This window comes from Sarcophilus harrisii, chromosome 6 (genome assembly GCF_902635505.1).
Source record: "Sarcophilus harrisii chromosome 6, mSarHar1.11, whole genome shotgun sequence".
In the NCBI taxonomy this organism is placed as follows: Eukaryota; Metazoa; Chordata; class Mammalia; order Dasyuromorphia; family Dasyuridae; genus Sarcophilus; species Sarcophilus harrisii.
The window spans coordinates 24,384,416-24,672,773 of record NC_045431.1 but is presented as its reverse complement, the minus strand read 5'-3'; the positions used below and the strand labels follow the sequence as shown (position 1 = coordinate 24,672,773).

Here is a 288,358-nt window from a genome sequence, read left to right as displayed (position 1 = left end):
TATTTTCCCTCGTCAGTGACTCTTCCATTAATCCATGTACATACACACACATATATATCCATGTACAAAACACATGCACACATGCAACAGAAGGATATAAGTTTCCCTTGGGAGAATTTGTTTTAGTTTTTCTTACAAATGTAGGTTTGCCCCATACTATGGAACTCACCCCTTTGTAGATTTTTAGAGCTGAAAGGGGTATATTAGAGAGAATGATAATCCTGACCTCTAAACAGTAAATAGAATTCAAGATTTTTAGCTTTAATACCATCATGCTTCATTGCAATGAATTATTTTCTACTGATATGGCATTTGAAATCTGATACATCAAAATATACTTACATAAAGTCATTTCCATTTGCCTTTAGTTTTCAAGCTTCAGCTTTTTGTGGGGTAAAACCCAACAGTTATTGAAGTTCCATGTTCAAATGCTGTGATAAACTCAAAGCTATTTTGTTTTGTTATTTGTTTCTGAAATAAAACAAAATATATACTTTCCTTGGATTGTACATAGCGAGATGGCTCAATAGGTAGAATGGTTGGATTTGAAGTTGGGAATTCATCTTTCTCAGCACATACTGGTTGGGTAACCTGGTCCAGATGGCTTAACTTTTCACTTTCTGATTCCTTATGTGTAAAAAGTGGATAGTAGCTGCACCTGCCCAAAGAATTGTGAGAGTTGGTTGAGCTGACCTATGTGAAGTATTCTGATAGTCTTAAAGTATTATGTGAATATTTTAATAAGGACTGTATAGAGAAGACTAAAAGGGGGAAAAATCTCAGCAAATCCTGAGAAGCATTAACCTTGGGATAAATTATTTATAATGTGATGAATGTATGACAATAATTTATACCATATATGGTGACACAGATAACCAAGGTTTTTAATTAACAAGGATGCTGCATATCTTAAGTTTCCTTCCTGCTCTCAGGTTTTATGAATCTATTTCCTCAACCTGCTCAATGACAAATTTCACTATGCATAATTTAAGTTCCCTTCTCTATCCACTTAGTGAATCATCCTTACTTATTCCATTTCATAAGCTCCTAAATTAACTTTTAAAACATTTTTAAACTATTAAAATGATGCAATCTGTAAAAGTGCAAGACTGAATGCTCAGGAGAGGAAAAACTAACAGAAACTTTACCTGGTTGTGATAAGATTAGTCTCATTTATTTGTGATTTTTATATATTTTAATTGCTATCTTGATTTCAGATTAGGGAGCATCCACTTTCACATTCCTAAACAAAGCTCGGGTAATGACATTATTGTTTCTCTTCAGGAAAACATGATTATGGATAGGTATATATGAAAATTATTTATTTTTTCTCATAATTTAGCAAATTTTAATCATCAATCTAATTAAAACTTGAGAATGAACCTCTTCATTATGGGGATTGAGAATCTTGAAGTGAGTCCCTGATAGTATAGAGATAATTGGGTGGGGTAATTGATAATCAGTTGGGCTTTGGCACAGGATTCTACAGAGGGTTAAAATATCATCTTCCAACTGAATGGATGTCCATCAGTTGGAGAATGGTTGAATAAATTGTGGTATATGAAAATTATGGAATATTACTGTTCTGTAAGAAATGACCAACAGGATAATTTCAGAAAGGCCCGGAGAGACTTACATGAACTGATGCTGAGTGAAATGAGCAGGACCAGGAGATCATTATATACTTCAACAACAATACTATATGATTACCAATTCTGATGGATCAGGCCATCCTCAGCAACGAGATCAACCAAATCATTTCTAATGGAGCAGTAATGAACTGAACCAGCTACGCCCAGAGAAAGAACTCTGGGAGATGACTAAAAACCATTACATTGAATTCCCAATCCCTATATTTATGCACACCTGCATTTTTGATTTCCTTCACAAGCTAATTGTACAATATTTCAGAGTCTGATTCTTTTTCTACAGCAAAATAACGTTTTGGTAAGGTATACTTATTGTGTATCTAATTTATATTTTAATATATTTAACATCTACTGGTCATCCTGCCATCTAGGGGAGGGGGTGGGGGGGAGTAAGAGGTGAAAAATTGGAACAAGAGGTTTGGCAATTGTTAATGCTGTAAAGTTACCCATGTATATATCCTGTAAATAAAAGGCTATTAAATAAAAAAAAATTATATCATCTTCCAGAGGGAAAGTTTTGTCTTACATGTTCTTGGTTCCCATTCTCCATCCCAAACCGCCTACCAGGTAAGCCCTACTGCCAAAATTTTGGTCCAGATGAAACAGAGCTAGTTAAGCTTCTGCGTCTCACTATCACACATCCAGACACTACCCTCTCTCCTGAAATTATACTTAACAGCAAAAATGGCATTTGGAAACTAATTGTTCAGTAATACAAATTGAAATCGGCAGCTATGAGACTATTTCCCTCACCACTTTTGAAGTTTAAGAGCTGAGATTTCTCTTGGAAAAATCCTTTTTAATCAATCTCATAAAACTTCAAAAAAACATCTGTAAAGAGCAACTAATAGCCACAGGGAGTCCAAAATGAATACTTTCAAACGCACAGTCCCTGAGATTGTGCAAAATCATCTTATTCGTCCTGTCTCCGACTGCTTCCTTGGGAGACGCTACTGCCTGTAGAGTTTTCAATGTGAAATTTGGTTTATTTGAGGTATCTTATCAGCAGATTTGATTGCTAAATCTCCTGCTTCAACACCATGCCAATCACTATGGCCTAACGTGCGAGGCTTTTCCCATCATTTCTCATGATTGTAAATTGCAAATTTGATGTTATGAAAATAGCATTTTGATATGTTAGAAATTTTAGTGGCGTAACTGAAGTCAGTTAGTATCTTGATAGTGCTCTGATGCCCTTTGCCTTTTCCTTCACTAGGCTAAAGCCTTCAATACACAGTGTTGAAATCCCTTTGATATATTGGGCATATATGTATCTGAATTTAATTCAGCACACCTCTCTTAAGCATTCACTGTGCACAGACATGTTTGCTTCCTATATTTTCCATTCCCTTTTGAAACTACTACCTTAAATCGATAATGGTGTTTGAAAATACCACCTGTGTCCTTAAGGTTTTCATGTTCTTGCCCAGAATTAATAATACCCATCAATTCTTTTCTCATTTCTTGACAGTGGTATCATTTGTCCCCAAATGAATTAGCTAAAGAGAAGATATTTCACAATTCTCGGGAAGCTCTCCAATGGTGGATGCTGTGGGAGACGGCATACTTCTCCACTATTTGTGTCACTTTGAATTTAAAGGTTCCTCCACAGGCAGTCACCAAATGCCATGATTTATCCCTGGTTTCTTAGACCAATACTCAATGACCTTTCTCTCTTCTGGAAACACATATATCCTCATTATTGTGTCTTCGAGAATAGAAAGCTGCTTTTTCAGAGGATCCATTTCACTGGTTAGACTCCCAAATCAATAAGGAATCAAGAAACATTAAGTCCCTACTATGTGCATCTGGGGATAGAAAGAGACAAAAGAAAATCTGCTTTTAAGGTGCTTAGAATCTAATGCAAACAGACACACACACACACACACATACATGCACAAAGCAGACTATATACAGGATAAATAGGAAATAACAGAAGAAAGAAGACACTGGAATTGAGAGGGAGGGAATGGGAAATAATATAGAAGATGAAATTTTATTTGGAACTTAAAGGAAATGAGGAAGGTCAGTAATTGGAGTGTAGGAGAGAACATTTCAGGCATAGAAAAATGCTATAGAAAACTTTTAGAACTGCAAGATGAAGGATCTTGCTAATGAAATGGCCAGTAAGCCAGTGCCACTGGATCAAAGAGTATGTGCTGAAGAAAGGTATAATAAGACTAGAAATCATAGTTTTTGTATATCCTTGGGGAAACACATTCGTCTCTTCAGCCCACAATTCCCTCCTCAATGAAATTAAGGGATGAGACTGTCATATATTCCAAATTTCGATATAGGATCTCAAGATTCACAAACAGAACCCAAAACAAAAGACATATTTCTGAATCTGCATATTGCATATGGTACCATAGGCTTCCTTTATTTATAATATCTTTTTAATAGCATAGATTGGCTCAAGACATTAATAATATTTCTAGAGAGATAGTTGCACATAGTCTATGGTTAGCCTTAGGCAACTAAGTGGTATGATGCAGTGCTGTCAAACTTGCATAGACAAAGAGGCCCCTGATCTATTAATAACAATAATGATAACGACTAAATTTTATTATCTCTTTATATGTACCAGCATTTATAGGTTCTAAGTACGACATTAATATTTTGCTAAATGCTTTACAGATATAATTTCTTTTGGTCCTTAACCTGACAACAGCCTTGGGAGATGGGTGCTATTGTTATCCCCATTTGTACAGATGAGAAAACTGAGGCAAAAGAGTTTGAGTTGCTTGGGGGTCACACAGATAGGAAGTAAATGGAGAGAGATTTGTTCTTAGCTCTTTCTGAACCTAGGCTCGGTGTTCTACCTGATTCAGCACTGAGGCACATCTAAGGCATAAGGTACCCTGAAGGTTGCAGATTGCATTTTAAAACTAGATTTTATTGCCTTTTTATTTAATTAATTAACTATTTATTAAATACTTTTTTATCTGATTTGGACCTCTGTCAGCAAAAGTCCATCTACCTGCACGTCTAACTATATACCATATGCAAATAGATATCTCTCTACAAATCTTATTAATATCTTACTGAATATATTTTTAAAAGATGTTGTAAGTGAAGGAAGTCTATAGTATAATATAAAATGTTCAAATATATATGAGAGGCCACATGTTTGACACCTCTATCTATTGGAGAAATCACAAGGTTTGGAATTAGGAAGACCCAAGTTCAAAATCAGCCTCAAAGAATCACTAGCCATGTGGCCTTGGACAATCCCCTTAATCTCTGTCTTCTTTAATTTCCTGAAAATTGGGATAATAATAACACTTACCTAACAGACTTGTTGAGTGGATCAAATGAGAAACTATTTGTAAGCACTTAGAAGAATGCCTGGAACATAGTAGCAATTAATAATTGCTTATTCTGTCCCTCACTCCTTCAGACTTAAGTCTTCAATTAGACATCACTTTAACCAGTAGCATCCATAAGCTATGCATCTTGGGGATGCTGCTTCAGTTCCCATTGCCTCAGGAAATTCTGCATGAACAAAATTGCACCTGATTTGCTCATCTGTATCCATGGAGGAGGAAATTTCCATGAGCTTTCTGTTCAGGTCTGCAGGAAGAGAAACAAAACCCACAGAACTCAGTTCACTGTTTTCTGCCTTCCTTTTGAAATACCCTTCCTTTTTCCTTTCTAATCTTTTCTTTACATTATAAAATGTCATTAGTTGCCTTTTACTTAATTGTGATATTTATATTCTTTTATTTATATTTATAAATCATTTTATATTTTATTTATATTACTTTTTAATTACTACTGGGCTTATATCCCAAAGAGATCATAAAGAAGGGAAAGGGACCTGTATGTGCACAAATGTTTGTGGCAGCCCTCTTTATAGTGGCCAGAAACTGGAAACTGAGTAGATGCCCATCAATTGGAGAATGACTGAATAAATTGTGGCATATGAATAAATGACCAACAGGACGATTTCAGAAAGACCTGAAGAGACTTACACGAACTGATGCTGAGTGAAACGAGCAGGGCCAGGAGATCATTATATACTTCAACAACAATACTATATGATGATCAATTCTGAAGGACCTGGCCATCCTCAGCAATGAGATGAACCAAATCAGTTCCAATGGAGCAGTAATGAACTGAACCAGCTACGCCCAGCAAAAGAACTCTGGGAGATCACTATGAGCCATTACATTGAATTTCCAATCCCTATATTTTCATCTGCCGGCATTTTGCATTTCCTTCACAGGCTAATTGTACACTATTTCAGAGTCGATTCTTTTTGTACAGCAAAATAACGGTTTGGTCATGTATATTTATTGTGTATCTAATTTATATTTTAATATATTTAACATCTACTGGTCATTCTGCCATCTAGGGGAGGGGATGGGGGGAAGGAGGGGAAAAATTGGAGTCAAAGATTTGGCAATTGTCAATGCTGTAAAATCACCCATATAGATAACATAAATAAAAAGCTATAAAAATCAATCAATAAAATAAAATAAAATACTTCACACTTTGCATAGACAATTATATTATTATAGCATAACAATGCATTAATATATTATTTATATTATAGGGCTTATTTATATTATTCATATGTATATTTTAACACAGTTATAACCTATTATATTCAAATCCAATAATTCATCAAATATTCTAGAGTTGCTTGACATAGAAGCTTTAATCCTGTTGGTCATCTTTTCCTGTATACTTTTTTCTGCTCAAGTTTTTACTTACTACTTTCTTCTAGTTTTCTCCTTACCTGAATAACAATTCTTTTAAAATCTCTTTTGCTTGTTCATCTTCCTTGTCCTTACTTCTTACTGTGCATATTCCTCAAGGTCCTTCCCCAGGATCTCATCTCTTTTCTCTTGGGCTTATCATAAGCTTCCATATCAATCTCATGCCAATGATGCCCAGATTTACTCATCCAACTGTTATGTTGGTTCTGAGCTTCCATTCCCCACCATCATCTGTCAACTTGCTCAAAGTAGAATTCATTATCTTTTCTCTTTTCTTTTCTCCTTCATAACGTTGTTATTTCTGTCAAAGATGTCACTGCTCTTCTAGTTTTCCTATATGATAACTTGTTCTTCACTCTTCACTTCAGCACTTAGTAAATCAGTAAATATTTATTACAAATCTCGTATGCACCAGGCACTATGCTGTCTTCCATCCTACATATCCAATCAGTCACTATGTCTTGTTATTTCTACATCCACATCTCTCACAATCAATTCTTTTCACTATTGGCACTTAAAAGCAATCACCTTATTTCAGTCTCCATCACCTCAGTCTTGGATTGCTAACCCATTATTTGATTTCCCACCTACAGTTCTTTGCCCACTCTAGTGATCCTCTGAACACTTGTCAAATCCTTTTTCTTAAGGAATGAATTAAGCATATTATTCATGTTCTTAATAAATGCTAGTGACTTTTTATTGTTTCTAGGATAAAATATTTTTCTGATTTTAAATCTATTCATGATGTGGTCCCAAACTATCTTTCCAGGCTCATTGTTTATTACTGCTGTTCCATGCACTATACCCAAATAAAGAGACTTTTTTCTGTGCTCCATTCTAGGTCCTACTTTCATAAATCTGAGCTGGCCATCCCCCTTGTCTTGAATGTACTACTTCTCTAACTCTGCCTTCTAAAATTTACTTTTTCCTTCAAGATTCGGCTTAGTCATCCAGCCAAACTAGTTTAATTTCATTTTCTAAGTATTATCCATTTCTGTTTTTTTGCCTTTGAATGGACCATCCCCCATGTCTGACACACATACAGGAGAAGAATACAATGTCTGTGCCCTCTAAATTTTCTGCCCTGTTGAAAAACCCAATTATCACCTAAACACAACTTTAATGTGACATAATTCCTGTATATGTACCATAACATGTGAGTTGGACATTTCACTTGGCAATAAAATTCTGTTGAATTATGAGATAATCCATCTTAAGTTCTTCAAAGATTGTAATGTCCATCTCCCCCAAAAAAAGAATGGCAGGGGACCACAATGGCAATAAAAATCATCTTCATCCATTTGATTTTTTAGAAATGTAGCCATAAGCTGTTCTAGGAATCATTCTACATATAACAGTGCTTTGATGACAATTTTATCTGGATTCTCTTAGGTACAATTCTTTTTTTACCATTTTTCTACTTAGCTAATGCATAACTTGGGGCAATGTATGATCTTGAATAATAATTGATGCTTATATAACATTTTAAAGTTTGTACAGTTCTTTGGATATATCATGGCAATAGAGCCTCTCAACAAGTCTTGCCATTTAGATAATTTCAATATTATGTAGAAACTGAGGTTCCAGTTAGTTAAATGACTTTCCTGTGGTCACATGACTTGCCTGTGTCATCTTCCTGACTCTAAGTGCAGTGTATTGCAATAGATACATCTCTTTACCTGAAGGAGGATGGAAACCATTCAATCATTATTCAACTTTTAAACATTCTTTGAATAAAACATCCTGATAAGCTGATTTTACTTATATGTAGTTTTAATATACTAATATTTGGGGGTATTTATATAACTACTTTAATACCAGTAGCTATATCTGAATTTCTATGGCCATAGTTTTAATATTTGATTTATTAATAGCATAGTGTTAATCCAAATATAGAAGTTTCTTTAAATAAAGATAATGATGCAATGAATGAGTTGGTATCAGTACTCTGCTCTTGAAAGTATATCAACATATAAAAAGAAGAGTCAGAAAGGACTAAGAAGACTTATAAGAGTGGCAAGATTTATAAAAGATCAGCAGGAAGTAAATAGTCCTGAAATAAGCCCTTTAATAAAATACACTTCGTGTTCTTCCCTAACTTGTCGAATCCAATTTTGCAGTGACTCACCCTGCTGACTATTAAAAATAATAAATTATTACATACATATGAACTTGGTTGAATAGTCCTAGACTAAGAAATATCTGAACAAAAATGTAGAAAGTTTCATGCCCTTGACTTGTGGAAATAAGCATCTTTTATCATGGAAAAGGGTTAGACAACTTTATGAATTATACATTTCTCCCTTTTTTATGGAGGCTGTTTCTGGTAAAATATAAGCATATTATTTTCCAAATCTCCACAGAATATTGTACTTTCCCCATAGGCATGGTAGATTATTTAAAAAACTGTCAGACAGTGCACTACAATTTTGTAATAATGTACTTGGCATATGGAGAAAAAAAGTATTGTAGTCTCTTGAATTTTTGTAAATGCAGGGCTCAATTTTTCTTCTGAACAGTGGAGGGAAGTAAGCCATCCTTCTTCACCCACTCTGTGATTCTCCTCTCAAATCTGGTTGAGGAGAGAATTACTTTTCTGAACTTGGCAGGCAATATAGGAAACTGTCTTGGGAGGACTTCTCGAGAAGAAGGGGAATGATTGTGCATCTGGGAGAAATATGTGCAATCCTACTACCCTCTTTCTTTGTCCATGTCTCCTTAGGAAGAACTCTTGGGAGTTTTTCTCTAGTATTTATGGCCCTACAATTCATGCAGTTCTGAAGATTTTTTTTAAGAAAAAATTTTGCCAATGGCTAAAAAGCAATCCTATAGTCTAAAGTCCAACCAGATTTTGCTTTTCAGAGACATAGATCAGTATACACAAATGGTATTCAGTCTAACTGAAAATTTTCTCTTTCCTGCTACAATTTAATTTTTGAATCATAGTCTTGTACAAAAAAGCCATGCTTGGGAACTTTCACATGGGGGAAAAACAGTGATTTGGTTTGGTCATTTATTTATGTGTGGAAGAATGGTTCTGTCCAAAGCCAAAGACAGTTTATCTATGGATTAATTTATACCAGAAAGACCAGAAAAGGTCTGTCATCTGGCTCATCTAATACATTATTTCTCAAGGATTAGGGCAGAAATCAGACCCTGGGAGAGGATATAATAACAAGACTTTAAGTATGGGGGCACATAACCAAGCAGAGAGCACAGTGATGGTTAACTATGTGTATCCATCCTGGAGAGAAGGTACATGATATAAATATACCCCAAGATATGAATGGCTTTGGACAAAGTATCTGGAACCTTACTCTGGTTACTATTCTGAGTTCCTTTTGTATATAGAAACACATAATAAGGATTTTCAGGCACAATGATAAATATAACCATATCTGTGAGAAAGCTTTATCTCTCTCTTCACTAGATATTTTAGCTTTCCACTTGAATGTAGCTTTAGAGATGCCGTAACCTCAGATGATTTAACTATATTTGTTTGAAACTTGAAGTCTCACAATATCATGGAAGAATATGTTTCTTTAAGAATTTGCATATACATACAGAGAACTTCTAAGGAAGACTTAGCATTTGTGAAATGTGGAAATTTGATTCTACTGGGATGGAGAAGGAAATGATCAAAGATATGAAGAGGAGGGAAAACTTGACATGCCCTCAAAAACATTATAGACATTTCCTTAAGAAGCAGTTAAGCATTTGGAAATTTTAATGTAGTCTTATCTCTTCCAGAAGCCAGGGGACGATAGGTTTTTCACCAGTTTATCTTTTTTTATTTTTAACTTTGATGAAATCACTTTTTCTTCCTTAAAGCAAGAGAATGGTATTCATTTTTTTTAAAGTTTTAACAAACTACCTATGGAATTTGAGCAATATACACAATAGGATTATTTCTGAATCACATTTCTAAATCAAATTACCCCCTTCTGTTTCCTTGTTGCCTTCCCATATTTCATCACACTAAAACTGTCACGTAGACTTAAAAGGTAGAAGCTGTCGGTTGACATTTCATCACTGAATCAGACACCTCAAGCTATTGTTTTATTAATGTTTTCCACCTCACTTCCTTGTTACTGCTGATATCAGAAATACAAATAAACCTGTCAGGCAGATTTCCTGGGAACAATGGGCAGTAACAAAACTGAATGGAAGTCATCAGACTGATTTTCAAATCTATCCTGTTCTTGCTGAAGTCTGACACATCACTTTGCAAAAATATGCAGTAGACTAAGGGTTAGGGGATAGAAACCGTGCTAAGCCACCACAGGACTTCCCTTAGCTATAGCTATGGATTTGCATTTAATTTGAGCCATGTGGCCAAACTTTACTATTTAGATATTTCTTGTTCTGCAGAGAATATCAAGGTAAGATATTCCCAAGGTTGGGGCAAGTTATCTTTTGAAATTGTGTATTATTATTATTACTGAAACTTCAACTAGCACATCTGTATCTACTGCTCTCACCTTTTCTATCAGATTACAGGATCCCAGGGTCATTACTGGTATGGATCTCAAAAGTTACTTCAATCCCTTCTTTTTAAAGATGAAGAAACTGAGACCAAGAAAGTTAAAATGATTTATCTGAGCTCAAAGAGCTATTTTCTCAATAGAAGAATCAGGATTTGAGTTTCCATTTTCTTACTCCAAATATGATGTTTTTTTGCTGTGTGACATGGTCAAATTTCACGTAGAATATCCATTTAGGAGAATGCTTCTATCACGGCACCAACGAATTGGACATATAATACAAAAAAAGATAATGACAATAGAAACCCTTTATATGAACCTAAGAAGGATTTGTGATTTCATCAACTTGGGAGAAATACCAGTGTGTTAGCTTTTCCACTCATGCAGTTGCAACCTTGTGATATTTTAGGGAGTTGATTGAGGCACATAGACTTCAGTCTCACAGCTAGTGTCAGTGGAATGATATTGTAAGCACTTGTCCAAGTATCACACAGCTAATTATTGTGGAAGTCAGGACCAAAAATGAGGTCTTCTGACTTTAAATATTATGGGACATTAAAAAGATTGAAGGTCAAAAATCACTATTTTACTAGTTCATTGTTAAATTTTATACTCTTCCCTTATAATGAAAGGGTTCTCTCCTAAATCTTTGTGAGATTTTTCACAGAATGCATAAATCTATATCAAAATGTTCCCATATATCTTCATAAATGGCAACAGTAATCTTTTAGACCAGAAATTACTTTCTCATATGATATAAACATGTTTCATGAAAATGATAGGAATGCATCTGGATAGAGTCAAGCTATCCATTATCATGAGCTATGTAGCAAGGATAAAATTGATTCCCAGTTACTAGGGATTTTCTCATTTTAAAGTCGTGCATACAGAGACCTGACCTGGATGTTAAAGGAAGAAAATAAAACTGGAAGTGGGTTGAGAGAATGAAATAGATTGATGGGAACAGTCTTTACTACTAAGTGGGCATGTTTTTAATTTTCTCTTGATTATGAAAGTGTGTTCAGAAATCTATTATAGCTGATTCACAGAAGTTTAGGTCCCAATGGATGATTAACTACTTAAGATTTTCAGTACTAATATACATGGGGTCACAGAGTGGGACATGATTGAAACAATTCGATAACAACAATGATGGAGCAGGAAACATTTATTTCTTTTTGCTAGTGCCTTTTCTCAGAGATTATCTTCCATTCACCCAATATATGTCTTGTATACACATGGTTGTGTGCGCTTCTACTTCTACATTAGGAAGCTCCTTGAGGATAGGGAATGTGTTTATGCCTTTCTTGCATTGGCATTTGTGGGGGAGTACAATCTCTGGAACATAGTAAATATTTAATAAATATTTTAACTATTAGAATAAGTGGTAAATATTCTGAAGCTTAAATTGGAGAATGACATATTGAGGGAATTCGTAGGAAGAGCATCCAGCTCTGAAGCATCCTCCAAGATTAGAGTGGGTCATGAAAGAAAGTTGAAAAAAGTATTATTCACAAATTTACATCAAATTAGGTTTCAGAGGGAAAAAAAACATTCTGCTATCAGCAGTCATGAACTAGCATATTGATTAAAAAAAATCTTAAGCTCTTAAATGTCTCCATTTCCTTCAGCCATCTGTGAGGGAGAAATCATTGTAGACAAGATGTCCACTTTTATCATAAGCAATTATTGCTGATCGACTGCCAGCATTAACTAAATTGACTCAAGAGCTCTAAGAGTGGATCTTAGATCCACTTAGATCATCAGAATTGTCTAACCCTGACTGCCATGTTCCGTAGAAGCCCTGTTGGGGAAACAAAGCATCCTAGATGAAATATCCAATCCCTTGAGGATGCACAAAGTTAGTCAAAACCCCTCCACCATTGCCTTGACCAGTGTCTCCCTTCAGACCCTCATGGAGACAGTCCAGAACACTGAACCCAAGAGCTCTTGGATTTGCAAAGCTTCTAGTCTAATTCCCGCATGACTGGATAGTATTTTTAATGGAAAGAAATGCTTGACACTGCTCAGCAACAGCTGTATCTAACAAAAATCCAGAAAAGAAGGTTCTTACTGCAAAAGTCATTGCCTTTGTCAAATGGCTTAAAATCTGAGATTGATAAAAGTTTATCAATGGAAGTGATAATATAGAATGTTACTTTCTGCTTTGCTGCTTTACCCTAAGAATCCTAAGACTAACCTTTTGACTTCCACATGAAATATTACGTATGATTTTTTTCCCTCCTTAATGTCATGAGTTCTTTGACAGGAAGGAGTGTTTTACATTTCTGTTCCCAATATTTGGCACAATGTTTTGAACATAGTAGACACTTAATAAATACTTTCTTCCTTCCTTCATCCCTGGTTGTAACATGAATATAAGAACAGCTATCCTTACTAACTTGTGTGGATGTTGTAATAATATAATATGTAGGGATATTTAAATATCCCAGGAACATGGAATTTTTAAGCGTAAATTTCCCATCAATCACCGCACATTTCAACCCATCTAAAATCAAAAAGATGGTATTCGAGAGTGGTCCCAAGGTTAAAAGCCAATGTATCCCCCTGTAACTGAACTGTTAATTTTGAATTCTGGTAGATTTATCCTCAGATGACAGCTAGTAAGACAGACCATGAGACCCATGCTTGAAGCTATTCTAGGTCAGGAGTAACTCATTCAATCTGCACAATTAATGATCTCAGGTCAATTCCATTCCACAGCGAGGTACAAAGAAAGGCTTTGTTTGAAAGCATTTGAAATAGCATAATATTCTATGCAAACATCATTGTGGAAATGAAGATGGATTAAGAGATAATTTAATCCAGTGCCATCTTTTTGTAGATGAAGATACTAAGGACCATTGCTTGGGAAAGTGGTGTCTAAGCAATTAGTCACTGGGATGCTGAATGGATTGTGCTGTCTGGATGCAGTGGAATAGTTGAGTTTGTATTCAGTAATCAATAAAACTTGGCTTAGAATTCTTTAGTTTCTTGCACTAAATTTTCCCCTCCATGGAACTGGGGATGTTTTTCTTGGTTGTTGATCCCAAAGTGTTGGGCTATGTAAGAAGGAACAAGGCAGCAGCAAAAGGGATGGCAAGACTGTCAGGATGGATCAATAGAAAGATGAGAAATACAGCTTACACAATGTAGGGCATTCCATAATTCAACATGGCTTTTAAACTGTGCATGCCTTACTATATGATTTCATGCATTTTTATGATTTAACAATATTTTCCATTTCCTTTGCAACTTACCTTTGAGTTTCTCTGAACTTGGCTAAGCTGTATATCAGATATCAAGCAAAAAGTTTAGCGTTGGACCCTTATATGAAGGTTTGTAGGTTGGTAGTCCTTTCTAGATCTTATACTACTTTAAAACCTAGGGTCATCTACACATCACAATTGGGCATCAGAGCAGGAATGAAATGGAGATAATATGGTATAATGTCTACTTTAGAAATGGAAAACTAATACTGAATATATGAGTTGCCCAAGAAAAGTTAATGACAGAATGCTATTAATTTAAAAAGACTACTATAGATTCCAGCAGATGTTATTACTCTAAAATGAGTTTTGTTAAACTATAGGGGAAAACACTCCCACTGATTTCAGAACATTGTTGTGTGGATATAGAGTTGAGAAAATTACAAAACACCAAAACAATAAAATCTACAAATGCTGAGCACTGGGAAAGCTGGGGAAAAAAGGTAAGGCAAGAAAATACATAAAGGAAAAGCAAAATAAAGTGAAGTATAGCTCTGGGAATCTTCCTGTCCTCATCAGCTCTAGTTATTCAGTATCACTCAAGAATACTCTGGGGCTGGATAACCAGCAATAGAGATATTTTAGTGTTCTCACTTTCTCCTGAGGTGAGAAATCGAGCTCCCTTTATTCTTCATTCATTGAAACCATAAGAGTAATATAATAAAAGTACATTTTATGATTAGGCCCAAAAGATTAACCTTAGGAATCACCCAAATGTTAAACTGTGAGCGGATACAACAGAACAATTGTGCTCCATGACTTAATCACAAACCATTCTATTGGGTAATAAATGCTGATATTTATAATTTTTCTATTAATACAAAATGAAGATTGCTTAAAATATACTTACTGAAGCAACCCCCTCATGATTCTCTGATTCATCACCTACCCTCAAAGCAACAGCTCCCTTGAATTTAACTACTTCCCTTAGTCATCCCAATGTTTTACTATTTTACCATATGTAGAAAATAAAAGTTAAAAACACCTCCTCTCAATATCTACGTTTTTTAAAGTCTCTTAACTGGTTGGTTTGGTTTCAACTCTAGGTACTATGTAGAGATGGTCAGTGAGACAAGGATTGAATTTATAGTCAAAAGATCTGTGATTAATACTGTGAGATCTGTGTTGTTTTCCATAACACTTGGGATTCTTTTGCTCTAGGAAAATAAGTTCAGTATTTTAAACGTCAATATTCTCATCTGCAGATTGGGGACGCAATGACTTTTTTTTATCTCTCTATAAAGGTTATTGTGAAGAAAATCCTTTGTAAACTATGTGTTTGAGTTATGTTCATTAATCAATAAGCATTTATAAAACATTTAACAAGTGCTGGGGGAGGGGTGCAATGAGAAAGGAAAAGTATTTCTGCACTCAAGGACCATACGTTCCAATGGGGAGATCTTATTCTTACTGGTCTTTTCCATCCACTTTCTCTCCATTCTGTCTCTCTGTCTCTTTGTCTCTATCTCTCTATCTGTTCCTTGCTCTATCTCTGTCTGTCTCTGTCTTTCTCTGTTTCTGTCTGTCTCTCTCTCTCTCCCTTACCTCTTTCTCTGTATCTGTCTCTCTGCCTCTTTCTGTCTCTCTGTCTCTTTTTGTCTTTGTCTCCCTCTGTCTCTCTCTCCTTCTCTCCTTTACCTCTTTGCCTCTGTCTCTGTCTCTCTCACCCATACCCACATTCTCTGTCTCTCTGTTTCTCTCTCTATCTCTGTCTCTGAATCTCTGTTTGTCTCTGATTCTCTCTGGATCTCTCTGATTCTTTCTTGCTCTCTCTCTCTCTCTCTCTCTCTCTCTCTCTCTCTGAATCCATTCTCTCTGAGAAGGCTTGAGTGGAAGTGAAAAGAAGGTGAACTGGCAAAGATCTCTCATATAAAGGTGCATTTGAACTGTTAAAGGAAGCTAAAGGATCTAAGATGCAAACATTAGGAAGGAAAGCCTGGTAAGCCAGCTAGATAGCCTACTGGATATAGGGAATAGAGTCAAGTTATCCAACATGGCTGGATTGTAAATTATATAAAGGAAAACATTTATAAAATACTACCACAAAGAAGGAGAAGAGCTACATTGTGAAGAACACACAGCCTCCTTTTGCCTTCTTCTTTTCTACTGTTCAATCCCATTTTATTTAACCTCTAAGGCACATCAACACCAAATAGAAAAATATCAGAAGGAATAATACCTAAAGATAGTTAGACATATAATTTATTTCTCCTCAAATAAATCTGTGATGCAGATCATATGTCTGTTATACAATGTGATTATTTTTCATATTATCCCATATATATATATATATATATATATATATAATTTGTTTAACTTGTTTAACAACCAACTTATTTAACTGTTTTCAATTTGATGGATGTTCCCTCAATTTCCAATTCTTTGCCACCACAAAAAGAACCATTAAATATATATATTTGTACATATAGGTTCTTTTCCCCTTTCTTTGATGCAGACCCTACAAATGATAATACTAGGTCAAAGAGCACACAGCATTTTATAGTCCTTTGGGCATAGTTCCAAAATTGAATAAATATTTTCCTGGAAGTATCCTTTACCCTCGATTTTTCTTGAAAGTTCTTTGTCTTTCATACATAGCAACCTGGTCATTCCCACCATCCTTCTCTCTCCATTGCCCTCTAAGTCATACTGAACAGTAGTTTTTCAGAGATTGAAATACTTTGTGATTCATAGTCAAAACTGAAGAGATCCAGGGAACCAAATGATGAGTTGAGGATTTCTGGTGGTTAAGGAGTTAAATGATGAGGTTAGTGGCAGGTTCTGGGTTCAGGGAACCAAATGAAGAGATTTGGCCCCCCCTACACCCCCTTGGGATTCAGCAGGTGGATAAGGAGATTTGGAAACTCCCTCCTGGCAGTCCTTTGTAAAGGAATTTATGAACTCGAAAAGCTAGACTGATAAAAAGAAGTTTATTATAGGCATTGGGAAGTCAGCCTTTGCTAAGCATGAATAGTGGTAAGGTCCCGGCAGAGAAATAAAGTTTCTAGTAGAGAAATCCAGACAGAGATATAAAGTCTCATTAGGGAAATAGGTGAGGGAGATAAAGAGAGGGTAATGTTGAAAGAGAATATTATTCCAGCAGGCAGAGGCTGAAGTTTCCTTGGCATGGCATATTAGCTCCTCTGCGAAAAGTGAGTTCCAAGTAGGCTCTTTTTGTCTACAAGTTGGGTTTCAGCTTGAGCTGAAATTGAATATTAAATCTTAGAATTGAATGGGTGTTTCTGCAATTCAATGGGGTTAGACTCTCCAACTCTGAACTCAGCCAGCCCTACCTAGATAACAGAATGAAGCTGTTTGTCCTCCAGCAGGGTCTTTTACACAGGCAGGATTCAAGGAGAGTTTGTCCTTCAAAGAGTTTTAGAGTTTTGGGGCTCCCTTCACCATCCCCCCTTCAAGCAGTTACCCCCAAATTCATTTGGGATAAAAGGGGCAAAGGTCTCTTCTTCCGTAGCTGCTTTAAGCTGGTAAGGGTCGTGGAAATATCCCTAGTTTAACACAACATATGTTTGTTTATGGTTATTTTTAAAAGGAAGCATTCTTAAAAATTTGAATACATGCAAATGTATTTGTTATCATTGAAACAAAGTTGAAAAAATAAGAACAGTAAGAAAAAGTGACAGTTTTTCATAGATACTTCATTATTGTTCAGTGGAATAAACCGAAGTATAATTTTAAGAAAAAAAATATTTTTACTAAAGTAAATTTTCTAGATTGGGTTGGAATGTTGACAAGGAATGGGAAGTGTATAAGTTTAAAGAAAAATAAGACCAGTCTATTTCAAGCAAATGCTAGAGGTGTGTGTGTGTTTGTGTGTGTGTGTGTGAGAGAGAGAGAGAGAAGGGACAGAGAGGGACAGAGGGAGAGGGAGAGGAAGAGGGGGAGAGAGAGAGAGAGAGAGAGAGAGAGAGAGGGACAGAGACACACACACACACACACACACACACACACACACACAGAAGGACAGAGGAAGACAGATAGGGAAAGAGAGACATACACACACACACACACACACACACACACACAGAAAGAATGATGAATAACTAAATTGGTGGATATTGAAATCGATGACATGGAAGACCTTTCGAGATTATGTGGTTAATATGGTAGCCTGTTTCAACAATATGACCCAATGAATTGTTTTGGGCCAGTACAATTCTTTCAGATTGTTCCCCCCTCTCCCAGTGGGACCTAAAACTTTTTCAAGTACAAAAAAAATCTCGTGTAAATGTCAATCATTTCACTGATGATGCAGAATTTTTAGGATAGGACTGTGATGTTGAAAGAATAATTGACTAACTTGGGGAAAACTCCAGTATGGTCATGTATGCACTAAATCATTGTGGTAACTATGAATAGGACACCTTTAGAATTCAGAGAAAAGTTTAAGTCAAAGCAGAATCTTTTGACATCATTCTTAACTATAAATTGAACCAAAAGGGAATGTGCATTTTAAGTTTGTTTTTTTTTTGTAAATTTTTTCTTTCTTTCTTTCTTTTTTATTTTTTATTTCCCTCTAAGACTAGTTCAAGGAGTATTAAGACATTACAAAAGAAACTCTTCTTTTGATATTCCCAGCTTGGAGCTGAAATTAAACTATAATACATCTCCTGAGAAAGGCTGGTACTTTGACATTTACAATTCAATTCTACAAATCAAAAGTTTGAATAAAGTACAGATAAACAGAGAGGTCTATTCAGACTGAATTTGAATTCAGATGCTTCTGAAGTCCCCTCATTGACTGAGCCTACTATATCTTGAATGGTTGACTAATAGTCAAAATTGGAGCTCTCCATCTGCCAACGGGAAATTCTCATTTTTTAAGGTGCTTTATTTAAAAAAAAGAGTAAGATAAGGAAAAACTGAAGAATATGTCTAAAGATTTAGTGATGGATGGAAGAAGAAAGTCTCGTTCATGATTTAAATGTCATTCAGTTCCACAAGAAATATTCTAAACTATGTATTAGCTAAAAGGCTGAAATTATAGATAACTTAATTGATATATTTAACTAAATATGATTTTTTCAGGGGAGAGAATAATAAAACCAATATCATGGAGATGTTCTACATAGGTTAAAACAAAATAGGGATCTTCTATTTCTTGCTAACTTTTAAAGACATTTGGATGCCAGAAGAGTTACTAAACCTAATTTCCTAAAATTACTTTTTAATTCATATAATTGTGATTTCTCCTAAAGGGTAGAACATCCCATTTATTATTGTTTTTTTTTTTTTTTTATCAAATGGCATGTATGGTTTAGAAAGAAGACATAAAAATACCCTGGAAACATTTAATGAGGCACATTTTACATGCACACGTGAAGTTGCATCTTAGCTTCTCCTTTTTCTTATCATTTCCATAAATGGCTTCTGGATCACTCTCATTGCCATGTAATGGCCTTAAGGGAGTGGCCCCCATGCGAAGAGCCATCTAGTCAATCACTTTCCTAAGTATATTTATTTAATATAAATAATAAAATATATATCCTATTTTTTTTTTGTAAAGCCAGGGGGAGTTAAATAATATTCATATGTAGCTTTGCGATTGTGTTGATGTCATACCCCAACCCCAATCCTTCTAAAGAAGAGAGTTTAATTAAGAAATTTGTAGCTCCTGTTACCAGGTTAGACTAAATCATGACTGAATGGAAAATCATTTCTTTTTCTTTGACTCTCTGTCTCTAAAAGAGTGTAGGAGGAAGAAAAAAATAAATCATCTGAAGTAGTATAGTATGATTTTTATAACTAAGATTTCTTCAACCTACTAATTAGTACTCTTGAATTGCTTGGGCTCATCTCTAGAGCTTGAAAACAATTTACTTTACCACATTTATATTAAGCTAGATGTACTGTAAGTAATTTTTCAAATAGATTTATAGGATTTATCAAGCAAAAATGAACTTAATGTGTGCATATTCCATATTTTTCCCTTTGAGGGGGAAAAAGCTTAAACTTCTCCATTCCATTCTTTCTGGTGCAGTAGCCTAACATCTGTGCAATTATACAAACCTGTAAATTATACTTTTTTTTCTTGTGAGCTAATTGCTGCAAAATTATAATGAAAAGGGATCCAAAAATCTACATACAAAGTAATATTAGGTAAAATTAAGTGATAAACATTCTAATTAGAATGTAAAATTTTAATGAGATTGTTTTGACAGAAAATCTTCCAAATAATAGCAGTGTATAGAAACTTTTAACAAATGTTTTATTTAATTAATAAATTCCAGTCATTGATAGTTGTATCCCCTTTTAAGAGCCATTATTAAAACCAATTTTTTTTTCTTTTCAATAAGCCTACTTTAAAGAAGCTTTGAAAATATTTTAAATCAGATCCTTCTCCGACTCAGCATGAAAAAAAATAAACCATTAATTATCTGAAATAAAACCCATCAAATGTTATGAGCTCAATAAAGAACATCAAGGAGATATATCTGAATTAAGGAAAATTAGGTCCAACTTTCAGCCACAGCAGGATTGTTAGTTTTCCAGTAAAATCCTTTCTAAACTGTTATTGTTGTGACTTTGTCAGTTGCTTTCTTCCTTTTTTCTTTTGGTCTCTAGAATGCCTCATTCCAACTTTGCCTGGAAATATGTGAAAAGATCCCTCTGGAAAATCTTAGTTTTCATTGGTTTGGGGTAAATCAAGAGCAAAGGGAACAGACAAGAATGTCTACTATTTAGGAATAGGTAATACTTAAGATAATTAAGATTTCTTGTATCATTAACCCTGTAAATACATTAAAGTCAACTGGACTCTCTTAATAATGCATAATATATTCTAAAAGATTCATAAAATTCAGATGAGACATTTGAGGTAATATCACTTTGTCCCAAATAATTTAATCATTCCATGTTCTCCAACCCATAAGGAAGCAGTAGTGTAGTGATTTGAAGGTGAATATTTGATTTGAACTTTAGATTTATAAACCAACATTTCAGTTCAGCAAATAATTTTAGGTTACATATTTTCCAAGTAAGATTTGGGGGACAGAGGGAGGAGAAGGGGAAAGATATTAAATCCAAAAACTTTTTGAAACCTTGCCTACATCTCTCCTTTACCTATTACTCCTCTCATTCTCTGACTATTCTGGCATGGTAGGAAGCAAGAATTCCCTGTATCCTCCTTGTGGGGTCTGCTTAATATTAGTATTGTTTTGTCAAAGAGCGTCTATAGTTTAGTGACTTTTTATACTTCCACTTTTTTTTTGTTGCAGAATGATAAGAAGTTTTCTCTGCCCATCAACAGAACATCAGTATATGTTTTATTTGACACGACTCTTTTTCTGTCATCCCTCTCAGTGTGAGGTAGAATTTTTGAGTTGTTTTAAGCTGAATTTATCTTCTTCTTATGATTTGAAGTCTTTTTATATGGTCATTACTAGCTTGAAGTTCTCCACTTGACAACTTATATCCTTTGACCATTTATCTATTGGACGCATTCTCATATATTTCTATAAATGTTTAATCTATTCTGGAGCTTAGAACTCTATCAGAGAATTTGCAGAGAAGTTTCCCAAATGAAGTGATTACTTTCTTATATTACATTTACTTTCCTTGAATAAATAAAGAAATTAATTTCTTACTATGTGCAAAAGTTTTTCAATTTTATTTAATTAAAACTGTTAATTCCATATTTTATGGTGAATATTGATTAGGTTATAGTTTTTCTTGTAAGTCATGATTGTAAAAAAAATCTAAGGATTTTTTTCTAAGTAAAGAATTTTCTATATAATGAATGAATCAATGAAAAAGCATTCATTTACTCAGTGCTGACTATATAACAGATTATATACTAGGTACTTGCTATGAAAAGAGGAAAGAATTCTTAATCTCAGGAAGAGTAAATTCCTTAGGGAAAATAACCTATACAAATAAAATTTGTATGCAAAAACAGGATAAATTCAAAGGCAATGCAAGGCAGTTAAATCTAAGGCAATTTGTGTGAGATACTAATTTTTGTAGGAGAGATCATATGAATAAGGTAACACTCAAGTTTCACTTTGAAAGAAATGATGAATTCTGTAAATCAGAGGGGACAAGAGATGGTCAGTGCAATGCAGAGAGATGGGAGATGCAAGTTCTATGTAATCAGAGGCATTAGAAGAAGCCTTTTAAAAAAATATTCCTAAAGTTAACGGAGGATACCTGAGATTAATTGAGTATGGGAGTAACAGATTGTGACTAAAAAAACTATTTTCTTTAAACACACATACACACACATATAAGAAGATTATATTTGGGCAATCTGGAAGCAAGGAGATTGATTAGAATCACATCGCAGAAGTCTACCTGAGAGGTAATGAGGGCCTATAATGAGATGGGCCAACTGGACTTTGAAGTGTATGGAGAAAAGTAAAGTGTAAGAAGAATGGAAAGGTAGGACAAGAACAGGGACTATAAAAACTTCAAATGCCAATAGACTTTATTTTTAATCTTGTACATAATAGGGAGCCATCGTAGCTTATCAGTGGGGGAAGCACACTTGTTCTTTAGAAAATAATTTTGGTTGCAAGTATACAATTATTAGGAATGGGGAGATCAATTAGAAGGGTATTGCAAGAATACAAATGAAAAGAGATTTTTTGTGTCCATAGACAGAAGAGGAATTATTTGAAAGTTTGGCAATAGGTTGGATAAAAGGGATGAATGGGAGTCAAATTAAAAGACAGAACTAATATTGTAAGCATGGTGGTACTTGAGAGAAATAGAAAAAAATTAGGAAAAGGGAAGTAAGGATTAATGTGTGCAAAAGTGACTTCAAGATGCCTCTGGAATGAATAATCAATTCAAAATGCTGAAAGGGCAGTTGGTAATTTGAGATTGTCAGGATAGAAATTTGGGCTAAGTATATGTATGTGAAAATTTCAGAATAGTCATTCAGAGCCCAAAATGAAAGCAGCATATCATCCTGTTCTTTGATTGAGACAGGGGCATTGCCATCAGCCTCAGCATCCCAGATGACCAAGGTCACTAAAACAGAAAATAAGAATAAAGTCATACACAACATGGCCATGCTTTAAAAGCTAAGGATTTGAAGTCATTCCAATTACCTTTGGCCTATTTCTTTTCATTTTCCAAAGAAATGTTTTTTAAATTCCTTGAGACCATTTCCATTTCTGGGTTAATTAATCAAGGGTACAACAAAGGAAACAGAGTTTGGTGATTCAAACTCTGCCATCCATTACAAAACGCAATTTTTTGTTGAATTCTAGATGCACAAAATGATGAAACTCTGAGCAAAGTCTCCATGTAGTCTTACTTTTGAGCCTTTACTTCTTCCCTGTCTTCAACATAGTAATTCCATCAAATTATTATTTCATTAACATTGTCAAATCCCTGACAAACTGGATTTTAAATGATTACACCAGCCATTTCCACATACTTCCATCATCACTACTTGTATTCATTCATTTACTATTACCATCCATTCAGTAGAGTTCCATATGCAGTTTATCACCCCAAAACCCAAAATATTTGGATAGCTTCCCAAGGAGCCACTTCCCTCAGGAAGTTTCCCATTGAAGGTAGATTCTCATTCCCATTATGTCCACAGTTAAAGCCATCTATCCCTGATTCCCGTCAATTATTCTCCATTGTTCTACCACCCAGTTGAAATCTCTGATTCTGCATATTTGACCACTCTCCAGCCTTAGGCTCCTGCATCCTTCTGATGACTTGGCGTAAGGTTCCCATACTTTGTGAGTGTATCATTGTAAATGAGTAGCTCAGTCTAATACAGGATAGTTTGCTTCTCCTAATCAAAACCCATGCCTTGTGTAAAGACCAGTTTGTAAAATATTAATGGGCAAAATTTATTTAATCCCAACATTTGTTCCATTACATCATCATTACTATGGCAATAACTGTCCTTATAATATTGTTCCACCCAATATTAAATACACATTATATATTATATTATAATGGAATTAGTAGATGATAATTGTATTATGAAACTGTGATCTATTTCCTCGTCTACAAAACAAGAGCATTGGATTGTGATCTTTAAGAATTAAGACCTCTCAATCTATGGTCCCATGATAAATATACAAGAGAAATTTAAAGGGATCAGATAGGGAAGAAATTACTATAAAAATGAGATGACCAAGTAGTTTGAAACATACTTGTTTAAATACCATCCCAGACATGTTGGAGGGCTTCATTAAAGTTTCATGGTCTTTCTTTGCAACACTCTCTGTTTGGAGAATTAGACCAATATTGATCTGTCTTAAATAAATTAAATAACAATGTTTGTAAAGAATTTTGTGAGTGGAGATTAGCTGATTTAGGAAGTGATAGTTGGTCAAGGGATATGTTAATAGGAACACTCTGAATTAGGGAAAATATAAAGGAGATTTTCTTCATAAAAATTAGTAATAAGAAACCAAGAAATGGGGAGGGAGTGTTAATTCAGGACTTGGTGAGAGCTGGGGGAAAAAAAGAAATGTAGGGGAAAAATTGTATTTTAAGTGGAATAATTGGGAAAATTGACATGGTCATGGTGAAGGGAAAGAAGGGCAAACACAATTCAATGCATAATAGCATTATTAAAGAGTTGTTTCAGGTTGGGCCTGCATTTTTCCCCCATATGTCATATAAAATATAGAAAATCAAATCATTTAAAAATGAATATTCTTTGATTTGTTATTGTAACTGTAGCTCCTTCAGGTTCTGAAGAAACCATAAGCAAACATTCTTAATGATGAATGGGACTTGAGGGAATCGTTTCAAGCCATTTATAATCCATTATTCTAATAGAACAAATAGGACATGACAATTTGTACTGCTATTTGAACAGTTAGGAACCATTTTCCCTCTCCATGGCTCAGGGTTATAGGTTTTCTAAATGATTCATTCAGGTGTTTCAGCTAGCAAGGGGTGCCCTGGCAAACAGCTACTAATCAAAAGACCAAAACAAGAAAAACGACAACAAAAATTTTACTCCTATGTTTATAGCATTTTCAGATCTACACAACCTCATTAGGCAAGTGATTTTATCACTTCCATTTTCAAAATCTCCTTAGGCAGGACATTTTACCAACCCCATTTTTCAGATGAAGAAAATGAGATTCACATCGATTAAGTGATTAGCCCATAGTCCCACTGTTTAATCTTTATGAACCTCATTTTCTCTATCAGAAAAATGGGAATCCTCCAAGGCTTCTGACTTGAAGTTCTATGGTCTTTCTACTATGCCACATTGAATAACCAATTCATAATTTTATTTAAAATGAGTTCAAGAATATAATCATTTGGATTAAAATTTAAAATCTTTAGGGGCTATTTGTATGATAACCAATTATTTGGTCAAGCATTAATATATATATATATATATATAAATATATATACATATACATACATAGATATATATGTTGGCTTAGAAAATAATGTAGGAGTGTGGGTTAACCATCTTTTAGTATGCTTACCTCTTGATGCTACATCCAGTCTTCATGATGTCTGGCAGCTCTGGAGGCTGGAAAAACACTCAGTGAGAAGGGTAATTGAACCTTCAAGAGTTTAACTGTCCAGGGGCTAAATCTTGGGTGTCTGATTTGTGAAACCAGACTTCTCTGAAGTTTTATTGTCATAACTGAAGGCTTCTTCAGGCTGTCTTTCATTATGTTCTTCTATTGTAACTATTGTTGCTATTATTATTAGCATTTTATATTATTTTAAGGTTCTCAAAATACTTTACAAATAGTATTTTATTTCCCTTTGGATTTTTCTAGCTGCTGCATAATTTTAACATTATTTTGTTCTCTTCAATAACTTTTAATAGTACTGGGCTACTTAAAATCATATATTCTAATGATATTATAGTAGGTCTCAGGGCATAGTGAGAATCCAAAGAATTTAGCCAGCTTGTTTGGGCAGTTCCACATTGCAGCTAGGTGGTAAAATTGTTACCGTGCAGGCCCTGGAGTCAAAAAGACCTGAATAAAAATCTTGTCTCAAACATTTACTCTTTTATTTATGTAGCAAGTCGCTTAAGTTTGTGAGCTTCTCATCTGAGAAATGGGGATTATAATAATATCTTTCTTCTATTATTGTTGATTGATTAAAATGAAAAAATATTTATAAAGCACTTTTCAAACCTTAAAGTGATTTACAATAAAATTATATTCACACTTTTTAACTTTTCAAATCTTAGTCAAAGTCAAGATACACAAATAAAAATGTGCTTTCATTTTACTGCTCACAGAACTGACTTTAATTATATATCAAAATCAATTGGCTTATTCTTAACTAAATTCTTCCAAGTTATATGTTAAAATTATTGGTGTGGGCTTTTTAAAAAATGACATTTGAATCCTTTTAAACTGCATTGCTAAATAATCTCTTCTTTCTTACCAAGTCCTGTGCTAAGGGACTTCAAAGTTTTTATCTCTTTATTGGAGTTCTACATCCAGAGCAGCTTTTAAAAAAATCCTTGTTGGCATGGAGCAAGATGTAAGTTTGATCCTCCAAATCCCTCCTAAACATAAAAGGGAGCCAGCATTTTCCTTCTCAAATCTAGCTTTAAACTATTGCTATTCTGAGCAGACCTCAAACACTAAATCATCTCCTAAAGGAAAATCTACTCCTCAATCACTGAAAAAAGCTTTAGCATGGAAATCTCCATAGCTACCATCATCTTCAGAGTATTTACTCAGAACCTACATCATATTGGAAACAAATGATTTTTAGACTAATGGTATCTGTTGTACTTCTGCAACAATCTCTGACTAGTTAACGGCCTTTTAGTATTTTTTATTTTAATTTAGCATAGCTTGCATTTTTGTCAGGCATTGTAAAAATAAATCTCTGTGCCTATTAAATTCATTTAAAATATGATAAATGAAGAAAAGCTTATAAAGTAATATCAATTGATTCAAACTGAAGTAAGCAGAACCAGGAAAATAGAACACAAGGAGTATAACAATGTGAACTCCATGAATGAGGATAAAATGATCTGAATTGGATGCTGGGAAATTAGGATGGGCTTGAGTCCAAAGAAGAGACACCATGAGAATAGTAGATGGAGTGTACCCAACACACACACACATACATACATACATTTGCAATTATATCTGCCTAATATACATTTTAGTTGAAATTTGGGGAAGCCTTTGGGGTTATTCTGGAATTCAATTCAATTAGTGCATTGTCTGACAAAAGAGGTAGCATTTATCAAATCTCACAATTTATGAGATTTTTATTTTATTCAGAATCTATGTAATAAATCTTCCATGACACTTTCAAGCACCTTAGGCAAACAAGTTTTACTGTTGTTCACCTGGCTTGATGTCAATGGATTATTGGATTATTGAACAGTTATCTCTGTAGCTGCATTTGAGGAAAACCTTCAAGACTGCATTTTGTTCACCTGAGTTAAGTACTTTTTAAGCATCAATGAACAATGGGCCCCAAAGGATCTTGTATTATTTACACTTCTCTGTTAGTTGTAGATCCACATAAATGTGGTTGATTTTAGAAAAAATCATCTGTAAGAGTCGATCTTGTTCCCTTTTCATGTTTTAATAAAGAAACTCAATGTTTTTATAGATCGTTCTCATAAAGTTTGTATAGAGAAGAGGAAGCAGGCTTCTGGGTCACTAGGTGATTTTATCTGGAGCAGAGGGGATGTAGATTGTTTCCAAAATCAAAAAAGCCTGGCAGTTGAGCTGTAGAAACAGAAAAACTGTGACTGTTATCAATAATCCTAACAATGACACGAGCTTCTCTGCTATTTACAAAAGGAAAGCTAGTCCAGGTCTCACTCTCTCCCAAAATCAGCTACAGCTTTCCTCTGGATAACATTGTTTAAGCTCTTCCCATCCACTGGTTTATTTTGTCTAGGCAGATGCATTCTCACAGAATCCTGGTAAAGGTTAACAACAATAACTATCAGACACATGTGTTATTCAATCACGACAGTCATGCTTTATTCTTTGTCACATCACTTGGAATTTTCTTGGCAAAGATACTGGAATGGTTTGCCTTTTTCTTCTCTAGGTCACTTTACTGATGAGGAATTAAGGCAGACAAGGTTAAGTGATTTAGCCAGGATTACATAGCTAGTAAGTGCCTGAGGCTAGATTTGAACTTCTGAAGATGAATTTTCCTACTTCCAGGTGCAATGCTCTATTCATTTCTCTTCCTAACTCCTCACCAGAGAAATAGGACAAAAAACCCAAAACAACTCCATAAAACACAAATTAGACTAATTAGCAGGTAATTTTGCTAGGTTGAAAAATAATAATAATATTAATTCATGGTTAATTATCATGTGTTTATGTATTTATTTATGTTTTCATATATTTATGGTTTGAATAAAATTGGAGGTATGGGAGTTCTGTATTCTGCTAAACAGTGGTCACATGGAAAGAGAAATATCTTGGGAGGCACAAGAGCTGAGTTCAAATTTAATCTGTGACATTAGGGAAGTCGCAATTTTCTGGATCTCAGTTTTCTCATCTGTAAAATGAGGGAAATTTTTTTAGATTATCTCTGAATTCCCTTTTAATTTTATTATCATATGAGTCAGGCAAGGAAATAATTACCTGTTATAAATCGGTTCATAAATGTCTTGGGCAACTTTATTTCCGAAATTAATTGGTAAAAAAAGACATGGATTAGTGGTCTGAGAAAGGAGTGTTATACAATTGGCACAGTGTGAGAGCACAAGAAAAAATATGGGAGAAACTGATAAAAATGATCAAATGAACCATTCTGAAGACAGGAGATAATTTCAGAAACAGGAGAACATAAAGGGAGCAGGAGAAGTCAGACCACACTGTTAAAGGCTGTGATGCAGACCTTTAATAACCTTGTAACCGACCTGCGGTGAAATGTGTTTTCTCAAGGACATTAAGGGAGACAGGGAGCATCAAAAGACACAAGTAGAGAAGACAGCTTTTGAAGTTTTTGATCCTTGGGGTAGGAGAAATATATTTTTAGCTGCTCCAGATCCATGGGGCACATGTAATACTTAGAAGACAATAATCTCTAAGCTTTACCAATTATATATTGATGTCAGCAGAAACCATGTATTTTCTATGTAATTAACTTTAAAGGATTTAAAACTATTACTTCATATTTATGATAATCATCAAAAACTTCATAGACTAAAGCTACAAAGGCAAGCTGTCTTGATTAGTTTTTACCTTCTTTCCAATTAGTTATTTTTCTTTTTTCTGTTTCTGTCATCACATTTTTTTTCTTGGGGTTGGTGATTGTTCCTACTAAATATGGAAACTTCAGCTCCCCTGTACAGTTTACTTGAAGTTACTGAAAAGTTTGTTAATCCAATAGCATTAACCATTTTTTTAAAAAAGATGAACATACCCAAAATGTTAATTCATTAAGATGAGACACCAGAGATCACTAAGATAAAATAAAACCAGGTGTAATGAGAAGAATTAGACTGGTAAGCAAGATTTCACTTTCTGGTATGAGTTCTGTGAGACTGGCCTTTTCTGATCTATTCACTTTGAATGGTGGGATCAGATAGAGTAAGACGAAAGACTATACTGGATAATTACTAACATCCTTTCCAGTTATAAGAGTTGATTCCTTGAAATTATTTGAATTATTGACTCTTAAAAGTTAATTTAACATGGTCTAATAGCCAAATTAAAACAAGTTTCCACATTCATTGATTTTCCTTATGCATTGCATTCGGAAAATTCATGGATAGTATGCTTTTGAGCTTGTTCTAGTTTCACAGCTCAAATTCTCCTTATTTCCATCTCTTAAAATCCCAAGTTTCTTTCAGAGTTCAGCTCAAAAACTACCTTCTGTGTAAAGCTTTCCCTGATCATTCCCTCAACAGTTAATGCATTTCATTCTCAAAAATTTTATCCTTGCTCTCTCCCACTATGTCTGTCTCCATCATTCTCTTCTGCCCTCTCAGGATGGAGATCTGGCTGGACAAGAAGTCAAATGGAAGCAGCTTCAAGTTTTGCTAGTCAGAGTAAAACAATAGTATAATATAATGACCAAAATTTTATAAACAAAACCTGAATGAATTCTTAGGTTTAATTAAGAGAGCTTTAAGAGAACAGAAGGAACTATAATCTTTAAATATTTTTTTCTTTTTTGATACTGATCACATCATATCCTTCTTGATGCAATTTGAGATTCTGGAGGGCAAGAACTCTCTCATTTTGTCTTTCCATTCCCAGTGCCTGACATGTAGTAAATGCTTAATAAATGTTTCTTTATTTGTGGGGACTTTTCTATAATAAATCCTTTAGAGATTAGGAGTCAAGGATCATATTCCCAAAAATCTTGACTAAATATTCTATGTGTGTATATTTTAAGTAGGTGCTAATTATTATATTTTTGCAGAGCTTTCTCTTATCATATGTTTCTTTGGAGATATTAGCTTGTCAATTAACTGCGAGTTTTAGAACTGAATGTGCTAGGACTTATTCTCAAGAAAGAATATTGTGTCACATGTTCTATTAAAACCTAAGATTTCATGCAAATTTTGGCTTATCTTTTGATCATTATGTTATATTGGTTTTTTTACACTGAATAGCAAAACCTAAGTAGTTTCTTCCATTTGACTTTAGCCAGTCAGATCTTCCCAATCCTGAACTAGTTCTTATTTTTTTCAATCTAGGTTTTCATATTTATGTCTGATTTTATGCTTCATATTTGGTTTTGTCACTCCAATGTATTTCTCCTATTACAGGGGCTTGCATCATTCTTCAGAATTATGAGTATAATAATGTATTAATTTATTGATATGTGTAAATATATATTAAATATATATTTATAGATTCATAAATTATATTGTATTTTTGGAGGGGAGAGTTATTTTTAAAGAAAAATTGCAATAAATATAGCAAAATTACTGGATAAGTTCCAGATAGATAATGCAATGAGTAATTATAATTAAACCCAATTACCCTGTATTCCTGAATAGAAACACACATAGCAAAGAAAATTAAGGAACAGGACCCTTGAAAAAGATGTTGAAAAAACAAGTCAATTTGTTTGAGATCAGATCAAAGTCAAATTCATTTGTTTTTTCAGTGTTCTATTTTTTTAAACTGAGAGACTAGCAGAAGTAAATTATTATATAAAACCAAAATTATTCTAGAAGGACATTTTACATTGAGCACATATAAGGAGATTTTAGAGAACAGAAGACAATATGATCTCAAAATTTCTCTGGATATTTTCAGAACAAAACACAGGGTACTACCACAGTTTGTCAGGATATTTGCAGAATAAGCCATAACCAACTATCCTAAAGTTTGCCAGCTTGCAATTTTAATTGTCATAACATTTAATAAAAGCAGTTTTTGATTCTAAGATGAGTGACCAAACTATTCCCCCTTCTGTTCCTACTACTTGAACTCAGTAGGATTTGAGGCCTTCTTGTTTTTACTTCTTCAAAATATCAATGAATACAACTTTAATTGGAAAAATTCTTTCAGGAAAATTTTACTAATGATCAAAGAAATGAGTAAACACAAAAATGAATCAAAAATTAACATATTAAAAAGAGAAAAAAATGAGAAGAAATCTTTAGAAGGAATGAATGAGACTACAAGTGCAACAATTAAATTTCTAAATAGACTACATTGACATAACCTTCAAAGTAATTTAGAATTAAAATTTTAAAAAAAGCCATAAAAGACCATAGAAGACCAAAAGATTAGAAATTAGTTTGCTGAAGGAAATATTTAAGAAAATAATGTGTATGTTGATAATCAAGAAAAGATGATAGGAATTCTTATCTAAGCATTGTTTACTTTGTGGAACAGTGACTTATAAAAGAGGCATATTGATGTAAAAACAAACAATATAGCAAAACCTGGAAGTGGGGAAACTGGGAGACTTCAGAACTTAGCAATGAAAAGTAATAGAGCTTTGTTAGCAGAGGGACATGATTCACAATACAATTTGAATGGTTTATAAAATTCAAATTTAATATATTTAACATCAAAGTGAAAATCTTGCAAGCATTCTAAAAGGAATCAATGTAATTACATGCACCTATTTGAATTGCACAAGACTACTCAACAGCAAAGAAAATAATAGAAGACTATAGCATAATCTAAAATAAAAGGAAATTGCTAGTACACAAATATAGTTTGGGACAATTGCGCTTGTTTTCATGTCTCTTTGACGTCTGTGATGATCCCCATAAGTATCTTGGTGGAAGAATTAAAAATTTTAGATTTGGGATAAGAATTGATCTTTTTTTTGGGTCATATGGATTTTTTTGAGAGACAGAAACATGGAGCTAAAAGTACATTAAAGAAAGAAGATATATCTTCACACTTCTACTACTGTTTCACCAAAAATATCTCTCTTTCCATAACTACAATTGTCTAGCAAAAAGAAAATAATTTTTCTGTTTGGGATCAAAGAAATCCAAATAAAGACAAGTTTAATTGAAAATAAAGCTCAGACAAAAATGTGCAGTCATGGTGCTAATTTATAAATGCATTCAACAATCCTTTATTTTGATAAATTGAAAACTACTAAAGTGTCGGATTCAAGGTATTTTCAATAATAGCTTTGTTATGCTTTTATTATGTTTCAAGGATTCTATATTAGGGGAAATTCTATTATAAACATACTATGGTCTTGTATTATTGAGGAAAATTAATATTATGTTATGCCATTTAATAATTCACATTACTCTATAATCTCTCCTTTTCCTTATTTTGTCAGACCTCCTTTCTTAGTCAAGTTCACAATTCAGGATTGAGTAATATAATCATTTCTAGCTCTGGAGGTACTCAATAATTCAAGTGGGACCCTTGTCTCTATTTATAGATTAAACAAAGAATTAGATTAATGGAAACTTTCCCCTGAGAAAACCTTTCCTTTCCTGTCTCCTTTTCAAAAACAAGGGTGATTCTGTTTCCAAGGCGGGAGGGAAAGAGATGGGGGAACCCAATTGGGATGTTCTGATTTTCTAGCCAAAATTACTACAGGTAGCTACAGCCCAAATATGATTCTTGTTATTCAGTCATATCTGACTCTTTATGACTCCATTTGACATTTTCTTGGCAAAGATAATAAAGAGTTTGCCAGTTCTTTTGCAGGTCATTTCACAAATGAGGAAACTGAGACATGCAGGATTAAATAAATGACTTTCTCAGACATATAAGTTAGAAAGTGTGTGAGGCTGGTTTTGAACTTAAATCTTCCTGACCTGAAATAATGCTGACCAGGTCCAGCACTATTTAAGCATCCATCCATCCATCCATCTATCTAGCTTATCTATCTCTCTAGCTAATCATCTCTCCATCCAGCTACATATCTCTAGCTATCTATATAGCTATCTCATCTAGTTAGCTAGTTAACTATCCATTGTACCACCTATCTTGCTTGTAAAGGCAATTAATATTCCTTAATGCAGTGTTAAGAGACACATCTGAAGGCCAATAATCCACTTTCTCCAATTGCATGTTAATTAAGTAATCTTTTGAGGATTATCCTTTTTCAATGAGGAAGTAAGCTAAACTAGTTCTGAAAGACACCTATGACTCAATTTATCGATTATTGCTACCCAAACAAATAAATTGATCAGACTCAAGTTACCATCAATAAGCTGATCTTGCCTTCTAGAAAATTGCCTATTGTTGCAATATTACTTTCCACAACATGCATCCACATTTTATCAATAATAAACAATTTTAAAGATCATTCTCTCTTGCTGAAATATTTTTGAATCTTGATTTCATCATCCAGTTAGTAACTTCTCAGATCATTTCTTTTATAAATCTGAGAAGCATGCTATCTATATATTTAAGTATGATTAAAAAATTGATGAGGTCAGAATTCTGACTAAAGCCTTTGGGATATTGCTAGAGAATTCTCTATAGCTTGGCTCCTATAATCTTGGTAGTATCACCCTGCTAAGGATGATAAGCATATTAATAGCTAATAGTCTCTTAAGGGTAGACTCTATTCACATGAACCTATCCTAGAACCATACTTTTATTGGGATTTCTTCCGATATTCTTTGTTATTGTGTACTATTTTCAAATAACTTTCTTCTACTTCTACTTGCTTTCATTTTTTAGAACACTTCCTAAATTCTGCTTCAGTACAAATGAACAAATATTTGTCTTCAATATTCATCTAAATTCACATTCATGGTAAAATCACTATCCCCTTCACTATTTCGTAGTAAAATTATATATATATATATATATATATATATATAAAATCTGTTCTAATAAAAAATTATAAATATGTTCCAAGATAAAATGTATAGTCTCAAAATAGGAAAAAGGTGATAACTCATTTCTTGGTTTTTGTTTCTGGGTATCTATATCCTTCTCTTTACATCTTCACTTTTCCCAATGGCATATAGTTTATGTATACAAATAAGTAGATTTCTTACCTGAGAATAATTCTGTACTAATTTGATTTTTTGGTTAATTCGTGTATTTCATTATATATTTTGTACCATTTAAACAATAAATGTTTATATTCTACCTATATTTCATGTGTGACATAATCAAATCAGTACTTTAGGAAAATCAGTTTGACAGTTGAATGGGGAATAGATAAGAGACAGAGAAACCAGATACTATGCTCTTTTATGGTAGATAATCTGTACCAGGCTAGTGATGGTGTCAAAGGAGGGAAGGGGGAACAAATGAGAGGTGGAAAGAAGAGGGGAATAAACATTTATTAAGTACCTACCATGTGGCAAGTACTTTGCTAAGTGTTTTGAAAATATTTCCTTTGATGCTCAAAACAACCCCTTGTAGTAAGTGATACTATTATTTCCATTTTATAGTCAAGAAAACTGAGAAAAATTAACCAGATTGTTTAGGATCACCCAGATATTAAGCAGCTAAGACTTGATTGGAATTCAGGCCTTCCTAGTTTCAGGTCCAGTACTCTATCCACTGTATCACCTAGCTTTCTCTAAAGGTTAGGAAGATAAAATTGATAGGATTTAAAAACAGGCAATGAACATGGACAGTAAAGGAAGAACTAGTTTGCTATTTCTTGGCAACTGGCCTATAAGAATGTTGGCATAAAGTCATATTGTCTGAGAAATGACAGGTTGGATAGAGCTAATTGGCACTATTTTTTAAGATGATATACTTTAGTTTTTTTTTTCCCCAGACTAGAATCGCAGTGGGGGAAATACTGGAAGTCTTTGGGTATCAGTAATTTAGTTAAAGTGTCAGAAGATGAAATGGAAGGTGATATTGAAGTCCATGAATTGTTATATTCTTAGTAACTTTTGTTAAAGATTTGGTGACCTAGGTAGCCGAAGTAATTGACTAAAAATCATTATTCTTGAATTTCATTTATTAATTCTCTTCTAGTACTTGAACAATACAGATTATTAGGCATGTTCTGTACTGGGGCCCAGGGCCGAGGATTTTGGAATCATTATTCATTAGAAATTAAATATCTCACTAAAATGATATGGAAGAAAATAACAGCTATGCTCTGAAGAATTAAATGAATTTAAAAAATGATGAGAACAATTTCAGACTTCAGATTATCATTCTATTAGTTGTACAGTTTTTGTTTTAGGATGCCTATACGTATTGATCTTTTTGGGGGGAAGGTTGAGTAACATTTTTTAAAAAAATTTTTCCTAGTAAATTTATTTTTAATACATATTATTTTATGAATCATGTTGGAAGAAAAAAAATCAGAGCAAAAACAACATGTGTTGATTTAAATTCAATCTTCTTAGTTCTTTTCCTGGATACAGATGGCATTTTCTGTTCAAAGTCTATTGGGATTGTTTTGGATTACTGAACAGCTGAGAAGAACCAAGTCTTTCATGGTTGAATACATCACATGTTCTTAGTACTAAGGGTCCTCCCTTCTCCAAAGATCTGATGGGCAAATTATTCCTTGCTCTTCTAATTTGTTCATGGTATCATCCCTTATGCCCAAATCATGTACCCATTTTGATCTTGTTCTGATATGGGATATGAGATGTTGTTCTATGCTAAGTTTCTGACATATTATTTTCCAGTTGCCCCAGCAAATTTTGTCAAAGAGTGAACTCATACTAGAATCTGAAATTTGGGATATTAAGTATGTCAAATACTAGATTACGATAGGTCTTGATTATTGTGTTATGTGTATTTAATCTTTTACATTGATCCATCCTTCTGTCTTAGCCATTACCAAATGGTTTTGATGACTATTACCTAATAATATAGTTTTACTGCTAAGCCACTATCTTTTGTAACTTGTTTCATTAATCCCCTTGATATTTTTGACATTTTGTTCTTCCAGAAGAATTTTATTATTATTTTTTCTACTTCAGTAAAATAAGGTTTTGGCAGTTTGAGTGGTTTGGCATTGAACAAGCAGACCAATTTTGGCAGAATTGTCCTTTTTATTATATTACCTCAGCCTATCCATGAGCACTTGATAGTTTTCAAATTGTTTAGATTTGATTTTATTTGAGTGATAAGTGATTTTTAATTGTGTTCATACTGTTCTTGGATTTGTCTTGGCAGGTAGATGCCCAAGTATCTTATTTTGTCTACTGTATTTTAAATTTAATTTCTCTATTTCTTGCTTATAGGGTTTTTCAGTAATATATAGAAATGCTTATGATTTATGTGAATTTATTTTATATCCTGCAACTTTGCTAAAGTTGTTAATTGTTTCCAGTAGGTTTTTGGATAATTTTCTAGAATTCTCTAAGTATATCATCATACTATCTGCAAAGAGTGGTAGTTTTATTCCTTTAATTTCTTTTTTTTTTTCTTTTTTTTTATTGCTAAAGCCAACATTTCTACTACAATGCTGAGTAATAGTGGTGATAATAAGCATCCTTATTTCACTTTATTATTGATCTTATTGGGAATGTGAACAGCTTCTCTCCATTGAAAATAGATACTGGTTTTTATTTTAAGGAAAGCTCCATTTATCTCTATTCTCTCTAGTGTTTTAGTAGGAATAGATGCTATATTTTGTGAAAAGCTTTTTCTGCATCTATTGAGATTATTGAATGATTTCTGTTGGTTTTGTTATTAATATGGTTGATTATGGTAATAGTTTTCCTGATATTGAACTAGCCCTGCATTCCTGGTAGCTGTAATTTCTTTGCTAATTTTTTATTTAAAATTTTTGCATCTACATTCATTAGGAAGATTGGTTTATAGTTTTCTTTCTTTGTTTTGGCTCTATTTGTGTCATAGAAGGAAGTTGAGAATACTCTTTCTTTTCTTGTTTTTCCAAAGAGTTTACAAAGTTTGTAATGGATTGTTCTTCAAATGTTTGGTAGAATTCACTTGTGAATCCATCTGACCCTGGTGATTTTTCTTAGGGATTTCATTAATGGCTTGTTGACTTTCTCCCCTCCCCCCCAAAATTGGATTATTTAAGTGACTTATTTCCTCTTTTGTTTATCTGGCCAATTTATATTTTTGTAAGTATTCATCCATTTCAGTTAGAGTATCAGACTTGCTGCCTTACAGTTGGGCAACATAAATGCTAATTATTGCTTTAACTTCTTTTTCATTGGTGGTAAGTTCATCCTTCTCCTTTTTGATGCTGGTGATTTGGTTGTTACTTTCATTTTCTAATTAAATTAACTAAAATGTATCTGTTTTGTTCATAAAACCAAATGTTAGTTTTATTTATCACTTCAACAATTTTGTTAGATTCAATTTTATTAATCTTTCCTTTGAGTTTCAGAATTTCTAATTTGATATTTTAATTGAGGGTTTTTAAGTTGTTCTTTTTTTAGTTTTTTAGTAGGATGCCTGATTCATCGATCTCCTCTTTCTCTATTTTATTTATGTAGCTATTTAGAGATATAAAATTTCCCTTTTGCTATGTTTTGGTAGGTTGTCTGATTATTGTCATTCTCTTGGATGAAATTATGGATTTTTCTATGATATGTTATTTGATCCATTCATTTTTAAAAATAAGATTATTAATTTCCAAATGGTTTTAGGCTATCTTTCCCTGTCTCCTAATTGAATATAATTTTTATTGTTTTGTGGTCTGAAAAAGAAGCATTTACTATTTTTGCTTTTCTTCATTTGATTGTGATTATGCCCTAATACATAGTCAATTTTTGTGAAGATGTAGTATACTACTGAGAAAATGTATATTCCTTTTTGTCCTATTCAATTTTCTGCAGAGGTCTATCATATCTAGGTTGTCTAGGATACTATTAACCTTCCTAGTTTCTTTCTTATTTATTTTACAGTTAAGTTTGTCTGATTCTGAGAGGGGAAGTTTGAAGTCCTCCACTAGTATAGTCTTGCTTTCCATTTCTTGCTATAATCTACTTAAAATCTTCTCAAGGAATTTGGCTGCTCTATTACTTGGTGCATACACATTTAATCTGATTACTACTTCATTGTTTATGATACCCTTTATCAAGATATACTTTCCTTCTGTATCTCTTTTAATAAGAACTATTTTTACTTTTGTTTCATCTGAGATCAGAATTGCAACCCCTGCTTTATTTTCTTTTTGTTTCAGCTGAAGCATAATAAATTCTCTTCCACACTTTTACTTTTACTCTATATGTGGCCCTCTGTATCAAATGTGTTTCTTCTAAATAACATATTGTGGAATTCTGTTTTTTAATCCATTCTGATATTTGCTTTTATTTTATGAGAGAGTTCATCCCATTCACATTCACAGTTGTGATTGCCAACTCTGTATTTCCTTACATCCCAGTTTCTTCCTTATATATACTTTTGTTCTCTCCATGCTGTCCTTATTTGTTTTATTTTTTTTTTTACCTACCCCACTCTCTGCCTTATCTTCTAATTACCCTTCTTCCCTTCTCTATTTTTCCCCCTAATGTTTCTGACCTCATTCTATCCTGTCCTTTTTACTTTTCCTCTTTTTCCTCCTATTTCTTTTTTGGGTTAGCTACCCAACTGAATAATTTATTTCCTCTTAGAGCCAAAACTGATGAAATCAATCAGGTAATGTTCATTCCCCTTCCTTCTTACCCTGGCTTATAAATAGGTCTTTTGCTCCTTTTCATGTGAGCAAATTGTCACAAATTATCTCCCCTTTTCTCTTTTTCCAGTAAAGACCTTTTTCTACTCCTTAATGTCTTTTTCTTTGATGTCATCACATCAGAGTCCATTCAAAACCATACCCTCAATCCATGAGATGCACCCCCTTGGTCCACTCTAGGGACAGATACAGTTCTCAAGAGTTACATGCATTATTTTCCCATCTAGGGATAAAAAGTTTGATTTTTAAATATCTATCTATGTATCTATTTATCTGTATTTCCCCCATTTACCTTTCTATCCTTCTCTTGAGTCCTGTGTTTGTAGATAAAATTTTCTGTTTAGTTCTAGATTTTTCAATAGAAGTGATTGAAAGTCTCTTACTTCATAGAAGCCCTATATGTACTGATATTGAAGAACACTACTATTGGTTTTTATTTTTGACTTTTGTGTTTCTTTAGTACTCTGTTGAGAAGGACTCTAAAGTTTTACATAACTATGATAGGATATTATAAATATCTGATAATATTGAATGGATTTTTAAAAACAAGAATAAATTTCCTTAGGCTTTAAGGGCAAATAATTTTTCCATATAAATTGTGTTTCATTGTAAAAGGGAAATAATATGTATCCAGGAGGCATTTTCTCTAATCTCTACTGCTAAGTAGCTATGTAGTCTTGGGAAAGTAATTTATTTTCATTGAATTTTTGACTGGTTTGATAGAAAAAGGGCTGAATTTAGAATTACAGGAACTAAATTAAATGCAGGAACTATTATTTATTACATGTATGGCCTTGGTCATGTCACATAAGTTGCCTGGATCTCATTTTTTTTTTTAATCTTTGAAACCATGGAGTTATATCAGTAAGTCAATCAATAAACAGTTGTTAAATATTTACTATGTGCCAGGCTCTGTGATATGTTGAGAAAGAAATACATGAAAAAAGAAAGACAGTAACAAACCTCTCAGACCTTGCATTCTAAAAGAGGTAGTCAATTCATAAAAGGAACCCAATAATGGGATGGGAGGTGAGGGAGGAAGGCACCTAATGTCAGTTTTTAATAGAAGAAGTCCTGAGAGAAGTCCAATGAGAAATGAAGAAATGGCTTGTCTGGGATCTTCCCTAAAGTGGGGTTCTGGGAGGGCACAGAATATATAAATTTCAGGTTTCAAGTGACCTTCTGAGATGAAAGGATTTCTGGAGCATGGTGGAGGGGTCCAGAATGCAGCTTAGTGAAAAATGTAGATACATTTTAAGGTCCTTTTGAGCTCTATGTCTATGATGATTGTGGGTGGAATATTTTCCTTAATCTTATTAAAAAGGGTTGTTGGAAAGAACAAATGAAATATAGAAACACCTCCAAAATGTCTGCCCAAAGCTACCTCACAGTTCAAAGTACTCTGTCACTCAACATCCCTTCCAAAACATATTTTCTCAGTCTTCATCACTGTGGTTCCCTTCTCTGGTCAGAGAATACTTTTGATATTAAAAAAAAAACAATTAATCAAAGAACCTAAGTAAAAATGACAAAAAAGGGAAAGATACATGTCCCACAGGCTACTATCTCATTTATAATGCAGGACATATACACATAATTATATGTATAATTAGGAACTATATTGGTACATTATCTCAAAATTGTTTTTTTAAACAATATTTTATATGCATACCTGAGGCCATGAACCCACCCCACCACATTAGAGATTTAAACAAATTAAAAAAAAAAAAAAAACCAGAATGTTCCCAAATAAAATTATTGTTTTGCCCATCCTGGGTGCTGATTTGAGATGCGTGTTTCAGATGACCATAAAACCAGGGACTGGAAAATTCCGTATAATTTTATTAATTTCTCAGTTATGGGCCTGTGTAGCCAAAACCAATCTCAATAACTCTGGAATCCCCCCCGCCATGTGAGTCTTGTAGGAAAAATTAGTGAAACGTACCTACCTCTCTACCTAAATTACGTTAGTGCCAAAAGTGAAAAATGAGGTGGGATCACTAAGGTTGTTACTCTTAAGTACTAATCCCTATTCTTACTTCTACTAACCATACTGCCAGCAAGAGACTCCCTGATATTTATGTGGTTTTCTGCCCAATACAATTCCTAATGATAGTCTTAGAAAAGTAATTCATGTTAAATACAGCCTTGTCTTGACAATCTCTAACCATTGGGATCTCATTTTCTTACCAGTAACTGATGTTTTCCATTCCCTCCTCAGAACTACCACTTAACTGGAGGCATGCTTGTTTCATTTCTTCATTGGGTCTTACTTTCCCTATATGCAAAATATGAGGATGGGGTTAGATTGTCTCTAAGTTCTTTTATAGGCTATAAAATCATGAATCCTTTCTGTGGCATTTATTTACTTTAAAAGGATTTTCTTTACAAAAATAAGGCAATTTGGGTAAATTTTATTTGTTTTTTCTTTTTGGTTCTGTTTTCTAGAGGAAGGTATTGAGGCTTATTTAGGTTAAATGGCTTATCAAGGCCATAACAACTAAAAAGTGTTGGAGCTGAAATATGAACTCAAATTTCCTAACTCTGCCTTCAGTACTTTTATTTTTTCATGGTATTGCCACTCCAAGTAAGGTGAGATTCTTTAGAGGCATCTTAAGTGCACTGTGAATAAAGCTCTTGGGCAACACCCAAATCCTTTGTAAATTTGAACACGCTGTATAACTTGAGATTTTATTATTTCTGATGCAGCAGAAATTCTAATTTATAGTTGCTGAACTCAGAGCATTCCCTCAATGAATAATGATTGCTTTAGCCTCCTCAGTAGCATATTGATGATAACCTTTTGATATGTTTAGGCAATCTTAAATTTTACAAAGTATTTTCAACCTGCAAGAAAATGATTAACTGTGAATATTTGTTATGGGGTCTCCCTAGGTTATTTTTTTCATAGTACACCCATCAAGCATCTCAAATCTCTCCTGAGTCAGGAAAGTTTGACCATGTGGTGATATTTCTTTTTAATTAGTTTCTCTTTGGAATAGTGTCTAAAGGAGTGATTTTTTTTAGAGTGTCTTGGTCTGAAATATTAATATCATATATAGGTTATATTATATTGTTATATTAATACAATATGTGGAAAGCCAGTTCAATTCATCTCTTGCCCAAAACACCATTTCTTAGGCCACTGTGAGGATGACTCTCGAAAAGAGTCAGCTGATATCCATTCAATATATAAATTATGGTGCTATTCTCACTTTCTTTTCCCCGCAAGGGATGTGTATTCAGTAGTGTCACTGGAGGTAGTAACATGGCTGTTGAGTCACTTCAGTCATGGTACACACCAAATGTCTTAACATATTTATTTGATAAATGGAAATATATAAGAAACTGTCTATAACACACAAGAGCCAAGATTAATACCTGTCTTATGGGGCCATAGTTTCATAGTTGGCTTTTGTGCAAAATGCTCCAAGGAACTTTTGATTGCAATAAATGGCATATCTGAAACCTGATGATAATTATACCCATTATAATGAAATTCTGCTTCTTTTTCATTAGAACTGCATTACCTTATATAGAAAGGAAGGTAATTTTTTTCTTTCAAGAATTCCAGAGAGAAAGAAGATACTTTTATCTATTTAACTAGAAGTGATGGTGATACTCAGGTAGAATTATCAGGCTGCTGTGAGTGAATATGGGTTAACAGCCAGTCAGCAGGAGCTTCTGAAATTTTAATGACTAAGCGATACTAACCCCTTTATAGTGAAAAGAATTTCTGTTTCATAAGAGCATCAATTAACTAGATTCTTTGGGACGAGAACGAACACCTGCTTTTTCTATGTGATTGCTCCCATTGTACTGGAAATATTTAATATTAAATGAATTATTGCAAGTCTTGTTATTCTGATTTTATGCTCACTATAAGTCTATACATGTAACATATTGGTAGAGAACTTCATTACAAATCAGCTTAAGCAATTCACTCATCCTGTCCTCATAGTTCAATAAATATTCCTGAGCAAGAGTTTTTAAAAAATATTTAATCAATTGGGTTCTGTTAAATTATTAATCTCCTTACTGATACTATTAAAATGGCAACATCACACATGTGAAAAAGTCTTACGGTATCTTATATACTGACTATGCAATGGACAGACTATGACATAATTTGATATTGATTTGATGCTGGATTTTCACACTATGTGAGGAAAGAACCAGGGCAATTAAAAAACACAAATTCAACTAGTTTCATGAAGCTTTTGCTCTGAGCAAAGCAAGGAAAGAAACAATATTCTCTTCCCAGGAAGCTAGACAGCAGCCAATAATGTGGGAAATAGAGTAAGGAAGAAAGACTTTATTTGAATCCTGTCCTGTGTAACCCTAGGGAGGAGGTCACCTTACCTCTCTCAGATTGTTTCTCCATCTGCAAGTTGAGCATAATAATACTGCCTACCTTATGAGGTTGTTATGAAAACTGAAATGAAATAGCACCTGTAAAGCATTTTTCAAATCTTAAAGGGCTATGTATGTGCTAGCTGATGTTCTTATTAATCTACCAGGAGTGAGATAATGAGGGATGAATACATAAATCTATGAAAAAATGGTTAAGTAATTAGGTCAAAGAAATTTTTTAGACTTAACAAGTAGGAGAAAAAGGAGTATCTGAAAGTTAATAATGAAAACCCTCAAATTGGAGCAAAATAAGGAAACCTAACCCAGGAGCCAAGGAAAGAATCATTATTGAGGAGGGGTGTTCTTCAGTGTCAACAATTTCAAAAAGGATTACTATTGATTGGTAAGAATCCATTGAGTTGGCTAATTAGAAAGTCGCTGATGACATTTGAGAGAGAGATTTTAGGATAACAGTGGAAAAGGGACCCTCCAGGTGGGTGCTGTAACAAGATTTGCAATTAGAACTTTTTTATTTTCAGTCCTGACCATGCAACCATTGGGGACAAACCTAACACTCCCTCCCCATCTCCACCTGATTTTAACAACCATAATTTGATCTGATGATGTAGAAGATTGCTAGAGCTTTGAATTCTATAAAGATAGTAATAAAACCAGTTGTACTCTTCAGCATCATTTCACATATGTCATCTACCAACTAGCTATCATAAACATCAAACAGTCACCAAAGGTACATGTAAGGTATTAAAAAGAAACTGATAACTACTTTGCATTATTCAAGGATAAGCATCTCAAAAAGGAAATGACTATTTCATTTTTAACTCTGTGTATCCAGTACCTAACCCAGTACCTTAAATATTGTTGTTTAGTCATGTCCTAAACCTTGTAAACCTATTCTCTTGACAAAGATACTTGATGTCATTTGCCATTTCCTTTTCCAGTTCCTTTTATAGATGAGGAAACTCAGGTGAACGGTTTTGCCCAAGGTCTCACAGCTAGTAAGTATTTGATTTGACTTCAAGAAGATGAATCTTCCTGACTCTGGCCCAGAACTTTTCACTGTGCCATCTAGTTGCCCCCTTAAACATGGTACAGTCTTAATTTTTTACTTATATAATTTTTACTTACAATTACTTATAATTATAAGTAATACTTTACTTATACTTACATTTGCTTTTCCTTTTACTTCTTCCCTTTACACACTAAAATAAAGAGATACAAAATAATTATAACAAATATTCATAGGAAGACCAACAAATGTCTGTAGTTCAGTCTTAAATGTTGTTGATATTGAATTTTCTGTTCTAGATAGAGTCAGCATTACGTTTAGAGGAAATATATAAAAGAAGAGGGGTCACTGGAGAAATAATCCAAAAGTTTGACAGTCCAAGACAAAGTCCAAAAATTATGTATATATTCTAAGAGAAAGTAATAGACTATCTACCAACCACAAACAATTACATTTTCTTTTATTTTTAATTCAGTGAAAATAATAATAGTTTCTTTACCACAATGACTTTCTGAGAATGCCAAGGTGTAATGGATTCAAAGTGCAGTGAAAAAAAAATTCCTTTTTGGCAATTGTGAGCATGACTTTTAAAGGTCTCAGAGCTCAGGTAAAGAACTATGATGTTAATTAAAATACAAAGATGCCTTTTAAAAAGCACCTGCAGCAGTATTAAACTATTGAGCCATTATCATTAAGCAACAAGATGTTTTCTAAGAATAAGAAAAGTACAATTAAGAAACTGTTTCTTACATATTTTTCTAGATAAAGACATACAGAATTTCCAATGATAGGGAGCTATCTTTTTGATAGAGTTTTGTGAGTTTTGGATACTCCCATGTTTCATAATTAGGCTGCTGAAATGCCAGTGATTTTACAAGATGAGGGGAGTTGGAGAAGGAAAGGAAATTCTGGCTATAGAATACCTCAGTTCCCCCACCTCTCATCAACTTTCTCCTGGACAGATGCATGATTTATTTCACAATTTTCAAGTTTTGTCCCTTTTCGATCCATACTCTACACATTTGCCAGTGATCTTAGAGCAGAGAGGTCTAACCTTTTATTCTTCAGCTCAAAAAGATCTAGCAGCTTTTGGCTGCTTCTGGAATAAACTATAATTCATCTTTTTGGTGTTTAAAAGCCCTTCTCAATCTGATTACAGCCCACTTTTCAGACTTGAAGTAACAAATACTTCCCTATTTCAACTGAACCACTACATGTAAAACTTTATGCAGACTGTCCATCCCAACCCTTATGTCTGGAAAACACCCTTTTGTTTAGGAGCTTCCTTTAAAAATCATCTCCTGTCACCTCATATTCAAGACCTTTTCTAATCACCTGCTTTAGTGTCCAGTTGTTTTCAGTCATGGCTGTCTATGTGACCCCATTTGGGAATTTTGGCAAAGCTACTGGAAGGGTTCGCCATTAATTCTGCAACTGAGTTTATAGATGAGGAAACTGAGACAAGCAGGATTAAATTATGTGATCAAAGTCGCTGAGTTAGTGTCTGAGGCTCAATTTAAGCTCAAAACTGTTTTCCTGAGCCCAAATCTGTCCTTTATGAACTCACTGTAATCCCCCAGTTACTGCATATAGAATACTGCCCTCTCCCACCCATACCTCTTTATTTATTTTCAATTGTTTATCTTCTTTTTTCCTTCTAAAGACTTATGTTCCTTCAATAAAGGGACTGTTTGCTATTTATTTTTATTTTCCCTAATGCTTGGCTCATAACAAGCACTTGATAAATACATGTTGATCTGGAGATTGTATATTTTTTCTGTTAGGTCACTTTGGGGAATCCGTCCTACCTAATTTTAGTAAAAGCCTATATTTTTGTAGAATATCCTTGATTCTTCATTTTTATCCAGATGCCTTCTATGTCCAAGGCTAATTATCTCAATTCTCTTTGTTAGCTACTGGTAAGTAAATTGGGAGAAACTGAAAGAAAAGGATGACAATTCCAACTAAATGTTTAAAAAAAAGCAACTGTTTTGTGTATTTAAGATCTTTATAATGAAAAATAGTATATTGAATGACAATTGACATATATCCACTGTATATGATACAGTACAGTCTTTGAAACACAGTAAATGCTTAATAAATTCATGTTATCTTAAAATATAAAGGTTGTGTTCTTCAGTTCTAGATAACTGTGTTGGGATTGTGTATGAATAAACTATACACACACACACACACACATATATATATATATATAAAATATATACACATATGTGTCTACTTATACAGGATATATGTATAAAGTACACATAATGTATAGATGTGTGTGTGTGTGTGTGTGTGTGTGAATATCTGCAATATAGTGAATGTATATATATAGTATGTCAGACACATGGCAGGATCAACCTTAGGATTTTATTGCTGATAAAGATCCTCAGGGATGATATTGGAGAAATGCACATTCGTCCCAAAATCTTTATTTCAATGTTTGTTTTTCTGGGTAATGTCTATTTGATAGGAACTCCTTAATAAGTGCTTTATCTGTCTATCATCTGACTATATCGTGAGGTTATTGTGGGTTCAGTTCCAGATCACCACAATAAAGTGAATATCACAATACAAGTTACACAATATTTGAGCGTTTTGGTGCATACAAAAGTTATATTTATATTATGCTGTAGTCTGTTAAGTGTACAATAGCATTATGCCTAAAAAGAATTAATACATTAATTAAAATACTTTACTGCTAAAAATGCTAACCATCATTTGAACCTTCAGAAGTTTATAATCTTTTTACTGGTAGAGAGTCTTGCCTCAATGTTGAAGGATGTTGTATGATCAGGGTAGTGATTGCTGAAGGTTGGGATGGCCATAACAACTTCTTAAAATAAGACAGCAATGAAGTTGTCCCACTGATTTATTTCCTTTTGCTTGATACTGAAGAGATAAAGTTAGGAGTACTAAAAGGCCTAATTTCATTATTGCTGTATCTTGGGAAATAGGGGAGAGTGGCCTGAGGAGAAGGAGAGAAATGGGAGAAATTGCTAGTTGGTGAAGCAGTCAGAACACACACAACATTTATTGTCTTATATGGGGACAGTTTGTGGTGACCAAAGACCAATAACATCAAAGATCACTGATCGTGTACCATCATAAGATATAATAATAATGATTAAGTATGAAATATTTGGGGAATTATCAAAACATGACACAGAAACATGAAGTAAGTCCCAGTTTTTGGAAAAATGCACCAGTAGATTTTTTTCCATGCAGGATTGTCACAAGCTTTCTCTTTGCAAAAAATGAAACAAATATATGCAAAAGAAATGTGCAAAAACCCCACAAAAGCAGGTTAGCCTATATTTATGCATCTCTATCTATTTACTTTATATCACTGAGATCTCCTTAGCTTCTACATCTCCATAATCCTTGAGTATAAAGTTATCTATTTAAAAGAAGTTATTCTGGGTACCAAAGATAATTTTTTTCTACTGTAGAGAAAATGATTATGTTATAGCATATAAATCTTGAAGTCAATGCGATAGAATTCAAGTTAATACTTAATTATATAAGTTCTGAATCACTTCCCTCCTTTGCTATCTAATATTTCAGAAAGTTGGCTTTTACAAGTGATCTCACCAGGTGAGAGTTCTGAGGAGCTAGCTCCTGAGCCTTCTCTTGAAGAGTCTCAGCAGTCCTGCAGTCCCACCAGCAGGGATTGGAATTGGAAACCTCAGCCTTGTTTCATAAAACAAATTCAAGTCCTATCAGTGCACTGTGAGGCCCTCCTATCTTGATGATCAATTGCTCCATAGGCATAAAAGGCACTCAGAGATATTTTTCCCAGTCAATCTGTTAGATAAACATTCATGATATTATAAGTCGAGAAGGAATGACTTCTTTGAGTCTGCAGTGATGCTGGTGTGCAAAGAAACACTGGGAAAGAGAGCTGTAAAAAAAAGCTTTTTATTTAAATCAGAATATAAGAGAATAGATTTCAAAGAAAAAAAAGGAAATATAAGTAAAGTACTTGGCAAAGCATAAATCACCACATTAATGTCAGCTACTATTAATCCTCAAAATTGTCTCATTATCTCTTTGTAAATGTTTCATCTGTATGTAGAGGTTTGAATGGGACAATCTGGTCACCTTGATGAGCTTAAAGGCCTGAGGTCAATTCCTGATATTTTGAATAGATATAAAGGGTTCTGTTACATCCTCTACCTAAAGCTAATGTAGCACTGATTAAGTCTCAGTATTGGGATGATTTAATTGCCTTAAAATGTAATATTGTGTCATAAAAGAGAGCAGATAGACATGTTCTAGTCATTGGAGAGATCCAGAGAAGTAGGCAAAGATTAGGGATCTAAAAGTAGATCTGATTCTCAAAGAAAGAGAGAGGGGGAGACAAAGGGAGAAGGGGTAGTGGGGTTAAGGGGAGTGATACCAACCCCAAGGTAGTCCACAGTCTGGAGTTCCTGGGTGTGGGGGAGAACAAACTAATTTTAAGGGAATTTGCATACAATCCTGTAATTAAGAGTCACTGGATAAGGTGCATTTGGTCACCATGATGCTTTCAGTTAAAGAATCACTCACTAGATGGTCACTCAAATGGATGAATTCACTTTTCAGAGTTTCATGTACTAAATGAATTGTTCCAACTGGATGTTGTCAAAGGTCATAGCAGTGTGATATGGTACTTCTCCACAACTGAGTACTTTGCCCTATACTCCCACTTCTAGAAATGAACTTAAACATGGTTAGAATGCAACAATAATCTTGGTAATAGTCTTGCCAAAAAGTACCTACAAAAATGGCCTCATATTATGGTAATATATTTCTGCTGAGGCCTGCCCTCAAATTCAAGAGACTCATGTCCTTTTCTGCTATTTATGCAAAATCTGACCTAGTCAACTAAGAACACTGCAATGATCAACCTATTAAGAGATTCTTCAGAATGCCCTAAAGGAAGAATCACTTTCCATCTCACTATATCTAATATAAATTAAATCTAGCTACTTCACTGTAACCAGAAAAGTAGATTTAATTTTGAGGCTCTTATTCTTTTTAATATTAGCTGTCCACTCCACTGTCCTTCAATTCTATTTTGTATGATTTCAGAGCAATTGAAACATCTTATTCTGAAACATCTTAGCTTTATTATTCACCAGAAAATAAATTCATCTTCCTTGTTTCTTCCTTGCTTTCTGGTTTTTTTTTGAAAATTCATTTTTATTTTCTATTTATTTTGTTCATTGTGTTGACTTCTCCAAATTATGCTTTTGTCAGATATTTAATCTGTTGAAGAATATTATATAATTTTTGTATATTTGTGATCTTGCCTATCCTAGTTTCTAATCTGTACCTTGTGATTTCAGTTCACTCTCCTTCCTTTCCCCCTAGATCTCATGTACCTCCTATCATTGCAAAAGTGAATGTCAGACAATAACTAAGCATGAACCTCTCAGTTTTACCTAGATAATTAAAATGTTGCTAGAGGATGCAATGTGGATTTGCTGGCAAAATTTCTTCCAGTCAGTACTAGCTGAAAATTAATAGCTGGAGAAGAGCTCTGTTTATCTTAATTCATTCTTACTTTAGTACTATTTTAGATACATAATAAATTATGTTTTCCTCATCTATAAAATGAGAAGAATGGACTAGAAAGATCTCTAAGGTCCCCTTTAGATCTAAATTCTATGAAAAGAAAGGAAGCAAGATGAAATTGCTGGTAATGGTTGTCTCATTCTCAAGCTAATTCATTGTTACAAAAACCATTTTGAATTTCTTTTCACTGGGGTGACAAGCATTATACTACTAAATTATTTCAGATGGCCTATAAATAATGTTTCAATGTAAAAAATGTTCATTTCTATTACCTTTAACAGGACCCAAACTTAAAGCTGTTCAATAAAAATTACAGCAATTAGAAGAAAGGAGGAATCCTGCCGACACTCAATTATTCAGGGGAATGGGAGGAAACCCAAAAACTAATTATTCAAACTCAGAGATGGACAAAAACTGAAATTATACTTTGGAATGGACAAGGCAGGGAAGCATTCACAAAAATGACTAAATAATCTTTCAAAAAGGCCCTTTTCAATTTCAAATTGAGCATCCTGCATGCTCTAGTTTTCATAAGAATATTTAAGAATATTATCACTGTCATCTAGGAGCCATTCAATCTAACCCATATTCATCAGTGATTTCTATGGTTATAAGCATAGCTGACAAGTGGAAGCTATAGAAGTATCATTTGATGATATATGATATCTATGAATCTACAATAATCAATAAAGAATAAACAGATATAGTGATTAAACAATTTTGATTTCAGAATCGTTGATTAATTCACATTTTCTACCATTTATTAGTACCTTATTGCGTCTAATAACCCACTTTCTCCCTAGGGATATTCGTGTAATTATATGATGATTGAGCACCTGAGTGATTCTATAGAGAAAATTCCTGTAGTAGGTGGAGGGCTGAGATAGAATATTGGCAATATTCTTTTCAAACACTGTGATTCCTAGCAACGATTCAAAGAAAAGCCATGATAAAAGAGAAAGTAAAACAGATGCAGACCTAGACTGTATAGGATATGTTGGGGTTATGCAGGCATTCTCTTGTGTTTTAAAACCATGATGGAGAATCAGCTAGCCTCAATCAGCTAGTCCTGGAGTTAAAGAAACCCAAGTCCAAATATTGCCTGAGTTTCTTAGGAGTTGGTCAACTTTGACAACAGTTACTTGTAAGTTATTTTACCTCAGTTTCTTCAATTGTGAAATCAGGCTAATAATACCATATAACTCTAAGGGTTGTGAAGATCAACAAAGTAACATTTATAAAGCCCAGCACAATAGGCTGTATATAAAATCTAGTTATTATTATTATTGTTATTATTATTAATCTTTAAAAGTTTCTGTTTTAAGTAAAATTTAGTTGTGAATTAAAAATAAGTTTAGGCAAATTCTTTTTCTTTAATTTGATAAATAAAACATAATGTCCTTTATTTCTCAGTGCTTAATAAATGTTCATATTAGAACAAATTCTCTAAGAGCACATCCTTGTGAAAGGTGTTAAATTTGCAGGGAAGAATGCTGATGATGACAACAGGTTTAAGAATAACAGAAATTTTTAACAAATGAGTTGTAGCAATTCATGTAGAAAGAAATTGAAGCTCTTAGTAATGGCATAGTTTTGGTGCTCCATGGAGAAAATCAAAAGACCTTTAAATAATATTTATAAAGCAGTAGAGATTGGATTTGTGCTTTAATTGATATAGAAAACTAGCCAATGGGGAACTTCTGCTAACAATATAGGTCAACACTTTTACTGGAAATTAGAGTTTTCTAGAGCACTGAAAGGTTGTTACTTGCCTAAAGTAATGCAGAGAAAATCTGTCAGAGAGAATTGTATCCACACATTCCAGACTCCAAGGTCAGCTCCTTATCCACCAAAATGGAGTCCACTGAAACAAACGATTAATATAATGATAAACTGAAAAATAGAAAGACGCCTTTCAGTTCCTTTGGCTCAGAGGCCTGAGATATTCTACCTTGTTTGTGTTTCTACTGAATGGTGCTTCTGACCTGGTCATTCCTGTGTATTTAGTTGAATGAGTCATAATCATATGAAGCAAAAATGGGGCAAGATTTCCTGAAGCAATGTGCTCTGGGGAAGTATCCAGTCATGCACAGAATGATTAGGTTGAGCTTGAATGATCAGGAGTCAAAATGGAAAATCATGTAATTATCGGTTGCATTACTGAAATAGAAGTGATAAGGAAGTAGGACATTTAGTGCAAGTAAATTACTCATTAATTATTGCTATTAAATAATATCAGATTATCAATAAACTATATATTTTCTTTTTTTCCTACTTCCCTGTGCAAAATGCCTTGACATTTGTATTTTTGGTCACTTTTAAAAAGAATCAAAATTATATTCCAAAGGCATATCTACTTCTCTTGAAGATATGACTTTGCAATGGCCCTATAAATTTTCATTTGCAATAACAAATACCCTCGTTTTTTTCCAGGCATATTTTAAATTAAAAACTATCTGTCCTCAATTGCTTGTTATTACCTGTTCAATTTATCTTAAATTAACTTATTTTGACTTTTTTAAAAAATGTAAGCCACTATGAGGAAAATATAGCTCTTGCATATTAAATATAGACCTTGTTCTTCCTTCTCTTTCCTTTAGACTAAGGCTACCAGCAGTTCACACAATGCTAAATGACACACCAAAAGAGACTTCCTTTCAACTTTGTTGCGTTTGTGTCAATCGGGTTGTGAAATGAATAGAGAAGTAGAGTTCAAATAATGAAGATTATGAGAGATTTAGGATAACTCATTAGCCTTTTGGCTTCATTTTTTTCCACTTGTGAAATGTGGATAATAACCATAAAGTGAGAATAGTAGTAGCATTCAGTTCTCATAATTGTGAAGATAAAATGATCTAAATATTTGTAAAGTGCTTTTTTAAACAATAAAAAGTCTATAAAATCTATATAAATAGTAACTATTGTTATAATGATTTACTTGTAGAACTTTGCATCAGTTTTTAAAAATCATTATTTAAAAAAATTAATTTAAAAAATACACTTTAAAAGTGTATTTAAATAAAGAGAACAAAGATTATGTATGAAGTAGTGAATTTCTATCATGTGCAGTTCTTAAAATAGTTATATATATATATATTTAATTAACAAAAATCTATTTTTTCTCTCTTCTACCTTTCCTTGTCCACTGCAAAATCAAACCAAGCAAAAAAAATCTTATCACTTATATGTTCAATAGGGGCAGCTAGATGGCACAGATTAATGGCTCTGAACTCAGGAAAACTTGAATTCAAATCAGGTCTCAGACATTTAACACTTATTAACTGTGTGAATCTGGGCAAGTCACTTAACCCTAATTGTAAAAACAAAAACAAAAAAAAATCAAATATGCTTAGTTAAAACAAATTCCTATATTAGTAATGACAATGACAAAAGCATATATGCATATCCATATGTATATGTGTGAATATATTCACATATGCATACAATACATGTATCTGTGAGTTTGTCCATATATACATATGTATATATATATATATATACAAATATATGTATATATTTGTGTCTAAATCTGCACCCTGAGCACCTCATCAATCTATGAGAAATGAAAGTTCTTAAGTTTTTCAAAGTTGATTATCATTCAATGTTTTTGTAGTTATAGACATTGTTTTTGTATTTGATTACTTTAATCTGCATCAGTTAATATATGACCATCTACTTAATAGTATGTCATAATTATTTAGTTATTTTGATTGAATATTCTTCATTTTCACTTTTTTGTCACCACAAAACAACTGGTAGCTAGCTAGCTAGATGATAAATTGGTTGATACAGATATAGATATATAGGTTTATGTATAGATAGAGATACATAAGAATATACATATATATTCATACATTCTTTGTATTTATAGTACCTCTTGCTCTGTTTTTTTCTTTCTTTGGGGTATGGATCCTAGTGATCTTATGAATGGGTCTAAAACTCCAAAGAGATTAGGAACTCTGTGGTTGCTGTTCAAAGTTTTTCCCCAAAGTTACTGAACAATGCATTAGAATTCCTATTGTCCCCACAATTTACAACGTTCTTCACTTTCTTTTTTATGGGGACGGATCATTTTCACCATTCAACTTCATTCAGTTCTGTGTGATCTATATATTGATAACTAGTTAAAGAGGGAAATACAGAACAATAAACAGATCATATCAAAGGACATTTCAGAAGAGAATAAGTAAATGGGAATATTTTCAGCCTAGGCTTTTGTGCCTTTGATAGCAGCACAGCTGCAATATAAATAATCTAATAGTCATTATTTGAGAGTCTTGACTGGGGAAAAAAAAAACACAAAACAAAGCTTCAGAGCTTCATAATCACTAATAAAGAAGCCTGAGAAGCATGAAGCAACTCTCATAATTGTTACAGGAGAACACTGAGTGAAAATACTTAGTCTTCATGGTAAAGACTTATTAGCCATAGTAGCTATGACATAGTACCATAGCCCTAATATGTGTCTTCACTTGTTCTGTATGTCAGATAATTGTGGGTTATATAAAATATGGTTTTCTAGGTATCATGAAAGTAAAGAAATGATTTCCATAAAACCGAGACCTTTGTTATTTTTTTTTCTTTTTACCTTTCAATTTATTTGTGTGTAGTTGACTAGGTGGTCTTAATGACTACATTTTCTAATTTTAATTAAACTAATCCTCTCAAAATAGGTTTGTGGTTTAAAATTATTCTTGCAAAAAAAATTTTTTTAAATGAAGACAATACTAAGAATGTGAGCATAAATGTCCAAGAAAATGAAAGATCTGATGCTTGTCAGCCTAATAGGAATTATTTTATTCTTCATCCTCATTATAAAGTAAAAGAATGCAAATAGATATGTAAAAAAGACAACCAAGAATATTTTGAAATTATTTGAAAAATGGATTTATATCCATTATAATAAATGATGAATTATTATATCATACCTTAGATTATATTGTACTTTTTGATCTTGCCTAGTGATAGCATGAAGCCATCAAACTTGCCAAGATATTAAAAGCTGATATCTTTATTGTCTAAATTATTATAACTGTCATCTATTGATTAAAATAAATAACCAAATAGTAAATGAAAAGAGAAAAAATTTCTAAATTGTTTAATAATCTGAAATAAGTTATAAAGGGGTTCAAACCTATCTTTCAAAAATATGAAAACAAAATATCTTACAGTTAGTTTGTCAAAATAAAATATGTGCATTAGGGATGTTGGATATTTAATAGTTAAATTTCAACAAAAACTTTGCAAAATTCCTATAAGGACTTGAAAAAAATTCATGACAATGAATGAGTTTAAGTAACAATATGCTTCTTATACTTAGAGCTACTTGTCTTGAGAAAGTTATTAATTATTTATTTCCCCATCTCTTAGCCATTAAAATCAAATATTGAAATAACCTGAATTTAAAAACAGAATTTCAAACCATAGCATCTCAAAGTGAGAGATTTTTTTTGAAATGACAGCCTATTAAGTCTTATTGCTGTCACAAAATGGCATTAAAGATGATCACCTAACAATTTATATTTGTAATATTTTTGAGAACAAAAATTTTTGCATCATCTTCTTTTTAATTTCAGTTTTATATAGGTTGATAATATCCATAATATATTTGTATAGTAGCACCTGCATTTAAGGATCATTTAAGTGATGCACTGTGCTTAGAAACTGAAACACTACTTTTAACCTTGTTTGTCTCAATTCCTCTTCTGTATGACGAGTTGAAGAAGAACATGGCGTCTTTGCCAAGTATTTTTGTCAAGAAAACCCCAAATGGGGTCACAATGAGTTAGACATTATTGAAATGACTCAAAAACAACATTCATTTGACTCAAAAGATATACATTCCTTGGGGGTACATTCGAAAACTTTTTCTTTAAACCAAAGGAAGAGGTGATCAAAAATGATTGAAGAACATTTCTGTAGACATACATTCTGTATTTCTGAAGTTGCTTAAAGTCATTTGAACAATCCCCCGTGGGTCTCAGTTCAATTCTCACCCAATATCACCAGAAACTTTAAAAATTTAAGCTTTTTTAGGCTAAATTAAATCTCCCATGGATTCTACTCCTCTGTATCAAAAAAGGAATTGAGAGAGACTTTGGTAAGAAAACTTTTCCTTTTTAAACCTCACCTGAGCAGTCCCTTTGTTCTATGCAAAACAGTAACTGCTCAGCAGCTGGAAAATTCTGAAAGGCTCTTGACCCTTGGCCCACTTGCTCACAACATATCACAGACTGGTGTCTTTCTCTGACATTTTTGTAGCATTCTTGGAAAAGACACAGAGAAGTCATTTAGTCAGTCCCACTACCTTCCTCAAAAACTGAATATAAATCAACTTAGAGAAACTTTCCTTTCCTTTGACAATCTCCAACCTGACAGTTACAGTGACTTTCTGTGACAAACCATCCTTTGACCCTCGTCATCAAGAGTCCTTTGACCTAGCAATTTTATTGCTCAACATATATTAAAAGAGATAACAAGAAATCCCTATCTTTAAGCACACATTTATATATCTATTAACAGCGACTTTAATTTGAATAGCTAACAAATAAAAAAAATCAATTTGCCCATTGATTGTAGAATGTCAGAATAATTTAACATGATATATTAAGATAATGAAATGCAACTATGCAATTAAAAATGAAAATATATAAATATATAAAGGTCATCAGTGAAGGTCTTCAAATAGCTACTATGTAAATATACTATAAATTCATAATTCAAGTCCACTCAAGGTCAGTCATTTATACAGGTGTTTCTGCTCAGTAGAAAAAAAGTTTTTTGAAGGTAGAAATTCCAACTTTATATTCTTCATATTCTTCTGGGGAGAAGTTTTAAAGACTATTAATGCAACCCATTCAGGAACTGAAATCTCTATAAGATATATACAAATGCACATTCTGTAATGATAGGAGGGGTAGAGTGAGACTTGGTATCAGGACTTTATGTAATGAAATAATGTAGTACTGTGGAAGGAATTTTGGGTTAGAAATTACCCATCCTTGTCCATCCACACAGTTCTGTGCCTAACCAATTAGGTGACATTGAGTTAAATATTTTCTTTTCTCTTCCACTTAGTTCCTTATACGTCAAAAAATAGGTTCTGAACTAGGTGATCTTAGAAGTTCCTTTTAGCATTAGAATTTTAGAATTGTAATTCAGAGTAGAGGTTTAATTTGGGTTCTAGGAAAAGATTGGAGAAAAGGATTTGTAGTTCAGGATTATGCTCCATTGTTGATTTATTATTATTATTATAGCCTTTTATTTACAAGATATAGACATGGGTAGTTTTTCAGCACTGACAACTGCAAAATCTTTTGTTCCAATTTTTCCTTCCTTCCCCCCATCCCTCCTCCAGATGGCAGGTAGACCAATACATATTAAATATGTTAAAGTATATGTTAAATACAATATGTATATACATATCCATACAGTTATTTTGCTGCACAAGAAGAATTGGACTTAGAAATAATGTCATTGTTGATTTCTTAAGGTAGCAGAGGCTGTTAGTTATAGTGCCTACAGCTTTGAAAGATATAATTGATTTTGATCTAGAAAAGACACAAGTTTATCTTTTTGTAGATTTTATAGGTGAGGATTTTATAGATGAGGAAACTGAGATTGAAGTTAACTTACTTGTTAAAAATCTTGAACGTAGTAGTAGAAGAAGACTTTGTTTCTATTCTTATTCCATAGCTAGCATTTTCCCCTAACAAATAAAACCAGAACTTCTTTAATATTTTGCTATGTACAGATCTCTCTAATGATTATAATTTTTACTAATTAGGGAGGAATATTCTGAAGTAAAAGAACTCTTCATAGTAAAAGTAACTAATATATAGTCAAGTCTGGAGTCAATATCAATATTATTAGTTCCTTTATTGATAGTAACTGCCTGTGATTTCTCATTCTTACAACACAGGGAGATTCTTACTTTTGCAAAATATACAAAGATATAAATAACTTCTGTGGTCCCAATCTGAGTTCTTTGGCAAATTCTCACAAAACTCCAATGAGAAGATATAACTCAACATTCTGTGCTTGTGGCGGCCAATTTCAATCCTGACCTAAGAATTAACTTATCTTTTCTAAGTAGTACCAAAATAACGTTTCTCAGATCTTGTTTTAGCCAAACGATCTGGTTTGCCGTCACAGTGTTAGCAGTGGATGACTTGTGTTGGCTTTTATGTGTTTTCAATTTGTGATAAGGTAGATGATCAGTTTTATGCATTTCCATAGTTGATTTTCTCTGCTTTTTCACCAAGAGAGTGACCATATCAACAAAGCTGTTGTGTCATCCTCATCTCTACCATGCTTTATTTAATACTAGCAAATTTCTTCCAGTTATACTTCTGCATTTCAAAGTTACCAACTTAGGGATACACAGACATATTTTCATTAAGAATGAAGTTGGAATTTAAGAGTGTTAAGGATCTGAATTTCTCTACTACAAAGAAAAAGTCCACAGAGCATATTTTCAAATAAAATATTACAATGATTTTGTTGCTATATTGGAACACATTTACCCTTACCTAAATACATAGTCTTTATCGTTCAATAATAATACAGACGTACGATTCACAAGATGAATGGGCAATGTTGACTTGAATTTATTGGGTCATTTCTACCACAAGAAAATTGTTTTCTGTAACCCAGACATAAAGCAGGTCTTTCTATAAAATGTTAATTTTTAGTTTAGAAAGTCAGTTCTCATTCTTCATTTTGTTTCCATTTGATAATGCATTTGAGATACTGGAATAAGGAAAGAAATAATAATCATTTCACAAGTAGCTTCTTCCTCTCGTTATACATGACCTTGCAATATTTAAAAATGCATTTGTATAAATTCCTGATAATCTTCATATGCATTTCAATACACTGCTGATTAGTCTATAAATTCAGAGCTCCACATTTTTAGCTTCATAACCAAACCTTTGGAAGAAAAATATTATGTTACCATAGTTAGTATACTTGAAGGCAATTTATCTAGTGTGTTTATTCAAAATTCTACTATTATGGAAATAACATGACTGAGAGCCATTCTGCACAATCCACTAACGTGAATTAAAAAAGAAATCTAATGAAAACACATAGTTTATTTATTTTAAATGTGAGGAGAGTCAGACTCCTGATTCTTAATATACATATTTTGTGTTTAACATTTTATGTAGTTGTTTGTCAGCCATTATAGAAATGATGCAGAACTTGAAAGTAATTCAGAGGAACTATCTCTGGTAGAGAAGAAGCAAGTTCCTGAGCAATTGATGATTTCAGATTGATGACTAAGGAATACTTATTCTAGAAGTCTCATGTTAGAGGTTATAACTGGAAGAAATTAAGGCAATGAGACTTGTTAGGATGCTTTTGAAATATTTAAGGGTGTGCAGGTGAGAATGAGGATTTTATCAAAGTAATATAAAAAAGAATGAGTGGATGGTAGAGATGTTATGGAGGTAGACTTACTTGACACCAATGAAAGAATAATCCAAACTGACATGAACGGTGTGAAAATAAGAGAGAAGATGAACGGCAGTTTCACAGATGGAGAGAGTGAATTTAAATATTTTTACTTTACTTAGAATTAGCTTTCTATTTTCCTTTTTTATTTCATAATAATAGATTTTAATTTTTAAGATATATGTAAAGAGAGTTTTCAACATTCTTCCTTGAAAAACCTTGTGTTCCAAAGATTTTTCCCTCCTTACCCTCTCACTTCCTCTCCCAGATAGAAAATAATCCAATGCATGTTAAACACATGTAATTCATCTATACATATTTCCATATTTATCATGCTGCATAAGAATAATCAGATCAAAAAGGTAAAAAAAATGAGAAAGGAAAAAAAGTAAGTAAACTAGAACAAAAAAGTGAAAATATTATTTTGTAATTCACATTCAGTCCCTATAGTCCTCTCTTTGAGTACAGATGGGTCTCTATCACAAGATCATCGGAATTGGCATGAATCACTGTTATTGGAAAAAGCCATGTATATCGAAATTGTTCATTGTATAATCTTGCTGTAATTGTATATAATGATCTCCTGGCTCACTTTACTCAGCATCAGTTCATGTAAGTCTCTCTGGCCTCTATGAAATCATCCTGATGATCATTTCTTATAGAACAATACTATTCCATAACATTCATAGACCATAACTTATTCATCCATTGTCCAACTGATGGGCATCCACTCTGTTTCCAGGGTCCCTTTCTTTCCTTTAAGATCTCTTTGGGATATAGGCTCAGTAGAAACCCTGCTGGATCAAAAGATATACACAGTCTGATAGTGCTTTGGGCATATTTCCAAATTGCTCTCTAGAATGAGTGGATCAGTTCACAACTCCACCACAATGCATTAGTGTTGCAGTTTTCCCAGATCTCCACCAACATTTATCATTTTCCTTTCCTGTCATTTTAGCCAATCTGAGAAGTGTGAAGTGGTATCTCAGGGTTTTCTTAATTCATATTTGTCTAACCAACAAATAGTATTTAGAGCATTTTTATATGGCTAGAAATGGTTTCAATTTCTTCATCTGAAAATTGTCTATTTATATCCTTTGACCGTTTATCATTTGGAGAATGGCTTGTATTCTTACCATTTTGAAGAAAGCTAATTCTTAAGAAATAGAGTTGTTTAGTGAACAATTGCTCTCAGAAGAATAAGGGAAGGAAAAAGCCAAAACATGAAAAGATTGCTTTACTTTAAAATCTAGGACAGTCAGACCTTTTTAGGTGCTCCCTGTGAGTCTAAAACTGTGGGGGGTGGGGACAGTGTGTGATGTTCACACATAAATCTCAATAACAATCCAGATGTTCTCAGTTCCAGATGTGACATTGGGCCCATTGAAATTTCACAATAAGTTGGTAGTGAACAAATGACTTTCTGTAGGAAATTGGATGGGCATGGACACCCAGAAAAGAAGCTTCAGTCCAATGGAAAATCCAGTTATTGTGGCATCCCAGTTAGTAAAATATTGACATGGCAATGGGATCAGTGTTCACCATTATAGGAAGCAATGGACATCCGAATGGATAAGATGAACACCGAGAAAATAATTATTAACTTGAATTGAGAGATCTTGGCTCTTGATGGAAGTATAAAAAATTGTATGAATGAAAGAATTCTAATTCATAAATATTTCAAGTTCTCATAATATAAAACCTTCAGTGACAGGAAATATAAATATCTCAATGACAAAAAAATATCTTGCACATTTACTTATTTAGAATAAGCTGTGGAATTGATTAAACAAAACAAAATTCCAAGATCATCTCTACACTTCCCTGTCCACTTAGTTCCATCATCTTTTTTGACTATCTTCACAAATCTTTGAATATCATGACATTACCTGGAGATAACAAAGATATTCTATTCCTAAATGTTTGCAGAGCTTACCTTGATGAGCCTTCCTTTTGATCTAATGTTACTTCACTGATTAAATCTCTGCAGAGAGTAGGAAAAGATAAATTATATTGAAGCTAAATCATGGGATTATTCATCCATCATGTGAATCCTATAAGGATCTTTTAATATTGCATGATAAAAGATATAATTCAATATTTGTTCCTGAAACTTTCTTAAAAGACATATCTTTATCGGAGCTGGGACAAAACCATGGACTGATTTCAAGCCTGCAGAAGTGAAACCTTATCCTATAGAGGAGGAAAGCATAGACTTGGGAAGAAGCATTAGTCAAACACCCTGAGAGCAGCAATGTAGGGCTCTCCTTCACATCTTATCAACAAAATTGGAATGAATGAGCTTGAAGACTTAGCCCAAGTTGGCAGAGGAGCAGCTGTGGCCTTCTTGGTTAGTGATGCAGAAGTGATAACTAAAGCTTCAAATGCTATTCACAAATCAAAAGACATCAAACGCAAGTATGAAGAGGAAGTATTCTGGTGAGTGAAGAAACCACTTGGGAGAAGATTATTTTGATCATTGATTCAATCATTTATTTTGTTGCAAGTCAGCAGTGTTCAACTGCCAGAGGGTCACCCAGCTGCACATCCATCACTTTTCCTTTATGAAAAAAAGAAACACATGACCTAAAATCAAGCTGACATCAGGGGCATATTCTCATCAAGAAAGCAAATTTCAGGAAATTTCCTTGACGTCAGTTTCCAGTCAACTGTTTGTTATCTACACCTGTGATTTCATTTACAGTATAGTACCAAAAAAAGTCATATTACTAGTGAGCATCTTGAATCATCCAGTGAAAAATATTAAGCTGTGCATATGTTTTATTGGCCCTATGCCATTTTACATTTTTATCAACGGATGAAAATCAAGGCCTATATTACATATCTATTAAATTTTCAAAAGACACAATGCTAAAAGGAATAGGTGACAGATTTGATGAAAAAGTCAAGCTTCATGTATCTTGAACGTTGGACTGAATCTAATAAGATTAAATACAATAAAAATAAATGGAAAGTTTTATAGTTGGGATAAAAAATCAGTAGAAGATAAGGGAAACATGATTCTGAGTCAGTTTATCTGGTGAAAATGACCTGGAAGTTTTATACTGCAAGAAAAATCCTAGTCAACCTTGTTTGTCCTTCATTCTTGAAGATTACTTTGGCAGCAGGTAGATGATGCCTTGAAATAAATGAATTGCATTTAAGTGAGGGTGGGCTATAAAAAGCCAATTTTCCCTCATTTTTTCTTCTAGAACCATCTGGGTCCAGTGGCCAGATATAGATAAGGATGACTGGAGATGGCCCTGGATGAAGTGGGGAATGTTGCCTTCTTTAGTTACGATCTATTAACTGATCCCAGTTTGACTAAAGCAACTGCCCATTTAGTGATTAAGGCTAGGTAAGAATGACATAAATTAAAGAATGGCCTTAGTTAACCTAGTCACAAAAGAATGAATTAATTAGTAGGTCAAACCGGGAGGGAAAATCCTTCAGGTTCCTGGTCAAAACAATAACTATTACTATTTATTTTCACTCTGAGGCAACCAGGACCAAAAGAAAGATCAAGAATATGAAAGCCATAAATGTTCACAATGCAAATGTTCTTGCATTGCACTGACTGCCATAATTGTTGATCTTTCTATTGTTCTCTCAATGCACATCTCAAATATTAGGCTCTGGCCTGAAAGTCACAAAAAAGATCCTTAAAATTCTCTATGATTTCACAAAAGCACCATAAACCATCTTGAATGTATATCTTATAAAACTCAGTTGTAGGAACTGGGACTCATTAAATTGGAAGTACATCAGCCCTTTTAAAAGTTATCTTTTCTTTTTTGCATCTTCAACCCCAGCTCCTCTTCTTGCCCATTTGGGCTAAACAGAATACATCTAATTCTTCTTGGAAGAGCCATGGCTACCATTACACTGTTCAGGCTATGTGGTTAGAAGGAAATTAATATAGATATTCTCTAGAGTTGTGATTGAGAGAGTATTTCTAGAGGTCTGACTAGAGTATTCATATAGGACTAGACATTAAAAATAACATAAAATGATTTCTCTTTGGAGTAGTTGCTGAAAATTATTCCAGAGATTTATTTCTAATGGGTGAAGTCATCAAGAGTAGCAGAATAATGTCAAGGAAGACCTTGTTATTCTGACACAACAGACATTCTGTGATCAGATGACAAAGGAAGAAATGGTAAATCTCATTTCTATTTAATATAGAAGGAAGAGATTAAAAGGTAAATATTATTGGTCTTTCATAGTAGGGTGAAAAAATAATTTATATCAGGAAATATGGTGGATTTAGATGACTAGAATATTTGGGAGAAGTCTCAATTCACTTTGCAAACCTCAAAATATCATTTAAATGCTAGCTATTATTATCATCATCATATCAGAGTAGTTAATGTACAATTTAGGAAAATAAATATCAAGGGCTCTAGGAATATTGGAGATAAAGTTGATAATGGAGAAGCCAAAAATGTTTTCCTTAAATGGGCCTGCCAATGGAAATGAATGAATAGTCTGTAAAGGGAGTTGCATTTTTCATCTGTGTCATTGACAAAAGCTCTATCTGACTTGGTAAGATGATCAGACTCATCTGCTAATTGTGCTCCTCTTATTTGCAGTTTGATAAATTGCAGACTATAGTGGAAAAGGCTGAAAGTCTCCACTTTTAATGAAAGCAATCCTATTAACATATTACTTCTCTAGAGTTTCATTTGATTAACTTTTAGGACATAGATTTATGTGAAGACGAAATCCAAGCAATATATCATGGATTATCATCTCTGTCTGTCTTCAGAATTTTTCAAGGAGTTTACAATTTTCCAAGAAAGACAGTCTGTAAATAATGATTATCTGAAAGTGTGTGATGTTCACCATTTGTTGTTTTATATTTAATATTAAAAGTTTCTGTGTTTCCCACCTTTGACAATTATGCAGGTGTTATAATTTTACTTTGAAAGACACTTAAATAATTTTGAGATTACCCCACTTGAACTATTTTGTCTTATTAAGGGTCTTTAAAAATTAATTAAGAGACTTGAAGATCATACAATTTTCACCTATAAATTTGAAGATTTCTGAGGCTAGAATGACATTCAGTATGATGCTGATTGAATATATTGACAAAAACATTGAATTTATTTCACAGAGCTATCAAAGCTGGGAATCAAAATGACTGTGACAGACTTTATAGTGTGTGACTAAAATCTGAAATATAACTGAAAGAAAATTTGAAGGAGATTTTGAATGCAGTATGAGACGTCTTCTGAATTCAATTAGTGCATGTCCAATGTGGATGTATACGTTTGAGCAAATGAATTCTTGGAAGTAACATATATATTATTCTTTTGACTGTGAGAGAAAACTTTTTGGTATCTAAATGATTATTATCATTCTGTTCAGATCACCATGGCAATAGTCTTTGGGGTAGAGTTATAACCACTGTTTCTTTCTTCAAGGATCTGGGAAAGGTTTGATGATATAATATCCATCTTAGATACAAATATTATACATTTTACCAAATGGGGGAATATAAACACCTTGAGGCCAAAGATGATTTTTTTTATCTTTGTAGTCCTTGAACAAAACAAAGTACTTTGTAAATAGTAGTCACTTAAGCAATGCTCAATGAAATAAAATAAATTAGAACAAAAATAACAGTAAGCGTAGGAATATTTTTGACAAACACATTCAACTAGTTGGTGCTTAGTTTATGTGCGATGTTGGAAAAGTCATTTAGCTTTTTAGGACTTCTATTTCCTTAGTTTTTATAGCCAGAGAATTAGACTAGGATTAGTAGGCTTCTGCAGTTGCTTCTGACTCCAGATCTTTGGGTTCCTTTTCTATGATCATTTCAGTTGATCTACTTAAATATTAAACATAAGTTCTAGATTATAAGGAACAGTCATTTAAGAAAACAAAGTACTATTTAAATAAGTTGTTTCAATTGTATGTATGTTAGCGTGCATATATATGTATGTATATACTCACACATGCACTTTATCTGCTCTCAAAGGGCTTACATGCTCCTCAAGAAAACAGTATAGAAACAACATTCAAGAAAAGATGTCTTACTGGGAAATAAAGATCATAGCATCATAAAGTGGTTTTAACTATTTGTTATATATAAAATAGTGCTCTCATTGTGGTTTGGTCCCCTAATCTATGTGAAGATAATTGATTAAAATGAGTAAAGTAAGTTCATTAATGGAATTCAAGGGATGGTGGAGAACCTCTCTGGTCTTTTCATCTTCATCTATTTCATGGATGTTTTTCTATTCTCTCTCTCTCTCTCTCTCTCTCTCTCTCTCTCTCTCTCTCTCTTCCTTCCCTCTCCTCTCCTCTCCTCTCCTCTCCTCTCCCTCTCCTTCCTCTCCTCTCCCTCTCCTTCCTCCTCTCCTCTCCCTCTCCTCCTGTCTTCCTCTCCTCTTTACTCCTCTCCCTCCTCTCCTCGTCTCTGCCTCTCTCAATCTCTCTCCTACTCCTTTCCTCTTTCCTTTCCTTTCCTTTTCCTTCTCTTTTCCTCTCCTTTCTCTCCTTTCCTCTCCTTTCCTCTCCTTTCACTCTTCCTTTCTCTCTCCTTTCCTTTCTTCCTTCCTCCTCTCCTCTCCTCTCACTTTTCCTCTCCATTCTCTCCTCTCCTCTCCTTTCCTTTCCTTTCCTTTCCTTTCTCACTTTCTTCCTTTCCTTTCCTCTTCCTTTCCTTTCCTCTCTCCTTTCCTTTCCTTTCTTTCCTTTCCTTTCCTTTCCTTTCCTTTCTCCTTTCTCCTTTCCTTTCCTTTCCCTTTCCTTTCCTTTCCTTTCCTTCCTTTCCTTTCCTTTCCTCTTCCTTTCCTCCTTTCCTTTCCTCTCCTCTCCTCTCCACTCTCTCTCCTCTCTTTCCTTTTCCATCCTCTTCCTTTCCTTTCCTTTTCCCTTTCCTCTCACTTCCTTTCCTTTCCCCACTTTCCTCTCCTTTCCTTTCCCTTTCCTCTCACTTTCCTCCTCCTCTCCTCTCCTCTCCTCTCCTCTCCTCTCCCTCTCCTCTCCTCTCCTCTCTCCTCTCCTCTCCTCTCCTCTCATCTCTCTCCTCTCCTCTCACTCTCTCTCTCTCCTCTCCTCTTCCTCCCCTCTCCTCCTCCTCTCCTCTCCTCCTTCCCTCTCCTTCCTTCCTTTCCTTTCCTCCTCCTTTTCCTTTCCTTTCCTTTCCTCTTCCTCTCCTCTCCTCCTCACTCTCCTTCCTTTCCTTTCCTTTCCTTTCACTTTCCTTTCCCTTTCCTTTCCTTCTCCCTCTCCTTTCCTCTCCTTTCCTTCCTTTCCTCCTTTCTTCCTTTTCCACTTTCCTTTCCTTTCCTTTCCTTTCCATTTCCTTTCCCTCTCCTCCTCCTCTCTTTCCTTCTCTCCTCTCACTCCATCTCTCACTCTCCTCTCCTCATTCCTTCCTTTCCTCTCCTTTCCTTTTCCTTCCTTTCCTTTCCTCTCTTTCTTCCTTTCCTCTCCTCTCCTCTCCCTCTCCTCTCTCATTTCCTCTCCTTTCCTTTCCTCTCCTCCTCCTTCCTCTCCTCTCCCTCTCCTCTCTCTCCTCTCCTCTCCTCCTCCTCTCCTTTCCTTTCCTTTCCTTTCCTCTCCTTCCTTTCCTTTCACTCTCTTTCCTCTCTTTCCTTTCCTCTCCTCTCCTCCACTCTCTCTCCTCCTCTCCTCCTCTCCTCTCCTTTCCTCCTTTCCTTCCTCTCCTCTCCTCTCCTCTCCTCTTCCTTCCTCCTTCCTCTCACTCTCCTCTTCCTCTCCTTCTCTCCTCTCCTCTCACTCTCCTCTCCTCTCCTCCTCCTCTCTCTCTCCTCTCCTCTCACTCTCTCACTCTCTCTCCATTTCCTTTCCTTTCCTTTCCTTTCCTTTCTTCCTTTCCTTTCCTTTCACTTCCTTTCCTTTCCTTTCCTTTCCTTTCCTTTCCTCTTTCCTCTCCTCTCACTCCTCCCTCTCCTCTCCCTCCTCCTCTTATACCTCTCTCCTCTCCTCTCCTCTCCTCTCCTCTCCTCTCCATCTCCTCTCCTCTCTCTCACTTTCCTCTCCTCTCCTCTCACTCTTACTCTCCTTTCTCCTCCTCTCCTCTCCTCTCCTCTCCTCTCTCCTCTCCTCCTCTCCTCCTTTACTCTCTCCTTCTTCCTTCTTTCCTTCTTCCTCTTCCTCTCTCTCCCTTTTTCTCCTTCTTCCTCTCCTCTCCCTCTCCCTCTCCTCTCCCTCTCCTCTCCTCTCCTCTCCCTCTCCTCTCCTCTCTCTCACTCTCCTCTCCTCTCCTCTCTCCTCTCCTCTCACTCTCCTCACTCTCTCTCTCCATCTCCTCTCCTCTCCTCTCTCCTCTCCTCTCCTCTCTTCTCCTCTCCTCTCCTCTCCTCTCACCTCCTCTCACCTCTCCTCTCCTCTCCTCTCACTCCTCTCCTCTCCTCTCACCTCTCCTCTCCTCTCCTCTCCTCCTTCACTCTCCTTTTCCTTTCCTCTCCTCTCCTCTCCTCTCCTTTCCTCTCCTCCTCCTCCCCTTCCCTCCCCTCCTCTCCTCTCCTCTCCTCTCCCTCTCCTCTCCTCTCCTCTCCTCCTCTCCTCTCTCTCACTCTCCTCTCCTCTCCTCTCCTCTCCTCTCCTCTCCTCTCCTCTCCTCTCCTCTCCTCTCCTCTCCTCTCCTCTCCTCTCCTTTCCTCTTTCCTCTTTCCTTTCCTTTCCTCTTTCCTTTCCTTTCCTTTCCTCTCCTTTCCTCTCCTTTCCTCTCCTTTCCTTTCTCCTTTCCTCTCCTTCCTTTCCTCTTTCCTTTTCCTTTCCTTTCCTTTCCTCTTTTACCTTTCACTTTCCTCTCTCACTCTCCTTTCCTTTCCTCTCCTCTCCTTCCTCTCTCTTCCTCTTTCCTTTCCTTTCCTTTTCCTTTTCCTTTCCTTTCCTTTCCTTTCCTTTCCTTTCCTTTCCTTTCCTTTCCTTTCCTTTCCTTTCCTTTCCTTTCCCTTTCCTTTCCTTTCCTTTTCCTTTCCTTTCCTTTCCTTTCCTTTCCTTTCCTTTCCTTTCCTTTCCTTTCCTTTCCTTTCCTTTCCTTTCCTTTCCTTTCCTTTCCCTTTCCTTTTTCCTTTCCTTTCCTTTCCTTTCCTTTCCTTTCCCTTTCCTTTTCCTTTCCTTTCCTTTCCTTTCCTTTCCTTTCCTTTCCTTTCCTTTCCTTTCCTTTCCTCTCCTTCCTTTCCCCCCCTCTCTCTCTCTCTCTCTCTCTCTTTTCCTTTCCTTTCCTTTCTTTTCTTCCCTCCTTTCCTCTCCTCTCTCTCTCTCTCTCTCTCTCTCTCTCTCTCTCTCTCTCTCTCCTCACTATTTCTCTCTCTCTCTCGATTTCATTAACTTTTCTATCTTTATTTGGTTGATGAGTATATAAAAACGATATCTGTCAAACCCCTGAATAAGGTGTCAGTAGTTACATAAAAGTTACTTTCATATTATATCTGCAAGAAATATAGGAGATAGTAGAAATCTTTTTGTTTTCGTTATACTTTTAAAATTACAATTAGAAATTTCAGAAACATCATCTTGCAATGTGAAGATCATTTTGTATTTACATTTGTGGGATTTCTCCAAGAAATTAACTAGAAAACTTTATCCATATTAGAATATATACATTTTTAATTGAAAACTATATTTATGTTGTTGAGTGAATATGATTATTATGAAATTTAAAAATATCCTTGAGAAAAGGGTGAAAACTCCCACCTTCCCTGATATATTTGGATTTAAAGCTTAAGAAAAGTACAATGTATTCATTTACTGTGTGCTTAATGTTGAGACATGTAAGAGAATGCAAACTTAAAAATTAGGGCAAGTTCTAAAGCCTGGAGTGTGAAAGAAAGAAATCCAGATTTACAGAAATTGGGCTTTCTGCTGATAAAAATTGTAATAGAAATTGAAAATCTGGCCTACAGCAATTGGTTTAAATAATGCATATATGATTTTGAGTCAATCTATAAGAATAGGATTGAATTTCTGCATCCTTTTAGGGGCTAGAAAGGATGAGGCCCCTGGGTACAATTCAGTATAATTGCCAATAGATGGAGCTTTTTCATTAACTATCGAAAACTTTATACTCAAGGTCTCTTCAGGCACAGGTTTCTGAAGTTTTGAGCAAACTACTCTCAATCAGGGATGCATGCAAGAATTTCCATACTGGTGACATCCCAGAAATATGAATGAGATGAAAAAAGATGGAGGAAGGAAGTATCTCCCTCTCATCCCCTCCCTCCATCAATATCATTCCCTGGTAGAGTAGCCCATTAGTGTCAAGGCAATCTATGATAGTTTTAATTAGTTATCTTTCTAGCTTCCAGGTACTGAAAATTCAGCCTGTCAGTGAAAAGGAGCAGGGGGAATAATGGAGGACATTTCACATTTCCCTCTTTGATCTAACATAAAAAGCAGGTCCTGGGAAGCAATCTGTGGATGCAGAGCATGGGATGCTGCTTCAACAATGCTGAAACAGCAGGCGCTCATCAGTTTCCCTACTGATGTTTATTACCTCATTGAAGGCTCATTACATTGACTCTCATGGTCTAGAATATATTATGCTTCCAGACTACCTCAGTTCTAGGGATTACATTTAATTTAACAGGTGTCTGTTAATTTTCAATTATGTCTTATTCCAGATGCTGGTTATACATAAAGAAAGCACATATGTGCTTGCCATCAAGGAGATTACATTCTGCTTTTTTTGGAAAATGAAAGAGAATTAACCATGGAAATACTTTTAACTTTTACTTGGACTATAACTTATAGCTTTCAATGCACTTTTATATATATATATGATATCACTAGACCTTCCTTAAAATCCTTGGAGGATTTTTTAGTTGTTATTGAAATGCTAGATTTCAGGATCAGAAAACTGAGACCGAGAGAACCTAATGATTTCTTCTAAGTTACTGCCAGCAAGCAGCAGAACCTGTATTAAAACCAAAATCCAAGTCTTTAGATTTCTATTTCTATTTATCTACAACAGTATGGAGAGAGACAAGCATATGACTGGCTTCCAGCATACATGGTCACATGGTAAAAAGTTCCTGAGGCTAGGGCTTTAGCTACATGAATTCTCCTCTTGGCTCTAGTGCTCACTATTTATGTACCCATAAATAAGTTATTTGAGCTCTAGAAGGCTTCCTTTCTTTCTCTGCAAAATATGAGATCAGATGCAGTACAGTGGAAAATGCAGTGAACTTAAGACCAAAATTGGACACTGGACTTTAAGCAAGTCACTTATTATGTCTGGGCTTCAGGTTCCTGGGAGGACTGGATTAATTCATCTTTAAATTCCCTTCCCAAGGTTAAAATTCTATGATTCTATGCTTCCTGTATCTGAACTTGCAAGTTCGTTCAGGGCTTTGTTTTCATTCAGTCCATTTCTAATGGCTGTTCTTTTGAATGGGTCCCACTGCTCGTTAAAAATTGTTAAAAAAATAAAACAAAACAAAACAAAACAAAACACTGAGTTTCTCACGTTCCTGACCTTACATGTGTATGTACATGCACACACATAATCTTCAAGCATAATACAAAGACATTTCCTCCTTATTTCATATAATACCTCATTGAAATATCTGAATAATTTCATTTTTTGATAGATGCAGGATTCAGGAAACTTCTAGGTGATGAAGTTTAGAAAATATAGTGAGAAGAAAAAGAGGGAGAGAGAAAGAGAAAAAGAAAAGCAAAATGACATAGGAATAACATACAAATTGAGTTGAAATCCAGACACTTGATAGTTCCTAGTTGTGTGACCCTGGGCAAGTGACTTAAGCCTAATTGCCTGGGATGGGGGGGGGGGGAAGAAAAAAATGACATACAAATAAGAGATAGAGGGTTATGGCTTTGCAAAAATTTATTTGCAGAAAAAGGAATTAGGAAGAGTCTTCGTAAAATGTGGGTCATGTAAGAAACCCTAAGGTTTCTGAGAGTTAGATGATTCTAGAGAATGCATTCCAGTTAAGGTAGACAGACTTGGTTTTTTAGTAAAGTATAGGGGAAAAAACATCTTTTAGGGTTTTTTTGAGAAGGGAAGAAAGACAACAAAGTTCTGAAGAGCAAAATATCTCTCATCAACTTTATTTCTTTCTAAAATTTGAGAATTTGAAAGCTCATTGAAGAAAGTATAAATAGTTGAAAGAATTTGCTTCCTACTTAGAAATAAGATTAACATCTGACTTCTGTTTGGCTTTTGTCAAATTTAAGCCTCCCAAGTCTTTAGCCTTCTTAAGCATCTTGGGAAGGTTATGTCATATCAATGGGACCCCACTTTCTCTGCATAATAGAAAGGTTTCAAATAACACATTTCTGAAGTGTAAGTTTTAGCACATCATCACTTCCACTGCTTGTCTTCTTCAAGATTGCTTGATGTCCAAAGCCTGCTAATTATCTCATTATTAACTCTTGGAAATTGGCTTTAATGCTTTCAGCATTTCAGTAGTATCCATAATGTTGCAGCCAGATTTTTACATCAGTTAAAATTCATCCATCAAGAGATGGTATTCCCTGTTAGGAAGATGACTGACTTTAAGGAGGTTTATTACTACTGAAAATGCCAGTCCCTTGTAACAGCTTACTGAATGTCCCTGCCACTAGAAAGGTCAGTGTATAAGATGTGACTAATACTGCTGTCATAGAGCTCATATATCTCAATGCCATTTTTATTGTGCCTTTTGTTTGCCACATATTGGATGGAAGCAACATGATTTTTCATCTCCTTCAAAAAGTAGATAATGGATAGCTCTCATTTAAAGGCACAATACTTTCATTAAAAACATTTGGCATTAGATGGATCAGGTCTATCGGCTTTCTTTCTACTTCTTCTTGGTGAATTGCTTAGGGAAAAGCTAAAAGTGACCAAGAGATATTTCCTGCACTGGATGATCTGTCGATACAGTTGAGCAACTAGATTTTTTCTTAGTTTGTAAGCTTTTAAATGAGTACTCATATGGCAACTTTTAAGGTTACCATTCCCCATTCCCAAAGTTTGGATAGAAGGCAAAGTAATCGAATATATTGTCAAAGGCCAGGGATTTCTTTCAGACCTGCCTTCTTTCTCTGCTGCCCTACTCTTGCTCCTTCTCCTAGTACTATACAGATTGAAAATGATAAAGAGACTCAATTCCATCGTGGCCTTGGTGGAAATAATCTGTGACATTTTCAAGAAACTGAGTTCTATCCCCTTTACCCCCATCAATTACATTTCTCCACACAAACATCTATTTTTTTTCATGAAATGATGAAATGACCATTGTATGGTATAGATACAAAAGAGTAGAAATGTATTAGATTTGGTATCTGAGGATCTTATTCACATTCTAATTCTGAAAATAAAAGATTTGTGTTAGATGAATTCTAACGTGTCTCTTTGCTTTGAATTTACATTGTATGATAAACACACATACACAAGGAAGACTGAGAAAAAGAGAAACAGAGATAGAAACAGTAGCAGAACATTGTATTTGTCTATAACTTTATCAAAAGACCAATATGATTATCATTATTCATATTGATAATCCTTAAATATGGCAAATGTTTTAATTGTTCATAGAAGCTGTTTTGGAGAAAGCAATCCATGGATGTGGGGTACAGAGGGTTGAGTTACATTTTTAATCAATTACTTCATTTCCAGGGTTCTCATTTGGCTTCTTTTAAAGAAAGTCAGATGGGAAAAATAATAATAAACCTCGTCTTCTCTAACCCCATCACTTTTCCTGCTCTTGTTCTTTTCTGAGTCCTTCACTTGAATTCACTCAGATATGAAAGAACAGTTCCTTTTTCCAGCCCAGGTCATGGGCTCACCTTGGAAAAAATTCAGCCATTCGCCATCTAACCCTGGGATTTGACAGAGCACATACAGAATAGGGGTTTGTTAGATGTAGAATAGGCTTGATGTGCTTGTGGCGTTAATGGGGCTGGTTTAGGGTCACAGGCAATTCTTAGATAGCGACTGGGATGTCATTTATATCAAACAAAGAAGCTTATCCAGGAAGGCAGGGTAAGGCTGGTGGCATTCGTCACCTGCTAGTACAGAGACACCTCCTGTAATTTCTTGAACCTATGATGCATTACACGATCACTTTTCATCTTCAACTCCTATTCCTGCATCAACCAAAGGAGAGAAGGGAAATTATTCTTAAGTGTTATGTGGAGGATCAAACTGAGGTCAGAGCACCTCAGCTTAACCAGGAAAGTTCTTCAATTTGGTCAGATTCTACAAGCTTTTATCTCTGCATGATTTCCTTATCAAGTTGCAGATTTTACTTGCTTTTAATAGCTTCATAGCTGCCTGTACAACAGACCATGCCATGATTTTTCAATAAGAATGAAAAGATTTCTTATGACAATGTGTTTCTCATGTTATTGATTTTTTTTCTTTTTTGCTAATGAGGAAGAATGTAATTGAAATCTATAAGTAATCTAAAAACATCATCCCTTACTTCAGTCCTGATTATAAATGAGTAGGGAAAAAAGGACTAATTTGACTTTGGCTTTCCTTGCTAGAGATTCTGATGAGCAAAGAGAAGGATAAGAGGTAGACTGAGAAGAAGGACAAAAACAAAGGACCTAAGTAATCTATAAGCTATAGTTGTATTTTCTGTAGTGAAAAGTTGACCTTATTTGGGTCATTCTATTATATTCAATTATATTTAATTCAAATCTAAACAAATAGAAGGCATGAAGAATTTAAAAAGCACTCAGAGAATTGAAATTTCAGAGATAAAAAGCCTGGCAAATGCGACCTTCCAGAAAACATCAGTGATGGCATATTAATTGAGGCTGTATAAGAGAAGGCAAGGGAAACTCCACAGCATAAAGTACAGACAGCTTAGGTTTGTTCCAAATGTTTGGTCTTCATTAGCTCATTCCCTTGGAGATTATGAAGTAGTGTGGAATGAAGGTGATAGAACTCTGAGTTATTTGTATTATTATTAATGTTATTATTATTATTATATCTACTAATACAACAAAAGGGATTTAATTCTGCTGCTAATAAGATATCTGCCCTTGACCAAGTTATTTAAATTTTCTAAAGCTCACTATTCTTATCTGTAAAATGAGAGGTTTCAGTGAGCTAATTCCCTAAAGTAAGTTCTTCCTCGATTTTTTTTGTTTATTTATTTTTATCCACATTGTTTTATGAATTATGTTAGGAGAGAAAAACCAGAGCAAATGGGAAAACCATGGGAAAGATGTAAAAAAAACAAAAACAGAAAAAGGAACTGAACATAGCATGTGTTGATTTACATTCAATCTCCTTAGTTCTTTCTCTGGTGGCAGATGGCATTTTCTGACCACTTCCTCCAATAGTTTCTGATTGTTTTTGGAGGGTTATTAGGAATTAGATCTTTGATTAGTCTTCAACTAAAGTATGAGGTGATGGATAGGTAAGTCTCTTTAACCTTACTATTTCTATCTGTAGGATATAGGCATAATAATATAAATTATTCATTGGAATTTCACATTAAAGTTGTAAGAATGACTGATGGTAAAAATTTGAAAATTCAAAACATTGAAAAATGTTTTATTACTATTTATCAGTCACTCAATACTTGTTATTTGCCTACTAGGTATCAATGTCAAGTGCTTTTCTAAGTTATATTAATAAAAGAAAAAAGAATGAAAATATCATTAGGTAGAAGAGGATCAATAGAAGAACAAAGTGAAAAAAAATCCCTGTATACAGGAAGCTTATATTTTAATTTGGAGATAATGTGAATGATATATACATCATAAATGAAAGTGAAAAAAAATCCCTGTATACAGGAAGCTTATATTTTAATTTGGAGATAATGTGAATGATATATACATCATAAATGAAAAATGAATATATAAATATAATATATGTGTATATTCACATGTAACATATATATATACTTAGAAATAAGATTAACATCTTATATATATATATATATATATATATATATATATATATAGAGAGAGAGAGAGAGAGAGAGAGAGAGAGATTATTTGAGAGAGAAGACCCTGGCAGTTGGGGGATGCAAAAAGTTAATTCAAAAAAAATTTTCTTATCTTTAATCTTAGTGTTCCTTTAATGTGTCAAAAAAGAGAGAGGGACTCTGTGAGAGAGTGTATTCCAGGGATTAAATTTGGTTGATGTAGAAATAAATTGTACTACCCAAAGAACAGAGAAAACTTCAATTAGATGAATTGTTGAGTTTGAGAAGGTAATGTTCAATGAACCTGTAAAGAGAAGCCTGGTATAGGTTATGGAGGGCTTTAAAAGCTAGAAAGACAATGTTACATTTTATCATAATGTCTGGTACAAAGTAAGTCTTTAATAAATGCTTATTTTCTTGTTGCCGTATACTAGAGGCAATGGAAAGCCAGTGGAGTTGATTGTGTAGGAGGGTGAACATTTCATCAGATCTAAGCTTATGGAAAATTCATTTGGCATAGGATAAAATGGAACACTGAGAAACTTGAGCAAGAGACACTAATTGAAGGTTAAAAGAAATCTATGTGAGAGGTGATCACGACCTGGGTGTTATCTGTGTGAAAAAATGAGAGTGTAAGATGTGAAAGATGTAATTGGTAAAATTTGATAACTTTTGGAGTATATGGAGTGACTGAGAGGGTAGAATTAAAGATAATGTCAAGTTCACAAGTCTTAGACACTACAAAAATTGTGGTTATCTTTAAGAGAAGTAAGGGAGCTTGGGGAAAGGGAGACTTGGGGGGTTAATGATTTTAGCTTTAGATAAGTTCAATTTGAAAATGGTAACATGGGACTAAAGCTCAGGGGAGAGACCATGGATAGATATCTGAATCTATGGGTTATATCCAAAAAGAAGTCAGTTAAACTAGTGGGAACAGATTTGGTTATATAACATTTCTTATTGAGGGAAAAGTCCTGAGAGAAAACTTTGGAGAAAACCTAGTTAGGGTATGATATAGATAATATAGGTAAATATTGAAATAGGTAAGGTCCTCTATTAAGCCTTTCCCAGTTTCCCAGTCTTCTTGGAATTTATCCCCTAAATATTCTCTGGTCCTGTGACCCAGGACTTCTGCTTGTTCTTTGCCCTGGACATCCCACATCCCACCTCTGGACATTTTCTCAGGCTATCCTTTATGGCTGGAATAACTTCCTTCCTCATCTCCACCTACTGACTTTTCTAGCTTCCTTTAAGTTTCTTTTTTTTTATTTAATAGCCTTTTATTTACAGGATATATACATGGGTAACTTTACAGCATTAACAATTGCCAAACCTCTTGTTCCAATTTTTCACCTCTTACCCCCCCACCCCTTCCCCTAGATGGCAGGATGCGGTAGATGTTAAATATATTAAAATATAAATTAGATACACAATAAGTATACCTGACCAAAACGTTATTTTGCTGTACAAAAAGAATCAGACTCTGAAATATTGTACAATTAGCTTGTGAAGGAAATCAAAAATGCAGGTGTGCATAAATATAGGGATTGGGAATTCAATGTAATGGTTTTTAGTCATCTCCCAGAGTTCTTTTTCTGGGCATAGCTAGTTCAGTTCATTACTGCTCCATTAGAAATGATTTGGTTGATCTCGTTGCTGAGGATGGCCTGGTCCATCAGAACTGGTCATCATATAGTATTGTTGTTGAAGTATATAATGATCTCCTGGTCCTGCTCATTTCACTCAGCATCAGTTCGTGTAAGTCTCTCCAGGCCTTTCTGAAATTATCCTGTTGGTCATTTCTTACAGAACAGTAATATTCCATAATTTTCATATACCACAATTTATTCAGCCATTCTCCAACTGATGGACATCCATTCAGTTTCCAGTTTTTAGCCACTACAAAAAGGGCTGCCACAAACATTCGTGCACATACATGTCCCTTTCCCTTCTTTATAATCTCTTTGGGATATAATCCCAGTAGTAACACTGCTAGATCAAAGGGTATGCACAGTTTGATAACTTTTTGAGCTCCTTTAAGTTTCAATTAATATCTCATCTTTTCCAATGTCTTTTCTTTCATTCTAATGCCTTCTCTCTATTAATTATCTCCCCGTTAGCCTGGACAAAGGTTTTTAAAAATATATTTAAATATAAAAAGTATTTATTGACATGTTCCCTCCCCCTTACATTGTAAACTCTTTGAGGCAGAGATTTTTTTTTGATTCTTTTTTGTTTCCTTTAGCATAATGTCTGGCACATAGTAAGTGTTTAATAAACATTTGTTGTTTGGTGTGATTGATTGGTGTGGCCTATAGAAGAACCAGGATAAATTTGTGTCACAGAAGACCAGAATACATGAGAAAATGTTGTAAAATAATGTTGGCAAGTGCAGCAGAGGAATCAATAAGAGTAAAACTGAGAAAAGAGCATCAATCTTGACATTTAAGACATCATAAAACTTATTTCAGTTGAGGGATGAGGTCAGTCATCAAATCCTATGGAATTAAACAGAATGAGAGGAGAGGAAAGGCATGGAGGATTATAGATAATGTTTTCAAAGAGTTTTGTTGAGGAAAGGAAGAAAGGAATGAAGTGACAGCTAGAGGGGATGATAGTAGGGTCTATATAAAATCAACTTTTTGGCCGGGGTTAATGAGCCTTACCCATTTTTAACCATTAAGGAACCAGTTCTAGTACCCAGGGAGAGGTTGAAAGGTAGAGAAGGGTAGAAAAGACATGGGTGAGGATGCAATTTTCTAGAGGATACATGTGAGTTTGGAATCTAGTGTGCCAGTGCTGTTGTTTGTCTTTGTAAGGAGCAGGGGCAAGTCTTAGTTAGAAAACAGGACCATGTAAGAAAGTATTGTTGTATGATTTTGAGATAAAAAAGAGAAGGATCACATATGTAATGATTTCTAGTTTTTAGTAGAAGAATAGGTAATGACGAAATAAGAAAAGGGAGTATGAAAGGTTTGAGAAGGAAAAAAAAATAAGAATTAGAATAATTTGGGGGGAACTTAAATAGGGACTCCAATATGGAGGAATAAAAAGGATGACCTATTACAATGACAGTCAATTGGTTGAATAATGCGAATGTGTCATATTTCCTATAATACTTCTCCCAGCTGTTCTCAATGGAGTTAGGGAAATGATGGGAGTAATTCATGGCTGAGATTTCTAGAAGATGAACAGTAATTAGTCACAGGGCATGGTATTTGATAGCAAAAAATGGCTAACAGGTTGAAATCGGTAAGAAAGGGAAATGAAGTCAGATCAGTGATAATGACTTGAAAATTACTGAGAGATGGAAGTGTCTCAGTGAGAGCAAAGAATAGATTATGGCCAAATAGAATGATGTGAAAGTTTCTAATTGGGGAAGTGATTCACTAATGTGAGGAGTATGGTGAAATGATTATCACATGCTTTGAAAAAAGTGGGAGAGTGACTGGTGGATTCGTTCTATAATTTGGGTTAATTTTTTTGAAAGAGTGGACTTCAAAAGAGGAAAAAAATACTGATGGAAGGAGCTAAAAAAAGAGTCTGGAAGTGATCACAGGGGGGAAAAATATTTCAACTGTTTTCCAGGCTCAGTGTGAGGGAGTGTTTAAGAAAAAAAGTTAGATGACTTTAGAAAATCAGTACAGAGGTGACTTTCTAGCAGTATAGAGTTATCACAGGAGTGCCAAAACACAGAGAGGGCTATCCTATAAATCAGTTATGAGAAAAAAGAATTGGGGTTAAAGAGGAGCTTGTTTATTTTGGGATAGCAGTTAAAGAGGGAATGCTTCTTTATATTTGAAGACAAGACAAGAAGGATGAGGAACAAGCATCGATTCTATTAACCATAAGGGAGTTCTTCCTCATAGTATTTTTTGTCAATACTACTTCATGCACACATTTTAGGATACACATAGAGATGAGCAGTATAGATCATCTAATCTCATTTAATTTAGGTTAATCTAAGAATAGTCTTAGATTAGTTTGCAGTAATGAAATATGAAGTTTAAGAAAATAAAAAGCCAACTATGTTCCATAAGGGAAATTGCATATTTTGTTTCTAATATAAGCAATAAAGATAAAAAATAAAATATAAACTTTATATAAATATGTATATAAGCCTATACAAATATTCATGTATATATATACAAACTCACAAATGAAGTTTGTATTTGTTCTAATATCTTATATACTTTTTAAAGTCAATCCCACCCATTTCTCCCCTTTATACATACATACACTAACATGTACATATATATATATATATATATATATATATACACCCAAGTATGAATATCAAAATGTTGGTTAAATAGTTTGTTGTAGTTATTTTAATTATATACCATTTTCCTTTTTTATTTCCTTTCTTTTTGTATTAATTTTTATCTTTGGTCTAGCAAACTGGTGATCTGGTTATACAAAAGCAGCTGAATTAATCATTACTGTTACATCATTGAATCACTTCCTACTAATTCCATATATTTGCTGTGAGTTTGGCTGAATACCATCATCCAAATGACACTTTAGCTCTGATCTTAGAAAGGAATATACTCCAATTAAATCCAATTCACATTTATTAAGTGCCTACTCTATATAGAATGTTATACTAAGCTCTGGCTATTAGAAGAAATTAAATTTAGATCAAACATCATCTTATTATACCCCAGGTCATTGACCATATACAAAAGAAAAATGAACTGAATATGGAAATGACTATGGAACAAAAACAATGAATGATAAATCTATAAGAGAATAAAAAAGACTTTAGTGTGATCTCAAAGGAGAAAATGTTTGTTCTATCATGGGAGAGCCACTTAATCTCAAAGTACCCTAAAACAAGAGTCTATGAATTATGAGTTAGAGATAAATTATTGATACACATCCTTGGAGGGAATTTCTAAAACAAAGCTTGACAACATTGACAGAGTCATAAATTAAAACCAAAAATAAATTGAAAACCTATTGTGTGCAAGACACTGTTATCCCATTCTATTGTGAAATATGCACATTTTAATGAGCTCTAAAACTTTTACCTTTGACTTTACAGTCTATTAGGGGATGGAAATCATAAACACAAATATTATAACATGATTATCTTCCCTTCTCTCAAACACTAGAACAATTATTATTGGCATATGTTTTTACAAATAATCAGCACTATTTTTTTCTGTTATCATCTACAACTGTCATTTAATTGTTATGTTTTAGTAGCTTTGGTATGTTAGAAATATCATGTACAGACTAATTCTGGCCCTTGTTCCAAGTACAAAAAAAAGTAAAAGACTTTTTTCTGATTGGACATATTCCCTGTGGAGGGCTAAAAAAAAAAAAAAAAACTATGCCTTCACAGAATAGATCTCTAACTTTGATTCCAGGAAAATCTTGCTTCAAATTTACCATTTACCATTGATATAAATAGTTGTGTGTATTGGGCAATTCAGTGCTTTGTCTTTCCCAGGCAACTTTTGTTGCTCCCAGGCAACTTTTTTTTTCCCTGAGGCAATTGGGGTTAGGCAACTTGTCCAGGGTTAAACAGCAAGGAAGTATTAAGTGTCTGAGGTCAAATTTGAACTCAGGTCCTCCTGTCTTCAGGGCTGGTGCTCTATCTTCTGTGCCACCTAGCTGCCCCTCCCAGGCAACTTAAAAAATATTATTATTAATTGTTTTGTTTTTTTCTGGTCATACATGTAAACTAACATTTTAAATATTCATTTCTTTATGAAACCTGTGGGGAGAGAAAAATCAGAACAATAGAAAAAAATTGGAGAGAAAAAAAAGAAAAAAAGAAATGAATTTAGCAGGTGTTGATTTACCTTTAGTCTCCTTAGTTCTTTTTCTGGATGCAGATGGCATTTTCAATTCAAAGTTTATTGGGTTTGATTTGGATCAATGAACCTCTGTGAAGGACCAGTTTTTTCATAATTGATCACTACATATTCTTGCTATTATTATACTCATATACTACAACTTATTTAGTCATTCCCCAGTTGATGGGCATCTATTCATTTTCCAATTCTTTGCTGCTACAAAAAGAGCTGCTACAAATATTTTTGCACATATGGATCCTTTTCCATCTTTTATGATTTCCTTGGGATACAGACCCAGTAGTGATACTGCTGCGATAAAGAGTGTGCACAGTTTCATAGCCCTTTGGGCATAGTTTCAGTTGCTCTCCAGAATAGTTGCATCATTTCACAATTCCACCAACAATTCATTAGTGTCCCAGTTTTCTCTCCAACGTTTTTCAGTATCTTTTCCTGTCATGTTAGCCAATCTGAGAGGTTTGAGATGGCATCTCAGAGTTTTTTTTTAATGCTCATTTTTCTAATCAACAGGGTTTTAGGGCATTCATATTTTTCAAATATAGTTTTAATTTCATCATCTTAAAATTATTTGTTCATATCCTTTAACCATTTATCACTTGAGGAATGACTTATATTCTTGCTAATTTGAAACAGTGCTTTATATATTTTAGAAATGAGATTTTTATCGAAAACATTACCTGTTAAGAAATTTTTTTCCAGCTTCATACTTCCCTTTTAATATTATTTATGTTGTGTGTGCTTTTTTTTTGTATGTGTGCAAAATCTTTTTAATTTAATGTAATTGAAGTTGTCCATTTTGTATTTCATAACGTTTGCTAGTTCTTCTTTGGTCATAAATTCCTCCTTCTCCAAAAATCTGATGTGTAAATTATCCTTTGCTCTCCTAATTTACTTCTGGTATCATACTTTATGCTGAAATAATGTGCCCATTTTGACCTTATTTTGGTATGAGGTGTAATATGTAAATCTATCGCAGGGAACTTTTAAAGATATAAATGACACAACAGTTGCCAATCACAATGATGCATGGTGTTTCCTTGTTGGGAATCTGCCACACTGAATAAATGTCAGGTTCAGACCAAATTCATAGTAATATTCTTTGTGTTGGAAAAGAACTAGCAACAGCGTTGGTGCTCATCAATTAAGGAATGACTGAAAAAGTTCTAATATGTCAATATAATGGAATATCATTTTGTAATAAGAAATGACAGATATGATGAATTCATTGAAATGATGCAAGATTTGTCTGAAATAATATGTAACAAAATAAATAGAAGCAACAGATAGTATACTTTTATTTAATAATGTAAAAGGAAAAATTACTAAAAGGAAGTTTACAATTTTGGCTGTGGTGGGAAAACAGAGAATGGACTAAAGCAGAGATAATTAACCAGAACTATTTATTCCTTTCAGAGTGCTAGCAGACAACCAGCCAAAGAATAATATCATATGAGAAAACATGAAGGGATTGCAGTCTGCGCTAGTAGAGGAAGGACTCGTATGTTCACAGATCCATAGAAGAATCAAAGTAAGTCTTTTGTATTTCATTTTCACATTTTTATTTTCAGGATGTATTCTTGTAAGTACGTAAGTAACTTTACATTTAGGGAGCTTGAACTTTGCAGTTTGAAGGATTAGGATGGTCTAAGAAAAAAATCTAGAGAATTTTTAAATGTGATTCTCTCATTCTTTTGTTCTTTCTCTTGTTTGCTTTGGAATGAAGAAAGCATAGGAGCATATTTCACTTACCTTCTACTGTGGAAAGAACATACTTGGCTATTAAAGGATAGCTAGTACAAAATAGATTTTTCACTTAATCAACAAATTAATAGCAACATAGTTGTTTTCCACTCTGTAGGAGAGTGCTGTCAAACATGATGCTAGCAATACTCCAGAGAGTTAATGGAACCAGATGAAAATTCAATTGGGAAATATTTAATGAAATTAAAAATAAAATAGGACATAGACGATGTTAATAGGAAGTTTTCTCAGTCAATACGTGGCCCACTTTGAGCTTTATGTACTATTTAGTAGTATAAGGGAAAAAGTGTACAAAACTATACAACATAATTTGCTGCTTTCAAGAAACATACTCTAGGGGCAGAATGACTATATGAGAGAATGAGTCAACAAAGCCCCAATAGATAAATCACGAATAAATTTTGATTTAGTACTACAGTATGTGAATTCCTCAACATCCCCTTCCTGAACCCTTCTCCTCTTACCCTACTGCATTTGTTGTATTCACCTTGTTTATCAGAGTTTTCTGGATGTATGTGCAATTCACTATTATCTTGTGTTCTCAGATTCTAGCACAATGCCTTTTATACAATAAGTGCTTAATGCAGGTGTATTTAGTTAATTATTCAAGTTATTCATTGTACAATGCATATATATCAGCCCTTACTGGTAATTGTGGTCAATTCTTTACTCTGAAAAAAAAGCAAGCTATGGAAAACAAATATGCTATATATATAATATATATATATATATTTGTGTGTGTATGTATATGTGTATATACATACACATATAAACATGTGTACCTTTGTATTATATATATACACATATAAACATGTGTACCTATATACTGTATGTGTGTGTGTGTGTGTGTGTGTGTGTGTAAAGGTGAAAATAATTTTACCTTTTTAGTCTAATAACATTCTGTTTGCTCATTATATTTATTTTCTGAGTAAATGTAAATCTCTATAAAACTCTTTGGTTCAATACATACACCAAAAAAAAACAAACAAAAAAGGATATTCTTGAAAATGTTTCTGCTCTCTGTGTAGAGAGACAAGATGTACAGGTGGAAGTCATTGTAGGTAGGTAGCTTAGCCCTTTGGATTTAGGGGTTCTAGCTCAAGTGCCATTTGCTTCTCCGTTGTTGTAGTCCTAAAACTACTCTTTCTAAATAGGAAATAAACTTATCTGTTTCGAGTGGTTTACCTATGTTTCTTCTTGAAAGGAATCTATTACAAAATTTTATTTGATTCTAATCTAAAGCATAGTAACATGTTTTAATCACTTTAGCAGTTTTCACTTTGGCCAGTGATCCCTGTGATATTTTTACTCTGGGAATCCAAACAAAGGTTTAGATTCCAAAGCTGGAAGTAGGAAAAATGATTATATTAAGCCAGCCAAGATTTATATATGTCTAGTCAAGTGAAAAATTGTTCTTTCTGTAATCGTCTGTTCACATTATTCATTTGTGTCTCTGGTCACTTTTAACAGCCTTGTTTGAGAGAAGAATAAGTTCTATAAAAATATAACTGGAAAACAAATGCAAAAACTACATTCTTCATTAAGATGAAAAGTCCCTGAGAAGCTCATAAGTGAGAAACCAGATCATTGCAGTCATTAATCTTTTGCTGAATGTAGTTGTTTATCAGTTTCTTTTTGTTCTCTTTTCCTCTGCGTGTTTACAAAAATACAATCAACAAGTCAACTTCTCTGCCCAACTACTAATAAAAGTAAGTTTCTGTGATGCAATTTATCTTTAAATGAGAACTTACTTGATCAACTTTATTCACTTTCCTAGTGTCATTGCCTCTGGTCATTAGTTTAAACAGTTCAGGATGCAATCATGCAAAGACTCTTTCTTTATGAGGATAAAAATGAAGAGGGTCATGTCATTGTGAGAATCTATCAACTTCTTCCCACTCATATGAGGAGATAGAGAAAATGAAAGTTTCTTACAGCTCATTTTTGCTGATGCCAATTAAATCACTTGTAGGTTTCTTTAAAAACAATCATAACCTTACTTATGTATTCATATTGGTGCTTTAGCCTTACATTGGGTGATTATTAATCACTCAATTTTCCTATTGTAAAATGGGGTTTGCAATTCATATTTAAATTAGCTCTGGTATTTGCTTTCTGCTTATCAGTGGGAGGTTGTATGCTAAGCTTCTGGACTACTAATGTAGAATTCTGGAAAATGTATAAGCCCTGAAGATGACAAGCAACCTGTTAAAACCTAAAATTTTCATTTCAGAATGTCGAGATGTGGGTCTTGCTCATTTCCGTCGTAGGATATTGGGCTGGTCACATCATTATAAGGCATACATCTTGCTTAAGAAGTAAATCTTTGCTGAGTTAAGAAAAGAAATCACATTTATAAGATGTTACGGAGTGAAAGGGAAATTAAATCAGATGTGATGAATAATGTCTGCCTGAAATCCTGTTATAATTTATCTCACTCTGACTTATTAACCTCCCTAGACAGCCAATGAGTGAAGAGTTTTATGAGATAATTTTCTAAAGTGTCATGAAGGACCAAACATCTTTGTCTTTCAAAGACAATAACTGATGCATGTGTGGTCCTCAAACAACAAGACTTAAGAACAAATGTTTATATTTGAAAAGGGAACCAGAACCTTTTCTCCACTTCATACAATGATATTTTTCCCAATGAAATAAATTTTCAGAGATTTACAAAGTTTATACAAAGAAATTATGTCTTTGAATTCAGTTCTGAGTACAGAGTAATAATAAATAGTTTGACTGAATTTTAACTGCACATAAAAGACAAAGTAAGAATTCATATTTCCTTAGGAATTTGCCTGTTTACCCAATTTTTTTCATTATTGTGATTCTTATTCTACAACCAGTTACCTTCTGGGTCTATAATTTAGCACTGGACCATCTACCATAGCTGGTTGTACTCCATCCTCATTCTGTCTTCTTGAATCCCTCTGTTCCCTCCCTTCTTTTAGCAGTTCTTTTTTCTTTAATGCTCCCACTCTTTCAACTGCTAGTGTTTTTCTTCCCTAACTACCTTCTATTTTACTTCATATTTATTATCTTTATTTTTTACCTTCACACTTATGAATCTTTTTTTTTTTCAGTTAGAACATCAACTTCTCACAAAGAACAATTATTTTATTACTTTTATTTATATCCCTGAAACTTGGGGCAGTGCCTGATAACATCCTTTTAGCTTGTGGACTGATTCATCAGTGGCTATGGGTAATGGCAAGAGGCTGTGTGCATAATCTATTAGCTTGTGAGCTTTTGGAAAGCAGGGAAAAGTTTTGCCTTTCTTTGTCTCTTCAGAATTTAACCTAATTACTAGGATGTTGTAGATACTCAATTAATGCTGATTGACTTGACTTTATTTATTGTAAAGGCTCTCTATCTCCTCCTTATTTCTAGCCAGAGCAATCTACTCATCTTTCTCTCTGTTTTAGTCGATGCAGAAAGCAAAAGTGGCCATTCTTTCGCCTTCCTATCAGTATAGAAACTAAGCTCTTCTACTGGCTCTTTAGCCTTGATCCATTCATGTCTTGGTATGTTTTTGTTAGCCTTCCATTCAACTCTGATGGCTTTATGGGATACCTTGCTGAGTCAAGGGTAAATATCAGGAAGTAATTCATTTCTATCTTCTTTTCAAGAATACTTGTATTTCTCATATCATTAGTATTACTAATAGAACAACTAGATTTTAAGAACACCAAGCTGCCTCAATTAACATGGTGCATTTTTTAACGTTTTGGTCATGTATACTTATTGTGTATCTAATTTATATTTTAATATATTTAACATCTACTGGTCATCCTGCCATCTAGGGGAAGGGGTAGGGGGGTAAGAGGTGAAAAATTGGAACAAGAGGTTTGGCAATTGTTAATGCTGTAAAGTTACCCATGCATATATCCTGTAAATAAAGGCTATTAAATTAAAAAAAAAACATGGTGCATTTTTACATAATAGAAAGAGTAGTATAAAAATATTTATTTCACAATGAAATTGTAAATTATTTCTTGTTATTTATATTTAAAGTACATTTGCAGAGCTACTAGAAATTGTGGTAAACTCTTGTAAATTTAAAAAAAAAAGTCATAATTATGTTCATGTATTTGAAGTGCCTGATCATTCTTTGTCATCCACTTATAGAAGTCCATGCTATTTTTGTTTGTATTTATCAATTTCCCTGAAAATTCATGTTTCTTGTCTCATTAAATCTGTTTTTCACAATTTCCCATTGCTCTTCTGGAGCTAACCCATCAAGTATTCTATTGTTAACTAATGAAAAAAGTTTAGTGCAATGAAAACTGGTCTTTAGAAAAAACAATTAGGTATTTTCGTTACCAAAATCGATGCCAACTGCGTTAGAGTAAAACTAACTAAATATTTCCACATGCTAATCAGTAAGATAACTAAATGGACTTGGAAATATTTGGATAAATTAGCACATTTTTGCCTCCAATTTTGGGATGTTTGTTATCATGAGCTTTTAGCATTATTCAGATTCCTCTTAAGCTTTTCCACTTAACAAGCTAATAAATACTTAGATTAAACACATAATGCTGTACTAAATGCAAGAGATGAGGGGGAAAAAGATTAGAATAGAACCCCTGGTCTAAAGGAGCTCACATACTGATGGTAGAAAAATACAAACAATCATGTACATACAGAATGCATATACCAGGAGGAAAATTATCTGCAGTGGGGTGGAAGGCACAGAGACAGGATATGAAAGGGTCTTTTGCAGATGATGAGGTCTGCACACTCTTAAAGGAAGCCAGGGAAGTCAGAAAGTGAAAGGGGGAAAAATAATGTCCTAGGTTTGGGGGCCAGCTCCTAAAATGGGATGGAGTTGGGAGTGAGTCACTGACATGTTTTGTTCATTCATTTTAGTGGTTTTCAAGTCTTTGTGACCTGTTTGGGGTTTTCTTGGCTAAGATACTCAAGTGGCTTGCCATTTCCTTCTCCAAATCTTTTTTAAATAAAAAAAAGGTGGTAAGCAGGGTTAAGTGACTTGCCTAGAGTCACACAGAAAATGTTTGAGGCCATCTTTTTCTTCCAGGCTTGGGACTATCTCTATTGCACCATTTATTATTTTTCTGAAAACAAACAATAAAACTGCACTTACTAATACCCCTTACTGGTATGCTCTTCCTCTCCTGAACCTGGCAGAGAATTTTTTATCTCCACGTTTTTTCTTATACACTGCCCTCTTTCCTACCTGTCCCCAACATATTGTTTGTTTGTTTTTTTCATTTAAGCTAAAGAATCACATCTTCTAGCATTTCCATTCTGTTTCCCAGTGATCTTTTTATCCTTTAACATCCAAAAGTCCTTCTTGTCTATGTCATTTATTTGACAATCACTGTGGGGGAGCCACATTGGGCCTACCAATATATGTTACTAATTCACTCTAAAAGGTCTCTGGGTAAAAACATCTGCTGCTTTTGTGTATGTTTCAGAATCACAAACTAATTATTTGTATCAGCTAACTACACCTCCCCAGCAGGATGGACAAATCATTCTGCTATAAGACAAATTTGTCTTGGTTCAGGGCAGTATGGTGTTTTAGCTTTGGCGCTGAAAAGAAATGACAAATTCATAGACTACCTAGCACTTAGTAAAAATAAATGTAGTCAGTCACGGGTTTAAAAAGCTGCTCCTCATGGGTATATCAATGGTTCAGTTGAGATCAGTTGCCCTGACTCATAGATTTTTGCCAGAGAGCTGTGCTGGTCATACCATAATGAAGTGCTCCTGAATCCTCTTGGGCCAGTCCTTGGGGTTCAAATGATCAGAAAACTGCATCAATGACCTGAACCACAGCCCACTGAACCCATTAAGTCTTAAGGGTGATTTTGATAACTTTTAAGAAAAAAATGAAGTTTACCATTCCTGAGAGGTTGTTGCTTTTACAACAAAAGCCAGAGCTAATTGCAAGCAGGGAAAGACAGAGATCCCTTCTCACTTGTAAAGAGAAAGAACTTATCCTTTCTCAAGGTCTAGCTTCTTTATTCTTCACCCTTTCACTTCTCAATTACTTGGAGTCATATACTTCAGAGCTGTATTCTATTGCAATTTCAACAGAGTAAGATTGAAATTTTAAAGGGTAATGGTATAGCTGATCTTTGAAAATTCAATGATTGCTTTCTAATTCCAACCTTTTGGTTCTGTTCTCTCTCTCTTATGATCTGGGATTGATTAGGTAGGCTAGAGGAAATCAACTGATCAAGGACTCCCTAACTCCCATATGATGCTATTTATAAAACATTGTTCCAGAATGTGATTTTCTTGTGTGTGTCTGAAAAATCTTTCTTTGTGAACTATATATGGACAGATGTTCATTAAAGTAAATGGACCTACCACTCTAAGCAAATGGCAGGGCCCTTGGGATGATCAGACTTTTCAGTCTGAAGATATATATATATATATATAATAGTACATTAACTTAATTAAATTAAATTCAGTAACCTATGATTCTAGTACCACTTGAATCATAAACAAATTGTTTTCTTAGGCTGGTAACCTAACCAGATTCTTCTCATCCTTCTACTTCTGCAATTATTTCTGATTTCCCCCCCATATCTATCCATAAAAACTCCCACCTAATGTTCTGGGTGCCATCCCCTTTGTATTCCATTTTGACTCTCATTATTTAGCTCTAATTCTATCATGACTGCCATATCTCTTCTTCACTTTAATATCCTTTTAATAGAAGTATATTTACACTTACTAGTGCTAATAACCAGCAAAAGATCAGGAATCTGGTTCTCCTTTCTATCTCTTAAATACAAGAATATCAGAAAGATTCAGAAAGAAAAATCATCTAAAAATGTTGTCTAAAAATGCCATGGATAATTCATTCAAATGTTACCAATTCCAGAAAGTACCAGTTTAACCTTTGGTGACCCACTGTTAATAGGTTAGTTATTATAACATTATTGGACAAGATCAATTTCAAATGAAAACTTTCTTAGGAGATGTAGTAGCGTTTTTCCCAAATCATAGGTTTTCAGGAAGCATTTACAAATTGAATATGTTGTTATTATTCCAGACAAAGGTCATTATATTCAGGTAGCCAGTGACAGTGGATAGAATAATAGGACCCAGAGGCAGGAAAATCAAGTTTAGAATGTTCTCAGAAACCTACTGGCTGTATGACCTTAAAAAAGTCACTAAATCTCTGCCTGTCTCCTCAACTGTAAAATGGAAATAATTATATCTACTTCTCAGTATTTTCATGAGAATCAAATGAATCATTTATAAAGTGTTTTGTTCATTATCCGGCACATAATTAGTTCTTAATAAGTGGTTGCTCCCTTCTATTTCCTTTCCAAAAAAATCAAGAACATAGCTTAAAAAAACAAAGATGATTTTCAAAGTTTGTCAGTAAATAAAGCATTTGTTAAGCATCTTTTATTGCCAGACACTGTGTGAAGTGCTAAGGACACAAAGAAGGGGAAAAAAGTACATGTTCTCAAGGAGCTCTTAATAGAAGGGAAGGAGAACACTATTATGGACAAGTAAGATATATACTAGATAAAGTTAAAGATGTTTGAATTAAAATGAAGGTGTTTGAATTAAGGGAGATCAGGGAAGGAGATTGGAAAGGTAGAAAGGGGACAACCTATGATGTTGTGAATATCAATATAGTATTTTATGGTTTATCCTGGAAATGATAGGGAGCCGCTTGGGGTTGTTGTTTTTTGTGCACATTATCCATTTTTATTGTGTTCATGATAATAGTTACAATAAATGTTTTGAAATAAAAACATGCAAATGTTAGATATCTGTATTAACTTGTAATTATTACAATTTGTAATTGATTTCTTTTATTTCCCTATGTATTTTTCCCTCTTTAAAAATATTGTTCCAAGGAATCGATAATCTACCTCATGCTGCCAAAAATGTTAGTAACAAAAAGAAATAAGTTAAGAAGCTCTACTCCAAAGTTTATTATTTATGTAAAGAGTTGGAGCAATACTTTATTAATTCGGAAATGTTCAAAGTAGAATAAAGAAGATTTAGCTCAGATAGAAATGTTTTTTCTTTTAACCAACCTCATTTTGCTAATTCTGAAACTACTTCCTCCCTCATCTTGTAATTAATTTGTCTTTTCCTTTTTTCCTGCCATCTGAGGCATGAGTCCATTTCATTTGTTACTATTTATACCTAATTTGATTCCATTAGTTGGCTGTAACACAAGGTTCTCATCATGCCTTCCGTGTTATTCGGCACCGATTTGATGCATCATGCCCGTCAGAGAGATCATTCACAGTCTTTTTAGGTCTCATGCATATGAAAAATCATACTGGATGACAGTTTCTCCCAATTTAGGGCACCATTCTCTTCCATCTCTGCCTGTATTATTGATAACCCTCATTGGGTAGAAGGGAATTGGCTACAGCCCAATCTGGAAGAAAATGAAACAGTCCTGATGATTAACTCTAAATGTAACCTTGCTCCACTGTGGATGCTAATCTTGCTTTTTACTGGACATGGACAAACATTAAATGTTGTATGTTTAAATTTGGATCTGAAAATAAACAAACAAAAATTACCCCTCCCAATGAGAATCCTTCTATTGTGCAGAGTACAATTTTATGTCAATTGCTAAAGGGATATTTACAGGTGATTCCAGCATATAAATATGGGATTTGAAAAATATGATGTGAGTAGGTTATTTGAGTTGTGCACTTTTCAGCTGTGTTTATTTCATGGCTCAGAATAAACAGAAACTCTAAAATGAGTTTAATTCTTTCTATTATATTTTAGGGACAGAACCACATTCTCTTAGCAATGCTCTGTTATCGTGATTATGATGATGGGGCAATAACCTGCACCTTTGGTGCAGCTCAAAAAATTCAAGAAATATTGTAACAGGCCAAATGCAAAGAAATCTGGTATAACATCTTGGGCAAAGGGGGAGATATAAAAATGAATGTTCTTCCTCTACTCAGATAACTTCCCAGAATTCATTTTATAAGGGTTTCCTATTATGTTCCAAGACATATAGCACAGCTGGTGTAGTTTTTCCCCATTTCTTGCACATCCCCTCAATTTCAAATATTTTGTCCCCACAAAAAGGGCTGCTAGAAATATTTTTGCACTTGTAGATCTTTTCTCTCTTTTATGATCTTTCTGGAGGACAGACCTAGTAGTGGTATTGCTGGATCAAATGGTATGGAATTTTATTGTCCTTTGGGCATAATTCCAGATTGCTCTTCAGAATGGTGGGATCAATTCAAAAATTCCATCAACAGAGATGAAGTACATTACTGCTCTAATTTTTTCATTCTTCTTTCTAACATTTCTCATTTCCCTTTACCCCTCCTCATATTAGCCAATCTCATAACTGTGAGATGGTATCTCATAGTTATTTTAATTTGCATTTCTCTAAACAAAAAGTGATTTAGAGACATTTTTCATATGACTTTAGAAAGCTTTGATTTTTTTTTATTTGAAAACTTCCATTGACCATTTATTATTTGTGGAATTCAGTTTTCTTTATATTTAATAAATGGATCCCTTTATCAGAGACATTTGCTGTAAAAATTGTTTCCCAGCTTTCTATTTTCCTTCTAATCTTGAATGCATTGATTTTGCTGTACAAAAGCTTTTTATTTTAATATGATAAAAATTATCTATGTTATATTTGATAATTCCTGTAATATGGGATATTATACAACTTTGTGCATCTATATTTAATATTGATATTGCTTCATTGTTTACAGTACTTTTAACAAGATGCAATTTCCTTCCTCATCTCTTTAATTAGGCCTATTTTTGCTTTTAATTTGAAATCAAGATTTCTACCTCTATTATTATTATTTTATTATTATTAGATTCTGGTCTATCTTCTTACCTTGACTTATGTCTTTCTTTCTCCTTCAAGGGTGTTTCTTGTAAACAGTATATTATAGCATTCTAATTTTTGATTAACTCTGCTATCCCTTTATTATTTTTATGTCATTTTCTCAAAGTCATCTTATTTTTTTTTCTTTTCTTTTATTTTTTATTAAATAACTTTTTATTGACAGAACCCATGCCAGGGTAATTTTTTACAACATTATCCCTTGCACTCACTTCTGTTCCGATTTTTCCCCTCCCTCCCTCCACCCTCTCCCCAAGATGGCAAGCAGTCCTATACATGTTAAATAGATTACAGTAGATCTTGGATACAATATATGTGTGCAGAACCGAACAGTTTTCTTGTTGCTCAGGGAGAATTGGATTTAGAAGGTATAAATAACCTGGGAAGAAGAACAAAAATGCAAGCAGTTTACATTCATTTCCCAGTGTTCTTTCTTTGGGTGTAGCTGCTTCTGTCCATCCTTGATCAATTGAAACTAAGTTAGATCTTGTCTCTGTTGAAGAAATCCACTTCCTTCAGAATACATCCTCATACAGTATCGTTGTTGAGGTATATAATGATTTCCTGGTTCTGCTCATTTCGCTCAGCATCAGTTCATGTAAGTCTCGCCAATCCTCTCTGTATTCATCCTGCTGGTCATTTCTTACAGAACAATAATATTCCATATCATTCATATATCACAATTTACTCAACCATTCTCCAATTGATGGGCATCCATTCATTTTCCAGCTTCTGGCCACTACAAACAGGGCTGCCACAAACATTTTGGCACATACAGGTCCCTTTCCCTCAAAGTCATCTTATAACTGTTCTCTATGTCTGTCTGTCTGTCTCTCTCTCTCTCTCTCTCTCTCTCTCTCTCTCTCTCTCTATATATATATATATATATATATATATATATATATCTTCTAGCTGCACTATTAGCTATGTGATTTTTAAAAATTACAGGTATCACTTTCCCATGTAAGGATGTAAACAGTTTAACTTTATTGAATCCCTTTTGTTTTCTTTTCCCTTTCTACCCATTTATGGTTCATGTGGGTCTTTGTATTGGAGATCAAATTTTTGGTTTAATTCTGGTTTCCTTATGAAACCTTGAAATTCTCCTATTTCATTGAATTATTCTTTTCCCCCTTGATGAATTATGTTTAATTTCACTGTGGTTTGTAGTCCTAATCCCTTTGCCTTCTATAATATCATGTTCCATGACCTTCAGACTTTTAATGTTGTAGCGGCTAATTCCTGTTTAATCCTAATTGGGGCTCCCTGATATTTGAGTTTTTCTTTCTGGCCACTTGCAGTATTTTTGACTTGAGCTAATAATTCTAAAATTTGTTACTACATACACATACACCCACACATAAACATATACATTTGCATATATATATATATATATATATATAGATAGATAGATAGATATGTGTGTGTGTGTGTGTGTGTGTGTGTGTGTATAAAATGTTCTTTGGAGTTTTTATGCCAAAATATTTCCTGAAGTGATTAGTTTGATACCATATAAGAATGGGGGATGGAACCAAAAGAAAGTGATCTATACATTTGGCCAAGGCTTTTCAATTGGTGTCATGTTTACTCACATATCTATGTACAAGTAGTAGGAGAATTCAGAACATCATGTTCAGTGTTATATCTCTTTGTTTGGGTTCCACCCCCATTCTTACATGCTCATTGCTCCATGGGAGAGATATCTTGATATCTCTTTCAGCAACATTTTTCAGGGAAAGTTAAAAGATCCATTAAGTCAAGAACATGCTTTAGATCTCCTCCCATATCCCAATACCTATGAAACTATCTATATTATTTGTCAAACTTAAACAAGAATTTTTTCCAGTTCATTTTCTTAAACTTGTGTTAGCAACGACTTTAGGCCTCTACTAATACTTGCTGGTCCAGATCAAGGATGGGAATCTCTTGAACATAATAATAATATTAATAGTGATTGTAATAATATAACAGTAATATTGACATAACACTTTAAGGTTTGAAAAAAACACTGAAAAAAACACTTTACAAATACAGTCTCACTTTATTCATAGAAAAATCCAGGGAGTTGGATGTTATTATCATCACTATTTTACAGGTGAGGTAACTGATAGAGACAGTTGCTAAGTGGTTTCCCCAGAGTCATTAAGGAAATAAGGGAAGCTGAATGGCAAATCAGAAATGTAGGCTATGATCTGATATCTTTGCTTTTTACTTGTTTTGTTTTGCCATGAAATGTATTATGAGTTAGTGGTCATCTGTGCAAGGATTGAATTTCATGAAGTAAGTTCTTCAGAGGCCAAAGTCATGAGTTTGGCTTTGTTTTCTCTGAGAACATCATAAGTCCTAAATCAGACTTAACTCCCCCTCTCAATGTTCTTTTATCCCTACTTTCTCTGTTTCACCAATTATAACCATCACCAACCCCAAAGCTTAAATATAAGAGCAGAAGTAACATATATCAAATACCTTGCTTTCCCTTCATTGTCTGTCCTTATCTTCTTGTGAAATGAGAAAGAATCAGCACATCCCAGGTTTAAGGCCTCTACCCCTGAACTACTTTCTATAGATGTGAAGATGTTCAGCATTCATGCCTCCAGCATTCAAGGCATCTGTAAAATATATTCTATAATAAATATAATTCTGATATGTAAGATTTATGAGCTCTCTTTCTCTCTCTCTGTCTCTGTTCTGTTTCTCTGTCTCTCTCTCTCTGTCTCATTCTCTATTTTGCCTCCTGCTTCCCAGTTGCTATTAGTTGTAGATGCTGATGGACCAGAGAATCATTCACTTGGATATCATTTGCCAATAAAGTAGTGTCCTCTGTCAACAGGTGGAAGTCAGTGAAATAGCTGTAACACAGAAATGTAAGTGTTTAGAAGCATTATAATAATCTTTTCTTCGCTTGCTTTTACTTCCTTTCCATAAAACAAGACAAAATAACAGACAATTCCCCCCAAAGAAACACCTCCAACAACAATAACAAACAAAACACACTAACAGAAGTAGCACTCACAGAGCTGTACTTTTTTAATTCCAAGACTAACTGGCCAATTCTGTAAAAAATGATGGCCATAAACCTAAACTAGAACTCAAATTGTGTACCAAGAAATAGAAGTATATTATAACTCTTTTTATGAATGACTTTAATTTCAGTCCATTTCTTATGAGTTTGTGAAAAAAATCACCTACCTTCTTCCAAAATTCCTACTGTTTTCTCTTCATTGGTCATCCTTCTTTAGTTGAAAGAGAACTAAGATAAAAAAAGAAACCAAAATAAACTTATACTTCTTTTCAGATATTTTTGAAAAATAAATTTCTTCCAGCTATGTAGATGTAATTAAATACTAAATTAATGTAAAATATTATTTCTATATAAAACATCATTTTTCAAAATAATACATAACATTAATATATATTTCTATGTATATTTAAGCTTAGGTATATGTTTTAATATATTTTAATATTTATACTTATGTATTTTATGTATATTTAATTATGTATATATTACATACATATATAATTTTAATTTAAAATATCTTTTATACTTTAAAAATATATTTTTAAATATCTTATTTCCTTATTATTCAATAGGAAAATAAAATTTTAAAAGACAATCTACATATTTAATAGATGATTGGGAGTGTTAGATCAAGACAACCTTTAAAATTACTTTTTGGTTTAAGATCTAGTAGGTAATTCATTTACCCTTTATTTATTTGGGAAGCTTCCAAAATCAAATTTTAAGGCTTTAGTTGTCATTTTCAAAAACCCAGTAAAAATCATTCAAACTGAGTTTCCTGCGTCTAAAACTTGATGTTTCTAAGTATATCTGTTCTTAGAGGAGAAAAATCATTGACAGATGTGGACTCACAATATTGAATTCTTACTCATAGGTATTTGTTGTCATTATTAATTAACCTCGTACATCTACCACTTACCACATATTTGGGGTAATTGTATTACCTAACTACTGTGGCCTCCAAATGAGAGGATTGGATTATATAACCTCTAAGGTCCTTTCCAGACCTCAATCCATTATTCATTTTTTTTAAATCAGAAGCTCAATATTATTATATTTAGTAGGTAAGGGCACCTAAAATTCAACAGAAGCCCAACACAGTTACTCCTTTTTTTTATAATTTCTCACCCCATATATATTTAAGTACTTGCAATTTACTTTTTTTTTTTTAACTTCAACCTGATTTAAAAAAAAAAAGTCTTTGAAAAACCTGGGAAATCTCATCAGACCATCCTTTTCTTAAGCAGCTATGACAATTTTCCCATTGTGAAGACAAAGCAGCTTAGATTTTCACTTAAATAAAGAAAAAAAAGTTTGAACTTTAAAACTTATGACTAGAAGAGAAATCTTTGGGAAGGAATATTTGCTTTGCTAAATTGGTTTTAAATTAACTTTTCTATTGACAACGGAAAATGCTGCATAGAGCATGTGCAGTGGGAAAGCTTGGTTAGACTGAATACTTAATTACTCAGTTGTACTAGAGCTTTACATTGCTGCTACTTGAACAAATAAGGAGCTATTGGATTTTCTGAAATAAGAATGTGAATAGTATCTCATACATAGAGAACTTTTCTGTGTAGCTCCATGAGATTTGGGAAATTCTTCTTTCAACTGTGCTTTAACTACCTGCTTGAAGAAAAATGGGTATGGGAGAGGGATTTCCACTTCCTTACCTAGAGAAATGAATGTCAAGCTAAGGTGATGACCTTGAACATTACATAGGTGCCTTTAAAAAACAAACAAACATATTTCATTGACTCAAGAAAGGATTTATAGCTAATTCACTTTGGAGATAAAGATTATTTTTATAGACCTTAATTATTTTAATGATTTTCACATACAATTTAATCCCTCTAGTTAAGTATCAACCAATCTTATTTATTTAGTATTTTTAATCATAAAATCATAAACTTAACTGTGCCTAAATCAATGCTATTACTTTACAAATCATTAAATTGAGAACAAGTAAAGGTATGATATCCTCAGTTGCACAAAAAATGGTAAGATGCTGCGATTTGACTTGAAACTTTGCTGAGTTTCAATAAAAAAGTAGGTACAGTATAAATCTAGTTCTTCAGCTTTGGCTGCTCAAATTAAAAAAAAAGGAGGGTTACTTTGTATAAAACAAACCACTAATGTGAACAATCTACATTTATACTTGTTTAGCTATATTAGAACACTTATCTTTCTTAGTATGAGTATAGTCATGAAAACAGGAAAAAAGAACAAATCTCTCATTTTTACGTTTCCTTCATTAGAAAGAAGCTGGCAGAAGCCATTTGGCCTCTTCTAGTTGTCAGATTTGTTTTAAAAATGTATAAAATATATACTAAGTCAAGCTTGAAACAAAAGTAATCAATTGTTCTTGACATTAAAAAGTCATAATCAATTTGACAGCAAAATGATAGATTCTTTATTTAGAATACTCAGCTCTTCAGAGAACTAGAGGAATTATAATTAAATGTCTAAAATTTAAATAACATCAAACTTAAGACCAGTGTAATTTATTTAATAAAATATAACATTAATATATTTATTATGTTTTAGATATTTAAAACCCATTCACATCTACATAGTTGAATTGGATTTCTATGCTAGCCTGAACAAGTTTCCCAACAGCAGGGCTAGGTCAAAAATTAACTTTTCTCCAAGATTATTTTGAATCATCTTTGGTTTGAACATCAATGAATACATTAAAGCCAAATTATTCATTTTTATTATATCTTGGTGAATTCTCATGGTTTCCTTAAAAAGATTATTAAAACTTAAAAATTAAAAATATACTCCATCTTTCATTTCTGCATCCTATTGTCAACATGTTAAAGAGTGAAATATATAAATGTATCAGTGCTTCTAGTTATGAGAAACCATAAAGAAGAACACTTAATAAAAAACAAAAAATGGAAGATATTCTTTTGTTCCTGGATTAAGGAAATAATATCCAAAAGTTAAGAATTATGAAAATATTCCTTTGATTGTACATAAATCACATAAGAAAGAACAGATAGAAAGCGAGATTGATATTCTCATCTTGTAGAGTTTTGAATGATCACATCTGGGGCAAAAAATAGAGTAAATCTAGTTATCTTTCATGGGAAAGCCTTTTTTAAAGTATTTCAAGACAGGTATGGAATTCCCCTAAGACTTCCCATCCTCATGCTAAAAATATATAATTCCTTTACCTGATCCTCAGGTTAATATGATCTCAAAGTTAATATGGCCATATCTATTGAAAAATATAATATTTATATGTCCACACTGGCTGATTTTAAGAATGCCTCGTTCACATGACCTCTAGAAAAAAAGTAAGTTATTGAAATAGTTCATGTGAAAGTAAAGGCAGCTGAGGCTATTATTGTGGTGAAACACATGGAAAGGGATGCCTGGGTGCTATTTTAGAGACAAAATTGACTAAATGGCTGAGGGAAAGGTAAGAAATCAAACGTATTTGACATTTTTGGTCTGGGTGTTTAGAAGAAACATAATGTCAATAACCAAATAAGGAAGTCAGGAGGTGGGTCAGAAGGGAGAGCAAAGATAATAAGTCTAATTTAATATGTGTTCATTTTGAATTATTATTATACCCTCTTTATTATTTTCCTTTAGACACATTTTTAAATTAATTTTGTCCAGTCCAAGATTTTGGGTCTGTGTTATTACTGGGGTATCTGCATAAATTCTTCTTGAAGAGATTATTAAAATATGTCTGAAACTCAGGGTTGACATTGTAGATATGAGGTTCATTCACATATATGCAAGAGCTGAAACCTTGGAAATGAATGAAAACATTTTAGAGAGAGAGAAAAAGAAGAAGAAGGTCAAAGACAAAGTCTTGGGTATTGTTTGTTTACTTTAATGGACCTGTGCAACAAAATAAAGGACAGTAATAATGACAATAATTATTATAGCAACAAGAGAAAGATAGTTATCCACAATCTAAGGATAAAAATAAGCCATTGATTTTCACTGATCAAGTCATCACTGGTGACTTGACAAAGCAACTTCAATAGAGTAGTTGATATGAGACTAAGAAGCTAAGAGGATAGAAAATAAATTGATGATGACAAATTGAAGATATTTTGAGATTGATTCTAAGGGATTTGACATTGATTAGGAAGGAAAGATAAAAGATAGCAGTTCTAAAGTCAAGGTCAAAGTAAGTATTTCTTTCTTTCTTTCTTTCTTTTTTGGCCAAATGGGGGAGATTTTAGTCAAAGAAATCATTCATTGGAGAAGAAACATTAAATGTATAGAATGTAAGGGGTTGATTGATAAGATGAAGTTACAGAAGAGGGAGATGGGAATGGGATCAAGGTCGGTGGGTTAGCATTACAAAAGAGGAGAGGTCCATCTGATGAAACAGGATGCATCAAGATAGAAGTTTTGTGGTGTGGTGAGAGGAATTTAAGAATTATTTTAAGTTAGACTTTTCTTAGTGAAATGGGAAGTAAGGTCATGTGCTGAGATTGGGGATATTTGAAGTAAGATTGGAAATGCCCCCCACACTTAATAATATTTTATATTTTCCAATCATTTTCAGCATTCTCTTTTACAAGATTTTGAGTTTCAAATTTCTTTTTTTCTCTCCCCAAGATGTCAAACAATCTCTTATAGGTTATACATGTATATCATATTGAAAATATTTTCACATTAGTCATGTTGTCAAAGGAGAATCAGAACAAAAGGGGAAAACAAAAGAAAGAAAGAAAATACTTAAAAGTAGAAAGTGTGCTATGATTTGTATTCAGAATCCAAATTTCCTTCTCTGGAGGTGGATAGAATTTTATATGTCATGAATCTTTTAAAAAATTATTTTGGATTATTAAATTGCTGAGGAAATCTAAATCTAAATATTGTCTGATCATCATATAATTTTGCTGTTACAATGTTCTCCTTGTTCTGCTCACTTCACACAGCATCAATTCATGTGAATCTTTCCAGTTTTTTCTGAAATATCTCTGCTCACCATTTCTTGTAGCACAATAGTATTTATTACATTCAACAAAAATAGATACTATAAATATTTTTGTTCATGTGGGTCTTTTCCCATTTTTATGATCTCTTTGTAGGAATGGGAATGTTAAGAAGCAAGTCAAGATTTAGAACAAAGTGATATAAATCAGGGTTTCCTCCCCTTGTAATCACTTTTCACCCAAGAATTTTTATGTGACCCCTGGTGTGTGTGTGTATGTGGGTATACATACACATATACATGCATGCAAATCAACCATTTAGTGATAATAAATCATAAATACATTTATTTTAAAATAATTCTGGACCACACATATAATTTAAGATTTATTAAAGATGAATACAAATTTGCATATGAATGAGACGGATGTACTTATTTACTTGTACATAAAGAATTAAATCCTGCTGGAATATTTTATGTGTTTTACTGTTGCCAAAATTTTTTTGCAACCCCTACATACAATTACAACACCATCAGGGATTGTGACCCACAGTTTAAAAGAAACTCATTATAACATGATTCATAAGTATCAACAAAGGTCAAACTGAAGTTATACATTATTTATTCATAATGAATTAAAGGAACTATTTCTATGCTTTTCTAACTATCCTAGTTAGCCTCAACATGAAAATCACAAGAGTTAATTGGGATTACTCTTCATGTTCAATCAATTAAAGTTCCCAGTATGTTCCAAGCACTGTGCCAAAAGCTAAGGATGCAAGAGGAAAAAAGAGATTTCCTGCCCTCAAGGAGCACGTATTCTAATAAATATGCTGAGGTGATATATGCCAGTGGTGAAATTTGGAATTTACAAAGCATAAATGACACAAGGTCAATTGGAGAAAAATATTCTAGGATGTTAGTAAGACTGCTGTGGAAACGACCGAGTAAAGAGCTAATTTGATCAGGTAGGATGGCAAACAAAGCCAGAAGAAGAATAACTGGTTCTAAATATGTAAATATTTCCCCAAGGAGACCATCTGCTCTGAACCTTCTTATATATGTTATCAGTTCTCCTTATTCCCACAATTAGAGTATAAGCCCTTTCCGAGTAGGACATCTCATTTTTTATTTTTCTATCCCCACCATTTGGCAAAGTGTTTAACATGCAGTAAGTGTTTAATAAATGCATATTAATTCATTGTAAACTACTCCAAGATGGAAATTATCTCATACTTCTTTCCTGTTCCCCAAAGCACCCAATATAGTGCTAAGCACATGATAGATATCCAGTAAATACTTGACTCATTGATATTTTTTAGCCTTCTCATACTTATCTGCTTCTCTCATCACTATATCTTGCCACATTGAACTCTTATAATCTATGCATAAACGTAGTCACCGAAGGTGTCAAGGAGCTACAATTATCACTATTGTGAGAGTATGGTATTTTTCACTCCAAATTCGACATAAAACATTTTCAAGTTTGAAAAACGTGATTAAAGATGGATAAAGCAGTCATAATTCGATTTCCTCAATGTTTAGGAAACTTTTATGACTAATAAGAGATGTCTGTCATAACACAAGAAAGAAATCCAAATTGGGTGTAATATATTTTGCTTTGTGCAGTGATACATATACTGTGTCTCATAAAGGAATTTAATATTCTTTCAAGAGCTGATAAGAATTATTGACAGGTGGTAACAGATTCTTTTATCTGCTTTTTGTAACTTTGGGTATTTCTTATTAAATCTGTGGAAGCTGATATTGTTTTTCTGATAACCTGTTTCGTTAACGTTTGTTGCAAAGTTTAATTTCCTAATATTTTTGGAACATTAGGAAGGAGCCATCTCAGCAAGCTTCAATCTTCTTTCTCCCTATTATCTACCACCCATCACAGTGTCTCACTTACATTATCTCTGTTTTCTCCCTCCTTAACTTACTCCCTCCCCCTTTCATGTGAGAATTCATTTATCTTGGGGGTGAAATAAAAACTTTTCTAATTAAGAGGGTTAGTCTTGTCAAACATTTATTATTACACCAAATGAGAAATTGCTTCCTTCTGAGAAGAGATTCACATAACTTAAGGAAAAAAAAAATGTAGATTTCTTCCAGGAGGAGCTTGCTTTATAAACTTTCAATCCCTTCGATTGCTTTCTGTAGAGCCAGTTCATGAATGATTCATACGTTGCCCAGAGGTATAGTTAAGGAGGGCAAACCGATGTCAAGAATACATGTTTGTGTAAAGCTCTATTAATAATGAATTAGCTCTCTTATAGGGCACAGGATATAGTGTCTCTATCTAATGAATGGTGAGCATTAAACTTGGCTATTTCTTTTATAAAGAGAATATCTCCCTTACAAAGCTAATATTCACCCTCAGATTCTTTGTCACGATCTTTTGAGAACTATAAAAAGTTGATTAATGCTAAGAAAATCAAAGTGAGCATCATGTTTGTAAAACGTAACTTTGGACTTGATTTATTTTGTACTTTAAAAAAGGCAGAATATATTTTGTAACAATGGAGTTTGTGATGAAATGCATTCATTTTTTGCTCCAATATAATTCAAAAGGCACTTATAGACAAAGCCTTACGTCATTACTGACTCTATAATTTTTGATAAGCAACTAGGGTTAAGTGACTTGCTCAGGCTCCCACAGCTAGTGTCAAGTTGTCTGATGCTGAATTTGAATTCAGATTCTTCTGACTCCTTGCCCTGTGCTTTATCTACTGGTCTACTCAGCTGCCTGATGACGATTATTATTGGAAAGCAGTAGAATTGTAGATAGAGTTCATAGTTAAATTTGTGGGGTTTTTTAACACTTTATTTTTAATTTTATGTTATTTTATTAATTCTTTCCCTTACATCTGGAATCCCTTCTTTGCTCACCTTCATGTCACAAAATCCCCAAGTTCCTTCACAGAACATGTCAGGTACTAATACTTAGATGAAATCTTTCCTCATTGTCTCACTCTTGGAATTGCTTGATAGTATTTTGAGTCTTTACATATATAAGGGAATTTATTTTATTTTGTTTTTATCTTTGCATTTCCAGCACCAAACATTGTGGCTTGTACATTGTAAGATGCTTAAGATATATTGTTGAATTGATTATTTTTTTTTTTTTTTGCTGAATTGATGCAAGCATTAAGTCAGCAACTATTTGTAAGGAGCTATTATGTAAAAAATACTATGGAGGAAATTCATGAGAGATTCACTCATGTTCTCTTGGATATTCCCCTTTCTAGTCAAATAGGGATTTAATTTGACTAACTTTTTGATGTCATTAGATATCAGTTCTTAGGCAAGCTTCTTTATATTTCTGAAGCTTGTAACCAGAGCCATAATCGGGGCTTTACTTGAGAGAGCTGAAATGTAGAGGATGCTGGCCATAATTATGCTCTATTCCACATGGGAACAACAGAGTTTAGTAACAATTTGGGAAGAATCATTCATTAAAATATGAAGATTACAGTGTTTACTTTTAGACTGCTTCACTAACATCCTTCTTTTTTACTCCCTTGCCTCTGTTCATACAAATTTATGTCATAAGATTTGTATCTCCCTATAGCTTAATTTCAGTTGTCTTAAAAGTTGACTAGAGCGGGGCTGCTAGGTGGTACAATAGATAGAGCACCAGCCTTGAAGTCAGGAGGACCTGAATTCAAATTTGGCCTCAAACACTTAACACTTCCTAGCTGTGTGACCCTGGGCAAGTCACCTAACCACAATTGCCTCAGCAAAAACCAAAATAAACAACAAAAAAAGTTGACTTGAGGAATTTTTCAGGGCTTCTTGTCCTGAACTCTTTTTGTAAAGTTTATTCAAAGTATAAACAATGTCATTTATAGCTTTGGTGTTGATCAAAGTATATGTAAAATTTTATTGTTTTGTATAAACTCAAGCTTGCTGGAAAGTTTCAGTTTCTACTTAATATTTTAAGTCTAATTTGCTACCTACAATTAAAAGATTAAAGCAGAAACATCATTTTGATCAAGAAAATAACAAGAGCACAAGGTAGTCTCAGAGTAAAAACAACAAAGATGCCCTTAAAGCTTTCGTGTTTATAATTTTCCTGAAAGCAACCAATCAAAGTGAACATAATAAAGAAGTCAATTAAACTTGCAGTATAGCCATGGCTTTATGATTAGCTGCAAATTGGCAGACAGTTCCAGAACTCAAGTTTTCTCAGCCATCTAGTGAGGGTGGTTGATCCCTTCTAGATATGACATTATTTTATTCTCTTGGGTAGATCAGAATTCAATACTGTCAGGGATCATTTCCCATCCATGGATGTAGGTCAGTGTGTCTAATTTATCTGCCTAGCCATAGCTTATACAGGACTGCTATTACCCTTTCTTCTTTCTCTCTTTCAAGTTTTCCCTTCCATCTTGCCTTCAGTTTATTTGGAATCAGGAGGGCCTGGATTCAAATTCCACCTAGATGTTAGTTTTGGAATCCCGAGCAAAATCTTTCTATATCTAATTTTCCTCATTTTAAGAATGGGGTTAGGGAAAGAAAGGACCAATAAGGACCTTCTTATCCCTAAAGTGTGATCTCTGTCACCTTGACTGGGGAAACTCATCACATATGGATTTCACCTCTAGACTATTGTTGCCCCACTGATTTCTATAGTCTTCCATTGATTGATAAAATGGGAAGAATAGTAGGTTTTGAGTTTCAAGACCTATTTCCCATCTTGGCTCAATTATTTACTACTTCTGTGATATGGAGGCAAATTCTTTGACCTTGATTGTTTTCAATTTACTATCTAAAATGATCTTGGTCTCTCTAAAATCTCTTTCAAATTATAACACATTGATCATTGTCTAGGTTTTTATGCCCGTGTTTTCATTACTTGACCAAGGGGCTTCTAACTCTTCTCAATTTCTTATTCATTCTTTTCTTTGATATGACACATTCTCTGCCCTAGGAAAACAGCAATCTCTTTTATTCTTATTCATTTACTGAGGCAAAGATGAGCTGAATAAAATACACATACACGTGTACACACACAGAAATACACGTGAATAAACAAATAAATTTGTGGGCAAATAAGTAAATAAAAATATTTCCTTCCCTCTGCGACCTAAAATATTGACTTTTCTGACTTTCTTCCACAATTCAATAAGAGAAAAGGTACAATCTTAACTAGAGAAAAGAATTAGTTAAATCTAGTCTATCTTTCTCAAGTCTTTATTCCTGCAGGGGAAGAGACATATCATTTAGCTTCCCCCCATTTCTCCTTAATAAATCAGAACACAACCAGGGATCTTAAATTGGTCATTGTCTGAATTTCAATCTTGAGCAGATTAGAAAATAAGCATTGGGGTTTTGGTGAAGCAAATAAAATGCCTTGAGAAAGAAGGAAGCCTCTAGAAAAAAAGAGAAACCATAGTGTTGTTATCAGAATAATGAGTATACATGGATTCATGCATAAATTCTCTTCCCATAGCTCAGTGGCAATTACAAAGATCATTTGAGTTTATCTTATTTGATCTTTATAATGATGTTTTGAGGTTAGTAGGTATGAATTATTATTTTATAGGTGAATAAACTCAAGCAAATTGCTGTTAAAATGATAACCATGTCTTTTGATTCTTTGTCAACATCAGTAACGCTGCATTTTGAGCGAAATTGGTTCTTGACAAACCTTTAAGCTCTAGACTTCAGGATAATGTCCTATTTCTTTTTATTATCATTAATTTGTTTAAATGAAATATATTTTATTATAAACTGGATAATCATCAGCAAATGTGAATGTTCTCATATATGAAGAATGCCAAAAAAGGAGTATTGTACTAACATATTGAATTACTGAAATATTGAATAACAATATTCTTATTGTTTAACAATTGAAATAACAATATTCTTGCTTTCTGACATTTTATTAGAAACGTAAGATATTTTATCCACTTTGATACTTATTATGATCTTATGAATGTAACTACACTATCAAGCTGATGTAGTTACACCCTGTTGTGGGTCAGGTAGCCATTTGATTGCTGTTGTGTTTGGTGTTTGTCCATGACATCAGAAAGGTGAAGCCATGACTCCCAAGTGAATTGGATTTAAGAGAAGAAGGATGGAGCAGAGCCACCAACATCCCTCTGTCCTTATGGGTCCAGAAGCAAGTTATAGGAAAGTACCCTGGGATTCAGTGGGAGACTTTGGCCTTTTAAGCTAAAGTCTTTAACTGGTATTAGTTTGACAGAGCCAATCAGCAATTAAGGCTGGATAAGAAATAAGGCAAAAAAATTTGGCTAGCTAGAGCAGTAAATCTGGTGATCAACCTGCCATATGTAAAGCTCAGAATGCATTGGATTAGGTGTAAAGAAAATACAAACTGAAGTTGTATTTCAGACATTTATTATTCTTTTTTTTGATATATATTTTTTTAATTTAATAGCCGTTTATTTACAGGATATATACATGGGTAACTTTACAGCATTAACAATTGCCAAACCTCTTGTTCCAATTTTTCACCTCTTACCCCCCCCACCCCCTCCCCTAGATGGCAGGATGACCAGTAGATGTTAAATATATAAAAATATAAATTAGATACACAATAAGTATACCTGACCAAAACGTTATTTTGCTGTACAAAAAGAATCAGACTCTGAAATATTGTACAATTAGCTTGTGAAGGAAATCAAAAATGCAGGTGTGCATAAATATAGGGATTGGGAATTCAATGTAATGGTTTTTAGTCATCTCCCAGAGTTCTTTTTCTGGGCATAGCTAGTTCAGTTCATTACTGCTCCATTAGAAATGATTTGGTTGATCTCGTTGCTGAGGATGGCCTGATCCATCAGAACTGGTCATCATCTAGTATTGTTGTTGAAGTATATAATGATCTCCTGGTCCTGCTCATTTCACTCAGCATCAGTTCGTGTAAGTCTCTCCAGGCCTTTCTGAAATCATCCTGTTGGTCATTTCTTACAGAACAGTAATATTCCATAATTTTCATATACCACAATTTATTCAGCCATTCTCCAACTGATGGACATCCATTCAGTTTCCAGTTTCTAGCCACTACAAAAAGGGCTGCCACAAACATTCGTGCACATACAGGTCCCTTTCCCTTCTTTATAATCTCTTTGGGATATAATCCCAGTAGTAACACTGCTGGATCAAAGGGTATGCACAGTTTGATAACTTTTTGAGCATAGTTCCAAACTACTCTCCAAAATGGTTGGATTCGTTCACAACTCCACCAACAATGCATCAATGTCCCAGTTTTCCCGCATCCCCTCCAACAATCATCATTATTTTTTCCTGTCATCTTAGCCAATCTGACAGGTGTGTAGTGGTATCTTAGAGTTGTCTTAATTTGCATTTCTCTGATTAATAATGACTTGGAGCATCTTTTCATATGACTAGAAATAGTTTCAATTTCTTCATCTGAGAATTGTCTGTTCATATCCTTTGACCATTTTTCAATTGGAGAATGGCTTGATTTTTTATAAATTAGAGTTAATTCTCTATATATTTTGGAAATGAGGCCTTTATCAGAACCTTTGACTGTAAAAATATTTTCCCAGTTTATTGCTTCCCTTCTAATCTTGTCTGCATTAGTTTTGTTTGTACAAAAACTTTTCAGTTTGGTATAATCGAAATTTTCTATTTTGTGATCAGTAATGATCTCTAGTTCTGCTTTGGTCATAAAGACCTTCCCCTTCCACAGGTCTGAGAGGTAAACTATCCTATGTTCCTCTAATTTATTAATAATTTCATTCTTTATGCCTAGGTCATGAACCCATTTTGACCTTATCTTGGTGTACGGCGTTAAGTATGGATCAATGCCTAGTTTCTGCCATATTAGTTTCCAATTTTCCCAGCAATTTTTATCAAACAGTAAGTTCTTATCCCAAAAGCTGGGATCTTTGGGTTTGTCAAAGACTAGGTTGCTATATTTGTTGACTGTTTTATCCCTTGAACCTAATCTATTCCACTGATCAACTAATCTATTCCTTAGCCAATACCAAATAGTTTTGGTAACTGCTGCTCTATAATATAATTTTAGATCTGGTACAGCTAAGCCACCATCATTTGATTTTTTTTTCATTAATTCCCTTGAAATTCTTGACCTTTTGTTTTTCCATATGAACTTTGTTGTTATTTTTTCTAGGTCATTAAAATAGTTTTTTGGGAGTCTGATTGGTATAGCGCTAAATAAATAGATTAGTTTAGGTAATATTGTCATCTTTATTATATTTGCTCGCCCTATCCAAGAGCATTTAATATTTTTCCAATTGGTTAGATCAGACTTAATTTGTGTGAAAAGTGGTCTGTAATTTTGCTCATAAAGTTTCTGATTTTCCCTTGGCAGATAGATTCCTAAATATTTTATATTATCAGTAGTTACTTTAAATGGAATTTCTCTTTGTAACTCTGACTGTTGGATTTTGTTAGTGATATATAAGAATGCTGATGACTTATGTGGGTTTATTTTATAACCAGCAACTTTGCTAAAGTTGTGGATTATTTCTAATAACTTTTTAGCAGAATCTCTGGGGTTCTCTAAGTATACCATCATGTCATCGGCAAAGAGTGATAATTTGGCTTCCTCATTGCCTATTCTTATTCCTTTAATCTCTTTCTCAGCTCTTATTGCTATAGCTAGCGTTTCTAATACAATATTAAATAGTAACGGTGATAGTGGGCAACCTTGTTTCACTCCAGATCTTATTGGGAATGGTTGCAGTTTGTCTCCATTACATATGATGCTTACTGATGGTTTTAAATAGATGCTGCTGATTATTTTAAGGAAAAGTCCATTTATTCCTATACTCTCAAGTGTTTTTAATAGGAATGGATGTTGGATTTTATCAAATGCTTTTTCTGCATCTATTGAGATGATCATATGGTTTTTGTTAATTTGGTTATTAACATGGCCAATTATATTGATAGTTTTCCTAATATTGAACCAGCCCTGCATTCCTGGTATAAATCCTACTTGATCATAGTGTATTATCTTGGAGATGATTTTCTGTAGTCTTTTTGCTAATATCTTATTTAAGATTTTAGCATCAATATTCATTAGGGAGATTGGTCTATAATTTTCTTTCTCTGTTTTCAGCCTACCTGGTTTAGGTATCAGTACCATGTCTGTGTCATAGAAGGAATTTGGTAGGACTCCTTCATTCCCTATTTTATCAAATAATTTATATAGCATTGGGGCCAATTGTTCTTTAAATGTTTGGTAAAATTCACATGTAAATCCATCTGGTCCTGGGGATTTTTTCTTAGGGAGTTGTTTAATTGCCTGTTCTATTTCTTTTTCTGAAATGGGACTATTCAAGCAATTTACTTCCTCCTCTGTTAGTCTGGGAAGTCTATATTTTTGGAGGTAGTCATCCATTTCACTTAGGTTATCAAATTTATTGGCATAAAGTTGAGCAAAATAACTCCTTATTATTTCTCTAATTTCCTCTTCATTGGTGGAAAGTTCTCCCTTTTCATTTTTAAGACTACTAATTTCATTTTCCTCCCTCCTTTTTCTAATCAGATTTACCAAAGGCTTATCTATTTTATTGGCTTTTTCATAGAACCAACTCTTAGTTTTATTAATTAGTTCAATAGTTTTTTTACTTTCAATATTTTTAATTTCTCCTTTTAATTTTAGAATTTCCAATTTAGTATTTGATTGGGGGTTTTTAATTTGGTCTTTTTTTAGTTTTTTTAGTTGCAAGCCCAATTCATTAATCTTTTCTTTCTCTGTTTTATTCAAGTAAGCCTCTAAGGATATAAAATTCCCTCTTATTACCGCTTTGGCTGCATCCCACAAATTTTGGTATGATGTCTCATCATTGTCATTATCTTGAGTGAAATTATTAATTGTATCTATAATTTGCTGCTTCACCCAATCATTCTTTAAGATGAGATTGTTTAGTTTCCAATTACTTTTTGGTCTATTTCCCCCTAACTTTTTGTTGAATGTAGTTTTTATTGCATCATGATCTGAAAAGAAAGCATTTACTATTTCTGCTTTCTTGCATTTAATTTTGAGGTCTTTATGTCCTAATATATGGTCAATTTTTGAATAGGTTCCATGAACTGCTGAGAAGAAAGTATATTCCCTTCTATCTCCATTCAATTTTCTCCAAAGATCCAACATACCTAATTTTTCTAATATTCTATTTACTTCTTTAATTTCTTTCTTATTTGTTTTGTGGTTTGATTTGTCTAATTCTGAGAGTGCAAGGTTGAGATCTCCTACTATTACAGTTTTGTTGTCTATTTCTTCTTGCAACTCTCTTAACTTCTCCTTTAGGAAGTTGAGTGCCATACCACTTGGTGCATATATGTTTAATATTGATATTGCTTCGTTGTTTATGCTACCCTTTAGCAGGATGTAGTTTCCTTCCTTATCTCTTTTAATTAGATCAATTTTTACTTTTGCTTGATCTGAGATAAGGATGGCTACCCCTGCTTTTTTGACTTCACCTGAAGCATAATAGATTTTGCTCCAGCCTTTTACCTTTACTCTATATGTATCCCCCTGCTTTAAATGTGTTTCTTGTAAACAACATATTGTAGGGTTCTGACTTTTGATCCAGTCTGCTATCTGCCTCCTCTTTATGGGGGAGTTCATCCCATTCACATTTACGGTTAGAATTACTAAATCTGTATTTCCTGCCATCCTAATAACCCCAGATTGTGCTTTACTTATTCTTGCCTCCCCCAACCCTCTTTCCCCCTTTTAAACTTATGTACCCCTCTTGTATCACGATACTTATCCTCTTTATAATCCCTCCCTCCCCCCCTTTGAGTCTTTCCCCCTTCCTTCCCTTATTACTCTTTTTCTTTTCCCTTTTCCTCTCCCCCGTTTTTAATGAGGCGAGAGAGAATTTTCTCTAAAACAAATGTCAATTATTTTTTCTTTGAGCCAACTCTGATGAGAGTAAGATTCACACAATGTTCCTCCCCCTCTCTAAATTCCCTCAGATATGATAAGTTTCCTTAGCCTCTTTGTGGGATGTGGTTTCCCTCTTTTTATCCCTCCTTCCCACCTTATTCTGCCATCATCCCTTTTCCATATCTACTTCCCTTTTTTATGTTATATCAGTACAATCAAATTATACATGTATTCTTTTTGTATATCCACAACAGAAATACAATTCTCAAGAGTTATTTTTACCTTTTCTGCATCTCTTGAGTTCTATTCTTGGAGATCAAATTTTTTGTTTAGTTCTGGTTTTTTCTTCAGAAACAAATGGAATTCATTTGTTTCATTAAATGTCCATCTTCTTCCCTGGAAGAAAATGCTCAGCTTAGCTGGGTAGTTTATTCTTGGCTGCATCCCAAGTTCTTGTGCCTTTCGGAATATCATATTCCAGGCCCTTCTTTCCTTTAATGTAGAGGCAGCCAGATCTTGGGTGATCCTTATTGTGGCACCTCGGTATTTAAATGGTTTTTTTTTGGCTGCTTGTAAAATTTTTTCCTTAATCTGATAGTTCTGAAATTTTGCCACAATATTCCTTGGGGTTTTTATTTTAGGGTTTCTTTCAGAAGGTGTTCGATGAATTCTTTCAATGCCTATTTTACCTTCTGATTCTATTACATCTGGGCAGTTCTCTTTGATGATTTCTTGTAAAATAGTATCTAGGCTCTTTTTTTCATCATAGTTTTCAGAAAGTCCAATAATCCTCAGATTATCTCTCCTAGATCTATTTTCCAAGTCTGTCGTTTTTGCAAGTAGATAATTCATGGTTTTTTCCAGTTTGTCATTTTTTTGTTTTTGCTTGACTGATTCTTGCTGTCTCAATGAATCATTAGTTTCTATTTGTTCAGTTCTAATTTTTAAAGAATTATTTTCTTCATTAGCTTTTTTTACTTCTTTCTGTATATGTCCAATTGAGTTTTTGAATGTATTGTTTTGGTCTGTGGAATTTTTTTCCATTTCACTAATTTTTTTTTTTAGTGAATTATTTTCTTTTTCCAATTCACAGATCCTACTTTCTTGCGTGTTCTTTGTCTTTTCCAATTCACGGATCCTACTTTCTTGCGAGTTCTTTGTCTTTTCCAATTCACAAATCCTACTTTCTAGTGAATTCTTTATTTTTTCCAATTCACAATTCTTACTTTCCTGAGATTTTTTTACTTTTTCCAATTCGTATTTCAGGAAGTTGTTGCTCTCTTGTAAGGCTTCTCTTTCCTTTCCCCATTTATCTTCTAACTCTCTTTTGAGACTTTTAATGGTCTCTTCTATGAGAGCATCATGTAAAGGAGGACAGTCTGATGCATTTTTGCTGTTTGAGGTCTCTTCAGGTTTGCTGACCTGCTCTTTTTCTGCATAGAAGCTGTCGATCGTTCTTTTCATCTTTTTATTCATGTTTTAAAGCCTTTAGGGTAGGTCTCCTAGGCAAGGGGGTTACCAGCTTCCCTCTGCAGAGCAGGGAAAGATGTAAACCGATTTCCAGCTCCGAGGTATGGGAGTGCTCTGAGTGAGAGTTTTCCCTTCCCCCAACAGGAAGTGGATTCAGCACTGGCCGAGCTATCAAAGTGCCCAGTTGGGCGCCTCTTGTGGGACTGTGAGTATTAGCAGCTGACTTGCAGACCATAGACCACAGACCGCAGACTGCAGACCGCAGACCGCCGCAAACTCTGCCCAGCGTCTCTGCCTGATGCAAATCGGCCCTGGAAAAGCTCTATGGCCCCAAGCCGAGCTCCCCACTGCGCAGATTGGAGGCTAACCCGGGCTGCGTCCTCCTGCCGTGCAGGATCACAACTGCCCCAAGGAAAAGCTTGTACTGCGGGTTGGGGCTGCGCGCTTGTGCTGAGATCTGTGCTTTCACTTTCGGTTTGAGACTCTCCTCGGAACCTAATTTCTCTCCCTGTCTGCGCCGATCTCCCCCCTGGCCCCGGAACCAACCTTTTTTGGCGAGACTGCAGATTTTCTTCGGCCGGTGAGTTGTTCTACTTCTTATCTTTACGAACTGTAGCAGTCAAGACTATTTTTGAGGCTCGATATAATATTGATAAAGAGGGTAAGAGAAGAGCTTAGAAAGTCTCGTGTGTCCTCTCCACCATCTTGGCTCTGCCCCTAGACATTTATTATTCAATGTAATGTAATAAATGTTTATTAAGTCCCTACTATGTTTCAGGCAGAGCAGCTAGGTTATGCTGTAACATATGAAGTGCTGGGCCTGAAGTCAGAAAGACTCATTTCCATAACTTCAAATATGACTCCAGACTCTTAGTAGCTATGTGACCCTAGACAAATCATTGAACCCTATTTGTCTCAGTCTCCTCATCTGTAAAAATGATGTGGAGAAAGAAACGGCAAACTATTCCAGTATCTTTACCAAGAAAATCTCAAATGACGTCATGAAGAATGACTGGAAAATAACTAACCAATAACAAAATTCAAGGCACCTAATTAAGTACAGGAGATACAATTAGTGAAATTAATTGCCCTTAAAGATCCTACAACTTAAAGGGGAAACACCATACAAAAGGAAGAAAGAAGGCAGAGGACAAAAACAGGATTTTGGAGGCTATCGAGGCAGGGCTTCTTGTTCTCTGGAGTTGAAACCAAGTAGAACAACAGATATAAAGTAGAATGAAAAGGGAGACCAGTTTCCACTAAGGAAAACATTAGCAGTATGACCCTAGGCTACTGTTTGTTTTTCAGTTTCCCTACCTGTAAAATAATGAGTTTGTACTTGACAGCCTTCAGAATCTCTTCCATCTTCAAATCTATGATACTCAGAACCTATAATACTATATTCACACAGGACAAACAACTGACTTAAAGATATTCTTTGTGGACTATATCCCTTTAATAATTTGGCAGCCAGAAGGCTTCATTCTCCCATAGAATAATATGAATCTATAGGAAAATGGATTCATTTTTTCAGGACAGATGCTTAGATGACTTTTTATAAAGTAATAGAATAAAATATCTTGCTACTATTTTTGTTAATCAAAAACAAAACAAAACCAAACAAAAAATTCAGGTCTCTGAAGACATATAAAAGCCTAAAAGAAGGATTAATGAGATCATGAGGGAAAGTTTATTCCCTTAAAAATATGAAGGAGGGGAGAGAGAAGAGTCCTGCTGATCCCAAGTTCCCCACTCTTTCCTTTTCTTGGCCCAAGCCATTCCTTACAATAAGAATATATCACTAATTTTTTTTTTTGCGAGTTTCTCTCATAAGACCAATTGAGTTATGATAGGGATTTCAGTTTCAACAATTATAAAGTTTATGTATTTACAAAAAGGAAAAAGCAATAGGGATAGAAAGATGGGGGGGGGAACATTCTTATTCTGATATGTCTCTCCTTCTACCAAGGGGATAAATCATATAAAGATAGGGAGGTTCTGTAGCTAAAGCCCAGGAGTTAGAATTAGGAAAACTTAAGTTCAAATCCTGTCTAAGACATTAACTCAGTGACCCTAAAAACAAGTCTTAGTAACGAACCCTGGACAGAGCAATTAACCTTTCTGGCTCTCTGTTCTAGGAGGGACATTAAAAGTCATTGATTTTAATGCCCTCAATTTACAGATAAATTTTCTGTCCTGATTTACACATATAGTATATTCTCTTCTGGCCCCAGGCTGTTTCCCCTGTATTTACTCCAGGATTTATTTATTTTTCCCCATAGTAAGATCATATAGCATAGATTAAAAACTGGATGTGACCTCCTAAGGAAACTGAGGTTTAGATAGATTAAACCACTTCTGGAAATGGCAGACCACAGGAGACCCAAGGCTGGACCTTCTGAGTTGGAATCTAACAACTTTTGACAGCACTCCATGACTTGATAGAAAATAGTCTCCATTTCGCAAATTTAGTTGTCCTTGATCTTAATAGTTATGCAATTTTGGGAAAGTTAATTGACTTTTTCGAATTTCAATAATCTTACATTATCTTTAAAACTTAACACATCCATTTCTTTAATACTCACATTTTCTACCTTCATGCATTATTCTTTGTTATGAATAAAGAGTTTTGCAATTGCAATTTGTGAAAATAAGTTTTGATTTGAAAGCAAGTTGTTTCCAATTAATCTCTACATAGTAACAGTGATTCCTTTGTGGGTAGGCTGAAGCATAAAGGATACCTCGCATGCTGATAGTTTCAAAGGCAAAGGGGAAGCCTGGGAAACAAGATCTGTAAGTCTATTGAGGTCAATGAGAAGCAAAACCACTTTGGGAACAGAGAACTGTCCATAGACTAGCAATGCTTAAAAGTAAATTCTGGGATTCCATAAGGATTGGTGACTTCATCTCTTTTTCTGACCAGGAATGAACCCTGTCGAAGTTAGCATCTTTCCCTTTTCCATTTTTCCAATCACACCACATTTATCAGTATCTTCAATCTCTCTCTTGATTCCAACTTTACCAAGAAAGAAGATATAAAAGTATCCCTTCTGTGTTTAATTTTTAGATTTTCTTCCCTTGTCCCCCTAAAAAAAGTTCTAGAAAAAGAACAAAGGAGAAGAAATATTTTAAAATTAAAGTCCATTTATCTTAGGAGCATATATCTAGAACTGGGAACTCTCCAAAGTCACCTGAGTCAATCATTTTACAGATGAGAAAACTGAGACCCATGAAGATTAAATGAAAGTGACACTCTTCTTGTCATTGAATTCTCACAGTAATATAAAAGTAGATAGATAGAAATATGGATAGGTAGACATATAAATAGATATAGATATATAGTATAAGTATTGACTTTACAGAGAAGTAAACTGAGTCAATGATATTTATTGAGTTGTCAAATGTCATATGCCAGTAATAACAACAGCTGATGTTTTGTAATGCTTTAAGGCTTACAAAGCATTTGATGTATCATCCCATTCTATCCATACACTACATATATGAAGTAAGCAGGACAAATATTGTTTTGCCTTTTTACAGAGGGAGAAACTGAGGCTCAGATAACCAGTTGCCAGAGGTGATAGAGCAGGAAAGAACATGAAGCAGGATTTGAATGCAACTCTCTCTGACTTCAAGTCCAGCACTCGATCCACCACCCCATCCTCCTTAAAAAGTAATGAGTAGTATCTGAATCTGGTATCAGACCTTCTGAATTCAGGCCTAGAACTTCTTCCATGTATAATATGGAACTTTCTAGTTAAAAAAACAATAAAATACATCATCCCAATAGCAACAGTGAACAAACACTTTCCAAAAAGCTCAAACTTTATAATTTAACAAAACATTAGTCACAAAGGAATAAATGGGACTTTTTTCTTTTTGTTCCTATCTTGTCAAAATCGGAGCCTGTTACCCATTTACTTGTTCTCAAATCCCTCGGTAAGTTTGCCAATATGTTGAACAGCTCTCAAGTAGCAAACAACATATGCCCACAGTATGATGAAATTTACTCTAAAGCTTTCTAAAACTCCGTCTCTCACAGTTTAACAAGCTCACTATGGTGTCCTTTAAATGCAATAAAGCCCAATTTCCCTCATGGGTATTTTGGATTTTCTTTGGAAAGTGTTTTGTGCTAGCTCTGGCAGAACCTTGCTGGACGGGCATCCGATGGGCTCTGGGATTGTCCTGGCTCTGTAGTTTCGCTACATTAACCTGACAGGAGATGCAGGAGGAAGTAATGGTAAAATAGACTGAGGATTTTGTTGTATTTTCTGTTGTTTCTTTCCTACAGTTTTCGTTAGTGGCAGTAGGCAGAGCATTTTATTTGCAATTAGAAAGACATGAGTTCAAATCCTGTTTCCGACCCTTATTATCTGTTACTTAACCTCTATCTGGCTCAATATTTGTCAGCTGTACAATGAGGGTGATACTAACAATTAACTGCCCTTCCTGCAGGCTTTTTTGAGGATCTAACGAGATGACATCTATAAAGTACTTTGGAAGACTTAAAAACAGAGTAATGTTTAAGAAAAGAGGAACTAAACAATTATGAAGTACCTACTATGTAGGTACAACCAGGTACTGTGACAAATTTGTATTGAGATAATACAAATATAATCTCATTTGATGAATACATCAAATCTGAAGAGTTTTATTCCTATTTTATTATTATTCCTATTTTATTATTATTCCTATTTTATAGATAAGAAAACTAAGGCAGACAAAAGTTAAGTAATTTTCCCAAAGTCACACAGCTAGTGAGCATTAGAGGCTGGATTTGAACTCAGTTCTTTCTCATCCTTGGGTTAACCCTTTATAGCTGCCTTATTCATAGATAAGACAATTTTATTTGAGATATGTGGGGTTAAGTGAAAGACTAGTACCTCTGGTGTGAGAGCTTGATCATCCCTTTTCAGGGGATCTATCTTTGGTGTCCCATCTGTCATTGAACTGTGACTGATCTGGAGCCACTCATCTGTGGTTCCAAGAAGCTGTAACATGCACAGTGGTTACACCCCAATAAGATCATTTCTATACACCTGGTGAAGCAGATTGTGAGTAACCAAGAGGTCTCAAATATGTGGATGAATTAGAGGGATATGAACCCCAAATGTGAAGACTTCTCCTGGTGGAATTGAGAACAATTTATTCTATCAGCCTTAAAGGAAGGAAGGCTTTGAAGCATTTAGAGCTTGGTCAGACATTAAAGATCCCAAGGTCATCCACTTCACCCAGGCCATTGTCAGTCATTCTGACTTTTGTCATGACTACTACACTTCTATGAGTCTGGAAGAGAAAATGTCACCAAGGACCTTGTGAAACTGTCTCATTTAAACCTAGGTCACACCTCCCCACATGATGTCATCGGTTCCCTATGAAAACAATGAACAAACAACCAAAAGGAATTGTTACATCAAAGCAGATAATTTATTAACAAGTATGTGTTAAAGGCTGACTTTGCCCCAAATATTATACTAAGCAATGGAGAAAGCTCAAGGAGTTCACAGTCTAATAGAGAAGACAACATACAAATAACTGTAGAAAACACAATATTTACAGAACAAATTAGAGATGATCTCAGAGGAATGACACTGCCATTAAAGAGGACCAGGAAAAGCTTTTTGCAGAAAGTACTTTCATCTGAGGCTTGAAGGAAGCCAAAGGAACCAGGAGACAGAATAGAAAGAAGAGAATACTAGACACAGGGCACAGCCATTATAACACATGGAGATGGGACATGAACTTTTTCCTGAGAAGAATGATGAGAAATAAGTAGAACGGGATAAGATATGATAAAACTGAAAAAGGAAGGAAGGAACCAGATTATGAATGACTTTAAGTATCAAATAAAGGCTTTCATATTTGATCCTGGAGGGAAGGAGCAGTTTCCAGAAAACTAAAAGATTTGTGGATAATTGGTCATCTGATCTGATAATGCTATTATAGGGATGCAGAATATACAGGAAGAATATGGAACAATTTCTTCAAGAAGTCTGGGGAATCTGTTTCTGGGGATATGTAAGGGAGATTGGAGAAATAGATGATAGAGACTACAGAACATTCCATAATGAGGTCTGCTTGCCTAACCATGGACTAAAGAAGAGGATCATTCACTGTGAGGGTATTCAAAAATCTCTGTCTGTCTCTGTCTCTCTCTTCTCTTCTCTTCTCTTCTCTTTCTCTCTCTCTCTCTTTCTCTCTTTCTTTCTTTCTCTCTCTCTTCTCTCTCTTTCTCTCTCTTTCTCTCTCTCTCTCTCTCTTCTCTCTCCTCTCTCTCCTCTCTCTTCTCTCTCCTCTCTCTCATCTCTCTTCTCTCTCCTTTCTCTCTTCTCTCTCTTCTCTCTTCTTTCTCTTTCTCTCTCTCTCCCTCTCTCCCTCTCCCTCTCCCTCTTCTTCTCCCCATATTTATTCATATTCTCTCCCATATTTATATATCTATTTATATATACCTAAGTCATTCACTTTGGGGTATCTTGGTGAGTCTTTCATTTGTTCAATGAAGAAAATGAGTCTCTGGTCTGGGGAAGAAAATCATATGAATCTGAAAGTCAGAGCCCAAATCTAGTATTTCAATCTAGTATGCTTAGTTAGCCCAGCATTGCTGCCCTAAAGAGCAAAGAGTGATCTTTGTAGACTTCCCTACTTATTAGCATTTAAGATAAAGCCTTATTTGGCAGAGATGCTACCATTGGATATGAACTTGAAGGGACCAAAGTTAAATAAGCAGTGAGATAAATTAAGCCATCCTGCCCTAAAACCCCAAATTTCTTCCTCTCACTCCCGCAACCTGACAGGCACCATCACTATTTCTAGGAAGTTTCCTAGAGAATATGAAACAGAGGTATCGGACAAAACGGAATTTTAGATATATCTTTGAGGGAAGTATCCTTTGTAAAAGTTAATTGATGTTAAGTGGTTATAGGAGGTTATAGGAAACAGAATTTCTAGCCACACTACCTTAATTAATGGATAAAATTAGTTGGGGGAAGAATTTGAACCAATAGCATTAGAGAAGGCATAATCCACAAATCTTATAGTATGGTGGAATCCAGAGGGACCTAGTCCTGAGAGACTGGAGTCAGAGTTTTCCTGTTACAGAGGAAATACAGTACGTTTTTTAGGTTTGGACAAGGTGTTGGGGATGTAAGGAAAAATACAGGAAATATGAATAAATCAAATAGACTCAAGTAAAATGAAGTTTAGGAAAATGCCCAAAGGTGATAGAGTGGTTAGAGTACTGAACGTGGAGTCACAGAAACTTGAGTTCAAATCAATCTCAGACCCTTACTACTTTTGTGACCCTAAGTACAAATCACTTAATCTGTCTCAGTTTCCTCTTCTGTAAAACAGAAATAATAATATAATCTAACCTAATTCCAAGATTTGGAGGCTCAAATGATGGATTTGTAAAGACGTGGCTCAGAACTTAGTATATATATGAGTTTCTCCTCCTTTTCCTTCTTCTTGCTTACTTTTTTACTCTTTCCCTCTCTCCCCTCTACCCTCATTCCCTTTCTCTTTTCCTCTCTCCCCCCTCTTTCCTCCCTCCCTCTGTACTTTTTTCCTTCCTTTCTTTCCTTTCCCCCTTCTTTTCTTCTCCCTTTTACAGCCCAGAATGAGTCAAAAGAAAGAATTAGACCTGGCTTTTCCTGATTCTGATTACCCTGCTCCTCTGCCTCAATGCTTTAGGTAATTCTGACTCTCAGTTAAAATTCAAAAAGAATAAGAGAACATTTTACTCACAAAACATTTAAGCACACACCAATAACAATACAAAAGTAGAAGGAAAAAATATTAAATTAAGAAAGCTTGGGAGAATGGAAAGAGCATCATCTTGGGTGTCAGATGAATAGGATTCTGATCCCACCTCTGATGCTTTCTATCTCTGTGACTTGTGGTAAATCATACCACATCCCTAGACCTCAATTTCCTTATTTGTTTGACCTTTGAGGCCCGTTCTAAGTCTAAACCTATGAGCTTATGAGAGCAATAACAGCTCACTGCCTGAAAAAAAAAAGAATAGTTTGCCTGGAGTCACTAGGATTAGATAACTTCTTTTCTCATAATAAGAGGGGTATCTTTAGGTAAATCATTTTAGGATGAGAGCAGAACCCCTAATCTTAAGCCACTAAACAGTGGCTTCACAGTAGTGAAAACTGCCTTTTGTTGATCCCTTTCATAAGTAAATATTCAAAAGGTTGAGGATACCCTGCAGATCACTTTATAAATATTCAGGTGTCTTATTAAATTTACTCACTGTTATCTAATAAATAAAGACATAATGAAGACCTGTAAATGGATTTTGGAAGTGCTTTTCAATATCAGCAAACTTTTTCTTTTGAGATGCAAGAGGACATGGGACAGGAACACTTTGACAATTAAATAAGAGCAAGTTGTGGAAAGGTAGATTTTGTATTGAGGTTGTTCACTCACAATATCCCAATTGCAAAAATTCCTAGTGCTTCCTTCCCTAATTAGTTACCACTTTTTCCTCATTTAGGTGACTTCTTCTAATTTTAAACTATTAGACATCAGTTCCTATGTAGAGAAACTCAAATGCCTTTTCTGTAGCTTTTGTCATTTCCTTCTCCTCTCCTCCCAACCTTGGTGTCCTGTTGTTAAAAGAAAATATACTTCCTTTTCCCTTGTGATGACGCTAACCCACAATAGTTCCAAATTTAGCCCTTCACTTCATGCCTCTGGAATAGATAATCATGATACTAATTCCAACCATCATATCTGGGAATGGGTGAGTGATGCAAATCATAATATACTTTAAAGCAAAAATTCTCAGATGTGTGGCTTGGGGAACTTTCAGGGGGGTCTATAAGATCAAAATTATTTTCATAATAATATTAAGACATTTTAATTTCTAGACTTGTAAATATTGATGAATATAAGTCACTTTGACAAAAGCTCTTAAATGATTCTCAGGAATTTTTGAGAGTATAAACAGATCCTATGACCCAAGAGTTTAAGAACTACTGCTCTAAAAAGTCTGATTTCACTGATTTTGTAGCATAGATTAATCAGTTTATTTCCTTCAAAGAAATATAGAACATCAGACATGAAAGCAATCTTAGTTAAAAAGTCCTCTTTGTCCATTTTCCAAATGAGAAAACTGAGGCTTAGTGTTGCGAAATGGAAATATAAAGATTTACACTAAGATTTATTTTTTACTTTAAATCCACAAAGTTGCAATCTAATGGATTATTATTTTTTTTTTTTGGTAACTAAGTCCATGAGGTTCTTGACTAAAAAAATATAAATTTAAGAATTACAAAGGGAAAATATCCTTCTTGAGAACATATCCCTCTTAAACTTTCCATACAATACCAGTATCCAGGGCAGGGCCCATAATGGCAATAAATCAGAAAAAAAAAAAAAAAACCAGCTAAGAAATGCCCTGATCATGTTTGATGAGGTTTTTGTAGCTTCTCTCTCAACAACTCCCTGATTCCCTGATTAAAGAATGTAGAACAAAGGTGGTTAGTCTGACCCTATACCTTCAAAAGCTTGCTAAGTATTTCCTTTAGTTCTCTAGCAGCTTCAAGGCAATTTGCATTACTTTTGTGTTAGCTGCCAAGGTGCATGATGGTAGTTAAAAGGACAAATGAAAAGTATTCTTTTGTGGCAGACCATAGTGGGGGCACGCATCCTCACAGAGGAAGAAACCAACTAGCCATCTTACCTAGTGTTCTTTGGTGCTATATTTCCAAACTCATCATTAAAAATGAATGCTGTTATCTTTAGCAATAACAACAGATGGGTATTTCTATTTACCGGTGTTTATTTAATAATGCATGAATTTCGGCACTCAATTTTCTCTGTAACCATAGATTTTAAGATTGTCGACTAGTGCTGATTTAATTTTTGAATGCAACCGTATCATTAAACATTCACTTTTGCAAAACCACCTATTTCAATTATTCATTATGCTTATCTATAGAATAAAACTTGGTATGGAATTCTTATATTTCTTATGTTCCTTTAACAAATCATATTTTATCTTCAATTTTCTATAGTAAAGCATGCTGAATGTAAAAAAGAAATAGGCAAAGAATAAATAACCTGTGTATTATTTTTCCTGTTTAGTGGTATTCAGAATATATTTAAAATTGTTTGACATCTTTAATGTAAATATTTCAAAGTTTACAAGCTGTTCACCTTCTGACAATTTATGAATATATCCACAAGGACATCATCATGCGCTTCACCGATAAATAAATGCGCAAATACACTGACAGGTTTTATACTCCTTTCATTATCCCATCCATGCACAAATATATGTACACAAAGGATAAAAACATGACTCTTGAATAGGTCAGAAGCTGTTTGTGGAATGGCAAAGTCTAAGCCCTAGGGTGTGGGGGTAGAGTGGGGTGCAGGACTTTGGATAGAGGAAATTATTCTTCTTACTACATTTCTGCCTTGGGTGATGTTAATGGATAATTTATCACACAGTTCCAAATACAGGAATGGTAGGAGATGGACTCTGGAGTGTGTGGCTCCAATCCAGTGTCCACAGATGCTCTCATCCTAGCGTTGCAACAGGTTTCTAATTGACTTTGAAAGCCTCTAAGGAACCTGTATTGGTCAGAGGCTAAATGAGTCTCTGCTTGAACCAGGCAGGAAGTTGATTGATTAATAGTTTATTTAAAATGTTATTTAAAATAGGGTCACTAATTATGCTCGCAAAGATGTTGAAAATTAAACCATGTTCTCAGGTTCAGGCCTATGCATATTTCTTTGTATTAATTATTCATAGAGGTGATGTGCAGTTTTTGTCTTCATTTAAGGACAAGTGCTTCTGTCCACAATCTACACTTCTAACTAAGTGGCGCGGAGTCTTGTGCCCTTGGAGAGAAGAATGGATTTACTAGACCAGACAGTATTTTGTTTTTGTTTTTCTTGTAAACAGGCAACATGAGTTTAACAAGGGGTATGTATACACAAAATCTAAAGCTGGTAAAAGTAGAGGCAAAGGGAAGCTAAATTTTTATGTGTGATATTCTATTTTTTATTCTTTTTCTCCATTCTTTCTGGATCATGGGAGTACTGGGGCAGGAGGGCATTGAACATATGTGTTTCCATGTAGATAGCATCTCTATACAAAAAATTCACAAAAGTAGCTCCTAGATGCTTCTTTTTTTAAAGCCTGTTGGATGGAACAGTGGATAGTGCTGGACCTGGAGGCAAAAGATTTGAGTTACTTACCATCTGGCTATCCTGGGCAAATCATTTTAATCTTTTCAAATCAGTGACCCCATCTATAACAGGGAAATAAAAATAAGTCTCCCAGAGTCATGGGAATTAAATGAGGGAAACTTTGACAAGCATGTTGCAAACATGAAAGAGTTGTATCAATGCAGCCTGTTTTTACTATATGGTAAAACTTGGGTAAATGGATCAATCATGGAGAGTTCATGGTAGAAGAAGAACACAAATTTTCCATTCAGTTTCCATAGATATTATGATGTATGCAAGGCAAGGTAGAGGTATCTATAAAGAGCCAGGCTGAAAGTCAGTAAATCTTGATTTTGTTTTTAGAGACAATCAAATTAAGTGACTTGCCCAGAATCATACACTGCTAGTATGTGTTAAGTTTCTGATCCAGACTTGAACTCAGGAATATCTAGCTGCCTGGTAGTAAGTCTTACCTCCTGTACATATTAATTATATGACCCTGTGTAAGCCACTAAACCATTCTATGTTCCTAAGTAATTTATCAAGACAATAAAATTAGAAAGTGAGAGCAAGTGTCCATGTGCTTTGGAAGAGGGAGTTTCCTTGCTAGATGCTTTTATTACAAAAGAAATAAAAGGCCATGGTCAAAAATGAGGTCATGGAAAACACTGTCCAGAGAGTTGTGGTTTAAGGAAATATATTACTGAGTAACCCTAGGTAAGAGACACTTTCCAAATATGGATTTCCTGATTTGATAATTGATGTTACTTTAGATTGCTCAGCCTTTATATAGGAAGTATGGCTAACCACTTGCAGGGTGAGATTGCAAGAATGATGAGAAGGTCTTAATCCCTATCAACAACCTGCTTGCATATCTAGAATTCCTTTTATAAAGGACAAAGTCTTGGGATCCAACTTTTAAAGTAAGAGTTACAAGCCAAATACCCTTTAGAGGCAACACATGTAAATGTTAGTCCATTATAACTTCAAGGTTAAGATCATAGATATTCTTCTATGAAGTAATTTCCTAGCTAACCCTGACTATTACACTTAAGTTTTTTACTCTCAGATGCTATCCAAAATGGAGGACAAGTGGAAATAAACGTAATATAGCCATATGTATATTTCTCTCTCTCTCTCTCTCTCTCTCTCTCAACATGTGTATATGTGATACACATGCATATATACATGCATGTACATAGACACATATACAGAAATGTACACACATGCACATACATGTGCCTTGTAACCTTCTTTGAGATGGGGGAGGAAGGGGAAAATAAAAGTAAAAAGTACACAGCAAAAAAAACCCAAAAAACAAAAAAAAATCTCATAAGGAAGTCACAAAAAGTTGGACAGTTTTGAAAACAATGTGTAGTATTTATTTGATAGGTTTTCTTCAAATGGAAATGCATTGCTTTATATTGAAACATCTCTTGTTCTACTATGCACAAGGCAAGGTTATTTTATTCTTTTATCATTTAATATTTAAGTTTAAAATAAATATAAAAAGAAACTTTAAAAGAAAGAAAAGAAAAATTTAAAAATCACCCTGTAGGTACAAATGATTGATATTAATTCATGGCAATAGAAAGATGGAGATTTTGTAGCCTGATAGAGCTAGAAAGAGGGAAAGAAACAGCCACTAAACAGATAATGTTATAGCAGCTTGGAGATGTTCAGTTCACAGAGCTTCCCACTCTCCTTTTTAATACTTTTCTGTGTTCTTTGAATCCTGGGATCTCTGCTGTCATTTTGTTTCTTTCTCATTTCAACTTTGACCACTTGGTCATTTCAAAATGACTCTACAGACTCACATTTTCAAACTTTTCTCCTGCGCTCCCATTGAGTGTATTTTTTATTTCTAATCAAACTAAAAGAGCTCTAGATGCCTCTAGCTGATACATCATATTTTCCTTCTAAAAATGCCAGTTTCCAAAAATCTAATATAAATAGTGGGCGTTACCAGGGTGTAAATGTGTGTGTAGTGATAATGTATATTCGTGAGAGGGCTTAGCATGTCCTTACTATGGTGATTCTCTAGCTCAATGTCCTTAGATTTCATGGGGAATTACTCTGGATGATACAACTATTGTTTTTCTCACCTATCTTCATAGACCCCATTTGCTAGACGTAGCCATTTTGGGCCTCAATATGTACCTGTTCCCCTTCACTTTCTGAGCCATTTAAAAAAAAATTGTGCTTTGAAGAGCCAGGTCTCATTCATGGGGATATGATCACCTCTTCTCTTGACACATTACTTAGCAAGAACATCTGCATTTATTGGTGTGATGAAAATTTTCCTATTAAAGGAAGTATGGATGTAATAATTTTACATACATCTATGTCTAATGGTAATCATCTCTATAGTAGGATTAAAGAGGAGAGGAGAGAAGAAAAAAAATTTAAAATTACATGATAACTTTCTTGTGTATTTGAAAGGAATAGCAAGTTGTACATTGTAGATTTGCAATCTCATGTCCAAATCATCATTTTTGTAATACTTTTATGAAAATGCTTTATTTTGTAAAATAAAAATTAAATTAAAATCATCATCAGAGTTATTTACCACTCTTTAGAATTATTCTACAATTTTCAATGCTCAGAGACATACTTATGGTGCTTTATGGATAGCAAATGACTGTATACATTACCTCATTTGATCCTCACAACAAGGAAGGGAAGGATAAGTTCTAGAACATTATCCCGTTTTACAACAGAAGAAATCAAGGATTGAAGAAGCTAGATCACTTTTTATGGGTCAGCAATTTGTGACTGGTAAGAGTAGATTTGTACCCCGTATTATTCTGACTTCAAGTCAGCAATCTTTGCACCTTACTAAACTGCTTCTAAGTATTGTTGTTTAGTGAATTTTCCTTAAGTTGTTGAAGGTTTAAAAGGGTATTATTTATAATGGAATAAATATAAAAACAACTACTTTGTTTAAAAAAAAAAAGACATTACCTTTTGTGTCTCTGAAGGGCTATCTTAGTGCTGATGCAGCCAGGGCATAAAATGCGTGGATTCCTCTGTGTGTGTGTGTGTACATGTGTGTGTGTAAGTCTTTGTTTATTGCTTTAATAAGCGTAATATTTATTTCATGAGGCATCATTAATTTTTACTACAGGTTTTCTACACTTATAAAGTCAACTGTCCATTTGATGTACTGGAAATTTCGATTTTTAGGAGAAGTATAAATGCTTCCATGAGGGTGGAGGCTCCACTTATCCTTTTTGGCAAAATATATTCTTGTAGGCTGTGAATTTGTAGCCAAGAAAAAAAAGTCATTTGACTTCCTAGCCAGAGGACAAATTTCAGTCATTCATATTCAGTGCTACCATTCTACAGAACAATATTCAAGTCTAGAAAGATAGCAGAGTTGAAGGATAGAAATCTTCTGGGATAGCTGGAGAGAGATATTGTCCCTTGGGGGTGTCAATTTTCCTTTACCTTACTAGTTCTGAGATATAGGTTAAAACATGAAGTTCTATCTATTACAAGAACCTTGTTATCTCTAAGCCTAGGCCAGCCTCATTCTCAAAATCCATATGGAGGGAAAAACTTTTCTGATCTGAGATAGGGATTCTTTTTTTTTTCTTTATGCATGATTTAATATTTGTGTTATTTTGAATATACATAAATTACTCTTACACACAGACACATACAAGTTGCCTTCCCAATTGATATAAGTTAGTTAAGGACTATTTCCTCTTTCGTCTTTGTATACCATTCCAACTACTACAGAGTCATCACTTAATAAATGCTTATTGATTGTAGAAAAAAATGAGACCACTTAACAGATAACAGCCCCAAAGAAAGGATTTAAGGTGCAAGAAAGAAGAGGGATTGTAGAAAAATAATGATCAAAAGAGTCACAAGAAAATAGGCAGTATCTGCCTTTTCAAATAGAATATAAATAAAAAACCAGATACAAGAAAATTATGAGAAATTTATTTAAGAAGTAGAATATATTTGACTGCTTTCTCTGTCTGGCTTTTCTTTTCACTACAGTGAAACAATAAGACTGCCCAAAAGTTACCTCCTGGATTCTCTCTAAGGTAAAGCTTTGCTTACAATGCCAAAAACATTCTTATTTGTCTCCATAGGAGGAATATAAATTGAAAGCTTTAAGGGTTGTTTGAGTTCATCTAGTTGAATATTTGAGGAAACTGAGAGATGGATGGAGTTGTGATAGTGATTTCTTGATAATTATCTCACATGATGTGACCAGAAGGGGATTGGGACCAGAGGATGATCATATGTGCTTATGGTGGAGAGTTATGTGAATCAGCAAGTTTTCAAGCAGGACTATCTCAAAACAGGTGACTTTTTCAAAAGCTGAAAATTGCATGGGAAAGCTTAGAACATGATATTGTCCCCTGCACTTAGCTTTCCCTCCATTTTACTAGCTCAGAAATTCACATTAAAACTTGAAGTTCATTCTTTTGAGTCAATCTCGCTGTCTCAGGGCCTAGATTGACGCTTCTTACAAGTGCTCTAAAATCACAACTGGTTTCTTTCCATTTCTATGAGCAAAAATTTGTCTGTTAAGATTATAAGGACTCTTGGAATGGCTAGTGGTTTGGAATAACTTCCTTTTCTCTCTCACCCTCAAATTATTCTTGTAGGTCTTATTATTATTGAAATTAATTTTAATGGGGGGCTTTGATTGACAAGGAAGACACCATTTTATGTTTCTATATCTTTGCTTAGATGAGCTTTTGAACTATAATGAGAGTACGGACTGATAAGGGATGTGGACAGAAAAAACAAACAAAAATAAACCAAAGTAAAAGGCACCATCTCATGAGGAAAAGGGAATAGAAAGAGAAAAGATGATGACATTAGAATTATTTTTTGCCTACCTTAATTTTTTCTCAGGACTGTTTTAATGCATTGAGAGAGGAAAGATTTCCACACATTATCTCTTATCTCATCCTCATGCCAGCTATGGACAAGATTCAATAGATGTGTAGAGTATTTCCTTTCACAGATTCAATTAAGCCTAATGTATAACTTGAGAAATTTAGAGTTTGGTTTGTTTAGATATAAGAAAATTTTGTAAGTGATGGTTGACTGCAAAATAAGATCAATTTTATTTTTTTTGGTTTGGATCCATAATTTATTTTATTGCTATAGGTTGTTTTTTGGAAAGTTAATTTCCTCAACTAACTGCTCTACAGTTAATAATTTTAGTAAATTTCCTATGGCACTCAGAAGTAAATTAAATGCTTTACATGGGCAGCCTATGTCAAAAGCAAAACTTTTAACCTAGATTTTCCTGAGTCGGAAACTACCTTTTTCTCCATTTCTCACATCTGCTGCCTCTCAATGATAAGTATACTCTTTGACATTAAATTCATTGTATCCAGGTCCTTCTCTCTTTTTTATTCCATAGATTTTAGATCTATGGAAACTTCTATAGCATTTCTTTATGCAAATCTTATATAAGAAGAAGTATTAAATTATTAAGCAAATAATATAGCCATTTGTCTGAGAATATCTGCTGACCAATTTTTACTGTTAGCAGTATTTGGGGTCATTGGAAGAGTGTTGCCATACAAAAATTAAGGATATAAATATCATACTTTCATTCCTCTCAAATCAGAACTCTTTAAGTTTTATCATTAGGTAATTTCCCAGAGATTTGTCTGAAGTACTGAAAACATTCTAATTGAATTGCTGAGTAACTCTGATGTGGGAACTGGTATCTTTTTTTTTAGATAACGCTTTCCTACAATTAGGTTATAGTTGTTATTTGGTCACATTCTGGTTACTTGACTTATTTATTCACTCTTATTTATTCATACTTACTATACTTATTGCATTTTATAAATTTATAATATTTGTTGTTTATATCTGGAGACAAATTTATTGACTTGTTTAAAATTACATGGTTCTTATTGAACAGTTATTGACTGGGATTTCTCATCCTACTATAAAATCTAAACTATCTTTTGTAGAGGTTGAGAAATATTTCATTTTAATATTAGAAGTAGCTTCCTTGGATAATTACGTGCCTATTTGTGGTAACCTCCTGCTTCACATAAGATTATTTTAAAGGTATGTTAAGGACAAAGAGAACAGTAAAGAAGGGAGAGGGACCCTAGCACTGGATAAGTGACATAAATATATGGTAACATAGTGAGAAGAATGAAGTACTCAACTTTTATTTTGTTCAATATTCTCTTTTAAGAGATGGCTGTAAAATAACGTTTTGGTCAGGTATACTTATTGTGTATCTAATTTATATTTTAATATATTTAACATCTACTGGTCATCCTGCCATCTAGGGGAGGGGGTGGGGGGGTAAGAGGTGAAAAATTGGAACAAGAGGTTTGGCAATTGTTAATGCTGTAAAGTTACCCATGTATATATCCTGTAAATAAAAGGCTATTAAATTAAAAAAAATAAAATAAAATAATGGCTAAAAAAAAAAAAGAGAGATGGCTGTTAGGGTGGATAGAAAGCTGAATTTGGAGACAAGAATTTCTAGTTTTAAGTCCTACTTCATGAATATATTGTGTGATCCTGCTCAAATTATTTGGCTATAGTGGAGGGAAGTTTCTGAACTGCATTGGCAGAGTTAGTTTTTCACTATGTCAAGAAGTACTAGACTGAGTCCATAGTTCTTTCCCCTTCTAAGGGGACTGATTTCTGATTTCCCCCTTATAAATTTCCATCCTCAGTTTTAGCTTTCCCGTCAGAGGCAGAATCTAACTATTCTTAGTGAGTTCAAGTCACTGGGGCTAAATGACATTCATAAAAATTACTGAAAATATTAGAAAATATGACTCTATAGACACTCTCAATTATGTTTGATGGACCATAGAAAAATGGAGAAGAGTAACAAGAATTACAAGAATAACAAAAGCAAATGTTCCAATTTCATTTGAAAGTAAAATAGGCAAATTATTGATTTTTAATCTATGGCACAATTCTATATAATAAATATAATAATATATATAATATAATAATAGGGATGGTTAATTAGCATTTGGAAATGATGATCACAAATAGCCAGATGACTTCATCAAGAATATAGGGATGGTAAATGAACCCTATTTCAGTTTTTACAGGATAACCAGTATGGCAGATAATCTTTAGATATTGTATAAGACAGTTTGTATGAAAGTATTTGATGATTTGATAAAGTCTGTCTGATTATAGTTAATAGTCATTATAAATATGATGTCCATGGAGGGAATTCTCTAATGGAGTGCTCCTGGGATATTTTTTTCAACTTGTTGTGCAATATTTTTATGCAGGCTCTTGATGAATTCACAAGTCCTTTTCAAATTTACATGAAGGTTAGAAAGAGCCAATACAATGAATTATAGTCAGGTTTACAAAAAGACCTCTAAAGGTTATCATGGTATCAAATTGAATGGCATTGAATTCAATACAGCTAAATTAAAATTTTGACATTTTGCTTCAAAAATATTATAGAAAAAAATAAACAAGTAGAATATTTCTAAGAAGAGAAGATTAGGATTATAATATGACTGGAAAATGTGCCCAATGAGATTCTACTGAAGAAACTAGGCATATAAACTTAAAGAAGAGGAAACATTGGATAAAAGGATATAAACATAATCACTCTTCAATTATTTCATAATCTTGAATAAATGGGTTCAGAGCTCATTTTGCTTGATTTCACAGAGAGAGGTAGGAATAATCCATAGAAGTTTCAGAGAAGGAAATTTGTATTTAAAAAAGGCAGAAAATAGTTTAATGATTAAACTATTGCAAAGTGGAGTAGACTTCTGTAGGAAGTAGCAGGTTCCTTTTAATTAACAGTTCTTAAGGAGAAGTCAAGTAACTCCTTGTATACTTCCTTACGTATATTGTTGAGATTTTTGTTCAATTGTCACTTGAACCATATGGGCCTTGAGGCCCTTTCAACTCTCAGAATCTGTGATTTTGTTATTTCTGTTGCTTTTTCTGTTCTCTCTATATTCTAAATGTCATATTCTTACTAAAATCTGGCTGAAGAATAAATTATTACAAAAACAGATTTTTTCCCCTTTTTTCAAGAAACTCATGGAAAAATTTCTTTTTGATGCAATTATTTTCCCAGTCCTATAGTAAAGAGTACATTTCTTGTTTTGTCTTGTTTTATTTTCAAGGATATACATGATATTTCAGTTATTTTTATATATTTATCCAATTTTAAAGGATTACATATGATGCCTAATGCAACTTCATTTCTTTATGGAAAATGAAAATGAGACCTAGTAAAAGGAATTGAGTTGCCAGAAGGTAGGGAGTTATCAGAAGCAGCTCTTTGATTAGATTACAAATCTTCTAATGTCCGAATCATAGCTGTTTCAAAAGATACTGTGAAGGCAATGGTTTATTACAACTGTTTCTCTAGTATTTTACCTAGATTAACTCAGTCTATCAACTTTCATTTGATATTTATAAGCCCTTACAATTTACCTGGCATTGTGCTAAGCACTGGGGATACAAAAAAGGTAAAAATCAGTCCCTTTATGTAAGAGGCTCACATTTTAATATGAAAGCTAATATATTAAAAGACATGTCAAAGGGGAAGTCATTAGCAGTTAAGAAGATCAGCTTATTTACGTCCATAAAATTAGATGTTAGAAGTATTGGGAATTTTCAAAAGGGAAGATAAGTTGAACCCTGTAGATTCCCTCTGAGAAGGAACAAATGCTTTGTCTTGTGTGAACAAATCTTAGTAAGTTATTTTAGATGTCCATGGTTAATACCATGAAAGTGTAGTCTTTGGAAAAAACCAAATCAATCATTTCCACAAATTCTGTTATACAACTCAAAAATAACAATAGAACATGCTGATATTTCTAAACCATTTTTAAATGGCAGAGGAGGAAAAAAGATATCGCTAGTGGTTTATATTTGGTTTTGTATGAAGAGAAATTTATTTCTTTATGTTGAAAACAAGGTGTTTATAAATCCAATGACATCATTTATAGTCTGTCTTTTAGAGACAGTCTTTTAAAAGAGGTTTGTAAAAAGCAAGTCACATTAATTAATTCAATGATTAAATATACTTAGAGGTCTCATCTCTTTCCTCAAATAAGTTAAGAAATTAATCTGTTATTGTATTCCAATTACATTTTGTTCAATTTCACATTATAATTTTCACTTTGTTAAACTGCTTCTTTAAATTAGTATTTATGAAATTATTTATGAAACATTTCCTTGAAAAGAAACAGAAAATATTATAATTGTTCCTAAACAAACAATAAAATTTCAAAATAATAAAAATATTTTGCCAGAACAATTAATTTTTGTGATTAATTTTTTTTTCATTTTTATATCTACCTTTCTGTAAAATGACCTGATTTAAACCCATTAATACAGGTATCAGTAAATATATAATATTTTGAGTTTTTATAGTTTTTATAAAAACCTCCTGTTGAGGATCATTAAAATTAACAACAGGAACATTTTGTATTTTGCAGTTGCACATGAATAACACATAATAGATAATTAACAAAAATATTTAATGTATTATTTGTTAATATATATTATATGAATATATAATGTTTCATATAACAATAAATAATATATTATTTTTCATAGGATACTCAGCTCCCATTATTGAAAAGAATGCAAAATTAAAAGAATACAGAAGATACTTTTAGAATTGGGTTAATATTTAAAAATGTATTTGATCAATTTAATGTAATTCCTACTACTAATTATTAGTCCCAAATACTATTTGAAGAAAGAAATCCTGCTTATTTATTTATATTAACTGATAAATGCAGATTACATATTTATTAATTCATAAACATGACTTGATTGCTGGATTTCTCTGCAATTACTCTATCATTGGTTTCTGTTTTCCCTTTCTAGAAGTACATGTAGAAAATCTACTATCACCTTAAGCCTTCAGAGTTTTTCTCTGCCATTAAATGTAATTTATGATTATATAAGTCCCAAAGATTATTAAAACCTGAATGGACCTTAGAGATTATCTAATACAACTGTGAGTTTTCTAAGCAAGGAATATGAGGGATAGAGAAAAAAGAAATGACTGTGTGGAAAGGGGAGGTAAGCTCCCTTTGAGCTAGCATATATTAAACAGGAAAATAATTCAAGTCTTTGGATGTGATTTTTCCTTTTTAATTTTTTTTGAGAACCTAGATGTGACAGTACATACAGTGTTGAACTTGGAATCAGGAAGACATGGTTTGAATCCTGCCTCAAACACTTATTAGCACCATGATTCTGGGCAAATTCACTCCTTTAGCCTCAATTTCCTCATTTTTGAAATGAGAGTAAAAATAACACCTAGTTCAGAGCTATTGTAAGGTTCAAATTGGACAACATATATTTGCATATAGATATATATGTATTTCCAAATGTTAAAGCGATCTATACTTGGTAGATATTATTGATTTGTACTAATGTGAAGGAAGCCAAAGACATTCCAAGTACTTTTGCTGTTTAGTTCATTCATATATTAATGGTTCTCCTCTTCTTTCCTCTTCATCTTCATCTCCTCCTACTTCTACTTTTGGTTCTTCCTTTTTTTTTTCTTCTTCTTCCTTAGATTTGATAGTTGATATTTTTCATTTTGAGGTTCCCTCAAGGAATACTAGAAACCTTAACATACCATAGAATCATTATGATGTTGTTGATGATGATTGGAATATGTATAAATAAGTAGTAATAATCTTTGAATTCCTATGACTGTACTTTAGATTTGACAGCATACTTATATGTCATCTATAGAACGTAACAGATTTTCTAAGCTGTCACTTCCATCTACTGGGGGCTTGAATTTGACAGAAAAAAAAAATGATTGTTCAACTAAAAGTATCCCCTATTCATGTGAATATTTTCCTTTACATCTTTCCTATTTTAAATGTTGACTTTTTTTTCTGTAGTTTCATATCTGTTTTATGGGGTTCCCAATGATTGTCCATAAAAAGTCTCACATGTTTTAAGTGATTGCTCATTCATCTCCTTCTCCATCTCTCCCTCCTTTTATTCCTCTTTCTCTTTGTTATTTTCCCCAATTCATACCTATGTTTTCAAACTATGGTCTATATATTCTACAATACTAATCTCTGCTTTAGCCAGGGCTATTCCTTGTTCACCTAAAATCAAACAAACAGACAAACATCACCATTGACAACAAAATACCAAGTTTACTTCTACCTTTAAATAATTGCATATAAAGAATGTGTGATGATCAACTATGAAAGGCTTGGTTCTTCTCAGCAGTTCAGTGATCCAAAGCAATCCCAATAAACTTTGGAAAGAAAATGTTATCTGCATCCAGAAAAAGAACTAAGGAGATTGAATGTAAGTCAACACACGCTATATTGCCTTCTTTTTATGTTTTTTTCTCTTTTGTTTTTTTCCCTTTTGCTCTGATTTTTCTCTCCCAACATGATTCATAAAGTAATGTGTACTAAAATAAATAAAGTTATGACAAAAATAATTGCATATATTTTCCTATGTAAAATGTTCTCCCTGTACAGCATGCCTACCTGTTCAAATTAAATCCATGTCTTAAATACCCTTTTAAATTTTGTCTTCTCTTTGAAGTCTTTCCTGGCAATTGCAGCTTGTAGGGATTTATTCTTTGTTTTCTCATTTCTGAACAACTTTGAACTGTACTGTTCAATTAGCATATTCCTCAGAGCAAAAGCATATTCTTCTTGTCCTCATTGCTTATATGTTACCTGTACTATCTAATTCTGTGTGCCATATTTTAAAAGAGACATCAAGTAGTTCATATAAGTCTGAAAGAGAATGACTAATTTTACTGATTATTATGTCTGGAAGGTTTCCTTTAGCAATTATTTAGGCTTCTATAACAGGATTACGGTTTCCTCTGTTTTCCCGTAAAAGAGAGTAGGTTTTACTTATTAAAAGTCAAAATTGTCTCTGGGCCTTATTGAACTTTGCTTCTCTCTTTCTTTTTTCCCTTCAAGTTTAAATTAATTAATTAATTAATTTTAATATACATTGCTTTATGAATCATGTTGGAAGAGAACAATCAAACAAAAGGGAAAAGCCATGGGATAGCAAAAAATAAAACAGTAAAAAGAAGTGAACATAGCATGTGTTGATTTACATTCTGTCTCCTTAGATTTTTTTCTGGATGCAGATGGCATTTTCTGTCCAAAGTCTATAGGGATTGCTTTGGATCACTGAACCACTGAGAAGAACCAAGATCAAGTAATAGTTGATCATCGCAAAATCTCGCTGTTATTGTATATAACGAATTTCTGCTTCTGCTTATTTCACTCAGCATCAGTTCATGTAAATCTTTCCAGACTTTTCTGTAATCTGTCTATTCATTATTTTTAATAGAACAATAGTATTCCATTACTTCCATGTAGCACAGTTTGTTCAGCCATGATCCAATTAGTGGATATCCATTCATTTTCCAATTCTTTTGTTACTACAAAAAGAGCTGGTACAAAAGTTTTTTGGTGGAAGTTTTTAACACAAACCAAAGTTTTTAATTCCACCAACATTGTATCGGTGTCCTAGTTTTCCCACATCTCTTCCAACATTTATCATTAACTTTTCTGGTCATTTTAGCCAATCTGAGAGGTGCAAGATAGTGCCTCAGAATTGTTTTAATTTGCATTTCTCTAATCAATAGGGATTTAGAGCATTTTTATATGTCTATAGATTGCTTTAATTTTGTCTGAAACTGCTTGTTCATATCCTTTGACCATTTATCAACTGGGGTGGACTTTGCTTCTATTGAAGCAGCTTCCTGGTCACGAAAGAATATTTAATGTTTCACCCCATGTGGAGTTAGTGTCCTCCAACTTGGTGGACCTTTAAAACTACACAGTAACCATGCATCCCTTGCCCTGCTGGCTGGATGCATTTCCATATGGAGACAAGGATGGCAGTAAGGACTTTTAATAAGTCAAGAGCCACTTTATTATCATTGTGAATCATTTTTTGTTATGGCAAAGTTAGCCTCCTGTTGTTAACTATTCAATGACTTAAGAGTTTTGTTCTATTAAAAAATCAAACCTGAATTAGTAGAGAACTACATTTTTGTTACCATCTAACAGAATAAAAGCAGAAATTTAGACATATAAGGGACTTAGAGTTGATCTAGGCCAATCTCCTCCTTTTTATATACAAGGAAATATGTAGAATTAAAATGACAATGTCAAAGATGTGACTTGGATCCAGAAATCTAGACTTCAAGTTCAGTGCTTTAATTTTCTTTTCTATTATAAAATACTGCCTTTAATATAGCAATCTGATATTAAATAGAATCAGTTGAAGGAACTTGGAATATTTACCTGAGAGAAGTGAATGCTTAAATGGGAATGAGCAGATAGATATCCTCTAATATATGAAGGATTGACTCCAGGGATATGGTTTAGGTTTGCTCTATTTTGTTTCATGGCAGAGAAAATAATCAGTGTTAACAAGTTTCAATGATATAGGAAGTTGGGAATTTCCTATTTGTAGAAGTCTTCAGGATGCATCTGGATATCTACTTTGGGAAGTGAAGATGAGGCTCATGCTTTAGGGTGAGGATGCATTTGAACTAGATGATTTCTGAGCTCATTTCCAACATCGATACTCTGTCATTCTAAATGTTAAACAGAATTGATTATATGCATCTCCCAAAATTCTATGCTGTGTCCTCTTTATGCTCTATATTCTTTTGATGACCTCATTATATCCCATAAATCCAATTCTGCTTTGTCTCTACAGAATGAATTCTGAGTTTGTTTAATTTGTTCTAGTATTCACCTCAACTCTAGTCCACATTATCAATTGGCTTTTTAAATATCTCCATCAAACATTTTTGAAATTATGTCACAGTCAACCCATATGTGACAGAACTCATTAACTATTCCCCAAACTGATTTCTTTTCTGAAAAGGCCTCATGATATTTTCTGGCACTCATCTTGGAATGATCATGAGCCATCACCACTTAGCCCCATGTATCCCATTGTTTGACAAATATTGTTAATTTCATCCTCAATATAGCTCTTAAATATTTTCTTTCCTCTCCATTCCCATAGCCATCATTCTAGCTCAGGCCTTCACCAGATGTTGCTTGGACTACTGAACTATCCTAAGAAATGTTCTCCTGCTTCAAGTTTCTCCTTTCTTCAATTCATCCTCCAAACAACTGCTAAATTGACATGCCTAAATCACAAGTTTTTAACCATACCAATGCTTCAATAAATCCATGAGCACCTACCATTTCCAGAATTAAATATAAATTACTCTACATGACATTGAAATCTCTTCCCAGCTTGGGTCTAAAATGCCTTTATAACCTTATTATACACTATTTACATTTGTTCTTTAGTGATTTGACTACTATATCTATATATAGATATGCCATATCCCATATGCATAACATACATGCACATATATACATAGCTCAACTATACACACATTTTTCTCAACTAAATCATGATCTCTTAACTTTCAGGGCTAATTCTTGTTTTTGTTTTTTCTTCAGTATCTAGTAGACCATTTAACATAGTACTGAATAGTAGATAGGATGATACTAATCTCATTTGACTGCTAGATTTACCATAATACTTTTTTATTCATTATTTACTGATGATCACCAAAAGATATTTTGTCCCATGGAGAGAGTTTGGGAGGAGATTTAAGTTGATTTGACAGTTGTATTTTTAATGTTTCATTTTTTCCCCTAGCAAACTTAAGGCTTCAGTGATTAAAGGTTGATTAAAAAAAGAGGGCATATAGAACAGATTAAAAGAAGGAAGACAAAGAAAAAGGAAGTGAAAAGTTTACAGGAAAGTATAAAATAGAGTGAAAATGATACATTTAGATAGAATGGACAAAAAGATAAAAATAGTTAATAAAAATGCAAAATCATGAGGCTTTCTGACAATTTTGAATTTTTAAATTATAGTTAGATCACAATAAATTCATTCCATCTTTGGCTGGTTAGGACATTTATGCATGCATACAAAATCCACTTAATTGCTATAGATAGCTATACAGAAATGTGAGTGAATTCTGTAGATAATAAATAAATATAAGGTATGGCTACAACTATCTTATAACTTATACTCTACTTGGTAGAAGAAGACATACACATAAGCTAAATATAAATATAAGACAACATTTAGAATATTTTATAATTTCTTTGAAATCTAATGGTCTAAAAATGTGCATGTTAACAATTCTGAAAATATTTTCTTGTCTAATCTGACAACTTAGGAAAGATTAAAATTGTCTCATTTGTGGATTTCTGTATAACATTAATGTGCCTTTTTTGGGTTGCCCTTGGGAAGTTTATAATTGGGCCATCTGAAGGAACTAATCAGCTACCATAGAAATCCAAGCTGATGAGCCGAGAGATGATCTCATATCTCAAAAGCATATATTTAAGATACTCCTTTTCAAGAGAAGAACAGAATCAATGTCAATGATAACAAGAGTTTAACTTTTCAAACAACCTTAGAGACTTTGCTTGAACAACTAGGAAAGGAAAAACCTTTTCTATTCACTGCTCTTGTACTTTAGGAGGTGCTAAAACACCACAGATCAAGAAACTTCATCTCCATCCCTGATGGCTATTCAGCCTCCTTGAGTTAGAGGAGTGGCTTATCCTGTAGCATCTCACGTGGTGTACATCCTTGTCGGTAGCAAGTGATGTCCTATTTGCAAGAATACACAGGTCCACATTATTTGTTTTTGTTTTACTCTGTGATCTCAGCAGCTTGAAGAAAATGCTTTTGCAAAGCTTTCTTTCTTTATTAATAAGCTCCCTAGCTTCCTTCTGTCACATTTCTTCTCCCTAGCTACCCACTTTTCTTCCAATATTGTGGCCACTCATTATACAGGATTTCATAACCCTGAGTTCTCAGAGCTTGCAGTGATGTGTGACAGGCTTTTCAGGACCAAGGACAGTGAAGGGAAACTATGGGAATGGAGGCCTATTATTCTAAATAATACCCATGGCATACGCATAACGTTTAAATTAAACCCGAATTTTATACTCATTCACTTTCTGCCCTTCATATTAGATTCTTTTTCTTGAAGATTAACGTATCTTCAAGAAAAAGTAGCAGAAAAATAAAATAACTTATGAAGGTTTATGGCATTCGTTAGATTTTAGCATGTAAAATTTTTCCTGTAGTAGGATAAAATCCATGTAAAACATCATACCAGATTCCCCAAAGGAATGAAACTGTGAAGATCTGAGTAAGCAAGAGTGTAGGCGTTTGTAAATTATCATGCTGAATTTCCCACTCAATAAAATGACTGTATATTTGCAAATTGCTCATGATTGCACCCCTGAAAATAATAGTCTTTGCTTTAGCTGTTATTTATGTGACTTACAACAAACAGAAACACTCATGTATTAAAGTCAATTTCACAAGTAATACCACATGTACAGAGGTGACCATAAAATTCAATAGTTTATGGAAATACATTAAAGTTTATATATTTTTCGTTAATCTTATGGTGGCTGTACCTTATCCCCAGTGAATGTTATGGTTCTATGCAATATAAAAAGGATTAAAACAACAACAACAACATAAATAGAACTTACTGCAATGTCTGATTTGCTTTATTATTATGAAATATTATTAATATGTGTAGGTATATAGCATGTGTTTGTGTGGGAAGGGGGAGAGAGGGGCCAAAATCATGGTGGGGAGAGGGGAGAGAAAGAGAAGGGACAAAGAGGAGGTAGGAGGAGGAAGGGAGGGAGAGAGGGAGAGGAGAAGGGAGAAAGAGATTTTTTAAAATTTGCCTACTTAAGGCTCAATTTTTCCTATCGGAAGACAGAGGACAAGTTTTGAGTCATTAGAAGAGTAGGCACCATTTGTTGTATGTTGCTGTTTTATTACTCCTGTAGAGCATATTGATTTCTTTTTTTTGAAAATCACAAAATAAAGCATGTGGCTGATAACTTTGCTAGCCTTAAAGTCTGGAAGGAAAGCTTGGTTTCTAATCAAGCACTTGGTCCCTACTGGCTCCCTAGCTGTGAGAAAGCCATTTAAACACCTAATTTCACAGGTAGTTGTCTACAATTATAAGTGCCAAAGGAATTATTGAACTGCACTAAGATAGGAACTTTATTCCAAACAGAGTTTTGTATATCAATAAAATCATCAATTCAAACCAAAATAAAAGCGAGCTATGAAAGTGGGATGCTAATTTGTAACTTTAGATGATATAGTTTGTTAAAATGCAGAAAATAAAATATTATTAAAAATCAGTGTATTTCTTCATTATGGAAATTTTGATTTGAATAATGATGAATCAACACAACACTGAAACCAAAATGAATTGCTATTCTAGTTTCTTGAAGACTAATGCTTTTGGGAGTGTCACCTGGAATAGGCAAAATGAATTTGTTTTATATTTTATTTTTAATTGAGTTGAATTGTTTACTTAATAAAGCTCTCCCAACCCTATTAAACGATACCCCCCTCATTGATAAAATAAGCAAACAAGCAATCTACCTCAAAAAAATACCTTTCGCATCATTACATTGATTTATTCAAAACTTCCATAAGTCATTTTTCTTTAAAATTTTATTAATATGTAGATTGTTCACCTGGTTTTTCTTATGTTCCAATGCATCACTTCAAATAAATCTTCATAGTTTGCTTCTATAGCATCTTCCTCATGATTTTATTTTTAAAATAAATTTATTTTACATGAATTTATATGTGCTTTTTATACCTTCCACTAAATAGTAATAAAAAAGAAACCTGAAAAATAATGTCCTCACCATGAATATATATGGTTCAGCAAAACAGTTTTCCACATTGGCTAAAGCCTAAAATTTAATTCTTTTAAGGCAAATATGTGTTGAGATAAATGACATAGTTCATCTCTAGTCATCATTATGTGCTTGGTTTTTCAAAGCATTGATAAGGTTTCTGAAACTTTACAAAATTGTATTTTTCCTATATTATTTTGCTATATGAATATTTGCTATATGAATGAGTTCCTATTCACTTCATTATTATGGCATGATAAAATCCAATTACATTCAGATCTGATAATGTATTCAATCATTCCTCATTTGATGAACAACTTTTGTTTCTAATTCTTTGTCCCCACAGATTTACAATTATAAATATGTTTGTATGTAGAGATCCATTTTTTTTTTTAATTTCCTTGGTACATAGACCAAGCAGTGGTATTGCTAACCCATTCATCAATGTATATTCATAGTTTAGTAGCTTTGGGATACAGTTCCAAATTGATTTTCACAATGAATTCACAGCTCTTCCAACGGTGGATTAGTATACCTGCTTTCCTGAAGTTCCACCTCCCGAAACTTTTCCCCTTTTCTATTGTTTTATCACATTTGATAGTTTGATGGATGGGGCAGCAGAATTGTTTTAATTTGTATTTCTGTAATTATTATTGATTTGAAACTTTTTTCCCCAAATGGATGTAGATAGCTTATATTTCTTATTTTACTTACTTTATTTTTAAAAATTGTCTATTCAATTACTGTTCTGTAAGAAATGACCAACAGGATGATTTCAGAAAGGCCTGGAGTGATTTACACAAACTGATGCTGAGTGAAATGAGTAGGACCAGGAGATCATTATATACTTCGACAACAATATTATATGATGACCAGTTCTGATGGATCTGGCCATCCTCAGCAACAAGATCAACCAAATCATTTCTAATGGAGCAGTAATGAACTGAACCAGCTACGCCCAGAGAAAGAACTCTGGGAGATGACTAAAAACCATTACATTGAATTCTCAATCCCTATATTTATGCCCACCTGCATTTTTTATTTCCTTCACAAGCTATTTGTACAATATTTCAGAGTCTGATTCTTTTTATACAGCAAAATAAAGTTTTGGTCATGTATACTTATTGTGTATCTAATTTATATTTTAATGTATTTAACATCTACTGGTCATCCTGCCATCTAGGGGAGGGGGTGGGGGTAAGAGGTGAAAAATTGGAGCAAGAGGTTTGGCAATTGTTAACGCTGTAAAGTTACCCATGCATATAACCTGTAAATAAAAGGCTATTAAATAAAAAATAATATTAAAAAAATAAAATAAAAAAAATGTCTATTCAGGGGCAGCTAGGTGGTGCAGTGGATAGATTACCAGTCCTAAAGTCAGGAGGATCTGAGTTCAAATCTGTTCTCAGATACTTAACACTTCCTAGTTGTGTGACCCTAGGCAAGTCACTTAACCCCAATTGCCTCAGCAAAAACAAACAAAAAATTGATCTATGCATATCCTTTACCATCTATGTTTGGGAACAGTTGTTTTTCTTACAAATCTAAATTAGTTTCTTATATATCTCAGAAATGAGAACTTAATGAGAGAAATTTGCCACAAAGGTGCCCCCTTTCTTGTTTCTTTTCTAATTCTAGTTTTGCTTGACTTTATGTAAAAATCCCCCCCCAAAATGTATGTAAAGAAAAAGCCCATATGTTTTCCTGTATTTTTATATTTCTATTATTTAACTATGATTTTTTTCAAATCACTGATTTGAAGATTAATGTTTTATTTTCTAATCCATTTCTGATATCACTATATATATATATATACATATATATATATATGTAAGTAAAGTACCTATATTGAAATATAATATGAATGTCCAGGTATATAGGATTTTCTGTCTCTTTGTAATTTTCCGTGAAGTTTTGTTGAAAGTAACTTACCTCCCAAATTGTGATTTTTAATTTTTGCTGTTTTTTTTCAACATTAGGTTTGATTTCTGCATGTCTTATAGCTAATATCTTCCACTTATTTGTAAGCAAATACCAAATAATTTTATGATTACGTTTATGATATTGGCTCTGTATACTCAGCATGTGCAATGAATATATCTCCAATTATTTAGATCTATTTTTATTTCTGTGAATATTCTTTTGTAGTAGTATTCATATGACAACTACATGCATATTAATAAGTGGCCAAAATATAAAGTCTAAGAATAGAAAAGTGTGGGTATGAGGTGATCTGACAGAAGCTGTTATTTGGTGCTAGCTTATGAAGAATTGGTGAATGCCCAACAGGAAATTTTATATTTGATCTTCAAAGTGATAAGGAGACATTGGAGTTCCTTAAGTAGATATTAATATAGTTGGAGCTAAACTTTATTTAGAACGAATTACTTTGCCAGCCTAATGTAAGTTAGACTGTAGTTAGCAAAGCTTTAGCAGGCAAACTGATCAGCAAGCTGTTACAATACTCCAGGTGTCACAAAGGTGAAATCAATAGATCATGGCAATATTTTGGATATTGGAGGTGAGAGATAATGAAGAATCAAAAATGATACTTAAATTGTAAACCTGAGCAACTGTTAAGATGGTGGTACCCTCAACAGTAAAAGGGAAATTTAGAAGGGGAGGAAGTTTAGGAGCAAAGATAATAAATTCAGTTTTAGATATGCAGAGTTTAAAATGTCTATAAAAGTTTTATTTTGAGATATCTATAGATAGTTGAAGATGAGAGAGTAGGAGGGCTGGATAAATAGTGGATAAATGAAATAATATAGAAAGAAAGAGAAGAGGGCTCAGGGCTATTTCCTGTGGGATTCCAAGAGTTAGTGAGCATGATCTGGAAGAAACTCTGGCAAAGGAGAAGAAGCAGACAGATAGTCATGAAGAGAACCAGGAGAAAATACAGTCCCAAAAATCTACAAAGAAGAAAGAATTAAGAAGAGGGTTATTGTGTCAAAATCTGCAGAGTTCAAGGATGAAAATATAGAAAAGGCCAAAGAATGTGGAGAGTAAGAGATCATTGTTAACTTTGGAGGGGACAGTTTAAGCTTCTGGTAGAATCATTTTGTTTAGTCATTTTTCCCCAGTCTAATTTCCTATTTTGACTCTATGTTAGTACCAGATTCTATGTACTTCTGTAGAAGATGTTCGGAGTTTGCATGGTTTTGTTTGGATTTCTTTTGTTTCCTGCTTTTTTTGGAGGAATTTCATCTTGTGTTCTTCAAGGAGCTTTAGGGTCTCAAATTAGGTGCCTGTAATATTTCCATGCTACCTGATCCAGGTTGGGAACTGCTTACTGCCTCCCCAGACAAGCTCCTCATTGAGGTTTGGATTTGATTCATAAACTTGAGAGCTTGCTCCTGTTTGGAACTTCAGTGGGTTGCTATTGGACCCAGTTATCCTCCTGTAGCTAGAAGGATTTACAAGTTCTGTGCAATAGAACTACTAACTCGAGCTATATGCCATGATTATTCAGTCACAGAATTAAGACTAAGCAGGGTGCTAGCACCAAGAATTTTTTTCTTCTATTGATACCACATAAATACCATTGATTTTAATTTCCCTTACCCAGAGTATAGCCTATGATCCTTGCTTCTCTTAGGGTCAAATCTCTTAATCCCTGCTGGATCTGTCATCAATATGGGGTAAGGATATAAGAGCTATGAGTTTAGCCCTAGTATTATTCCCTAGATATTATCAGCCCCCATTATTATTGATATGAGAATTCAAAGTTTTCCCCAGTATACAATTCTACAGTTTCTTCCTGGAGAGTAGCTATCCTCCTCCCATATTTGCACACTTCTGCCTCCCTTTGGTGACCCAAATGGAAAGATCAATCATTTTGTTCCTTGGAATTCTTGATTGACCTTTTGTCAAATACTTGCTTACTGGTGGTGGATGAGGAACTGGTCTGTACTGTTTTTCCCATACTGCACCATCTTGGCCAACCTCTGTTCACTTACTTGGCATAAATAACAGGCAATTGTATTGCTATAGGTAACTCACAGCTAAGGAAACTCCATTTGTCAAAGCATATCAGTCTTCCATGCTACATATATCCCTTTTCCAAATGGTTCAGTTCCTCCCCAAGAATCTCCATTTTTGAAGATGATGTAAACTTTTTCATGATTTACTTTGGACTTTACTACCATATTTTAGCTGTTTTGTCCCACTGTCCCCATTTCCCCCTTCTATCATTGAAAATCCATTTTGAAGGAAGGCATTCTTCATTCTTTGAACTTTACCAACACATCTTTTCCTGGGTACTTCTACCATTCCCTCCTGTTTTCCATCTCTATTTTGGGAATTTCCTACCTCTCATTTGAGTTTGAGCTTTTTGAGGGCAAGAAGTAGTTTTTATTTGTTTCTTCATTTTGTTTATATTTGTACCCTCAAGACTTAACAGAAAATCTGACAGTAGCAGTTGCATAAAAGATGTCTGTTGACCTGTTGACATGATATATAATCTTAGAGAATTGTCCAGGGCACTAAGAGTTTAAGTGATATGAGTAGATAATGATCAGAAAGCACCAGAGACTCTGCTTGAACCTAATCTTCCTGATCTTGCAGCTGGCTCTCCATCTCCTGTTGAACACTGCCTATTTATACTCTCCATTCACTTGGGATTTTTTCATCTATGTGCATATTATATCCACATTCCCCAGTAGAACTCATATTCTTAGAGGCCAAGAACTGTTTTATTTTAGGACTTTGTACTCCCAGAACCTAGCATTGCTCTTTGAATATAGTAGACAATCTAACTGAATTAATTCTGCAAAGAAATCAATAAAATTTAAAAAATAATTTCATATATCATTCTATATATGTTCTCAGTACCTTGGTTAGTTCTTAATGATCTTAAGTAAGGCTACTACCATTAGATAGAGTTCTCAAAATGTTAAAATATCATTAAATATCTAAATTATTCCTCAGGTAAAATGTCAGTAACAACAGGGGAAAATAATTTATAACAAATATTTTCATAGTCATTTACTTTTATAGAAGATGAATCTATATATGTATTTGTTTACATACATGTACATACATATGGGTACATGTGTACATGTACATTGGTGGAATCTTTACAAAGTGTTAAGCCATTAGAGTTGATAGAGACAATAATTATCTAATTTAGCATGGTTCAATATGATTAATTTGATCTTAGAAGGAGATATTTTGGGCCAGAACTTGAAACAAGGTACTAAGTACAACTGATAGAAATGATGCTTGTGTTCACACCTTTAGAGAGCTCATAGAAGCAAGAAATATTTAAGTACTCATTGGAGTTCACATGTTTGGGAGATTTCAGGGTTTAGAAAGAGATATCTGAATTCAGACCTTCCTTAATCCCTGCCTCCAGAAGGCAGAGTCAGACTTTTACACTCAGCATAAATACAGCTCCAGTGAGCTAGTTTCTTGGGAACATTCCCAAGGGTCAGAGAGGAGCACTCTGGGAGGAAGCCTACAAGCCTTCTGTCCAAGGCAAGAGAGATTCATTTACAACTTTTACCTTGGTGCTGGCTGGAGGCTGAAGAAAGCAGAGGCAGGAGCAAAGGACAAAGCTGCAAGAGCTCTTAGAACCAAGTAGAGAAATAGGCCTGAGCTAACCAGGCTATATTGAAGGACACAATAAAAGATCTGAACTTTTACCAGCTGGCTGCGATTTTGGGTGATTATTTACTTGTAACTGAAACTAAGGCTGTCTCCAGAAAACCTCCTTGAGAAACTTCTCTCCCACCAAGAACCTTTATTATTTTAAAGAAGAGAAAAACACCAACAGTACATGATGTTTTCACAATTACATATTCTTTTGGAAAATGAAGAATCTATCCTGTGTGCATTTATGTTTATCTCCATCTGTACATATATGTATGTGTGAATATGGCTATAGATGTAGATATATATCCATATATGCATATATATGTTTAATTCACTTTTTTTCCCAAAAGAGTGTATGACTATAAAAGTGTTTGTTATAATAGTTTCTTTTAGTCTTAGCGTTATTTCTAAGGGAATAATTCAAGACATTTAATGATACTGTTATACCTAGAATTAATAATCATTACATGAAATCTATTTCTGTGCAGTATCTTATCTCCATCTGACATGCATTTTGTGAATATATGAGATGTGATATATACTCTCATGGATATAATAATGTAATCTTTTTCAAAAGTTTAGTGAATATAAGTTTTTCCTCATAATAGTTTCTTTGTCCTTAGCAGTGACAATATGCTCCTGATAATTCATGACATTTAATGAGTGCTTAATCTCTGAAATAATCCACATTATTCTTCATTACTAACTAATGCATTTCTAACTTTAAATATATTCATGTAACAATTTAATAGTGAAATATAATTATTTCCATCAGCTATTCTCCTTGCACTGAAAAAAATTCCATCTAAATTTAATTAGTATAGCTCTTCAATTTTCATTTTATGAAATGTCATACTTTTCATAATTTTCAAGAAAATTTAGACATAGTTGAAATAAGAGTATGAAAAAGATAAAACAATTAATATGATTTTAATGCAGAAAGTGCTTTATAATTCAAATGAAAATAGACATGTTGTTATTGTAGTTATAAGAAGAAAGGTATTATAATAACCACTTAATTTTTATAGTCTTGCACACAAATGAAAATACATTTTTCTGTTTTATATTGCTCTTATGAAGAATGAAGTAATTTTAAATGCACTAATGTTAATGTCTTAAGTAAAACTATTTTCCCTGTTTACAATTAGCCTCTAGAAAATGATAATTTGAATGGATATCTTAATGTTAAACTTCCATCATTTGATTGAAAGAAATTGACTAGTGTTACTTTCGATTGTTGATGATGAAGTAGTTTTGATTTTGCTATTAACACAGACACCTTCCTCTGCCCCAGACATATATTCTTGATTATTCACCCATCATCACTTGTTTTTTTAATAAAACATGGAACCCTTTATTTATAATGGGATTTCTGTACATTAGGTACATTAAAATCCTATAATGAATGGAACTGAATCACTAGAAGACACATCAAAAATCAAATTGATAAAATTTATGGGAATTTAAGCTTCAAATCCAGCCAAAAAGTTTGTGACAATTTCCTTCAGTTTTGCATCCTACTGTTCTGAGATCTTTCCATCAGTTCTGATATGACTCAAGAGGGACTGGTCTTTGGCTAATGACATGAGCTAAGAAAGCACTCTCAAACTTGGTGATTTTGGGCTCCAGATACCCTCAAACACTAGCATAGATAACGGCCACCTGTTTGTTCTTCAATTGCCATTGGAGAATACTGTCCTTGTTTCAGCAACTCAGACACATACCACGACTCAGCAGTTGTTGAATAGCAGCATCTAGGTCAGAACCAAATTGAGCAAAAGCTGCTACCTCATGATACTGAGCCAACTCCAGCTTCATGGTACCTGCCACCTGTTTCATTTCTCTGGTTTGTGCAGCTGAACTGACACAGGACACAGACAGACCAACATTAATGGCAAGGCTACCTTTGGAGAACATCTCTATTTCCAAGAAATGTGTCCATCGGTGATTGAGATGACATTTGTTGGAATGTATGCTGACACATCACCAACTTGTGTTTTAATGACTGGAAGGGCAGTCAAAGAGCCACCTCCAAAAATGTCGTTCAGTTTAGTTGCTCTCCCCAGCAGATGGGAGTGCAGGTAGAACACATCACCAGGATAAACCTCAGGACCAGGAAGATGATGGAGCAGCAAAGACATCTGACTGTAGGCAACAGCCTGTTTGGACAAGTCATCATAAATAATTACAGCATGTTTGCCATTACCTCAGAAATATTCTCCCATAGAGCATCCAGAGTGGAGCCAAATACTGAAGTGGAGCAGCATTAGATGCAGTGGCTGAAACCATGATGATATATTTCATGGCATCTGCATCTATAAGTCTCTTCACCATCATTAAAGCATTTCTGATTAATGAGTGTATCAATAGCAATTGATGTTTTGCCAGTCTGTCTGTCACCAATAATCAGTTCACACTGTCCATGGCCAATTGGTACCAAGCTATCCACAGCCTTAATGCCATTCTGCATGGGCTCATGCACTGAGATTCTTGGAATGATTCCAGGGACCGTCAGACCAACTCACTGACAAGTTTTGGAACCAATCGGACCCTTTCCATCAATAATGTTGCCCAGAGCATATCTATGACACAACCCAAAAGTTCCTCACCAACAGGAACATCCACAATGGCTCCTGTTTTCTTCACAATATCTCCTTCTTTAATCAGTTTATCATTCCCAAACAGGACAACACCAACATTGTCAGGTTCCAAGTTCAGGGATATACCCTTAAGACCTGAAGAAAATTCCACCATTTCCTCTGCCTGAACATTTCTTAATCCATGTACATGGACAATACCATCACCATTATAGGACTCATTTTCTTCAAGGTCAACAGAGGTATCAGCTCCCAAAATATGCTCTTCCAGAACAGAGGACACTTCAGCAGTGGCAGACTTTTGAAGGCAGCTGTTAGAGGAATAGAGGTTCCTGGTTGCAACAGAGGCTGCTCTCAAGGCATTTCTGGAGACCAGCCCACTTGGTGGGCAAGAGTGTGGGCCAAGACAGCAACGACTCGAACAGACAGCATCCTTGCAGGTCTTCCTCAGGGTTCCTGTGCAGCTGCTGCCTCCAGAATGACTGCCGCCATCACTCTCAAATAGCTATTGTTTCCTTCTGTTTTTCCAATATGGTATTATTAAACAGCTAGTTTTAACTAGGACAGATCTCTATGGCTTTGCCATAGGCCATGACCTTTGAAACACATTGAAAAGCAGTTGTGATCTTTAGTAGGTAGAAACGACTAAATTTAACACCTAGTTAACAAGAATTATTAGTGAACATTCAATACATATTGTTTCAGTTGAACTGAATTTTGATCAAATATAATTTACAATATTGTACTTTTCATAAACTTATACACAAAAAGTCCTTATATAGAAATATCTTATATTCAGAAACATAATATGGAAATATTAATATGTCTAAATTATCTTTCATAAATACTGAGCAGATATTTGCATCTTTTCCCCATCCCTTTCAACTCTTCTTTGATCAATCAAATAATACTCTTTACTCTAGTTTAGGAGTAATAGGAGGAACTGATAACTAAAAGCCATAAAGAGAGAGAAGAAAAGAAAGGATGGGGGGGAGAACTGTGATAAGTCTAGAGGACTCATCAGTGATAGAATTTTGGAGTGGGGTACAGAGAATCCTTTACATTAAGAATTGCCGGATATGTTGCCATACATAAATCTTTGGAACTAATATTTGATTATTCATTTGTAGGCTTATGATTTTCTTTAAACACTATATATCAAGACATTGTCTATCTACTACTAATGGGGTTCTGAGTGCACTTTAAAGATACTCTTAAATACACTGAGGAGACAGGTCAGAGCAAAAGGTTCAGTAGAGCCAGTCAGCGAGTGCAATTTCTGTAACCTATTTGCACTGTTGCAAGAAATGACATCTCTTTACCCTAGATTTGTTGATGTATGGGCTAGATTGGCAACCTTGTTTGCCAGTTGACCTCTGGAATCATAGGACAATGAGTCACAATCTTGAAAACAGTGATATAAAGAAAAATGGTATGATCTTTGAGTTCTGTCAGTTACTCTATATTGGAATTAAATTCATAAATGAATTGTCTTTCAATGTAAAACAAAAGACTGCCAACCAATAGAAAACCAAACTATATTAGGTAATTTAGAATCTAGCATGGCTGGAAATTTAGGTCTTGAAAATGATGTATATTCTCTAGCACAGACCCTTGAGAAATTGTGATTATGAAATTCCAATGTATTCATAAATATATGGAAATTCCTTCTCTAATTGATTAAAAAAACATTGAAGAGTTATCCTAAAAAAATAACTTGTGCTTGTATTTTTTTAACTTAAAATAGTTCTTTATTCTGAAATTGAACACCTAAAAAAGTCTTTTCATGCAGAGAGTGAATGCAAAAAATAACATGAAACTAGGAATCTCTATTCTGTACTACATATTTTCTTTAAATATAAAGATATATATATATATATATATATATATATAACTTTCAAACTCTTCTGTTTATGTTTATTTGTGGTCTTTAATGTACATTTAAAATGTTTCAGTCACCCTCATTTTTCTCCTGATATAACCAGCACTAATTCTAGTTTTCCTATTCCTCCTAAGGGAGAGAAGGGTTCAAAAGAAAACAAATAAAAGATAATTTCTATCAAATAAGTATAGTCAATTAAAATGAAATCAGGCAGTATTCACCTCTAAAAATGTTGCATTTTTTCCGTTTTGAGTCCATTTTCTCTCCATCAGAGGAGAATATTATTCATTTTAGATTATCAGGAGCCATAGTCAGTAATTATCTTGATCAAATTTCATAAGTCTTTAAGTTTTTTTTTTCCTTTGCAATGTTTTTTTTGCATTGTATTGATAGTTTTTCTGGTTCTGCTCATTTTATTTTGAGTCAGTTAATACTAACAATACTACAATTCAGAAAGAATTCACTTTTTGCCACAGAGCAGCACAATATTATTCATTAAGTTCACATACCAGAGTTTATTTAGTCATTTCCCAATTGATGGATGCTTCTTAAGAATTCAATTCTTTTCTTCTCTTTTGTTTTCTTGTCTTTATCCTTACTTATCCCTACTTTAAAATCAGTATGTGTGTTCTGATTGCAGCTATTTCTTCCCCAGAATTATCCTCCTCCTTAGCAATGGTACCCATATACACTTGTTTCTCTATGGTGTTTGATGTATTTTCATATAACATTATTTGTGTCTATCAGTATAAAACTTTATTTAACATCACATTTGATGCCTGCTTCCCATACCCCTTCTACCATCTTTATATAATTTCCTCACATATCCTTTTTTTTCTTGTTTTTAATATGTGATTTTCTTTAATTAGCTTTTGATTCTCTTTTTCCATTTGATTAATTCTACATTTCAAAGTGTTTCCTGCAGTGGTTTTTTTTTTGTTTGTTTGTTTGTTTGTTTTTTGCATTTGGCCAATTTTATTTTTTAAGGATGTGTTTTCTTCAATTTTTGTTCTTCCTTTCCAATGTGTTGTTTCTCTCTTGTATACCTCTCATTTCTTTTCTAAATTTTTCTTCTCTTTCTTTCATATGCCTTTTAAACTCTTTCATGAGACCTTCTAAGAAGCCTCTTTAGGCTTGAGGCCAATTCATATCACTCTTGAGATTTCTCATGTGGACACTTTGTCCTCATCCGAGTTGGTATTATGGTCTTCTCTGTCACCATAAATAGCTTTCTTTCTTTTTTTTTAATTTAATAGCCTTTTATTTACAGGTTATATGTATGGGTAACTTTATAGCATTAACAATTGCCAAACCTCTTGTTCCAATTCATAAATAGCTTTCTATACTTAAGCTTCTTTTCTGTTTCTTGGTAATCTTCTTTCTTTCTCTTTCACCCTCCCTTCCCCATTTTGTGACTGTTATGATCAACCTCTGCACTTGGGGTAAAGGTGACTGCCCACACCTTCTTGTGTAACAGCCTTGGCTTTGAGCTCAGAAGCCCCTTGTGTTTGGTGTCTTGCTCACAACATGGGGTAGCCCTGCCTGCTCTTTCCAGGAAACAGCCTGGGTTCCGTAGCTTTCAATTTGCCTTCTGATCTGGGCCTGAAGGGTGGTGCCTCACTGGTCTGCTTTACTACTGAGCCAGAACTGAGGGTCTCAGTTGCTGATCTGCTGTGATTCAGACCCTCTCATTGGCTTTCCTAGACATTGTATGAGCTGTGCTGAGCATCCCTTTCATTCCAATAAGATTGACCTTTCTTGAAGTCCTAATTTATTTTTAGCTGGAGAGTTGTTTCATCCCATCAGACTCTATTCAAGGGCTTTTTCATGTGGTTTTCATTAGGTTTTGAGGTTTCTGAGGAAAACTAGGAGAGCGTGAGCAGCTTCCTGGCTTCACTCAGCCATGCTCTTCAAATTTCTTTCAAAGTTTTCATTTCATTTTATTTCTTCTAGTTTCTCATATAGAAAATTCATTTTAACTTTGAGTTCCCTTGCAATCCTTATGAATCTTTTATGGTACTTTTACATGTACAATGATTTTGTACTTATGAGATCTTTTCTTTCATTTACATAGCTTTCTTAGTTTAGCTAATGAATTGGGACTTTGATTCATTGCCATGTTTTGTCTTCTCTTGGCTTGGGAATGAGATAGTTTTCTCTTCTGATTCTTACCATGAGTCACCTGAGTTTTTGTCCTAACTTCAAACTCCCAAGTTTATGTCACCCTGGTTCTTTAAGATTCAAAGTGCTGAATCATTAGGGCCTTCAGTAACATCTCAGTACAGGGTGAGAGAGAGATCTTCAAATCTTTGAATGGTTTTATTGAAACTGGACTCATAAAGCAAATCAAATTAAGAAGCATTTATTAAGTATCTATGTTAACTGTTATAGATACAAAGGGAGACAAAAAGCATTTCCTACTCTCAAAGAAGCTCACAGTCCAATGAGGGAGAGGACATGAAAACTACTATAAATAAATAAAATATATGTTTGGGGTGATCAACAGAGATAAGGAATTATTTTTATTAAGAATTGGGAAAGACATTTTACATTGAATCCAGGGGACACAGTTGAGGAATGAATCTTCTTGACTCTAGGACTAGTACTCCATGAAAGAGAGAAAAATAATATAGATTTGTACCATGAGATAAAATAATGGGGAGGTTACATGAAAATATAAGAAGTCTAGAAAAGTAAAGAAGGGTAGATTATGAAGAGTTTTTAAAGATAGTTGCAGATTTCCCATTTCATCCTGGAGGTGCCATGTGCCAATAGAGTTTATTGAGTATATGCATATGTGTGTGATATTAGAATTTAGATTATTAGAATTAGAATTTAGATATTTAGATAATTTATTAGATATTTAGATAATTTGTAGATTTAGATTAGATATCATTTGGATTATTTAGATAGTTTAGAAATATTTAGATAATTAGATAATTTACATAATTTAAGAATATAGATTTGAGTAGATAATAGACTGAAATAAGGAAAGATTTGAGGAAGGCAGGTCAATCAAAATGTTCTTCCAATAACCTATGCTTGAGATGAGTAGGACCTGTTTCAGGATGGTACCCAGTGACAAAGGAGAAAGAGATTATATGTGAGAGAGATTATGAAAAGAGAATCCACAATATATGACAACACATTTGATACAATAGATGATAAAGGCTGAAGAATCAAGGAAGATATCGATGTAGATTGTTAATTTGGGTGCCTGGCAGTATAATGGGGCCCTCAACAATAATAAGAAAGTTTCTACCTACTGCAAAGAATTGCAAGACACTTTGAAATATAATTTGCAAACTCTAAAATTAGAATGAACACAAGATAGTTGAGCAATCATGATTCTAAGAATAATCTTTGAGTAATATTTTCCACTTATAAAGAACTTCTATCCTGTTGAGGTTTTCAAAGACTTAAGTAGGAAATTTGAGTTCATCTCTCAATGAACAGTTATGGAAATACTTATGGATTTGTCTAATAAAAATAATGGAAAATGAATATGGAAATCAGGAGGTTTGATGAGGAAAGCAGCATCACAGAGTAGGAAGAAGATTGGATATGAAACAAGAGAGCCTGGTTTTAAAACACAGCTGGATCACCTCCAATTGGTGTGACTTTGAGTAAATTAAGTACCTTCATTCTGTTTTCATGATGAAAATAAGATAATTCATCTAGATTATATCTAAGTTCACTTCCGTAGATCTACAATTCCTCAATATTATGATTGTATAATTACCTACATAAAACAGCTAAAATGACCTTTGTTCCCAAGTGTTTTAGGCAAAAGATATGACTTTATTCAGTTGATGTTAACAGTGATCTTCCTTGTAAAAAAGCAAAAAACAAATATCTTAGAGACTCAGAAGATCTACAAGTTAATAGCCAATATTATAAAGAAATTTTCATATTCTGAAATTTTAGTTACCAATATATTTATTACTTATCATGCCAATATTGATTTGGAAATCATGGAGTTCCCAAAATGTGAATTAATTTGAAAGATATAAAAAAAAACAGTATTCAAGATAAAAACAAACACTTATACTGGCATCTTCATTGCTTTCAATGATATTTCAATTTTCTTTTCTTCTCAAGGATCAAATAGATAGAAAGCTGAGGGTTCCTGTAAGAAGTTTAGACTACATTTGTCAATGAGTATTACCTTACATGTGTTTAAATTGCATTACAAGAACTATTCAGCTACCTCATTTCCCGGTAAGTGCATTTAAATCCATATGGAGTACTCAGAGTCCTCTATAGTTCATAGCAATTTATCTCAGCAATTGGTATCTCAAACACTAGAACTAGTAATTACACTTTTTGTCATTGCACTGGGTAGCAGGATTTCCCAGTGCTAATAGATTCCAGCAATTTTTTTGGTCAATTTATACCTGCATATATTTGTAGAATATTGCAAATGTAAGTTTTATTATAATGAATATTGTTTATTTTGTTATAGAAAATTTTGAGTCAGCATTTTCTGGCAAGTTTTTTAAAAATGTAGACTTTCACATTATGCACAGTTCTGCTATAATTGCTACTAACTTTGCTTCCTTGAAAATCATATTTCTGATATGATTTTATAGGAACCTGCAAAAAATGGGCAAACCAAAGAATTTTGATCACATCAATCATAAAATACTCTCATGAATTGTTAGAATTATAAGGTGCCTCAGAGATCATCTAATAAATCTAATGCACCCCCAGCACACCTCCAGCCCTTCCAAGCTTCTCCTCTATGTCCCTATGTGAGTACCTTCTCTCCATCCCCACCCAGGTATACCTCAGCTCCTATTCATTGTTGTCTTTCCCCATTGGGAAGGGATCTGGTTTTTTTTTTTTTTTTTGCTTTTATTTGAATTTCCAGCACCTGGGACAGTCTTCATAGCATAGAATGTGCTAAGTAAATGTATATGTTTAATGGAGACCCATTAAGTGTCTTATCCAAGACTATATAGAGTAGGGACACCATCATAGGTCTTCTGATAACTAGTTTGTTTCCATAACATGATGTACACACATGAAGTGAGAGAGGTTCCCATTAATATCCCTCTGTTCGGCGAGAATATATTTGAGATCCAGTGATTTATTAGTTTCATTTTGATGAATGTGAGTGGATGTTAAAAAGCAAGGCATTATATACCCTTTGATCCAGCAGTGTTACTACTGGGCTTATATCCCAAAGAGATCATAAACAAGGGAAAGGGACCCGTATGTGCACGAATGTTTGTGGCAGCCCTTTTTGTAGTGGCTAGAAATTGGAAACTGAGTGGATGCCCATCAGTTGGAGAATGGCTGAATAAATTGTGGTATATGAATATTATGGAATATTATTGTTCTGTAAGAAATGACCAACAGGATGATTTCAGAAAGGCCTGGAAAGACTTACACGAACTGATGCTGAGTGAAATGAGCAGAACCAGGAGATCATTATATACTTCAACAACATTACTATATGATGACCAGTTCTGATGGATCTGGCCATCCTCAGCAACGAGATCAACCAAATCATTTCCAATGGAGTAGTAATGAACTGAACCAGCTACGCCCAGAGAAAGAACTCTGGGTGATGACTAAAAACCATTACATTGAATTCCCCATCCCTATATTTATGCCCACCTGCATTTCTGATTTCCTTCACAAGCTAATTGTACAATATTTCAGAGTCTGATTCTTTTTGTACAGCAAAATAACGGTTTGGTCATGTAAAAAAAAAAAAAAAAGCAAGGCATTACACTGAATTTAAGGAAATAATTTCCAGGAAGCGAGAAAAAAAACAAACATTTATAAAGCACCTACAAACATTTATAAAGGCATTGTGTTAAACATTGGAGATACAAATTCAAACAAAAAGAAAGATAATTCCAAGCTTATTTGCTAATTAAAAGAGATAACATAGAAAAGAAGCTAAAAAACCATGCCCTTTTCATAAAATGGTGACTCTAGGTAGAGGTCACCAAGTGAAAAAGATGGCAGTTCTTAAAGAAAAATAAACTCAGAAGAAAAGCACATGTATCTTTACATGCATACTTAAAATTATATTTTAAAAACAACAACAATAATTTAGTGTCCAGAGTATTAAAAACCTGAATATGTAACGACTGGGCTAGCACCCAGGACACCCCAGAATCATCTGGAGTCAGGATAAGCAAAAGTCCTCAGTCTTTATTCTAGGTCTCCAGATGTGGGATGGAACAGGATGGAAGCAGATTCTTCAGTGACTGCCTTCTTCCTTGTTTTGGCCGAGAGTGTGTCCCTGGCTATCTTTACTCCACCCCCTAATCCCTCCTACAATCCTCTATACACCAGTCATTGAGCCAGTACGGGTAGTGGAAAGGACCATTTTCCAAGCATATGTGCATAGAGTATTGTCCAATCAGTAGTTAGCCTCAAGGCTCTGCAGTCCTGACCTCAGTGCATTGAATTCAATAGTTTCAGCCCTCTACATGAATATGTCTCAGTCATTTAGTATAGTACTTATTTGACTTTGGATTGGTTACTTAATAAAACTGAAGTTCAGATGGTTATCTGTAGATATGTTTGATCCCCTGGAGAAATTTTTGTCATTACATTAACCATGTTGGTGTTGTTCAGTTGTTTCTCTCATATACAACATATTATAACCTCCTCTGAGGTTTTCATGGCAACAATACTGGAATGGTTTGCCATTTATTTCTCCAGCCCATTTTACAAATGAGTAAATTGAAGCAAACAAGATTAAATTACTTGCCCAGGGTCACGTAGTTGGTAAGTATTTGAGGACAGATTTGAACTCAGGAGGAACATGAGCCTTTCTGATTCCATTCTGATTCTGCGACTGTTCTCTGCACTATCTGGCTGTCTACATTATTCGCAGTATTAAAAGTTCTTTTTCTTTATTGTAATTATCCTCATATAAGTTACACACATACACGCACACACACACACACACATATATATTATATAAATTATTATCCTATTACTGCTCTCTTTATTCTGTAGCAGTTTATATTCAGAATCCTCTGAAATAATTTTTTTTGGTTATTTTTCAGCAGCATTTCACCAGATTAGTGTCTAATTTGTTTAGTTTGTTCAATCATTTCCTAATTGATGGGTAACACCAACATTCAACTTTTTTTTCTATTTACAAATTTAGTTAATCTCATTAAGGAGTGCTATATTGGTTTTACTTGTAACCTTTCCTTCCATGGTATTCCTTCCTTTTTAACTTTACTGCATTATTTCTGCTTCTTTATATTTTGAATTGGTGTAGTCCTATTATAAAATAGTTGGTTTTTAAACCTTCTTTGTTTTAGATGAGAGGTTCATCTAATTCATATCTTTCTCAGATGTTCAAGTAAACCCATTAAATCCTTTATTCTTCAGCTTAGTCTCCCTTTGTATAATTCTCACTTTCTCACTTGTCTGGAATCTCTCTCAGAATTCTCTGCAGCCCATAGATATATGCACATATTTCTCTCAAACTAAATGAAATACACACACATCTTATTTGGTTTTCTCCTTTCATGGTAAATTTCTTTAGAGGAATCGCTACTTTCTTTATTTTCATTGATTTTTAAAAATAATATCTCTAATTGGTCTTCTGGCTTCATCATTAAACTGAAACTGTCCATATTTGTTTTATATGTAGAAAATCTTTTCAATTTAATGTAATTGAAATTATCCATTATACATCTCCCCTACACTTGAAATCAATTTGCAAAGGCATGGATAAGATATTGAAAGATAGAGAAAGGAAGATGAGACATTTCAAGCAACTGTCAAGCAAACTTCCCTAAAAAATTACTACGAAAAGAAGCTCTGCTCTCCATCATTTATTTATAAGTTGTTTACCCATCCATAACTGATATGGTAACGTGTTCTATGTTCTTCAAATATTCTTGTAAAATCTCTCTTTATACCTAGATCCTATGTCCATTTGAACCTTATCTTGATAAATGGTGCAAAATACAGGTCTATGCCCAGTTTCTTCCAGACTGTTTTCCAACATTCCTGACATTTTAAAAAACCAAATATTTTATTCTTACCCCCAAAACTTGTCTTTGAATTGTTAAAATAAGTTTGTCATTTGCTGTTGTAAATAATATTTCTACTCTGTTCCACTGATTTACTTTTCTTTCTTTCTTTTTTTTTTTAGGCCTGTACCAGATAGTTTTGATAATAATGGCTTAAAACATAGTTTAATGTCTAAAACTGCTAAACTTCCTTCCTTTATATTCCCCTGTCCCAATTCCAGTGATATTCTTAACTTTTTGTTCTTCCGGATGAATTTTTTTCTAATTCAGTAATTGCTTTTTTGTTGTTGTTGTTGATAGTAATGTGGTTTTAAGAACAACTTTGAGCAACTAAATCATTTTGATTATTATAAATACCCAAAGTATCTACAAAAGGCCTATGAAGAAAGAGACTATTTACATGAAAAGAAAGAATTAATAAATAAAAGTGTATAAATAAGTTATAAAAAAAGGTGTTACATATACACACATGTATGTATGTGTGTGCATAATGATAATCTGGAGAGTAGAAAAGAAAGAAAAAAAGTTATGTGATAACTATATTAACAAATTATACATAAAAGGTCTGTGAATTCGTGTGTGGCTTCATTTTTTTTCTGTTATGGAAATACTTATTTTATTTCTTAAGTTCTGAATAAAATAAAATGCAAAACAAATAAAAGCAAACCCAAACCCTAAAACTGTTCTCTCCAAAGTTAGTTACAGTCTCTTAAGTGCCAAATCTACTGACCTTTTCTTGATCCTCATCCCTGTAGAATTCCCAGCAGCCTTTGATGCAATCTCTTTCTCAATGATATTCTCTTTCCTGTGCATTTTCAAGAGGTTACACCCTCTAGATTCTCTCCTTTCAGCTAACTAAGAAGGCTCTCATCACTTTCAGCCTAGATCACCACAATGCCCTGATAATCCCCCTGCCTCAAATCTCTCTATTCTAATCATCTAACAGCTAGAATGACTTATTAAAATTGGCACCTGTGTGACAAAAATCACCCTGTCCTCATTTAGTCAACACAGATAGCTCCTTCTTGTCTTCACAATCAAATATAAAATCCTTAGTTTGGTTTTTGAAGTCTTCCATGATCTAGCCACTTCAAACATTTTCTGACTTATTATTCCTTATACATTGTTTTTGTCAAGATTAGTCTTTATGTAATGACTCTGGCTCTTTATTCCAAAGACCTTTGTCCCCGAGGCAAGAAATCTCCTTCTGGAGAATAAATATCCATTTTAACCAAGGATGTGATAAATAAACAAAATTATGTACAAAAACCCTCTGTGATTTTAGAAAATTTTCTTTCTAGCATGATGACTGAGTATATTGTGTTTTTCCTCTCTTTTTTTGCCTTTTTATAGCAGTTAGAGTGATAGCAGTTATACTTCTTTTGTGTTTTAAGCTAAAAGAACAGTGGCAAAGATCAAAATTCCTGTTTTGGGAAAGTGGTGACCCAGTTTAAGCCAGAAATGAAAAGCAAAGAGAACCTTAACCTTGTGCCTCCAGGAATTTGTTAAGGAAACAAACAATTATCACAAGATTGGAGGATCATTTTTTAAAGCAGCATCTATAGGATAGTAAATTATAGGTTATGTAGGCCAGTCAGAAATTGCTTATCTCTATCCTCTTCCAAGTGAGGCTTGATTGAATGCATCACGGGATCAGTGGTAGTAGAACTACAGAAAGTAATAGGATGACATCAGCAGATGACATGAGGGTGCAGAGCTCTAATAAGTTTGATTGTGTCTTCAGGTTTACTGTCAGGTTGTACATGTTCTTTATATGTGTGTCACTCTATGTAAGTGCTTGCTCTCTCTATTTTCCTTTTTTGTATTCCCCTCTTTGTTGATTTTTCTGTTCACTCTTCATAGGGATAATGTATAACTGTTGGGGAAAACTTGCCATACATTTATGGGAGAATTGTTTTATTGCTACTTTTTAAATTATGCAAATTAATTTTACGCCTTTGGTCAGAATTTGTAATATTACCTGCTACAAATAAAGTCCTGGCTCAGTAGAAGAGCAAATGAATTGGGGCAGTTTTCAGTCCCAGCTCAGAAGGCAAACTCAGGGAAACCAAACTATTTCCTTAAAAGAACAGGCAAATTCTCCAATTGATAAATGGTCAAAGGATATGAACAGACAATTCTCAGATGAAGAAATTAAAACTATTTCTAGCCATATGAAAATATGCTCCAAATTATTATTAATCAGAGAAAGGCAAATTAAGACAACTCTGAGATATCACTACACACCTGTCAGATTTGCTAGGATGACAGGGAAAGATAACGCGGAATGTTGGAGGGGATGTGGGAAAACAGGGACACTAATATATTGTTGGTGGAATTGTGAACATATCCAGCCACTCCCAAAAAGTTATCAAACTGTGCATACCCTTTGACCCAGCAGTGCTACTACTGGGCTTATACCCCAAGGAGATACTAAAGAAGGGAAAGAGACCTGTATGTGCCAAAATGTTTGTGGCAGTCCTGTTTGTAGTGGCTAGAAGCTGGAAAATGAATGGATGTTCATCAATTGGAGAATGGTTGAGTAAATTGTGGTATATGAATGTTATGGAATATTATTGTTCTGTAAGAAATGACCAGCAGGATGAATACAGAGAGGATTGGCGAGACTTACATGAACTGATGATGAGTGAAATGAGCAGAACCAGGAGATCATTATATACCTCAACAATGATACTGTATGAGGATGTGTTCTGATGGAAGTGGGTTTCTTCGACAAAGAGAACATCTAACTCAATTTCAATTGATCAAGGATGGACAGAAGCAGCTATACCCAAAGAAAGAACACTAGGAAATGAATGTAAACTGCTTGCATTTTTGTTTTTCCTCCTGGGTTATTTATACCTTCTGAATCCAATTCTCCCTGAGCAACAAGAGAACTGTTTGGGTCTGGGGAAAAAAAAAAGAACAGACAAAACTTCTCCCTACAAATACAAGGGACCTCTGTGCTCAAAACCAAGGCTCAGAGCTGCACAGACAGCTTGGGACAGATCCACTTTTACCCCAAGAGAAAAAAAAAGGAAATACCAAAAGTAAAGGAAAGAAAATGAACAAGAAAGGGAGAAGAATCTTGACAAAAAAAGCTACTATGGTGACAAAGACCAAAACACAGTCATCAGAGGATAAAATGTCCACAGAAGAAATCTCAAAGAGTGATAATGAATTGGTCTCAAGTATAATTTATTATGCTTCAGCTGAAACAAAAAAAAACAGAATTAGCAATTATGAGATCAGATAAAGCAAAAGTGAAACTAGATCTAATTAAAAGAGATAAGGAAAGAAAGTATATCTTGGTAAAGATGATTCAGTAATAAGAATACTTTAGTATATATACACTAAGTGGTAGAGCAGTCAAATGTCTAAAGATAATAAGCTAGTTATAGGAAGAAATAACAGTAAAACTATGCTAGTAGAGGATCTCAAACTTCCCCTCTCAGAATCAAATAAATCTAACCACAAAATAAACAAGAAAGAAACTGGCAGGTTTAATATATATGAGATGATAAGCCTCTGGAAAAAATTGAATAGGGACACAAAAGAATACACTTTTTTTTATCAGCAGTGCTTGGCACTTACAGAAAAAGTGACCATGTATTAGGGCATAAAAACCTCACAATTAAATGCAGAAAGGGAGAAATAGTAAATGCTTCATTTTCAGACTTTGATACAATAAAAATTTTATGTAATGAAAGGGCCAGGAAAGAGACTAAAAACCAACTGAAAATTAAATAATCAAATTTAAAGAATGAATGGGACAAATAACAAATCACAAAAACAAACCATAATTTTATCTGAGAATGACAATAATCAATCAATATATACCAAAATTTATTGGATATAGCCAAAGCAGTTCTTCAGAGAAATTTTATATCTCTACATAGTTGGGCACACAACTAAAATGCTAGAAAAAAATAAATTAGCCCCCTTCAATTAAATGCCAAAGTAGAAATCCTGAAACTCAAAGGAGAGATGAATAAAATTGAAACTAAGAAAATTATTAAACTAATAAATAAAATTATTAGTTCATTTCATAAAAAACAACAAAATATATAAAAATTTAGTTAATTAGATTAGAAAAAGTAAAGAAATAGCAAGTTGCCAGCATCAAAAATGAAAAGAGAGAACTTGCTACCAAACAAAAATAAATTAAAGAAATAATAAGAAGCTATTTTGCCCAACTGTATTACAGCAAATCTGACAATCTAATTGAAATGGATGAATGTCTAGGAAAATATAAATTTCCCAGATTAGCATAAGTAGACATAAATTGCTTAAATTATCTCATTTTAGAAAAATAAATTGAACAAGGCAACAATGAACTCCCTAAGGAAAAAGTCTCCGGTGCCAGATGGATTTACAAGCAAATTTTACCAAACATTTAAAGAAAAATGAATTCCAATACTATGTAAACTATTTGGAAAAATAGGTGAAAGAGTCCTGCCAAATTCCTTCTATGACACAAATATGATACTGATATCTAAACCGGGAAGAGCCAGACAATGGATAATTACTACTAATTGCTCAGGTTTACCAATATTTTATATACATCATCTTGTTTTTAATTCTTATAATAACACTACAAAAGAGGTATTATTATAATTCTAATTTTACAAATCAGATAAATGAAGCTGAGAATTGTTGAGTAACTTGGTGAAATAAATTACAGATCTGGTAAGTGTTTTAGGCAGGATGAAACTACAAATAACATTACTCTGTGGACCATTTAGAACTTAACATTTTCCCTGAGTTCCCCCTACCGTTGGTTGACATATATAATTATAAGAGTGATTGTAAATAGCTGGACCCTCATCACTGTAAAGTTCAAATAACTGGTAGCAGCACTTTCAAGTGTATTAAACATTTATTCAAGAAGAATTTAAGTGCCTATTTTGTGCAAGTTGTTGGCCTAGGTATTAGGGATACAAAAATAGGAACAAAACAAATTTAATATGCAGAAAGTAGAATGAATGAATGAAGTCTAACCCAGAAAATCCACTGGAGCATTTTATGCTGGTCTTTTTTTTAAAATGTTTTGCCCCCTGATTGTTGTTCTGATCATCAACAGCCTAGAAGTATCTTTTTCTTCTCCCTACCTACTGAATTGTACCCCTACTATATTTCCTCAGCCTATCTGGTGCTGGACATAGTAGGTTCTTAGAAAACAATTGTTAAGTGATCAATTTATTAGACAACCATTTAATCAAATATATTCCCTGTGTTTAAGCATTTATTTCAAAGAATGACTTCAATGTGACAACCACATAATGATTTAAGAGAACTGTTAATAACATCTTCCTCTTCTTCTCTATTATCACAGATGCCTTCCAAATTTAGGCCTTTGTGGCTTCTGTTTTAGAAGCATGGAGTAGTCCTCCCAGCTCTGCTTCCCCCAATATAGTTTTAAAAAAATCTACTGTATATTTCTCAAAGATTGGTTTTTCTGAAAAATAACCCCATCTAGGGAACCTTAAATAGCTCACCATTGGCTATGATATAGCTTTCAAGTACCTCAATCTACTATGTAAAACCCACCATAATATGCCTCCAACTGATAGTCACAGTTTTAAAATGACTTTTTGCTTATATTATCTTCATGGGCTGGCCTTGTAGAAATATTGGATAAGTTGTTTAACTTCTTTGAACCTTACTTGTGATAACTATTTAAAAAAAAAAGATGAACCTAAGATCATTTTAAAGGCCCTTTCAATTCTAATATTATCAAAGAATAAAATCAGATGCATAAAAGGGGAAAGTAGCTCCAGGTAAGGTCACTGAGAGACAGACAGTAAGTCACTGATAGGTTATTACTATGTCTTCTGAATCATTGTGACTTGGTACTTCACCTCTGTGATGGTTCAGCCTTTCTAATTCCACAAAATGATTACAGTTTGTCTAATCTTAGGGTACTTTGTTTTTCAAAATTTTCTCTGTTATCTCATCTGATCCTTGTAATACCCTTAGAAAGTTAATGCAACTATTATCCTCATTTTATAGGGGGAAACAGACTCAGAATACTTGGGATTTAGCTAATAAATATCCAGGGAAAGCTGTAATCCAGTTTCCTACCTTCAAGTCCCACATTGTGTCTACTACATCATGGGTACAATGACCTACCTAACTATCCCTCTTAAGAATAAATAAGGAACTAAAAAACAAACCTTTCTCATAGAGTTGAAAGAATATTACCTTTGAAACTTTAGACTGTGGTTTTGAGTACAACTCTGCAAGCAATGTGCTCATAATTACAAATGATCTCTTTACTTTCTGCCTTATAGCAATAAATCCATTTTCAGTACTCAATTACTTTTGTTGTTAATGAAGGGAACCTTTGCAAAATTCTTTTCTAAAAAGCTAATTTTGTTTTTTTAAACTACTCTCTAAATCCTATTTATATCTAGAGGAAGTACAACCACAATTTTCTTCATACTTATTATTTCAGAAAAAAATGTTCCCACTGTAATTAACTATTTCATCTCTGGCTCTAACCTATGGTAGCATGGATGTAAAGAAAATTCTGAGAAACTGAAATTAATTAAAATAGCAATAAATTGCTATTATGATTATATATGATATTTTTGAAAAGTCAGACATACAGCATACTAAAAAAAATGGACCTGCTTGGAAGGCAGAGGAACCTGAATCTAAATCTTGACTGACATATACTGGCTTTGTCAGTACAGTCAAGTCACTTAACATCTTAGTGCTGTAGGTAATCCTCTTAAGACTAAAATTTGTAAAGAAGGTGGCAGCCTGCATTGGGTAAATTCCTCCTAGAGGAGCCCCCTCCCCATATCAATGAAGTTGGCCCAATCCTATGGCACAATATTGATTAAGGATAATAGAACTAGCCAGCAAATGAGAAAATATAAAGAGTGGAGAGTTCAGCTCATTGAGTGATAGATTCAAATAACTGTTTTAAAAAATATTCTTTATTTCTTATCTATGAATATTTCATATGGAAATAATCTTCACTTTAAGATCAGGAGGATAATGATCCTGTGAACCTCTTCACAGAATGATGTTTTCAATGCACAAAATATAATGCATGGATGAAAAGTAAATCAATTGTATTTAAACACAGCTATAAATATAATTTTTTAAAAAAGTTTGTGGATCCCAACTGAAGTCCCTTTGATACTCTCTGCAATCACAATGTTAGAAAAGAGGGGGATGACAGTTTCTTCTTATGTGTCAAAAAAATATGTTTCTTTCTGCAGACATCCCTCATTCACCTTTCATTTGCCTTTCCAGTCAAACGTATCTTTATTATGGAAGTCCAGGTAATACAATGCAACCTAATTCATAAGCCATTTGTTAAATGACTATTAAGTACAAAGTACTATGTTAAATTCTATGGATATAAAGACAAAATGAAAAACACTGTGTGCCCTTGAGGAGCTTCCATTCTGCTGAGAAAATATACCAGTAAAGTATACATTTTACACAGATAAATACATACTGTAATGTGTGGAGAAAGAGAATACTAACAAGTTGTTGTTGTAATTAAGGGGTTCAATTATGTCCAACTCTCCTATTCTTCAATATCTCCCAAAATCTGTCCATGCTCATGTTCACTGCTTACATGAAACTACCTATCCATCTCATCCTTTGCCATCCCTTTCTCTTTTCTTCAATCTTTCCTAACATGAGTCATTTTTAATGATTCTTGTGGCCAAAGTACTTAAGTTTCAGTTTCAGTATTCGACATTCCAGTAAATAATCTGAATTAATTTCTTTAAATATTTTGATCTTGTCATCTAAGGGACTCTCAAAAATCTTTCCCAATAATACGATCTGAAAACATCAATTGTACAATACTCAGATTTTCTTATAATCCAGGTTTCATAGCCACACATTGCTAATAGAAAAACCATAACTTTGACGATACAGATCTTCATTGGTAAGATGATTTCTCTGTTTTTTAGTTCATTGTCCAAATTTGTCATAATTTTCCTTACAAGTAGCAAGTATCTATTCATTTAGCTGAAGTCACCATTTGTAGTGATCTTGAACCCTACAAATCTAAAATCTGAAATTGCTTCTTTTTCTCTTCTCTATTTACCAGCTTTTGTTTTGTTTTTGGTTGTGATTATGTTTTAATGTTAATTTTCAAACAAGTTTCCTCTTTCATTTTTTATTATGATGCTTCTTAATTAATCACTTTCTGCCATCACAATGGTATCTGGTTTCATCTACACATTTGACTTAAGTGTAGTCAATGACGCAGATATTTTTCTTGGATTTCCTTGCTTTTTCCAAAACAGAGTGAATGATATCAATTTCTCTCTAGATTCTTTATTTAAAAACTAGTCTGCTTTTCTGGGAACTCTTGGTTCACATATTGCTGAAACCTAGGTTGTGGAATTTTAAATATAGCATTGCTAATATGTGAAATGAACATAATTATTTAGTATTTTGAAGATCCTTTGGCCTTGACCCTCTTTAGAATTGAGAAGTAAATTGATATTTTTCAATCCAGTGGGCACTATTGAGTTTTCAAAATCTGCTAGCATATGGAGTTTAATAGCATCATCTTTAAATAGCTGAATGGAAATTCCAAGATCTCGCCAGGCCTTCTAGTTAGCAATGTTTCCTAAACCCCACTTCACTTGACTCTATTTTCCATAGGATCTGGCTATAGGTATGACCACACCATTGTGGTTATTGGTGATATTAAGATTTTCCTTATATAATTCTATATATTTTTGCAACTTTTAAACCTTTTTTTTTTTTTTACTTCTGTTAAGGTGCTATCATTTTAGTGTTTTATTATCCCTTTTTTTGAATGAAACATTCCTTGATGTCTCAAATTTTCTTAAAAACTCTCTTGCCTTTCCCATTATGTTGTTTTCTTCTTTTTCTTCCCATTGATCATTTATGAAAACCTTATCTTTCCTTGTTATTCTCTGAAATGCTGCATTCAGTTGGGTATATTTTTCCCCCTTTTTTCCTCAGCTAGTTGTAAAGCCTTAACAGCCAGCCAATTTACTTTCTTGCTCTCTTTTTTCTTTGGGATTTGTTGTTGTTGTTGACTGTTGTACAATATTATGAACTTCTGTGTATAGTTCTTCAAGCCCTGCATCTAGCATATCTAATCACTTAAATCTATTTGCCACTTTCATTTCATGTTCATAAGGGATTTTGTTTAGGTCTGTACTGTCTGATGGTTTTCTCTGATTTCTTTAAGTCTGGATTTGATCTGTGCCATGGTTAGCTCTAGATCTTGTTTTAATTTACTGTGAAGAGCTTTTCTAACATTGATTGCAAAGTATATTATTAATCTGTTCTCACTATTGAACATTTGATGATAATTTTGGGTAGAATCACCTTTTTGGTTGTTGAAAGAAAGAGTTTTTCTTGACTACTGAGTTATCTTGACAAAACTCTATTACTTTTTTTCCTGCTTCCTTTTGTACTCTAATGACAAACTTGCCTATTTTCCCACCTATCTTTTGATTTGTTATTTCAGCATTCTAATTCATTAGGATGAATGTGACTTTATTGGGGTGTTATTTCAAGAAAATATTGTAATTCTTTATATATTTGATCAACTTTGGCCTCCTTGATATTAGTGGTTGGAGCATAGACTTGTATTACTATGATGTTGAATGGCTTACCATTGCATCAAATATACATTTAATCATTTTTGGAGATCATACCCCAGTAGTGTTTTACTCATTCTTTTATTGTCTATGAAGAGTATTCAATTTGTGCTAAGGAATTCTTACCTACAGTTGTATACATATTTATTACCTGAATTAAATTCATCCATTCCTGTTTATTTAAACTCACTGATATCCAACATGTTGATTTCTAATTTTCCATTTCATGTTTGAGGGTATATTAACAAATCTTATGCTATGAACATACTTGTAAGTGAAGCTCCAATTATTTGAAGAGACACTTCTGTCTCTCAAGTCACACTTCAGTTCAAGTCTTTCCCCTATCTTACTCCAGGTCTCTTATAGTTTTTAAAGCCTAGGTTCTCAATGTTTGTATGATGGAATCCTTTGGTAGCTGGCTGAAGCTAATAAACTTCTTTTCTGAAAAAATGAAATGTTTTAAAGTGAACAAAATACAATATTGGTAAATGAAACAATTCATATCAAAATACAGATAATGGGAAAAAAGGAAGGAAAGAAGGAAGGAAAGAAGAAAGGGAAGAAAGAATAAGAGAACGAGGGAAAAAAGAAGAAAAGATATGGACTTCATATTAAGGTCTGTAATCCTGTAAACAACATTAGCATAGTTACTTCCCTTAGTGGTGTGAATGAAGAGAAACTGCTTTTCCTATAAGGATAACAGTATAAAGGCTGTCATCTCACCTTCCACACAACTGTGTAATATATAGCACACATACAGTATCACAGGGTGTTTTAACTTGGGGGCCATACATTTTTAAAAAACATATTTTGATAGCTGTTTCAATAGAATTTATTTCCTTTTAATCTTATGCATTATGGTTTATGCATGTAAAAACATTATTGTGAGGAATTTGTATGTTTCACTAGGAAGCCAAAGGCATTCATGATATAAAAAATAGTAAAAACCCCTGCGCTAGGGAGAGGAGCAGGTTGTGAATTTTTATGAATAACTTCCCCTTCTTGTAGCTGTCAATTGAAACAACTTTCAAAAACATCACCATAGGAGACTAAAAAGAGCAATCAAGTGCTAAAGTGATGGGAATTTATTGGGTATATAGGAAGCATGGATGCCAAGGAAGTAGATTAGAATGTGACAGAGAATAACATAGGGAAAGTGTCAACATAGAAATGAGGCAAGGGGAAAAGAAAGGACCAGACTAGAAGGGTAGCTTCCCAATTTTGTTTCTATGACAGAGCCCTAGGTGGTCATAGAAAATCTGTATAACAGCTGATTTTGTTGTGAGGAAATCCAAATTCTCTATACAAACTATTTGACTCTTTTTATTTTTTCTATAAAGATGATAGGATTAGAGAGAAGATATGGAAGTAAGTATGGCACAATGGAAAAGATGCAATGCTGAATGGAATCAGAGATCCTAGGATTGGATCCAGCTCTGTCATTTCTTACCAGAGTACTATGGACAAGATAACTAATTTTTCCTGAGTTTGAAATTAACTATTTAAACAAAATTGTCTCTCAGGTCCTTTCTGTCTCCAGCTCTATGATTCCATGAGTTGAGTGTCCTAAATACTGGAAAGACTTTATAATTTAGTAATATATAAAGCTGGTTGCAACATTGATTTGGGCTCATAAAGTAAATTACACATCTGGCTTAAGAATGAATTAAGACCTGTATTCAAGTCTTTCCTTATACACATGTTGATTGTTCTACCTTGGGGAAGCTCCTTATATTCTTAGTGCCTCCAGTCAATACTTACTAAGAGTATAAAGAGCAATGCTTATAATATGCCATATTGGATTATTTGCTGTCTAGGAGAGATAGTGAGGGGAAAGAAGGGAGAAAAAATTTGGAGCACAAAGTTTGCAAAAATAAATGTTGAAAGCTATCTTTATTTTGAAAATAAAAAGCTACAATTATTCAATTAAAAAAAACAAAGATAAAATAGTGGTGAAGAACAGATTCACTAAAATTCCAGAGAGGAAAAAGTATCCAGTAGGATAGAGTGATCACCAATGTCAAATATTGTCTAGTAGTTAAGGAGGGATAGTAATAAAACACCATTGTATGTAATAGTTAAGAGATCTTTAGGTTGCATGAGGTTGGGAAGCAAATGTAATGATGAAAAGAGTCAAAAAGTGGAGAAAACTTTTCATTAAACAAAATTTAAAGTTTTTTCCATCTTGGTGTATGCACATGATATGATTAATAAAATTCCCCAAGCTACTTCATTAGAAAAGTTTAAAAGTGCAAAATGGTTGCCAATATCTATTGGAAGAAGATATTCCCTCAATAATGAATGAAATCTTAAGTCTAAAGGGGGATGCTTAGCCTTTTAAAAAAGATCTCTTAGTCCCTTTGGTCATACAGTAAAATTCAAAGAACCCCTTCTCAGAATAGTGTTTTAAAATGAATAAAATCAAACATATGGAAATAGAAAAGGAAACCAAAAAATTAGTGTAAAGTTCAGTTTTTTTCTTTTCCCATTCAAGTTTAGAGGTCCTGTAACATATGTTCCCAAACCATAGGTTAAGAATGTTTATAGTGGCTGTTCAGTCATTTTTGAGTTATATCTGACTCTGTGATCTCATTTGGGGTTTTCTTGGCAGAGATACTGGAATGGTTTGCCATTTCTTTCTGCAGCTCATTTTCTGGATGAGGAAACTAAGGCAAACAGTAAGGCATTTGCTCAAGGTCATGCAGCTAGTAATTATCTTAAGTCAGATTTGAACTGAAAAAATGAGTCTTCCTGTTTCTAAGTCTAGGTCTTTAACCCACTGCTCTGCCTGTTTAAGACAAAAAAAGAGATTTATATTCCTAATCCATTTCTTTTGGTAATTAAGATTCCATGTTTGTGTATCTTATTAATTTATTCATCAAACATATATTCTCCTAATGTCAATGTTCTAAGGAAACAAAGACAAAAATGTAAGTTCCTCCAAGGTAGAGAATAACAGGGAGCTGACATATATCTATCTATCAAAGAAGTAAATAAAAGATAATAGATAAGAAAGCACTTGCAGTCAGAGAGTTTAAAAAACATCTTATATAGGATATGTTTTAGCTGAGTTTTAAAAGAAGTTAGATATTTGTGTATTTGTGTATGTATGTATACAGATGTATGTACTTACATATTTAAAAAGGAAAATACATATGTATATACACCTAAAATGTATATATTTCCTTTTCTATAATAAGGAAATAGTACATTTCACATTTTTCTTTAATTATAAAAGATCTAATTATTGAAACTAGAAAATAATAGCTACAAACACAATAAAAATCTAGATCACATTTTCTAAATAAAAACATTTAAAGTATAATTATTCTCATTAAAAAACTATGCTTCCAGTGTTGGACTTCAAGGGAAAAAAAATCATCTTTTTATCTTTGTTCAGTTAGTGTCTTCATACACAATTCAGTATTCCTCAACTGCTTGTCTGCTTGATAATGTCACCCTTCACTTTCAATGGCCTTTGGCATTTCCTGGTGAGCTCTGGACCCATCATCTGGAAATCTTTGTTTTAAGCAACTTGTTTGTAATGGCTAGAATGAGAATGTGGAATGACTGAGCCTCAGAAATCCTGAATTCTGTCCTAGAGTTTTTTCCTTACTGAGTCACAAAACCTGGGTTTGGAGTAATGGTTTTACTACTTACTTTTTGTAATACAAACTAAATTAAAATTTTATTTCATAGTAGCTCCATGTTTCTTTTTTAGTTAACAATATATTGTCTTTTCCAAAATAATTATAGATTTCTATTGCTTTTTCCTAAATTCTGTGCAGCTGATTTTCATGGAGAATCTAGATGTGGAGATTTTAGAGCTAAATGTCATACTGTTAGGTAGATGTGTCAGTGTGGGATGATTTGAGCACTTTTCAAAGACCCAGAGAAACAATTATGAGTACAATACCATAAGTAGTAAAATAATTGACACTTTTTCTGCTCTACCTTTGGCCCAGTATTATTCCATGCTTAAGTGAAAAGTTATGTATGCATGGAGGTTTTTGGTAAAGAGATTAACTGGTAACAGAAATAAGGGGCTAAGCGTCCATATAAATTTTAGAATTCTGAATTGTTAGACCATGATGGTAAACTTTTTCCCCTACCCTCATTTTACAAATGAGAGACTGGGTCACAGAAGGTTCAAGTTTGCAGAGCTAGTTGGTGACTGAATAGAAAGTAAAACCCAAGTTTTCTGATTCTTCTTTTATGTATTGATATAAAACATAAAAGGAAAAATATGCTATCTTAAAGGTAGAATATGATTAAATTTCTGAGACTTTATACAAAATGTACCACAATTCATATTCAATAGAAATCATCTGAGAAAAGTCTATAACCTCAATTACAGCTTGGTTGTTAGTAGCTCTATGACATGAGCTAAAATAATCATTGTCTTGGTGATTAACTTTATTTTTTTAGATTATTTTTTTAAGACTGGAGCTCCCCATCTCACCTAGGCTAGAAAGTTCAGGGAGTATCAGTCTCCTTCATGGCTAGAATTAGAGATCATACCTGACAAATGTGATAAGTAAATATTAGTGACTTAGAAAACAGGAATAATCTATCTCATTTGGACACATTTCATTGATATAGATTTTAGCTTCCTTTTATTGTGGAATTTAATAAATCCTATTCTGTACATGTGAATTGGTTTATTGGTGCTCAAGAATGACTGAAGAAAGGAATTAAGTTTAGAATTTAGATGGATAAAAAGTGAGGAAAAAGAACACTTTATTTTTTAGGACTCAATTTGACTCCACTTTTTAAAAAATCAAAAGACCCTAATTCAAATTTTGTGAAGTGTTGCATGAGGCTTTAGCTGCATGATTCCCATTAAAGTCAATGATCCCCATGGCTTTAATGGGTGTCATGCAGACAAAACCCCATGAAACACTTCGCACATTTACTTGTATCTATAAAACTTCTTAGGCAATTCAAATATTCTTTTGCATGAATAAGACAAAAATAATTTGGGCATCCCCAAAGCTTTTATTTTGCACTAAAAAGCATAATATAAAATAATTTAATGATATCTTAGAAGAGAAAAACACATTATGAGATGTTGTGATTATTTTTTGACAACACTTACCCTACTATCACATAATGAAATAAGGAAGAACCGTGGAACAGATTACAATTGAAACAGAAACAAGGCTGTTAACAAATTAAAAGGAGCTGGTGCACATGTGATGGCTGATCCAAAGTACTTAAGAGTTTCACATCTTTCCCCTTCTGTCGCTGCAAATATTTTTGAAATTGTAATGAGTAGACTGTATTTCTGCTCTTTATTCAAGCTTTCCCATATGGTTTTCTTTCCCTGCGTAGAATTCCAATATGGGAAGCACCGCTGCTTATCCACCCAAAAGGTTTGGGATATGAGACTTTTGGGTAGACAGGTGACCCATGCTGAAGAGGACTTAGGAGCTGCAACCCTGGAAGAAGACTAGGCATAATAGTTACACAGAATAGACTTGGTGGGGAGAAAGAGATATACTTTTGTCAAGAGAAAGAGACTCTGAATAGAAGGATAGAGGAAAAGCCTTCAGAAAGGCTGCAGGAGATGCAGGGACCATGAAAGAAGACTCCTTGTCTTAGATTTAGGCAGCCCAAAGAATGATAATTCCAGATCTGTAAAAAGAAGGCTCAGGGACTGCTTTTCCTCTTGGCTCTTGAGTCATCAGCTTGCTGAATTGAGACTGGAGGGAAAGAAACTCAAGCAATAAATGCATTGGATCTTATGTTTCACTGTTGTTACTGTGAGCTTACATTTAGCCTTGTCCTCCTGCTATAGCAAAGTCAATAGAGAGCTTAAAGTGGGATTTAAGTACCATACCCATAAAGACATGGGAATGCCAATTGATTTGGGTATAGTTCAAAGTTGACTACCTGATTCAATTCCCTAATATTTATTTTTCTATTGTGATGCTTCATAATATAATGAGAGCTGTTCTGCTTTCTCAGGGGATATGCCAGCAGAATGTAAATTCCAATAATAACAACAAAAGTAGCAGTAATAACTACTTTTTATGTAGTGTTTTAGACTTTGTAAGTTCTTTAAATATATTTTCTCACTTGGTATTCATACCAACTCATGGGATAGGTGACATCTATTTTACAGATGAAAGTGATGTTATGAGAGATTAGATAATTTGTCCAGGGTCACACAATCAGAAAATGTTTGAGTCTGATTTGAACTTATTTTTCCAATTCCTGTTCCAATATTTTATATGATGAGTAATATTAAGACGCAATATTAAGTACCAAATATACAAAATGACAAATAGTCATAGACTCAACTTACATTCTAATGGGACAGACAACATATAAACAAAGAAGTGTTCTAGGAGAAGAAACCGTGGAGAAATGGACATGGGAGGTGACCAAAAAAAGATCTAACACAGAAGGCAGGCTTTGAGTTGTGTGATAAAGAGACCTAGGAAATTCAAGAAATGGAGCAGGGGGAATATTACAGATATTGGAGGTCATATAGAAAAGATATACAGTTGAGAATTGGAAGAATATTAAGTACTCTAAACTTGCTGTATCATCAGGAAGGTATGATAAAATTGAAAAGATATGAAGGGGTTACAGAGAGGATTTTTTCTAATTTTTTAAAAATTAAAGCTTTTTATTTTCAAAATATTTGCATGGATAATTTTTTAACATTGATCCTTGCATAGCCTTATGTTCCAAATTTCTCCCTCTTTTCCCCCACTCCCTCCCCTAGATGGCAAGTAATCCAATATATGTTACATATGTTAAATCCAATATATGTAAACATTTGTACAATTACCTTGCTGCACAAAAAAGATCAAATCAAAAAGGAAAGAAAATGAATAAGAAAACAAAATGCAAATGAACAACAAAAAGAGTGAGAATGTTACAAAGGATTTTATATTTAATCTTGGAGGTAATAAAAAGTCATTGGAATTTATTAATTGGGTACTGAAAAGGTTAATTTGCAACTTAGAAAAACCAACTTTAGCAAATGAGTGGGAAAGGATTAATTGGCATCCAGGAGACTGAGGAAGAGAGACCAATCAGAAGTTATTAATCTAGACCAGTGTGAAAGTGGTGGAAAAGGGAAGAGACAGAACTCAGGATCACAGTCTTTAGATTATCTTTCAACTCTATTGATTAATTAAAAGAATTTTCCTTATTTAATTACAAATGAGGAGATAAACTACTAGGAAAATTGAATCATAGGAATCTTTGCATTCTTGTTATAAATGAAACTGGAACAATGAATGAATCTGTGGCTAAAACAAATAATGCTCACAGGTACTCATTAAGGGGGTACTTAGAGGACTTGATGGACTTATCTTTATAAAAAAACAAAACTAAAAAGAAACAGTATTAAATTAAATTTGGGCTAATATTACAATATTAAGAAAAATTGCCAACTGACTACAATGGGAAAAAATGTGCACTATATAAACAAACATAAGATTGTAAAATATGAAACGAGAGTTTCTATGGAGAACCTGACAAGAAAAGGATATATATTTGATACAAGGATATATACTTGATACCTGACAAGAAAAGGGTATTTACTTCAATACACAGTTGGGAATGGGTGAAAATGGTAAGAAATATATCGGGTAATATGGGTTAGGAACAGGAAGAATTCAAAGTTTGCTGACTACAAAGGAGGCCCACATGTCTTTATCATGATCATGTTCTCTGAGAAAAGAATTGAGTTGTTTTGTACATCCCAAATAATATCTCAAAGTGACATTTAGTATATATTAAAAGTCAGAAAATGATCTCTGGTGGATCAGTTATTCCTGAGTGAGATATTTATGTACAGTCAGATAACTGACTTGTTAGAGCAAGGATCAAAACTTAACATCAAGCATGAAGAAAATCATGGAAAATACGATATGCATATTAAGACAATTCAGTCCTGAGAAGTTAAAATCATTGGAAAATAGATAATGAATAGTAGAAATGATAACTGTAACAGTGATAATAATTTTATATCCATGTATGATACGTCAGTAGGCATAAGAAAGAGATCAAAAAGGCTTAGAAGTATGTTAAATGGTAAAAAAGAGATGGCAACTAAAGGTAACCTAACAGGATACAAACTGATTTATGAAATCATCTAAAATGGATGATAGTAGATTATTAGCAGTATTTTTTTAGGAAGTAGGAGGTGCGATGGAAAAGAAAATCAGCTTAAAAAAAGCTTAGTGAAATATCCAATAAAGCAGTAATCTCAAAAGTATTTAAGGAAGAAAATGAAAAATAAAAATTCAACAATTATTTTTGATATCAAATATTTTTACCATCAAGGATAATAACTATACTTGGATTTCAAAATTACAGTCTCAACATATTTATGGTGAGAAAAAAGGGAAACAGAAAACAAAACAAGTAGATTGGAATACTTTTGTGTGGAGATTAATCAGACAGTAGGCACTGGGAGATTGAAGTATTTGAAGACGTCAGGGCAAAAATTTCATCCCTGGAAAAAGATAACAAAGAATGTCAGTAATTAGCATCCCATTGGCCTACTTTCACATCTACACAAAATTGTTGTTCGTACAAAATATATTTACATACAAATTGAGGCTCTCTTGAATAACAGTGTTAGTAGAGAATATACAAACTATCATAACTGATCTTTCCCAATACAGCACATTTTTTTTCTTCCCTTTTCAGCTATAGAATGGCATATAAAATCCCATGTCTTAATTATTTTATAATACATTTGATTCGGTAAAACAAAAAGTATATCTTACAAAATATTTCTCTTAACCATACATCTGTTATTCCTTGAAATAAATAATATTGGTAATCACTCAGAAGAAACTGATTGGATCATTCACATAGGAAAATAATGAATGGATTATGAATATAAGGATCAGAATATGAATGCATTTGGACATATAACCCATAGAATTAAGATGTTAAATGAATCCTTTCTAGAATAAATTAATTTAAATGTGTATACTTTTCATAAAATAATTCATAAAAATTTTACGAATTTATTTAAGCTAATCAATACTAAGCTTTTTTAGTGTTAGTACCTTAAAGTGCCATTATATTGTTATTTAGTTATTTTTATTCTTGTGTAACTCTTTGTGATCCCTTTTGGAGTTTTCTCTGCAAAGATCCTGGATTGGTTGTTTTCTATCTTCTTTTACAAATGAGGAAACTGAGGCAAGCAAGATTAAGTGACTTGCCCACAGTTACATAGCTAGTAAGTGTCTGAGGCCTCCACATTTGAACACAGGTCTTTCTGACTTTTGAGCTGGTGCTCTAGCCACTTTTCCACTTAGCTCACAGAGTGCCAGGACAGTGGCTATTCACTGGACAGAATTTCTGTTATATGTTCTATTAGTTAAAATTATATTTTATTCATTTGGAGATTTGAATGTCAAAATTTGAATTTGAATAATACAAAAAGAAAGTTTAAAGAGTTTAAGTACATTGTTCTTCCATGCTGCATTTATAAGTGAAGCATCTAGAAACTATTGTTGACACTGTTAACATTCTAAAGGCACCAAAACCTTTTAGCCTGAACAGTATTTTCTGTAATGGAATTTACCTTTCACCATCTGTTCATAAGATCTTGCTTGATTAGTTGTCAAGTACAATCCATCAAAACAACTTGTAGGATTGTAGAACATTGTGTAGAATCTGACCTTTTCCTAAGTCTTACTAGGTTCAGCTAGCTAAATTTCCCATTTTAAAATATTCTCTTTGATCTCAGATAAAATTCCCAATTATTGTGTGCGCCAGAAAAAAAAATAGAATTATTGAATGCTGTTTGTGTCTTATACATAATGACCAGTCTGTTTCTTCCATATAACTGATTAGTTAAGACACCTTGAAATTATTGAGGGAAGTTTTTTTTGGAATAATATTGGTCTGTGAAAATCTCTCTCCTAAGTATATAAGAACTAGATGTGAGATTCTTTTTTGTTATCTGTGTAGCTAGAGAAGTTGCTATTTGGACTTTGGAAGCAGAAAAGGAGTTGGCCACTAAAGAGTTTGTGAACTTAAGTTTCAGTTTTATCTTGTCTAAAATGAAGTTGTTGAACTATACTCATGACTGAGGTCCTTCTCAGATAATTCATGTTTATTTACATAGTGCTTTAAGGTTTACAAAGTACTGTATATGATGCTACAAAATACTTTGGATTAGATGGGTATTTTGAAGAAATATATAAATTAATAGAAATCTAGAAATCATATAATTGAAACTCTACTACCACAAATAAATATAATGTTCTCCTGTGCTTTATATGTATATACATGTAGTTATACAAATAATAAGGTAAATTCAAAGTCATAGGTTTCATTGAGAATTTGTGGAGTGGGAATTTTTAAAAGAATGATTATAGAAGAGTAGATCCATAGAAAAATAAAGTAGTATTAAATTATATCATGTATTATGAATATATGATCATTTACAGAAATCCAGGAAATTTTAGAGTATAAAAAAATTATAGAGACTGTTTGGGTGAAGGACAATGGCAGGAAAAAAATAGCAGTGATATATTATGAGTATTCCATAGAATACTAAAAAAAAAAGGAAATATGTGATTCATAAAACCAAATAATGCCTCAAAAATGGTACTGAGGAAGAAATTTAAGATATCTAGACTTTTGCTAGAGCTCTCTGTTCAAAGCAGAGCAGTTAATAAATCACTAATGCCTTAATGATAATTTCATTCTTTAAGAACTGAAGAAGTTGCCAAGAAGTGTTGCTCTCCTGGGTGTGATTGTGATCACAGAGAGAACTTTTGGTGAGATATGAGTAAGAAAGAACTGAACCTTAAAATTCATGATAAGGAAGTAGAGAAAAGTAGAGCCTTGAACCACAAACTCACAAAGAATTTCAGAGCTAAAAGGGACTTTTGATTTCATCTTCTCCAACTCAAACTTGAGCAGGACATTCCTTAAATATTATTCCAATCAAAGGATTGAAAACTTCCAGTGGTGGTCAACTTATTTCCCTTCTAGAAAAAATATTTTTGAGAGCTCTATTTGTGTATCAATTCTAAATCTCTTCCGGTCTCATATACTTATTTTTCCTACTCCTAGTCTCAGTGGCCAAAGAAGGAAAATGTAATACTGACCAACTGACTTGTTAGGTTAATGAGTCAAGTTATTAACGTAAATGTTAGTAGTCTACCTGTCCTATCTACCTGTGGGTAAAGGCAGGCAGAAGTTTGGAGTCAACTCCTGACAGATGATTGTTAAATAAGGATCTGATTTTGTGGGGTTTTTTTGATTGTCTAAACTTTTTAAAAAGTGTCCATGATATAGATTAACCTTAAAACTAAGTCCTGTGTGCATTTTTCTGGAGAGATTACTGTTAAACATTTATAGCCTAGTAAAATGCTGTAATGTGGGAGAGAGGCATGGGATCTGAAGGTGTCCAACAGTTTTTCAGCTGGAAACATTTTAGATTTGGTGTTAGCATTTAATCTCCCATTTATCACTTAGTTGTCCGTATAACCATGGTTGAGGGATTTAACACCTCTGGTCCATAGTTTCCTCATCTATATAATAAAAGAGTTGGACTAAGTATCTCATTCAATTTTTTATTAAAGATATTTTTTAAAGTCTTTAAATCTCTTTTTAAAAAGAATGTTGACTTCTCTTTCTCCCTACAACTCTTTCTCCCTTCTTGTGAAGGCAAGAAATATGTTATTAGGCATGCAAAACCTATTTCCATATTAGCTATGTTGCAGCAAAAAAGAACAAAAAATTAAAAAAAAAAGATTATGCTTCCATCTTCATGCAGACTCCATCAGTTCTTTCTTTACAAATAAACAGTATTTTTATTTATAAATTCTTTGAAAATATGTTATGAGAATAGCTAAGTCATGCACAGTTGATCATTATATAATAATGTTACTCTGATTCTGCTCAATTCATTTTATATTGCTTCATAGAATTATTTCTGAAATAAGTATTTCTGAAAGCATTCTGCTCATCATTTCTTAAGGCAAAATGGTATTGAACACAAACATGTACCATACCTTGTTCAGTCATTCTCCAGTTGATGGGCATACCCTCAATTTTAATTCCTTGTCACCGCAAAAGTAGCTGTTATACATGTTTTTTTTTTTTTTTTTTTGATACACAGTTTTTTTTCTTTTTTTTTGTTTGATCTCTTTGAGATACACACCTAGTAGTGATATAGCTGGGTCAAAGGATATTCAATATTTTATAGCCTGTTGGAAATAGTTCCAAGTTATTATTCAGAATGGTTGAACTAATTTACAATTTTACCAATAGTGCAATAGTGTTCTCATTTTCACACATTCTCTTCAACACTTGTCATAATCATTAAATGTATTTTCTGCTAATTATTAGTGGTTTAAGGCATTTTTTTTCAATATGACTTGGTAACTTTGAATTCTTATTTTGAAAACTACCTGTTAACATTCTCAAATTATTTATCAATTGGGAAATGAGTCATAGACTTATAAAGTCCAAGTTTCTTATATATTTGTCTAAGTTCCCTATATATTTGAGAATTGACAAATGCCATTATCACCATTATTTTTCAATATTCTACTAGAAATAATAGCTGTATCAATAAAAGAACAAAAATTGGAGGAATTCTATTAGACAATAAAAAAACAAAAGTACTACTTTTGCAGATGATATAATAAAATAACTAAAGAATCCTAGAAAGTCAACTTAAAAAAAACTTAATAAGAGCTTCAGCAGAGTTGTAGAATATAAAATCAACCCTCATAAACTATCAACATTTTTATGGTACCAATAATATCCAGCAGTAAGAGATAAGAGAAATTCCATATAAAATATCAAAGAAACTTGCTCTAAAATTTCCCCCATCTCAGTTTCCTATTTTCCTTTCCTTCTAATTTTGACTATGGTTTTGTTTCTTCAAATTTATTTTAACTCAGTATAATCAGAATTGTTTATTTTACATACCATGATTCTATCTTGTATTAGGTCATATATTCTTTCTTATCTGTAGATTTGACAGACCTCTGCTTCCCTAATTTATTTATATAAGTCTTTATGTGTAAATGATTTACTTGTTTTATGGTGTGAGATGTTGCCTTCTGCCTAGTTTCAACATAACTGCTCCCAATTATCCCATCAATTTTTGTCAAATAGCAATTTTGGGAGGTTCCCAATGCTTGGATCCTTAGATTTATCAAATATTAGATTATTACGTTCATTTATAACTGTATATTTTATACCTAATATTATCCACTGCTATTTTGATAATTATTGCTTTGTAAGATACTTTGAGATCAGACATTTCTAATCTGTCTTCCTTCAATTGCTTTTTCCATTGAAATCAGTGAATTTAAATTACCATTTATTTTAAAAATTTACATTTTAATTAATTAAAACATTAAATAAAAATTTTTAAATGAATTTTATAATTATTTTTCAAGTTCTATAAAATAATGTATTGCTACTTTGGTAGGTAAATAATTTTAGGTAGAATTGTCATTTTTATTATATTGGCTCTGCCTACTTATGAACATTTAATATTTTTCCAATTGTTTAGATCTATATTGATTTGTATGAAGAATGTTTTGTAGTTATGTTCAGTTAGTCTCTGGGTTTATCTTGTCAGGTAGACTACCAAATATTTTTATATCATCTGCAATTATTTTAACTGGAATTTCTCTTTTTCATACTATTGGACCTAATTGGTAACATAAAAATCCTGAATATTAATGTATTTACTTTGTGTTAGACAACTTTGCTTGAAGTTATTAAATACTTTAATTAGGTTTTTTTATTGATTCTCTAGGATTCTCTAAAGTGTACTATTATATCATTTGCAAAAGAATTAGTTTTGTTTCCTTATTGTCTAATCAAATTCCTTCAATATTTGTTTTTTCTTATTGCTACAGTTAGTACAATATTAAATAATAATAGTGATAAAGGCATTGTTGCTTCACTTTTAATCTTATTGGGAAGGCTTCTACCTCATTACTTTTGTAGATAATCCTTGATGATGATTTTAGATATATACTACTTATTTTAAGAAAAGCTACATTTATCCTGATACTTTCTATGAATGAAGCTTTAGCAGCTATGACTCTTGTATTTTGTCAAAAACTTTTTTTTCCATACTGAAATGGTCAATTATGCTAATAGTTTTTTCCCAATATCAAATTAATCCTGCATTCCTACTACAAATCCCACCTCTTTGTGATATATTGTTATAATCTCCTTTCTAATATTTTAATTTGAAATTTTTGCATTAAAGAAATTTGTAATTTTCTTTTACTGTTATCATACTTCCTGGTTTGGGTAGCAAAATCATAGTTGTGTCTTAAAAGATTTTAGTAGCACTCTATTTTCTGGAATAACTTATATTACTTTGTAATTCTTTGAACCTCTGAAAGAATGCACTTGTGAATCCATGCTGTTTTGAAATATTCTTAGAGAGTTCTTTTATGGCTTGTTCAATTTCTTTTTTTAAAGAAAGTTATTAGACTTATTTGTTATATTTGATTGGGAAATTTATATTGTAAACCATCTTCATCCATTCCATTTCAATAGTCAGATTTATTGGCATATAATTGAAGAAACTGCTTCTAATCCTTGCCTTAAATTTATCTTCCCTGCATTTATTTTTTCCCTTTTCATTGCCATTTCATATTTTTATCCTGACAATTTGGTTTTCCTTCTTCTTTTTTAAATCAACATAACCAATTGTTTATCTCACAAAACTTTTTTTCTCACAAAACCAGCTACTTTTATTTTTATTTATTTTACAGTTTTCTCAAGTTTCAATTATATTAAGTCCTTGATTTTCAGCATTTCCAATTTGATGTTTGCTTGGGGATTTTTAATTTAATCTTTTCCAGTTCTTTTTAAATTGTATGACAAATTCACTGACATGTTCTATTTCAATAATGTAAGCATTTAAAGATGTTAATGCCTCCCTAAAGATAACTTTAGCTGTATCCCATACATTTTGGTATGTCGGTACATAGTCAATAACTTTATTTTAAAAATGATAACAGTTTCTAAATTTTGTTATTTGATCCACTGATTTTTTTAGGCTTAGATGATGTGTTTCCAATTAATTCTTTGTCTGTTTCCACAGCACTTCATTGAATTTAATTTTTATTGTTGTTTTCCTCCTTAAAACGAGATTCTAGTTCTCTTTATCATTTCAGTGGTTTTCTATATTTGTTATTTTTTTTTCAATTCTCCTTTGATTTGCAGGATTTTCAATTTGTTGTTTACTTGGGATATTTAATTTATTCTTTTCCTTTTCTCATTATCTAATTCATTGATCTGTTTTTTTTCTTGATTTATTTGTTTTCAACTAAACTACAAAAAGACAAGTAAAAGAACATTTACATGTATAGAATGTAACATAAAAAGAAGATGCAGTATTAAACTCTGAGTTTTCATTTTATATTGTTTACTTAAAAAAAACCTATGTAATAAATACTAAACATTGTTTTCCATGCTACCCTGATTTTTTTTCTTTGTATACTTTTTTCCTTCCTCTTTTCCTACTCTACAGAAGGATGCCATTAAACACAAATATACAAAACCATATTATACATACTTTTATCAGTTCTTGTCCTTTGTTGATTAAATATTTGTAATACTCAAAATGACAGTCATTCAAAATTTTTCTTAGAGCAATATTACTATAAGTATACTTTAATGTCAGGATTATTGAAGATTGCGTATTTGCCTAGGTACTAATTGAAATAGATGATTTGTGAATTGCTTTCAACTTTGTGAATCACAGGAGTCTCTGTTCTTTTCTGAAAGGTCAATTCACCTGCACCATCACGTTTCTCTTCTCTTTTTTTCTTCTTTGTATTGACTATAACTCATACAATCAGTGATAGGAGGTTCTCATTGAGCCTCTTTTGTATTTTTTTCTCCTCTGGCAAAAGTTGATTAAACAAATACTGGCAAAAGCTTAAGCTGACAGATCTAAAGCTTGGGTTCATCTACTTAAAATCTATATGCTTTTGATAATGTCACTCACAATTCAATTTCTTCAAACACATCTAGATTGGGTGATCTTTGCCAACTCTAAAACTCACAATCCTATTTTGATGGTTCTCTTTCTTGAGAGATTGCAATTCCTTTATCTTTAACAATTTGTATACAGAACACAGAGATTCAAATGGTGTGTTAGACATGATGGGCATGAAGATATGGTAATGCATTTTGTTGTTTTGGATTGAATTCCACTTAGCCTTGGGGGGGGAAGCATCTAGAGAAATTTTCAATTATTTTGGAAAAATGTGAGTTTAATTTGTTTTGTTTCATAGAAATTGTAGTGTCTTATATTTGACTGCTACTTTAAAGTATGACAGATGAAAGATGAAATAATCAAGGAAACAAATTTTCAAGTTTCTGAGAATATTAATTTATTAACTAATACATGCTCTTTGCCTCAGAAATTGGGATCACGAGACTTCTTCAGATTTGAATCTGGAGACTAAACACAGGAGAGATAGAATATTATACATTAAAAATAATTACTCAACTAAAACCAATCAATTAAAAGGAAACAATAGATAATCTGATTTCTAATTGAACAAAAGATTAGGGACTTTTCAAGTTGAGTGAAAAAGTGAACAGGTATGATTCCTTAAATTCAGAAAAAGAATTGTCTGCTTCCCCCAAATATGTGTAAACAATCAAAAGAACATGAAAACAATAATATTGATCAATATGCCCACCAATTTCAGTGAGATATAGGGGTAGCTTGAGATGTTTACTTTTGAGAAAATTCCTTGTATTAATCTTTGGATATAATCGAGTTTCTAGTTAGAATAATATATGTCCTTAAGTAATAGTCTCTAAACAGTAGTAGAGTTGATCCAGTTTCCCAGCCACCCAGGGCTAGGTTTAAATAATTCAATAAGATTTTCTTCTAAATCTCAATATTGAATAAAGTTTTCTCCTAAAACAGAATTTGGATTAGACCTGTAATTGAATAGGAAAGAAATCTAAATAGCTTCAGAATTGAGTCACAAAATAAAAACAGTGTGGTTCCATAACATAAATTGTATTAGTAGCATACACACATATGTATATATGTGTGTGTAGTGTATCTATCTATCTATATATGTATGTATATTTAAATGCAATGCATTCTATATAATGTAGATTGTCTATTTTATAAGTATAATCATTATGTTGAATATAAAACACAACCATATAATATACTAGGGAATAGGTACTAGACATAGCATTTTATTGGTATAAAGAACTATAAGATAAGTAAACTCCTTTGGCACATGCATTTCAGCATCTTCTCTTCAACTAAGAGTTTTAGATTGGTGCTTGAAGTCACACAGCCAATATGTTTCAGAAGTAGGATTTAAATGCTGATATTTGTGTCTCTAAGGCTAGCTTTGTATCCACTAAACCTCAGTGCCTCAAAATATATATTACTCTGTAAGATATAACTGCATATAATCCATGTATAATTTTATCATTATGGTCACATAAATATAATTACATATCAAATAATATTATATTGAATTATACATTTAGTAATGCCCACATAAGTATATTCTGTGTTTTATGCACATAAATATAAATTCATAAATTATTTTTAAAATTTTTGGTAAGATCTTAAAACTTATTAACTTAATTTACAAACATACACCCAACTATAAAACCACAAAGCTATTAATGAATTTGCATTAATAACTAGTCTTTCTTCTATTGAATTCAGGCAGTTTAAAAATAGCTTCTGAAATAAGTAAAAAGTGATTAATTTTTATTTGAAAAACATTTAGGAATATTACACATCATTATTTTTTAAATTTTAATAGTTTATGTATAGATTCATAAAATCTGGTAATTCATTTCTCTTGAAATTAGAGAATTCAACTTCTATATCTCATAATTTGTCTATTTATAGAAGTCATACTCTTAATTGAAATAAATTTTAAGCTTCTTGATAGAGGACATCAAAAGAAAAATCTATTTTCAATAGTGTATTTTATAGAGTTTACTAAATTCTATGTTAACGAAATGAAAAAATGAACTACTCTGATGTCAATTATATAAAATCCATCATGTATAGACTCACATATTTGGACCTGAAAATATCTTTACAATCCATCTAGTCCAATTTGGTCATTTTACAAATAGGCCAATTGATATTGGATGACTTGAACACAATCACACATTTACAAATGTCAGAAGGTAGATCTGAACCAGAGGCTACTTCACCCCAATTATAGATCTCTGTCTACAACATTGTAATGTTGTATTTATATTTAACTGGAGTTATAAAAGTTCATTGGAGCTCATCAACCATCCATTGATTTAAATTGAGAACAGGTGTGCTTTAGACTATAATCTCAATCACTGTATTGTCCCTACCTAAGAATAAAAGTGTTATAGCAATAAATTTGTAGAGATGAGAATTAATTTTGCTTTTCTATAATGAGATGAATGTGAAATACGGCCAATACTAACATAAAATGAATGAAATATCACTGAAGAGAATTGAAGTCTAAAAGTAGACCAGCATCTACAGGAGTACTCAGTCATACATTAAATTTCAGAGGTTATCAGGCTAAAGTAACAATTAAAATTAAATCTGGATTGAAAAAAATTAGAAGTTACAAAATGTAATGTCTGAAATAAATGACTTTTAAATGAATCATTTTTTTCTTTGATTTTGGAAGAGGGTATACAATTCCATACTTTAAAAAAGAAGTTTACCTGTAGGGCAAGTTGGGAAAGAAGTGAATCAAGATAATGGACTATTATTTTGATTCCAAAAATACAGAAAAGTTACAAATACATATTCATCAAAAGAAATCAAATTCTGTATAATAGTATTAAGCATTTCCCAGAAAATTAATAATTGAAAATTCCTGGTAATAGCAAGGCAAGAGGACTGTGAACAAATTCAGTAGGATAAATATAAAGAGAAAAATGAATGAACCAGTAGGGCAGAAAGGCAATGGAAAACAACTATGTTAAATGATGGTCTTTAACCCTTTTACCATTACATCAAAGAGAGTGACAAGTGACCACGGGTGTATTATCAGGTAGATATTTTTGTCCTTCATTTTCAAAGAGGAGCAGAATGGCATCACTATTTTAGAATTGAGTTATAATGTATCTGACTGTGACTGATCAGTCCACTACAAGTTCATAATACTGTGTCACAGATCAGACATAAATAGTCCATATGAACATTTGTGGGCTTCTCTAATTTTGCATATTTCACATTTCTTTTGGGCTAATTCAATTTCACTTTGCTGACAGAGCACAGAACTTTCTCTGATGAAGACACATGCATTTTTTAGTGTTTGGACGAAATAGAGGGACTCCTCTGCCATGGTAATCAGGCCAGGGTTCTATAAGGAAACAATTTTTAGGGAATTTTTTCTAGTTTCTTTCTCACACATGGAGGTGAATAGCGCAGTCCTTAAAAGGCTGCTCAGACTTGTTGCATCCCCCTGCTTCTTTGTCACTTGACCATTGCCACAAGGCTTTGAGATAGGTAGAAATGGTGAAATGGTATGGTGATATTGTTTCATTTATGTGTAAATTGGATTTAAATGAAGGAGAGTTGCATGAAGTCATTCTCTCTCTTCTAAAGCCATCATTGTCCAAGAGCAGCACAGAGTCAAGATGAAAAATGCAGTGGATGAACTTGGTATCTTCTACTTTTAACCAAGCTCCAAGCATTCCCTAATACCTAATTTACCTGCCTTCGTGGCCAATGGAACAAATCTGTTCTCATGTGCCCATTCTGCTGGGGGAAGTCTTTACATGTCAGGGGTAGATACTCCCTTACTCGCCAGGTTACACTTCACCTGATTTAGACCATATGTTGAAACAGTTTACTGCATGCTATAGCTTCTTAGAGCCACAGGTGAGAGACAGGTGGATCAAGTGAACATTAGCCATATAAGTTTTAATTTTATAAAAATATATAAAACCAACAGTTTTTATTGTTTAAATGGTACAACTATTTTGGATGCTGTGTATTACTCATTTTTTATTGGTCTCAATTGCTCAAAAAGTTAATATTTGAAATATAAATTATAGTTCTTCATATCAACATTTTTCATGTTAAACATCACCATTAAACTATTTCTGCATGGAACTTTTATGATCACAGAACATCAAAGAGCTTTATGGGTCATTATTCTGCTTATTCTATTTTTTACATTTAATTAATCATTCATTTATTTACTTATCTATCAATCTATCCAATCATCTATCTAGTTATTTATTTGCTTATTTATATAGTACTCTATTTTATTAGGTCACTTCTGGACCTCTAATGTTATCAGTGTGACTAACTTCAGTTAGAGAAACTCCCTTAAATAACATAGATTGTCAATTCAACTATACCTTATGTTTTGAGAAAGAGTATGCATACTTTGATTACTCCTTGGCTGTAGTTCCCAATTGCCCTGCAGAATCTATCAGTTCACAATCCAACATTGCATTAATACATCTATATAAGATATTTCAAAATGCCCTATTAGAAAATTCTTAGAAGAAACATATATCATCTTCTGGTATAGAGAAATATATAATTTAACCTTACTGACTCATTTTTTTTTTTGCTTGTTTAGAATCTCTCATTTGACACTTAGATATTCTAATTAAATCTTCCCTTTTTACCAGGTATGCTTGAATGTCTTCTGTTTCATTCAAATAACCTTATTTTCCCTTCAACAATTATACTAAGGTTTGATTGATAACCAAGAACACCATTCTTGTTCATATTCCTAGCTGCTTTGCTTTTCAGAATATCATATTTCTAGCTCTTCACTTTTTTAATGTCTTAGTTTCTCAATATTCACAATCTTAAAGTGATCCTGACCATGGTTTCATATCATTGGAATGATTTGTTGCTGCATCAAGTACTTTTTTAATGTGGGAGTATTGAAATAAAGATATAATATTATTATGGATTCTCTTGTTATCTCTTTCAGGAGGTCATCAGGAAATTCTTTCAATTTCTCTTTTAGTCTCTTGTTACAGCACAGTAGGGCAGTTTTCCATAATAACTTCTTGACATGTATGCTCTTCTTTTTGATCATAGTTTCAGTTATTTCAATAATTTTTTTTGCTTATTATCTCTCCTCTCTTTTCAAGGTCAGTTGCTGTTCCAATGAAATATTTCACATTTCCTTTTACTTTCATTTTGACTCTTTTGAGTTGTTTGTTGATGTCAAGGAGTCATTACTTTTTACTTTCTGAATTCTAATCTTTATTGAATTATTTCCTTTAGGAGCTTTCATACCTCTTTTTCTTTTTGGCGAGTTTTTTTTTAAGTGTTTTTTTTTCCCAGACATTTGTTGTTGCTGTTGTTTTTCCTTTACCTTTACTGTTATAACTTCCGTTCCTCAGAGTCACTGATTTACCCATTCCTTTGTGATTTCAGTCCTATTTCTCAATGCTCCTTCTTTTTCTAAAGTGCTCCTCTCCATCCTTAAACTGTAGTTCAGAAATGGGTATATACAATGAAGAGGCTAAGAGCATCCTGCAATAGGTCCTATATCTAGAGCTAGTCCAGGAATCCCCTGTAATCTCTTTCCTGACCCATTAACTCTTGTTGACTCTGCCATTGCAAAATTCTATTTGAGATATTATCTTAAAGTTGTTTGGAGGAGAATGTTGGGAAAACACTACTCCATCCCTGGAAACCCACAAACTTCTAATATAAATTGGCTCTTTCCCTTTAGTTTATAATATCACAGCATTACCTATAGTGCCAAGATTAGGTAAGTAGTCCAGGGTTCTACAGTTAATATCTGTCATAGATGGACTTGAACCCAGGTCTTCCTTGATATGAATTCTGCTACTTACTTCCTCAAATTGCTTCCCATAGATGAAGATATTCAAGCATACAGATTTCAGTACAATGATCCAACAATCTCCTTTGTAATACTGGTACAGTACTGCAAACAGAACTTTTTCTCTAACATAGACTTTCACTATTTGGTTAAAAAATAACCCATAAAAGACACTCAGACTAATGGTAAAAGGTACAACATAAAACAAAGATGTTGTAATTGAAAGCTTTAATTTTTGGCCCAAACTTTTCACTTTGATGAATTTCATTTCTTGGGAAGGAGAGTTTATAAGAAACCTGATTTCCAGATCCCTATTCTATTTTGTTAACATCATCCTCATGCTACATGAGGGCAAATCAATAAGGAGCATAAAGTATTTATTTAAAAGTAAACAATGTTTTTAATGTAGTGTCTGTCTAGGGTCCCCATGCCTTTGAGATTCTGCCTACTACATTAATTTGAAAATATTTACCAGTGCCCTTCCTTTAGGCATTAAACTCTACAAGTTTGTTCCCTTCTGACCTGCTTGGCAACTCAGGGAAATAATTCTGCAATAATTATCCAAACAGAACTCAGTGATCAGTACATCAGCAAAGCTGTATGTCTTGGGAGCAAAATCAGCAAATTAAAAGGGCATTTTATGAGGAATGGGTCATTTAGGATAGTTCATCTATTGACCCTGCAAGCAAAACCAGAAAAGAATGTAATTTTGCTAATGTCCTTGAGTTTACTTGAACAAAGCCTTCCCTAATATTTTACACAGAGAGTCCTTGTTTAAAAGAAATTAGGTCAAATTCCTAAATCCCCCTCTCTTTAATGTAAAATAAAACTGCTTGTAGATCTAACAAAACACTTGACGTCCTATTTGGCTACCTTCAAGGAATGTCCTAGATAGCTTACTCTTAAATTATTTTAAGGTTAACTTCAATCCTCCTAACCTATCTTAGGTCCATACCCAGAGGAATATACTTTGGGAAATGCTGCCTTGCAGAAACTGTCAACTTTTATTGCTCATATTTTTATTTTTTTTAACTGGTCACCTTTCTTTTTCCCTTGTAAAGTTTTTGACATTTGGCAGAGTGCCTTTAAGATAATTAGAAACAAAATTTAAGAACTGAGTTAATTAATCTCAAAACTTAAACCTTTGCAAGGCTGATAAATATCCCTTTCCAACTCTGTTTCTTGTGAAGTTTTATCGAGGTCTCCAATATAATGTAATCAGTTTTATGTATCCTGATTGCTTTTCCTTTTTCAGGACTCTGAAATGTTAGACTAAGATCAATCTTGCCCTAATTAATGGGTAATTTATTTTTAATAAAATAAGAAATATTGCTTTAAGGCTTGGATGCAGAATTTTCCCAAGCATTTTTTTCTTAACAAGTTAATTCGAACTCATCTACACCCTCCTGTAGACTTACTTAACAGCACAGTGTGTGCGCCAATTCAGTGTATCTGGCATGTGTGGATGACTTAGCACAGTACTCCCTCACTTAAATCCAAAATATTGCAAGTCTGGCACCATCTCCCTAATGTCATGGTCCTCTTCAAGTACAAAGAATAAGCAATAATCTGTGAGTAGGAGCTATCTAACTGCAACAGGCCAGTTGAACAACACAGTTTTTTTTCCCTTTTCCCTCTCTTCTTCATCCACATAAAATAACATACTCTTACTTGTAGGTTCTCTACCCAAAGGAATATAAATTTTGCTTCCTGAAATTTAAATGTTGACAGGTTAGGAACTTGCCTTAAACCCAAATCACTCTGGTTTTCACTGATTGACCAATAATAGATTCTATACCGTGTCCTACTTGGTCATTGTTTGAGTCCTGATTGGCTCAGAGTGAATGTAAACAGCAATTATTTCTGTTTTGAGCAGAAACCCTGAGATCTTCCCTTCTCAGAGATACATACTTATATACACATATCTATATCTCTATTTACCTACCTATTGATAGGACTAGATAAAAAGTCATTCTCTGACTTACTTTTTACCCAACTTTAATCATTGATTGAACCTTGTCAGAGTCAAACTTAAACCCATTAAATATCAGCTTATTGTTGCGCCAAGATGCCAGAACATTGTCTGACCTTTCCTCAGTTTCCTCCAGAATCAGTGATAGATCAGGCCTTTTAATGGATTCTGGAATGACAGAATCCATAAACATTATAAGTGAAACAATTTTCCAGTTTATGATATCTTGAAAGGATTTCAAGAAAGGTCTGCCTCATTTGGGCAAGGGGGAATGGGAACTAGTACAAGCTTACTGCTCGAAATTTAGTGGAAGCCTTTTAGCCAAAGTACAGACTAGAAGTGATGGTCTCCTCATCCTTACTCAAGGGCCAGTAGTTCAACTCTGGGACTTCCAATGCTAGAATATGAGGCAAATTGAGAGCCCCCAAATTCTAGCATTATAGGGGACACAAGGTCAGGCCAATCTACCACAGTGGTGAACTCAGCAGCACCACAGATAAGAGTGTAAAACAGTTAACAGCCAGCGTCTCCCTTCAAAATATCCATAGGGCATAATGTATCCTGTGCCCTAGAAGCAGAATTCAACTTCTTAAAATGAGCAAAAAAACCAAAAATAGACCTGATCATAGAAAATTATTATAGTAAGAGGGAATATCAGAATACAAATCCAGAAAAGTATAGCAAAGGCAAAATGCCTACATATGAAATCTCAAAGTGGGATATTAACTGGTCTGAAACTCAAGGGATTCTTTTGGAAGAGCTTTAAAAGGATTTTTAAAATAGAGTAAGAGAGACAGAAGAAAAATTGGGAAAAGAAATGACAGATATGTGTAAGAATTGTCCAAAATAAAAGGGCAGTAACACGAAAAAGCACAGAATTAAAGAAAACACTCCTTAAAAATATTTTTTTCTTAATAAGTTAATTTGAACTCATCTATTCAGTAGACTTGAAAACACATGTATGCTCTTCAATTCAGTGTGTCAATCATGTGCAGGTGACTTTGCACAGCCCTCCATCACTTAAATCCAATTTATTATATGTCTTGGAGAAATTTGGAGAATTTGGAAAAATGGGAGAAAATCCACCAAACAGAACAACTTCTTTCAACATACAATTGGTCAGGAGATCATTATATACTTCAACAACAATACCATATGATGACCAATTCTGATGGACCTGGCCATCCTCAGCAATGAGATCAACCAAATCAGTTCCAATGGAGCAATAATGAACTGAACCAGCTACACCCAGTGAAAGAACTCTGAGAGATGACTAAAAACCATTACACAGAATTCCCAATCCCTATATTTTTGCCCACCTGCACTTTTTGATTTCCTTCACAGGCTAATTGTACAACATTTCAGAGTCCGATTCTTTTTGTACAGCAAAATATTGTTTTGGTCATGTATACTTATTGTGTACCTAATTTATATTTTAATAATTTAACATCTACTGGTCATCCTGACATCTGGGGGAGGCGGTGGGCGGAAGAAAGGGAAAAATTGGAACAAGAGGTTTGGCAATTGTCAATGCTGTAAAGTTACCCATACATATAACCTGTAAATAAAAGGCTATTAAAATTTTTAAAAAATCATACAAATGGACAAATGGAAGAGGCGGTTAAAAAAAGCTAACCCCCCCAAAAAAATACTCATTAAAAATAGAATTGTACAAATGGAAGTGAATGATTCAATAAGACAATCAAAAAATGGGGGAAAAAATGAACATGTAAAATGCCTTATTGGAAAAACAACTGACTTGAAAAATAGATTCAGGAGAGAGAATTTAAGAATTAGTGGGCTTCCTGAAATCCATGGGGGGGAGGGCGGCAGAAAGAGCTTGGACAACACCTCTTGAGGAATCATCAAGGAAAATTCAATGGAATTATTGTAGCTAAATTCCAAAATTAGCAGACCAAATAGAAGATACTGCAAACAGCCAAAATGATATAAAAAGAAATTAAGGGGTGAAAAAGGATTATATTGAAATAAAAGAAAAGGGGTGGCAAAATGGGGTAAAGAACTTATCTTAATATTTTCAAGGTCTTCAATTGTATCCATGGCCATCTCTAGTTGTTGTTCTGATCTCTATCTTGCCAATTGACTCAGAGGGCTGTGGAGGAAAATGTGAGGCTGATGACCTTGTACAACCATCCTTCATTTAAATCCAAGTCACTTGTAGGTCATGTCATCACTTTCCTCATGTCAGCTTCTTCAAGAATGGAAGATAAATAGCAGTCATCATGTATTCTGGTGATGTCTGGAGACACATGAGAAAATTCAGAGAAGTACAAATGCACATTGTTATGTAGAGAAGATAGAGTCCTTTGCATAATTATAGAGCACTGATTGGAGGCAGTTGATTGGAATGTTACTGTAAAAAAAAAAATAAAATGATTGATTTGAAATGAAATGAGTTTTTGATCATTTTATATATAAATCAAAGACAATTGCCATAGTGTGGAAAAATAATTCTTAATTTATATACTTTCCCTCCCTGCCCCATAGTACTATTCTCTGATGCTTAATGAGGCACTGGGGATAAATTTAAATTTTATAATATATAGACTTTATTTCATTCAACTATTATTATTTTTCAAGTGGTTTTTAATATATATTTCTCACTTTGACATTTTAATAAGTGGCAGATAAAATGTAATGTTGATGTTTATCTTATTTGGAGTTTATGGTTTTTGGTCAGGGCTCTTATAAAATAGCATAATTAACAGGAAATGATATTTAAACTGTTCCTCATATTTCTCTTCTTCCATTTATTACTTCATATGAATGAAGTCCCAGTAGGCAAGACTATTTTTCATAGCATGCCCTTCTTACTTCCCTAACATTTTCTATTTTGTATTTTAGTCATTTGTATCTGTTTCTCTTCTTTTTGACAAAATTATAAGGTCTTTGATAACAGTGAATAGCATTTAAATTTAAATCAACTATAACTCACAGTATTTAGCAAGCTCTAGAATATTTTTAAAAATCTATTTATTTGGATGTATTTAATGTTCTCTAAATGGATAGTGGCTATGTTTTTTTTTTTTTTTTGAGGTTGATTTTTCTCTAATAAATGCTAGATTTGGAGATGAAGATTATGGTTTCAAATGTCCATACTTATTACTTGCTTGGTCATGGACAATCAAAAACCTGTATCAGTCAGCATTATGAATGTTTTTTAATTAATTGTTAGGGATGGTAATAAAAACAGATGAAAATAATTCCAGCTTCACTAGATCTCAGTTTAATGGTACCCAGTTTCCAAATCTGTAAAATCAGTAATTTGTACTCCAGGACTTCCATGGTTCTATTTAGTTTTAAATTTATCATCTCAACATTTACTTTCCCCCCCCAAACCTTATAGCAACCCTGTGAAGTAGACTCTCTACTGTATTTTGTAACTGATGAGGAAATTAGGTCAGAGAATTTTTTAATGGCATAATTGAAATTGAAAGGTAGAATTCTGAACCATTGTTCCTCACTTAATTTTAGTACTATTTCCTCATACACAATTTCTTGAGTAACCTGCCCTCATACACAACACATGGCTTTCTCTCCCTAGTATCTAGCTATATCTTTATATCAATCTAGATCTTTATTTATTTATCTATAGACCCCAAAGTTTGGTCAAATTCATCTTCTGCTATCAATTTTAAGAATATAATTAATAATGCTATTGATTCTAGTACACTTTATCCACACAAATACATACCTTATCCACATGATAGATGAATTGAACTATGCTGGATCACTTTTTTAGCAATCAAGCTAATCAATTTACCATAATCACATTGACCTGGCCTTAGAATGATATTCAATAATCTTCATTATTTGCTCTGGCTTCAGGCTTCCCATAAGTTCTTAAATTAGAACCCACTCTCCCATAATTAGAAAGCATTCCCATAAGTAATAGTGCATTGCAATATCATTTCTCTTCTCGGAACAGTTACAATTCTTAGAAAATTCTTTCACATGAAATGTCCTGGGCAAATTGCTGAAGTACCAAAAGGATGCAAGTATGTGCTAAAATGGAATCGGAGATAGTTTAGTATCTCAAACCTAAAGTAATATGTATTTTTCTTCAAAATATTTATTGAGTTGTAATAGATGCCTTCTCCCAGGAAAAGACCAGCAATAAAACATTCATAAAAAAGGAAGCAAAAGGAAAGGAATAAAAATGCTTAATGGTTACAAGGAATAAATTTGTTGCCACTGTTAAATTTTGTGTATGTATGTGTGTATAGGTGTAGGTGTATACACCTATACACACATGCATGCATATGTACACCTATACATATATAATGCTAGGTTTCTCGTAAATTTCTCATTTTCTCTGAAATATTTGTGTTTATATTATGTTCATATTTAAAAGAAAATATTGAAAAAAGAAAGGAGAAAGTGATACTTTAGCATTTGTCTGCTTCAAAACTTGTTGGAAACATTTTGATGAGAAAAAAATGCTTCAAAACTTTTGATAGCTTGGCAATCTTTGCACTTGCTTGTTATCTTGGTTGAGCAATAGGGATGTGAGTTTGGCTAGACAAACTACCCAAACTCCACTATCACTCCTTGGCCATTGGAAGCTCCTCCTCCCCAGTGAAGATGGTGGGCGGGACTGTTAGGTTGGAATCCATGATGATGAGGTTGTGTATCTCAGGGGGTTGGTCATGGAGCAGTTCATGCAGGATGATGTGGTTGTACCACATAGTCTTCTGGGTCCTGAAATGGTACTACTGGAAGGATCATGGAGGATCCTGTATACTCAACAGGAACAAGGTTGGTGGCAGGCAGCAAGGCAGAGGGTGCAGGCCCATAGTTTTCACCTCTACCTCCCAGAACCCCTACCCCCAAGGAAGTTTGGATAGTTTGGGATTGGGGGAGATATAAAGGTCACAATTCTCTCAGAAAATGAATTGGGTCAATAATGGAAGAGCCTTGCCAGGCTATATTTTTTCTCCATTCCTAGAAACTCCACTTCTTCCTTTGGGGGATTGGGTAAGGAGAGATGACTAGACTGCAGATTAGATATAATTTTTATGGGAAAATTTTGTTCTGTACTTTTCATTTTTGCCACTTGTGCCTTCTGAAACCAATTAATGGCAGGTACTGAGGGACCATTGTATATGAGCCTTCAGGAATGTTTGTGTTATTTTATATATCTCTGTAAATTGATATTTAACTAAACAAATCCAGGTAAACAAATGTTTAGTCAAGAAGTACTATGTTCTATAACTTTTCTAGATACTAGAGTTGAAAAAATGGCTTCTGCACTCAAAGAAGGGGCAATCTAGTAGATTGTGCTTAACAGATAATTATTAAATGATGGAAATTTTTTTCATGGGAAGATTAAGACATTGGTCCTCAAATAACCACTGGAAATAAAAAAAAGTTATTAAAAAACTAATAATAGAAGTGGAGCCAAGATGATAAAGTAAATGCAGGGGCTAATATGACATCTGTACCCAAATAATGACTCTAAAGCAGTTTATAGCAGTAGAACCTCAAAAAAGGATGAAACAATGTCCCAGCCCAAGACAGCTTGGACAATCTATAGGAAAGGTCTATTGCACCAGAGTAGAGCTCAGTCCAGTGCAAGGTTATACCAGCACATCCCAACCCCAGCAAACAAGTAGCAGGACTTGGGAGCCACTTAATCAGCAGCAGCTGCAGCTGCTTCTGGAACTCTTAGACCATAGATGATGTAAGATTCAAAAGGGAATTATAACAGGTATCTTTGCTCACATGGAAGCAAGACTCTGTTGCTTTAGTCATACTCAGAGCTGAGTCACAATCCTAGATGACAATCCCAGGGCGAGGAGGTGCACTAATGTACCAGAGCTTTTGGACACTGTGGAGTAGGGAACTTCCTTAGGATTCCACAGTAGAAGAAAGCATTTATAGTTACTCACAAGTCAATAGAATAGTAAACAGAGTTCTCTTCAAATCATACCAGCTGACCATAGGGAATTACTATGGTGACAAGGGAGATCAAATACATACTCAGAATAAGATGAGAAAATCAAAGCACCTATATCCAAAGACTCCAAGAAAATTATGAATTGGTCTCTACCATGAAAGAACTCAATTTTTTTTGAAAATCAATTAAAAGAGGTAGAAGAGAAATTGGGGAGAAAAATGAGAGTTATGCAAGAAAATTATGAAAAAAGTCAACATCTTGGGAAAGAAAATACATGCACAGAGAAAGAAAAATTGAAAAAAAAATCTTAAAAAGCAACTAGATGAAATGGTAAAGGAAGTATAAAAACCCAATGAAGAGAAGAATGTCTTAAAACGAATTTGCCAAATGGAAAGGGGGTTACAAAAGCTCATTTAAGAAAGTAATTCCTTAAAAATTATAATTGAGCAAATGGAAGCTAATGACTTTGAGACATAAAGAAACAACAAAAGAAAACCAAAAGATTTAAAAATAGAAGACAATGTTAAATAGCTCATTGGAAAAAAATAAATCCAAGAGAATGAATTAAAATGTATTGGGCCACCTGAATCCCCAGATAAAAAAGAGAAAAAGAAAAAGTCTGGACATCATCTTTTAAGGAATAGTCAAGAAAAACTGCCCTGATAATCTAGAAACTTGACATTCTAGAGAAACAAATATAAATTGAAAGAATTTACCAATCAACTGGTGAAAGAGATCCTAAAATGAAAACTGCCAGGAATAGTATGGCCAAATTCCAGAGTTCACAGATAAGGAGAAAATACTGTAAGGAGGCAGAAACAATCAATTCATGTATCATGGAACTACAGTCAGCATAACACAAGATTAGGCACCTTCTACTTTAAAGGATTGGAGGGTTGGAATATAATATTCTAGAGGACAAAGAAATGAGGAATACAGCCCAAAATAAACAAAGATTTTGTAATTTTTAAAAATATAAGCGCAGCTATATTCAAGATTTAAATGGTAGCAATATTTTATATATATATATATATATATATATATATGTGTGTGTGTGTGTGTGTGTGTGTGTGTGTATATATATATATATAATGTATTTCAAGAGTCTTAGTGGAATTTTATGCTTCAGTAGCTTAACTGCAGGTTGTTAGTTCTTGTTTATGTGAACATTTTCATTACTGAATCATTAGGAAAAGGTATAAGAAATACATACATAGTAAAGTAGCTTGTAAAAAAAAAACCACACAGGTAATTTGAGATTTTAGGAAAAATGTAATCCTTCAGAGAAACGTGCTTAAGAAAGAGACAGGGGAAGACCTGAGTAAAAAACAGTCTCTCAGAAACAATAAACAGTGATTTTAAAGATGGTTGTTTTGCATATTTTCACATTACTTAATTTATATATGGTATAACTGAGCGGTGAAAACCTGGAAAGCAGGAAGATCTGAGTTCAAATGAAGCCTAAAACACTTGCTAGCAATGTGACCCCAGGTAAATCACTTAGTCTATTTACCTCAGTTTTCTCATTTTTAAAAAGATCTGGAGAAGAAAATATCAAATCTTTTCAGTATCTTTCCCAAGAAAGACTCCATATACAGTCAGAAAGAGTTGGATAGGAATTAAACAACTGAAAAACAATAATTTACATGTAATTCTTGTAGGTTAAGGCTGAATAACTGAATTAAAAACTATTTTGGTATTATATGCCGTATTATTATGCCCTATTTGACAAAATAAGAGTTTGTGGTTTCCCAATTTACAAAAGAGATAGTTCACTACATATTAGGAAGTTTAAATTGTTAGAAAAAATAAAGCGAAACTAGGTCAGAAAATTACATTAAATACAGAATTCTAAGGCTGAATCCAGATATCAATATGTCAGAGAAATAGAATTGAGATAGGGGAACTTAATAGTAACTGTTTTGAGCCAAATTCAGGTAAATCAGCTTTGAGACACACAGGTACCACAATTGATATGGGGTCCTTTCCTGACTGGAGGAACTGGAAAGTTCTGAAGCTGATAGTTATTTGGAAGAAGCCAAATCTAATGGCAGGGAAAGTACTTTGCTCTATAGCATAGTCTACAACTGGAAAGAAGGAATTCTTTAAGGGTTTTTTTTTTTTTTCATTGCCTTTTATGACTTTCTAGAACTTAAGGAAAATAAACAAAATAATTGAATAACTTAAGAAATCCCAGATTTAAGGGAATTGCTTTTCACTGAAAGAATATGCTGTTCCCCTCAAATCTAACCAAAGGAAAAGATCTCAGTAGCTTCACAGCTCCTCCATTTTATGCTGCTTTGGAAGTCCAAAAGGAGTAGAGAGGACCAGAAAGGGAATGATTCCTTCTAGTAGGTAATGTCTGGTGTAGACTTATTAGATGTCAAAGCGCAAAGGTCTGAAGGAATCCCAAGGCTTTCGGTCCAAATTTGTGAGTAGTTCCGGGAACATGGGTACCTTATGCCTCCCTATTACATCTCTGTATATTTGAACCGAATCTCCCTCAAGGACACTGTAGTAATTGGTGGGAAAGGGACACCCAGTTTTGAGGTGCCTCTTGGGTCACACAAAATCCTGATTCTTGGGAGCTTTTATTATTATTATTGGAAGAATGTAGAATCTTTACAAAATGCACAACACACACAAAAAAAGTTATCATCATTGTTTCAAGGAAAAACTTGTGATTGTTGAAAGACCTGCATGATTTTTAAACATTCCTAAATATGCTCAAAGCCTTCCCTCTTTGTTCTACTTATTATGTTTTCTTTCAATTCAATATAAATAAAAAGATAATACATGTGTGTATCTATGTATATGTATGTATGTATAACATATACCCATATACCTTTGGAAAAGTTGGGTTTCTTTAGCATTGATTTCTAATCCCTTATAAGAATACTTTCATATATAAAATATGTTTAAATTATAATATTTACTGTTAAATATATAAAAACAAGGTTTTTCAGTGGATATTATATAGCTGAACTTTTAAGAAGAAAAGTCACTTCAAAGAAACAACTATTCTATGTCTTCTTTTCTTTCAACTAATAAGAATTTCTTTTCAAATTCATAAGGGATTTACCCAGTGGACAGTTGACTGTGGACAGTGTCTAAAATGTATTTAAATTAGTTATGCTGACAACAATTCCCCACATGCCCAGTATTCAATTCCAAAGAAGCAATCAATCACATTAAATTTACTATAAGTAAATTTGTGTTCTGCTGAATACATTTTCAAAAAACCTTAGGAGAAAAAGGATAATTATCTTGCATATTAGAATATGCATTGTAATATATTTGCAACATAGTGATATCAAATTTAGTTTAAAAAAAAAAAAAACAAATTCCCTAAAGTGATGTACTGCAATCCTATATAGCATAAATCTTACTAGCAAATCTTAGTTTATTACTTTACATTCTATTCATAGGAATTATTTTCTTTACTATGTCATAGAGGTGCATAATATTTTGTGGGGCTGTTATGCTTTGATTTATATTGTGTTTTAAAATGTTATTTTTTCTATGAAACATGATTTTTCAGTTTTTACATTTATGAGAGTTGCTAATTATTTGATTTTTTTAATACTCATATCCCCCATCATAATGCCTATTATATAGAGCCTTAATAAATGCCTGCTTTTATAATTATTTTTCAATAAATTATCTTTATTTGGATTTAATCAAAAAATACAATATTCATAATAGTATGTATTATACTTAGTTCATTTGTTTTTGATAAATTTTATTTTTACCAGAGGTTTTAAAGAGCAAACAAGAGACCAGTTAACAATATTAAAGATCTTTTATTAAAGAGAAATCCATTTTAGCTCCAGTTTTCACATCATGTTAATAGAAAACTTGTTCTAACATGCTAACTGTAGATTTCTATATTCTTTATCATTTCTGAAAGGGCATTGAGTTTACAGATAAGTAAATTTAGTTCTAGAGTCTGAACTTCACAAAATAAAGCAATTTAGAAAGAATGAATCATTCTCAAGGATGAGGAAAATGAAAATCACAAGCAATTCAATTCAATAAAGAAATTTAATCACTACTGTGTGATAGATGCCTCTGATAAACTTGGTAGTAGTCATACAGAATGTTCTTGGTGTCAAGAAGTTTGTATTTTGTAGAGATGCTCATAAACATGAAATATATAAAATTATTTCTGATGGGGAGTTTCAGGAAATGTTCTTGTCTCAGCACTTGAATTAATCTTTCAATAGTTCTAGGAGTTCCAAGAAGCAAAGAGGAGAGAGGGGATTCTAGAAATGGAGAGGCTTGTTTATAGACATAGAGATGGAGTGTTGCTAAGGAAGAATAACCAGTGGATCACTTGGCTGAAATATAGAGCATATGAAGAGGAGTCATGTGGAATTAACCCATGGGTGTGGGTTCAGATAGCAAAGGATTTTAAATGGCAGAAGAATTTTTTTTTTAAATACTAGAAGAAAAAGGAAGTCACAAAAGTTTTCTGAAGGGGGAATTATGAGTTCAGACTTATTATTTAAAAGTATTCATTTAGTAATACTATGAAAGGTGGATAAAGTACAAGTTAAATTCAGGGACATTAAGCAGTATTGGAATTTCATAATACAAGAAACTCAATGCCGTTCTAATCTAATCTATAGCTGGTCAACAATCTCGTTTACCACTTCCTCACCCACCTTCCTGCCCCCAAAATAGTTATCCAACCTTTATGATTTTCAAAGAAGGGAATTTTCAGGCTACCCATTTTTAGTTTTGTTTTTTTTTTTAATCTTAGTATAAAGGCAATCAACTCTTCAACATTATATGTTTAAGGGAAAGTGCATACATCTACATTTGTTTTTTCTTCATCTATAGTTATCCTTAAATCCCAGATATAATCTCTGTTTGTTTTCCTTACATTGTATTTTTTTTAATATAGCAAACCTAATTTGCACTTAACATTACCTTACTCCTCTTAATTCTAGTCTTTTGGAGGCAAAGAAGAACAAGCTTAATCCACTATTTATTTGACAGCTTATCGAATGTTTTTTCTCCTCCAGGTTAAATGTGAGAGTTTTTTCATCTAAATGAATGCCATATGGAATGAGCCCATCTCCCTTTGGCATTATTATATTTTTCTAGACATGTTAGAGACATCTTTTTTTCCCCTAATGGCAAAGTACCATAATTTGGAATCTAAGTTGTTTTTTTTTTAACATTTATTTAATAAATAACTTGTTTTACTTATCTTAGCCATCACAAGAAATTAGTATCATTGACCTGGCAATTGATTTTACTTTCTCAGCATAATTCCAACGATAATTCTTCATAGCAATTTGATCTGAAAACATTAAAGGTTGACTCCACTTGTAGAGTCTAATTTTGTTATATGCAGAGACAATTTTATTGTTGCTTTAGCATCCCCTCACCTACGATAGTGTCTGGAGTATGTAGGTGTTTGATAAATGTTTGTTGACTGATTGATTCAACTAATGGAACCAAAATTAAAGCAGGACCACATGGTCAACATAACCCTTTCAGAAGGTCTTTAAGTAATGAAGGGAAACATATAAAACATTTTAAAAAAAACCTGTCAATTTAGTCATAGGGATATCAGATATTAAAACTATCAAAACAGGAAAGGGGTTGTTTACACCTGAAATGATTTTATTCAACCATACTTCTTCCTAGCTCTGTAGTTCATCTGTCTTAAGAGTTCTCAAAGGCCATTCTAAAGTATGTTCTCTGAAACTATTCAGATAAAATTACATTAAGTTTATCTCAGAAGCTCACAAGTGCTTTTACATTCCAAAGGGCTTGTCTAGACAATTAGGTTTGAAGAGTGTCAACAATACATCTCATTGTCTTGTTTTTTGCTTCTGTGATTTCCTAGGAGGAAAGAAGAGGAATAAAAGAACTGCTGCCTCTTCCCACAAATTCTTGAAAATGTTTTTAATCTTTTTGCATATAAAAGGTAAATTTTAGGTCTGGTTATAAAAAATTAGCTGCGGAGTCATGGAACTTGAGTGCAAATATTGACTCTATCACTGAGCAATCTTCAGTTACTCATTTCATATCCCTCAGTCTCAGCATCCTTTTCTGTCATCCTTGACAAGTCACATATATTGTGTGCCTCATTTTTCACATATATAAAATGGGCATAATCACAATACCTACTTTCTGGGCTTGTTGTGAGGATCAAATAAGGTAATACTTGTAAAGCATAGTGCCTGGTACACCAGAAGTGTTATCTGGATCTTAGCCATTATGAATTAGGGCTATTCAGAATCCTGGCCAATTTGATAATCAAAAGTAAAGTTTTTGACCAGAAACTGGGGAAGAGGCAGAATATAAAGAATCAAAGCTTCTAAAAACCTTCAATTATAAATGCTTTATATATGTACAGTATGGGAGGATTACTTCCTCCATTGAAAAGGAAACTGGCTTATAAATCACAATTATCTCTTTGGTAGGGTGTCAGCTTATTTCCATCATGAAATTTGCAAAGTAAGATTACTTTTTTTGTTGCCTTTTCTGTCCTTGTTATTTGTCCTTTGTTTCTTGAAGACAGACATGCAAGTCAATTGGATTTAAGTGAGGATGGGCTGTGCAAAGTCACCAAACTCACTCTTTCCTCCAGAGCCATCTGGGTCCAGTGGTAAGACTTAGATAAGGAGAACTGAAAATGATTTGAGATGCAACAAGAGATCTTGGCCTTTTTAAGAAGTGGTCTCAGTTTATCTGAGACAATGCTCAATCAGTGATTAAAAGTAGCTAAGAAATGAGACAAAGACTAACTTCTACCTAGGAAAAAAAATCAATCCTTTTTTGGGGAAGAATGTCAGAAAAAAGTTGCTATCTTCATTCATTCTGAGCCATTAAAGTCCCCCAAAATGACCCAGTAAGGCATAGCATAGGATTTATTGTTGGCCCATCAAAGAAAACTGGAGGGATTTGATCATTAAAAAGACATCTAGCCCATAAATCTCAAGATAACTTGTGAGGTTTCAGCAACCAAAATGTATAATCATTTGGGCAAAGCAGAGGGTAAGAGAAAAAAGATGGGAATAAAAGAGGGAAGGAAGGAACTAGACCCCATTATAGCAACTCCTACAACTCATAGATTGTTGTTTGTCCTTTGCTCTTGTAAAGGACCATGACATCAGGATGATAATGTCATTACTTTCAAGTGAATTGGATTTAAGGGGGTCTGGGCTGTGCAAAATCACCATTCTCACTCTTTCCTTCTCAATCATTTGGTTCTGGTGAGAAAATATAGATGAGGAGGACTGGGGATGGCCTTATTTTCCCACATAAAACAAAACAAAACAACACATTTGCTTTAGTTGAAGAATGAATCCAAGCAGCTACCACATTGATTTGTTTGAGGAGAATGGGGGTGGATTCTATTTAGCAACAATTTGGCATCTTTTGGCTTCATTATTAATGAGATCGCCAATGGAGAGAAGGCTAACTTAAACCAATTAATTAATAAGCATTTATGACAAACTTGTGAGAGTTATGGAGATAAATCAAGAAGATTTAGAAAGTAATCACACATGGGGAATGAATTAAAGTGCAAAAGGAGGGATTCCTATTTTGTGACTTGGATTACTGGAAAATGATGTCCTTCCTTAAAGTGCCATATGGAAATTAGAATTATGGATTAATTTGGGGATAAAGGTGATGTGTTCAATTTTAGACAACTTCCTTTAATATGTGAACGCACTGTTCCCTGGATGAGCAATGCTATTTATAGTTATAAATGGTTTGTTAAAGTACATTGTTTTTATTGTATACCTTTTGGAGTCAGGTAGACCTCAGTTCACACCTTACATCTTACACATGGTACCTGGGATCATAAGCAATTCCCTTCATCTTTCTAAATTTAACTTAATACAATACAAAAACCACATTAAACTATAAGGAGGCTGTATGTATGTGTTTAGGGTGGGAAGGGGAGAAATGGGGATATTTGAGTCATGCAAGAGAATTCCTTCTTACCCTCTCCATACATATGACCCTGAAACTGTCACTACCGATTCAAATGAGAGCCATGTACGAGCAATGGTTTCATAATCTCTCCTTCCATATCATATAACTCAGTTATTCAAAGAATATGTTCTTTGATCACCCAACTATTAGTGATAACCCCCCACAAATTTTCCTCATACTGCCTGGGAGGTACTGCTTGAGCCAGATTTCACCTTTATAGAAATGACTAAAACCTGCTCTTCTCTAGGCTTGATTTTCAAGAGATTCAGGGTCAATGGTATGCTATGATGAATTTTCAGAGTTAAAAGTCAGTGGAAGATATTTTCTGATAGAAGTGGTATATAATATGTCTCTCTTTTGTGGGCGTTGAATCAAATATTATTTTAAATGCTGTTTGATATTTAAAAGGAATACTCTGGCAAATCCCTTAGTAAAGCAGGAACCACAATTCATTCTTTGTGTAAATCTGGGCATAAAATTTGCTTAAGACATTTCTTTAGCTTCAGAAAAGATTAATATTTCATAAATTTTCTTGAGAAAACATTATTTTATATATGGCAGAAGAAGATATTAAGGACTATATTAGTTCTGTGTTCTGGTACACTATCCTTCCCTTCATAATCAATCATTCTTTTAGCAAACAAAAATTGAGTTCCTACTAGGTGCCCAATAGGATTTATTAAATATTCATGAGGGATAGTATATGGGGAAGACATTTCTACAACTTGATTTCTTCTACATACCTTTCTTATTAGATTTAATTCTGTCCTACCCACTCCCCATCTCTCTTTAATTTATTTCTCTAAAGACCATTCACAAATGTTATGCTTCTCTGCCTCTAAAATTTCATTCTCATTGGGATTCTATTACTTTCCTCCTGTTTGTGGAAGGTATATTGCTATAAATATATTTTGTTCATCCCTATAGAATCATCGTAAGTGTCCAGGGTGGTTCTCGGGCTACTAGGTTTACCTCCTAAATAATATATAATAATCTAGTAAAGCCAGAAGACTGAATGAAATTATCACAGGCCCAAATCCCAGTTTTCTTTCTGCCTTCAAAGGAAAAAAAAAAAGGAAATGAGATATTTATCCTCAAAAATACTGCCCTTCTGTGTTAGAAGTGTTGTTTATTCTTTGAACAATTAAAAAAAAAATTAGGTCTTCCCTGCCTACTTTGGAACAACTTAAGGCTCAATTCTTAGGTCATTAACAAAGGAGATTTACTATCTACCACCTAGACTATTGTTCCTGCACAATATCTCACTCGGGCTAGGTTCTGAAGTTTTCTTAGCCTGTTTAACTTGACATAGGTAATGTCTTCTCTGTTAACTCTCTGTTCCTTCAGTGTCAGGAACTTTCCCTGAACTACCAGATTCTTAGGGTTAACTAGGCAGTTTCCTACCTAGAATCCCTGACTATGCAATATTTCTATTTTATTGCCACAAAGTCTAGTATTGTACTCATATTTCCTTCCATTTTAAATTCTAAAGTAATAACATAATTTGTGGATAAGGTAAGTACAGATCTTTCTGTACTTGGTAAGGGAATAGCTAAGGATAGGAAATATATTTGTTGTGCAGCAGAGTGGGGTATTTTTGCAAAGATATAAGAAAGGTAGATCTAATATGTTACCTGACTTTCCTGAGCAGATTAGTAAAACTCTTAAGAGAAAACTATTTTAATTGGAATTAAAAAAAAAACATTATCTACTGTATCCAAATGAAGACCAGTGAAGAAGATGCTCAGTTAATTGCCACATTCTATATTAAGTTAATAAAATGGAGACTTAATGACCATCAGCACCAACAAGTAGCTTAAATCATTATTGCCCAAGGGGAATAGGAAACAGCGATATGTAGCCACTTAACAAATATTTTGGGAAAACTATTCATTAAAATTTCTACATAGCCTCTAACTGAAATGACTGCATGAATTTAATAAAAAGAAAGCCATTATGCTAACAGAAACTATAATAGAAAGTGCTGAAAGGATTGCACAAGAAAGCCACCAATATGCTTCAGAGTATAAACCATCATCTAAATATTGAGTGACCCTAGTATTGACATATGACAAAGAGTGACAGCTGACTATTAGAATGGAACAGATCAGCTACTACAACCAAATATTGATTGATCACTTGACAATTGACATGTGCATTAGAAATATTTCCAAGATAAAGCATTACTAAGTGGTAAATGAGCTTAATTGGCTTCTGCAGAAATGCTCATTTTGGGGTTATGGCATCTAAAGTGATAAACAACCAAATTATCCTTTCAGGCAAGTCTAAGAAAGGGTACCACTGTTAATTAAGTTTCCTTTGATGATTTGCATTGGAGCATAATCTTGCATAGAGCTATCATTGCATACTCATTTGGAATTTATTTCCATAAGAGCTTCTGTTATCAGCTTCATAAATCATGTAGTTAATTGTGTTGTTCAAGTTGGTATAAAAATGTATAAGGTTTTAAGAAGTCTTTTGTATTCTTCATACAAGTGATTGAATATCAAACATTTCTAAATGGGAAAAATTTATTTAATTGTTTAGCTGTAGGCAGAACATTTTGTTTTCCTAATAGAAGCAATGATATGTGTTCAGGAACTCAGTTATTGACAAAGCTTTCAACACCAGAAGATAGGACTCAGTGTGAGTATTTATTTGGGCATAATATTCATTTTAATCTAGTTCAATTTATTGAAATGACCATGTAGAAATGTTTTAAGGCACAAGTGTTTTCTTTATTCCATCAAATTTCTCAGTGGTTTGCTTCTATATGAATGTGTTAGCTCAAGAAGCTCTGGAGTTAGTGGGAAGAAACACAAAATATTAGCTTGACCTTAAAGGCATACTATTTCTCTTCTAAAATTTTGACCTACTAATTTTTCTTGTGCAGCACCATAATTGTGGAAATATACATAGAAGAATTGCCCATGATTAATATCTATTGAATTGTCTGCTGTCTAGGGGAAAGGGTGGGGGAAAAGGAGGCAAAAAATCTGGAAACACAAGGTTTTGCAAGGGTGAATGTTGAAAATTATCTATACATATGTTTTGACAATAAAAATCTTTAATAAAAAAGAAAGAAAAATTAATAAAATTTTGATCTAGGTAAATTACTTTTTGCAAAAGAGTTTAAGCATATGGAGAAATTTCACCAATAATATATCAATGACTTATCATTATTAGGAAGTAACATTATCTCTAAAATTGCTTAAATTATTCCTCAATGGATTATATTGCTCATGCACTATGAGGGTGATAAATGTTATGTTATAGTACACAACTGTAATATGTGTCATTGAAAAATAAAAATCCTTTTTCAGTGATTTTATTCCTTAGCATTGGACTTAGTCAAAAGAATTAAACTGAATAGGAATAGGGGCAATGCAGGGGACAGAAAAAGATAGAACATTACATACTATAAATGTGTTGCTTTCAGAAATCACTACATTGGAAGTCTCTTCAAATAAAAAAAGTAGTTTTAAACGTAATTATTCAAATTTCTGATAAATCTATTTTATTTTTTTTTACTAAAGGGACATTAGATGTCCTTAACTCTAAATTATCTTGCAAGTTTCCTGCTGATGTTTAACTGTGTAAGTCAGTACTATTGGAAGAAGAAAACTTATATGTGTTCAGGGAAAAAATGCATTGAAGTGTTGGACTTATTTTCAAATGTGGTCACTGAGCAAACAGAAATAAAACTTAAAAAGAAAAAGCATTTCTTAGAAAAAAAACTAGATAATATCATGCTAAAAGTTTACATTTCTATAGCATTTTAAGATTTGCCTAGCAAATTGTACATGCATTTTGTCATTTGAGTCTTCATACAAGTGTATTAGTTAGCCAATTCTACTTTAATGTAACTATCTTTGTTATTTAAAATATAATAAATATTATATTTAATTTTAATTGATTAATTAACAAAATAATAAGTAAAATACATTAAAAATAAAGAAAATAGTTTGGTTTTAACCAAAATAAGAGCAAGGTTTGAGTATGACTTTCAATCAAAGAGAGCTTAATTCAGTGAAGACAGAAAATGTATATCAAATGGCTGAGGGCCTTGATTTTATCCCAGAGAATTTATATAAAATTAGGAGCTACCTTATAAATGGAAAATTTTTTTTTTTTGAGTTTTGGCAATCAGAGGTGAAGACAGCAAGAACTGAGATTGAAAGACTACATAACAGAATACCATCAAACGGAGAAAAAGAATGGACTCTGCAGAAAGCTCAGACTCATGCCAACATTTCAAAGTCGCCTTTTCAAGTTACAAAGGGAATTAATAAGAAAAAATGATCTGTTCTTTGCTATGCTTCCCCTTCTAACACTTATATATTAACTGAAATATTATATTTTGCTTAGTTCTTTACTTGTTTCTAGTAACTTAGACATTTCTTTTTACCACAAAATGGCTAGGGATTAATCAAGATAAAAATAAATTTTAGCTAATGCCATCTTCAACCTCTGCCAAAATGTTAGAAACAGCATCATAAAATATAGAATTGTAATAAACCATTAGCAAGGGTAATGGCAGCCATACATTACACAGATAATACACTGTGACCAGGTGAAATTTATAATGGAAATGGAGAGCTGGCTTTATCAGGAAAAATATGTCTATGTCAATAATGAAATAGCAATAATCGTATGGTGGGTAACTAGATAAATATTAACTGTTCATGGTAAGGCTGAGCCAATATAAAAATATCATCAAAATTAATGCATTCAAAATCATACCATCAAATTATTAAAGGATATTAAGTCATAGGGGAAAAAAGGAACAGTACAAAATGAAGCATATTTTCTACTTTATTTTTGTTACTTTTTTTCTACAGCATGGGTCATATGTAAATATATTTTGCCTAACTTCATATGTATAATGGCTATTCTATTTCTTGTCTTCTCAGTGGGTAGGAGCAAATATGGGACTAAAAACATTTACAATTTTTTAAAAAAACAAATTCTAGTTGAGTGAAAAATTAATTTGGATTGTGCGTGTGAGAGAGCTCTCTACATCCTCCAAAAGAAATAATAGCTTTTAAACATCCACATTTTATTAAATTTTATCATTATGGAATTCTCTTTTTCTATTGATTAATGTGATAAGTTCTAAATTCAATACTTTGACATGTATTAAATCCCATTTATTTTTAGTTTTCTATCATATCCTTAAAGTATATCTTTTTTCTTCTCAGAATTCCATTGGCCACATTCCAACTTTTGCCTTCTGATATTTTAATAAATTTTAAAACTTGTGGCTTATATGTTTTTGAGAACTTTAAAAAATTCTTTTGAGATTCTTTATAATTCTCTTTTGAAAATTCCCCTTTTTTCGCTCTCAAAGTTAGTTCTTTTTTACTCTCAATTTCTATTCCTGTTCTATCATTATAGAAAATGTTGGGTGTCAAAATTCTATCAATGCACATCAGCACTTACTGTCATTGATTAACTTTTAAACTTGCCACGATCAAAAATAATTAACTGCTTGTTGATCACACAATTGTGATTTTAGAAAATGGATCTGAATTCAGGACTTTCTGACACTGAGATTTGTACTATAATCACTATATCATGTTACCCCTCTTGATAAGACCATTTCTTTCATCTTTAACATTCTTTAAGCCTCTTCTCCTATTTGACACTTAAAAATCAAATATCCTCCTTCAGCTTCACTTCCTGGGCTTAGTGTGGTCCAGACATCATGCCCAGCTTAGTCATTCTTACTATCATTTCTATATGTTAATAATGCATGCCAGTGGATCCACTGTTATTAATGATGATGATAGATGTTTTTTTGGGGGCAAAATTTCTTGGCATCCAATTTTAATTAGGTTATCTGTGCATATTAATTTAACTCTTGTCGCTGTTTGATATTAGATCTTTTTTACTGACTAAAGAATTGCTATGCTACTGTAGAAACACAATCACATTAATCTTGATGTTCTTGCTATAAATGAAATCAGAAACCCTCAGGTTAATGGAAGGTTGACTTAGAGGGCCTGATTGAGAGACCATACCAGATGTGCTTTTATTAATTTCCAACAAGTAACAGGAAATACTCTTTAATGAAATATTTGGTCACTTCAATGTCTATCGCTCTTGCACATACATAAACCTATAGTGTATTACAATATATGCACAATATGTTGTAGGGGATAAAGAAGGAAATTCTACAAAGACTTAATAAGAATCTCTAAAGCAAGTACATCTTTATCTAGATAAATTCAATAACTTCAAAGAGAATTAGGAGAATAGAGACAAAGGAGAGGATGTTAAAATTTGTTGGAAAAATGTTGGGATTATAAAAGAAAAAAGAACAGAAGGATTGTAGGTTAGAAGATCAATATCTTTATATCATGAATAATTTCCTCAGTCAAAAGGTATTGAATATAATGAAGACAGTAGTATTATAAAAACACAAAGGGATTATTATCAAGGATACAACATGATATCAATTTGGGATTTTACTTTTTGTTGTTTGTGTAAAATCAGATCATCACATGGATTAGCTCAAAGTCAAAACTAACACCGAATTAAATGTGAAATTACAAAATTTCTAATGTGAGACAAAAAATAAGGATGAGGTAAAGGATTTTATTTTTTAGAAATGTTTAACCTATGTAAAATCGTTGCCAGGAAAAAAAGCCAAATACATTATATTGAGAAGTACCTGAACTTCTCAATGGTAAAACAAGGACAATGTTATTTAGAGATAATAGAAGATTTATGAGTATCATCTCACAAAGCACCAAAAAGCAGTGGAGGGGAAAATGAGCATGTAGAAAGATTGGTATGAAATACAAACAAGCTAGATCATTCCCAGAATATTTAGGGATGAAACTGGAAGAATGACCTCAAATATACAAAAAGAAAACTATGTCTAAACAGACATAGCAGGGTTATCATCATGAATGAGAATAGGACCACATTTATTATTCCCTGATAAACTGCTTAAGATAGGGGAAATGATACTTGTGAAGTCAGGAAGAATTACTTCCCCAAACTAAATACACAAAGAAGAAATATATTCCTGAAGGAGTATGATTTAAGGCATGCCAGATCAATCCTTGTATTTAAAGAGGGAAAAATTTGGGGTTTTCTTAGCAAAGATACTACAGTGGCTTGACATTTCCTTCATCCGTTTATTTAAAAGATGAAGATATTTAGGTAAATAAAGTTGTGACTTGCCCTAAGGTATATAGATAGCAAGTACCTAAGGCCAGGTTTGAAAGAAGGAAAATGAATTTTCCTGACTTTAGAACCCAGCACAATATCCACTGGATCACCTAGATGGCCTCATAGATATTATTAGTCCTTCCAAAATATAATCAAGAATAAATTAACATCTTCTAACTCATACAATGATACTTATTTGTCCCTAAAATTGATTGAAACCAAATAAATATTGAGCAACAAATTAGAAATCTTGAAAATCAAAGGTGAGATTAATAAGATTGAAAGAAAAAAAAACATATAGGAGTTGATTTTTGAAAAAACAAAGAAAATATAAATGGTAAATCTGATTTTTAAAAAAAAAGAAGTAAAATAAACATCCTGTATCAAAAATGAAGAGTGTAAAGTAACCACTAGAAATCAAACAATCATTAGGAGATATTTTGTACAATTGTATGCCAAGAAAATTTGAAAATCTCAATAAAATCAATGGATATCTATAAAAATAAAAATTACCTAGATTAAAGGATCATGAAATGGCCTAAATAAGCCCATCTTAAAAAGAGGAATTGATCAAATCATTAATAAATTCATCAGGAAAATAAAGTATTTTTTTCCTGATGTATTTTTCTGAAGTATTCTGCTCAACCTTTTCCAGAGAAAAATAATATTCTATCAGAGAAACTTGCTTTATTTTTTTTTTACAATTACTATTGTTAATTGTATGTTCCCCATTCATTCTCTCTATCTCTTTTTACCCTGTCCCTCCTCAAAAGTGTTAGATACTGAGCATTCCCTTCCCCAATATTCTCTTTTATCATGCTCCTCAGCTTCCCACAGCTTTCTTGCTCTAGCTACTTTCCTTTAGAGTAAGATAGATTTCTATACACCTATACATACTATTGAGTATATATGTTATTTCACATTCAATTCACACCTGAGTCCTGTACCTATAAATACTCCAACTGCCATAATTATGAATTTCAATTATCATCCTCCCATATAGGGAGGATGATAATAATAATAATAATAACAATAAACAGATAAACCTTATAATTCCCTTATGATATTACTTTCTTGATTACCTCCTTATGTTCTCCCAGAGTCCTGTTTTTGAAAATCACATTTTCCATTTAGCTCTGGTCTTTTCATCACTAATGCTTGAAAATCCTCTATTTCATTAAATAACCACCTCTTTCTTCTAAAAGATTATACTCAGTTTTGCTGGATTAGTGATTCTTGGTTGCAATTCTACTTCCATTGCTCTGCAGCGTATCATATCCCAAAGCCTCCAGTTCTTTAATGTAGAAGCTGGTAAATCTTGTGTTATCCTGACTGTAGCTCATTATACTTGAATTCTTCCTTTCTGGATGTTTTCAATATTTTCTATTTGACTTTGCAGTTCCAAAATTTTGCTATACCATTCCTGTGAGTTTTTATTTTGGGATATCTTTCAAGAAGTAATGGATGGATTCTTTCAATTTTAATTTTACCATGTGCTTCTAGAATATCAGAAGAGTTTTCCCTGATAATTTCTTGAAAGATGATGTCCAAGCTCCTTTTTTGATCTTGACTTTTGGATAATCCAATAGTTTTAAAATTATTTCTCCTGGATCTATTTTCTAGGTCAGTTGTATTTTCAATGAGATATTTTACATATTTTTCTATTTTTTCATATTTTGGTTTTCTTTATTATATCCTGATTTCTCATAAAGTCATTAGCTTCTATTTTTTAAAGAATTATTTCCCTCAGTTTATCTCATTTCCCAGTTGATCAATTTTGCTTTAAAGGCTTTCTTATCATTAGCTTTTTATATTTCCTTTTGCACCTCTCCCAATTCTTTCCCTAATTTTCCATCTATGTCTCTTACTTGATTTTGAGTTCTTCCTTGGTCTGAGCTCAATTTTTATTTTTCTTGGAGTCTGGATGTAGGAGCTTTGACTTTTATCATCTGCTGAGTGTGTATTTTGATCTTCCTTGTCACTATAACAACTTTCAATGATCAAAAACCTTTTTTGTTTGTTTGTTTGTTTTCTGCTCATTTTCCTAGCCTATTATTACTCTGCACTTAACTCTGGTAAAGTAGGGTTCTGTTTTTTGATTCAAAAAATTTAGACAATATTCTATCAAACAAGATTTCTATTTCTGTTTCTAAGATTTTATTACTATATAATAATAAATTTTATTTCTGAGGGTTAATTTGGGGGCTTGCATTTTGCTGAAGCTATTAATTAGCTCAAATAGTATTTTGCTGATTCCTTAGGATTTTATAATTACATCATATCATCAGCAAACTGATTTAGTTTTACCTGCTCTTTTTCTGTCTTTATGCCTTTAATTTACATTTCCTACCCTTAAAGGAAGGATAGTATATTCTTTCAAGGGATATTCTACCCTCTGGTTCAAGGATATCAGGGCAGTTTCTAGGAAGTCCTATAATTCTTAGATTGTCTGTCATTCAACAAGTTGCAAACCTCTTAAGGACAGGGTGTGTTTTATTTTTATTTCTGGAATCATGCATCCTGGCATATTGTAGGTGTTTAAAAATGTCTGACTAAATTGAAAAAAAATTTAAAGAAAATTAAGATAGATAAAATCAGAGTAAGGATTAGTAAGCTCATGCAAACCACCGGTATTCTCTTGATTTCAAGCAAATTTAGATATATCTGCAATATATTAGATTAAAAAATTCAGTGTTGAACTTATGGGAAGAGGAGAACAAGTAATAAAAGATGGACAGGAATTATTGGGTTGTAATGTATGTTGTTGGAGATAATACTATATTAATCAGATATGATTTTATTCAAGTAATTTAGCTTGATAAAATCTTATTAAGATTATGTATAAAGGCTGTGTGTAAAAGAAATGGTCAATACTTTATTGGACTTTTGATGAAAATCTTCTTCCCGAGATGACTCAAACAATTTTAAGTATATATGGATATAAATACAAAATAAAAAAAATGTTTCTTTCAAGTATTTTTATAGAATCTTTTGCCGAATTTTACTTAATATACAAATATATTATCAAGTAACTGGTCAGTTTTTTAAATAAAATATTTAGAGACCTCATTTAATAAAAGCACAGAATCATCAATTTGGAAAGAAACTCAGAGATGTTAGTCTAACCCATACTTAATCAAGAATCTCATTTATGATGTTTTAGTAGAGGATGAAAGAGGATGATTTACTTTTCCATAGAAGAGTTTACCACTTTGTCAAATACTGTAGAGAAGTTAAGGGTAAAGTTTGAGCTAAAGATATAAGCTTTGGGAAATAAAGATGTATTGGTGACTGAAAAGAATTTTCATTTTAGTTGAAAGACTTTTTTAAAAGATAAGCAGTAAGAAGAGAAAAAGTAGATGCAACAAGTTCTTGGAGCAGTACAATTACCTTTAGACAATTCTAAATGAGAGAGATTCCTAAGAAGGTTAATGTCAGAATACCAGTTGCATATTCCATCACAAAGTGTATATAATATCCAATACCTAAGTATGGCTAAACATTGTTAGATGAAGCTAATTGTATTTTAGTTAGTTGTTTATATGATCTTTCTTTGATCCTGTTCATTGTTTAGAAAAATGATTGAATTATAAAAATGTAATTAACATCATTATAAGATTGTGAGGGTCTTACTTTGTTAAAAATGTATCTGGTAATAACACAAAATAAGTATATCTTGTAACATGATTGATTTAGTTTTAGAAGGCTTTATTAGAATTATATAAAATTTGGGGGTGTTTTGGGTTTTAGCTGCTTTAAATAATTGTTCCAAGTCTATGTTTTAGTCCATTTTTCTAGTAAATATCTAATTTAATACTTCAAAAATACATGATTTCATGAATGTCAGACCTTACTTTATGGAAGTAGATATTCAGCCCCTTATTGATATTCTTCAAGAATTTTTTTCACTGAACAAAATTTTCTTCCTAGTTGCAAAACTTTTTCATACTAGGCTGAATCTCAAATGACAAACAACTTTTTCATTTAATTTTATGGAAATCTATTTTCCTGCTTTCTGTATTTTCCAAGTCATGGATCGATTAGCATAAATATTGCAGGAGACAAATTCTAGTGAGTTTGAGATCTTCAGATTTCTAAATTTGCTAAAAGGATCAAGTAAACTAAATGGCATGACAAGAGAAAATTAGGCATTTTTAGAAGGTAAAGCTATATTTTCCTCCTAATAATACAAAAGACTAGCTTCCTTCATCTTCCCTGATTTGCTGTCTTAAAAACAAAAGTAGACATCCACCAACAGATAAATGCTGGAAGGGTATGTATAAGCAAGAAAAATTTTGCCCATATTACCCACAAATTATCATTTTTCTTTTGGATCTGATTGTTTCTTGATGTAGCCAAAATACTCAGATTCTTCATTGGCATGATTAAATTGGTGCTTATTTAGTACTTTTAAAAGATTAAAAAACATACTAACTTACATTAGTCCTATTCTAAAACACCTCTATGTTATTTTCTCCCTGTGCAATACTATGTATTGTACTATGTAGTAGGGAACTAATTGCATTATTTATACATGAAGAAATTGAATATCATTAAGGTTAATTAAGTATGGTTATTTATGGTTATTCAATTAATAGGTGTCAGAGGCAAGATTTGAATCCAGCTCTGAGACTATCTACTCTGACATTCTGCCTTTTTTGAATATTGTTAACTATTAATTTTTGGATCATGCATTTTTTGTGTTAGAATTCCTTTGAAATGGATATTTAGCATATGTAATAATTCTTCATTAACCAAAGAATTAGATGAAGTAGCCTAAATGGTTCCTAACTAATATGAATTGCTATATAAAAGATATTTCCTAATATATTGGCTGCAAATTTTTGAACTGCTCACCATTAAAAATTTATTTTGATACCTAAGTTCTTCTAGCTAGATTATGGCTATATATGAAAATGAAAATTTACTGATGATATGTTGTTTGAGGGTCATAATAATAATCAAATAATTCAAGCATTTTCCTTTAAATTTTTAATCATTCTTTGTAATTATTATATGTTTATCTTACAGTCAGAAGAATATGGTATGATTTTATCTTTAAAAAAAAGTCAACAAAGCCTTTTAAGAATAATGGCTCCTATACCTACCATTCATGGGAGACAAAAAGAAGTTTGAGGGTAAGGAAAGGGGATAAATTAAGGATTCTAAATGGAAGCTTTCTTGTATTTCAATATAGCAGGACCTTCAAGGTCTCTTTTCTAAATACCATTGGCAGAACACATGAAATTAATTCTTATAACAAAATTAGTCATCCGTGAGATTATAGTTATAGTAATTTGTAAGAGTAAATTAAACAAAAGAATAGTAAATTAATCGTAATAATAATAGTAATAAACAGTAAATTAAACAAAAAACAAAGAAAATACTGAACTTAGTGAGGGGGGAGAAGACTACTAAATGAAAGTTAAAGAATATGTTAAAGTGAACTTTCCAGATTTTAGTTGAATGATTTTCTATCACTGAATACAGAAGTGAGATAAAACAGTTTAAGATCATGCATCAAAGCCAATTAATCACTAGTGAATGAATGAATAAGTTTCTATTGTTCTACTGCAATAACCATATGCTCTATTATCTCATTCATTACAAACTCCATTTCAACATATTGACAAAGACAATTTCTGACAAGGAAGGAAATCATTTAATAGAAAAAAGCTATCATAATTTGTAAGACCAAAATTGGCAGATTATTTAAGAAATCATAGCTTATTTTAAGAAAAATTTAAAGCCCCCTCAACAAAATCAATGCACATCAACTTTCAAAAGAGTTAAATCTCAACACTATAAAGTTCAGCATTTAATTGATAAAATAATCTATTTTGGTGTTTAAAAAATAGGCTCAGTATTATCTTCCCAAATAAATTCATCTCACAAGACAGAAAAATGCATTAATAGAATTGAATAATTGCACTGAAAAATCTATTTCTAATAAAAATGCTTAAAATACATACAAAAACAATTATAATATCCTCAATTATTTATATATATATGTGTATATATATATATATATATTGTTAGTTCTCTCCTAAATACAGTGTAGCAAGTTTTGTGGAAGTTCTGGGCTGCAGAGAGAGAAGCTGCTGTGACCTCACATTGCAATTATTTTTCTTTCTATGTCCCATAAAACTGAAGAGATTTACAAATCAAATAGAATTACTAAATTTCATAACAATAAGCCATATGGTACTCAGTTTTTGCCATATTTATGCTTAGCAGAGAGTGCAAAGTGATTGCTCTGCCTTTTCTATCTTGTTGGGTTACTATTTCCATCATATCAGTAAACTGAAAAACATAGAGGAACAAACTCAGGCTGGGAACATAAGAATAAATAGTTTCAGTTGAAATTTAGGGATTGAGATTTTGAAAAGCAAACAAACAACAGTTTCTTAGTAAAATCAAGATTCAGTAAGAACACAACTCCAAATCATTTTGACTCATTAAATCTTGACTGATTTAAAACTAGAAGAAACAGAATAACAGAAACACGTGCTTTTAAGAGAGGTTTAAAAAGACAGAATTACCAGGATGATTCATCATTTGGCCATTGAGATTGTGAGCTTAGACATGAGTAAACATTTACTCTTTTAAGACATGGCTTTGTTCTAGCAGAAATAGTCAAGCATTTGACTACTCATTGACCAACTGGTCCTTCATCATTTGCATATTCAATTTGAAATATGTTCATACATATAGTGTATATATTTTCAAAATATTTCTGTATTAAATCAGATTATAAGCTCTCTACTGGTAAGGAATATGTTAAATATTGTATTAATATTTTTAAATTGAATTAACTAAAATTTATTAAAATAATATATTTCTTAAGTAATGAAATATTCTTTGTCTTCTTTCTCTTTGACCCTCATGCATAGGTAGACTTGGTACAATTGACAGCAACCTACTTTTCGGTCTTGATGTGTCTGGCTTAAGGATTGTACTAGGAGGCAAGAGTCATCCAATAATTAAGCTGAAGTAACAATTATAACCTTTTATTGAAATCCCTACTGAATTTACTCAAGATTATGTCAGTGTCTTGTTACTTTTCTTGCTTTTTCTTCTCAGAGATCTCATCTACTCTCCAGACCTAAACTAGTGGATCCATCCTGACTTTATATCAGCATTTTCAAAATGAATATTTCTTTTGAAATTTGTTTTTATCACAAACTTTACATGCCCCAAATAATGTTCATCACTATTTTTGTCAAAACTTACTTCCATTCCCAGATTTATTATTGTGGTGAAAGGAATAAGAAATTTCTCAGCCACTTATATTTGACAAACTAGAATCAGCCTTGAACTCTTTCCGCTCCTTTTCCTACTTTATGTTCTCAGTAATTAAGTATGTATTCATTCTTTTCTTTCCCATTCACCTAAGATACCCCTTGACTTGAGGTCATTCCTCTAATAACTGATCCTCTTGTCTTCCTGTCCTATCATTTTTCTAATACAATCTGCCCCCCCCCAACTATTTTAATAATAAGACATTTTGACATTGTATCTTTCCTACTCAAATGCCTTCAATGGCTCATTATTATTTAAACAACTTAGTTTGACTTTCAAGGTGAACATCAACACCATGTACACTGGTTTTCTTTCTAAAAATATTTCACCTTAAACCTTATGACAAAATCTTAGGTCCAGTTGAGTAATTTAATGATAATACTTTCCCCAAAGTACACCATATACACAATAATAATAATGTTAAATAGCATTTATATAAAGTTTACACATTATCGTAATACTCCATTGATTCACAGAAAATTTATGTATCTATTCATTTAGCACCAGTTTGCCAATATTATTATATTAGAATTATTTATTCCACTATGAGAGAAGGCCTAAATACACTAAGATTTCGGATGCTTTAGAATTATGCCTTCTATGGTTCATAATAAAGAGTTCCATTATATAGGAAGCCTAAGAAATGATTTATGTAAGGAAATAATATTTTTGGGGGGACAGAGGAATTAAGAATACCTCAAATAACATTTTTGTTATATCTGGGAATATCTTGATACCATCTTAACTTTATGATTTGCAGATAATAAGAGGACAAAACTCATCATGTTTGTGTATCCTTCCACAATTTATTTGTTGGGATATGATTAGTTTTGTTCTTAAGAGCAAATTAAGGAAGATTAAGAGAGCCAATCTTCTGGATTTTCAGGAAGCAATTTATCATAATTTTAAAAAATGTCTAATTTTTACTTAAGATACACTTCTAAATATAAACATTAAAACCATACCACTCTTTTTATTCTGCATCCTATAGATTGCTAAAATAATCACTTTATTGATAGAGAAATGTCTCTAGAAAGGAAATAAGAATGATAATCATTTTATCCTGAGTATGATCATTCCCATTTAGAGATTAGGAAAATGAGGCACACTGAAGTCTCCTGAACTCAAGGTCCATTGCCCTAGTAATCACATCAACTACAATTTCTACCTCTTGACTTTATCTCTTATTCACTAATTTTCCCTGTATCACCTTCTTCCTTTAAGACCCCTTTCTATTCCTTCCCCAGCCAACAGAGTTTCTAATTACACAGGTATATCAAATCTAACTTTATGGAACCTTCACCGAATCTCACAAGCTACAATGATGTCACCTATCATATTTTTAGAGCATGCAGCATTTTGACACTTTAAAATATATTCTTAAATCTATTTAAATGGCTCTATTCCTCACTGAGATAGCAAGGCAAGAAATTCTTTTCTATTTCCCTCAGGATATAACGTAATGCTGACAATTAATGGATATTTTAATGTTCACCTGACCTCATTTCCTAAACTGTAAAGGCCAGTTTATTCAGGATTTTTTCAACTACAAAGCAAGCAGTTACTATTTGTAAGCCAATAAATTAGGTTTCTCTTTTTCTCTTCAATAATATGCCAGATTTTCTTATGTACCTACATGAAGTCCAACTTGATTGCATAGAAAAATATAAAATGTGCTCCCTATCCTCAAAGTTTTCAAGGGAAACAAGAAGTAAATATACAAATTATAAATTAGTGATACAAGATTTAAATAATATTTTCAGGACGCATACATATACATGGCTTTAATATTTTCTGTATGACAATTTTAAAATATTTTGTATATATCTCTTAACTTATCTATAAATGCATAATGAACATAAGCAAAACATTTATATCTTTCAGAATATTATATATTATATATATAAAGATATATCTTTTAGATATAAAAACATATATTATATTATATATACTATATAATATTCTGAAAGATATACCAAAAACATAAAAAATATTTTGAAAGATATATCTTTTAGAAGACTTAGTTGAGAAAAATGTTCCCCTTTTTCATCTTCAATGGGCTGAACATACAGAAAGCAGCATAATTCAATTATGCCCAAAACGCCCAATCATGCCCTGCCCCCCCCAAAAAAACCTAAAGTATTAAAATAAATTAAAATAAGCTTCAACCTAAGCTAACCATTTGAGGGGTGAGGAAGGGTCAAATGCTTCCAAAACAGTCAAAGTCATTGAAGATTAAGCCATTTTTGCTGAATCACCTACAGGTTTATCTTTGTTATAAAAATGCACATGATTGTTTAATTAACAGAACTTTGCTGACTTGCCTTATATGAATAAACCATTAATCACTGCTAGGCAAATTTTCACTCTAGCAGCTCTTCATTTCATTCACTGGTTATATATTTCCTCTTGCAAAATTACTGTAGCAAGCTTATATCTTCAGCAGTTAAAAAATTAAAAAGTTTGGGAGTATACTGGGGCCATCTAGAACTTACATAAAATGTGTGCATGAGCCATATATTAAATAGAGATTCACTACAGCATCTTGTCAGTTTGAAGCAAAAGAAGCAATTTGGAAGATTATTTAGTTGAGCATGCCTAAATCAGAATACATTATTTGTAATAACTAAGCTCACAAAAGATAAATTAGTTTTCTGGGCTCTGCTTATAGAGATTTGAATACTTTATAGCCAGATCAGTACCTATTATTGTTCAGAGACAATGGTGCAGAACTCTAGAGTTCAGAACCAACACTTTGAATTTTAAGACTAGGTAAATTTTGGAAGTCTAAATATAAACTGTTTCCAGTATAAAGTATTTATTTTTATAAGGTGACAAAACACATTTCTAGTTGCATGTTATAATTCAGAAATAATATATTGGCCCTCTTTCATATAAGAATGTCATTTTACAATGACACAGGGAATCATTAAATCTAGATTTTAGTTTAATACCATCAGAAGTGTACCTTCACCAAGGGCAAAAGTTTTAGGTTTTCTTTGCCAATGGTACCCTTTCTCCAGAATACATAATATTTACAACAATAGATTGATGTTTTACATGGATTAATGAGATTTCAGATCAGTACATTCTAATAAGAAAAAATTACTGTATGTAAGGTTAACTAGAGTGAAAACCTGTTTTCACAGATGTCTGAATTACTTTGCTCTCTATATTCATTTTAATGTTTCTTGCAAATTCCCACACACATATTTGAAATGGTTTGTCAACTTAAGTTCTCATTTGAATTGCTTTTATCTTATGATCACAGATCTTACAACTTTTTTCAGTTCTTTATGTGATTAAGATCCATATAGTATAGACTGTAAGTAATCATTGACCTAATCTGAATTTCTCAAAAACATCATTGCTAAGTTATTGAGAATCACTGTCAAGGACAGCAAAACTTTGATTGGTATAATATTTTACATATCTGGTATCTGTGTAGTCCTAGTCATATTTATTTATTTAAGGGATTGTATATTTAAGATCAATCTGCAATATTACCAATTTCTCCTTCAACCTCTTAAGTATAGGCAATTCACACAATAAATTGAATCCTGTTTATATTTTACCAATTTCAAAAATATAAATGCTTACACTGAAAATTTAACAACCAGTTCTGTCCCTGGATGGACATATGCTTGATAAATACTAACTTTCTCTCTGAGAAATATAAATTATTTTGCCTATTCTAACATGCATACACATTTTACACAGCTATATTAATAGTGTATTAACTGATTTATTATTAGTACTAAAGTTTTATTATAAAAGATAAGTTTGTTATAATCCTTGTATATAGGTAATTTATTATCTCTCCCTTATAGAGTCTGATTTGACATTTCATATGTAGAATAGAGAGAATAGAAAAATCAAAACAAAATAAAAGCGTAAGTACTTCTTTTGGGCCTTTGGCCTCAGATTGTTCATTCAACAGTTAGTTGAGTCATCCTTATTGCATCATTCTCCTTGTACTTGCTAAATGGTTGATAGGTAACCTTGAATCATTAATTACTACTGTTTTTTCATGCTTTCCATCCCCAAAGACAACTAGTCTTTCTCCTTTTCATCCATTGATTTATCAACTGTCCAATTGAAACCTAGAGAGCCTTATAGCAATTCAGACCCTCCATTTCACCCAGTTATCAGAAAATATGTCTATTTAGTACCATCATCTCTATCAAACAATTTCTGTGATTAAAAATACTAATACCAAGATTGAGCAGGGACTGGTAACAGATAAAACCTTTCTCAATAATAGTCTTCATCTTGAAACCTTTCAAATGGAGGGAACTTCACTAAAATCCATTAGAGAAAGATCTTTTTCAATGCAATAGGGAAAACTGGGGTGCTATCTTTGAAGTTTCCATACCACTCCAATCTGATGAAATCCTTTATTACCTCAAGTTGGACATAGGATAGGAAGCCCATATCACCCCAGTTCTATTTTGAGCTAACCACAGATAAACAAATACATTAACCCCACCTTTGGATGACTAACTTTTGTTCATATGTTTCATTTTTCTTATTTCTAGTGCAGATACTTGGATTATTATATGATCATTCATTTGGAAAGTTATCTCCTGGAAATGAAGAAAGTGGAAGGGTTAAGAAAAATTTATCAAATTTCTTCCTCATTTTTAAATTCTATGAAATTGTGGAGCCTTCATACTAATTGCTATTAAATGTCTCTAATTTAGTCATATATCTTTTTAAAAAGGCACAGGAGACTATTCAATGATTTGTGTCTTATTGGAAGCTCTATAACTATCAGAATTGATGTAATAATCATTACCCCATTCTTTCCTGTCTCACAGGAGTCATAAATGCTATATGTTTAAAAATATTTCACATAATGATTTTTATGGTGAATGTATAGAGATCACAATCCTTACAACCTAAAACCTTTGTGTATTCATGCTTTTAGAAATCCCCCTTTTTTAAAACAAGTGCAAAAGAAATTATTTATGCAGTAACAGGTTCTCATCATTTGCAAGTACTATTCTCAACATCTTAAAGTGCATTACTATCAATTACTATTGAAAAACACATGCAACATTACGTCTAGATCATGTGATCAAAATATTTGGAAGCAGACATTTTCTCTTGTCTATACTAACTCACCAAAGAGAAAATAATGATGATGAGAGAAAAGGGAAAGGGAAAGGAGGTACAATATAGAGTAATTGATTACATCCTTCTTAGATGATTAAAAAGAGGTGTAAAAAAGCTTTGTACAATAAACTGAATGTAGCAAAATTTCTAAAGAAAAGAGAAAATCAGGAGAAATTTTTGGGCAGTTTCTTAGAAAAAAAAAGTTTTTATATCTCAAATATATAAAGAATTGTTGAATTTATAAAATGATGAGCCATTTGCCAATTTTCAAATCATTAAAGAATATGAACAAGCAGTTTTTCAATGAAGAGATCAAAACTATATATCATCACATAAAATGATCTAACTCATTATTGAATAGAGCAATGAAAATTAAAACAACTTTGAAATGTTGCCTTGTACCCATGAGTGGCTAAAATTATGTAAGGGGAAAATGACAGATGTTAGAGGGGATATAGAAAAACTGGGACACTAAGTTATTTTTGGTGAAACTGTGAAGTGATCCAACCATTTTACAGAGCAATCTGGAACTATGCCCAAAGAGTTATAAAAATGTATATACCCTTTGACCCAAAAATACCAGCAATTAGGCCTATTTCCCAAAATAATGGGTGGGAAGGGAAAATAACTTATCTCCCTTTGCTGTGGCAAATGACTGGAAATTGAAGAGATGTGCATCAATTGGGGAAATGGCTAAACTATCTGTGGTATATTTTTTGTGATGGAATACTACTATGGTATAAGAAAGAAAGAATTGTGCATTTTAGAAAAAAATTGAAAAACTTACATGAAATAATTAAGGATGAAATAACCAGAACCAAGAGCATGTTTTACACAGTGCTAGCAATATTGTTCTAAGAAAAATATTGAACAACTAAGAATTTTTATTTAAATAGTCAAATTAACTTCAGAGAACCTATGAAAGAAGAAACTATCCACACAAAGAGAAAGCCCTGATAAATAGAAAGATGTATGGTATGGCTTTGTACACACATATATTTGTTTCTAGCGATAACTTTCTTTAGGGCAAGGTGGGGAGAGAGGGAACAAAAAAAAAGTGCATAGCAGAAAATAAAAGAAAATTTATAAGGAAGAATAGAAAAACAGGGTAATATTGAAAATGATGTGTAGTATATTTTTCTCAAAAAAAATAAATAGTATGAAATGAAAATTTATGGTTTAATATTGAATTCTTTTTATATTTTTCTGTGTACATAGAAATATTTTTGTCTTTTGTATTTAAGCTCAAATAAATAAAAATTTTAAAAATAGAAAACTAAAAGGGAAATCACAAAAAAGTCTTTAGACAGAAAGAAATTGAAGGAATAACAATAAGAAATGAGGAAGCAAAAAAAAAATCAGTTTTCTCAGATGGTACAATCTTACTTAGAGAATACTAGATGGTCAATTCTTTTGAATTGTTTCTTTTTTTAAGTTGACAACTTATGAAATGTTGCAGGATACAAAATAAATTGACATGAATCATTAGCATTTCTATATATTAGCATATTATATTATATAATACTAGCATATTATATAACAAAGCCTACCAGGAAAAATTGAAAGAGAAATTCTATTTAAAATCACTCAATACTATATAAAATGCATGTGAGGTTACCTTCTGAGGCATACATAGGGATGATAGAAACACTGATAGAAAATACAAAAATGTCAGATTTAAAGAGAATTGTTTATGTTTAGATTGAGTCTAAATAATACAATATTCCCTAAATTAATTATTCAGTGCCATATCAATAGGAGTACATTGTTAAGTTAGAAAATAAAACAATAAAATTCATCTAGACAAAAGAAATGGCTCAGAGTATTAACGGACTCAATAAAAATGGGAGGAAAAGGACCATAGCTGAACAGATCTCTACTACAAATTATAGATTATATTACAAAGTTGTAGTCATCAAAACAGTTTAGTTCTTGATAAGTATTAGGCTGATAGTTTGGAGAAAAGATTAGGTACACATAATACAGAAGTGAAACTACTATGTGATCATAGTTATATAGTATTTGCTTACTCAAAAGATCTCCAGAATCCTGGGCAAGGAATCAATATTTGGCAGAAACTGCTGGGAAAACAGGAAAACTGTCTTACAGAAACTATACAGATATCATAATCTCAAATTCAATTAAAATATTCATAATGGACACCTTATTTAGACAAAAACATGACTGGATGAGCATAGAAAAACATTGAAGAAATCATCTATCAGATGTGTGGCCAGAGGAAAAGTTCATGTTGAAACAAGATTTGTGCATGAAAATAAGTGAATAATTTTGGTTTTATAAAATTAAAATGTTTTTAAAGAAACAAAATCAATGCAGCTAAAATTAAAGGAAAAACAAGAAACAGTGGGAAATGCTTTTCATCAGCTTTTTCTGATTAAATTTCATTTCTCAAATATATAGAAAACCAAGCCAAAGTTATACAAATAATTGCCTTCCTCCAATTTATAAAGATCCAAAAACAGTTTTCAGATAAAGAAATAAGTTATTAATTGGGAAAATAAAAATTCTTTAAATTTGCTTATTAGATAAATGAAAATTATCTGAAATACTACCTTATATCGATAAAGATTAGCTATAGTGATAAAAAAGGAAAATGATAAATGCTGCAGAGGATATGGAAAAATAGGTTTATTAATCCACTGTTTGTGGAATTGGGAACTCCAGCCCTTCTGTAAAGCAATTTGAATTGTATCCCCAAAGTTATAAAACTACATACCATTTGACCCAGTAATACCACTATTATGCCAAATTCCCAAAGATTTCAAAGAAAAAAAAAGTAAAGGATCCATTTGTGCAAAAAATATTTATATTTATAGCAGCTCTTTTTTTGTGGTGGGTAAATATGGGGATTTGATGAAATCCCTTTCAATTTGGAAATAGCTGAACAAGTTATGACATATGAATATATCTTTATGTATTGTATAAGAAGTAGTGAAAAGAATGATATTATAAAAAAAATACTGTGTAGATCTATTTGAATTGATCAAAAGTTAAGTGAGTAGAACTAAGATAACAACAGCAACATTGTAAAGATAATCAACTTTGAAAGGTTAATTAAGTTTAACTAATAAAAAGACTTTTCACTCCAAAGGAGTTAGGCTGAAAAATGTTACCAATGTCCAGATATAGAATTGATGCATTCAAGGTATAAGAACCTTTCTCCCATTCACCCAGCCACCCTTCCTCCCTTCCTTTCTCTCTGAAGCATGACTAATGTAGAAATTAGTTTTGCATGAATTCATATTTGTCTTAGTACAAATTTTCTCAATGGATGGGGGCAAATATATCAAACTGAAAAAAATACAATAACTGTGAATAAAAAGGGAAAAGCAAGAAGCAATAATTTTAAAAAGAATAAATAATTTATATACAAACAAAATATATTAAATTCAAAAACTGAATGGGAGATGTAATTTAAGAAACAAATAACCAGAAGAAAATGAAAAATTTAAAAACCTAAACACAATAATGAAAGAAGTAATACCCCCAATATCTGAATACAGGAAACAAAATCCACAGATTATGTTCAGATGTAAAATTATATGCCTCATATTCCAAGATTAATTTTGGTTAAATTTACCAGTTTCAAAGTTAAATAACAATTTTCCCAAGTGATCAAAGTAATTCTTTGTCAAATAGAAATAAATATCATCTTGAATCATTCAAGACAATTCTTTACCTACAAGAAATGATAATATGATAAGGCTTAGGATATTCCAGAAAGGAAAGAAGCTAAAGATATAATCCAAAGTTGCATACTTTGCAAATAAGAAACTAACAGTAAAGGGGAAAAAGATGAACATTCAAATAAAAAAAAAGATATTTGCAACAACAAAAATACCAGAAAAATAAATAAATATAAAAGCACTATATAATGAAAAATACCCCATCTGTAGAGATTATTAAAAGTAAGGAAAAGAAATCTATAGAATTAATACAAAAAAGTACTACAAGAGCACCATTAAAAGGTTTATTTCCTAATGTACTTAAAGGGTAAAGATGAACATGGGATTTAAGGAAATAGAAGGGACAGTAGAGGAATAATCTTTTAAAAAGTGATGTTCTGACTCTCCCTACAATGGATCCATTTTTCTTTTGGGAATGAAATACCAAATGTGAAATATATATAATGAGAAAGGGAAGAGATTATAGTGTGATGTATCCTAATCAAGTTGATGGTGATGCATAATCAGTGATAAAAATATAAATTCTACAATTTATGACTAAGATTAAAGGCTATAGGTAAATCAGTGAGGGAGCAAGGGAAGAAAATTAAGCAGGGGAATAAAGGAAGAAATCTTGAGTAAGTAAAATCCCATTGAAAAATGCATGCAATGGAGATAATATATTATCCCTATTCAGTTTTCTTCAGAAATCTATCATATTTAGATTTTCTTGGATTCTATCAACCTCCCTAATTTCTTTTTTTATTTTGTAGTTAAATTTGTTTGATTTTGAGAATAAAGAAATATTTTCAAATTATTACAAAATGCATTTATAAGAACCAAAGATTTACAGCATAAGAAAGATAAAGGGAAAAAAGAGGAATGAATAGACAGTAGCACTTCCATTCTCCATAATATAATTGGTAGTAGTCAGGAAAAAAATAATTTTATATTATTTAAAACTAAATAATTATATAAATGAAGGAAACTAAATGATGAAGAATCATAAATAATGGGACTCAATAATCCATTATTCAGTAAACCATAAAACATGCTCAGGTAAGAACTCTCTATTTAATTACATGGGAAAGCAACAATGTAATCTGGGAGTATTTAAACATGTATCAATGTCTTATACCATATTCCACACTAAAAAAAATGAACACATGATCTGAATATTAAAATCTACAGTTGCTCAGATATAAATCCAGTTTAATGGCTAGCAGAGCTCAAGGAGATGCAGGATTCAGACTACTGTGGAAACACAATTTGTATATTCTCAGCTTTTCCCTGAGATTTTAGATTAAGACAATATCCAATATCCATGAGAAAATAGCAACAGAACTATTATAGCAGTGTAATAAAAACCATACCCTAATATGAAATCTGAAGTAAGGTGGAAGAATGAGCAAAAAAAAAAAAAAAAAAAAAAAAAAAAAAAAAAAAAAAAAAAAAAAAAAAAAAAACATCAGTCCCTCAAATAAACTTATAATGGTAGCAGGGAAGCTCATGATATAAACTTAGAAAGAGTGACTCTACAACATATGTAAAGAAAGCCTCAAGAAAAACAGCTCAGGCAAAATCTCAACTAGAATGCCTGGATTAGTTGAAACAAGGATTACAAAAAGAGTGAAATATATTTATTAATTTATTAATAAATCAAATGAGAGTACTTTAAAAATGGAAAAGAAATGAGAACTATCAAAGAAAGAATCAGAAAGAAAATTTAGAGCTTGGCACAAGAGATACAAAGTTTTCTCCAAGTTATAAATTCTTTGAAGATTATAATGAACCAAAATAAAGCCAATGATTATAGGAGGTGACAAAAATTATTAAAATTATTCTGGTAGGTAGATTCTATTTTTATCTTAATTTCTCCTATGAGAAAACTGAGGCACAGATGTATTAAATTACTTGCCCAGGGTCACATATCTAGTATCTGAGTTATGAATCTTTGTGCCTTAAGATCTAGTTCTCTATCCATTGAACCATATAACTGAAGATTTTAGGTGAAAGGACTTTTATCGATATTTCTTTCTGATTGGTTTCCTTAGATATTTCTGTATGGTGATGACAATTCAAGGCTATTAATTAAACACCTATTATTAGTTTCTTTAGGGTCATTTCATAAATAAGTTTTGAGTCCCAAGGGGAGTAAAGTATCAGATGAACAAAATATAAGAATTTTCATAAGCAAATCCAACCTGTGATAATGTGATAATGAACTATAAAGTTACCATTTCACAAAAGAACAAACAAATTCTGAGATGTGAAATGACTTCCTTAAGCTCAGAGGTCTGGCTGTAAAAATAAGATAATAAAAGAAAATCTTAGGATGCCAATTCTCATACACTTTCCCATTATAGTATATACTATTTCCTCTTAAAAGAGGATGGCGAAAGTTCAGATTGCAACAAATATATTTTATTCACATCACCATGCATATATCTAATCATAAAAAATAACCTGGGCAATTGATATGCCTAGTTACGTAGTTGTGAAATTTAGGTAAAAGTTTTAAAGTAATTTAAAATCTGCTTACCCTTGTGGAAATTTTCTCTTAAACAGTAAAACAGATTTTGTAAGAATAAAAAGCCATGCCCATTCTGAAGACAAAAATGTTCCAAAACAGAGGGAAATTATGTTATTTAATGCATAGAGTGTCCTAAACAGCAACTTTTCAAGCATTCTGCAGTCATTGAATGACAGTTTGCTGTCAACAACACTTGACATGTTTCAGCTTCACAATTAATATTCAGATGACTACCAAATAACCAAATGGAGCAAGCTTCTGTAATCAAAAAGTATGTTTATCCAGAAGAAATTTACAAGAAAAGCTGCTTCAGTAAACATAACTAACATCAAAAAACAAGAGCAACATTGCATAAATAATGAGGTACCAGGAATGGGCAATTAAAATAGGATGATTTTTTTAAAAATCTTCTATAGGGTTGAATATCATTCATTTCTTTTTTTCAGAGGAAGAAAGAAGCTCTTTTAATGATAACACGTGATTTTTCAATTTATTTCTTTTGTATGTTAATTTTGTTGTTGTTTTATTATGTCAATACTTTCTAAATGGAAAGACAACCATAAGATATTTAATTCAATGGGGAAAAATACTTGTTTTGAGCCTTTGTGATTTTTTTTCCTTTTCTTTTCTTCTGTTCTCACTTTATCATCTTTTTTCATTTCTTTTGTTTTGTGGTGATTTGATGAGTGTAGGAAGGACTTGGATGAGAAAAGTTCATGTCTACCCATGCAGATCATGAAATATTCTGCAACTTATCAACATGCCTTTTATCTTATAGACTGACTATAACTTAATAAGTTGCTTTGCACCTAATTGGTACTGATAAATAAATTATATAAATTACTTTATTATTACAGAGAATGGCACATAGTTTAAGGCATGTATATTTTAGATATCTGTCAAGCCTCTTGTTGCATAAAAAATCATTATAGAATTCTACTACTAATTAATCAATAGGGATTTCATAAAAAATAAAACAAAACAATTCCTATTCTCAACTTATATTCAAATGAGAGAGACAACATGTGCATAAGTTATTGCATATAATAGAAGAGAATACAAAACATTTTCAACAAGATAAAGCAATTTAATAAGAAATTCAGTAATTATGAATATTATTTCTTTTTAGTACAAAACTAGAATTTAATAAGTATAATATGATGCAAATATAGATATATGTGTTTTTTTCCCTGCCAAAAGGGTTTCATTGGATAACAAGCTCAAAATTAACCAGAATTTTTGATTAGGTAGGCAAAAAACTAAAGTAATCTTGGGGTCCATGAAAAAAAAAGATTTTCTTTTATTATCTCATTTTTATAGTCAGATCTTTGAGCTTAAGGAAGTCATTTCTTATCTCTGATTAGTTTGTCCCTACATAAAATGGTAGCTATGAGGAAGACAGAGGTATTAATATTGTTGAACTCTGATCTCATCATACCTAATTTGGTATAGTTGATTCAATTTTATGGGCCAAAGTTTAAGGATATTACTAAAATGAATAGGGTACAGGTGAGGACAACCAGGATTTTGAAAGGTCTGTGTCATGGAGGGATTATTTGGATATTAGGAATATTTAAATTGCAAAAGAAAAAGATCAGAGAAAACATTATTGATGTCTTAAAGTATTTGAAGGGATGACATATGAAAGAGAGACTAGACTTTATTTCACTTAGCCCTAGAGCAAGAGCAAGACAAATAACTGAAAGTTGTTTGATATCAGAGAAAGTTTCCTAACAATCAGAACTGCCTGAAAATGGAATATGCTACTAGCAGGCTTCTTTTCCTTGAAGTTTATACAGTAGAATTGGGACAACCACTTGTTGATTATGTTATAATACGAATTTATTTTGTATACATTTTGAAATAGTTGGCCAATGAAATAACTTCAAAATCTCAAATTCTTTGAAACTGAAAAGGAAAATACTATTGGGAATTGGGAAGAGTTCCTGGAGAAAATGACAGTGAAATGGAATCAGGATGCTATAAACATTTCAGGCAATAAATGATTGGTAAGAACAGTTTATGCTTCTGTCCTAAATGAACAATATTTTGGAATTTGTTTTAACCAGAATTGAGGGTGTTTGCTCAAGTGCAAAGATATGTAAGAAATTATAAGTCTAATGATAATTAAATGTTACTTGTAGCAAACTGTGTTTCCTTGTTAGTATAAGAAAATTAAATTACTATTTGTATCACGAGGGGAAAATAATAGTAAATTCCAGGCAATTCTAATTTCCTTCATTCTTTTGGAAAGGGTTTTATATCTAATTGCTCAAAAGCATGTAATGGTCTTTATTTTTGGGCAAATGGTTCAGAAAAATATGTCAAAATTTCAAAAAGGTATTTGAATACCATATCAAAAAGTAATTCAATTTAATCTTCTTGTCCCTAGGTAACAAAACTAAAAACACTGAAGTGAATTTGTAATGAAGCTGATTTCTAGTCAATGTAAGGGGAAAATATCTAATAATTAGAGCTATCTTAATACAAGGTTGGATCACCCTAATTTGTTTTTTGAGGAAAGGTTTTTGTCCAGTTAGATTGCATGGCTTCTGAATATGAATAATTTGGAGAAGTATAAAGCAGGTAATACCACAATTATATGAATTTGACACTAACTGGTTGATCTGGCCCAAAGATTATTAGTATTCATCTAGACTAGAGGACTTTTTAGTGGAATGTCATGAATTTATTTCATGATCATATTATTGCCATGCTTTGATAACTTTTGTTGATTTATATGCATATAACTACAGTGTACAGCAAAAAAGAAAAATAATTAGAAAGAAAAGTAGTGATGTGGGGTCATCAATATCACAAATGATAACCCCTAAATTAATGTGCTGGTTTAGTATTTTAACAATGAAGATGCCAAGGAAAAGCTAAAATAATTAGATTAAAACAATAACAAAAATCATTTGTTTGGTTTTCTACAATTGAGGTTAAGTGACTTGCCCAGGATCACACATCTAGTAAGTATTAAGTGTCTAAGGTCACATTTGAACTTGGAGTACCAGCCCTGAAGTTAGGAGAACCCATGTACTGTTCCATCTAGATGACCAAACAAAAATCATTTGGAAGAAGAAAAAATAAAGGCTCTGAAGGGAATTAACAAAAAATTGGAAATTTAAAAGGATTGAATATTACCAAACCTTAAATTATTATATGTATGAAATACAGTAGTTGATAAATTGAAGAGCAGAAAGTTCTGAGAAATACTCTCTATTTGATAAGAAGGGAAAGCTCAAATGCAATCTAGAAGAAAACAGATTTAGAACAACTTTTAAAGTTACATAACATCACATCATATTAAATAACAAATATATGGTCACTTTGAATATAAGAAGTCATACCATTTTAAAAAATAAGACTGGTACCTTTCACAATTATGTTTAGTAAGATAATAATTCTAAACCAGGTAAGTAATTGAGTTGATCATACAAGAACAATTATCATCTTATATCTAAAAGCAAATAAAACATGGTTTTGCAGGAATAAAATCAGAAAGCATACAAAGAAAAAAAAATTGCTGGGAAAGTACCTGAATCAATTAAAAATGATGAAAAGTAAATATTCAAGATATAAAAAATTTGACAAAAATATATGACAAAAGACCTGTCCCAGGAAATTAAATAGTCGATTGTTATGAACACAGTTTTTAATGGAATTGGAAAATATTAATAAATATGTGAAAATATGACTCAAATTCCTAAGAGAAATACATATCAACATAAGCCTAAGGTTTTATGAATAGCTAACATTGGCAGAAAAATAAAACAAAAAAAAATACAGAAAAAATCAATCATCTGTTTACACATTTTGAGCTGGTGATCCCATTACTGTGCATATATATGACAAGAAACTAAAAAAAGGATGAATTTTGTATATATCATTATATTCAGAATATCACTTTAGGTGAGAGCATGGAAACTGATATTCTCAATTAATTGGATAAGAACTAAGGAAACAGAATATAATGGAAAAAATACATAATAAGTAATGACAGATATAAAGAATTAAGAAGAGCACTCAAAGATTTGCATCAACTATGGAAAATAAGATGTATAAATTTAATGTTTATATAAAAATCATCAAAAGGAGACAATGTATAGTATTTAAAATAATAGTAGTTTGAGACAACAGATAAAGCAATATGCATCTCTCCTTTCTGTAGAAAAAAAGAACCAGGACAATAATGTTAAATAGAATGTCTGCTCAATTTTATGTGCTTGTTATACTCATTATTTTTGCATAATTGTTTTTGTTACATGAGAAGGTGCAATGAAGGGAATATATTTAGATATGACTGTGATATAGAAAGAAAAGTCATCAATAAAACATTATTTTGTCAGGATCAAGATCACAAAGTGTTAGAAAGCAGTAGAGCTAACGTATTTTTAACAACCCTCTTCCAGATGCACCAGATCAAATCCTGATGGGGCAATCTTGGAAAAAAAAATAACCTTGCAAACAGTGAAGTATTTGTCCATCTAACCTAAATTCACAATGTCTGGAGACACTGGGAATTAGGATGGTCCAGGATCATGCTATATGGCTAATCCAGCATCGAGGAAAGGCTATGTAAGGACACAGTCTGTCATAGCAAGAGGATATCTTAGACATATTTTGGACACTGTGGTAGAGCACAGGTGCTAAGGGGCAGTTCTGTGGTATACTACTCAGTAACAGAACTAGGATTTAGAGCTAAGATGAACTGAAAAGGAGACCTACACAATAGAGTGAATGTTCTGCACAGGGTATTCCTGTGTTTGTACTGAGGATAGAGGAAATTAAAAAGCCAGCAGAAATAGCAGCAATGCTCAGGAGCTGAACACAATCTCAGAATCCAATATGTAACTCAATCTGCAGAGTAATAAGCAAGGCAAGAATTAAAATTAATGTGAACTTTAAAAATAACTCCTATGAGGATAGTCCAGTAATAGTCTACAATTGCTCAGACCAAAATATGGGTCAGGAACTTGCAGAACTCAAACCAAGGAAAGAAGCAATCAGACCATTTTGGTAGCATTGAATTCTTGCATGTTTCCCACTTGTTGCTGAAATCTTGAAATAACTCAATACTCAATATTCTAAGAAAGCATCAACAAAAGATCCCAGATACTCCTTTTGAAGTGCAGTAGAAATTAGCCTTAGCCTCCTCTGATTTCAGGAAATAGGCTGAAAGAATGAACAAACAAACAAACAAAAAAGATTCCTGACAATAAAAAACTTCTAGTGGCAGAAAACTTCATGATGTAAATTCACAAGAATGGCTCCAAAATATCTACAAGTAAAGCCATAGGAAAAAAAAAACACAAATTGGACATGACCTCAGGTTGAATACCCCAAACCCCAAATAGATAAAACAAGACTTGCCAAATGATGCATTACTATATTTTTTATATATGGACTTAAAACCCTTAAAAAACTAAGGAAGAACGAACTGGATATGGAATCAAGGTATAGGCATAAGAGATAGAAAGCATTGCCTAAGCAGTAAACTCCCTAAAAATTAAAATGAATTAAATGGAGCAGAACTTCTTAAACTTTTTTCCACTCATGACCCCTTTCTTACCTGAATTTTTTTTTCATGACTCCAGTTATACAAGTATAAAAATAAGTATACAAATCAAATAGTTGCTGATAATAGATCAGAATTTCATGACTCCCACACTCTGCTATGAGACTCCACATGGGGTCATGATTCATAGTTTTAGAAACAAAGAAATAGAAAATAATGATTCTATAAGGAAACAAAAGAAGACTGAAATTATAGAAGGTAACACAAGGTATCTAAAATATGGTAATCTATTAGCAAAAATCATGATTTGATTATTTAAGTATCATGTCCAAAAATAAGAACCTAAACATTATATGTTAACAAACATCTTAATAGAAAAGTACTCAGATCTTTTTGAACAATAAGGACAAGAGGAAATAGAAAGGATCCATAAGTCACCCCCTAAAGGAAGCCTCACAAATATATCTATAAACAAAATCCAAAGTTTCTTGGTCAAAAAAAAATACTGCAAATAGACAAAATTTAAGAATTGAGCATGTAGTCGGAATCACAGATGATTTTTCATCCATTACTGAAAAGGAGCAGAGATCTTAGAATATAGTGTTCCAGAAGGTAAAAGCTAAACACTTACAGCAAAGCTGTAATGGCTAAAATAGCAAAGTGGAGTATAATTTTTAAAGGAAAAGATATAGATCATAAATGATATACAGGAAATCTAAGCATTTCTGATGAAAAGAGTCAAATACACAGGGAACTGAGTAAAATTTATAAGAAGTTTTTCCACAAAAAATCATCATCAAAAATATTAATACACAATTGAAAAAATTAAAGCTATCTATAGCTTTATCTAAAGCTAAAAAAGAATACTCCAAATCACTATTGACTAGAGAAATGTAAATTAAAGTGACTCCAAGGTACCATGTCACATTTATAAGATTGGCAATATAACAGAAAAGGAAAATGATAAATATTGGAGAGGATGTAGAAAAAAAATTGGAAACTAATGCATTATTGATAGAGTCAAGAACTGATTTGACCATTCTGGAGAACAATTTGTAACCATGATCCAAAGGCAAGCTAATTGTATGTAACCTTTTGTCCTCCAGGGTCACTATTAGGTATCTATACCTAAGAGATCATAAAAAAGGGGAAAGGAACTACATGCACAAAAATATTTGTAGCAGATCTTTTTGTAGTGGTAAATATTGGAAATTGAGGAAATGCCCATCAATTGGGAAATGGTTGAACAAGGTGTGGTATATGAATGCGATGGAATATTATTGTTCAATGACAAATGATGAATAGGTAGATTTCAGAAGGAAAAAACATTAAAAAAGACTCATATGAACTGATGTAAAAGGAGATGAGCAGAACCAGGAGAGAACTGTGCCCGCAAAGATTCCCTGTAATGCTCTTCTGATCATTTGTCCCATCTCCTCACTGTCTGTAGCAAGAGGACCCTAATGCCCACTGTCTCTGATTTTCCAGCATTGGCTGTGTTCCACTTTCCTCCACTCTAACCCTTCCTATGGACCTTCTAAATGTTCTTGGTATAGAAAAGTATTTTGCTTCTACCTTTTTGTGGTTCTGCTATTTCAGAATTCATCCTGAGGTATTACTTGAGAAGTCAGGGGGTGGTGACTACCTGTGTTGTAATTAAAGCAGAGTGATATCAAGTGGCAAAGAGACATCAACACAAAATAGTAAGTTATGTCATCAAATATGTGCAGTATATAGTTCGTGCATACACAGTGTACTATAGTTATGTAAGAGTATTAGGGTATATAATGCTGAGAGAATTTGGAATAAACAGACTCCATGTTTGACCATCCATGTGAGTCCCAACTCTTCACTTCTCTTCTAAGACCAAGCACTCAGGCTGGTATTGAGATTCTCCCAACAGCTAGTCTGTACTTTCCAGAGTAGGACTTCTGGTAATCTTTAAATATCTGATTCTCTTATTATATTATTGAATTAAGTGCATGATCATTCCATTCTAAACAAAAAACTTACAGAGCCAGCTTAAGAAATACCATTCTACACATTAAAATTATTTTTGGGATTTTGTAAATCACAGGCTGATTCCAAAAATTTAAGAATAAATAGGAAGGAAAATTAAAACCAAGAAGAGCATTTTTTAATAAATAGAATAGTCTGATGTTGCTTGCAGGAACCCTAATCTTATTTTTACTTCTTGCCCTCAATACCCAAAGGCAGTCATTTTGAAATAAACTATGGTTTCAAAGTGTTTCCCTAGAGTTTGAGTCAGCAATAATATAATACACATGCTCTTCATTTTGTGAAGAGGAAAGCATTCAAAACAATGGGAAGATCAGTAGAAGAAAGGCAATCTTTTGAATGGCTGTGAAATATTCTTCTCCACAATCCTGCAATAACTTATTTAGCATGGAAAAAAAATTGAGGGTTTAAAGAGGTTTTTTTCCCAAGGAGGTATTAGTTTTTGCAGGTTGCATTAAATGATAAAGACTCTAGGTATAAGATCCAGTGATTGATTGTATAATTTCTGTCTGAGTACTGACCTAGCTAAGAAAAAGCTTCGGGGTGGTGAATTTTTCAAAGCACAGAAAATCCTGAAAACTACTTGCAAGCCTAGAGTGGTTGAAATCTTCACTAATGAAAAGAGGTGCCCAATAATATACTACTATATTCCATCAGCATCTTACCTCCAAATATTGGAATGAATGTTATTCTTTTCTAAACATGTTCAGGTCCTTGAGGATCAATAGTTACATTGTATTGTGAATAGATTTCTGATCTTAGAGATTAATAAGAATAACAATAGCCACATTTAATATTTACTTTGATATTTTACATGTGATCTCATTTGAAACTCACAACTATGGGAGATGGGTTCAGTCATTAGCCTTGTTTCATGGATTAGGACATTAAATTGAGGTGTTAAACTAGTTCCCCAGAATAGTAAGCTACTATGTATCTGAAGTAGAATTCAAACTCAGGAGTTTCTGACTCCAATATAGACACTTTATTATATACTGTATATATTATATACACTGTAGCTGGAGCTATAAACTCCCAGCCTTACTAACTTGTGTGATGTTGGGCTTAAAATCAGTCTGGTTTTTTTTCCTCACTGATAAAAAGACTATAGTAATAGCACCCAAATCACAGGGATGTTATGAAAATCAAATAAGACAAATATGTAAAGCATTTTGCAAATTTTAAAACACAGTACAAATGATAGACATTGCATGTAGCATTGTACACCTTAAGAAATGCTTGCTTTTGAAATGACATCATTAATCCTTGTGGTTTGGTAATGTACAGTCATTAAATGTTGCTGTTGGTATTTTACATATATAGAAATTAAGATGAGAGAATTTAAACACACACAAACACATAAATGACAAAGAAGTAACTACAACTCAAATCTTTTTATTTCATTATCCATTATACTACTCTATGAATCTGTCCCTCGGATTCTTCTATGATGTAAAATATCTCTTATTACTCTACAATATTAGTTAAAAGGAATTTTAATATATCTTTGGTTTTTTAAGGTGATTAAGAAAACCACTAGTAAACTAATAAAAACATCATTTGCTTCACCCAAATCCCTGTGCTGTAAATTTGAGTAGTCATTTTAAATTTAAAATAAAATTAAAAATAAATTGAGGTGGTTTTTGGAATTTACTCCATTGTTCTTAAGACATACTTGAGTGTAGTATTTAATACTATTAAATATTAAATATTTAATAAATAATATTTTATTTGAGCTTATTTGACTTTTGTGCAATGACCTGCCAATGAAACTGATAATATTTATACACAATAACAGCAAGAGTGTACAATGAGCAAGTATGAAAGATTTAGTTCTTCTCAGTGGTTCAGTGATTCAAAGCAATCCCAATGAACTTTGGATAGAAAACACTATGTATATCTAGAGAAAGAATTATGAAGATTGAATGTAAATCAACACATGCTATGTTCACTTCTTGTTTCCTTCTCTCCAGTGGTTTTTCCCTTTTGTTCTTTTTTCCCTTCAAACATGTTTCATAAAGAAATGTGTATTGAAAAAGTTAATATACGTGCATAACCAGAAAAAAATAAAACAATAAAAAAAGAAACTGACAATCTGAATAAAATGTGTGAATTCTTAAAAAGATATAAATTTCTCTGATTACTAGAAAAGGAAACAGAATGTTTAAATAATTCAAGGGAAAAAAACTGCCACAAAGGGGCAAAGAAAAAATCTCCAGAACTGTATGGATTTACAAACAAATTACATCAAGCAATTAAAAAGGTAGGATTCCTATTAACTTTATGACACAAATTTTGATGCTTTAATTAGGGAGACAAAAACTGAAAAAACAAATCGGTCAATTTCCTTAAAGAATATAAATGGCAAAAACAAAAATAAAATAACAGCAAGAGCTTTAGGGCAATATGCCAGAAGCAACATACATAATGATCAAGTGGGATATATACTAAGAATTGAGGGCTGGTTCAATATTAGGAAAACTCTATGATTAATTGACTATCTTAAAAAAAAACAAAATCATGATTATCTCAATAGATGCTGAAAAAACTCTTGACAAAACAAGACATCCATTCTTGGAAAAACAGTAGAAGATCTTACTTAAAATGATAAGCAGTGTTTATCTAAAACCAAGAAAAAGTATTATCTGTCCTATGAATTGGCTAGAAGCCAACCCAATAGAGCAGGGATGAAGTGAGGATGTCTATAATTGCCACTATTGGTTAATATTTTATTAGAAATGGTAGCTATATCAATATAACAGGAAAAATGAAATTAAAGGCATAAGAAGAGTAAACAAGAAGAGTATGCAAGATAACAATATTATTCATTAAATATGTAATGATGGTAAACTTAGAGAATCTTTGAGAATCAGTTTAAAAAACCTAATTGAACTAATTAAAAAACTTTAGAGAAGCTAGATAATATAAAAGCCTATATAATCATTAACATCATTATACGTTACTTACAAAAACCCTGCAGAAATTGAGATAGAAAGAAAAATTCCATTTAAACTTACTATAGACAACATAAAATATTGAGGGGTCTACTTCCAAAAGAAATGCAGAGATTACATGAATATGAAATTACAAAGCACTTTTCACACAGATAAAAACAGATCTATACTATTGTTCATAGATATTCTGGAGCAATGCAATTTTGACATACCATAGTGTTATCTATTTATTCCTATAAGAATAATTTTATAGGACTTGAAGAAATTTTCCTCAGGAAAAATAAAAAATTCAAGATAACCAATGAAAAATAGAAAGGAAGGAGACTTACCAGTACCAGATTTCAAATTACATAGAAAGTAAAAATGAATAAAATAATATGGCACTGCTGTCAAATCTAAGAGAAGGGAGAAATGTGGATTAACTTCAGAAACTTCAGAAAGTTCTATATTTTTAAAAACAGTAGTTCATTTTATATCACTTTTAATATATACACACACAGAGTAGGGTTTATATAGCTCAAAAGGACTTTTTTTGATGATGAAGCATTTGGCTTATTTTTATTAACCAACTACCTGGATAGCCAGAACTTCATTTGGACCTGATCACTGGCATCCCAATGATTGTATGGCTTTGTCTTCCAGACATATATTTTTAAAATTATTAACATATTCATTATTTTTGCATTGCTGCCTTTGAAATCAAAATCTATCATTTTCCATGTTATTTGCAGCTATTTTTATTACCTAATTCAAAAGAGAATCAATCAGAAATTTTCAGAGAGAGGGGTCATAGGAATCTACTATAGTTGCCTTAGTAAAGGCTCCATTAACAACTGGGATTCTAAAGATTGAAAGGTGAGCAAAAGCTATATCAATACATAAATATTTCAAAAAATGCAGAGGTGTGAGATGGTGATATTTACTGAACATAAAATCAACTTTGAATACCTCCAAATTGAATGGTACCTGCAAGTTTCAGATATCACATTTATCCCTTTGGTAAACATACATGGAATGGAGAACACATTTACTTTCTGTTTTGATATCCTTCGATAGTACCAGAATACTGCTTGCATTTGGGTTCATCTGACATTGATTTCTCTTTTACACTGTTCTTTCCTTTAGAAGTCATTCTTAGGTCTTAAACATTGTTTCCCTTTGGGGAGAATAGATCTGTTGTTTTATTTTTTTTACCCTATTGTGACTTAAAAGGAAGATGAAGAAAGGAATGGTTTCATCTGGTTCCCTGAAACACATGCTACATTAAAATAAATACCAAGAGATATCTTGAGACTTCTTTCTGCCAAGAAAACACATAAACAAACAGCATGGCTATTATACCACAGTCATTAAAAATATCTGCCAAGGGTTTTTTTGTAGCTCATTTCTTCAGTAGTTTGAGTTTATAGGAGTTGTTCTTATCAAAAGGCACTTATGTAGTTAAGAAAATTCATTTGTTATTTTATTTTTATGGCAGTATTCATAAGCCTATATTATGGGAAGTTGACTTCATGTAAGGAAACAACTCAGAAATCATTTTAAGACTATTATGTGTTAATATTTATATTTCAAATATGATCAGAAAAAATAAAATTAACTCCTTTAAAAGCTGGAAGCTGCCTTGGCAGCTATGTGAATACCTAAGTTGGGAAAGAAATCCATATTTTTAAAATAAGAAAGATTCCCATGGAGGGACTTTTTAATGAATCTGAGGTTTTATGAAAGCACCAAGTTGCATCCTATAACTTCACTGCAGCCTTTTGTACTGCGCATTCATGAATACTGTCAGAAACACCTTAGCTCAGAATCGAGTTGGGGTCACATTAAAATTTCTCTGATAAAAAAGGAGTCACAAGTGGAAAATAGACTATTGAACACTGGGAAATTCCCCATCTTTTCTTTACAAGTTCATTGGCTGTCTCACTCTCAAATTTGCTTTTGTATGTAACAAAATTTCTTCAAAAATTCTAACTTCTAAGTTACTCAGTTTTCTCATTTCCAATAAACTATTTCTTTAACCCACACCAACTTAAGAATGCCATACTCTTGATGTTACCATCCTCTACAAATGGACCAGTTCTATGCTCATAAACTGTGAAAATTCCCTTTTTTGATCACAATCTCTTGTTATTCAATTTCTTTTCTGTCTTATGACTATAAAATCTATTTTTATCTTTATCATGGCCTGCAATTCCTCAAACAAAACAAAATTGTACCTCAGGCAGAACATAGAATGGTTAAACATTCTGTTATATTTTTATTCTATTATAATTATTCTATTCTATTCTTATTAATTTTTTTTAACTGAGGCAATTCTTGTTAAGTGACTTGCTCAGGATCACACAGCTAAGAAGAGTTGTGTCTGAGATCAGATTTGAACATAGGTCTTCCTGACTTTAGGTCTGGTGCTCTATTCACTGTACTACCTAGCTGCCCCAAGAAAAATAAAATTCTCCACTTAGTACCTAACTTGCTGGTGATGCTGACCTAGAACATGAGAAAAGCATGAATTGTCCAAATTGGCATAAAGTTACAATCTGTTACCAAAATCCAGTGGTTATGATGATATGGTGCTATTTATAATATAGACAGTTAATGTCCCATACAATACAATTAATAAGCATGGAAAAATGAAATATCACCAGTCCCAGCTGGGTGGGCACTGATGAATGTGAAAATCCAAAGGGAAAACTTAAGAAAACGGTTTCCATTCCTCATTAAATGTAGGGCAAAATATTTTACTTGGTCATATTGTATGTAAGATCCCAATGGGCAGGGATCTTAGCAGTTAGAATACACTTTCCATTTTGCCTTTTAAACAATTTACTTGATTCTTAAGGAGAATTTAGCACCAAGGCAAGTTGCCAAACTAGATTTGTTTCACAAAATTTCAAATAATAAAACATAGATCACAATAGTTAACCAAAGCAGTCCTTACAACTTGTAACTTCAGATATAAATATAAAGGATGAATTTTAAGCTAAGATAGTGTCAGAGCCACTTTATTTTTTTCAAATTGTTCAACTAAAAATCATTTTAATTTAATTGGTTTTTCTTTCATTAAACAAATAAAAATGTCCAAATTTACAAACCCATATTTATATACTATATAATAACTATAACTATAAATATCACTATATAACTATAACTATAACTATAACTATATATATATATATATATATATATAAAAATGTAAAAGGCTGAAACTCTGAATAGGTGCAGTGGGACCAGATAACTGAGTACTTAAGGCTAATTACCTACTGGACAATACTCTATTAGCATATGCTTGGAAAATGGCCCTTCTCACTACCAAAAGTAGTGTTGGCTTGATCTTTTGGTATATACAGAGAGATCAGGGGGTGGAGTATAACAAGCCAGGGTCACTTTTGGAGGAGAATGACATGGAGAGAGGAGGTTGGTGGAAAGCCTCATGAAGTTTCCTCCATCTCCTTTATTTCTCCTTTAAAGATCAAGTACTTTGGCTGATCCTGAGGTCAAAAGGGTCCTGACCTGGATTTCACAATATACTGTGTGTGTGTGTGTATAACTATATGCTAGACATATACATATATAATAACTATATACTATATAATAACTATAAACTATACATATACAATATGAATTTACTTATTCATATGTGAAAAATTTTCTTTCTGCTTTAAAGATTTATTACTGCTTTTTAAGGAGATGAATGGCATTGATCATATCAATTTTTTTTGGCATTATAACACATGAAAAGTTTAAGAGACAGTTTCTGGGTAATTAATCATTTTATTATTTTGTCGATCAGAATTGTAAAGTCTTTTGTAGTTATTTTTCATTAAAATTGTTATTGATGTATAACTTTTTCCCCAATTGTACTAAGATGTCCTAGTTTCTTTCAGAGATATACACATGATCATTTCTTATGACATAATAATATTCTATTTTATTCATGTGCCAAAATTTCTTTAGCCATTTTCACAAGAGAAACATTGCTTAGTATGCAGTGTTTGTCTACCTTGAAAAGAATACACATATCTTCACAGTTAAAGGTTCTGATAAAGGCCTCATTTCTAAAATATAAAGAGAACTGACTCTAATTTATAAGAAACCAAGTCATTCTCCAATTGATAAATTGTCAAAGGATATGAACAGACAATTTTCAGATGATGAAATTGAAACTATTTCCACTCATATGAAAGAGTGTTCCAAATCATTATTGATCAGAGAAATGCAAATTAAGACAACTCTGAGATACCACTACACACCTGTCAGATTGGCTAAGATGACAGGAAAAAATAATGACGAATGTTGGAGGGGATGCGGGAAAACTGGGACACTGATGCATTGTTGGTGGAGTTGTGAATGAATCCAACCATTCTGGAGAGCACTCTGGAATTATGCCCAAAAAGTTATCAAACTGTGTATACCCTTTGACCCAGCAGTGCTACTACTGGGCTTATACCCCAAGGAGATACTAAAGAAGGGAAAGGGACCTGTATGTGCCAAAATGTTTGTGGCAGCCCTCTTTGTAGTGGCTAGAAACTGGAAAATGAATGGATGTCCATCAATTGGAGAATGGTTGGGTAAATTGTGGTATATGAATGTTATGGAATATTATTGTTCTGTCAGAAATGACCAGCAGGATGAATACAGAGAGGCTTGAAGAGACTTACATGAACTGATGCTAAGTGAAATGAGCAGAACCAGGAGATCATTATATACATCAACAATGAAACTGTATGAAGATGTATTCTGATGGAAGTGGATTTTTTTGACAAAGAGACCTAATTCAGTTTCAATTGATCAATGATGGACAGAAGCAGCTACACCCAAAGAAAGAACACTGGGTAAATTGTTTGCATTTTTGTTTTTCTTCCCAGGTTATTTTTACCTTCTGAATCCAATTCTCCCTGTGCAAAAAGAGAACTGTTTGGTTCTGCACACATATATTGTATCTAGGACATATTCAACATATATAGGACTGCTTGCCATCTAGGGAAGTGGGTGGAGGAAGAGAGGGGGAAAATCGGAACAGAAGTGAGTGCAAGGGATAATGTTGTAAAAACTACCCTGGCATGGGTTCTGTCAATAAAAAGTTAGTATAATAATAAAAAAAGAATATACATGATATATCTGTATATAGCTGTATATATACATATATGTATATATAAATATTTACTTATACACAAATGCAGATAGTCTTCTATTCTTTTTGATTTCTTTGGGGTATAAGTATATTGATTGTACTTATTTGGTCAAAAGTGTATACATAGTTAGGAAACTTTCTTGGGATAGTATAAGTTTGCTTTCTGGAATGTCTAGATTGATCACCAGTGCCACCAACAATATACCTATTTTATCATATCCTCTTCTATATATTTGCCAAGTTATCTTTTGTCATCTTTGTCAATCTTAAGGGTGTGGAGTACAACTTAAAAGTTTCTTTAATTATAATTTATCTAAACATTAGTGGTTTCTTTTCATATTCTTGTTGATAGCTTGAGTTTCTTCCTTTGAAAACTGCCTATTAGATATAGTCAGTTTTCAGAAGAAATCCAAACTTTCTAAAATTACGTAAAAAATGTTCTAATTCACCATTGATTAAAACAAAGCAAATTAAAACAACTCAGGTACCACTTGACAAACTGTCAGATTGAATAACATGACAGAAAATGAACATGGCAAATGCTATAGAAGATGTGGAAAATTGTGAACTATCCCAATCATTCTGGAGAGAGATTTGGAAATATTCCCAAAGGGCAATTAAACTGAGTTATTCTTTGACCTAGCAAGATTGCTAGGTCTGCATCCCCCAAGAGATCAAAGGAAAAGGAAAAAAAAAAGATCTATATATATAAAAATATGTTAGCATCTCTTTTGGTGTTGGTAAAATTAGAACTTGAGGGCATGTCTATCAATTAGGGATTAGTTGAACATGTTGTGGTATATGATTTTGATGGATTACTATCATGGTATAAGAAATAACAAACAGGATAGTTTCAGAAAAAACTTATAGGATTTACATGAAGTAAGGCAAAATGAAATGAGCAGAAACAGGAAAATATTATACCCAGTAACAGCAATATTGTAACAATGATAAACTATAAAGACTTGGCTATTCAGATCAATATGATGATCCAAATGCTTCCAAAGAACATATGATGAAAATTGCTATTCCCTTCTGGAGAAAAAAACTGATGAATTCTAACTACAGATGGAAACATATGTTTTTCACTTTTTTTTATTTGGGGGAGGCTGGCAATATAACATAAAATATATTTGTATGTCTCCATTTGTATAATTAATTTCAAATTATTTACCTTTTCAATGGGTGGTATAGGGACTGAGGAAAAGGAGAGAATTTGGAGCTCAAAATTTTTAAATGAATGCTAATCTAAATAAAGTTATTTTTAAAAAGCTAAAAAAAAGAAAGAAAACTTTCTTTTTATAGACTTTGACATTTGGGAAATAAGTTTGAGTATAGTAACAAACTTGGGAAACACCAGCTACAATATTTCTAATTGGAAACATAGGTGTAGAAGCAATTTGCAAATTTAAAATGTTTGTACTCAGACATTTCCAAGATTCCATCATTCTTTAAAGGCCTTCAAGCTCCTGTCCTATATTTCTTCTCCCTCTTTCCACAAACACCCTTACAAATAAAGCTATTTGTCTACTTCCTCTATTTTTTTTATCAACTTAGCAAATTCTTTCATCCTTTGAAATCTACTTTCTCCCAAGTTAGCAATGTGCCAAACCTGGTGTTCTTTGCTCCCTCTTCATTCTTCTTCATCTATGCATTAAACACTGTTGATTATTTTCTTATGTAATATCTTTCTTTTTTTTTAACCTTTTTTTTTTAATTTAATAGCCTTTTATTTACAGGATATATACATGGGTAACTTTACAGCATTAACAATTGCCAAACCTCTTGTTCCAATTTTTCACCTCTTACCTCCCCCAACCCCCCCCCTAGATGGCAGGATGGCCATTAGATGTTAAATATATTAAAATATAAATTAGATACACAATAAGTATACCTGACCAAAACGTTATTTTGCTGTAGAAAAAGAATCAGACTCTGAAATATTGTACAATTAGCTTGTGAAGGAAATCAAAAATGCAGGGTGTGCATAAATATAGGGATTGAATTCAATGTAATGGTTTTTAGTCATCTCCCAGAGTTCTTTTTCTGGGCATAGCTAGTTCAGTTCATTACTGCTCCATTAGAAATGATTTGGTTGATCTCGTTGCTGAGGATGGCCTGGTCCATCAGAACTGGTCATCATATAGTATTGTTGTTGAGTAATATAATGATCTCCTGGTCCTGCTCATTTCACTCAGCATCAGTTCGTGTAAGTCTCTCCAGGCCTTTCTGAAATTATCCTGTTGGTCATTTCTTACATAACAGTAATATTCCATAATTTTCATATACCACAATTTATTCAACCATTCTCCAACTGATGGACATCCATTCAGTTTCAGGTTTAACCACTACAAAGGGCTGCCACAAACATTCGTGCACAGACAGGTCCCTTTCCTTCTTTATAATCTCTTTGGGATATAATCCCAGTAGTAACACTGCTGGATCAAAGGGTATACACAGTTTGATAACTTTTTGAGCATAGTTCCAAACTACTCTCAAAATGGTTGGATTCGTTCACAACCCCACCAACAATGCATCAATGTCCCAGTTTTCCCGCATTCCTTCCAACAATCATCATTATTTTTTTCCTGTCATCTTAGCCAATCTGACAGGTGTGTAGTGGTATCTTAGAGTTGTCTTAATTTGTATTTCTCTGATTAATAATGACTTGGAGCATCTTTTCATATGACTAGAAATAGTTTCAATTTCTTCATCTGAAAAATTGTCTGTTCATATCCTTTGACCATTTTTCAGTTGGAGAATGGCTTGATTTTTATAAATTAGAGTTAATTCTCTATATATTTTGGAAATGAGGCCTTTATCAGAACCTTTGACTGTAAAAATATTTTCCCAGTTTATTGCTTCCCTTCTAATCTTGTCTGCATTAGTTTTGTTTGTACAAAAAGTTTTCAGTTTGGTATAATCGAAATTTTCTATTTTGTGATCAGTAATGATCTCTAGTTCTGCTTTGGTCATAAAGACCTTCCCCTTCCACAGGTCTGAGAGGTAAACTATCCTATGTTCCTCTAATTTATTAATAATTTCATTCTTTATGCCTAGGTCATGAACCCATTTTGACCTTATCTTGGTGTACGGCGTTAAGTATGGATCAATGCCTACTTTCTGCCATATTAGTTTCCAATTTTCCCAGCAATTTTTATCAAACAGTAAGTTCTTATCCCAAAAGCTGGGATCTTTGGGTTTAATCAAAGACTAGGTTGCTATATTTGTTGACTGTTTTATCCTTGAACTTAATCTATTCCACTGATCAACTAATCTATTCCTTAGCCAATACCAAATAGTTTTGGTAACTGCTGCTCTATAATAAAATTTTAGATCTGGTACAGCTAAGCCACCATCATTTGATTTTTTTTTCATTAATTCCCTTGAAAATTCTTGACCTTTTGTTTTTCCATATGAACTTTGTTGTTGTTTTTTCTAGGTCATTAAAATAGTTTTTTGGGAGTCTGATTGGTATAGCGCTAAATAAATAGATTAGTTTAGGTAATATTGTCATCTTTATTATATTTGCTCGCCCTATCCAAGAGCATTTAATATTTTCAATTGGTTAGATCAGACTTAATTTGTGTAAAAAGTGGTCTGTAATTTTGCTCATAAAGTTTCTGATTTTCCCTTGGCAGATAGATTCCTAAATATTTTATATTATCAATAGTTATTTTAAATGGAATTTCTCTTTGTAACTCTGACTGTTAGATTTTGTTAGTGATATATAAGAATGCTGATGACTTATGTGGGTTTATTTTATAACCAGCAACTTTGCTAAAGTTGTGGATTATTTCTAACAACTTTTTAGCAGAATCTCTGGGGTTCTCTAAGTATACCATCATGTCATCGGCAAAGAGTAATAATTTGGCTTCCTCATTGCCTATTCTTATTCCTTTAATCTCTTTCTCAGCTCTTATTGCTATAGCTAGCGTTTCTAATACAATATTAAATAGTAACGGTGATAGTGGGCAACCTTGTTTCACTCAGATCTTATTAGGGAATGGTTTGCAGTTTGTCTCCATTACATATGATGCTTACTGATGGTTTTAAATAGATGCTGCTGATTATTTTGAGAAAAGTCCATTTTATTCCTATACTCTCAAGTGTTTTTAATAGGAATGGATGTTGGATTTTATCAAATGCTTTTTCTGCATCTATTGAGATGATCATATGGTTTTTGTTAATTTGGTTATTAACATGGCCAATTATATTGATAGTTTTCCTAATATTGAACCAGCCCTGCATTCCTGGTATAAATCCTACTTGATCATAGTGTATTATCTTGGAGATGATTTTCTGTAGTCTTTTTGCTAATATCTTATTTAAGATTTTAGCATCAATATTCATTAGGGAGATTGGTCTATAATTTTCTTTCTCTGTTTTCAGCCTACCTGGTTTTAGGTATCAGTACCATGTCTGTGTCATAGAAGGAATTTGGTAGGACTCTTTCATTCCCTATTTTATCAAAAATTTATATAGCATTGGGGCCAATTGTTCTTTAAATGTTTGGTAAAATTCACATGTAAATCCATCTGGTCCTGGGGATTTTTTCTTAGGGAGTTGTTTAATTGCCTGTTCTATTTCTTTTTTCTGAAATGGGACTATTCAAGCAATTTACTTCCTCCTCTGTTAGTCTGGGAAGTCTGTATTTTTGAGGTAGTCATCCATTTCACTTAGGTTATCAAATTTATTGGCATAAAGTTGAGCAAAATAACTCCTTATTATTTCTCTAATTTCCTCTTCATTGGTGGAAAGTTCTCCCTTTTCATTTTTAAGACTACTAATTTCATTTTCCTCCCTCCTTTTTCTAATCAGATTTACCAAAGGCTTATCTATTTTATTGGCTTTTTCATAGAACCAACTCTTAGTTTTATTAATTAGTTAAATAGTTTTTTACTTTCAATATTTTTAATTTCTCCTTTTAATTTTAAATTTCCAATTTAGTATTTGATTGGGGGTTTTTAATTTGGTCTTTTTAGTTTTTTTAGTTTGCAAAGCCCAATTCATTAATCTTTTCTTTCTCTGTTTTATTCAAGTAAAGCCTCTAAGGATATAAAATTCCCTCTTATTACCGCTTTGGCTGCATCCCACAAATTTTGGTATGATGTCTCATCATTGTCATTATCTTAGTGAAATTATTAATTGTATCTATAATTTGCTGCTTCACCCAATCATTCTTTAAGATGAGATTGTTTAGTTTCCAATTACTTTTGGTCTATTTCCCCTAACTTTTTGTTGAATGTAGTTTTTATTGCATCATGATCTGAAAGAAAGCATCTACTATTTCTGCTTTCTTGCATTTTAATTTGAGGTCTTTATGTCCTAATATATGGTCAATTTTTGAATAGGTTCCATGAACTGCTGAGAAGAAAGTATATTCCCTTCTATCTCCATTCAATTTTCTCCAAAGATCCAACATACCTAATTTTTCTAATATTCTATTTACTTCTTTAATTTCTTTCTTATTTGTTTTGTGGTTTGATTTGTCTAATTCTGAGAGGTGCAAGGTTGAGATCTCCTACTATTACAGTTTTGTTGTCTATTTCTTCTTGCAACTCTCTTAACTTCTCCTTTAGGAAGTTGAGTGCCATACCACTTAGTGCATATATGTTTAATATTGATATTGCTTCGTTGTTTATGCTACCCTTTAGCAGGATGTAGTTTCCATCCTTATCTCTTTTTAATTAGGTCAATTTTACTTTTGCTTGATCTGAGATAAGGATGGCTACCCTACTTTTTTTCACCTGAAGCATAATAGATTTTGCTCCAGCCTTTTTACCTTTACTCTTATGTATCTCCCTGCTTTAAATGTGTTTCTTGTAAACAACATATTGTAGGAGTTCTGACTTTGATCCAGTCTGCTATCTGCCTCCCTCTTTGTAGGAGTTCATCCCATTCACATTTACAGTTAGAATTACTAAATCTGTATTTCCTGCCATCCCTAATAACCCCAGATTGTGCTTTACTTTTCTTGCCTCCCCCAACCCTCTTTCCCCCTTTTAAACTTATGTACCCCTCTTTTATCACGATACTTATCTCCTCTTTATAATCCCTCCCTCCCCTTTCGAATCTTTCCCCTTCCTTCCCTTATTACTCTTTTTCTTTTCCCTTTTCCTCTCCCCGTTTTAATGAGGCGAGAGAATTTTCTCTAAAACAAATGTCAATTTTTTTTCTTTGAGCCAACTCTGATGAGAGTAAGATTCACACAATGTTCCTCCCCCTCTCTAAATTCCCTCAGATATGATAAGTTTCCTTAGCCTCTTTTTGGGATGTGGTTTCTCTCTTTTTATCCCTCCTTCCCACCTTATTCTGCCATCATCCCTTTTCCATATCTACTTCCCTTTTTTATGTTATATCAGTACAATCAGATTATACATGTATTCTTTTTGTATATCCACAACAGAAATACAATTCTCAAGAGTTATTTTTACCTTTTCTGCATCCCTTGAGTTCTATGCTTGGAGATCAAACTTTTTGTTTAGTTCTGGTTTTTTCTTCAGAAACAAATGGAATTCATTTGTTTCATTAAATGTCCATCTTCTTCCCTGGAAGAAAATGCTCAGCTTAGCTGGGTAGTTTATTCTTGGCTGCATCTCAAGTTCTTGTGCCTTTCGGAATATCATATTCCAGGCCCTTCTTTCCTTTAATGTAGAGGCAGCCAGATCCTGGGTGATCCTTATTGTGGCACCTCGGTATTTAAATGATTTTTTTTGGCTGCTTGTAAAATTTTTTCCTTAATCTGATAGTTCTGAAATTTTGCCACAATATTCCTTGGGATTTTTATTTTAGGGTTTCTTTCAGAAGGTGTTCGATGAATTCTTTCAATGCCTATTTTACCTTCTGATTCTATTACATCTGGGCAGTTCTCTTTGATGATTTCTTGTAAAATAGTATCTAGGCTCTTTTTTTCATCATAGTTTTCCAAAAGTCCAATAATCCTCAGATTATCTCTCCTAGATCTGTTTTCCAAGTCTGTCATTTTTGCAAGTAGATAATTCATGGTTTTTTCCAGTTTGTCATTTTTTGTTTTGTTGACTGATTCTTGCTTGTCTCAATGAATCATTAGTTTCTATTTGTTCAGTTCTAATTTTTAAAATTATTTTCTTCATTGGCTTTTTACTTCTTTCTGTATATGTCCAATTGAGTTTTTGAATGTATTGTTTTGGTCTGTGGAATTTTTTCCATTTCACTAATTTTTTTTAGTGAATTATTTTCTTTTCAATTCACAGATCCTACTTTCTTGAGTGTTCTTTGTCTTTTTCCAATTCATGGATCCTACTTTCTTGCGAGTTCTTTTGTCTTTTCCAATTCACAAATCCTACTTTCTAGTAGATTCTTTATTTTCCAATTCACAATTCTTACTTTCCTGAGATTTTTTACTTTTCCAATTCGTATTTCAGGAAGATTGTTTGCTCTCTTATAAGGCTTCTCTTTCCTTTCCCCATTTATCTTCTAACTCTCTTTTGAGACTTTTAATGGTCTCTTCTATGAGAGCATCATGTAAAGGAGGACAGTCTGATGCATTTTTGCTGTTTGAGGTCTCTTCAGGTTTGCTGACCTGCTCTTTTTCTGCATAGAAGCTGTCGATCATTCTTTTCATCTTTTATTCATGTTTTAAAGCCTTTAGGGTAGGTCTCCTAGGCAAGGGGGTTACCAGCTTCCTCTGCAGAGCAGGGAAAGATGTAAACCGATTTCCAGCTCCGAGGTATGGGAGTGCTCTGAGTGAGAGTTTTCCCTTCCCCCAACAGGAAGTGGATTCAGCACTGGCCAGCTATCAAACTGCTTAGTAGGGCTGAGTGGGTTAGCGATTGCCCTGGGCTAGAGACTAAGGGGTGAAAGTGTCACTGCCCCAGGCCAGAGCCTCTTGTGGGACTGTGAGTATTAGCAGCTGACTGCAGACCGCAGACCACAGACCGCAGACCGCAGACCGCCCCGAACTCTGCCCCAGTGTCTCTGCCCAATGCAAATCGGCCCTGGAAAAGCTCTATGGCCCCAAGCCGAGCTCCCCACTGCGCAGATTGGAGGCTAACCCGGGCTGTGTCCTCCTGCCGTGCAGGATCACAACTGCCCCAAGGAAAAGCCCGTACTGCGGGTTGGGGCTGCGCGCTTGTGCTGAGATCTGTGCCTTCACCCTCGGTTTGAGACTCTCCTCTGAACCTAATTTCTCTCCCCGTCTGCGCTGATCTCCCCCCTGGCCCCGGAACCAACTTTTTTTGGTGAGACTGCAGATTTTCTTCAGCCGGTGAGTTGTTCTACTTCTTATCTTTACGAATTGTAGCAGTCAAGACTATTTTTGAGGCTCGATATAATATTGATAAAGAGGGTAAGAGAAGAGCTTAGAAAGTTGCGTGTGTCTTCTCCGCCATCTTGGCTCCGCCCCCCATATAATATCTTTCTTTAGGTTTACTTGATATCATTCTTTTTGGCCTATACAACAATCACCAGGACACAGTTTGCTTTTCAGGACTGACATAAAAGGGAAACTCTTCATCACATTAAAAAATTGAGCCTAGAAAAGTATTATAAAACTCAATTTTATATACATAAACATTTTAGACTTCTGTTCCTTTCAAAAGAGCTCCTAGTTTCAGTTAATAAAAAAATCTTCATGTACTCAATCCTTCTAGTATTTGTTGATAGCCTCAGATAGTTTGCTAAGATCATAAAATTGTTTTTTCTTTACTAGGTCCAGTTGTACCTCGGTTCTAATATGTAATCCTAATAGTTCTGAAATCCTTTTCCTAATTTCTTCTTGGTTACCCTCCAAAGTGCCAAACTTGCTCAAATTATCTGTTGCCCTCTAAAGAGCTTGTTAAAAGTTGATTTTGCTGGGGTTTTTCTTAAGCAATTAAAAAAAAGTGTAGGCAAACCAATCAGCTGAGAAGTGTTACTGCAGTTATTTTATCTCACCCTATATCAAGGAGGCCAACTTGTATTTTTAAAATACATAGTTGTTCATTGGGTTATGGAAAAAAATCTAAGTGTAATATATAAACTCTGCTGGTGGCAGAATTAAAATAATAATAGCCAACATTTACATAGCATGATAATTTTTAATAAAACAAAATAGTATTTTATCCAGTACCTAAAAAGACAGTTTTCAACATTCACCTTTGAAAACTTGATGTTCCTAATCCCCCGCCCCTTTCTTTTTTTCCTAAGACAGTAAGTAATCCAACTAGATAAGAGGTGCAATTCTTCTAAACATATTTTCATATTTGTCAATAGAGTGATAAATTTTGCAAAATGTTTATATATTTTATTCATATATTAAAAATCTTATTTAATCATCAGAACAAAATTTTCAGGTAGACAATATTATTATCTATATATTAAAGAAATTAAGGCTAAAAAATTAAATGCTTAACCCAAAGTCATTCAAATAGCAAATGTCTTAGGAGGATTGGAATTTCAGTACAGCTTATTATTAATACAGCATTCTATCAACTATGTCAACTACCTGCCAATGAAACAATTCCTCCTCTCTACTTTTTTACAAATTTCAAACCTCAGTTCTCTGTAGTTGGCAGTTGCCCATACAAATGCTAACTCTTTCATTTCATTCAAGCCTTATCTTGCTCTCTAGAAAGATAATGTTCCATTGCTCTAATGCAAACAGTAGTCACAACTGACATTTTTATGCCAGTCACCTTCTACAGAAATCCAACTTCCAACTACATGTCAATTCTTCTCCCCCCTCCAAATTTCTTCCTTCCATTTGATTGACACTGACTGATTCTATCTTATGTCATCGATACATTACCACCTTCTTCAGAGTGATGGGTTGTAATTGCATGGGCTAGATAGAAAGAAATGGGCATGCTAAGTAATAGGAATGTTATTAGCAAAGTTGTGAAGATATAAAAGGTTACAGTTCAAAGTACTGTGAAGATACCACTATTATTTAAGTCTAAAATAGACACAATGGAAAAAGTAATTGAAGATAAATTTTGATTGAGACTAGCTTTGGGAGTGTCTTGAAATCCAGATATAGAATATAATATTTGATGTTGTAGGTAAAAGAAATTGGAGATTTTTCAGTAAGATAGTGATATGACAAAAAAAAAGTACTGTATGAAGATTAGTCTGGTAAAATTAGGCAGGTTGAATTGGAGTAGCAGAGAATTTTATGCTTGATGTAAGCAATAATGAACCACTGAAATTTTCTGAGCAAGAGACTTGCATGATGAAGACTCTATTATAAGAAATTTAATCATGCAGGAAGATTGAGGATAGATTGATCACACTAGGAAGAGACAAGGATTGCAGGATCTAGTCATATTCAAATTGTGAATAATGGTTAACTTAGACTGAAATTGTAAAGAGTGATGCATCCATTTATATGACTTTGGGAAATGAAACACAATCCTTATGAAATTGGTAATGCATTAGTTAATAGCAATGATAATTCAGAGTGAAACATCATGATTCACTAAAAAAGGTATTGAAATGAGACCTATGTGTAAAATATACTTCAGCCACTTAGTACCTGTGTGAAAATCATTTAAACTTTCTAGGCCTCAATTTCCATTTAAAATGAAGCTGAATAACCATAGAAAATCATTGAACATGGCAACAACAAGATTAAACAATGATCAATTTTGATAGACGTGACTCTTTCCAACAATGAGATGATTGAGGCCCATTCCAATGATCTTGTGATGAAGAGAGCCATCTACACCCAGAGAGAGGACTGAGGGAACCGAGTGTGGATCACAAAAAATAACTCTTTTTGTTGTTGTTTGCTTACCTTTTGTTTTCTTTCTCACTGTTTTTCCTTTTTGATCTGATTTTTTTTGAGCAGCAAGATAATTGTGTGTGTGTGTGTGTGTGTGTGTGTGTGTGTGTGTGTGTGTGTGTGTATATATATATATATATATACATACACACACATAATGGATTTAACATATTTTAACATGTTTCACATATATTGAATTGTCTGCCATCTAGCAGAAGGGGTGGGGAGAAGGAGGGGAAAATTTGGAACAGAAGGCCTTGCAAGGGTCAATGTTGAAAAATTATCCATTTAAAAATAAAAAGCTTTAATTAAAAAAATATTTTAAAAAATGAGGCTAAACTAAGTGTCTTCTAATGTCCCTTCCAGGTTGTGACCTATGAACACTTGCACTTGTATGTTTCTGATTCAGCTTCTCTAAAAAGTGGATTGTCCATGACAGAATATTAGATAATATAATACATAAATTTATTCATTAAATATTTATATTTTATATGAAAATAATCAAATGACTCCCCTTAATTATGAAGTAAATATAAAGATTGCATCCATAATCATTTTCCTCAAATGTATGTTTATTCAAATGGAGATGGACATAATATTTTAGTTATGAAATAAGAGTATTATGAAATTATCATTTCATAATCATGTGGCATCATGATAGTTCAACTAGTAATATTCTTGTAAATATCTTCATTTAAATGTGTACAAGTGCAAATTATCTTCTAAAATGAGTTTGTTATATTGGGATAATCACTTGCAGTTTGATTATAAAACTGTAAGAAATTAGACATTTTAATTATGAAAAGAAATATATTTACCAAAGTCACAAACTTTTTTTATACATAAGTACAAAAAATAACTATTAATGTGGTTGGAATTAATTCACTAGGGGAAAAAAAAGGCTTGTTGATTAATAAATTTCAAGAAGTAAGATTTCAACCCAAATTATCTAGAGAAAAATTACTAAATTGAACTAAAGATAACACTACTACTTAATAAGAAAGTGACGCATCATTATTCCATTTTAAGACTTATCCCTTTCTCACTTTCTATAAGATTGAATGAAATGAAAATAGGATACTTACTATTAGATAATGTTCTGTTACCAACTGAAAAAGGAGTAAGTCCTTTACTCTATTGGACCAAGAGGAAGTAATAACTGTACTCTAATTCTCTATTTCTAGATCTAATCTGGTTTGGAAGGGAGAAGACTTGAGGAGTATTTTCAGAAGGTTTTTTAATGGGAGCAATTAATGCTGCAATCAGTCCTCCCTGAAGCAGAGATACCAGGCTAACAATAAAGTGGTTAGCCCCATTCTGTGGTGGATCAATCTTTAGGGATTTCATGGTGATACCCTTCACAGAACACATTACTTCCTATACAAGCCACATTCTTCCCTTCTTTTACAACTTGTGTTTACTGACCTATTTTTAACATTTATATTAATGGCACATTTTCCTATTTTGTCACCTTGTGATGTGGTATCTGAGTCTAGGGACTGTTTCTTTCTTTTTTTCCAATGTCTTCCTAAGCACATAGTAACTAACTGTGTCATACACTCTGCAGGGACTTAGATTCTGGTTGTCACTAACATGATACATTGAACTTCATGTTGCATTATAATAAAGCAAAACTATCTGCACAGAGACAAACAATCTTCGGCAGCCATGTGTCCCAGAGGCTAGAATGCTGAATGTGGAACCAGGAAAACCTGCATTGTAAATCTATCTCATTCATTTACTTGTTTTAGGAGTCTGGGAAAATCATTTAACCTTTTACTTCCAGTTAACTCATCTTTAAAATTTATATAATTTTCTTTATAATTAACATTATATTAACCATACCAACACCACTGAATTATTGTGATTCTCAAATAAAAAAAAAAAAAAATATATATATATATATATATATAAAGATCTGCAACCTTTAAATGCATTAAATATATTATTATTATTTTTGCTATTATCATCAACATTGACATCATCATAGATGTAGAGCTGGAAGAGATCATTTGTTCCAACCCTCTCATTTTACAGATGAGGATACTGAGTCCCAGAAAGTTTATTGGGCTTTCATAAGATAACACATTGGCAGCCCTGGACACTAACTTAGCTCTTGTTGTTTCTAAATATTGTGATTTTATTTTGAAAGTTGGAGAGAGACTCACTGAGTTAGCAGAAGTAGTGACACTATGAATCCTTCAAATATTTGCCATTGAGTTGAAAGAAATGGTTTAACTAGAGAAACAGAATCTCCTTTACCTCATTGCTTTGAAATTCATCTTTTTATATCCATATATGGTGCTGAGGAGTAACCCAATATGTAGATCATGGAGATACACTGAGTTTTTAAAGTAAAATTTTCATTTCCTAAATCTTCGCTTATCAAGATGGCAAAAGCAGAAGCAGTGAAAGTTAGCAATGTAGTACTAATAATTGATTTTCAAGCCCTTCATAGGCTTGCTTTTCCTACCTTGTCATGTTTTTTATACCTTATTCCTTTCCACACAATCTATGATAGAGTTGTACAAACTGTTTTAAGCATTACACTTCATCTCATGACTCTATGAATTTTTACTAGCAACCCTATCATCTGGAATTCTCTTCTACATCATCTTTGTTATCTGACTTCTATTCAAATCTCAGCTAAAATCCCACCTGAAAGAAGTCCCCCTTCTCCCCCACCCCATATCCATTAGTGGTAATAGCTTTCTTCTAAAATTATGTCCAAATTATCCTGTTTATATTTTGGTTGTATATAGTTGCTTGTATATCTATCAGATATTAAATTTTCATGAGGGCAGGGGATGTTTTTGTCTTTGTATTCCCACCCCTTAATACCATGACTAGTACATTAACATTCAACAAATGCATATGACTTAGCCTGTTGTCATATGCTCATGAGCAAGACCAGAGATAGTCATATCAGTGAGTTTCTAACCCTTCATAAGTATTACCACACAGCAATTAATTTGCTTGACAATTGAGATGTTGCTGTTTTAATCACATCTAAATTCATGGCAAATAACCTTAACTGAGGCTCCATGGATGCTCTGCTCATTTTTTAACTGATTCTGCACAGTGAATATTGCAAACTTTTCTCTATCTTCTAAAATCCTCAACCCTACCTCTACTGCTGTGTAAAGATATTAATGTTAATAGAACAAAAGTAGAAAATTTAAACAACACAGTCTCAGAGGAAATAATTGAACAATTCATGAATAAATTTCTGAATGGAGGAAAAACCCTAAGCTTAGATGGATTTGTAAGCCAATTATATAAAATATTCAAAGTAATTAATTATAATAAAGACCGAGTACAAAAAAAAATATGAAAAAGAGGTATCCTATTTTCTGGGATACAAATAAGGTCTTGAAACCTAATCAGATGGATTCAAAGGAGAGAAGGAAAACTGTACACCAATAGCTCTAATAAACAGTGATAAAATTGATCAAAAACAAAATATAATTAAAGGAGCTAAGGACATGTACATTATAAGGAGCTAGTGGTATAGGAGTTAGAATTCTAGGTCTGCTTTCAGGGAAAGAAATACCTCAGTTCCAAATTATTCCTAGATATTTACTAGCTCTGTGATCCTGAACAAATAACAATCTCTGCTTCAGTTTTCTTTAATATAAAATGAATATAATAATAGAAATCATTCAAGAGGGTTGTTGTAAAAATGAAAGAAGATAATATTTATAAGAGTGCTTAGCATAGTAATCAAAATAGATGCTATCCAATGCTTTTCCCCTTCACTTTGTCTATGACCAGATTTAAATTTACACCAGGAATACTGGTTTGGTTCAATATTAGAAAAAAAATATAAAATGAGCTGCTCATACTCAAAAAGAACAAGACAAGCCACATATTTACATCAATAGATTTAGGAGGAAGAAAAAACTTATGATTAAATACAAAACACTGCTAAGAAACATGGGACACGTCTTTCAAAAGTTAACATGTTTCTAAATGCCAAAATTAAAATGTAGTTGATAAACCATAAGCCTTTCCAACAGAAAGAGTGGTTGAGCAAGGATATTCATTGTCACCATTACTAGTTAACAAAATATAAAACACCAAAGTATTACTATAAGAAAATTTAAAAAAATGGAAAAAATCTGAATGAACAAAAGGTTGAGCATCTCAAAGAAAAAATTGTACTACAAAGCAGTAATCATCAAAAACAATTTTGTACTTTCAAGAGACAAAGAAGTCGATCAGAATAGACTCAGTGTATAGTATAAAAAAAAAACTGAACAGAATAGACTTTTTTTCCCCCCAAAACCCAAAGGTTCCAGATAATTTGAGTAAGAAGTCATTATTGGGGAAACAATGCTGAGAAAAATGAAAAGAAGTCTAGCTAGATATAGGACAATATCCCCCATTATGTTCTAAAATATGCTTCAAATAAATATCTGGCAAAGACATAATACTTAATAATATGAATGAATTACAGAACCAAAAAAGAAATTAGCTTTCTAATCTATGGGTAAGGAAAGACTTCATGAATTAATTTTATGTCAAGATCACAGAAAATAAATTAGATTTTGTTTTCTCAAAATCAAAAAGGTTTTGAATAAAGAAAACCGTGTAGTTCATATAAAATACATAGTATCATGGGGGAAAAAAAGATGTCTTTGCAGAAGGTTCTCATAAAATGTTCTCCATTTCCGATATCCAATATATTCCAATAACTTATACATATTTACAGCAAAAAAGAAATCCCCAACTGATAATCAAATATTATGAACAGATAGTTTTCCAAATTACCAATGGATACATAAAAAACGGAAAATATCTAGTACTTAGCTAAATATAAAATAGAATAACTCTGTGGTTTTACCTTACTGCTATTAATTTTGCAAATATACCCCCCCAAAAGGAAAAAAAAAGTAAAATATTGGTAAGACTAAAGGTGCAAAAGGCACATTAATGTACTATTGATGGTACTATAATTTCACTTGATTACTCTGGAAAATTGTAACTACTTCCAAAAAGTCATTAAACCATGTAAATCCTTTGACCTATATTTGTGGGAATATACTTTGCTTAAATATTTATATTTAATATGAGTTTTTTCCCCTTTTTCTTACCAGTGGGGAATAGATATAGGAGGGTGAAAAACTGATTTTTGTTAATTAAAAAATACATTAAAAAGAACTCTTTGAAACATTATTCATTGTTCCTTCAGGGAAAATGTTATCAGCATAAAATTTTTCTTGTTATGATGTTTTAACTTGTGTTACACCTGATATATAGAAATGTGCCCATTGGCCCAGACATTCGCTATAAGAAAACTAACCAACCCACAATGGAAAATTTTTCAGGTTAATTAATGCTTGTGATGATTTTAGCTCATGATTGAGCATGAGGACAGGGGAAGGAGAAACATAATTCAGCTGCTATTATCATCATCATGTTTCATTATAACTATGCATTTAGTTAGAGAAATAATTGTGACACAAGCAGCTAATCATTTTTATTTGAATGGAACAATAACACGGCTTTTCACAATTTGTTCTCCTTGCACTGTGGCTTTCAGGATCCAAGCTTGTGTATTCAATTATAGTGAATACATTTTGATTTGTATCCTTGTAAATCTTAAAAATCTGTTTTTACCAAGTAAGGATTTATAAAAGGAATATTAATTGTTTCTTTCAAGTACTTTACTCCCTCTTCTCATATTAATACCTGGGCAATTAATTTAGCTTTATTTGCATAGTAATAAATTAATATTACTGAATTGTAGAAAGAAAAAGAATGAGAAATTCTCTGCTAGCTATATTTTCTTTGTTGTCAATTTATTTATATTTATTTTAAAAATATTATTAATTATATTTTATATCCTTTTCTTTTTAAATTTTATGTTCCCATTTCTCTCTCTTCCCTTAATACCACCCGTAGATATTGAGAAGGCAAACAATATGATCTTATGAAAAAGACATTTCTACATTAACCACCTCATAAAAAGAAAAATAACCCTCCAATTTGCACTTAGAGTTCATCATTATTCTTGTTTTCAAGGTAGATAATATTTTTTTTCATCATAAGTCCTTTAAAATTGTTTTGGATCACTACATTTATCAGAGTAGTGCATTGAGCATAGTTTTAGTGGATTTTTTCCTTTTAAATTGTTGGACCGATGAGTTACTCTATCAACAAATCCTGAATATACTTATTTTTTCTTATCCTCTCCAGCATTTGTCATTTCTGATGAGTATGGGTGCTACTTCAGAGTTATTTTCATTTATCTTTCTCTAATCAGTAATAATTTAGAATATTTTATATCACTATACATATATTTACTTTCTTATTCTAAAAACTATCTGTTCATACTCCCTCACAATTTATCATTTGGAGAATGATGCTTATTTTTACAAATTTGACTCAATTCTTCATATATTTGAGAAATTACTAGAGAGAATTGCTTGGTATTTTTTATATTACATTACTGTCTATAATACATTTTAACAAAATGTAGTTGCCCTAATCATCTCTTTTAATTAGGTCCATTTTTGCTTTTTCTTTATGTGAGATCATGATTACTATCCTTGTCTTTTTAATTTCAACTAAAGTTCTACTTCACTTGATTCTACTCTATACCTTTATTATAGTGGTTTATGTGTCTTTCTGTTTCAAGTATGTTTCTTTCACAGAACATGTTGTTGGATTCTGGTTTCTAATCCATTCTATCAGCTTCGTAATGGAAGAATAACTTCCTCATTCTATATTTTCCTCTTTGTCATTCCTACATTTCTTTTGGAAACCACGCTAATATAATTGACTCACACTCATGTCCTCTTTCTATATAGACTCTTCTCTTTATGTTGTTGACTTCTGAGTTTGGATCTTATTTTCCCTGTCACCATAATAGCCCTGGTAATTATGAAGTTCTTAGAGTTGCAAATATTTTTCCATTTGGTAATATAAACAATTTAACTTCAATGAGTCATGTATGATATTCTTTCTTCTTTACCTTTTTTTGCTTCTCTAGAATCTTCTCTTTGAATGTCAAATTTTCCATTCAACTTTGGTTCTTAGGTAGGTTCCTTATTTCAAAAAATGCCTTTTTTTCCTACAAAGAACTGTATTTTATTTTCCTGGATAGGTGTTTTTTGGTTCTAATCTTAACTCTTTTGCATTTGTATCATACCATCCCAAGCCTTCTGCTTCTTTAATGTCTATAAGTCTTGTGTAATCACTGTAGCTTCCTATTTGAATTGTTTCTTTTTGCCTATTTATAATGATTTATCCTTGAACAGGGAGCTCTGAAATTTTGCTTTAATATTTCTGGAAGTTTTCATTTTGGGTTCTCTTTCAGAAGGTAATTGGTAGATTATTTTTATTACTCTTTTACCCTTGATTTCTTTGAAATACATTTTCTTGGAGTTTTATTTTTGTCATGTATTTCAGGTAATCAAATAATTCTTTAATCATATTTCCTTGAACTATTTTTTTCAGATTTTTTGTTTTTCCAGTGATAGAGGTAACATTTTTCTCTATTTTTTTCTTTGGATGTCATTTTATTTTTCTTGAAGTATTTTGTAATCCTTTGCTTCAACTAGCTCCATTATATTTTTAAAACTTTATTTATTTTAATTGTAGTAAGTTTATCTTTAATACACATTGCTTTATGAATCATTTTGGAAGTAAAAAAAAGCAGAGCAAAAGGAAAAAAATCATGGGAGAGATAAGAAAAATTAAAAAAGTAAACAAAGCATTTGTTGATTTACATTTAGTCTCCTTAGATTTTTTTTCTGTATACATATGCCATTTTCTGTCCAAAGTCTATTGCTATTGCTTTGGGTCCCTGAACCACTGAGAAGAATCAAGAATTTCATAGTTGATCATTGTATTCTTACTATTATTGTGTACAATATATTCCTGGTTCTTCTTATGTCACTCAGCATCAGTTCATGTAAATCTTTTCAGGCCTTTCTATAATCAGCTTGTTCATCATTTTTTTAATAGAACAATAATATTCCATTACCTTCATATATCATACAAAAAGAGCTGCTACAAATATTTTTGAACATTTGTTCTTTTCCTTCCTTTATAATTTCCTTGGGATACAGACCCAGTAATGACACTGCTGGGTCAAAGGATATACAATTTTATAGCCTTTTAGGCATAGTTTATTTAATTTATTTATTTATTTTGCTAAGGTAATTGGGCTTAAGTGACTGGCCCAGGGTCATGTAGCTAGGAAGTATTAAGGGTCTGAGGCCAGATTTGAATTTTTGAAGTAGGAGGCCAGGTCCTACTTCAGGAACAGTGCTCTATCCATTGTGCCATATAGCTGCCCCTCCCCCCCCCCCAATTCTGTTTTCTTAAGCAAGTTCCTCATTAGGAAGAACTTTTACCATTTTTTTTTTTTACCATTAGGAAAATGATGATTTTAAGGTGTAGATTTCTTTGGTATTTTTCCTTAACTGCCTTTATAAAGCTGTTAATTTTATTTTCTTTTTGTTAATTTTCTTGCATCACTCATTTCTTTCCTTATTTTTCCTCATCTCTTTCTCTGACACTTTCAGGGACTGTTCTGGATTCAATTAAATTTTTTGCATCATTGCATGTATCTCTTTTTATATTGTTGTCTTCTAAGTTTGTGTCTTGTCTTCCCTGTCACCATAATAGTTTTTTTTTTTTTTTTTTATGGTTAGCTTTTTGTTGTTTGCTCATTTTTCCATTCCATTCTCTGATTCAGAATTTTTTGTTAATATTTTGCCCTATTCTCTATGGTTATGGAAAGGGACACTCATGATTCAAGATTTTTTGCACTCCTGTTTTCAGAGCAAGTTCTGGGGGTTTGGAAATTTTCACTGTTTCCAAGGTGGTGTGATCTAAGAGCAGGTGGGGGATATTGTTCTGCTCTGCACCCTACTTATCAAAAAAGAGCACCTAATCCTTTGGGGTCACATACTTTGCTTTTAAATTTAAATTATTTGTCCAAAAGCATTTTTTCTGCCCATAAAATATTTATGTCTCAAATTGAATGCAAAAACTAATACAGCTAGGGGATACAATGACTAGAACATTGACCCTAGAATAGAAAAGATCTGAGTTCCAACATTTAATAGATTCTCAGCAAGTCAAAGCTTTTGTCTGCCTCAGTTTACTCAATTAAAAATGTGGATTAATATCATTATTCACTCACTGGATTTTTGTAAGACTAAAACAAAGAAACATTTAAACAAAATCTTTATGAGAACTATTATTATTATTATTACTGCACATCTCTATGATAAACATATTTCTAGAAAAGTAAAATTGTCAAAATTCTGGCAAGTCAGATCATTAATTGGGGAAAAAAGTTTTCTGTGGCTACACTGATTTATTTTACTTTTCTGAAATCAGATGAAGTCATTAGACAAACCAAGAAGGCCATTATAGCATAACATCTGTGGGACTAAGTGAAGTATGGTTGATTACTAAGGACACTGTGAAGGATATGTTGGAAACTATTCTGCTCATTTCTGAAAGCATATCCATTTTTGTCACTTTTTATTCTGAAAACTATTGGATATAAATGGTAATAGGGTAGTTTCTAATCCCACTTTTCCTCCATTGATTGATTACAAAGTACTTTTCTTAATTATTTATTATATTTTCCTTGAATCTGCCTCCCTTTAAATAAAAGACCACTCCATTTTTAATGCCATTATTTTAGATATTTTCTCAAAAGTTTCAGAGCAAAATGATGCTTGAAAGTATAGCCTCAGAATGATACTAAAACACCCAATACAAAACAAGTTCCTTAGTATTGCTGATCAATAAGCTATTGTGGTACACATAAAATGGAATTAGAAGTTGAAAGGGATCAACAAAGTCACCTAGTAAAACCAAGGCTTAAATCATCAAAGCAGTCTTCTCAGGTGGTAGATCAAGCAACATGCCTCGAGTTAAAAAAAAAAAAATACATATATTTTATGATCCCAGGATTGTCAAGGTAAAAAAGCATTTAACTTAGAGATGACCTAGTCAAATTAATGGATTGTTGCTGATAAAATTCTATTAGAAAAATTATATGGTGGTGTTATTTCTGATTCAATTTTTAATGAATGCACTAATTTCCATATATTTTATTGAGTTATAGAAACTAACTTCTCTTATCTTTATCTTCCTCACATGCCCAGAAGTAAATTAATAACAAACATCACAGTCTTATTCTTAGTACATCATAATTCTGCTTCTTTATCCATTTTGATTTATGCAAATACACAGATATATTAATTGGTACTTATTAACAACTAGGTATTAAGAGATGATTATAAAGGTTAATTAGAATTAATATATTCCTTCTGCTTCTCTATTTTGGACTTTGTAACCCAATTTGCCAATGAAGAGGAACATCCCTACAATAGAAGGCAAAGTTTAGAAGATATGATATTTAGAAATATTTCTAGTGGCATAGAAAATGAGTAGAGATTCTTACCTTTATTTTTTGAGCTTTTTCTTGGTAGAAATGCTTTATTAGGACATAATTTCCTATTATATATAAATTTTGAACAAATCATGTTTGGTACATGTAACATTTGATTTTATGTTAATGAGAAAAATGTTTTGTTTTAACCTTTACATAACACTACAATAACAGATATCTTTAAATAAAACAAAAAAGCTCCCTAAAGACAGTTCTCTCAGTTCCCTCTTAAGAAGCATTAAATTCACAAGACTCCCAATAACCCCAATAAATGTAGGCTCTCAAATGTCCCAAACTGTCTGTCCAATGTTCAGAATATGAAAACATTGACAGTGAGAAGGTTTTTGGGTTGATTTACCTGTTGCTAAATCATCAGCATTTCTTAATGGCAGAATATTAGAAATTTAAATGGCAGAGAATTTAAAATAAATTTAGAATAAACTATGAAAAAATCTTGCTGGAGTATTTTTTTTTTACAATAAAAACTATCTGAGTTGAAGACAATTAGATTCTCCTTTTAGTATAGGTATTATCTGGAAACCAATTAAACTGAAGAAATCTTGAGTATAAAAAAATGGTTTTGAACAAGGAGTAAGATTTCTAAAAGGTAGGTAATATAAATTGAAATAAATACTGAGATGTAGTGTTTAAGAACCAAATCTAGAGCAGAAAAATTTTCTTATAACAAACATTAATAATTAATATACACAAAACCCAATATTTTCCAGAAAATTTTGATCAGATTATTGTGTGTGTGTGTGTGTGTGAGTAATCAATGCTATTCTTGAGCTTTGTGAAATCTTGACTTAGTTTATTTCATAAAACATTCACTACAACTTATTTCATAAAGATTCTTTCAAAGGGTTTCAGCACAATTATATTATTTTGAATGAGGAGGACAGGCTTTACATAAGAAAAGAATTTGCTAACAGCCTTTGGAATCAGACAATTAAGGGTCTTTATAATTACAATGCAGTCTTTGTATTTATAACTAAATACCTGTAAAGACACCTATGTGCAGCTCTTACATATTGGGAAGGACAAGATATTTAAAAAGAAAAAAAAAACCTTTCTACTCTACTGAAAGGTCTATATAATATAAATAACCCATCACCTAGATTTTCCTACATGCAAATAGTATATGTTTTTAAATTTGTTCTTTATATTTTATGCTACCTGACTTTAATTTGACTTCCAGCTTGAGAGAGAATACATTGTGTTGGATGAAGAGAAGACAAATTTAAATCAAAGGAGGAACAATAGGAGAACTAATTTCTAAGTAAAACTGGAGATTTTGAAACTGTGAAGGCCTTGGCATTTTTTTTCTGGGGGGAGAGAAATTTGAAAAGCTTGACACAATTAAGGAAAAGAAGAAGGATCATGGATAAAAGAAAAAAATACTGAAACTAAAGTAAATATATCCCAATATGCTGAGAAGGATTTGTATAGGATGATATGAGTTGGGGGACAGAAAGAGAACTTAGGCTGAGACTGTACCAGAGAAGGAAGAGCAGAATAAAAAAGAGAAAGTATTAACATGGATGCTGGCAAGCTGGATAATGACAAGAGAAGAAAAACCAAGATGGCAAAGGAGCACAACTTGAAATGGTATGGCATGGAAAACTAAAATAAAATAATGAAAAGTGAATTTAATAAAATAAGATAATAACGTACATAGTAACAGAAATATTGCCATTAGAAGAGTTTTGCATGACCAACTCATTTTGAAAACTAACTAACTAATGAGAGAAATTGCTATTATAGATGTGATTCCCATTAAAAGTTTGTGACTGTTGAGGTATAAATGATGTGAACTTTGGGAGATAGTCACCATTATATCTTAAAATTTGTGAGAGATTAAAGGCAGACTTATTGACAAAGCCCCACATATTAAGGAACAAGATTTCAGAAAGTTCAGAGAGATAAGTATGACACAAAATTAAAGTAGTATATACCACAGAAGCTTGTTATGAGGACAAAAGGAAATTGTATACATAAAATAATTTTACAAGCCTTAAATCACTATGTAAATTTCAGTTATTATTATTAACAGTTTACTTATATTGTTAATTGTAGCTGAACTAATAATTCGAATATTTATGGTATTTAGGCCACTGCACATGATATTACAGAGCAGAAAATGATAGATAAAAGATTGGGTAACAAGTTAGTTGGTATATTTAGAATTTGTCTTTACCATAATAGTTAATATTTCTACAGTTTCTTCATTATACCCTTCAAAAAGGTGGAAAAATTAATTACTGAGAATATTTGATTCATCGTGAGTCAAATTAACATCGATAGATAACTCTCCCAGATTTTTTTCAATTTATTCACCTATTGAAGAAAAACTAGTTGGCAAAATTTAAAGTGCTATATAAAACCAGAAAAATATATAGGGGTCTTACACTACTATATAATCTATAAATAATTGGCCTTTCATTTCATACTTTTACCATACTTTCACATATATTTTACCTTTTTTACATTGAAGTCACCATGGATCAGTGTTAATCCCATTTGGAGTTTTTTATTAAGTTCTTCACATATTTCACTATCATTTCTCCTAAGCAACAAGTGCTAGTCTATAATTTACAACTATTTACATAGCCATTTTATCATTAATCTTATATAACACGATATAGTAAGTTTTCCCAAAATATCCTCAAATATTCAATAAGTATGAATTAGAGACTAATCTACCAGGTGTGGGAGAGAATTAGCAACAGGTGTGATCAGACTACAACTCATAGAAATCAAAGATAGAATGTCTTTTGCAAAGAAGAGCAAGAATGTCAATTCAGCTGGGTATGAATGCATTGAAGGAGAGGAACATGCAAATTTGCTTGGGAAGATAGATTGGAGGAAACTTGTAAAAAGCATTAAATGCCAAGAAAGAATTTGAATTGCACATTGAAGGTAAATTGTAAGGAAACAAATATTTATTAAGCTTCCACTATGTTCTAAGCTTTATGGCTACTCATAAAAAATGCATCATTTTATCTTCACACAACAGAGAGGTAGGTGATATTATTATCTACATTTTATAGATAAGGCAAATTGGGGAAACTGGCATTAAGTGGCTTGCCTAAGATCACAAAATTAGTAAATATCTGAGGGAGGTTTGAAATTAGATATTCCTGATTCCTGATCTAGCTTTTTATCCCAAGCAATAAGAGAATTTCTTAAGTATTAGACCAGCATGGTTACTCCTTTGTTTTAGGAGTATCCATTTGGCAGCTTTTCAGAAGATGAAGGGAAGAGGGAAGAGGGAAGAGGGAAAAGTTAAAAGCAGAGAGGCTAATTAATAAGTTGTTTTTAATTGCTTTTACAATAAGATTAATAAAACAATGAAAATGTGTTTAACTAAATTGAGATGGATTGGCAGCAGATCAATGTATATATCTCTTGACTATAGCAATTTATGAAGATTGTCTTTCATTGTGTAAATGCATTATAATCTGGATTAGAGAGTATTTATGATTACAAATTATAGGTCCTTATATATCAATGTACAAAGGATATCCAGTCCCTCCTACTCCTGATCATTTATAGCATTCCCATTAACTATTTCCCATTAGTAAATGCAATTTTCATATTTTTATTTCCCATATTTAATGCTATTAATCAATCAACAAATATTAATGGGGTTCCTATTTCATTAATGTTGCTAGAGGTGGGGAAGATTTATTTTCAGTAATAATATCAATATGTAAAAGACCTGTGACTTTCTGAGGATAGGAATTCCCCCTACCAACTAAATCAGAATCCAATATGTTAGTCAGTGAACAAAGACTAAGTGCCCTGTGCGCTAGACACTATGCAAAGAAAGGCCAAACAGAATCCCTGCTCTTAAGGAGGTGTTAGTTTATAACTCAGCTACAACTCAATTCCTTCAGAGTTGTGTTAAGAGTTGGATTTTCTATAATAATACATAATCTACAAGTTATATAGAACAAAAGTGTATTTTTCCCCTGACTTTACATCCAATAATCTATTTTTCTGTGTCATGTTAAAAATAACAATACAAATGAACATAATTGTATACATCCTACATTTATCCATCCTAGACAGAAAAGGTAAATATTCATCTCTTATCTATTTGGTCACTGAGTGTACTCATCTACAAATCTGTCTCATGTAATCAGTTTCCCAGATAAATATGGCCACTCCATAAAGAAATTAGTGATGACTGATCATTAGATTTTTATCAATTTGTTAAAGATGTACATGTAATAACTTCATGAACATCATTGGTGAACATTTAAACTTGTTGTGCATGAACTGCTGATGAATAATCATAAATGGTCCCACGTTTATTCATTATGAGTTTTTATTAATATCTCATGAATTATAAAATATAGCCTACCCTGGCAAACAGCCATACCCAAAAGTAAATCTCATATGGCAGAGTACTTAATATTAAAAAAAATAATTAAATTATTCTGGTGTTGACTGTTTAAACATGATTGATGTGGAAATGAGGCCAAATGGTACACTTTGTATTAGAAATAACATCTAGAATATAGGAAAAATAGCATAAAGAAGAAATTCCCCCCATTGGAAATATATTTCCATTATGTTTGCTAAGTCTAGAAAAAGCTATAGAGTGAAAAGCACTTGAAACCAAAACTCCTCAAAACTACATAGTACATAACGTTGAGGAAACAATTCTCTGGTCTCATTTTCTCATTTGAAAACTATTTTATTTAAATATCTTCCATCTCTGAAATTCTATAATTAGTAGAAATTTGGTATGCATTTGGGGGATTAAAGTAGGAAATCATAAGAATGATGATTCTTTTGGGGTATTTCTGATGGAGGAAAAAAAAAACAAAAAAAAGGCAAAACATTAATTGGATACCATGGAAATAAATGGAAAACAGAGAAAAGAAAAGATTTTTTAAGCTCTGATACTCAAGAGAAAAGTAGTTAGTTTATAGGAAATTATGTTTTTCTATCTTTCATCCTTAGACTCTTCATTTTCATTAACTTATTCATCTAGAATTTATCAAAAATCCATTCTATGCAAGGCACTTGACTTGGGACAGTTTTAGTGATTTAGTTACTTTGATACTAGGAACATTAATCCCTTTATTTAGTTTTCTTCAATATTATTATCTCTCTATATGTATATATATTTAACTTTTATTCATAGTATTAATCTAATATGTTGTTATCAGATGATTGGAATTAAGCTTTTCCCCCCCAAATTTCATTTCATAAACTAAAAGGCTGGTCAATACTGTAATCTGACTACTACATACCAAGAAGATGAATGAGGAGGGATGCATAATAGCACCAATTCAGCAACTTATCCTGAAAGTGAATCAGCACTATTGTTTGAAGTTGTAGTCTCCAAAATGGGTATCAGGACTCTAAGTTGTATATAGTCAACCCATGAAAGGATAAGAAGTTGGTTTATCTCTTACCTATGCTATAACAGCAAATCATGGAATTTACCCATCCCTTCCACTTTCCACTCCCATATATTACTCCTTCATTCTTTTCTCTGTTCCCACTATGCAAGTTCCCAAACTTACTCAATACTCATTCTCCAAGAGTGGCCCTTGAAAGCATTATAATAGGCTAATTGTAACAACCTAATAATACCCTGAGCCCCTTTATCAGCTTCTGAAAACCTTCACCCAACCCTTCTAACAATATAACTACTTCCAGCCTCCTAAATCAGTTCTCAATTCTAGCTAACACTTTTTAGAGAGCATGTCCTGTGACCAGTGAGTAAAATTTCAATCTTTCTTTTAAGGTGATGAATACAATTTGTAAGGATGGATTAGAATTGGCTTGATATAAAATTTTATTTTAATTTTCTGCTTAAAGTCATCTTTCTTCCAAACTTTCCTATTATTGATAAACATTCAACATCCCTTCTAGTTCTTTGAGTTTCCACCTTAACATCTTCAACTCATCACTCAACAAATCAATCAATCAAAAAGAATCTAGGCAGCTCAATAGTGCGGTAGCTGGAATTCTCAACCCAGAGTCTTAGACAATTACTAAATGCCTGACAATGGAAAAATCATTTAACCTCTATTTGCCTCAGTTTCCTGAACTTTAAAATGTACATAATATTAACACTTACCTTCCTGAGTTGTGAAGACCAAATAAGATTATCTTTGCAAAATACTTAATATAGTAGGTCACATTGCGAGCTAAGTATCAATTATTATTGTTATTTTTATCATTTAGCACTTATTATTTGCCAGTCATTATGTAGACACTGGGGATACAAAGACAAAAAGAAAGACAAAATAAAACAAAGAAAAATAACAAAAAGAGGTGCAGTGCCCACTCTTTATAAGAGAATATTATGAAGAAGGGAGAAAGTTATAGTGGGAAGGCATAGGAAAGACCTCTTGTAGAAGACACAATAAAGCCTTGAAGGAAGCCAGGAAAACTGGGAGTGTAGGAAGTGAACAGGTTGGGTAAGAGATGAACAAAGAGGATATTATATCTGGATGAGAAAGTATATTGGTAAATACTTACATAAGACCAGAAAAAGTTCAGAGTGGAACATGGTATGTATGAGTTGTTCAGACTTTGCTTTACATTTATCCATGTAATTGTCAAATCTTTGTTTCTGGCTACAGAGCATCCGTTTGCTCAATCAACATCTCGACTATTATAGTTCAGACCCTCATAGCCACTTGTCTATACAATTTCAATAGGCACCTAACTGGTCTTCATACCTTTTCTCTTTGTATTTCAATCCTTTATCCACATATCTGGCAGAGTGATTTTCTTAATTCCTTTTCTTGATGTTTCATTCTTTTTTCATAATTCACTTTTCATAATATGACTCCTCTTTTCAACCTTATGATGTAGTCATTCCTTACTTCCATGATTTAGTCAAATCAGTCTTTTTGCTGTCCTTAAAACATAAAAATGAAGAAAAATACAAACATAAATGTACAACTAAACTATGATGTGAATATTTATACTGAAAAATTCTGATAGCTTTTGATCAGAGACAATTAGCATTTTTTATTGTTTTTCATTGTGCATGGTGAATATATCTAAAAATGGAAACATGACTCCTGCATAATGCTTTTTTATGTACAGTGATTATTGGAACTTGTGATATGATTAAGGTAATGTATATCATTCAGTAAAAAAAAGTATCTTAAGAGTTCAACTTTTTGGATCAGATATTTAAATGAAGTGCATGATGACTGACTTCTCCCCTCTTACTCATGCCATAGTTTTCCTCCCAAAATACTGAATTTCATTCAATCATGTTTTCCTCACTAAATAAAACTGATATTATTGTTACTATTTTAGTAAGAGAAATATATTTTGCACATTTAATAAATAATTAAATCACCAATCAATAACCAATAAAATTCTATTTCATTCATTTTATTTCTATTCTGTATGCTTTCTGAAATAAATAATGCATTACTTTTGATATGGATAACACATAATATAAATATCACCTGAATTGAAGATTTACATTAAATAATTTTATAGACAGGGATGCAAAATCATAAAAATTTGGAGGTAAGGCTAGAGGAAATGAGTATAGTAAACCTGTATTAGATAAAGCCAAGGCTTCCACTACCAGCATTAGGATTATCTTTTTAACAAAAATCTTGTGAAACCTCAAATCTGGTAGAAATTAGTTTTAGACCAAAGTCGCATACCACATCCCACTATAAACTTGAAATGGGATATGATCTAAATATAAAAATATTATAATCAATTTATAGGAAAAAAAGAAAAGATATCTCACTGCTTTGCATGAGGGTGGAACATTTCTTGACTATTTAGTCAAGAAGGAAAGAAGGAAGAAGAAAAAAGAAAAAGGAAAAAAATGAGCAGAAAAGAAAACACTAAACCATGTATGAAGCTGAAAATTTTGTATAAAAACTGAATTAATATTTTAGAATTGGAAGAAAAAAATTAACTGGGACTAAATCTGTGCAGGAAATCTTCAAAGAAGGTAGGCTCTATTTCTCCTATCACCCTTTTCCTCCACACTTCCCATTACAACCCAATTCTCTTCAGCCTTCTCATTTGGTACATCTCCCAGTCTCAAGCTCCCCATGTTTCCATGGCCTCCATCTTTTTATCCTTCCTCAAGGACTAACCTAATCAGTCCATAGACTCCCTATGATGAAGTTCTCCCAAGTTTCAATTTCCTCAGGTGAAAAATGACAACAATAATACCTACATAACTGATTTGGCATGAGAATCAAATAAAGACATTATTTGTTGAAATATATTAACACAGTGCTTGGATCACAGAAGGCATAATATAAAAGTTTATTCCCTTCCCCTTCCTTTGGCTGGAGCCAAGGAGTTCTACTAGAGAGATGAACCAAAGAATAATATTGATATGTTATTTGTTTAGGTTGTATTCACATCAAAGATCATAGAGATTGAAGATCAATACTGAAAGAGTGAGCCCTTTAGAGATAGAAATTAGCAAGCAATGGACAGAGAGAACTATATCCTGGTCCATATTGGCTACCCATCCCAAACATCACTTTTGATCAGTTTCTATGAGTTTTCTACAACCTTGTATTTATTGTTTCAAATGATACACAAGATATGTATTGTGAATATCAAATGAAATAATACATGTAAAAGTGCTTTGCACAGTATGTGCCACATAGCAGCTAATTAATAAATGATTGTTCATTTCCTATGTTTCCTTTCATTGACATCTATGCTTTCTACTTCTACAGACACTGGGTAAGGAAAAACAAGGAACATAATATAGCTGTCCTCTTTGATCATCTAAATTCTGCTGCTTTCAGCCAAAAGAAGAGAGAGACTTTGCTAATGCTGATGACACTTTGATTAATTATATATTAATACATCTTTAGGATTTTTATTGAAAAGTTCAAGAGTAAAGGGGACTGGTACTTTAGTGTTATTGTAAAGTAAACCAGCTCTTTGCCTTTACCCTTGTTATTTAAGACTACAGAATTTGAGTAAGAAAGGAAAGTACCTAATGATAATATTCACATCTTTGGTTTTTCTATCCATTTCCATGAAAAAAAAATAATCCTGCATTATGAAGTTAAAGAAGACAAATGAGCTATCCACAAGCAGTTGCCAGTACAATAAAAGCTAGTTGGCACAATGTACAGAATACTGAAATTGGGATCAGCAAGACTCAAGTTTGAATCCTGCCTCCAACACTTGCTGTTACCACAGGTGTGTCACTTGATCGTTTTGTCTTAGTTTCTACAGGGTAATGATAGTACCTACTTCTCAGGATTATTGTAAGTATAATATTATAAACTATTTTAAAAAACACTTTTCTCATTATAGGAAATGTTGAACATTTTCAGTCATTTTCACTAATCATAAGCCTCTCAATTCTATTTCACTAATAATAAAATAAATGTAAATTAAAGCAGTTCTAAGTACTTCTCACACCCATCAGATTTAGAAAGATCATAAATTAAAATACCAAGTGTTGGAGGGACTGTGAAAGAACAGATACAAAAATGACTCATTTGTGGAACTGTCAATTTATCTAACAATTCTGGAAAGTAATTTGGTACTAAACCTTCAAATTATTATACTTCTTAGATCCAAATACTATTACTGATATGTAAAAGATAATACCCCAAAGGTATAAGATAAGATATAATGCAAAGAGGGTCAGAGATGGATGGAAAGAATCTTTATATAGAAAGACATTTACAACATCTTACATTGCAGCAAATAAGTAGAAATAAAGTGGGACTAAACAAAATATGAATGTAATCCAAAATTTTCATGTCACAAGAAACAGTGTAAAGAATGGCCAGGAAGACTTATAGGAACTTCTGGAGAAGAAAGTATACAAAATTAGGAGTCATTTTCATTTACATTTGTGACTTTAACTTTAAGCTGTAGTTAAGATTATTTTCTCCAAAGTACATATTAACCATAAATTAATTAATATTGGTTTCACATCCACAAAATATACTAACAAATTCATCATCCTGGTAATTAAATATGTCTTTCCTTTTTATTATTTCCCAAAGTTATATATAATGCATAATCATCATGGCCTCACAGAAAAAACTTTGCAGGTCAACTAAATAAAATTACAAATATTTCTAGTATGTATATAGGAAAGGATTTTTTTTTTAATAAATCAAGTTATGTTTTCAGTGTAGCAACATCGTTAAAAACAGTAATCAGCACAGACTAATTGTAATTCCAAACAACTTCGGTTTTTTTAACATGACTAGTTAACTTACTGATTTGATTTAGAACAGCCATTGATCAAAAACACCTGTAAGTTTCAATAATGTTCATCAAAGAAAATTCAGGATCAAGATGCATATGATTTCTGAGTTCATATTTTTAAAACATCATTGATTTGTACATTAAAGTACAAATGTATGTTTGATGGTTAGAGTACATAATTTAAATATAACATTTTTTAAATGGAAGATGCAATAGAAATAAGGAATGTACAACATGTGAGTATCTGAGTTTTACCAATGGACAAGAAATTAAAATGAAAATATATAAATAGATAATATTCAATTTAATTTACCAGGCCGTTTTTTTATTGAATGTCTATGAAGTGCCAGGTATTGTACAGATGCCAAATATGAAAAGACAAAAAACAAAATTGTTTTTACATTCAGTGAACTAACATTTTACTATGGTAGAAGAATGGTGAGACAGATGAGTACATAATTTCTAGGTGCTACAGAGAGCACAATTACCTAAGGGAATAAGGAAATACTTCGTGTAAGGAACAGAAATAATGGACTCTCCATCACATTTCCTAAGTGTTTGGGAACATAAATTTGACACACTATATCTTTTACCATGTGTTAATTTTATTGGAATTCATGAGAGGTAACATAGCAAAGTTAATAGAGACAAGTTACCTATCAGTTTTCTAGGCAATTTTCTAATACTATAATTGCTGAAAACATGCCAACCTACATTTTTAGGAAAAGTTGTATCTCCTGACTTAGAGCCAGTTCCTTTCCATATGTATTTAATACAAACTAATTTATAATCTATTGCCCAAACCATCACGATAGAGAGCTTACTGATAAAGTTCAAATTCTTCAATATTAGTGGTTTTGCATACCATATTTAACATTATTTCTTCCTTTTATGGATTGCTCAGAAGTCACTGTAAGATTCTATTTTTTCCTCATCATTCTGAATAACTATCACTGTGTTTAAAAAGTCATAGAAACCATAGAAAATGTCTTGAAAGGAAATAAAAATGAGACACTAAGGCAAACAATACAGAGGATCTGCTAAAGAAGTCATTAAGGAAAATTATACATGTATATTTATAGCTATAAATATATATATATATATATATATATATATACACAAATGGGCATATATATATATATATATATATATATACTATACACACACACACATATAAGTAATGTTTTTACCAATAAATGAAAGAACAAATCAATGAACCAACAATGAAATCAAAAAGGAAAATAGAATAACATCAAACCCAGATCATCCAAATAAATAGCAATACAGAAATTCTGAAAAATCAGAGACATTAAAAAAATTCCATTACATTGATAAAATTCTGCAATGTTTAAAAACTAATAAAATGGACAAATTGTATTGTTCTGATTTTTTTTAAAAAAAGAGAGACATCAATATGAATTTTATCAAAATGATAAAAATTGAAGAGGAAATGAATGAAATTTTCAGAAATACTTTTCCTCACATAGATGCCAATAAGATAAATTTTTAAAAGAGAGAAATTTCTCTTAAAAAATGAGATGCACAAATTTAAAAAAACTTATTTAAATGATCCAATATTAAAAGAAAGAACAGGTTATAAATTAACTTCAAAATAGAATAAAGAAAATTCTATGGGATTACAAACATACATACATTTCATTGAAACAAAAAGATGATGATTTCCATAAAAATGAATTTAATATTAAAGTTTTTGCAAATTAGGTAATACACAGTATTTAAATCAGGGAGAGGCAAAGCAGATAACATGAGAGACAATTTTTAACGAAATTTATGTGAAATTTTGTATTTCAATGAAATTCTATTTTTTAAATAAATTTTAAATAAAAATATTATGAAATAGTTTATGGTGGAATATTAAATTTTTAAAAATTATACTGTATAGGAATACATGGGATATGAGTTACATATATATATATATATATATACATATATAATATATATGTGTATATATATATGTATAAAATAGATAAACAAACATAGGAAAGTAAATGGTATTATTAGATTTGAAACCATGCTGAAAAACATTAATCATCAAAAAGAGTGGGTACTGGATAAAAAATAAGGAAATAGATGAGAGAACTAGATCAGATAAACAACATAATACCCCAATGAAATGAATGTAATATTTATTAATCAGAGGAGCAAAGAAGAAATTAATGTATTAATTAATTCTCTATGGATTGGTAAAACCAAGCAAAGGCTGTAGAGTATCACTGATAATAAAATGGACAAATTTCATTGTGCTAAATCACTATTTTGCGAGAACAATATATCTTTTCAGTAGATTTCTTTGATAAGGATTTTATATCTAAGATACATAGAGAAATAAATCAAGTAACCAAAGAATAAACAATACTTCCCAATAGACACATGGTCAAAGGATATAAATAGGCAGTAGTCAAAAGGAGAAAATCAAGCTCATTATTGCAACCATGTGAAAAAAATATATCATACCATTAATACTCAGAGAAATATTAATTTAAACATCTTAAAATTCCACCAAAATCTACAGAAAGGACAGATTTGACAAAGATGTGAAATGGAAGAACAATACTGGAAAGCAAATGAGAACTCCTAGATATCAGTAGATTGCATAAATCTTTGATCCAGTTACTTCACTGTTAAGGACAGGTGTAAAAATCATACATAAAGGAAAAAGTAGGAATATTTGTAGTAGCTCTTTTCATAATAGCAAAAAAAAAAAATAGCAAAAATAAATTCTAAAGAGTGCCTGCCTACTGTGTGTGATGAATGTAATTTGATTGTTGTTCAGTCATGTTCAATTGTAAGATTTTCTTGGAAAAGTCCTTTGCCCTTTCTTTCTCTAGATCACTTTCCAAATGAGGAAACTGAGGTAAACAGTTAAGTGACTTATCCAGAGTCACACAGCTAGTAAGTGTCTGAAGCTACATTCAAACTCAAATCTTTTTGATCTTATACTTTAATAATAGATGAAGTGCTTAGAGGGCTGTTTATAATTTTTCCAACTGAACCAAAACTCCTATAGGAAAATGAAGGAAATAATCATTCATATAGCACCTACTGCATACCAGAGACTGTGCTAAGCACTTTGCAGATATTATCTTATTTGATCCACAAGACAACCATGTCAGGTAGGTGCTGTGGTTATCTCCATTCTTCAGTTGATGAAATTGAGGCAGAGAGATTACTTGATTCATCCAGGGATATATAGCTACTTAATGTCCAAGGCAAAATTTGAACTCAAGATGTCTCTGCTTCCAGGCTTAATGCTATCTAGCTTATCATAGTGATTCTTTTTTTTTTCTTTTTTTTCTTTTTGTCTGTTTTTCTTCCTTTTAATTAAAGCTTTTTATTTACAAAATATATGCATGGGTAATTTTTCAACATTGACCCTTGCAAAACCTTTTGTTCCAAAATTCCCCCTCCTATCCCCCATCCCCTCCCCTAGACAGCAGGTAGTCCAATACATGTTAAATATGTTAAAATATAATGTCATAGTGATTCTTGACAAAATAATCACAATTGAGGCTCATAGCATAATTTTAGCATATTGTTATTTATTGGTCTTTTGATATTTCCTTGGGAATATCAGCATATCAAACAATAACATTTAGATTTACAGTATTTACAGTATTTAAATTGTGTATGTTTTTTCTTTTACTACTTAGTGAAATGTAAATTAACATTGAAGATGGCCTCAGATCTCATCCTTGTTATTCATTATCTGGGTGACCATGGAAAAGTCAATTAATCTCTGCGAAACTCTGTTTCCCTTTCAGTACATTGAAAGTGTTGTATTAGCTGCTCTCTGGAGTTCCTTCCAGGGTTATGTTTTAAATCCTATGAACTGTTATCTTTTCTCTCTGCCTACCCTATCCCCAAATCCTAAATAAGTCATATAACAAGTTGTATTTATATAGTTTTATGATAAAGTAGAAGGATTTTGTACTTCATTCAATGTATGTAAGGTTTCTACTAAATATTCAAATATTTTTATTCATTTCATTCTCATTTTTATGTTCCATGTTGTTGTGGGTGATGATTTTTTTCTTCTATTTAGGCTTATTTTGTTTGTTTGTTTGTTTTGTATTTTTATCCCTGAGACCTAGTACAATATTGAAAGATTATAGATATTTTAAAAAATGCTCATGAGCTTATAAATACTAGCACTTAGACTTACTGTAGATTCTCTTTACTGATGCTTTTTATGGATCCTTCCCTCTAACCCTTCTGCACATTTTATCTCCTCTGCATATACTGAGTCCCCTATTCTTGCGTGTAGACCCTGTTTTATTCTCTTATATTTGTATCCCCACACAAATAAAAATATTTGGGATAGTGCCTAATACATAAGAAGTGTCTAATAAATGTTTCCTTGTTTTCCTTTCTTTCTTTCTTTATCCTTCTCTCTTTCCCTTCTTCCTTTTTTTCAGTCTCTGTCTCTCAGTCTCATCTCTCAGTCTGTCTCTCTCTGTCTCATCTCTCAGTCTCTCTCCATCTCATCTCTCTGTCTCTCTCCATCTCATCTCTCTGTCTCATTTCTCTGTCTGTTTCTCTCTATTTCATCTCTGTCTGTCTCTCTCCATTTAATCTGTCTGTCTCTCTAAATCTCATCTCTGTCTGTCTGTCTCTGTCTCATCTCTCTGTCCCCCTCTCTCTCTGTCTTGTCTCTCTATCCCTCTCTCTCCATCTCATCTCTCTGTCCCTCTCTCTCTGCCTCATCTCTCTGTCTCTCTCTCTCCATCTCGTCTTCTGTCTGTCTCTCTGTCTCTGTCTCATTCCTGATTTTCTGTTTCTCTATTGAAAAATCTGCATCAAATTCAGGTTGTAACTCCCCTCAGGCAATGTATAAAGATCACAAGACTTGGATTCAGGAGACCTAATCTTCATGTAATAGGAGACATTAATTTAATCTGACCCCAAGGTATTGAAGTCAGTAGTGTTAAACCTGAATTCAAATTGGCCTCAGATATTTTCTAGCTTTGTGACAACTGACAAATCATTTAATCTGTCTGCTTCAGTTTTCTCATCTATTGATGATTTGAAAAATAACAGTACCTACCTTGCAAGACTGTTGACATTCAAATGAGATACTTTTAAGGCACTTAGTACAGTGGCTGGAACATACTGGGAACTTAAATATTTATATCTTTCTCTTTCTTTTCCTCCAATCTCAGTTTTCTAATTGATAATACTGGGGGTGGGAGGGGAGAAAGCTCTCTTACACTGATGTAACATTATGTAGGAGAAAGATCTTTAAAATAGTTTAAAGTATTAACAAATGTTAAAAATAAATGTAGTTGTTAATATTAACAGTAATTATTCATTTTAAAATGCTGAAATTATCAAGGAGTTACTCCCATGCATCAAGGATGCATCCTTGATGAAGTATTATCTATTAGGTTAGGTTACATCTCACTGTGGATTAAACTTAAATCACAAAAGAATTAATTTGGATATAAACACGTATTTCTTTACATGAGGTCATCCTACCAATGACAGTTTTCAATAGTCACCATGAGCTGAAAGTTAATGTTGACCAGAGATGTAGATAGATCGAAAGCATACAGGCAAACACAGTACAAATCAAATACACTGAAAAGAATGGCATCCTCTAGAATTCAGTACAGATTTGTTACTTAAACAAGAACTTCAAGTTTGAATACACATTATATGTGTATGAATATGCACATATATATTTACACACACATATATATGTATGTATGTATACATGCTGCAACATATAATTAAAATTACAAAATTCTCTCATAATTAGTATATTTACTTCCATTCTTAATTATATATCAATTAATAAGGTGAAGTAATGTATCTGTAATTCCTCTTCTGCAGAATGATTAAGTTAGAAAAAAAAATTAAAAAAAAACAAATATAAAGGTAAGAAACTTGCTTCATCTTGGGGAACAGAAAAAATTACAAGAAATTCAAAAGCCTCCAGGGTAGAATAAAATGAATTAAAGTTTTTCTTGGCTCCAAAAATGAAAATATCTCATTTACCATTCCAGGATACACATATACATATATATTTGTATGTACATATATGCATATAAATTTGTGTGTACACATACATTCATGCTTAAAAGTATCGTTTCATAATCTTTTTAATTTGTGCTAGGGTAAAATACATTTTCCAAAGGCAGGGCACTGGGGACATAGCCTAATTCTTCGAAATGGGAGATTTTCTCCTGTCACTTAGCCTTCATGAAAAGGGATATAATCAGATAGAGAACAGTCCTTCTCAAAGAGAAAGAAAACACACACACACACACAGACACACGAAAGTACTAACTCTCTTCTCTAGGGATAGGCTTAAAAAAGATGTCTCTTTAGGTCTGGAGAAATAAATTAAAAATCAAAATGCTTCCACTCTGAGAGAGAGAAAATAAATTAAAAAGATTTCAATCTTAAAGATTACTAATTAAAAAAAAAATCTTCTTAGGGCAAGATCGATTTTTAAAGCCCCAGGATGGTATAATTTTCTTAACCTTCAAGCAGAAACATTCTGGTTTCATGTTGAATTCATGAAGTCTATAATAACTTGCTTTTCTTTGATTTGAAGGACGTTTCTTAAATTTCTGATTGCTCATTTCTCATTGTTCCCAAGAAATCCCACATATAACATTTTAATTTGAAGAAAATGTCATATTTAATTTAACTCTTGAAATATTTCATTCTCATTTTAGCACAGTTTCTATTCTTAGATCATGCAAGGCTCAATATTTCCATATCTTAGGATTTGATAGAAATTATTCACTTAGTTATAAAATCTTAACACAAACATACACACAAGCACACACTCAAATATGCAGAATTCTTCAATAATTGAAAGACAGCATAGTATAATGGATAGAACAATGGATTTGGGGATCAAGAATTCCAGGACTGGAATCCTAACTCAAATAATTACAATTTGTGTGATTCTTCCGAGGTCACTTAAAATCTACTTTCCTCATTTGTAATTAGAAAATCAGGCATCCCCAAGTGTCCAACACCTATCTTGAAATCTATGATTTTATGATTTATGATCTCATCAATATGGGCACATCAAAACTGCATTCTTTTTCTATTAAATTCTCTACTGTTTTCTATAAAATACTTTATGGGGCATCTTCTAGTTTTCTTGACATTGTAAAGAAACCAAGTAAGGGTGTGCATTTTCCACTGTTTATGCTTTTTTCATGAATGCCTCACCTCCTGGGTGAAAAGTTTAATGGATTTTTTTCCTTTAAAATTCCTTGTTATTTACATGTCACACTTTGCTTATATTTACCATGCACTATTTTATTGACTTTTTAGTAAACCAAAATTTTGTCAGGGAAGATGGAATTATATGATTTTTACACAGAAAACATTATTGCTGGTGGGAAGAGGACTCTAACATTTAAGAGAGAAGGCTGAGGTAATTAAAAGAGCTATGTGATTCCTTGTGGAAAATCAAACACCCTCTATGTAACTTTTACCATTTTATAAATTGCTTATTGTTACTATGTGGTGATCGACCAGTATATAGGTAATATGGGTCATTATTCCAAAGAGATGTCAAAGTCAGCGCCACAGCCATTCTTCTTGGCTTTTAGTATAGGGAAAGTTTCCCAAAATACTTGGAGTAATTTTAGATAGATAGATAGATAGATAGACAGAGATACATATAGATATTTATAGCAATATAGATGTATTTTCTCAAATAGGAGCCTTATAGGTTTGTATAAGTCCTCTTTATGTAAGCAGGACAGTATCATTCGCAAATGGCATAATTGTAAGCATCTCTCTCTAAGCAAACAAAGGAAAAAGTTCACAGAGAACAGTGTCATTTTTGGTCACAAGAAAGCAGTGAATGCACTCCTCCATAGATCACATTACCTTGAATGCAACAAAAATCACTAAAATCCTAAAATTAGTTGTGGATATAACAGTATAAAAAAGTTGGAAGCTTGGGACAGTATCACTAAACTCCCACTGTGTCAACAAAATACAACTTGAAAGAAATAGACTGAAAATAGAAGCAAACAGCAACAAAATAGAGAAAATCACCATAAGGTGCTACTATGGTGACAGGAAAAATAAAGATATAAACTCTGAAGAAAAATATCAAAATAGCTATAAGCAAAGACTTAAAGAAACAAAAAGAATTCTTAGGAAAATA

The 288,358-nt window shown here is 32.8% G+C and overlaps 1 long non-coding RNA gene and 1 pseudogene across 2 annotated transcripts; one reads left to right on the top strand and one right to left on the bottom strand.

The window, feature by feature from the left end:
- The first annotated feature begins 50,962 nt into the window (after window positions 1-50,962).
- On the top strand, window positions 50,963-271,588 carry LOC116419765. 2 transcript variants are annotated; one of them, XR_004230064.1, is made up of 3 exons: window positions 50,963-51,175; window positions 82,604-82,718; window positions 271,178-271,588. It is a non-coding gene; the product is annotated as an uncharacterized LOC116419765 (long non-coding RNA). The 2 variants fall into 2 exon arrangements; XR_004230063.1 differs by lacking the exon at window positions 271,178-271,588 and adding an exon at window positions 95,553-95,676.
- Window positions 149,029-150,609, bottom strand: LOC100924948 (annotated as a pseudogene).
- Window positions 271,589-288,358: the final 16,770 nt, after the last annotated feature.